At 33.3% G+C, this 254569-nt stretch overlaps 1 protein-coding gene across 6 annotated transcripts; it reads left to right on the forward strand.

Moving 5' to 3' along the window:
* The first annotated feature begins 20416 nt into the window (after positions 1 to 20416).
* Positions 20417 to 212718, forward strand: LOC143239572 (protein FAN-like). 6 transcript variants are annotated; one of them, XR_013021244.1, is made up of 34 exons: positions 20417 to 20545; positions 32220 to 32318; positions 44130 to 44208; positions 52169 to 52224; positions 54678 to 54771; positions 58841 to 58909; positions 59387 to 59431; positions 77416 to 77468; positions 83239 to 83371; positions 83673 to 83744; positions 84957 to 85065; positions 86980 to 87073; positions 92377 to 92459; positions 93896 to 93975; positions 98057 to 98147; positions 99188 to 99251; positions 100867 to 100975; positions 102913 to 102982; positions 107642 to 107773; positions 114982 to 115024; positions 128091 to 128287; positions 145528 to 145630; positions 153640 to 153698; positions 160218 to 160285; positions 161092 to 161159; positions 168094 to 168155; positions 172010 to 172071; positions 182283 to 182339; positions 183154 to 183289; positions 184330 to 184368; positions 189740 to 189840; positions 196982 to 197084; positions 210220 to 210329; positions 212022 to 212718. XR_013021244.1 is itself a non-coding variant. In XM_076480767.1 (34 exons), exons 1-34 carry the CDS (start codon positions 20514 to 20516, stop codon positions 212111 to 212113), a joined length of 2859 nt encoding a protein of 952 aa, XP_076336882.1. In that variant the 5' UTR covers positions 20417 to 20513; the 3' UTR covers positions 212114 to 212718. The 6 variants fall into 6 exon arrangements, 4 of the variants coding, with proteins under 4 accessions (XP_076336882.1, XP_076336883.1, XP_076336884.1 ...); XM_076480767.1 differs by having other exon boundaries at positions 189745 to 189840; XM_076480768.1 differs by lacking the exon at positions 189740 to 189840 and having other exon boundaries at positions 20418 to 20545.
* Positions 212719 to 254569: the final 41851 nt, after the last annotated feature.

Here is a 254569-nt window from a genome sequence, read left to right on the forward strand (position 1 = left end):
GCCTCAAGGCGGAGTAACAGCCTATATCTGGCTCTTCCCAGTATCGAAAAGTACGACACCAGAATCTGCTCGAAGACTAAGTTATTCCAAGCAAGCCAGATGATGTACTTAAAGATGGTAAGTGTGTACTGAAAGGAAAAGACCAGGTGGCTAGGAACAGGTATAGGATGGTCTCTGTCAAGAGCGACATGACCCGGAAAAGGCGAACAACTCTCTCCCAGATCTCGACGCCGGACAGAGGACTAACCTGTGCAGGACAGACTGAGTGTGACACACTAGACACAATTCAGTCGTGCTACAGCTCCAGAGGAATGAACGTTCCCTCACTGGAAGGATGTTATGTGTAATACACCATTTGAAAGCCTGGAGATAGCTATCAACGTGGTGCAGTGCAACGCGACCCCAAACAACGTCCCACGGCAGAGCAGGATGGAATCGCTCGATCCTGTGGGCACATGCAGGAACCAGCAGCCGGTAGAAAGAGCAGGAGTCTGTCGGTACATCGGCAGACACGATACGACACCCCCGTAAGGCAGCAGCAGCGTCGACGTACCAGGGAGGATGGTCAAAACACATAAGCGTCTGCAAGCTCAAAAGGAATAACAAAGAGTCTGCGCCCCATGACAACCATGAATCTCATGAGGTGGCAACAGGGGCGACCCTCCAAAGACAGACAACAAAAGGAAGCAGACAAAAAAGGGAAAGACACTGGGTCTGGACACATGGGTTGCCCAAACCACCCCTACGAGGCAGCAGCGTCAAGGAGTGCCGAGACACCACCTCGCGCTTGCCGCCTCACAGGAAGGCAGACATGGTGCTCGATGGCCCAAGCAGTGCAGTGGTCCAAAGGAAGGACGGCCCCCCCCAGGTACCAGACCAAGGGGAAGATCCTCCTCTGCACCACGTCTGCCCTGTCAAACAGGTTGGCAGGGCAGTAGCGGTAATCATGCACGGCCGAACCAACACGCTGAACCACCCCATCCCAAGGATCCCAGAGCCCGCGAGAAAATGAACCCCGAAACAGGTGATCGAGGAGAGGTCCAATCCAGACCAAACGGGCAGTCGGCAGACGAGGACCATTTGCCAAAGCCTCGCGCACGAAACTTCGGGACATTCAGCTGGCCTGCGCTGGCCCGAGAGTAACGATGAACAATGGCCAGCACTAAACCTAAGGATGTTATGTTTAAGGAACAGGTTCACATCATCTGCATGAGCAACATACGTCACGCACGAACCCCTCGGCAGCTGGAGACCACGCACTGAAACCGAGTGGAACAGATGAGAGAGCAGGCACTCGATAATGGGCAGACCTGATGAACCCCCTGCAAGATGGGAAAGGGGACGTCAGGTAACCGTTAACCAAGAGCCTGCTCGAAGAGGACGTGTACAAGGCCTTCACGCAGCAGACAAAAACTGGAGGGAGGCCACACCTCTCCAGAACGAACCACAGAAAGTCATGGTAAACTCGATCGGAAGCTTTGCTCTGATCGAGGGACACAAAGATCACAGGGATATCCCGTTCCGAGATGTAATGAAACAGGTCCCTGAGGAACATTAGATCTTGTTGGATACTCCTGCACTGCACGTCACATGTCAGAGTGCAGCGGACCAAGGAAGGCATGATCGCACCCAAACGAGCACACAGGATATTAGAGATAATCTTAGCGTCCACGTTCAAGAGAGAAATGGGGCGCTATGGGGAAAGATCTTCAGACTGGCTGGGATCCTTACAGATAAGTGTAGTTAGCCCATCCAGCATTCCTAGTGGCAGAAACCCTGCAGCCAGACAGTAGTTAAAAAGTCGAACGAAGGAGGGTCTGACAGCATGCTACATGTGGCTGTAAAATTCCACCGGCAGCCCATCTGGCCCAGGAATTTACCAAGTGGCATGGACCGAATGGCCGACCACCACTCACCCAAGGATACTGGTTTCACCAGCTGTTCGTGAAAGGAAGGGTCGAGGAGGGTAAAAACCGAGTAATGTCATCACACAACCCCTCGATCACGGGCGAGGCCGAAAACAAACGGCGATAGTAGCCGAGGCATGCGTCCAGAATGTCGGAGATGTCACATGACGATTGACCATTCTCCAACACCAGACTGGAAATGTGTCAGGTCTTAGCCATCTCCCGTGCCTTGCATAGTTGAACCCTGGTGGCAGTTCTGGTATCGAGCGACTCGATCAGACTAGAGACGCTTGCTGCACAGAACAGCTTGGAATAATCCAAATCTATATCCCTATGTAATGTCTAAATATTCGAGAGAACCCGCGATTCGTCGGTCTGCCACAAAGTATGGCACCCCAGATGTCCTGCTTGCCCCTCAAGGCTAGGCAGCGGGCTCGAGAAAGCCGCATGCCTGCATGCCTTAGCAAGGAGGCACAGGCCTCCTTGAGACCCGCCCACCAAGATCCAGTGACAGATTCGACAGAACAGAGCTCCCTAACAAGGGCAAGCAAAGTATTCCAAACCCCATCCTCGGCGAGGAGCAAGACGTTGAGCCTCCACACACCGGGGCCCTGACAAACGGGGACAAAATTCCGAACGTGGTGAGAAACGCCCAATGGTCAAACACCAAAAACGAGACATCCCCAACCCGATGAACAGCAGCCCCGCCGAGGCTCTGCTGTAGGCGAGGTGTCCCAAAGAACCGGTCAAGGCGACAAGAAACGCCCTGACTGGTCCAGGTAGCCATAAAAGCAGATCCATGCAGTGCACGCCAGACATCAGAAAAGGCGAAATCCGACAGCACTGCACGCAAAGACCGCGTACACTGATCACCAGGAAAGGATCACCCCAATCTTGTCGATGGGAGGATCCAAAATGCAGTTGAAGTTGCTCCCAAGGACGATATTGGCCTTTGTGACCTTGAACCTGTCCAAGCACGAGAAGAAGGCATCCCGCTCCTAAGTCCGGACAGACACATAGACAAGCCGAATCATACGACCCCAGTGACAACGTCAACGTACACCACCCGACCCTCAGCATCGCTATGCGACGCGAGAATGATCCCAAGAAAATGCGGGTGAAAAAGGATCCCCATCCCACACGAACGTGTAGTGCCAAACGACCAGAAGGCACAGACAGGGTAACGGGAAGAAAACGAAAAATGGTCCCTCCAGGGGCAAAATGGGTCTCCTGCAAAATAAGCATTCCCCAGATGTTGAGCGTAAGGCAGGAAAACCCATCAACCAGTCCTGAGGGGGGACTCAGTGACGCTGCTGCTTCGACAAAATTGGCGGAGGCAGGGGAGCGTGCGGCCTCTTGAGACCACACGACCCCACCCCCTTTTTGCAGCAGTGGCCGCCGACATCCGACCACCGCCGCTGCTCGTGAGGGTCATCCGGATCAAAGTCCGGCAACATAACGGGGCTGCAAGGCTCCCGCACCTCCCAAGAGACAGGGAAAGCCGGGAAGTCCAACAAACTCATGAACGGGCTTGGTGACGGCAGCTCGTCCAATGTCGAGGTCTGCACCTCGGGGAAAAGGGGCCTGGAACAACCACCAACCCAAGAGCCAGTGCCGAGGGTCCCTCAGAAACCCCAGCTATGGCATCGCCAGCAGGAGAAGCCAGAGGCTCCACGGAGTCCCCGACCACCCCTACAGACCCATCCCGAACGGGAGGGGCAGAATTTTCCTCAGAGGGATCCGCCCCCACACAAACAGGGGGACAGAGGGACCCTCCCCAATACCTAGAGGGGTGGTTGGATCGTGAGTGCCAACACAGCTCCCACACCACCCGACAGGGAGGCAAGAGCCTCTACGGAGATGGGGGTGCCTCAGGGCCAGCCGGACCATCCTGGACCTCCACAGGGGCACCGTCCAAACCCGGGACCGAAGGATGAGCCTGAAGCTTCCTCAGTGGCACCCTCCACCCGAACCACACCTGAAGCACCACTCTTCACCCCCCAAAGGACACCACATCCACGAGTTGGGCAGGTGAGACGCGGTCCTCCTCAGGGGACCGCGACACGCCCTCGCCGGACGCTGCAGCCATCGGGACAGGGGACCGGTAATCGTCTACGGTCTACCGTCGAACCTCACGCCGCTTCAAGTCGCCACGTTGATCGCCCAAGCCAAGCCAGGGGCAACCATTGAACCGTCCAGGACTCGAATCTTACGCCGGGGTGGAATTCTCATCAAACCCACCACTACCGCAGACTAAATTTATCTGTGCCAGCCATGGAACACCGAATTTAATGCAAGTTGTTCCCCTACCAAACGTCCAGTCAGTTTTTATTCAGTATTCATCAGGGAGTCAACCCATCAATACAACCAGAAGAAATAAAACAAGCCATAGAACCTCAAATCCAAGCCAATGTATATGCTGTTCATCGAAGTTTTTTCCAAGAACACTAACCTTCCTACGTACTTCATGAAGATAGTGACAACGTCGAAGTACAGTGCTGATTTATTTTACGTGACGGATGTTATTATCACATATTTCACTTTAGAGCCGAACGCCCACATCGACGACCCTTCAACACTTGGTGAAACAAATCACCCAGACATCATAAACAACCAACGGACAACTTCCAACGAGAAATTACAAAAATACAGCCGGGTCCAGATCTAACTAGAAGAAACACGAAGACAGATACAGATAACTCGACCCAAAAAACGTCAACTCCCTCTGTTAGCAACACGCCAAGTTTCAGCAGTCCAAGAAAGAAAGAGGACAGATCATGCCAGACTTCAGTCCCAGTTTCACAGAATTCAACAAGCAGCCAGACTCAAACCATTACCAAGACAACTATCGACGCGACAGTTCAAACAGAAAAATAAACTACCTCCACGCAGAAAACTCAAACCAAAATCACAAGAAGAAACAAAGAATCACAGACCAGCGAAAAACAACTCACCGAAGAACAGCCAGTTGTTCCACCACCTAGACCACGTTTTTCACTTGCACCAATGGGCTTCAAGTGTGAAAACAAGTTCATGACGAGGTTACTACCTGATCTACAAGACCGCAGCTAACCGTTTCCATGTATACCACCGTCACAGTTCAATTTTTTTTCCCTATGTTTCTTCCCAACTTCTTCCAGACACTGTCTGGGTAGATCTGGGCCCAGGCCGAGAAAGGGGGTTTTCTCGTAGTACTCCCGTTTCCCCCCCCCCATAGCAAAATCTCTGGCATCGGATCCGTAGGTCCCAGCCACATTCTTACCCGATCCTGAAAAAGGCAGTTTATTCAGTCATAGGTTATCCAGCTATATTAAACTTTAAATCAGGTCGCCAGCCGCCAGTGTACTCCGTCCACGGGTCAAAGTCTGACTCACTTCACTTATGCTGCTCTCGTCCAGTTCTCCCGTCTTTCCTCTAACTCACAAATACCCCACTCCACCTTAAAAATTTCAAAATAAAAGTAAAGGAATAAACCCCATGGAAATTTTAACAATTTCTTACGTGAGGGGACGAAGAGGAACTACAACGTTCCTGAACACCCAGTTGGAGAGAGAATTCTTCAGATATCTCTCCCTCTAAACTAAACCCCTGCCACGTTAGTTTGAGTTTGCCACAGCCACTGCAGACGATGCAGGAGGAGGAGCTGCCACCCTCCCCTCTTCGCCCTCGCTTTCTTGAGCCGCATAACTGTCGGCGGCCCTGCAGCCATAGAGGCATACGTCGCCACACGCTGCAGGCAACGCGACAACGCGCCACAATGCACGTAATATTGCAGACACTGTCCACATGTCCAAATGCCAGACAAGTCCCACACCGCGGGGTCTGGCATGCAGTCATTAGGTGACCCTCGAGGCCACAGCGTCAACACAATCGTCGCATGCCCGGATAACTGCACATTACCGAGAACCACTGCCCCACAATGAAGTTTGGGACTAGCATCCGCATGTCCATGCACACAGTTGGGCGAGACTGCTGCACCTCATGTTCTATTTTTCTCACTCTCCGATACGCCGACAACACGTCCTTGACGATGTCATGGGACATTTTAAAGGGGTCCGACCGGAGGGTGATCCATTTAATGTTTTGCCCGGCCGGCTCCACGGGCACACGCTGGTCCCCCAAGGGAAAGTCCCCCTGTGACAGGAGGCGACGGGCATGAGCTGCTGACGCTGGTGTCGCCACGTAACGACCAACGCCAAATTGCAGGCATTACCACAAAGCGGATGGACCATGGCCGAACAGAATATGGCCACACACACACATACACACGAAACGGTGCTGACACGACATAACACACGGCTAAGAGTCAAAGAGGGAAACGAACATGATACAGCACACGGGAACAAACAACACAATCACCCGTCATGGGCACGGTAAAGAACGGCACCACAACGCACGTCAAAATCACAGCAAGTCGAAGTGGTGCGCACTCGCACAGCAACAGGCAGGAGCATACCAAACTAAATGTCTGAGGTTTAAATAGGGCAAGCCTCATTCACAATGCTGAGTAATGATCTTCTAATGACGTGCATCTGGTATGATACACCTATGTGTGAGTTGGGCCATTTTAAGTGGGTATAAATGTGGGGTGTCCAAACTTTTTCCTCAGTTAAAATATGCATTTTTGTAGAATTACATTTGCAGAGGATCTTGAAAAGTCTTTTCTTCAGGTTTAATTGCTTAGTTATATTCCTATAATCTCTCAATATTGTTAAAATTGAGATTAAAAATCTATATATCCACAAATATTACAAAAATACACAGGCTTTCATAGGGTGTCCTAACTTTTTCATATGACTGTAGCCATACTAAATGATACCATCCCTACACACACAGCGTATGCCACTAACACCAGAGGCATACTTAACTTGTGTCTTTGTACATATAACATGAGCCAAAAACTAATCAAATTTCAGGTGGAAAAAGATGTTGATAGTGACCACTTACCAATATACTGCGTTTTCGATCTCGCCCCCATAAAAACAGAACCTACAGAAAAGAACAATTTTATTTTAGTAAAACAAACTGGCAAAACTATAAACAGGAATTAGACAATCTATTACCTAATAACGTTATAAAAGAAGTAAATACCCGTACCGAATTGGATAATTGCTGTCAAACAATAACGCAGTGCCTTCGAAAAGCGGCCAAGAAAACAATACCAAAACAACACCATAAAACAACAAATAACACATAAAAACCAAATACTCAAATAACTAACCTAGTCAAAAAGCAAAGACAATTAAGAAGACAGTTCATGATAACAAGAGACAGAAAAACTAAAACGCGAATAAACAGTGTAAGAAATCACATCAGAGCACAAATAAAACAACAAAAACAAGATAAATAGGATAATTTCTGCTCAAAACTAAACGATAAAACTGACCCGAAAAAATTCTGGACACATCTTAAACGACTCACCAATGACAATTCAGTCGCAAAGAAATATCCTACACTTGAACACAATAATACAATAGCACACACAAACAAAGAAAAAACCGAAGCTTTCAAAGCCCAACCACAAGATACATTTAAAACTCATTCTGATCTAGATATGAATATATATTTCTATAATAAAGTCACCAACTATACACTAAACAACGAAAAACAATTTGAACCTAATTTCCCAACGAGTATATCTGAGACAAATAAAGACACATCAGAAAACTACAAAGACACGATACTAGTAGAAAAAATATCCATACATGAACTTCTTGAAGCAATAAAAAACACAAAAACAAATCTCCAGGTGAAGATGAAGTACAAGCCATCCTTCTAAAAACGGGCACTCCGAAATTGTTTGACCACCTAAGAGCACTTTTTAACTTATCATTATCCTTAAGATACATACCAGTTTCTTGGAAGCTTGCTAATATATTAATGTTCCATAAGGAAGGAAAGCCAACAAATAAACCTAATAGCTACCGACCAATCAGCTTGACCAGCTGTGTAGGCAAAATTCTTGAAAGAATAATCAGTAACAGACTTTCCACATTCTTGTAGATAACATCAAAATTACCAGAAGAACAAAATGGATTCAGGAAATTTAGACAAACAACTAACCACTTAGTCAGACTAACCAAAAAAATAATAGATAGCTTTAACAAAAATCAATGACCTGTCGCCTGCTTTCTTGACGTTGAGAAAGTATTTGCAACTGTATGGCACAATGGTCTAAGGTTCCGAATGAATGAAATGGGACTGTCGCGTGAAATTATTCGCTGGCTATCTTCCTTTTTGGAAAATAAAAAATGTAGAGTAAATGTAGAGAGTACCTTTTCTGAGTACTTTACTCCAGAAACTGGTGTATCTCAGGGAGGGGTGGTTAGCCCTATACTCTTCATCGTGTATGCAAACAATATGCCACTGAAGAACCCTAATCATGGATTCTCTTTACAGTTCGCTGATAATGTGACAGTCTGAAAAAGTGCCACATCACGAACTATAGCAGCCACAAACACACAACCGCAACTAAATTGAATAAGCGAATACTGTCAAAAATACAGAATAAAAATAATTACAACAAAAACACAACTTGTCGTCTTTACAAAATTGACAAAATACAAAAAAATACAGCCTGAAATATATATGAATGGAATACTGCTTCAGACTGCCACATCGGCAAAACCTTTAGGTCTAACCTATGATTCAAAATTAGCATGGATTAGCCATGTAAACGAAATTACAAATAAAGTCTGGCGAAAAACCAACTATGCTAGGAGTCTAACTGGCAAGAATAATGGAGCATCTACAGACAATATAATAAAAATTTACAGAACATACATTAGACCAGTAATCGACTATGCAGCTCCAGCATAGATAACTGTAAGTGACAAAATAATTAAAATCAAACTACAAACAATCCAAAACACATTCCTCACAACTGCATATTGAGTTCCTAGAGCAATATCATCTCAATTTATACACAAATATTCCAACATACCAGCCATAGCAGATAGACTCCTGCATAACGCAATAACTTACTTTCATAAAAATTGGATGAAAAACGAGTTACTATGCGAACTAGACATGTACCTCATACATGATGAAGTTAGTCCTAAACATCTCTCCCCGATTAATACATATTTTAAACATAAAAAATAAATAATAATAAATAAATAAATAAAACAAATATATATGTATATAAAGTAATAAAAAAGTGGCACCAACAAACTAGACGTCTTACTGATAGGGCAAAACAATATCTATACATGTATATCAATACATGGACATTGCCCTGAAAAGGATCGAAGTAAACTCAGCTCACTCTGACCCAAAAAATGCAGTAACTACCACCATCAAACACTTCACGACCACACAAGTACAGCAAGGAGGAAGAGGTCAAAGAAAACCTGACCCTCCATGGTATGTACATGTCATACCCAAACCCCTAGAGAGAGACTAGCACCACAGTTAAGGTCAAACTTCTTGTTAAAGAAATGTTTAAATGATTAAAACATTTGTAACTCCCAATTCATTATTTACATATAGTTGTAAAAATGGTCTTAGAAAATCAACAATCCATTAATTAAAGGTACTTACCTATATTTGGAGTTGTTGCTCTAACAGAACACTTATTTTTATGGATATCTGGTAAACAATATAATATACAACAGAACTGGAAGCAGTCTATCTAACCTCATGATCAACTCTTTCACTTACAGCTTTTACAGTAAGTATGATTAGTTTTAAAAGAAGTTCGACGTTTCTGTCACTAAAGTACACCTCTGGTGGGATCATAATCTAATTTTCGAAACTTTTTCTTATCTGCTATGCTAACTCTTCTCATGATTAAATCTTATAATATTTTATGTTTAAAGTTACAGTACTGTTTATATTTATAGTTACTATAACTAATACTTTTAACTGTTTAATTGATTTAATTCCACTAATTTTTATTTTATTTTATCTTTATGTCAATAATAAGTTTCTAAAGCCAAATCTTCCAGCTTTCTACTTACAAATAGGTGTTTCTTTCAACCTTCCTAGAAATTTCGCAAAGCATAACTAAACATAGAAATATATTTTCTTAGATAGTAAAGAAAAATGTTATTCCTAAACTAATACGCCTTTTTCTCTATTTCGGGAAAGTTACAGCCAGACAAATCACCTGTTGCTTTATAAGGCTCTTCAATAAAATTTTCTAACTGGCTATTGACATTGATAAGACGATGGCAATTAAAACCAAGATGACACTAAAACCGACAACAGTAAATTAAATAATTCAAATTAAAGGCCGGGAAGTTCCAACCCAAGAACTATGCAACAATTATATCATACGTGAACCCCAAATAGATCAGCGTTTTGCAAATACAGTAAATACAACAAATGCACTCTTATCAGTTAGTATACTGACAACCTAAGTGTACACAATGCATGTATTACAATTTATCTCGGACGAGTCTTCGATTTATTATGTTGCGTACGTTATATATTACGATTTCATATAGCTGGAAATTTTAATTTAGAAGGTAATTAAATATTAATATGTATCAAATTTATATTTGCCAACAAGATTGATACACACAATTTTCTTTCGGAAGATAGATACATTTTCTCCTCAGTGGCTCAGTAGTATGTCTGTGGACTTATAATATTATAATCTGGGTTTCGATACCCGTGATGGGCAGAGCACAGATAGCCCATTGTTTAGCTTTATGCTTAATTCAAACAACAAAACGTACATTTTAATATACAAAAGCAATACAATTCACAATAACGGTTATTACAAATAGTTAATAAAAATAATTATTTATAGATAAAAATTTTACAAACTTACGAACAATATTCAATCTTCTATCTGGTTTGGAACTTCATACTTTATCGACGATCCAGGTCCACGAGGCGCAAAGTACTTTTATGTTAATGTACATATATGCTTCACTTGACGGGAATGCTAATTAGCTCTATTCTGGTTTGGCCTAATGCAAGTTAGGAGCTTTCTTTTAGATAACTAATGTCCTCGTAAAAATATTAACGTCAGAAGTTAATTTTCTGAAGTTGAACAGCGCATAATGTTCAAAATCTATAAACGTTCCTTCTCTAAAGAAAAATGGTTCATAATGTTCAAAGTCTATAAGCGTTCCTTGTCAAATTCTGTAGTATTCCGATCAATGAGTGTTAATCACAATTATAGCTTCCGAGGCTTATAGTGTGCTGACTATAGCTGATCAATAATAATAACTCTCTCTTGGCTCGTCGGTTTTATATACCAATCAGGCGAGATTCTCGAACTTTCAACAATGTTCGAAAACACTCTAGTGTTTTTGTAAAAGAAACGTTGTTTCTTATTCTCGAGAATATTCGAGATACAATACAAATAAAAATACAAATTTAGAGACCAGGCGGGACTTGCACCATACACATTCAACAATACATGTCACATGCATATAAAAACTATATTGAAGCACATCCCACACAATGAAGGATTATAAACTTTAAAGTCCTCATTAAACCTCTCTAGCCATTCAGAATCTCAAACAGTGACTGATCTCGCCAGGCTAGTTCTAACTCTGAACAACTTCGAATTTAATAACGAGCATTACATTCAGGTTAGCGGTACCGCAATGGGTACCAAAATGGCTCCCATTTATGTTAACATTTTTATGAGTGATGCTGAAAACCAGCTTTTACAACTCGGCCCTGTAAAACCCCATATATGGAAACGTTACATAGACGACATTTTTTTTTATTTGGACAGCTGATCTTGAATCATTTAAAGAATTTATCACACTTGCAAACTCCTTTTACAAAACAATCAAGTTTACTTGCGATTACTCGTCTACGCAGATTGACTTCCTTGACCTCACAGTTTTTCTAAAAAACGGAACTTCACAAACTGGTTTGTACAAAAACTCTACAGACAGACCGCAGTATCTTCAATATAAAAGCTGTCACCCCTTTCACATTAAACAAAACATTACCTACAATCAAGCTCTTAGAATAAACAATATATGCTCTGATGAAACAGACTACAGAAAACACACTAAGGATCTAAAACAAACCATGTTACAGAGAAGGTATAAAGATACCCAAATTGATAAACAAATTGAGAAGGCTAACAAAACTCAGCTGAAAAACATCCTAAATAAGAATAATACTAAGCTTTCAGATAGAATTCCTCTTGTTATTACCTATCAGTTTAAACTCAGAAATATTTTACAAATTCTGAAAAAAAACATTTTCATCTAATACAGCTTGACAGTCGTCTTAAGCAGATATTTCCTGAAGTTTTCATTTTCTCCTTCCCAAAAAGCAGAACTTTAAAAGATATCTTTGTTCACACAAAAATAATTTACATCCCATCCCAAAATGGTTGTTGTCCATGCAACAAAGCCCGTCGTCAAACCTGCAAATTCATAAAAACCACTGACTCATTTTCCGACAAGCACATTCAAAGAAATTTTAAAATATCTAAAGAAATCACTTGTAAAACAAAAAAACACGATTTATCTTATACAGTGTAAAAAATGCAATCATTAATATGAAGGACATACACTGAAAAGTTTAAGATAACGGTTTAACAATAATAAATCTTCTATTAACACCGAAAAATTAGCACTCTGTCGCTCAACACTTCAACCAACATGGTCACTCCATTACCGATGTTACTCTCACTGGCTTTGAAACAGGATTCAAAACTAAAGCAGACAGAGAAATAAAAGAAGCATATTGGATTGTTAATGTAACTATTGTTCAACCTTTATGAATTAATCTAGATCCCAGGAATCAGTGATCTCTGGTCATTAGTTTCATCTCTGTCAGAAATATAACTTTATTCTTCACTTACGTTTTCATGAAATATCAAAGCTGATTTTATTAATTGATTAGTATAACATATATTTTTCAGTTTCTCTCTAGCTGTTATCTTTATTCTATTTTACTTAATTTTTTTATCGTATAGCAAAGCCACTTTGGACCATCTGCTGAGTCTAACGAGGGGAAAAGAACCCCTTATTTTAGCGTTGTAAATTCGTAGACTTACCGCTATTTTACTTAAACACCTAAGCATTTTTTTATTTTTTAAATACGCATACACTTAGCCATTTCAAAATTAAAGTATCACTAACATCTTTTCACACACACTATCGCAATAGGCTACATTGCACCGGAAATGAGACGCTCACAACAGTACACAGAGAAATAATTCCCGGAAAACTGGATAACCCCCATGATGTCACTAAACACCCTCTATATATATCACTCGTTCAATCACACTACCACTATATGGAAAAGCTTGGAAAACGTCACTATTCTGTCTGTAGCGTCGGGCCGCGTTTTGAATGTCATTAATAATGTTGTTAGTTTCTAATAAAAACAGAACTTTGCTCGCGATTATTTTTTTCATCAGCTTACCTGTGAAATTCAGAAGACTTATTGGTCGGTAACTTTTGTTTGTTTGTTTTGGAATTTCGCACAAAGCTACTCGAGGGCTATCTGTGCTAGCCGTCCCTAATTTAGTAGTGTAAGACTAGAGGGAAGGCAGCTAATCATCACCACCCACCGCCAACTCTTGGGCTACTCTTTTACCAACGAATAGTGGGATTGACCATCACATTATACACCCCACGGCTGGGAGGGCGAGCATGTTTAGCGCGACGCGGGCGCGAACCCGCGACCCTCGGATTACGAGTCACACGCCTTACGCGCTTGGCCATGCCAGGCCCTGGTCGGTAACTAGCAGGATTCTGTAGGTCAACACTAAGTTTTGGGATGACTACTATGATAGCCGATTTCCAGTGGTTAGGGAATACCCCGTTAATAGAGATAGATTGTACAGAATAGTTAGATAAAATACATAAATGTCCGAGAGGTTTTCCAGAATAATATTCTTGATTGAGTCTTCACCCTAAATAGTGTTGCTGAGTTTTGTTATGTGTGATTTGACTTCAGCTGCAACGCTATCGAAAAAAAAGTACAAATGTAGATTGAAATAGTTCGTTATTGTTGGATATGAAACTATTAACTGCTCGATAGCGGTTAGAGTCAAAGATGGAAGGTTTGGTGCCTGAAAAGCCGTCTCGAGATATTGTGCGAATAAAATGGCCTTGCTTGAGTCGGTTGTGGCTGTTGTGTTTCGGTATTTAATGTTAGAGTTAACTTGCAGCTTAGAAGTGTTGCATAATGATTTAAACTTCTTCCAGAACGTAGTTGGGTCTATTTTACTTTCGTTTATAAAGATGCAGAAATTCTCGCAGTTTATTTCTTGTTGTTTTTTTAATAAGGGATTTGATTACGTTGTTTTCAAGTACACATATACACATGCATCACAATATGCAGATGACGTAGCTGTTTGAAGCACTTCAAGCAACCCCGTAGCTGCAGCCAAAAAAGTTCAAGCTTCACTCAATTAAATATCAGCACGGTGTAATAGGTGGCATATTGCTTTAAATCCCGGTAAAACTCAGGCAATTATATTCTACCGTCGACGTAAGAGAAAGTAAAAAACACTAGACAGACTTACATGAAAATTACTTGATACTAACATTAAATTCACTAAATCTATTAAATTTTTGGGCGTGACATCCAATAGGTCGCTAATCTGGACTGATCACTTCAGTCAAATTCGTAAATCTGTCGAGCAGCGAATCTTGTACTTACGATAGATCGGAAGCACCCATAGTGGGTGCTCTGCCGAATCCATTTTCACCATCTACAAGGTGTACATTCAGCCACTCATTGAATATGGATGTATGGTCACATGCAACATGTCCGATGATCTTATGAATAAATTAGAATTATTACAATATCATGTGATTAGGAAAGCTTATCGCTTACCAAAATATACCCACCAGAGCTACTTGGACTCCCCACAGGTATTACCCAAAATTAACACTAGGATCCGGAAACAAGTGGTAAAATACTATCAATCGGCGAAGGAAAGAAATTTACGCATGAAACAATCAGCCGCTCTTGCAAATACACCTAGCACATGACGCACCCACCAGTATCCTTTTCAGCTTTGTAACACTGAACTAGTACTTATACGCACTAACTCTCTTATTCATTTCACATTCTCCAGCTTTCTTAATTCATCTACTAGCTCCGGCACTTCCCAAGTGAATTAGTCTGGGAAGTGAAAGTGGGTTTTCTCGGGATTCTTCCGTTTCCCTCACAAAAAAATTTGGCAAGTCATTTATGGATCCCCACTGTCCTGATGGATCCTAAGTCATATATCGGCCATTGATTTTGTGATACTCACACCCACTCCTGGGTGCCTGTCGTCGGCTTTTGCGCTTACTTTTGCTTCCTTGTTAATTTTTTTTCGGAGTAGCATGAACAAAAAGCAAATCTCGTATGGGGTGAATAGAAAGAAACTTTCTGAGCACCCCGGTTATTTCTGTTTCTAAGTAATGGGGACAGAGATATTTAAACCGAAATATCCGTCAGGTTTTCCTTCCTTCTATCCACTAACTCTCCTATTTTGTCCCTGAAGAAGAACGGTCCACCTTTCAAAAGCGCTCGGGTTATAGGGTTTCTATTTCATTTTTATGAAGACTTCATGGATCTACGTATTTTAGAACATCGTGAATACTGAAACGCATGTAGGTATTAAAATAAACGTATAACGGTATATCCGTCATAGCACGTATATTAAACGTGACGAATTGGTTGACTCCTCCAAGTACTTTTTACTCGTCTTTTTTGCAATTATACTTTTTAATAGCCTTTCCTGACACGGATGACAGTAAATTAAACTACAGGAAGAGAAATCCTTATGCTTACAATTCTCATCTTAAGATCCTCTCTTTTTAAGAAGTCTGGGATGACCAGGTGGTTAGGGCATTGTTCGACTTGCAAATTGAAGGTCGCAGGTTCGAATCTTCGGCACACCGAACATGCTTGCCTTTTCAGCAGTAAGGGTGTTATAAAGTCATGGTTAATCCCGCTATTAGTTGGTAAAAGAGTAACCCAAGAGTTGACGGTGGGTGGAGATAACTATCTGCCTTCCCTCTAGTCTTACACTGCTAAATTAGGAACGGCTAGCGCAGATAGCCCTCCTGTAGCTTTGCGTTAAATTCAAATACACACAAACAACCTCTTTTCAAGTTGATTTAGACTAGTTTTAAATTTCTATAAAAAATAAAATGGTGTCGCATTCGTATATGTTAGTATTCTTCCTTGATACCAGTAATAGTACCAATCGGCTTCTGATATCTATTGTCATCATTCTGTGACAAATTATGTGAAGTATTTGAGTTAGTCTGATAAGCTATATCAAACTGTTGATATCGATGTCAATAGCTTTCTGTAAGGTCCCGGCTGGTTAAAGCGTTGGACTCATAATCTGAGGGTCACGGGTTCGAATCCCGCTCGCACCCAATACGCTCGCCCTTTCAGCCATGGGGGCGTTATAACATACGGTCACTCCCACTCTTAGTTGGTAAAAGAGTAGCCCAAGAGTTGGCGGTGGGTGGTGATGACTAGCTGCCTTCCCTCTAGTCTTACACTACTAAATTAGGGACGGCTACCGCAGATAGCTCTCGAATGCAAAAAAATAAACAAGCAAAACAAGCTTTCTGTAGCAATGACTGCCGATGGTCGATTGAAATAGAAAATCACTGGTGATAACTACGGCGTAAAAATTTTGTCATTCTTTTCATCCTTCTTAAAAAGTAAAATTTGTTTAAATGCGTCAACTTATTTTTTTTATAATACTTATTATTAAACATTTATATATTTTTTGATAATACTTACTGTTTCAAATTTGTAGAAACCTTATAGTGCAAAAGTTAGTGGTTAATTTCAATTTTTTATATCAATTTCAAAACTCCAGGTGTAATCTATGTTTCACATTGCAGGAGCACAGCAGTATGTCTGTGGACTCACGCTACTAGAAACAGCGTTTCAATACCCGTGGTGGGCAGAACACAGATAGCCCATCGTGTAGCTTTGTGCTTAATTATGAAATAACTCTACATTTTGTACTTTAAGCCCCTGTATAACCTGAAGCTCCACTGTTCCATAGAAGGAGAAAGCACCCCACATTATGATAGAACCTCCTCCACTGTGTCGTGTAGAAAATGTCTCCAGTGGGATATCCTCATCGTGCCAGTAACGTTGAAAGCCATCTGGACCATCCAGGTTAAATTTTTTCTCATCAGAGAACAAAACCTTCTTCCACTTTCTACGTCCCATGTTTGGTGCTTCTCAGCAAAGTTTAACCGAGCTGTTTCGTGATATGGAAGGAGGTGTGGCCTTTGAAGACGTTTACGGTTTTTAAAGCCTTTCTCTCGTAGATGCTGTCTGATTGTTCTTGAGCTGCATTCTGTGTCCGTAAGGGCCTTAATCTGGTTCCACGATCGGTTGGTGTCTTGCCAGACAATCCGTCGAATCCTCCTGCTCAACGCTGATGAAATTTTCTTGGGCCGATGGTTTGAAATTCCGTATCCCTCAGGGTCTTTTAAGAAATTTGAAACAGCAGTTTTACTACGCCCAATCTCACCAGCGATGGCACGTTGAAAAAGACCATGTTTTTGCCCAATGTAACACAGAAAATGTTAGTGGGAGATGTTGAAAACGCTAATGCTTGAACACAAATGACTAACTTTCGTTACGTGTTTACCGATTAACGCTTCGTTTCAGTATGGTCTCAAACTTTTGACCAGCTAGTATTTAGGCTAATTTCTTAGTTTTCACATTTTCCCTGTTAAATGGCAAAAACGTTTTATATTTTTATTTTCCCTTTTTTATTTTCATCTTTCGAAGCTCTACACAAATAAGTGGTTGAATCTGACAACGCAAAATGCATATTTTGTCTTTATGTTCATTGACCTTAAGATTTTGGACAGTAGTGTATGTATCATAACTGTATTCTTCCTTACTTTCGAAGTTGAGATCATATGAAATATAGCACTGATCATTATAGCAAACTTACTCATTTCCATTAAATTCTTAGAGTAACCATTTCTCAATATGTTTGTGACTGATGAAGAATTAAGGCTTATCGACTAAAATGAGCTTTCGACAGACAATGTAAAAGCCGTTGACGCCAAATAGTTCTTTAATCGCTGAAGGCATGTGCCTTGATCATACACTGTCATTATGTTTAAACTTGTATTCCAAAATGGCATTGTTTACATTTTTCTTGATGAACGGTCACTGTGATACAGCTGTTATTACGCAATTTATTGCAGAACATTTGACATTCCAACTAGCATATGTACAATAGCAATGCATGGTGATGGGTTTATGAAAATTTTACTTTACGAAATACGCCAGAGGCAAAATAAAGGCAAAAATTGAAGGTATATAAGAATGATGTTATTCATATACATTTAGCTTGATTATTCAAAAACACTTTTTGTTTTAACGGTCAAAAAGCAATAAGCAGAATGTGCCTTCAAAACATCTCAATATAAGTATTTCTATACTGAAAATATGTATACACAATGTGGAAAAAAAGAAATCCGTCAAATTGATGAGTTTTAAAAATGGAATATATCTGCAATATTGACGTTTTACCCGTTATGAATATGGACAGTGTTTCTGTCCTAAATACGTCAGTAATTATTGAAAGTACAAAGACTATGTGAACCTCATGCAATGAAATAGGTTTGGTTTGTTTTGAATTTCGCGCTAAGCTACATGAGGGCTATCTGCGTTAGCCGTCCCTAATTTAGCAGTGTAAGATTAGAGGGAAAATGCTCGTCATCATCACCCACCGCCAACTCTTGGGCTATTCTTTTACCAATGAATAATGGGATTGACCGTCACATTATAACGCCCCCACGGGTGAAAAGGCGATCATGTTTGGTGCGACAGAGATTCGAACCCGCGACCCTCGAATTACGAGTCGAGTGCCTTAACCATATGGCCATGACGGGCCCTATGAAATAGACTACTGGAGAAATCCCATCATACCCTAGTGGTCACCAAACTAGTTTGGTTTAGTTTGTTTTTGAATTTCGCGCACAGCTACACGAGGGCTATCTGCGCTAGCCGTTCCTAATTTAGCAGTGTAAGCTTGAGTTTTTGGTTTATTCAACACAATGTCATCGCATATTAACTGGCTACAAAATGTACAGATGACTTTTAACAAAATTACACAATGTCAGTAATAAAATTAAAAAGACGAACAAAAGTAGATGATTAGATATACTAGACTAACTGCTGTGCAATTCGAAATAAAATTATTAGTTGTCTAAATGATTATTCTCTTGTCTTAAAGAAACAATAAAAATATTTATAGAATCAAAGAAAATTGAGCAAAAATGTAAGCTTTTAACAGAAACACACGAAAGAAAGGTGAGGTAAAAATGGTCACTTCGTCATGTGTTTGACTATGGCTTTTACAGAATAAAATGAATGTTATTAAAAAGCAGCACAGCGGAAAGTCTACAGACTTATAATGCTAAAATCAGGGTTTAGATACTTGTATTGGTCACAGAACAGAGAGCCTATTGTGTAGCTTTGTGCCTAACTAATGTGGAACGAAGAGGTACATTGCCATTGAAGATTTGGTTTTGAACTTCACGCAAAACTATACGATGGCTATCTGCGCCAGGTGTTCCTAATTTCGCAGTATAAAACTAGAGGGAAGGCAACTAGTCATCACCACCCACCACCAACTCTTGGGCCACTGAAAGAGCGAGCATGTTTGGTGTGACGGAGATTCGAACCCGGGATCCTCTGATTATGAGTCAAGTGCCTTTACCACCTGAACATGATAGGCCCAACCGAAAATTACAGCAGAAATACGAGACAATGGTGTTGGCCACTAGGTGGGGCGTCTTACCCTAAGCAAATCGTTTTAAAAAAATCGCATTGTATAAAATATCAGTGGAGTTGAACCGTATGTTTCTCATTTATGGCATATTCAGTTCTTTATAATTCCTGTTTCAAATCAGCAGGGATGAGCATCACTTAAACATATAATTTGTAAAATTAGAAATTAAAGGTCCTCACCGTAGATAAAAGTGATTACAAAAGAAAAACTGCAGTTGGATTTTGATTATTCAACGATCCACCAGTGTATTTATGAATAGTATTACGTGAACAATATACATCAGTCATTCTATATTACAAAATGTCACAGCTGTTCGTACATGTGGATGGGTGACTGTGTTACTTCTACATGTTACCTTTTACAGAAATTAAGAACTCAAAGAAAACAATGTTGGATAGTTTTAATTTCATAAATGTATTCTCAAGACTGCTGGTATGGATATTAAATATTTAATTAAAATGGAGTACAGAGCAACATTTCGATCTTCTTAGATCATCTTCAGATTAACCTTCTTTCTTACCTGAAGATGTCCTAAGAAGATCGAAACGTTGTTCTGTACTCTACTTTAATTAAAGTTTTAATACCGTACCAGCCGTCTTTATAATACATTTTTATTTCAAGTGGGTTTCTCGTCATCACAAATTAATTCCATAAATGTCTTTGTACGTGTGTATGTCTAGATGTAGACTTTAATGTACTGGAAAGTTATTCTATTACTTGTTTATATAACTGATATCGTAATTTAAATGTTCTATTCTAGTGGCTCAGCGTTTTATCTTTTGAGGCTGTGATTCTTGTGTAATTTGGTTTCACTTCATATATAATTGTTTATGTAACACACCAGACGGCGGATCGAGTAATTGAGGTTGACGAAAATAATGGCCTATGTCGAAACGGCTGAAAAAGACAGGTTTGTATAATAATATATTCAACAATTATTTAACTTTTGTTACATAAATTGTTGATTTTTTAAGTTCCTAAATTTTTTAATGTGATTGATAAATGTTTCAAAGTTGAGTAACATAGGAAAAACTTCAGATTTGAAGAGAGTTGAGTGCACCATCACTTGATGATGTATCCGTATCAGGCAGACAGAAGTACAAGTTTTCATTGTTTTGGGATAGCTTGGATTGCTTATCGAAATATTTTGAATATCAGAATTTTACAGTAATACACAGTGTAAATATTATTGTAAAAAAATTGAAGTTCCTGTTATTTCTTCTGGCTCTAATTTTTTATCACAAGGTAATCTGGGAAAAAAAACCTGCTATTCAAGTTCACTGAGGATGACAGTTTTAAACGGAGTAACCACTTGTTTAAATATTTGTATAAACTAATAATAATTTAAAAACAAACTATAATTTTAGTGTAAACGATGTTATCATTAGCTCCTGAAGTTTGCTTTCTTACAGAAATTTGTGTTCTTTTAAAAAAACTTATGTATAGGCTGAAACGAATTACTAACCAATAATAAGTAAATAATAAATATTACAGTTGAAACCTCAATGCATTTAGAATTTGGTTATAAATATAACCTTCTTGTGTATATTGAAACACTGTATTACAAAATAGTGGAGAAAAAATGAAAAGAAACATAGGGATGGATAATATCAATCTTTTGAGCTCCCTGCTAGTACAGCAGTATGTCTCTGGATTTACAATGCTAAAATCAGGGGTTCGATTCCCCTAGTGGGCTCAGCAGATAGCCCAATGTGGTTTTGCTATAAGAAAACACACCCACACATCAGTCCTTTGAAAACAATGCAAACAAGACAATAGGGATGGCATTTTCATATACCTACATAATAGCTATTATGTAGGTATAATGCAAATGTCATCCTTATTGTCTTATTTGTATCATTCTAAATGATTGATATAAACCACCCCTACATTTATTTCCTTTCATGGAAAGTTTTTTTTTAACTTGTTTTAAACTAGTAATGGCTATAGTGTAGTACATATGCAAACCACAGTAAAAGTACACTGTGGTGTAAAAATAGTAGTTTATCATTATTTAAATTAACATTATATAACTATAATAAGAGTACTTCTACAGTACTAGTAGTAATAACATTAAAAATAAGCTAGAACTTAGAAGTAGAACTCTAATCTCATACATTTCACTTTACTATTTCCTTCATAATGCATCAACGGTCAAACTACATATATTCTACAGAAATACAATTTGTCCAAAATTTAAACAAGTTTGAGTATAGTCTTGAAGATTCCTACATTTAAAGTTATACTGGTAATATTAACTACTTTAAGCTGGATTTATAGTTTCTTCAAGTTTCACCATTCAGAGTACCAATGTGCAGTTTATTTAAGTTTTAACAATACAAGATGTATAGATATAATTACTTCTGAGTTTTCTTCATCCAAAGAAAAGAAAATTTAAATTTTTAATCTGTTCTTTGTAATTCAAACTTGATATTAAGCTAGTAGCACTGTTTCCAGCATGTTTATATCCTCCTTATGTTGAGTGTAGTAAAAGTACCAAAACTGCATACAGTATTTGTAATTAATTTAGGCTTTATTTGAATATTATTTAACTTTTAAGGATACAGTAAGATATTTTTACTTTTTAAATTTTAAAAAAATGCTCTACAAAGTATTCAAAAACTATTTTATTTACTTTTATTTCTTCACAATCAACTGCTCAATTTAGAATTTTAATTGCCAGTGATATCTAGATCTTTCTGTTCTTGAACATCTCTAATATTTTTCTCATATAATAGTTGTGTTATTTATATCGCATATCCCAAAAGAAATATTTTACCCTATTCAGCATTAAAACAAGTTTTCCATTTAACTCTCTTCAATTTCAGATACTTTATTGTAAATAAATTTAGAAGTGAAAACATTGGTTTAAAACACTATTTAAAATTTTAACAAAAATAATGAATAACAAAACTTCCCAAAATAGAACAAAACATCCCTTAGGAATTCCACTAGTCATTTTGTAGTCAGAAACATTTGAACATTTACTAACATATTTTGCTGTCTACTATCAAACTGATTTACTAGTCACTTTTTTTAACTTTGACTTAATAAGAATCCACTTTGATTCTAAACTTCTTTTATCAAAATGTGCTACATAATAGATTATGAGACATTAAAAATGTCTTAACTCTCAAATTACCTAAACAAATAGAAAAATAATCACTAAATGCAGTCTTGATATTTCAAGACTTTTCTTAAGTTCCTTTAGATGGCAGTTTGTTCCAAAGATTTAATACCCTATTTGAGAACTGAAATTGTTTCATCTGAAAATGCATCTGGCCTTTAAATTTATTTCATATTGCCCTGACAGTTTAACACAGAACCTGATTTGTTGATACTCCATGTAAGTTGGAGTACTTCAGTTAGATCAGCCCTGACCTCTTTTGATCCATCTAGGATGTTTAATTTAAGTTAAACTAAACACTAAAAAACACAAATCCAATACTTGTTATTCAAATATTTATCAAGCTTTCCTTTAAACTCAGTGATGTTTGCTGGATCTATCATATCTAAATGCTAATCATCCTTTTAGAGAAAATAATGCTGTGTTAGTTGAAGATGAATTCTACTATGCCAGAATTTATATTTGTGTCTCCTAGTCTTACTGTTCCCAACATTAAATACTACAAAAGATATACATCAATGCTATAAATTCTCTTAATACTCTTAAACACCTCAATGATAATTCAAGAGAAAACAAGCTTAGAGATCTTAGCCTATCCTCTTATGACAACCTTTCCATTTCAAGTATCATCTCAGTAGTTTTCCTCTGAACCCCTTCCAAAATTTCATTATCTTTTCTGTAGTTCAAGACTGAATGTAGTATTCAAAATGTGAAGTGTGGCCTAACCAGTGATCTGTACAATGACATTATAACCTGTTTAGGTTAGTATTCAATATTTCTGTAGATACAACTTAAAATTCTATTTAAACTGCCATTAGCAACAATGTGTTGCTTGAATGACTTAAAAGTGATCTATCAGAACACCAAGCAACCATTTCGTTCATAACACAGTTAAAGTTGTTCCAGTCAAAGTTATACTTCAAATTGTGATAATCCACATGTGTTATTTTGTATTTATTATAATTAAACATCATCTGCCAATTTACCAAGTAATCCAAATCCTTTTGTAAACCATTTACAACACTTAAAACTTCAATGTCATTTGCAAATTTAAATAATTTGTTGACCATTCATTCACCTGTGTCATTGATGTAATTCAAAAAGAGCAAAGATCTAACACTGAACTCCATTTATGTTATACAGTGTAGAAAATGCAATCACTGATATATGGGACATGCACAAACAACTCTTAGAGAATATTTCAACAACCATAAATTTATTAACACCAAAGAAAGATCTCCTTGTTGCTAACACAAACAAACTTGGTCATTCCATTAACGATTGTACTTTTATAGGCTTTGAAATGAGTGTTGAAACTAAAGCAGATAGAGAAATAAAAGAAGCTTATTGGATTGTTCATCTAAACCTTTCAGAATTAATTTCAATCCTGGAATCAGTGATCTCTGTTCATTGGTTTCATCTCTGTCAGTAAAATGATTTTTATTCTTTGCTTATTTTTTGTGTAATGTGAAAGCTGAATATCCTAAAACTTACTATTTGTTTAAGATACTTTTTCATACCTTTTTTAATAAATTGGTTAGTATGACATATCTTTTTCAATCAGCCTCTATACTTAAACACTTTAAGTATAGTTTTAATTATGTGTATATTTAGCCATTTCTAAAGTAAAATATCTCTAACACCTTTTAACAAATACTCCTGTCATTGGATAAATTGTACTGGAAATGAGATGCTTACAACAGTACATAGAGAAATAGACATTTCCTGGAAAAACCAGATTAAATTCATGATGTCACTAAACTCCCTTTATATATATCACTCATTTGGTTACACCACCATAACTGATTTGCCACTGAAGAAGAAGGGTCCACCTTTTAAAATCTCTCAGGTTGTAGGGTTTTTATTCATTCTATCAAGACTTCTTGAACCTATGTGATTTTCTCACATCATGAACCTTTCTCTAACAATTATTCAAAGACTGGATCAGAGTTGGTAAATAAAGTTGAAGTTATGTGACCAATATAATCACTTAAAGGAAGAACACACTTCTGATTTGAAGGTGACCAAATATATGTGGCATGCAAATTCATTTGAAATTCCAAGTAATTTGTACTTTTTTTTTTCAAGCATGTTCACTTTTATTCTCAGACCAGTCAGTACCTGCAGTAGCAATATTTTTGTTTTTTTATATCCATTGCATCTACTTGTAGTTGTTTGAGTACTCCAAATTGCATATGAGCCCTGTGAAGATGGTCTTTCATAATGTTAGTTTCCTTGATCATCTGGCTTGTTGAGTTTTTCGGGTTCAACAGTTGCTGTACTACATGAGAAATTTGGACTCTATTTTTTGGAATTAGGATTGGAATCTGTATACCATTCAGCAAAATATATTTTTTGTTTACATCTTTGTAACTTGTTATATTAGGCAATTGTTTAGTCATCTCTGTGAAATTGGACTCATTTACTGCTTCTTCAGTGTTGATGCTATTTATTTTCTTCAAATCAACCAGTTCTTCTGTACCTATTTTTGGATTTAGGCATGTTTCAACAAACGTATTCCCCAATCAGCTGTTGATGGTGATCTAATATGATAAGGTACCAATCTTGTGAAGTGTTAATATGAGCAGTTAGCTTCATTTTCTGCAAGGAACTTTTCATGAGGACTTCAAGTGGTCTAATTGATAATGAACTATGTATTTCTCCATCTTATTTTTGGGATTTATAGCTGTGTATCTGAAATTTCTTGTGATACATCCTTCCTGTAACAGATCTCTTCAGTGCTTTTCTTTAGAGTTGTATAAGTGCAGACCTACCCCTTTCTCACCACTGAAACTACTCCTGTGGGAAAATTTGATGAACATAAAGCAGATTTCATCTTCTTTGTGGAACATGATGTTACATTACTCTGGAGTAAAGATCCTAGTGATTCATGTGATGTATTTAGTGAAGTTGGAGTTTGAGGGAGAGAATTATGGTAATTTGAAAATGTCTTTATGTTAAATGATATGTCATTATTTTCTGACTCTTCTGTGGTTTCTTTTCAGTATTTTTGGTCTGTTTTGTTTTCTTCTCATGTTTCTTTCTTTATTAAACTGACTGAGTTCATTTCCATGGCATTCTCGTTCAGCAACTTTAGCTTTTGTTTTCTCAGAACATTCCTTCTTAAATCTCTTTCAGACTGTGCTGGGAATTGTTCAGGTGTTTGCTCCTCAAGTCTTTATTGTTTTCTTCTCTGTTTGTTCCATTTATTTCCTTCAATATCCTTCTGTCTCTCAGTGATGATGAGAAAACCCACTTGTAGAGAAAAATATATATGTAAAAATGGCTGGTTTGGGTTGAGAAAAATTTTCACTTTGTGAACCTGACGATAACCAAAGAAGGTTGAAACGTTGTTTGCTCCTCTACATAAAAAATTTCTCAACCCAAACCAGCCGTTTTTACATATATATCTTTCTATCTCTGTTGAAAAGTTCTGTGTGTCAATCTTTTCATTTGTTTTTCATGTTTCTTTCATAACTTTTGGCAGCATTGTACTTTCATAGTTTTTAATACAGATTGGCTCTGTACTTCTAAACTATAGTTGTATTTTTGTTAATAATGTCCTCCTCCCTTTCATCTTGTGTTACTTATTACTTGGACACATTTCTGACCTTGCACGAAGAATAAATAAAAGATACTGAATTGGTTAGATTCTGCAATGAAAATTAACATAACATTGATAATGGATAAACAAACAAAAATATAAATTAATTAGTGAAAATCAGTGAAAAAGTAACCCTGCTGACAGTTAAAAGTTGATGCTTTCTAGCACTAGAAGAATAAAAACTTGACCATGTACTAAGAAGAGTCCAAAGTTCAAACACTTACACCAAGTTGCTATAAAAATTAAATTTTAACTTTATACTAAAATATTCATTATGAAAAAGATGCTCAGAGATTGGTGGAAGTGTTCTTTCTGTAAAATAAGCCAGATTTTCATGTAAGTCGTACTTTTTCTGTCAAAACGAGAAATTATTTCTATATGTTATCATTGATGAACTTATTAGACATTAAATTTGAAATTATCACTACAAACTCAAAGAAATGCAACAGAAATCTATTAAGTGTACTCAATCTTGTTTTGGGGAGGGAAAATTGAAAAGGTAATGCAATTATTCTGTTGATTTTGTGTTACAGAAGGAACATTCAGTAATGTGCTAAATAAATCTAGGAATAATTATGATACAGTAATATATCTGAATATTCACTGAAGTTCCCTACATGGGGATACAACGTACCAAGTATTGAATCGGAGCAACAACTAGTGTAAAAGGTATGATTATTCAAAGGTGCATTACAGAAGGGACGTCTTTTTGCGCTATGCTTTTGGCAATAAAACTTGACATAAGAATTTGTCTACTTAGTTATTTGGGAAAAAATTAGCATAATGCTCTCAATCAGATGGAATATATTTATCTTAAAATATTCAAGCCTCATTATCTGTGCCATTTGTTATGAATAGTACAAATATATTAAGATCAAGAAAACATACACTTGCATGAGAAAATTTTAACTTCATCACAGATTTATTGTTCTGTGGAATAGTCTTATCATTTGAACTGCCTTTAATAAAGGCTGTGCAAGTACTATTTATTTTCTATGAATTTCTGGTGTTATGGATCTTAAAGAAAATTGAGAAGATTTAAAATTATTTTACTTTTTAGCAATATATTTTCATGCAAGTTCTAATATAAGGTTGTTATTTGTATCACTTAGAGTAGGCAGTAAATGTTTTAATTAATCAGTGTTAGAAGTATGCTTATAAATAATGCAGCTCTCTCTCTGTAGGCTGTGAAATCTTGTGCATATTATGGATGAGACATGTGGTATAATTTTTTTGAGACTTGGCAATATTGCTTAAACCTTTATTAGCAAACACTGAAGAAAAAATAAGATCTAGTAACCTAGTTATCCACAGATCTTCAGATATTAGGTTTTGTGTATTGTACCACAAAGGCTCTTCTTCCATTCTAATATCGAGCTTACTCTTAATGTATTTGAAGAAATTATTACTATTGATGTGTACATTTTCAGCCAATGTTTTTCATGTACTATTTTTTGATTATCTGTTTCCCTATTTTGATCTTCTGTAATCATCCAAATCTTCCATCATTGCAGCCAATTCATGTTTGTTATACATATAATGTTTTTCTTAATTTTATTTTTCATACCTTTAGAAAGTCAGTCTGATTTTTTTTTTACTTCAGCCACCCTCTTATATCTATAAGGAACATATTTATCTTGTATATTTCAGAATTTATATTTCAAAATTTTCATATTTGATCAATGTCTCTAATTCAGCTGTCCAATCCATAGCAGATAGTTCTTACCTTTTCAAAATTTGCCTTTTTTTGAAATCTAGCTGAGCAATGATCATGTGCACCCCAGTGTCTCCTCTCTCAAGCATTTCCTTCAGAGAGGTTGACAATATAAAATAGTATTTTTTCTAGTAGGTTCCTTAAATAAATATTGAATAAAACCATTCCAAACTCATGAGTTGGCCATACCATTTCACAATCTATATGCCAAAAATTTAAATATTCCAATTCATAACCCATCTTTAACACTTAAATTCTTTATTTCAATGTTGAATTTCTCATTAGTTTTATCAGCTTCTTTTGGTAGTATGTAATAAATTTCTATTAAAAACCTTCTTCCCTTATAACATTAAAAATGGCCATAATGACACATAACCCAGAACCAGGACTAGAAAAACCAACTTCAGGTGACTGACGATGGTTCTTGTACTTACCTGTTAGTCTTCCTGGCAGGTATGATCATTACTATTCTGCTGGAGAAAGCCCTTTACAACTTCTCTCACTGTAGTTTCTCTCTTAACATTGTAGACTGGATGTCAACATTGGTTTTATGCTATTTATGTTTTTAAATGCTGTTTTGTTTTACCTTCATTTCCTTTTATGAATTTTACTACATTTACTTTACTTTTACCTTTTTAGCAGACATTTGGCAAGTTCTTATTACAATTTTGCTACATGTCTTTTAAAACGTTTATTAATTTTTTTAAAATGGCCATAATGACACACAACCCAGAACCAGGACTGGAAAGGCCAACTTCAGGTGACTGATGGTGGTTCTTGTACTTACCTGTTAGTCTTCCTGGCAGGTTATGATAATTGCCATTATGCTACAGAAAGTCTTTTACAGCTTCTCTTAATATGGTTTCTCTCTTAACATTGTAGACTAGATGCCAAACTTGTATATTAAAGAAATTCTTCTTGACAAAATTTTCTACATTTAGCCAGGTTTCAGTATACTAATTATATCAAAATCTTCTGTCCTGACTAGTTCTCTAAAGTCATTCATTTTATTCCTAATACCTCTAGCATTTCAATAGTAACAGCTTAGCTTATCATTAAAACTAATGTAGCATCTTCTTTCCACACTATACCCATTTCTACATTTTTTTTTTTCATTATTCTGGCCCTTTCCGTTATCTGATTCTAGTTTCAGGCTATTCTTACAGTTGAGTTAATAGCCCTTGCAAATGAACAAGTTACTACCCTATTCAAATATAAACCATTCATTCCAAAAAGCTCCATTTTTGCCACTAAACTGCACCCCACAGCTCGAAAGAAGAGTTAGTAGGAAGCTGTCTGTGTTCATGAATGTTATGAGAGTTAACAGTATTGATGCATCATCACTTTTTATATTCACTTGGGAACAAAACAAATGTTTGCATCATAAGAGTTATCTTTAGCTTAGAAAGATTTACATTTTTAGCAGAATTGTTGACTTTTGAAGGGGTTGCCTTTGCATTTTGTGGACCTCAGTTTATAGAATTTAAGAGAAGTCTTATTAAATATTTAAAAGAACAAGGCAGGATTTAAATATTCTTTTGGAAGTAGATGGAACAACTTTGATGATTCAGCAGACCTCTTGTTTCTGAGTGTCAAGGTTTTTGCAAGTTAACAGTGCCTCTTCATGCACTCTTCAGATTGAACTGCCAAGGAATTTAACAAAATTAAATTGGCACTGGCTTCTTAAGAAAATGTACTTCCCATGGAATTTTAAAAGGGAACAGTGTTTACTTTTAGTTAGTTGCAGTAAAATTTCATCCTGACTTTATCAAAAGCTCCAATAACTTGGTTAGACAGGAGAAGAAGAGAATTTTACAATAGTTGGGTAACATTTATGGAATGCCAACCTTTGAAATGCTTTATTTTTTGTACAGTCTCTAACAAGAAATTTTAATGTCTTGTTGGAAAAAGTAGTCAAAGTAACAGATGGATATATTTCCATATCATCATGTGACCTCATCTTTTTAAAAATGTATATCAAAATGGCAGTTCTTCACTAGTAAGGAAAAACATTATGAACAAACAACAAAGGACCATGTGTTGTTTTGAGGTTGTACTTGCACATCCATTCGTGTAAAATTAAAAATTCAAACCCATTATTTATTTTTCAGGAAATCATCAGTTCTCTTAAAATTAATGTAAAATGCTGTTCTCAACTGCTGTTAATGGCATTTTATTCCATAAGTTAGAAACATTAAGCTGTCTTAACTGCAGCTTAGCCTGTCTTTTCTAAGTCTTAAAGTTTTCCTCTAATCATGTTATCTTCAAAATATAGTATAAAAAATCATAGATCTTCCTACTGTTGATCACTCAGATAATTTTGTATATTTTATTAAGATTACCTCTTACACTTTTTTCAAGAGCAAATACATTGAGATTTTAACCTGTATTATAATTTTTCTAACCCTAGACATGTCCTAGTCTCCCCTTTTGAACCTTTTCCAGTAAGTCACTATCCTTTCTTGGGTAAGGATGCTAAATCTGTATACAATATTTCAAATGTTATCTAACAAGATGGTTTCTGAGATGGAAAGGCTTTCATATGAGGATAGGTTAAGGTTTTTATAATTATTTTATCTTGAAAAAGAATAGGTAAATAGTATCTAACTGAAGTGTTTAAATTATAAAGGGAATAGATATTATTAACACATTATTTTTTCTATTAAATGGTAAGTGGAGTAAGAGGACGTACATTTAAGGCTTGGCAGGATAGAACTCTGTCTGCAAGTGGACACCTGCAGTGAGCCAAAGTATCCCTTGTTACTCGCATGTTATTCTATAAAGAGATAATTACCACTTTCAACCAAATAAGTGTATCTAAATACATTAACATTTTATTAGTCTGTTAGAAATAAAGCATTGCTAAGATGGTTTTAGTGACTTACTATTACCATTTCAAGATCCTTTTTTTCATACATGTTATCATGTATGTTCTCAAAATGCATTGTTTTACACATACTATAATTTGAGACATTTTCCAGATATTTGTTTAACTTGTCAATTGATTCAAGTCGTTCTGTAGTACCTAAACATTCTCACTTCAGCTCATTCACTTTTGAAAAATGGCAGCTGAGATTTAAAAGTTCAAAAATGAATCTTCTAGGTTTCAGAACAGGGATGTCTTTATTTTCTTCATTGTTAGAAATGCTTGTAAGGAAGTCAAGAACTTCAGCAATGTTTCTTCCTTTCATAAAAAAAAAAGAAAGATTCATATTCAGCCTTTTAAAAGAACTAGTTTTATCCTAGATTCTCATTTTTACAGTCTAAATAAGCATAAATACTTTTCACATGTAATTTGGTGTTTGAGTAAAAGACTTTCCTAACAGTGGCTTTCTTCACTTTCTATTTATCTCAGTAAGTTGAATTTAGAAGTTAGGATTCTTGTTTTCAACCACAAAGATACTAGTAGAGTTATGAATGTTTTTTACTGTAAACATTTTCTTTGTAATGAAATTTCCGTTCACAGTATTCAAAGCTGTTATATTTTTGTTTTATTTCTTCATGAAACTTTTGGCATTAGATATTGACATCTTGTAATTTTTGTTTCTTTTTTTTCTATATTTTTAATAATACATTAGCTCTTTCTTAGACCACTGTATCATTCTTCATTTCACCAGTATGTTCACTTTCTTCTAGTCTCAACATTTCTAGCTTATCGCACCCTGACTTTTCTATTTATCTACATACATATAAAAGGACAATTTGATTAAGTTTCAGGATCTGATGGAAATTGTTTCATTTCAGCCTGTTTCATGAAATTACAATTTAAAAAGAATTTTACAATTATTATTTTCTCTTAGAGGTGTATATTTCTTTAGTTGCTCATTTGCTGTCACAAAATAATTTGTGTTGGTTCAGAAAATCAACTTCTAACTAGACACAGGAATGTAGAATAATATTGAATATTTCTACTTAAGAACTTGTATTAAATGTTAAGTTAGTTTAATTCAAAAAAGAAAAACAAAAGTAGTAAATTCTAAAATACACGTATTTCTCAATAACAAAATATTTCTGAAGCATAATTATAACTTTTGTATAAACATGAAAAAGTTTTTAATATATGAAATGATTTTAAAAGTATTATATATAATTTTTAGAAATGGTACAAACTGACTTAAATAGATTCACTTTTATTTAAGGTTTTCACTTTTGCTTTTGGAGCCAGGAGAAATTTACTTTGAAGATTTCAGTGTTTATTACTATGATGAAAAACTAGCAGAACCAGAAGCTATAAAAAGGTATATATTTGTTTTTTTAAATACATTTTCTTAAATATTTTTTCATGAATATATGAATTGTTTTGTAACTTACAACTCATTGTTAAATAAAGCTATGAAACAACATGCTGTAGCAGAAAAATTTTATTATTAACATTTTCAAGTTTTATGTGTGATGGGCCAAATTCTCTACAGTAAATTTTTGTGATTTGTTGGTAATAGATTTCAGTAATAAATAAATAGCAACATGGTACACTTGTTGGAAAATAATGTATCAAAACAAGTCAAATGTGTATATATATGTTCATGACTGTTGTTTATTGCAGTTGTATCCAGGTCTTTAAATAATCTTTTTTTCAAATTTCATATAGGCTGGTTTAGTTACTTTCAAATGCAATTTGACAAGACAGATTATTTTTTCTCCACTCTGTTATTGCAATAAAAGCTGTGATAATTTTACTTCAAAATCACTACTGTAAATATTAATAACCATAGTTATATCCAGAGCTTTAACCCTTATCACCTGGCTATGCTTTCAAAGAGATGGTAATTTTGCTATTATTATATTTCATTACAGATTTTAAAGCAGTAGTCAAATTGTTTGAAACTTGACAAGAACATTCTTAAAAATATTTAGTTTGAGAAAAATAAAATATTTAATTTTGATTTTTTATATTATTTCTGATAAAATATTTAACACGGTTATTTGCACTCAGACTCTTAATAGTTTACCTGCAAGGTGAATTTCATTTTCAGTATGAAGATATTGTTTATTTTGTTTGAAGTTAAGCACAAAATTACACAATGGGCTATCTGTGCTCTGCCACCCATGGGGAATGAAACGTAGTTTCTAGGAGTGTAAGTTCACTGTGCCACTGGAAGAGCTATTATTTATTACCTTACAGTTTTCATGTTTCATTTGTATTATCTCCAGAATCTTCAAAATGAATATCAAAAGTTTATTTAAGGTAAATGTTTATTTTTTATTTTCTGTTTCCTGTGTTATATCACTAACCTTATTATCATCATTGTACAGGGCAATGAAATGCTGAAAATTAACAAATGAAAATATGTTCATACCTTTCAACTCTTTGTTAGAATTCACTAGAATAATCCTTTTTTGTTTTGTATGTTTAATTTAATATATTTTATTTTTTTATTATAGTTTATTTAGTTTTAATTTTCCTTTCAGATTTTTTCTTTTATTGTTTGTGCCAATATCTCAACTGCTGTCTGTGAGGCTTTATAAAGTTGTTGTTGACAGACTCTGAGCAGAGACATGTTTTTATAAATAAGATGGTACTTGTAAACATCGTGTATTTAAAAGATTTTGCAATTTAAATGATAAGTTAGATTAGAAATATCTTTAAACCTTTCAAATGTGATTTTTAACACACAAATAAACCTTTTGCAATGTGTCACAGATCAAAAGCCATGTCATCACATTTGTTGACTTGTATTTGAAATTTATTGAACTACTGTTTTATGAATTTATGTCAATAAATTTTATATTAAACTGTAGATTATAATTCAAACATTATTTTTATAAATGATTTAATTTTTTAATTTAAAAGTAAATATCAAACACATCTAAATATAGATTTTAGTGTCATGTAATATGTTGAATGCAGCACTGTTTAAAGTTAGATGTTTATGATGTCAGAATATACATCTGTAGTTTTGTATTAATTATGAGCTCAAATTACCAATATTGACAAGCTAGAATACAAAATAAGAACATCTTTTTATATTACTGAGATATGGCTTATGTACTGAATCAAACACAGTGGCACCATTTACCTCTTTCCCTTTTTAGAAACTGTCCCTCACATATTGAAGTAAGTGTATATATGACATATGAATAACCAACTAACATCTTAGAGTGTTCTCATAGTGGTTTTATCAACCATTTTAATCTGTTAAAAGACAATATTCTTTCAAATCAACATTTCAAGGAGGTAGGTTGTGTCTTTAGTCTGCTATAAGTTTCATGTATTTGTATTTTTAGCATCCTAAATACAGCTTAATTACTAAGCTTGAAAATTATAGTAGAATTCTGTAGTATTAATATAGTAATTTATAATTATTTGGTTATTTAACTGTTTTTTGGTTCATATCATTCATGTGTGAAATTTTAAAAGGTGAAGCAATCTACATCGTGTAGCAAATGAGTCCTAAGGTCATGGCGAGTACAGCTGATTGTTTGCTTTACTTCTGCATTTACTGTTCTGTATTTTAAGAAAAATAAATTTAATATCATATTTCTAAATAGTAATAATCTGTATACATATATAATATATAATAATTGAAATGTGATTGTATGTTATAAAACACTAGTCCACTGAAATACAGCCGAGACAGGTTATTTTGTAAAGACTAAAGGTCAGTTTTATATTGTTGGATACGGTAGCATAAGTGCATATGCATCACATCAATGCAAGCTATGTAATGTTAGCCAGTACAACTGTAATGTTAATATAATTATAAGTAATAAATATATATCACATTATGAGACTTAAGCTACTAAGACTAAACATTTGTATTTTCATGTTATAATTTATAGTCATTCTAGAATGAAAAATAGCACAATTTATATTTATTTCCTAATTTTCTAATGATGGTTATGAGGTTGGTCAAATTGAGAGACCTCAAATAGTTCCCTTCATGGATTTCTGTACATGGTGAGGGGACTTCCCACAAAAGGTTCTGTTCTTTCAGTTTACCTCCTCTGGATCTAAACATCCATACACAAGTTTGCCTGTGTGGTGAAGCATGAAGGGAAGGAGAGGGTCCTAGTGCTTGAGGGGTCTAATCCTAATACACCACTTTGGCCTTGAATTCCTCAAGACGGGCAGCCTTGGGTTGGCTCCCCTTGGATCAGTTGGCTGGTCCATTTGGGTTAGGGGCATCCAAGTACTAGTGTTGGATGTTCTCAACAGGTGTGAACATTGTATCTGATGCTGGTGTTTGGGTATAGTGCTCACAAAACCCTGGCATTGCTGCAGTGTCCTTGTTTGGTATTGTAGTGCGTCCCCTCGTAGGGCTCCCATGTGAGTGGGGTCAGTGGGCACCAAAATATTCTTTTTTTATTATTGATTCTCCAAAGAAAAACTTTGAATAAAATAGTGAAAAACAGTCCATAGATAAATGACCACATCTTGAAGATTCTGAACAGCAACCTTCAACATCTGTAACACCTGTATCTCATATTTTTATATTACATTCTCCTTCAGACAAACTTTTAGGGCAGATGTCTCTCTTTTTCATTCAGAAGGGACAAGAGGGACTTGCTGGCTCTCCAAAGTCAGTGAAGAAGCTTTCATTTGGTGACATATTGGTGGAAACATCCACATCTCAACACAGTAAACTCTTGCATTCAAAGGCAATTGAGGATATACCTATTGAGGTTACACCTCATGCTCCTTTGAATTCATCACAAGGAGTTATTGTTGAGGTGAATTTAAAGAACATCCCCAAGTCAGAGATTATCACTGCTTTCTCCACCCAAGGAGTTTCTGCAATGAGGCGTATCTCCACTCACAAAGATGGAATTACAATGCCAACCCATATCCTCATTCTGACATTTACATCACCACGTCCACCTGCCACCATCCACGCAGGTTATCTTAATTGCAAGGTATGGCCATACATTCTAAACCATCTCAAGTTTCCAGTGTCAGTGGTTAGGTCATTCGAAGACATCATGTCGTGGTTCCTTGACATGTGCTCGTTGTGGTGGCAAGGACTATGATCCCTATGAGTGTGAAATGGACCCTCATTGCATCAATTGCAATAGTTCTCACATGTCCTACTTTTGTTCTTGCCCTAAATGGATAGAAGGAAAAAGAGGTGCAGTGTTTGAAAACGATTCAAAACATTACTTACTCTGAGGCTCGAAAGTTGCTGTCCACCAGTTCATCTTGGATGTATGCTGCTGCACTTCATTCGACTACTACAGTGGGAATGCAGACAGATCTCTCTGTTCCTCCAAAAGAATCATTCTCAAACCAAATGAAAACTCTTTTGACCTCCATGGTTAAAAAACTTGATGAATCAACTTCAACACCCGTCTTTGTCCCTAACATGCATTCCAGCAAACCCCAAGATCCACTTTATTTGGTCTCAAGTACAGACATTTTTTTGGGTACATCTTTTCCTCCCACAACAAAATGCAAAATGATCATTCATTCACATTCTCAGTCACTGGAATCCTCTTCCAACAGCAAAGACCTGCCCAATTGACCCAGAACAGGATCCATGGAAGCCAATAGACCTCCTTGGAATAAAGATAGTAAAGAAAAAAGACATGGTCATAAACAGAAGGGCTCTCCACCCAGTTTGCCTACACTTAAATAAAAATGACCATCTTGATAAAATGGAACTGTTGAGGTTTACATTCTAATCTGGATGACATCAAAGCACTGATTGCTTCTTACCATCCTGTATGCCCTTCCTTACAGGAAACATTTCTGAAACCTGCCGATACAGTCACCTTTTGGCTGTTGTTCTTTTTGTACAGAAATGACAGGCTGTGTGATGGATGAGTGCATGGAGGGGTGCCACTCTTGGTTGATCAGCATGTACCCACCCTGTCTTTACCACTCAACACACCCTTGGAGACCATAGCCATTTGTGTTTCTTTGGGTCATACCATCACTGTTTGTTCTCTCTACCTGTTACTTGGAGAGACCTATGATCAATCAGACCTTGATTCTCTCATTGAACAGTTGCCATCTCCCTTTTTTAATCTTGGGGACTTTAATGTACATCATCCCTTCTGGGGAAGTGCTAATATTGGTGGAAGGGGTTGCTTCATAGAGCGTATGCTTTCTGATCACAGCCTTTCTCTTTTCAGTATTAGTTCTTATACTTGTTTTCCTGCACCTAGTCAGTCCTTTACTGCTATTATTATCTCAATTTGCTCCCCTTCACTGTTCTCCCACTTTCCATGAAGGGTTGATAATAACCCAGGAGGCACTGATCACTTTCGTGTAATTTTAAGATAGACTGGTCATGATGGATGCTACCTGACCCGCATGCTCCAGTGGAAGCAGGATCAAACAAACTGGTCCTCTTTCACTGCTCTCACAGAACTTGATCCTGCTATCATCTGTAAGCCATCAATAGACGACTGTGTGGCAGCAGTAACTGACTCTATTGTATAGGCGGCCGCTTAGTGTACTCCTAAAACCTCGACACATTTTTCTTGATATACTCATCCATGGTAGAATTCTGCCTTCCACATGGCATGGAAGACTCAAAAACAGGCCTGGGAAACTTTTTGTAGGTATCCCACACAATCATATCATATTGCTTTCCAGCAGGCTCATGCACATGCTCAAAAAATAAGACATCAAAGCCAGAAGGACTCTTGGATTAAGTTCACAACCAGCATATCTTTACCACCAGTTCCATAGTCATATGAAACAAGATTTAAAAGGTCAGTGGGCAATATAATTCTGTCCCCCTCTAGATCTTGCTTTCTGATAGCCAGGATGTAGCTGATACCCAGAGCATTGGCAATACACTAGGTGGATGTTTTTGTCAGGTATCTAGCACTTCTGCTTCTTCCTCCATCTTCTTAGCTATCAAGACTTGGGCAGAGGAATCACCTCTTTCCTTTTGAGCTGATTATCTTTATGACTATAATCATCTCTATACACTTGTGAAACTCAAACTGGTCCTTCATTGGTCTGGCATACATCAGTCAGACCAGATGGTGTACACTATAAAATGCTAAACCATCTATATCTTGCTTTTCTTGCTATTCTTTTGATTGTTTTTAACTGGATCTGGCAGTAGAATGTTTTTTCTTATGCCTGGTGGCAAGCTATTGTTTTACCTTTCTCTAAGCCTGGGAAGGATCCCAAGATTCCTTCAAACTACCATCCAATTGCTTTGACGAGCTGCCTCTATAAGACCTTGGAGAGACCTTCTCCTGTTGCAAGTGGGCTCTATATCAATGACTTTCACATCTCATGTCAGTCGTCAAACATGAGGTATATTGAGCAGCAGTTATAGGCTTCTCTCAATCGTTTAATGTAGTGGACCACAGTAAATGGCTTTGACCTCTGTCTCTCTAAAACCATTTGCTTGCACTTTTGCCACCAATGTAGTATTCACCCTGATCCTGAACTACGTGTTGGTGAAGTTATGCTGCCTGTGGTCCGTAAAACAAAGTTCTTGGGTCTTATTTTTGATCGTAAGCCCACTTTTATACCACACATCAAACAGTTACAGGTCAAATGTACAAGAACACTGAACATACTCCATGTTCTCTCTTCCACCACTTGGGAAGCAGATGCTTCTATGCTAAAGATATATTGTGTTCTTATTCGATTAAAACTCGACTATGGATCACTGGTCTATGGCTCTGCCAGGAACTTGGCCTTAAAGATTCTGGGCCTCTTTAATCATCAGGGACTTTGGCTCTGCACCAGAAATTTCTACACTTCCCCAGTTTAGAGCTTATACACAGAGTCTCATTAACCTTCTTTGCATCTCCTCCATTTGTAACTGTCTTTACTATATGCTTCAAAACTTTGTTATTTACCAAAGCATCCCACCTGGGGTTGTATTTTCCTTCCTCTGTGAGCCATACTTTTTCAGAACAGACAATCTTCCATTACTCCTTTTGACCTTCGTATCCAGGTGCAGTTGGATGAATTGGGTCTATCTTTGGATAACATTACTGAATCCATTGGTTATCCCATCCCACCATGCCTTCTTACAGTCCACAAATGTGACCTTTCTTTAAGTCATCTAAGAAAATCAGACACTTCTAGTTCGAAATACTGTCTGTTATTTGTTGTACATCTTTTGAACCATCCTTCCATTCCTATTTATACAGATGGTTCAAAATCAGGTGACTGTGTGGGCTGTGTCATGGTTTGTTGTGTTTGCACACAAAATCCCCTCTACAGCTTCTGTCTTCACTGCTGAACTGTATGCCATTTCTCTTGCTCTGGATCACATAGCAGCTAAGCAGTACTCAAATTGCACTATTTATATTGATTTATATTCTTCCTCATTATCATTGTTGGCTTCTTGACTTTCTTTGACTCCTACTGGAAGTCATTTCATTACTGCTTATTATATGTTTTTACCTCTGGTTTTGGCTCCTAAATCTGTTGGTATCCAGAATAGATTATGTCCTTCTCCAAGAGTCTTCTCCATTCAAGCAGACCATTGAAAGTGGCATTGGTGACTATTCTATCCATGTGGAGTCTGTGGGAGTGTAGTTACAATGTTTTCTGGACATCTGGAATTCCTTCATTACAGAACTGTGGGTATTCTAGGTTCTGGTGTTGGTGCTCGTCCTTCAGTTCACATTACTTCCATTTTACATTGAACCTGTGTTATTTTCACCAAGATAGGTCAGCAGAATGTGTACCTTTCTTACAGGACTATCAGAGATTTGTTGGTCAAGGAGGCAGTAGAGAGTGTCAATCCTTTTCTTTTGGGATCTTATTCCCATTGATTTGTTGTGTCCAAAAAGATAGGAGATTGCTATCCAATCATCAATCTTTCTCATCTCAACCAATTTTTAGATCCTTCCAGGTTCACAGTAGAGCCCTTTTTCAGCCTGCTTGAGCATTTTTCACCAGGTCTGTGGGTATCAAAGTTTGATATTGCTGATGCCTATTTCCACATTCTCATAGCAGAGGTATTTTGCTATTATTTGCATTTCATGCATGAGTGTTAGGTTCTGCAGCTCAGGACTCTACCCTTTGAACTAGTATTTGCACCACTTGTTTTCTGCAGAATTTTATGAGCTTTTTCTCATCATCTATATTCTTTGGGCCTATGCACACACCATTTTAATAATGACTGGTTACTTCTAGCACCATCTCATCATTTGGTTTTCTGGGACACTCAGATTCTCCTTTCAGAAGCCACCAAGGCTGGCTTTCTTATCAGTGTTGAGAAATCCATTCTTTTCAAACTCCATACATTGTCCATTTAGGTTTCTTTTTCAACATGTATTTAAACTAGGCTTAGCTGAATCTCCTCTCACTCCATGACATGGAATTGGCAGTCATGCTCTTACTCATGTCTTCTCTTCCTGTATGGATGGTTCTCTTTCTTTTGATGATATGAGCATCCTTTGAATCTCTAATTCCTTTGGGACAGAATATATGTGATCCCTTTACTGGTTGCTGCATGACCAATGAATCATGAACTGCAATCCACTGGATCATCCAGTCTCCTTATTCAGGAGCATCATCTAAAATCTTGAGTGTTGGTTGGATCAGAACAGCACTACTATAAGTGTTCTAATACCACTTCTCATTTTGAGATTTATTTCTTCACAGATACCTCACTTCAAAGATGGGGTTCATATGTCAACAATTGGGAATTACAGGGTCTATGGACAGACAACAAATCTTCCTTCCTCATCAGTACTTTAGACATTGTGGTTTAATGGGCAATAGCTCAAGACTTCTTTTGGAAAATATTCTCTGCAGAACACTTCCAGGAGGGCTTCTGATACTCTCTCTGTCTCTTTCTTCAGTAGTGCTATAGTTTCTGAGTGACATAAGGACTTTTATCAATATGTACCAGTTGTCCATGTTAAATACAAGATGCTAGTGGTCCAGCAAGTCCACAACTGTTCTGATGAATGGCTTTAAGAGACATCTCACCTAGTGACACATTGTATACCTTCTATCTAGATACTGTTTTTTGACAAATAGTACATGATTTGCAGAATCTGGCCATATTTCTGATGACCCCAATCATTAGAAGTTGCTGGTGATTCTTTCTGCTGTCTTCTTAAGGCATTTGACTATCCCTTTAGCTACCTGAACCAATTACACTACATTATATGGAAGAGTGAGTACTTTTATTGTTGCTCTTGTCTCTTCTTTACCTTTCAGAATCTCTTACCTCAGTTTCTCAGGATCTCACTCTGTAATAAGTATTACTCAAGCAGGTGTGTTTTTATATAACCAATTTGGAACTAGCAAACACTAATTCAATACATTTTTTATCTTTTGTAGAAGTGAGGTGTTCCATAAGACCACCTTATAGGCTGATCGGGTGGTATTACTGTATTGCACTGGACCACCACTTATGGACTATTGTGAGTAAAGTATAAAGGTATGAGCCTGTCCCTTATAGAACTTGATTCACCTATATCATTGTTTCCAGAGCATTGTTCCTCAGGGCTTCCAAGCATGCATTACTTCTCCAGATTCTAGTAGTGGAGTGAGGTAGTCCTCACCATACCTGATTTCCAGTCACCAGGGTTGACAGAGGCTTTTCCTCTATTGTGTTGGAGTGAATTCCTCTATTCTTGGAAAAGAGAGTGAAGTTGGAGACTCTGCAATAGTCCCTAGATGTAATACCAATTCAAATTTGATGCTTTACTATTGGGTTGAGCAAAGCCCTTCTTTTTGATCAATATTTGTTCAATACATCATTCATGAAAGAGGGTTCATTGACTCCTTGTAATTCTGAAAGCAGAGTGGTCCCATCCTGGAGTCCATAGTTTAACACAGTTTTTTTACATGTCCTCCCTAAGATTCTGAGGACAAGTGTCTGTGATATTTATCTTCCCCACATGGTTGGGGAGTGAGGATGGGTATTCATAATTTTAGACCAGATGAGTTCTGTTTCTTCAAGTTGAATAAGGAATTGGGCTTTTTCAGATGGAGGAGAAGGTTTCTGCACTTCTGTGTTACTCACCTTCTCATTGTGATTCTGGTGATTTGGAATGCATGTGGCTACAAGTTAGGATCCACTCATGAATATATACATTATATAAAGCAGTTGAACTGCCCTTGCTACCAGTGTGGGATATGGGAACCATAGCCTTAAAATTGCAACCTCGAGCAGTGAAACCTTGGATATCTGGTCAGTGCTTGACCAATAGTGATGATCACTCGTGCATGATTATGATTCCTCCCATGATACAGGAACTAAGTTCAGGGTGAAGAGCATACTTGTTATAGATGCTGTGCAGTTCTTTCACTAGGGTAGAAATCTTTTGTTGACATACCTATCCATGGCTGATTCTGACTGTAAATACGAGAGAGGTATGTTTTGAAAGGTAACATTTTCTTCAATCAAAAATGTATTTTCCAATAATACTTGTCTCTTCTCACATTCTTCTGCCCTTTCTCCCTTCTAAGAGCTGGTGTTTGAGGCTGTACGTTGAGTCAGTCTTTAAAAAAACAAAAATAAACACCATTATCTGAATGAGGTGCTTATATACAGTATCAAGATAGAAGGCACATTCATGTAGGTTGGGAGAGTTATCAAACAAATATTGCTATAGGCAGCTAAGTGGGATATAAAAGACTGGAACAAGTGAGAAAAAAAAATCAGACTAATGCTTAGATGAGCAAAGAGGGGAAACCCTGGCAATTGAGTAATATCTGTAGTGTAAGAAGAGATAATTATTATTGGAAATATGTTTGTGAGTTTATAAAATATTAAATGTGATTAGTTGATTATTTTTAGAAATTATGAAACTGATCAATGAAGCTGAACAACTTTGAATTAATTGTAAATATTAATGAGAAATAATAATATTTTAAGTACTTATATGGTTGGAATAATTGAAAACACTAAATGTGGGAAGTACTAATTTCACATCGTTAATTATTTTTATGATATTAATGATTTAATCATAATTTTGATTATTTATGTTACATGATATTGCTGAATAAAACCAATGATCATAAGTAAGTAGATGAGGTTTCACAATGTTAACTTTCTTCAGGTGTTAATGTTGATATATTGAGTGATATAGAGACAGAATTCAGTATTAAAAACTGTCCATTAAAGTTGTTTTTTTTAATTATTTACTTAGGACTTTAAGCACTGAAATCTCTCTCCACTTTTGAAGCTGCAAGTAAAATTAAAAGAGCTATACAATAACTTAAAACTAAAGTAAAACAGCAGCATTGCAAGCCAATTATTTTGCTCATATTTATTTTTTAGTTAAAACACTAATGATTATGCTTATTGTTCATGTTGGAATATATTTTCCTTATATCTGTTTATAATGTAATAGTACTGTGTATGTCAGGTTTGTACTTTAAGACTATTTGAAATTGTTTACATTGACTGAGTAAGCATAAAAACATTCCCATTTCTTAAACATGCATATTTGGAAGATCATTTATGATAAAACAGTAAGAACATACAAGATAAAGAGCAAAGTAATATAAGTACTTTAATGAAGAAAGCACACATGTATTCATTAAATTTCTGTAACAGATAGTTTGAATATTATTACATACAACTGTTGATTTACTGAAGAGAGTTCAGATGAGGGCTACTAGAATAGTTCTGGGGATGGAAGGGTTATCTTTTGGGGATAGGGTAAGATCTTTTACCCCATTTTCTCTTGAGAAAAGAATGGGTTAAAGGTGAGCTTATTAAAGCATGCAACATGCAATATTATCCAAGATACAGATATGATAAAAAGCCTCTGTTTTCTCTGTCCTATATACTGAAAATAATGGGATAATAATACATAAGTTTAAGACTGAAAAAGACAGAAGACTCAATTCAAGGAAGGCATATTTTAAACAAAGACTACTGTCATATAGAATGAGTTGCCATCTGCAGTAGTGGAAGCCAGCATCTTACAAGTGTTTTAGAGGATAATAAATTATCTCCTTAAAATAAAAGATGGATTTAAATTTTAAATTTTTATTTTTTTCTTATGAGTGGGTATATATTCCTTTGTTTAAATCTGTTGTTGTATGTTATATCACCTCTGATACCCTTTAATCCAAATTTAGTTTTGAATTTTTGTATTTGCTTCTATTGTTCATACAGTGAAATTGTTTATCATGAATTTTAAATCTGTTACAGGAAGCAAAAAGGAAGGCTTAAAGTTTGCTCCAAGTCTATTTTGTTCGATCCACAAGACATAACTCTTCCAATTTTAAAAGTAAGTAGCATCTTGAGTCTTTTAAAATGTAATGAAAGTGAATATAAATATAATTTAAAATGGCATTCATGAAATATATACAGTTAAACAGAGTACAATGCTAAAATGATTCATAATAAACAAGTGAACCCTTGTGTTAAGATCACTGTCCATGTTTTGGTGTTGTAGTTTGGTCAATACTTATTTACTACATAATCATTTGCATTCCTTTAAAGCCATCTTGGTTAAAAACACCCAAAGTTTACAAGACATATATCCAATACTTTATTTTCTCTGAACCTTGACAGATATTTTGTTCAGTACAACATTGTTATTTTTTCAGTGTCTGTTGTTTCTATTTAGTTCTAATTTCAACTCATCTTGATTTATCAATTTGATGTTGCTCTAGTCTACAAAGTGAGTGCTTAAATCATCATGTTTAATAGGGACATAACTTATGGTATTTTAAGCCTTTGACAGTAGTTGACTTAACTCTGTAAGTGGGTTACATAATTATCATCAACTTTTTCTCCAAAAATGAAAATAGTGGATGAAAATGTTCAAAATTTGACAAAAAACCTTCCTAAAAGTATGTAGCTTCATGTAAATAAAACATTTAATTTTGAATTTTTCTGTTATTTCTGCTAAAAATTCATTGTTTAATGTATCTTTTGCACTTGGACTCTAAAACCTCATGCAAAGTGATTTTTTGTTAATTATGAAAATACTACTTTTTATTTTACAGAGTTCACATTTCAGTTGTCTCTAGAACCTTCTAACTAAATATCAGAAGTTTCTTTAAAAGTAAATGTATATATTTGATATTCCATTTTCTCTACCACATTGCTAATCTAGCTATTATCATGAATGTACAGAACAATGAAATACTTAAAATTAAGAAAGAGAAATATATATACACATTCTTTTATCTTTTTATTGAATAACTTTAAAGTATATTTTTGATATCATATGCTCAATTTTACATTTTTAACTTTTCACTTATAGTTTATTTTTTATGTTTTGTTCCCTCTCCTGTTCTTTATATATCTTTGATTATTTATGTTAACACATCATCAACTGTCACCAGGGTATAACATATAATGTTATTGGCAGAGACCAGTTTACAATCTGACAAAATGTTTTTGCACTTCTTTGTTGGATAATCCTAGTTAAGTGGGGGAAGGCATACAATAAATCTAAAAATCATTAAACTTCTCAAAAATGAATTTTAAAACACAAATTATACATAATTGACTAATATATGAAAGAAAAATCTGCATGAAATTTAACTTTTCCAAACCAACACATGTAAGGGGAGAAAACAAAGTGTAAGAGATACTACTGTCAACAATAGACTAAGCTTCTATCCAACTTACTTTGTAAAATGCATACATACTTTAACTTTTTTGTACTCTTTACAATGTACAGCATGAAACCTAGTCTTTTTATTGGTTATAAACATGCTATTCATGTTAAAACTGTCAGTTAGTAATACATCTTCTGTTTTGAAAGTGTGCATGGCTGATCTTGGACTAAGAAATATTTGCAATGATTTCCACCAAGACAAGTTTATGGAATGTACTCATATTACTGGTTAACAACCTATGTATGTGTACTTTGAATATCTGCATGAAAATATTTACATTACACTCTTGTTTCTACTATATCAGCTCCAAAGTTTAGATTGTTAACTGTGAGCACTTCCCATGACATTTTTATTTTGAAATAAAGGAATAAATACTTAGATTATGTAAATCTTTGAATTACAATGTACTTGATGATAATAATAATTTTATTAAAATAAATTGATAGCCATATGGTTTAATTCAATTTTAAATGCAACTCAGTAACATGTTCACAAAGGAGTTGGAACATAGCATAGGCATCATAGGGTTAAAAGTGGATACTGATTTGCTTACACAAAAAGACTCACTTCATGATAAAATTAAACTGATGTATTCATTTGAAAAGATTTAATTGATCTTACATTTTTGTACTTGTGGTTTGCTGTTGTTCGAGATGTCAGTTTAGTGTGAATCGACATATTTTGTTAAATGACGTTGATCACAACAACTGGATCAAGTATTGTAAACAGTAATACATCAGTGAAAAAAAGTCTCTTCACAATAAATTTAATTCTGGTCCATTTTTTAGATTATGTGATTTTTCCTTTTTTAATGTTTCTGTGTTTGAAATTATTAGGATGTGCAATAATTTTAGCACTATTTCAATTAATAATGTGACTTTTATATATATGTTTTGGTAAGCAACAGCTGTTTTAATATTATTTTACATTTTTTTTTCCCCTTTATTCTTACATCCACTTTTCTCTGTCCAACATACAGTTTATCACATTTCTAAGATGTTTTGTAGATATCCTGTTTTTTTCTTATAATTTTGTATTTTGTGGTTTCTTCTGTAGAATTTATTATGTATCTTTATACAGATGCAATTGTAAAAAATACAATATTTCTTTGATTTGGTCAGAAAAATGTTCAGAAAATCAACAAATGGGTTGTTTTGTATATAAACAAAACTATCAGTAGTTGTGTACAATTGAAAATATGACAAAATATCAATTCTAAAAGTATTTTTGTGTTAGAATTATTGAAACATATTAATAATTAACATATAAAAATTGACAATAGTCTTTGTCTCAAAATTTTAACAAGTGGCAAAACTATCCAAAGTCATGGGGAAATTCTTTCTTCAGACTTCAGGCATAATTTAGAATTAAGTTACTTCTTTAATTCAAAACTATATATGAAAATATATCATACACCTTTTCAGACTAAGTATATTTTCAACAATTCAGTATTGTTTTATGTTTATAAGCATGTTCAGGAATACACATACATGACATAATACAGTGCAGAAAAAAAACATTTGTAGTTTATATAAAATTATAGAAACTGAGAAATGTAAGTTATACTTTACAAAATAGAGACATAAACGCTATACTACATAAATGCCCAGTTAACAAAATAACTACTTCAGTTTTTAAAAGTTTTAATGACTAGATGTCAGCAGTTATTAATGTTAAATATTGCAGCTAAGAAAGGTTAACATATTAACATTCTTTGGATCCAATGAGGCTTGCCTAGCATTCAAAACATAATCTGTACTACTAAACAAATTTTCTGCAGGGATGCCAGTTTGGAAATTTTAAATATTTAATTGCAAGTCTAATAAGTTCTAGGTACAAATGGGCATTATCTGCCCAGAATCTCAATAATTTGCCTTGTGGATTTAGAGAGTGAATGACCATATACACTTTTCACTTGCTCTTCAGTGATTATTTGGGAAGAATTCTGTACCATGGACAAATTTGTTGTAAATAGATTTCAGCAACATCAAACCAGCAGGAGTCTTTTTCTTCATTGATAGTTCTTAAACATGGTGTTCTTCAATAAACTGACTTTGTTTATTTCTCCTGAACAGCTGAGTATTTGGCATCAATAGTTGAATAACTTCATCCTTTATTATAGTCCACACTTTCCTTTTCTTGTATTTGTTTAAAAATGGCATATCTTTAATTCTGCTATTCAGAAAGTATGATTTCATCAGAAGATCAACAGTAGCAGCTGATGAATATTTTTCAACACATTGACTCTCAAGCTTATTGTGCCAATACTTTCCAGAGTCACACTAGTCATTTACAATTACTTTTTTTTTAGAAGAGTGTATATGTAGCCATTGTGTCCCAGTCAGTAAGTGGCCCTTTAAAAAGAAAATAGAGCACAACTCACTGGTGGGTTGTGTGGGTCTTACTGGAAGACTATCACAACCCACCAGTAGGTTGTGTGGGAGCCAACAAGTGAAAGATCCTCAAGCTTTGCTTGTTTAATATGTGCTATCACTCCTGAATCACCTTTGACTGATTCTAAAAGGATTTGTAACTGATTCAATGTAGGTAACAAACTTGATACAGTAACATTGGATTCATAGTTGAATTATCGAGTAAGTTCTGAAAAAGGCTTCAAATTTCCAATCTGCTTTTCCATATTCTTCATTTCAAATTCTGGCAATAACTCTGGTTTATCCAATTGTATTAAAACCACATATATGTGTTTTGGTGATAGCACTTCAGAACAGTGTTCAATTATTGGGTCCATTCCTGGGTTTAGGCTTTTATTGATAAATAACTTTAAGATATTGTAAAAGCATGATATTAACATTTGATCCATGTTATTTACTAATTTTCCACAGTTGAAAGCATTGTCTGACACAGTTATTTCAACCTTATTCAAGGTATTCCAACTTTCTAGACACTGAGTAGTAGCCTGAACTTGAATTTCAGTAGTGTGAGGTGGTGAAAGCTCATGGTTTAGAAGAATGTAGCTTTTCAAAACTCAGTGTTAGTTTATTAAATGAACAGTCAAACCAAGGTGATGATCATTTGCTCTAGAGATCCACATGTCAAAAGTAATGATCACATCACTTCACTTGGGATTTTGGTCCCTAAAAACTTCTTGAATGTTGGGGAAAGGTTTTGGAGCTAACTGGTGCTTTCAGCTAGTTGCCTTTCCTTTGATTAGTTGCATTTTCCTGACATTAAACAATGAATTGTACTTTAAATTAATTGATTATTGCAATACTTTAAAACAGTACTAATCAGGAACACTAACTTCAATTAATCAAGTAAAAATTAAAAGAAATTTAATTTTTTAAATGCTTTAATATTGTGGTAAATCGTATGTTGTCTATAGAGTGTTCATTGAAAGTATGAATAAAACAACTGAGAAGAGGAAGTAAATAAATTGGCTGTTGCTTACTGCCTGGTATACAAAAGTCATGTATTAATTTTAAACAAAGAAAAAACATGAATCTATAGACATATTGAAAAGGAACTATCAAACTACAACTTCAGATGGGGGATTAGTATTAACTCCATTACAGAAGATTGTTTCTTTACCAGTTGTTTAAAATGTATGATCTGTATGTCATGACAGTTTTTTAGATGTCAGCCACCCTAAATTAATTGTTATTTTACATTAAATTGATAATGCATGTCACTAAAACATTATGTAAAATGTTTTTAATTCATGCAGTAGGAAATTTGTCCATTTTATTGTTTTATTTGTGTAGTAGTTTATTTCTAAAACCTTAATATGATACTGAAAAGAAATGCTCTAAGTCAGTGGTTCTCAAACTGTGCACTGCTGTGGCTCATGGTGCCATTGGATATTTCAAATTTTTTAGGGTAGCACATCTGTGGAAGACAATATGCAAACTACTAGCTTGAAGTAGTTCACAGTTTTAACATTAGATCAAGCTATGTTCCTTTTGATGACGTTCTCGAAAGTTTGAGATATGTTTTTGTTCACTTGTACTTTTGGCTACACCAGTAACTTCTCGAACTTCTTGTTTCTTAAATTTTGTATATAAATACCTGTTGACTCTCTGGGTCCATCAGTAATCAAAATAACTGAAGGGTGTTGTGATCAAGTGTCTGTGAGGTCTAGCAAAGTTTAGTGAATTATTTTGTTGATTTTTATTCCTTGTGCATAAAAATGGAAATATTTTTGAATGTTAATAAGAAGTGTGGGAGTGAAGAAAAGGATGGGAAACTACAGACCAGTGGTAAAGTTGTGAAGAAAAGGAAATATTGGAATTACGACAATTGTAATATAGATTTTGGTTCTACTTAGGTAGATGTCAGTCATGAAGAGTGTCTACAGTTTGTATTATATCTTAAAGTTTTGATTCCTGAATTCATGCTTCCAAGGAAACTAAAATGATACATAGAGACCAATCATTCTAACATGGCTAGTAAATCCCGTGATTATTTTACTAGAAAGTTAAAAAACATTGAAAGAACAAAAAGGTACATTTTTGAAAAAAGCATCAGTACCAACTAATGCTTTGCTAGCATCCTACAAGGTGGCACATAGAGTCATGGAATGTATAAGAACCTCACAACATTACAGAAGAACTGATTTCACTGGCTGCAATGGATATGGTGAACATCATGGTTGAGTCTGCGGGAAGACTGCTATCAGTCATAGAATCCAACACATGGCCAAAGACCTCAACAATCAACTAACTGAAAAAATGAAAGGGAAGGAATTTGAGTTACAGCTAGATGAGGTGATGGATAGTGACAAGGATGCTCATTTGATTTGCTTCATACGGTTCATGGATGGTGACAAAATTGTGGAAGACCTTCTCTTTTGTAAAAGTATCACTGCAGATACAAAGGATCAAGACTTGTTTGAGATCCTTGACACTTTTATGTATGAAAACAACTTAGACTGGACTAAGTGCATTGGCGTCTGTGCCGATGGTGGTCACTCTTTGTCCAGCTGTTATGGAGGATTGCAGGCACTCATATGAAGCAAAACTCTTGATGCACTGTGGACTCACTTCATAATCCACAGGGAAGCCCTTGAGTTAAAGCACTTGAGTCCTCTACTGAACTTAGTCCTGGAAAGTGTGTTAAAAGTGGTGAACTTTATAAGAACTTGGCCACAGAATATGAGATTTTTTAAAAACTATGTCAGGATATGGGATCTGAGCACAAATCTTTGTTGTACTACTGCAGTTTGCAGTGGCTCTCCTGTGGGAAAGCCATCACCCCATGTGTTTAACTTACAACAGGAACTCTTATCTAGAAGTAAAAAAACACAAATGTGCTAAAATCTTCTTAATACTGATTTTTTTGTCAAAATTGACATATCAGTGTGATCTCTTCGAAAAACTGAATGCAATGAATCTCTCTCTGTGGGGAAGCAACACTCACATTCTGAAAAAAGTTACTACTGTAGAGTAGAAAAATGAATGAAGATGGTGGCAAAGACTGTTTCCTTCTGTTGCAGCAGTTTGTTACATCCAATGAAGTTTGTTTGACCCATGAACTAAAATCTGTTTTTGAGGAGCACCTAACACAGCTCAGTGATTGGTTTGAAAATTACCTTCCAGAAGATATAGAGAAGTTTGCATGGATCTAAGACCCATTGAAGGCTAAGGCCCATCTGAATTTACCTCTGCAGAAGGAAGAAAATCTTATTGTCTTGTGACAAGACTTTAAAAACAAAATTTGACAGCATGGAAGTAACTGAGTTTTGGATATTAAAAGATGAATATCTACTGTTAAGTGCTAAAACTCAGCAAATTCTAATTTCATTTGTGACATCATATTTCTGTGAAGCTGGGTTTTTTGGCAGTTGCTGTAATAAAATGCAAGCACTGTAAGAAAATCAATGTGGAACAGGAAAAGAGGATGGCAGTGTGTCCAATCTGACTCCAAGGTTTGAGAAGCTGTGCAGTGCCCAACAGTTGCACACATCCCATTAGTATTTGTGGTTGTTTAAAAATGAAATAAAAATATTGTTTTTATTTTCCATATATGTGTATTATTCTTCCAGATGGCTACTAAGTTGTTTGGACCTAACTGCTTAATAAACAGAACTATTAGGTTTTTCTTTTTACCTAGGGGCACCAAGAAAAAATTACTGAGACATTAAGGGCACCGTGAACTGAGAAAGCTTTGGATACACTGCTCTATGTATTGTTTGATGAAATTTACCTTAGCCAATATTCATAACTATTAAAACAGGGGATGATTATTTCTTTTTGCTTTTCTTTCTTTAGCAAGGAGACTTGTTGATTTATGAAGTAAACCTCATTTTTTGTTGATGTTATTCTTTTCATTGGTAATCACTGCATTTAGCTTCTAAAGTTTTATTCACAAGCTTGTATGATTGATTTATAATGTGGATACAACAAATCTCTTTTTGTATAAGTAATAATATAATTCATTGCATATAACAAATATTTTTTATTTACTTGTACCAAGAAAAATAAATCTGAAATGTTTTAAACTCAGTATCTTTGTTTGAAAGCTTAAAAATACTTTCTTTTCTCAGAATAATAAAACTACAGAATTGTGCTTTGAAATTCACTCAGTAATACATCAGAGTGAGAAATGTTTACAAAATGTATTAAAATGCTGTCTGGAAATTTAACCTTTGTTTTGCAGTTTCCACTAAAAGAATGTGTTGTTATAGAAAATTGGGTGAGGCCACTACTTTCAAAGTAAGAGCTTATTTTGAGATGGTTTTTTTTAGAATATATTATTTGTTTTAAAGTACACATAGACAACTGAATAATAAAATGATAGAAGTAAAGGAATATGGTTGCACAGTTTTATGCATAAATAAAGAATGAGTATGCTTTAATAGTGACTAGATCAGTATTTTGTAATAAAATGTAAAAAATTATTTCACACAGGTAGATGAATGGATTGGTCTTTATACAGTATTAGGGATTGTAAATTTAATATGAAAATAAAAAATTTACTTGCAGGTAATTAAATCTTTGATATAGACTCAGTCTGTCAAAGAAAATCATTTTTATTATCTGAAGAGAATTCCAACAGAAAAGCTGATTGGTTCAAAGATGTTTTAGAACATTGTATTATAAACACAATGTAGCTAATACATAGATTTTCCAATAGCTGTACAGTCTGACAAAAAATAAGTTGCTCAAAACTTTGAAACCTTTTTTTTTAGTTATAATTCAAGTGAAAACTTGTTTCTAAATGTATAATGGTGTATATAAACATTTTCACTTCACTTAAAACTTTAGAATCTTTCCACTTGAAAATACAGTAGATAAACCACATCATAGTAAAAGTACTAAAACATTAAAAAAATGCTTAAATTTTTTTTGACCATTCTGGTCAATATCTCACTTTTTAGTCACATAAAATATATTAAAAAAGACCTTTTATAATGGTAATCCTCTAACAGTTTTATTTTTTTAAGTATGAAATGCTTGAATGTGTATTTATTTGCTCAGATAGTAGTCATTTTGAAGGTGCTACTAGATTCTTGTAATATTGTATTTATTGTGACTCAAACTGTGTGGTTTACCATATATAATGTTTATTTAATTTTCAGCTATGGTATTAATGTATTAATTTTTAAATCTGTAAAATAAATATTGTTGTAAATATTTACAGACTAAGGTGAGTAATGTTGTTTCAAGGAACTAATGATTGGAGGATTATTCTGTTCTCAATAGTTTATTTTTTCATAACCATATATGGTATCATTGTTAGTTAGGCCCAGCATGGCCAAGCGTGTTAAGGCGTGCAAATCTGAGGGTCGTGGGTTCTCATCCCTTTACACTAAACATGCTTGCCCTTTCAGCCGTGGGGGCATTATAATGTGATGGTCAATCCCACTATTTGTTGATAAAAGAGTAGCTCAAGAGTTGGTGGTGGGTGGTGATGACTAGCTGCCTTCCCTCTAGTCTTACACTGTTAAATTAGGGGCGACTAGCACAGATAGCCCTCGAGTAGCTTTGTCCAATTTCAAAAAAACAAACAAACAAACATTGTTAGTTTGATAAATCACTGGCCTTAAGAATTATAATGTATTTTTAAGAATTGTAAAAGAAATGATATGTAGCCCTTAATTAATTTACTGAAGATAAGTGAATTTGTGAATACCCATGTAATAAGCAAAATACATTTGAACTCCAATTTTTTACATTGTTGCTGAGGTGGAATAGATGTAAGTAACCTAATACTTGACAAGACAATATCTCCACTTTTACAGGGATTGAAAATGTTAATGAAGATACACTCTGTGTGACTAGTGGTAACTTTGTATTAGAAATTTATTAGGTTCCCATGAATGAATGCTATTAACAAACAACTTGACAATTGACTAATATTATATCTTTCTAAATTACTTGATAAAAACACTGAATATTTTCTTACCTTTGTCTAAAAGCAATAAATCACTTGATGTTACAGTTCCCAAAACACAACCAATAGTTGAATATTTTTTCAAAATATGGTTCTTGTTTCATCAGAAATAAAGAAAGGGGGCCATCTTTTTAATTGTAATAAATACAAGATAATGCAAGTGGGATATCACAATTTGAGTTACAACTAAAATTTTGTTATGGAAGAAAAAAAAAACTCTTGGAAATGGTTCAGAGGAGGGTTACTAGGGTGATAGCTGGGATTTCCACGTGAGGATAGGTTAAGATTTCAGAACTTGTCTTCTCTTGAACAAAATTATTAGAAAGTATCTCACTAAAATTGTTAAGGGAATTGATAGCATTGATACATTGTCTTTTTAATATTTAATGGTGAGAATGGTAAGACTAAAGGACAGAGCTATAAGTTTCAGCACTCTAGAAGTCACCTTCAGCTAGCTCACATTTATTTTTCTAACAGGTTGGTTGGCCTTTGGAATATGCCTTTAAATTTGGTAGAGACAATTAATTTAACAGAACTTAAGGAAAGGCTTGATGAATACATGAATGATAAAAGCTGGTTTCAGATTTTGTTTTAGTGTTTAATTTTGTGAATAGAGAAGTCTAGATGGGCCAAAAGATCGTTATAGTTCTTATAACGCTATGTTAATGTGCAGATTAGAAGTATTTATATTATTACAGTTAAATAACATTTATCTTTGTCTTGTTTAATATAGCACCTTGAGAGACTGCTGTTTTTAATCTTTCTGTTCTAGACTTGGAAACAAGGGTGGTGTTATACACATTCGATGTAATCAGGTAGTGGAAATGTTAGAAGGAGGATTTATTGCTCCATACAAATTCAAAAGGGTAAGAATTTACAAGTAATATCAGTGTTAGTTAAATCAGATTTTAATGTCATATGTGTCAAGTTCATAATATTTCAATATCCCATAGTATGAGAGTTGTAACATTTACTCTGTAGGTCAGGTGTTTCCAACCTTTTGGCACTCGCGAACCCTTACCTAAAAGTTTGAAACCCATGTGACCCCCTACTTAGGGCTTACTATCAGCAGCTTAATTTTTATTTTATTTTCTGTGAAGGAGAGGGAAAGAAACATCTAAAAAATATATTTAAAAATTCTGTAATTATTTATTAGCAAGTTAAATCACATTGGTCCAACCTGAATTCACAAAAAGAACATATATTTCTTAAAATAATATTAACATAGGTTTGAACAGCTATCCAACCCAGCTAGTGAGATGCCTGATGTTGCATTTCAGCAGCAAGCTCCGAGCATTTGTTAGAGCCAGTCTCATGTCATCTCCAACATCCAATCTGTTCCTATTCTTTGTTTTTATATTGACAAGAGTGGAAAATCCTGCCTCACACAAGTAGGTAGAAGCAAATGGAACAAGGACACGTAAAGCTATCATGCTGACTATGGAGTATGACTGATACATAGCGCACCAGAACTGAGTCACGGATTTCACCTTATAGAGATCACAAGCTGAAGAGTCATTCCTTAGATCCAGAAATTCATCTTGGATATCATCTGGGATGCTGGATACATCAAGTTCAGTACAAAATGGGTTCCTTACCAGGGCCTCTTGTTCCTGTGATAGCTCAGGGAAGTAACGCTCGACTTCCTTTTCTAGAGACTGAAGATGTTCGGTAATCTCATTCTTGAGGAACTGATTCAGTTGGATCTGAGACTCATCCATCACTCCACAAAGTTTTTCAAACATAGCGATGCTTCCAAGATTGGTTTTCCGATGCCAGTTCTGCAGTTTGGAAACAAAGGCCCGAAGACCTTTTGAAAAAGGAGAACATGTGTTTCTCTTCCTTGAAGCTTCAAATTGAGCTTGTTCAGCTGGTCAAAAATGTCAGCTAGGTACGCAACCTTATTATTCCATGCTTCATCTTCAAAGTGAGCTACAAGATCTTTCCTTTCTTGAGTCTCCAGGAATAGCTTTATTTCATCTTTCATTTCAAAGACACGATTAATAACGTTTCCTTTCGACAACCAACGTACTGCTGTGTAGAAGAGAAGGACTTGGTGGTCAGCATTCATGTCTTTGCACAGTTCTTTGAATAGGCGAGTGTTGAGTGCTGAGTCTTCACATAATTTACAATTTTCATTACAGATTCAAGCACTTCCTGTAAAGAGGCAGGGAGAGTCTTACTGGCGAGAGCATATCAGTGAATCATGCAGTGGATGCCCTTTGCTTGAGGTGATAGCTTCTTCACTCTCGACTGGAATCCTGATTTCAATCCCAGCATAGCCGGTGCCCCATCCGTACAAACCCCAAACACGTTTTCCCATTGAAGATCTTTGTCTTGAAAAAAAGTTGAAACGTTTTCCACGACATCATCGGCTGTTGTTGTGGTTTCAAGTGCACTGCAGAATAAGAATTCGTCTTTGATGTCACCTGAATTAATGTATCTCACAAAGACAAGCAACTGAGAACACGAACTTACATCTGTTAACTCGTCGAGCTGAAAGGAGAACAAAGGGGAACCCTTGATTTCAGTCAAAACCTGTTCCTTCATATTCATAGACATTTTAGAAATGAGCCTCTGTATAGTATTATTTGACAGGGATACTTGCTGCATCTTCTTTGCACTGGCTTCTCCAAGAATAAGATTTACTGCTTTCATCATGCAGGGTTTAAGATGTGTTTCTCCAGTCGTGTGAGGATTTTTTTGTTTAGCAATTTTGATTGCAATCTCATATGAAGCTTCCACTACGGCTGCACTCTGCTGCTGAAACGACCCACTTCTATCGATTCTTTGGCTTTTAAGACACCGTTCATGCCGTTTGAAGAAATCCAAACCCTTCTTTGCGTGTTCTGGATGTTTTGTCTCGAGATGACGCTTGGGTTTTGATGGTTTCATTGACTCTGCACTCAGGACAGCATGGCACAAAACACACTGTAGTTTCTCGATGCCCGTCGTTGGTGAGCACAGTGGTGAAGCCAATGTTGAAGTAGCATTCTGAGTATCTGCGCCATTTAGCCATGGACACAACTCACCTCTACTGCTTACTTATCTCCTTGTTAAAATAAAATAAAAATGTTGAATAATGAACGCTTTGGCAACTGCAGATCTTACACTGACTACTTGTGGGGGGTGCAGGTAGAGTAATGATGGGGTAAGTATTGGGAGGGAAGGGAGCGTGGCCAGTCGCGCGATTCGTCATCCACCAATCAGCAACGGACATGCGACTCACGTGTCGACAGCGAGCACACACATACTTAATCACAGCTAAACAGACACACAAGCATACGTACATGCAAGTGCACTCACATTCTCGCTACTCACTAGTACACACATACATACAGTTGCAGACACATACACATTCACACAGGCACATTCACTCACAGGCACGCATACATACACCCATAATATCACCTAATGACATTGAACTAACATAGCATACGTTTTGCTTTGCACCCGAAACAAAAAAAATGTAAGAGCATGAAAATGTAATTGATGAAATAAAATTAATGTTATCCCAAGCTACTTCTAACAAGGCTACATGACTCCCATGCCAAGGCTTTGCCTGTCTGTGTCCATTTATAGTGACAGATACATGAAAATATCTTCTTATGACTTGAGAGTGACTGGTTTTGGAGGGTCATAGTATATTTGTTAACATGGGTAACAAATTTTTACAATATTTCTGCTGTATAACTCAATCAAAAATGATTAGATTTTGATGGAATTTGAGAGACTTGTATAGAATATTATTCCTCATTATCCAGCTTAAAATTGTCTGTGTCCATTTATAGTGACATTCATATTAGTTGAGAGCCGAAGGTGATTGATGCTGCATGGTGGAGGTATATGCTCTATTGAGTATCGTTCTATTTTTATTTATGCTGTCTTTTTTTAATCTGACCAAAGACAATTCTTATTTTAAATTTTTGTTATTTCTGTTATAAAGTATATAACAATAAATAAAATTACATTTAGTAATCACACAAAATTGAAGCGGTCTTTGAGTGTATCAAATTTGTATGTCCTAAACATAATTCATTTAACTTTTAGATATGTGTTTTAGAACACAAAGAATGTATCAGCCACTTTCAGCCACTTGAAGAGAATGTCCTAAATCTGTAATATATCTAAGTTTCAAATCATTCTGTTAGCTGCTTACTGTTGAGTTAAAGTGATCACAGATAAAGAACCTGAGGACAACTGTGTATGCTCACCAAGAAAAAAAATGTTGTAATAAGATTCTCTTTTTTTTTTTTTTTTTTTACTGGTTATAAATATGTAAATAAGGTATGTAGAGATTGTATGTGTGTGTGTGTTTTTATATATATATGTTGGTTTGTTATAAACAAAAGTTCAAAGGATCCTAGTGTTTTGGGTTATAACAAACCATAATTAGTCAGAGGTTTGGATTTGCTGTTTTTAATGCAGCTCTTCCTTTAAATTTTCTTTTAATTTACTTAATTCTTCAGTATTAATATACTCTTTAAATACACACACACACACACACACACACACACATATATATAACTGCCTTGAAAGACAGGACTGATGGAGGGACTTCCATGGTGATTTTTAACAGAATTATTGATATCTCAGCAAGTTAAGAAAGCATCTTGTAATTATATATTGTTTGTTTCTAATGAATTGGAGACTGAAAGCTGTATTATTGAAAATATAAAATCTGAAGTAGAGATTTCAGAGTGCTGATTCATCATATGATAGAGAGTGGTGAAGAAGATTGGGAAGTTTTCTTTTGAAATCAAGAAATTAAAACTAAGATAATATATAATATTTAAATTATAAGCTACATTTTAGTGCTATGGCTATTAATGTACATTGCCTGTTTGTTCAGCAATGTAGTTCTGTTGTGTTCACATCTAAGTATAATATTTCTTGTTATCTTTATCTATGTGCTGGTTCATGGTGCTGCTTCAGGAAGCTCGTTCCTGTCTTTTTGCCCTTAACTATGTCAATGCTGATGATTGTGTATCTCAGATGAGTCAGGTTTGTTATTGATGTGTATGATTTATGCACGAGGAGTTAGTTTTTATTTTCTAGTACTCATTTTGTGAATTGTACTCATGTACTAAAGGTAAATTACAACAGTTATATATATTTTAAAACTTGTTTATAGTGTTTATTACTTTATAGAATACACTTACTAAAAATTTAGTTCCAGTTATGTACAACCTAGATGTATTTTTATGTGAGTTCTGTAGTGCCTTCTGCATTGCAGCTATGTTTGTAGTTTGAATTGAGAATGTTAAAATAAATTACTGTTGCTCTGAAATGTCATATTTCAACTTTTGTGTATATCACAGTTTTGTAAATGACTATAATATTACATGTTATTTGCATAACAGTGTTAGGATATATCTTAGGGAAAATACTTTTTTTTTGGTTCAAGGTGTGGTGTAATATTAATTTAAAAGACCTTATATCAGGATACTCAGAAGTAATAAAATTATTTTTATTTTACAGCTAAGAAGAGCAGCAACACTTCCTGCTGCTGAACAAGCTTCCATGGTAAAATATATTGGAAAATTTTTTATTCTGGTTTCTTGTTTAAAATATAAGTATTGATCATGATGAATTGACTTCATATTAAGAATGTCTACTTTTTTGTAACTAGTTTAAAGTATATAGAAGCTGTGTATATTGTATTAAAACAGGGTGCATGTGCATTTTGGAATTTCACCCAAACTCTGGAAAATTCCTGATTTTTTTCATTCATCCCTGGAATAATGAAAGCTCTACTATTCTAGACACTTTACAGTTAACTGAAATGTTTGATCTTTTTTTTGTTGTTTTTGCTTAACCATAAACATATTTACAAGCCAGGTGCAATTTATGTGAGTTGTCTGGGTCTTAGATAGTGTGTGTTACTTTTATACCATTATCATCATTTGTCATAGTGAATGAATTAAATGCTACAAATCTTTTAGATTGCCCAAATGAGTCTCTCCATTGACTGATATACACACATGGTATGTTCAATGCATCCAATACAAATTGAAGCATTGTCCAGCAGAATAGTAGGCCTAAATATTGCTTGACATTAGCTAACAGTGGTGAGAGGCAAATGTGTATTTAACTAGGGGTGGCTCAAGAAGCCTAAATACTATATGTGATTAAGCTGAGATGTGGATAAATGGTATGCAAGATCCAGTTTGTACATGGTGTTTTGAATATATGTATTATAGAAATATTCAAACACGCAAAAATAAAGTTCCAACAAAGCTTAATTAGCTTATTTGGGGAATATTTCTTTATAACTGTGACCATTTACTTCTGTAAATGTTAATAAATATGATTAAAACAAAAAGACAAAATGGCAAACAAATTGGTATTAGAAGTCTGTGTTAAACAAAATTTCATATTAGCATAGATCTGAAGTTAACAGTAATAATGCAAAAACAATATTATCACAAACAATCACATATATGTATATATATGTATATGTGATTGTTTATGATATATGATAAAGAAATCAAATTAATAATAATACGAGAGGGGCAGTTAGTAGAGTGCATACCTCCTCCATGAAATGCTTAAAGAAATTCCTAATTTTTCCTAGTTTGAGAATTGTGGAATTTTCACTCTACACATCCCCTTTTTCTAATTTATTTACCACCTCTTTTGTGATTTCTGTTTCATTTCCAGTTTTGTTCCTTTGAGAACCATATAAACTAGCTTTGCAGGATTTCTAATAACTGCTGGCATGTAGTCAGAAAATCATAAAAATTGTGATAATTAAGCCTTATATTTTATTGTTTTTGCACATTACTGTTCTAACTTCTGTTGAACATTATTGTAAAAAATAAATTTTCAAAAGTAACTATATTGTAGAAATAGGAATGTTTTTGAATTAGTTAAGGTTAAAATATGTAAAATTAATAATTTTAATATAATAGAAATTTTTGCATATTTTATAATGTGACAGTGTAACATGGTCTGCATACTTGCCAAGTGTGGCAAAAACTGTTCACAGTGTTTTTTGGCTCCAGACGCTAATCACTTTTAAGTTGGGTCGTGGTCCATATGTGCATCAAATTTCATCCAAATCTATCTTGCCATTTTTAAAAACCTTCCTAACACATATATACACACATGGATGAAAATATAACTTCCCTTCTGTTCATCTATGGTGGCAGAAATAATTAATCCAGTAAGAATAAATAACCATTCAATGAATATTACTCAGTTTGTCTGTGAACCCTATGGGTTACAGGTCAAAGGCCATGTTATCGTATTTATTGTCTTACTTTCAGAATTTCATTAAACTACTATTTTATGAATGTATGTCAGTAAGTTTGGTGTCAAATTGAGGAATTGAAGTTTTAGTATTATAGATTAGTTAATTTTTTTAGTTTAAAAAGTACATATTGAAAAAGAAATCCTAAATATCAATTTTTGTGGGTATTGTGGTTTGTTGAATGTAGCATTATTTCAAATTAGATGCTTGTGCTGTCCAAATACAAAGTTTGTAACTTCTTATGAATTAGGAACTCAAATTATCAGTATTGATAACCTAGAATCTAAAATAAGAACTTTGTGTTTTTTCTATTTGCTGAGGTATTGTTACATTTACTGAATCAAACACAGTGTCTTCCACCCACTTCTTTTGATTTGTGGAAACACTTGCTAACATACACCTACTTCTGTTTGTGATTTTGTGTATAACCAGTAAAAAAAACTCAGAATGTTCCCTTCATGGTTCTCTCAGCCAATTTGAAGTATTAATGTGGCAAATTATTTCTTTCTATGTTAGTATCCAAGCAGCAATGTAACACTTTAGTGAGCTTGAAATTTCATATTTTTGTAAACTCAAATACAGTTTTGTTACTAAGCTTGATAAATCATAGTGTAATTTTTTGGCATTGATGTAGTAATTTATGATTTTTGGTTATTTCAAAATATGCATATAAAATCTAAAAACAATTATTTCATTTCAAATACTTCATGTGCAAAATTTGATAAGGCTGAGCAACCTACAGCAAACAAGTAAAAAGTTCATAACTAAAAGAGATATCGGTTGCTATACTTCTTTATTTATTTTTGTGTGTTTAAAAACAAACATACATGTTTGTAAATAGTAATAATGTATTATAACTGAAATTGGTCTTAATTTATTGCAAAACATATTTATATGCTTAGACTAAGTAAAAATGTAATCTATAATTAGCCATATGTATGTATTAGTATTAACATTTTTGATGTACTTGCATATTTACATTCAGAATACTGCTTGTTTTCTGCATATAAATGTTTAGTTAATATTACATCTTTGATCATTACTTTGTAAAAACTTTTTATTCCTATATTTGTATATTATGAGTGAATTATCATAGTTTTTGTTTCATTAGTATTTATATAGATTTTATATATATTAAGTCGATACTTTAGTTTATTGAAATCATCTTATAAAAGTACTGTTCTAATTTCTGCAACAGCATGGTTTATGGTTAAAGCTGTTTCATCTGCATATTGATATATTTACAATATCATTAACACATACCTACCTTAACATGATGAACATCCATTACTGCATGCCACAAAATTTAATAACTTACATTCAAAATCTTCATAATCTACTTTTTTTATGCTCGTGAAATCTTAGCTTATAATCTATATTTGAATAGTATATAAGTTTTCAGTTCTTAATTTTATAAGATAATATATAAAACATCCTGAATCATCCCTGCTGTTACACTTTTTTTTCTAGGCATTTCTTCTTTTATATTTTATCTGCCACTTTTTCAATAAGAAGGAAATTGAAAATATGTTGCTCACTATAAAAAACAAACCATAGCCTTCAATTTTGTTTGGTTACAGAGTTAACAAGGAGAAAATGTAACCCTACCTGTCACATTCACAACTTCCTTTTCAGGATATGTTAATAGTTCTCTCTTGTGTTTAAGTATACATTATCTATAACCAATAGAAAACCAACACTCTCATCTAATAAATGACATATGTTGTGTTCAAGACAGAAAATGATGATTTTCTGTTCGAGCACAACCTTCATTTTGTGTGAAAGTTAACGACTAGTTTGAATGAATTTGTAACAGCTCTTGTTGCATAATTAGAAATCCAGAAAAAGTTTGAGAGTTAGGATAATGTATCTACATCCTTTTTTGTGTTATTAGTCTTTGATCTTTAGTGCATTATTCAATTAAATAAAAAATATTTAGAGCAATATTACCATAAAAAAGTATAGTTTAAATGTCATTAACAACAATATAAAAAAAAAGAATATTGTTTAAATATTTTATTTCTTGTTTATCTTATTATATAAGTAACTAAAATGTAAAAATAAGGATATTTTAGGTTAAATTAGGTAAAATAAATAACATAATAATAAAAATGTTTCATGAAGTACCCATGTGAGCAGCTCATGGGAAACATAATTCATGTGATTTAAAACATGATAGTGGAAGTGGTAGTTAGACATTGTTCAATTGACAGTAAGACAATAAATGCAATTATAAATAGACATATACTGTTTAAGTTTAAAGTTACGTAGGATGAATGAATGTAGTTCCATGTTATAATTTGAAGTAATTCTCCAAAAGGAGAAAAAAAAGTGTCATTTAAGTTTATTTAATAATTTTTTTTGGTGATTATGAGATTATTCAAACTAACCCATGTTATATTAGTTAGGGTAGAGAAATTAACAGATTAAATATAAAGTTTTACTCACAAACAAACATTTGAAATGTATTTAGGAGGTTTTAGGGATTACAAAAAATAAATTTGAATGTTTCTAGATTAAGAAAAGTATTTTTCATCTTAACATGAAAATCACATTGCACATGGACCATTCAAAATTAATACTAAATATATTCATTGACAAATCTTTTTTGAAGTTATATAAAATATTTCACAAAAAAATAGGATTTTGTGTAAGTGAAAGACTTATAATTGTTACTGAAGGGCTGCAAATTTTTGTGAACATGTATGTACTGTATTAAAATTAATAATAATAAATCTATAAAGACTTTATACAAGTACAGCTAGGTCACTTGGTCAGTCAAACTGACTGAATCCATTTTGAGAGAACCTAGGGGAACACCTTATTTTATTGTTATCGGATCACTTATTATTTTTCAATTCTTGTTATTGCATTCCTATTACCCAAGTATTTCACAAACCAGTTATATAACTTCTCTCTGTTACTACTATTAATAATAACAGTGGTGTTAGTTATAATGATTTTGAAGAAACTAATATATATTATTGGTGTACTGATTCATGTAAATAACTAAATTTATCATGGGTTCTAAGTATCAAGAGTTTTATGGGTTTTGTACAAGTAAAAACCTTATATTCTGGGTCATAGTGCATTCAACTTCTAACAATATGATGCATTACCTCGAGAGTCAGCAATTGAAGAACCAAACAAAGAATTTAATGCAATTCTCAAGAGTTGTACCCAATGTAAATCTATTATTGAAGTGACTCATTGATGAACTATCAACACAGCATGACAGGTCTATTTTGGATCTTCACAGTTGTGGTGTACACATACTTGAGGGTACTTTCAAGGATGCTGCTGCTACTTTAACATTGTTTGTTTAGAAACTTCATTTGGACAGTATTAATATTATAAAGATCCATAGACTTGATTTACAAAATGAAGAGAAGTATAGTTCTTATGAAAAAATTGAGCTTAGATTTGCAGCAGAAAAAGAGCTCATTGAAGTTGTCAGCTTCAAAGGTCATCAGTGATATTAAAGTCTTTAAACTTAGAATCAAATTCCATGATTTTATAGTGACACTTGCTAATAATGTACTGGAAAAATTCCTACTCAATTATGCACTGACCAGATATATAACATGCCTCAGCAGGACAGTATGACAAGGATAAAAATAAACTGCTTGCTTTGCTGGTAAAAGCTAGGAGAGTGATGGCATATTAGGATAGTTTAAAGAATTCATTCATGTGGATGTTATGTACAATCAGTTAGCTTTTCAGTAATTTTTGCCACACAAGGTAAAATGCATATAGGATGAATTTATGCCCAAAAGTTTTTACTTCAACATAGTCCGGAGTGTTGTGAAAGATTTTCTCCTCATGGACAAATAACTATAGAAAAGGTATTTTCTAATAACAAGGAAATTGAATTGGACAATTTACATGAACAAACCTGCATTTCACAGAGATTAAACTTTGACCCTTTTAATTTTGTTGGTGGAGTCCTTAATGTTAACATCAACTGCTTGCTTCTAGCTTCAAAAAGCACAACAGAAACAAAACGAACAGGAAAAAATGGGTAAAAAAAGGAATATTACTATGGATGAAATAGATAACCTAAAAAAATAAGGAAAAGACAAAATTTTCAAGATGATATTGTTGGTTTGCATGAGTCAACGGACAAGTTTGCTGAAAAAATAGAAACACCAAGAAAATTTACTATCATTTCTAAATCCAACAGACTTAGGACACTGTTAGAGAAACAGAAAAAAAACTCATTGAGTTAAAAGACTAGTTAAATAAAAAAAATTCATGTATTTTAACCCTGAATAAGCCATAAAGGCAAAACATTAGTTTAAGTAAAAACATGTTCATTTATATTTATCTGAAGTGTAAAGTTTTTTTTTCTTAATATTTATCAAAAGGGGTAAATCCCTCCAGTATGCACAATAAATTTTTGAAAGACTACAAATAAACATGTATACCTGTAATGCACTATGAACATGTGTAATATTTCATTCAAATAAAAAAAGAATTATCCATGCATTTGTGCATGTGTAATTTTTTGACAAAGTTTTAAAAAATAATAATTACTTATATATTTGTCATTTTCTAGTAGGTGCTGTGGAGATAATGCATCAGAATCTGTACTCTGTGTCTGTCTTATTTTGTTCTTTCTGTTTAATTATGTATTTCATTGATATAAATAAATATAGTAAATCTTGTTCTCAAGTTATAATGCTATCTAGTCAACTAATTACTCTATGAAAACCATGCAAATTGTCCTGAAAAAAATATTTTAGAGTGAAACACCTTGGGAAAAAATACATTCTGAAATAGTGTGAACCCTGATTAAAATTATTTTGGAGTTTTACCATGTTGTTATAATTTGTGTTGCCACATTGGTCATGCTCTGGTTGATGTTTATGAATCCTTACAGTGGCTCCTGTAGTGTGGTTTTCATTGCAAAAGGTTTGATCATAAGGCTTTCATATCCAAACCATGCTGTTCTTGATTTCAGACTTTCCATTGTATGTGTAGTGTGCAATGACAATGAATTTTCAGGACCTGTTTCAACATTTTGACCACACAGAAATTCATAGGCATTACAACTTGTCTGTTATACAGTTATAGTATATTTTCATATAGAATATCTGAATACCTGTTTCATTCTCCAGCAGTTTTAGTATGTGACAGTTGAACAAATGTAGTAGAAGCAACTTGTGCCACATTTCTAGATGGAGATCCTTCTTGAATATGTTGCATACTGTTGCCACTGATATTATGTTCATGAATACTCGAATGCTTTAAAATGCCACACTTTATTTCCTGTGGCTGCAGTATCACCTGTTGCAGATTACTTTCTGAAATATCCATGTATTTCAAATCGATCAGTATCGTTGTTTGACAATTTTTTAGCACACAACAACTGGGCTATCTGTGGCAAACAATTGGTAAAAATGCCAAAAGTAAAAAAATGATGTTAAAAATTGAACAAAACCCAAAAACCAGTTAAAAACTAAAGGAATTAAAAAGGTCTATGACCCACAAAAAATCTAAAAAACACAGTCAGACTGTATAGTGTTACCATCACCTATGACATTGTCCAGTGTGAAAGATAAACCCTGACAAAAACATGCTAAAAATTTATAATGATAGCATTAAAAAAAGATAGGGGCAATTGTGACTCAAGTTGCACATTGGCTGATCAGTCCAACATAAAAGAAAATGATGAGTAAAAAAAACCTTTGACTAAACTAGATGGTCAAACAACAACAAGGTTTGATATGGAAAAGTTTCTTATGCATTTGGTCATCCCAGATTGACTGCCAACTGACATAAAGCCAGACCCTGATCATAAGATTATAGACCATATATAGTACAGGCATAGCTGTGACAACAACAGAGCAGATGAACTTAGCTACAGTTTCTCTAGGATACAGTTGCTCATTCTCTGGGATACTGACATAGCCAGTAACAGAAAAACTAGATAGAAACAGATGACAGAGAAAACTGAGCCAGATGCTGTTTTTAATTCTCCAAGAGTACAGGGTGAGAATTTACATCAAGCAATTCTAGGACCAAGAGAGAGCTAAGCAAGTCAGAATAAATAATACAGTTAGAGTGCTGCTTAGCTGCTCTTTAATTCTTAGCAAGTAAAAGGGTATACAACTTCAGTGAACACTGAAGTTCTAGAGAGGAGCATGTGACAACAAACTGTGGCAGAGCCCACAGAAACATTTGATTTTGAACTATCTGTAAAAATAGGAACAGAAGAATGATTCTAAAGATATTTGGCAAAGAGAAGACATTACTTTCAATCAGGATTATCAGCTTTCCTCATATGATTTAAAGAAAGGTCACAAGTGAAGATGGTAATGAGCCATCGTGGGATAGGCTGATCATTGTACTCTGCAACATTATTCTGGTATTTCCCCTGCTTACAAGATTGGCTATTCCCTTTTGTTGCTGCTCTCAGAATGCAAACTTTTTATTGCTCCTCTCTATTGGAATCATGTCTCTAATGCAAATAATCATGTGTCACTTCACCATTGATAGGAGAATAGTACACTCACTTGATACATTTGAATTCTACTATGTGCCTCTACCAATTCTCATTTGGTAACTCTTGCACTCAAATGTCTTTCTTTTTTTTGTATTTATTAGTGTTTTAGATTGAATTTTTTCTTGAAGTGGTTCAATTTAACACATGCATTGTTTTTAAAGCATTCAAGCTCCATTATACTTATTCTAGTCATATATACTTATTTCAAACACTTTTGTTTACTGGTACAACATACATTCCAAAGCTAATGTCACCACTTTAGGTGTCTCACATTTGACAGGTGCTTCATCACAGACTTCAGATGCTGGCAACTTTTGGGAGATTTACATACATTTATTTGGAAGAAAATTGAACATTATATGGGGTAACCTTTACCTACAGTGGAAGCTGGGCAGGCTGATGAGGACTTTGATCACTTGTTTCCACCTGAATTTGTTGTTCCTTCCCACATTCTTCATGCTTGGCCTTTTATGGTTTTCAGACTTTTATTTCTCAAGTATGTGATATTTTACCCCTTGCCTCTATATACTATGATCTGTGATATGCTTGAAATTGAGTTAAATGATAATTTAAATATAGAAGTTAAATAAGTGTTGGTGTGTATCTAATTTATGAATCTTCCCAACAAGATTGATACACAGTTTTTTTTAATACAAATATATTTTAATGTACAAACAATAACATAATTTATGATAATGGGGATTACAAATAATAATTATGTACGAGAGTTTTACAAATTTACAAACAATATTGAATCCTCTATCTGGTGAGGAACTTCCATGGCATCTTACTTAGGGAACACAATGAGCATATAATTCTTAAGCTGATGTAGATGCCCTTCACTTAATAGGAAGTTAGCTAACTCTATGTTCCTTACTGATCACACATTGAGTTTTCATGGATGAATTTATGTCTTCATAGAAATAGTAATGTTCAATGTGAATCCACACAAGTTAAATGGTTTGTAATGTTTGAAAAGTATAAATGTTCCAGGTTAAATATCTTAAGTTCCCAATTAATAAGCATCAATCACAGTTATAGCTTCCAAGGTTTATACAATACCAACTGTAGCAAACCGGTAATATACATATGTATGTATGTATGTGTGTGTGTGTGACACATTGGTTATAGTTATAAACATAAAGTTTTTCAAAACTAGTTTATGCTCAATATAAACAACACACCAGATTCTTGATGCATGAGAACCTTATACAATTTTAGTGAATAGGCAGGGATTTTGCAATACAAATTTAACATTATAGATTATGTATATTTCTAAGTGTAAGTTTAGCTTAAACATCAATATTAAAATAGATATATTAGGTTAAGGAATAATTTGTGAGCATTTTTAAATAATGTCATTCAAGCATTACATGCAAGACTATACAATACTTCAATGCATGAACACATTAACCCAAAACATTTATTATGATGCTTTATTTCATGTAATACCTAGGTATATAGTATGCATTGTTTTAAACGAAATTGCAAGAAATTAAATGCGAAAAGCAGATGGTGTCGAAAATGCTCGATTTTGTCCACTTGACATTCCATTTACTGAGCTGAAATGAAAGCAAAAATTAAAGACATATGAAAATTAAACACACCATCTATTAGAGCAAAAAATTATCTACCAAATGACATGAAATATTTTGTGAAAGCATTTCATTTATGAATATATTTGTTTAACTTGAAAAAACGCTCACGAATTATTCCTCAACCCAATATAATAGTAAATTTTCACATCTGAGTCCTCGTTGTTGCATGAATATACTTTCCAACCCTAATTGGTTTTTTTTTTCCCATTCTCTAACACTAAGATTCATGCTGAACAATTCATCTTTCAGTTGGGCAATGATATTATGCCTTGCCTCCTACAGGTTTTAATCAGTCTGTCCTTGCATATCACAGAACTGACTGTCCATATCTTGATAAACAGCTGTTGGATTTCATTTTACCTGTTTGAGAAATAGTTTCTGAATCTCCCATCAATCTCACCTGTGCCCAATTTTCCCATATTCATCTTATCCTCATGATTCGTTTGAGGTGTCTTTCCATAATTCAGTTCATGCCTGAAGATCTTCACAGAAATTGTTCTATGGAAATTGCTTATCCTTTATGTTTACATTACTATTTCTTCTTCTCTTGTAGGTAAACTCCTATTGTTGTTGGAAAAGACTTGCACATCAGCACATTTACTGCTTCCTCTTTGTCTGAATTTACATCACCTTACAGACACATCCTTTCAAGACTGGGGTGTGTGGGTAGTTGGTCTATCAATGAATGGTCTTCACATATTAGTGTGACAGAACTTCTTGAAGTTTATTGGCCTTTGGATCAGTTTCTCCCAGATGTTGCCTGGTAATGATCCATTCCAACATATAGATAGAGGTGGCTTATATTGATCAACAGTGAGGCACCTGGTTGAGATACCTATGATTTCATACTGTCGCTCTTGTATATTGGTCCCACATTCAACACATTTGTTTCATTGCATTTCACATTCCATGTACTCTCAGCCTCATGGCAGATCATCTTTCTCACCCTGACATGATTTCTTTGATAGAGTATTTCCTTCATCCTCTCATTTTCAAGTGGCTTTGCAATCTGTGAGGTTTTCCTTGTATTGATGATTTTGCTGCTGCCATCAGTTACCTGTTTTTTTGATACTTAGTACTTAATACTAAGATTTTGGCCATAGATAACTTCAGCCAGGATTGATCACTCAAATTCCTCTTTGTTTATCCTTCTATTTGATTGCTTCATTGGGGAGCTTCCTTCATCCTGCTAATACATCTAGGGTCATTTTGATTACTCCCTAATATTTTCTTTGTTCACTCCAACTACAGTTATTCCCTTCTCTATCACTTCCTTTGTTACTTGACCTCTTTTTTTCAAACTCAGTTACCATTTCTGTATCCTGCACTTCATGTTGTCTGTCTTCATGCTTGGCTTTTGTCTAGTTCTTGGCAAGATCTTCTGATTTCTCCCATCATGTAGCTTTTCATTTGGCAAAATCCACCACCTGTCTTTATTCTGTGAAGTGTATCAGCAAAAATGGGAGGTTTTTTGCACATGAACCCAGGCTCTGAATATCTTTCTGCTCATCTTATTGTTACTGGTGTCTCCAAGATTCTCATGTGGCTTTTTGACTGGGAGGTCTTCAGTCTTCTTGATTTTAGGTTATTGGGCAGCTTTATCCCATACCTTTTTGTCTTTCTTATTACCACAAAATTTTTCTCATATGTACTTACTATATTAATGCATTCCTTTCAGATTTGTTGATTTTCCTTTTGGTCTGTGAGTATTGGGGTCTGACATGGTCGTCACTGATGTCACATGCACACTTTTCCACCCCACCTATCTTCTCCGTTATCAGGATCATTCCTTTCTTCCCAAAACTTCAACAGCTCATGAGGATAAATCCTCTTTTTTAACTATTTCCCTTCCCTCTAGGTTTCTTCTCTACATCTGTCCTGATCTAGATAAACTTCTACACCCTTGTGCAAGTTAATTGAAACAAGACGGAAAATTATGATTTTTTCAATTTTTTGCATTTTATTTTGAGAATCCAAAAATTACTCACAAATTAATACATGATATGACTGCCTTTATTTTTCAGAAGATCATCAACCTGCTTTGGCATTGAGTCCACGAGTTGACTGCAATCTTTACTAATTTTTGGATCGCGGGTACCACACCTCAGTTATGATCTCAATTAGCTTATTTTTCATAGTACAGTCTTTTCCCCAAAGTCTTTCTTTTCAAATCGTCCAAAGATTTCCGATAGGATTTAAGTCCGGAGAGTTTCCAGACCAGTCCAGTACCTTTATTTGCCTAGTCATAAAATTCTTCACAAGTTTTGATGTGTGGCACAGAGCCAGATCTTACTGAAAAAGGCCAGATCCATTTGGAAATCTCTTTTTCAATTCTGGAATGACTCTTCTCTGCAAAACTTTGATGTACTGTGGTCCTCGCATCATACCTTCTACGATATGTAAGCCTTCGACGCCATAGTAGCTGAAAAAGCCCCAAAACATCTTCTTCAAGGGATGTTTTACAAACTGATTGATGTGAGATTCTCGAAGTTTCTCACCTGGAGATCTACAAACATACAGACTTCTTTGACCCTGCACAAAGAAATGAGTCTCATCACTGAATAACACCTTCCTCCATTGTTCTTGCATCCATTTCTTGTATTTCAGATTCCATTGATACCGTATTTTCTGCATTGAGTTGGTAAGAAGTTGTTTTTTGACTGGTCTCCTTGCCTTTCTAATGCAATTTTGAATCATGTAATATTCCTCAAACTTTTGTCATGTATCTCAAAAATAGATTGATTGTACTGCAAAACACAGCTAATGACGCCGTCTGATTTCCTATTAAAGGAAATCAGTGGATCCAGCGGGCCTACACAGGCCGCCATGCTGAAAATATTGTAAAATGACCATTTGTTTCAATTAATTTACTCAAGGGTGTATGTCTTGTGCATGCCCTTTGTTGTTATACTGCCCACATTACTTCTTTCTCTGGTTCTCATTTTTGATCTCTTTATCCTATACAAACCATCTTTGTCTAGAGATCTTTCCTCTTTTCACCTTTACCAGTTTAGTTTGTCTTTTGATTAACTTGACTTATTCCCTTCTGTTTCCTTCCCACCATACTTTATTTTTTGCCTCTCATCTAATCTGACACCTCATCTTTTCCCTTGCTTCTTGTCTTCATTGGCTTTTATATGAAATCCTAAAATTGGGTATATGGACCAACCCTAACATGTTCATCACCTGTTATTTACATTATATCATGGTTTTAGCTTTCTTGGGTTTTTGCCTTCGACCTCTGGCTGTCCTTTAGACTTTGGTGTGACTCTGACAGTGAGTGAATCTTTATTAATCCTTTCTGTCTTTCAGGAGCCCTTTCTTCATACCTTCAATACATGGATCCTAGTTTGTAGTGAATGGTACTAGACCAGCAATCTTTAACACTAAATCTGTGCTATATGTCATATTGACTAGTGCTATCCTTTCCATGACATTGCAAGCTCACATATAAGATGAGGTGTTTCACAAGATCACTTATAGCTGAATAACCTAATGATATTTGTTTCATAAATTGGCCCATCCTGAACCACACCACTCATAGACTTCATGGGTAAAGCAGAAAAAAATAGCTACCCAACTCTGCCATGCCTTGATTGCTCAAATTGGTATAGTTTGCTTTTCAAAATAAGGTTTTGTGATCACCCATTGCACTGTCTGTGTTGACATTCCTCTGGGCATTCCAGTGTGCATTCTCAGCTACTCTTTCATCTAGAAGATTACTTATGAGTTCCAAGCTACTGGGGTGGTCACCCTTGGAGGCTTTTGTTGGATGGGTTCTATGTAGGATGGCAATAACCATTCAGTTCTGAGTAAGGCAGTAGTGTTCAAAAGTGACATAATATCCTCCAACCTTTGATTAACCTTACAAAGGAATGAGATGTCAAAATGCATTGGGAATCCATATCCTACCCTTATGTGGATGTTAGTACCCTGCTGGCTGGATATGGACTTCTAGTGACCCAAACAACACAGGTTTGGAGTTTTCCAACTTCTCCTGATTTCTCCTTCTGTGTTGTTGGTCACAGCAGGTATGCATTGGAGTATTCTTGTTCTATCTTTGGTTCTACCTCATTCTCTTATTATGTGGATGTTATTGCCCTTTTGATGGTTCTGATCTGTTTCATGGTTGTGACAGTTGATTGCATGAGATTAGACTTCCTTTGGATAATGTGTGTCACATTCCTAGATTAATAGCTCCTGTGCCCTACCTAGAAATTGGAATGGTCCTCAGTTTCTTGGTTTTTGGGTTTGAGGTTAAGATGGAATGATTCTCATCTTACCCTGAAGCAGATATTGGCACCTCTCAGCGAGATTTTGGATGTAGTTGACTTACTGAGTATGGTCTTTCATGCCCTTGTGACTCTACACCATTGTATGCATCTTCATTTATCCACTTTTCTTATTGTGGGATTGAGTTACTATATTTTTCTCCAGTTAGGATCATTTTCCTACCACATTCTTTCACACTTGGGTGTGCTTATCTCATTTTTTGGCCTGTTTCCTTACATATTACACAAATGGGTGAAGAGTATACCTGGATCAGAAGTTCTGCAGCTCTCCTCTTTAGGTCTTTGGGTCTGACTCTCTTATTTATGGAGGTATCCTTCTGATGCTTTTGTGGGTTACATTTGTTCTTTTTTTCACATCTGTACCTCCTCATAATTAATGTGGGATTCTAGTTAATCTTGTGAGTGAAGAAAAGTACTTTATCAAAAGTTAAAATCTTCTTATACTGAAAATGCATTTCCATTAGTCACTTACCTCCTCTTACACTTCCCATCCTTCCTCCTAACTGAATTTCAGTGCTTCCATGATCTGGTAAACTTTGAAGTGATAGCTCAGTAGAGGTGCATAGAAGGAGTCACATGAATGCACTATGTTCCTGTTGGTGGAGAAGTGGCACATAATGATTTGCATGAAAGACATAATGGAATAAGTAGAATACAAAAGGAATGTGTGGCATGCATAATAAAAGAATTTGTTTATGTAGGGCAGAAACAAACAGAAATAGCTAATCTTGTGAGAGGCAAGAAATACTTATCAAAAATATGGCAAATAATGATTTGCATGAAAGACATAATGGAATAAGTAGAATACAAAAGGAATGTGTGGCATGCATAATAAAAGAATTTGTTTATGTAGGGCAAAAACAAACAGAAATAGCTAATCTTGTGAGAGGCAAGAAATACTTATCAAAAATATATTCTCAGTACAGGAAAATTACAACTCCAATGATAGACCTACTTCATCCAGCTGTGCCTGGATATGAAGGGATAATAGAGAGATGGCAGACCATTTATTTCAAAAGAACACAGCCCATCGAGTAAGAAAGATACGGCCTTAGTGAAATGTTGTAGTAAGGATTAAATCTTGGTAGTATATTGCAAGGAAAGCTGCAAACTTTTGAGGAGAAAAGGAGGTTCATGGGACTCGTTGTACAGACTCTAGATTAGGAAAGTGCAGAAGGCCCCAGATGGTGTAGAATGTCCAACATTTTTAAAGTAGAGGGCTTTGCAGAGCCATAGACCAGAGATAAATGGGAGGATATGAATGGATCAAGGCCTCAAAGACATCCAAATTATAACTGGAACCTTCACAGTTCAACTGTATCAGTGGAGCCACTTTTACTTAGGAGGAGGAGAACTGGGCAGAGAAACCTTTTGTTTGTGACCATGACATTTGTATTTAGTAGTAAAAGATCTGTCAACCTTCATGGAACCTTCACTAGGGTAGTTGGGCAGATCTCTGTAAGAAGAAGGAGACTCCAGTGACTGAAGACATGATCAAATTATAGTTCTGCTTTTCATGGCTGAAAGAGATTGACCCAAAAAGTCACTTAAAGTGATAATAGGGACAAAGACAAAAGTAGGTGTAGACTTGTCAATATGTGTGTCCACAGAGGGCAAGATTTGACTTGATGAAAGACTCTGATTGTGGTACGGAAAGATCTGTCTGCACTTCCACCATAGCAATAGAATGGAGTGCAGCAGCATATGTTTGAGATGAAACTTGGAACAACAATTTCTAGGTTTCAAGATAAAAGATGTTATTTACAGTATGTAAGCTATGTACCTCTTTTTTTCTCCACCCATTTCTGGCAAAAACAAAAGTTATAGGGGCATAAATAACAACAGTTAATGCAGTGATGGTCTGGCTAACACTTGTAGATGTTATAGTCTTTGCTACCATAAGAAGTGCATGTCAAAGAACCACAATAAGATGCCTTTGAATGTCCAGATTGCTGACACTGAAAACAACTTCAGGAATAGAAATATAAGACTGTTCCTTACAGTTCAGAAAACATGCCTTAATAGTGACAGGTGGACATGGCAATGTAAATATCAGTACAAGAACATTGGTAGGTAACATAACTCCATCTTTACATGTGGAGATACGTTGTACAGCAGAGACTACTTGGTTGAAGAAACCAGTGAGGATTTCTGATTCAGGTATGTTTTTAATTCTCTCTTGAGGAATTCAAAATTGCATGGAGAGTAGTCTCAACAGGTATATCCTTAATACCCCTTGATTTCAGGAGGAATTACATGTGTTTTAATGTAGATGTTTCAACAAGATGTTCTCGGATATAGCTTCTTAATTGACTTTGGTGAGTCAGCAAGCCTCTGCAATCCATTCTGCATTAAAAAGGGAGACCTTTGCCCTAAAAGTTTGTCAGACAATACAGAATAGAAAAACAAGGTACAGGAACAAAATGGAGTGGTGACCACTGTTCCAAAAGTGGGTGATTTCCTATTAGTGAATTTGGTTTTTGAGGAAGTTACTGGATGCAGGATTCATAAAAATGGAGAAAATTCAGTATCCACTTACTACACCCACCATGAAATCTTATGAGGACGTGCACTACAATGCAAAACATTGATAATCAAGCTACACTGTGGTTTTGGGGGCATTGTATCTGAACACTAGCATTAGACACAATGTCCACAACAGTTGTTGAGAACATATGACACTGACACTTAGTTAACCCTAGTCACACATATCCTGCCAATTGACCCAGGGGAAACCACCCTAAGGCCACCTGTTTACAGAAATTCAAGAACAAAGTGATGCGTTATAGTGCTACTGAAATAAACGGATCCATCAATGATATCCCTCAAGCGCCAGGATCTTCTCCTCTCCTCCATGGGATGTCACACACGGCAAACATGGGTGGATGTTTAGATCACACAGAAGGTAAACTGTAGATGCAGAAAACCTTCCCTGGGAGTTCCCCTCATCACATACAGGAGTCCACTTGAAGGTGGTTGATTATTATTCCTTTGTTTTTCAGTGTCATTCAGTACAGGAATAGCCACATCTTATGAATTTTAAATCTATTAAATGAATACATCGTTTGAGATCTGAGTCTATGAATATTTTGTGCTGGAAATGGTTGTTATGTGTTATCTATCCTTCCAAAAAGTTGAATATTTTGTGTTGGAAAAGGATGTTACATATTGACTGTCCTTTACAAAAGTCATCAGTTTTCATTGACACTAAACTACTGACAAAACTCCTAACAATGTCAAAATATAGCTCAGATACATACTATCCAAATGCAACTTTATTTTGGCTTTGATTGTTGTGTGGCTAACTGATATGTTTATTCATGAGTGTTTTGATACAGTATGCTCAATTCTGTATTTTGTATAGAAAATTGTAGATTGAAATATGTTTTCAAATGTATTTTACCCATTGTCTCCACCAATTTCCAGTTCTCCACTTAATATATCTGAAAATTTGATACCATACGAAAAACATAAATAGAATTTGCATTACTTCTTTTCTCACACCTTGTAGATGTGTTTTAGAAATTATTGTAATTTTAAGCTTAGATCTCCCTCTAGAATGATTTTTTTTTTATTATAGATTAATGTTTTGTTTATCATGAAGAAATGAAAAGATTGAGGAGTTGGCAAAATGGAATTAGAAAATGTGATGTCTGTTTTATATGTTTGTCTATTTATGAAGAATAAAAGTACAGTAACTTCCTTACTTTCATTTGAAGCCATTTTGTCACTGCAAAATTGTATTTAACTAAAAGCACTTTTGTCATTTTGATGGAACTTTTGAAAATAAAAGACTAGAATTATTTGTGCTTACTGTTTAAGCTACATTATGATTTCCTAATTGTTATCAACTGTAGATTGCAGCAATTGTCTTGTCAAGACAATCTCGAGTTAGCTTTGATACCAGCTGGTAAGTTTTCTTACATTAATCATTGTTAAGTTTCATCTTTTAAGTATTTTATGTAGTTTAATAAATGTTATAGAAGTTAAATTTTCTGTGTTTATATTGTAGCCCTTTTGTTTTACCTTTCATTTAGTAAGTATTGCATAGTTAGAACATTATGAAGTGTTGTTTTTCTCTTACTTATAATGTACTGCAAGATAGGAGAGTGTCATCAAACACATTGATCAGTTTTTTATTATGTCATGAAAAATAGTAACTTATAGAGTGTAGATTAGCATTTCATTTATTTGTTGTTCTCAACCATTCAAATTTTGGCAGTTTTACAAAATATTTGAACATAATTATGTCATAATGTAAATCAGTGTTACATGTGAACAAAAATGGTGACTGTTGAAACATGATGTTGTTTGTGTTTTATACAAGGATATTTATATAAGATATAGTATGCTTTCTTAAGTATCAATTATTTAAATGAGTAAGCTTATGACATACAGGTTAGTTTATATGAAATTATCATCTCTGGATTCATGGAAATAAATAACCATATTTTTCGGGTGAATTTTATAATATGAATTTCCTTGCAGTAAATTAGATTGTAGTTTTCCAGAATTTCAGTAATTAAAATGAAGTAATTTAGTTGCAGAAGATTTTGAATATTGTGCAATTTGAAGTTATTGATTTTCACAGAAAAATATGTAATGCGTATTATGGCTCTGTTAGTGTTTGAATTACTTTAAAAAAGGTATTTCATGTTGTTTGGTGTTCTTCTGGAATTGACATACTAAATAAATTTGTTAATAAGTTCTTAACAAACTAAAGCATTACAAAAAGGTATATATAAGTGGTGTACAAGTTAAGATAAAATAATAATGCTTATAAGATGACCCCTCATTGTGGATTCCTGTACATGGTAAGGGGACCTCCCAGGGAAGGTTATGTTCTTTCAGTTTACCTTCTGTGGGATCTAAACATCCATCCACATGTTTGCTGTGTGTGGTGATCCTTGAAGAGGAGGAGAGGATCCTAGTGGTTGAGAGGTTCAACTCTAACATACCACTTTGGCCTTTAATTCCCTTGGGTAAGTCAGCTTGTCCACTTGGGTTAGGATCAACCAAATACCAGTGTTGAATGTTCTCAACAGGTGTTGTGGACATTGTATTTGATGCTGGTGTTTGAGTATAGTGCTCATGAAACCCTGGCATTGCTGCAGTGTCCTTGTTTGGTTAAAAAAGTTGATGAATGAACTTCAACACCCATCTCTGTCCCTGACATGCATTCCAGCAAACCCCAAGATCCACTTTATTTGGTTCCAAGTATGGACATTTCCTTGGGTACATCTTTTCTTCCCACCCCAAGATGCAAAATGATCATTTGTTCATGTCCTCAGTCACTGGAATCCTCTTCCAACATCAAAGACCTGCTCAATTGACCCAAGGCAGGATCCATGGAGGTTGATACACCTACCTCGAATAAAGAGAGTAAAGAAAAAAGACATCATAAACAGAAGGGTTCTCCACCCAATTTGCCTACACATAAGTCAAAATGGCCTTCTTGATACAATGGAACTGTCAAGGTTTATGCTCTAATCTGGATGGCATCAAAACACTGATTGCTTCCTTTCATCCTGTACATCTTTCCTTACAGGAAACATTTCTGAAACCTGCTGGTAAAATCACCCTTTGGCAGTTTTCTTTATACAGAAATGACAGGCTGTGTGATGGATGAGTGCTTGGAGGGGTGACACTGTTGGTTGATCAGCATGTGCCCACACTGTTTTTGCCATTCAACACACCTTTGGAGGCCATAGCTATCTGTGTTTCCTTGGGTTGTACCATCACTGTTTGTTCTCTCTATCTTTCACCTGAAAAGGCCTGTGATCAATCAGTCCTTGATGCTCTCATTGAATAGTTGTCATCTCCCTTTTTAATCCTGATGGTCTTTAATGAACATGACCCCCTCTGGGGAAGTGCTGATATTGATGGGAGGGGTTGTGTCATAGAGTGTATGCTCTCTGATCACAACCTTCTCTTTTCAATAGTAGTTCTTGTTTTTATTTTTATGCACCTAGCCTGTCCTTAACTACTACTGATCTCTCAGTTTGCTCCCCTTCACTATCATCCCACTTTTTGTGGGGGGTTGAGAATAACCCATGAGGCAGTGATAATTTTCCTATAATTTTAAGAGAGATTGACTGTAGTGGATGCTACATGTGCCATGGTGGAAGCTGGATTAAGCAAATTGGCCCTCTCACTGCTCTCACGGAACTTGGTCCTGCCATCATCTGTAAGCCATCAGTAGACGACTGTGTGGCAGCAGTAACTGACTCTGTTATACAAGCAGCTGCTCAATCTGTTTCTAAAACTGTGACACATTTTCCATGATATCCTTGTCTGTGGTAGAATCCTGCCTGCCACGTCAAAGCCAGAAGGAATGTTGGATTAAGTTTACAACTAGCATATCTTGTACCACTAGTTCAAAGTCATTTGGGACAAGATTTGAAAGGGCAGTGAGCAATATAATTCTGTTCCCCCCCCCTCGATCTTGCTCTCTGATGGCCAGGAAGTAGCTGTTACCTGGAGCATTGCCGATACTCTAGGAAAGCTTTTGCCGAGTATCTAGCACTTCTGCTTCTTCCTCCACCTTGGTAGCCATCAAGACTCAAGCAGAGTGATCACCTCTTTCCTTTCAAGCTGATTGTCTTCATGACTATAATCGTCCCTTTACACTGGTGGAATTCAAACTGGCTCTTCATTGGTCTGACCTGATGATGTACACTATAAAATGCTGCACCACTTATCTCTTGCTTATTTTGCTATTCTTCTGATTGTTTTTAACTAGATCTTAGAGAGGATGGTTAATGCTTCTCTTGTTTGGTTCCTTCAATCAAACAACCTCCTCTCACCCATCCAGTGTGGGTTCCAAAGACAGTACTCCAACATGAACTACCTGATTCAAATTGAAATGTCAATCAGAGAAGCGTTTCTCAAATGACAACATCTTGTATCAATATTCTTTGACATTGAGAAGGCTTCTGATACAACATGGAGGTTTGGCATTTTGTGAGACCTTAATATATATGGGTTACGTGGCCATTTGCCCATTTTTATTTAAAATATTTTTTATGGACATGTGATTCAAAGTTTGTGTGGGTTCAACACTTTCCACTTCTTTTCTACAGGAATTTGGAGTCCCTCAGGGCTATGTTTTGTGTGTCACACCTTTCAGTATAAAGATTAATGCCATCACTGAACAACTCCCTCTTACTGTTGAAAATGGGCTCTATGTCAACAACATTCACATCTCATATCAGTCATCGAACATGAGTGCCAGCTACAGACTGCCCTCAATCATTTACTGAAGTGGACCACAGCAAACGGCTTTTACTTCTCTCTTTTAAAACCATTTGCATGCACTTTTGCTGCCAACGTGGTATTCACATTGATCCTGAATTCCATATTGGTGAAGTTGTGCTGGCTGTGGTCCCTGAGACAAAGTTCTTGGGGCTTATTTTTACCATAAGCTATTACACACATCAAGCAGCTTCGGGTAAAATATACAAGTACATTGAACATCCTCTATGCTCTCTCTTCCCCACTTGGCAAGCAGATCAATGTTTTATGCTAAAGATATATTGTGCTTTTATTTGATCGAAATTAAACTATGGATCACTGGTCTATGGCTCTGCCAGGACCTCGGCCTTAAAGACGCTGGACCCCATTCATCATTAAGGACTTTGGCTCTGCACCGGGGCTTTCCACACTTCCCCAGTTCAAAGCTTATACACAGAGTCTCATGAACCTTCCTTGCACCTCTGCTGTTTGCAACTGTCTTTACTATATGCTTCAAAACTTTATTTACCAAAGTATCCCACATGGAGTTGTATTTTCCTTTCTCAGTGAGCCATACTTTTTCAGAACAAACAATTTGCCATTACTCCTTTTGGCCTTTGCATCCAGGTGCAGTTGGATGAATTGGGTCTGTCCTTAGGTAACACTGCTGTATCCACTGGTCAGCCCATCCCACCATGGCTTCTTAGAGTCTATAAATGAGACCTTTCTTTAAGTCTTCTGAGAAAAGCAGACACTCCTTATTGGAAATACTGTCTGGTATTTGCTGAACATCTTTCGAACCATCCTTCCATTCCTATTTATACAGTTATCAGGTAACTGTGTGGGCTCTGCCATGGTTTGTTGTGGTTCAGTGGTTGCGTACAGAATCCCTGCTACAGCTCTGTGTTTGCTGCTGAACTGTATGCCATTTCTCTTGCCCTGGATCACATAGAAGCTAAGCAGTACTCAAATTGCACTATTTATACTGACTCCCTTAGTTCTCTACTGTCCCTAGAATTACTTCACATTGGCTCACACCCTGTTCTTGCCAGTATTCAAAAGTGACTGGCCCATTTCTCTTTAACATCTGCTTTTATCCAGTTTTTCTGAATACTGGGCCACATTAGTATATGCAGGAATGAGCTCACTGACACCACAGCTAAATCTATCTGCTCTGGCACTATCAGTGGTGTTCCTGTTTCATACACAGACTGTGGTCCTATATTCAAGGCTCAGCTCCATGCCAGTTGGCAGTCGATTTGGAGTGAGCATGAAGAAAACAAGCTCTTCCAAATAAAGCACTGTATTGGACTTTTGCCATCTTGCTTCCATAAGGATTGGAAAGAGGAAGTTGTTCTAACTAGACTACCCATTGGTCACAGTTTTTTAACTCATCATTTTCTTTTATCTTGGACTGATGCACCAGTGTGTTGTCTGTGTAACACTGAAGTCACAATAAGCCACATTTTACTCTCTTGCTGTCATTATGACTCTCAACGACAGCACCATTTTAAACATGTTCTGTCCCAAGGTTTATCCGTAATGTTAGACAGTGTTATTGGAAATGTTTTTAGTTTTTTAAAGGCCTATAATCTCTTTAATGCTATTTAAGTTTTTGATTTATACATTAAACCTTTTTTAATGTGATTCCATTTTAAGAATCAGAGTCCATCTAGTTCTATTTGAAATTAGAAAATGACTCTAATGTTATATAACTTGAAACCAGGACTGGAAAGGCCAATTTCAGGTGACCAATGTTGCTGTTTGAACTACCCATTAGTCATCCTGGCGAGTTATAATTAAAAGTTTGCTACAAGTCTTTTAAAACTTTTATTACTTTACTTTCTGAAAATGGTCATAACATCAAATAACTCTGAACCAGGACTGGAGAGACCAATTTCAGGTGACTAACGATGGTTTTTGAACTTACTTGTTAGTCTTCCTAGCAAGTTATGATTATTACAATTATGCTACAGAAAGTCCTTTACAACTTGTATTACTGTAGTTTTTCTCTTACTGCTGTAGACTAGGTGTAAAAATTGGTTTTAATGCTATTTATGTTTTTTTTAAACATTGTTTTGTTTTACCTTAATTTCCTTTTATGAAGTTTGCTAATTTTACTTTAATTTAAACTTTTTACTGGATGTTTAGTGCAGATAGCCTAGTTGCCTTGTGCCATAAAACACCAAACCATCCAACCAACCAATTACAAGATGAATATACATCTTAAGAACATTAAATTTACTGTAATTAAAAGTTTAATGACCTACAGTGGAGTGTAGTGATTGAAAAATGAGACACAAGAGTTCACTTCTAAAAATTTAAATTATTGGAATATTCAATATTTATAAAATATGAATATTAAAAAATGTGATAAGACACAAATTAATAAATATAAATATAAAAAATAAAAAATGGCTTTCATTTCTGGAAACATTTTCTTTAAGGCTTGAAGACTTGTACGAAAAAATTGTGATGGAAACTACAGGGAATAAAATAACTCCTTTAGTAGTGAACCCAGGAAGGATTCTTCTCACATGTTCAAGGCTTTATTTTCAACCATATAATAATGCAGAACCGGTAAGCTGTGGGAAGGATAAATGTTTAAAACTAAATGTGTGTGTAAACTTAATATCTGTTGTACTTATTTGAGTAATAGGGGTTTTTCATATGCAGCTCTATTTTTTAATGTAATGCTAGTATTTGTTAATTAAGAGCTTGATTCAGATGATTAAGAAAAAGAAAACTAGGTTTCATGACTTTTATAAAAAATGTGCAATTTACGTATAGGGAGATAACTAGTTATTTTATACTTATATTTCATCTGTTTTTTAAGCTAATTTATTCAGTGATATATTACATCATCAATATATGTTTACAGTGGCCTGTGTTGAAAATTAAACTTTCTTCCATCACAAGAGTAGTCAAAAGAAGATTTCTTTTGAGACATGTTGTAAGTAAATCATGATTTCAAACTGTTTTTTATTCTGTTTTTTTGCCAAAATATTTATTTCAATGTTCATAGAAATGCTTTTATAGGCAATATATTTAAGCATGTGGAAATGTGTGAAGTTTGACTCTGAAAAGTGAGAGAAAACAGGAATGAAGTTGCATTGTGTAGTTGATGCTGCTGGAAGTGTGTGATTAAATTTTGAAAACTGGGAAACACTAGTAACAAAGATATATTGTAGGGTAGAAGTTCATGGAAATTCATGAAGTTTGCTTTGAAAATTGAGACATACTATGAAAGTTTGGTATTTAAATGATATTTTAGCTTTAGCAATCACAAGGTATTCTTTCTGCTTCAAAAATAAATTTTCTACATTAATTTCAAAATGTTTATTTTATTTGTATATAATGACTGGTCTAATGTCAGGTTCACATTTTAAAATAATTTTGCTTTATGTAAACTGTCATATTAGGTGGAAAAATGAGTTAAAATGCTTTTGGTATTACGTTTTACAACACATAACTAAAGGTTTTTCTTTTTTTTTAATTCTGTACCTGCCAACATAATGTACTTGAAATCTTTGCCACTTATAATTTTCCCATTGGAGCAGTTTTGGAGATGTTATAGTGATTCTATCTAATGCTCATTGTTTAAGAAACAGCCTTATTATTATGTTTTTAATTATGCAGAAAAAGGTCTGTGGATAAGTTAATTGAAATGTACTATTTGGAAATAGGCATCGAAAACTGGGTGCATATATTTGTGTTCACTTTAGTGAAGGTTTGTGATGGGGAAAAAACTATTGTTAACTCTTCTTTGTGTTTAATTCTTTAACAATTTGATGATATTCTAAATATTAACAATGTTATTTTGGAACTGTTGATGATAAAAGTACTGAAACATTTCTCACTGCAACATCAAACAAGAATATTTTCCTTAAAACATATACTTTGGTAATATTCACCCCTTTATTTGATTGGTTAAAACAGTTTAAAACTTCCTGATGATAAGTTTTGTTGTTTAGCTTAGATTTTTGTTATTTAAAACTTCTGAATTATAAAGTCTTGTTTAGCTTAGTTTTCTTGTAACTCTGCAGAATAAACTTAGGTAAATGTTACTGATTCATAAATTTAGCTTGTTTTGTATATGTTTGACATATTGCTAACTGTAATATAATTAATGTGTGTGATAAACTACTGTTTTTCATACTTCCAGGGTCTAGAGCTGTATTGTCCTGATGAATATTCATTAAAGCATCTTTTTCTTACCTTTAAAAACAAGGAAGATCGTGACACACTGTATACAGAAATTCTGAAGCAACCAGGTATTTGTACAATTTGTTTATAACTTAAATTATATTTATGTTATTCTAGATTATTGGATGCTTATGTTTTTTTTTTGTGCTTAACTATTTTGTTTTAAATGCCAACTATTAACACTAAATTTTTCACTTTCTAAACTTGTGGTATTTTTAATTGGTGCTTTTCAGAACTCCCTATAAACTCTCTGTGCAAATTAAAAAATATGTATACTTGTTTTATACTATTAGATATTAACAAATTCATTACTTCTGATATTATATATTACCTCCTTTAACACAATAGCTTTTCATGATTTGTGCTACCCTCCATTTGTGCAATTTTCATTCACTACTACTCTTGATACTGCTATCTACTGTAATGTATATTCATGTGATATATCTGTACTGTCAAGTGCAAACATTACTTTTTGATTTGGCATTTTAGTGTTTAGCTGTCCTTTTATTCTTGCTCAGTTTTCTTTCATTAGTATGCATTATTGATTCTTTATGTGAATTTTCAACAACCTGGTATGTTATCATAATGTTTTTGATAATTTCACTTTTGTGGAATTTTTTCTTCCCAATTTTATGAATTCTCAATTAAATGTAACCATAACAACATTAATTATGATTCTTGTCACTGTTGAACAACCTACTATTTGAGTGTGCCTGAGGAGGTCACGGCCTTGTTTTGCCATGGTTTGAAATCTTTTATGTGGCCTGTTCTGTCTCTAAACCACAGCCTGATATTTCATTTCCATGTGAATCAAGTCATGATGAGGATGAGTTGGACAGCCTTTTCCTACCTCTTTCCTTTGCAGTGCAATCTTGTGCTAGTCTTTTAGATGTTACTTTATCTTTCTAAAGAAGCTTTTCCAGGTATATTGTCTTTTGTCTCTTTCTTTCCATGTATCATATGATTTTTCCCTTTCTCTCCTACATTCTGTACCTTTCACGGATTATTTTGTTTTCCCTCCTTCTTCTGATATTTGAATATAATCAGAAACACCCTAGGTGTGAAAAAAATTTGCAGCCAAAAAAGATTTGATGTGCAACTTAAAGGAATGAAAACATAATTGGCAGCCAAACTGGTAGTTGTAGCTGCACTTATAATATTGATAAGAATATTATAACAAGTATTCACTTATCAGTTAGCTAAGCCACATTTTGTTCTTAAACTATGGGCATGATGGTGGGTCAAACAAAGTACATAGCTGTTGGTATCAGTAATTATCATGTTGGTTTTAACATTGTAGGGTTATGATTGGTGAGGTTTGTTCTAAGTGGCACAAATTCAACACACATCCCAGATTCACTTGCATTATGGAGATTAAAGAGATTTTTAACCATTGTTTTGATTTTAGTAGTTTTCGTATGAATGGATTTTAAGGAAAGCTTTGATTATAAAATTAATTTATCTCAAATTACTTTTTTCTTTTTATAATTGTACATGTGTTCCAAATTTCATATATATAGTAATATATCTATTCTCAAGCTATATGTATGAATGAATCCTATTGTACTATTTTAGTGTATATTTTTTGTTTATTTCATTTTTTAGAGTTAGTGTCATAACATCTACTTTCACATAATGTCTACCTAAATTAGCTATATTACTGCTATTAAGCTGTCTCATTACATAATCTTATAATTTTAATGTAATTGTGATTTGTAGTGGATTTATCTGTGAGACTAACAGTGTGCATACTTTATTGTAACAGTATTAGCAGATATCAAGTTTTAGAAAATAAAACTTGAAAAATGTCTTGCACATATATGGTGTAAAATTTGAGACTAGCTATATGATAATTTTTATAGCTTTTACTTGTTTAACAGTGCACATTAGATGGCAGTTCGGATCAGGACATTAATTCATTTCTTGTTATTGGACACAAGAGTAACAAATGATTAATAGGAGTAACTCTGTTTACTTTCCAGCATTAAGGCTAGAAGATACTGGACAAGAAAACATGACACTGCTTTGGCAGAATGGGGTCATATCTAATTATGATTATCTTTTGTATCTCAATAGGTAATATTCCTTGTTTTTTATTATAGTAAAACTACTTGAAGATTGTGATGTTGAAACAAGTATTTAGGAGCAGCTTATTATTTTAAGAAAATATAAAACAGTCACTGAGCTATTTTGGGAAAAAAATGAAGAGAAATAGACAAATGTTTAAAAATTGTGATTGTTAGCATTTGAAGTTGTGAATAAAGTTCATTTTTGTTTTTGTTTTTCCAGAGTACAACAAATATATTTAGATTTTGTGTAGTATTGAATCAAATATGTATTATTAGAATTACCATTGGAGTGTCTTTAATACTACTGACTCTTTAAATACTCTACACAATTTGTGTACCAAATTGTTTGTGGGTCCATGAATTTATTGTTCACAGGAAACTTAGTAACATGTGTCATGTTAAAAGTAAAGAACAAAAATACTATCTTTGTAATTAATTCCACTATTTAATGCTGGGGTTTCCTATGCATTTCACACTGAATCTGAAACGTTTCTCCTAATTTGTTTGGTCATTTCTTTGCACTGGTTTATGTAGCTGGCAACAAGACAAAATTAATAAGTATTATACAATATGTGTGTTCCAACTGCAGTGAATGCTCTATATATAGTTCAGGAAACCATATTGTTTGTAGAATTAGTTAATATTAAAATTAGTTTTTTAACAAATATGGTATATTAAATTTAGGAAATTAAATTTTTTCAGCATATTAAGAAAGTCATAATTTATAAGTAATGCTTGAAGTTTTTTTTTTACCTTAAAATTTGTACCACATGATAGTATTTAATTCAGTTAAGTTATACTTAAATGATGAAAAACAACAGGAGTTATGCCATTCTAGATATAATAGATACTTAATGGAATTATTTATTACTTTTAAGGAAAATGCAGTGATAAAATAAGTAGTTGTATAATTAAAAATTATTCAATTAATGTAATATTTTTATTCTTATTGCCTAAAACTTTCAATGAATAATGAATAAAAAATAGTTTTAAATGCATTTTAAATTATTTGAATTGGTTTAACCTTTTTACTACAGCTAGATGGGTTCCACCCAGTCTTTATTCTCCAATGTAATCGCAAAGCAATTATATTGTAACTTTTTAAAATGTATTTGTATTTTCATAAAATGTTGCAGATTGTCAGTAAACATTACAAAGCTTTTGTACATAAAATATGTTTTTTTTTAAGATTAAGTTTTAAGATTTTTAATAATAATCTGCACATGCATATTTTTTAATGTTGAGAATCCAGCATGTTATATAATTTTGATTTTATGATTAGAAATACTTTTATGCATAAGAAAAGTGGTCAGATTCCACTGTGAAATCTATAACATCCATGTAATTATCAAACATTTTATAGAAGTAATTTTATATTTTATGTTATTTTTACAATTTTATCTCTATATGGGTTTGATCAGTTTGATTGACCTCATAAAAAGTTAGAAAATAGATATAACTTATGGGTTTTGTGGTTCTTGAATGACTATAAGTTATAACATGAAACCACAATAGCTTAAATCTCATAACATTATATATCTATCAGTTTTACTTTATTGATCTTTCAGATGTATCTAGCTACACCACAGAAGTTTCAATTACATTGTGCATGTGCACTCGTGTTGCTATAACCAGTAGTACAAAACTAGCCTTTACAAAGTGCAGCCTTCTTATCTTTGTCCTAATGGACCAGTATCATTTTAAATACAATCACATTTTGGTTATAATATATTACATTGATGTGTGTTTATATATATATATATATATATAGATACACATACACCTATTAGTTTGTTATAGCCTAAAAACAAGCTGAAATAAAAAAATAATGCTGAACTAATTAAAAAGATCCCAGGGTACAAGATATAATGTGTAATATGAAATGTACCATAAGTTTTCGAGGTGACTGCAGAAGTAGGTCCCACACTGCAGTGGGTATACACTGTCTATTAGTTTTAACCTCCATTTTCCAGTCTCGCATAAATATATAATATAAAGTAACAATAAAGGGCAACCTATTAGTGCCTTTCTACCATAATGGGGTCTGGAATGCTAACTTCAAGAGGAAAGCTATCTTACCCTGAAAGAATAATACCTTATTTGTTTTATTATTATTTTTCTTTATTTTCCTTCTTATTATTTTTATTCTTCAGTTAATTTTTCTTCTCTACTTTGGAGAGCAGTCACCTTCCCACAACTGTCTGCAGACAGTGAAGGGTTATATAGATGAGGGACATTGTGGGCTTGAGCACCCACATCTCACTCTTTTAATTTCTATTTCTGTTCCTTTACTCCATTTTTCTTTATGTGAGACTGATGAATGGAGGTTAAGACTGATAGATGATGTATCTCCATTGCAATGTGAGTTCTACTTTCAGCATCTCCAAAACCCTGGGTACATTTTATATCCCACATTATAGCCTGGGATCTTTTTAATTAGTGAAGCATTTTTTGTTTATTATTTTTTTACTTTAATTTTGTTTTAGCTTGTTTTTAAGTTATAACAAACTAATATAGTTAGTCAGAGATTTGTATTTGCTGTTTTTAATACAGTCTTTCCTTTTGATTTTGTTTACTTAATATTAATTTTTTCTAAAACATATATATATATTTATTATTACTATTTACAAATATTATCCTCAATTTTTGTTTTTCTTAAAACTTAGGACAGTGAATAAAGAAATATAAAAAAACAGTGATCTCTTCTGCTTTGAAATTCATACTCACTTGCCATAATTTGTTGAGCCTTGTCAAGTTTTACATGTGGAGGATGTAAAATAAAATATTTTTTGCAATAACAAAAAAATATTAAATTACTATATAATACTGCAGAATTCTACTGTACTTTATCAGGTTCAGTAAGTAAACTGTATTTGTGTCTAAAAAAATACATTTAGAGCAATTTTCTCTTACCTATTCATTTTTATTCTCCCGTGAAAACTGCTTGGAGGAAAGTTTGAGCTTTCAATTGCTTAGAAACACATCATAGAGCAAAGTAGAGGTACTTAAATAAGTGTTTCCAAAAATGGAAAAGATGTGCAGGAGCCACCTTAATTGATTCACTAAATATAATAATATTTCAGAAAATAGAAATGATAGGAAGTTCTTATTTTATATTTTAGCTTTTAAATACTGATAATTTGAGTTTCTAATTCATAAGAAACTATAGAATTTGTAGTTGAACATCACAAACATATAATTTGAACCAAAGTTACATTTAACATACTACATGATATACAAAAATCAATATTTAAACGTTTTATTTTAATATTTTAAGTTAAGAAATTAACTAATGTATAATACTGAAATTTAAATCATAATCTGCAATTTGTATAACAGACTTATTGACATCCAATTGTAACATAATAGTTTAAAGAAAGTTTTGACATGAAATCTGAGTCATATCATTGCATAAGGGTTTAGGGAGGTGAAATGTATGTAGCAAAGGAATTTAAAGTTTAATCAAAAATATTCTTTAATTTAAAAAAAAAAAAAGATGATGCTTGCCATATAGACATCCCTATTTGTACATGTCACAAGGTTTTTACTGAGTTCTATTTAATATTTAATTAATACTTTATTATTATGTTATACAAATAAACTGGGCATCATAACATAGGTAATAATGCAAGCTTAAATGCTATATGAGTTTTATCACCTTAATATTTTAAGGCAGGATTAAAAAATTCTCAATTTCTCCTGGTATAAAAATTGTGACATTTGCTCTCTAGGTCTTTCCTTTTCTCTAATTTATTTACCACCTATCTAAGAAGTATGGACTTTACGCTTAGTTACTCATTACAATATTTTTATTATTCAGGCAAAGCATAATTTTTATAACCTTCAAACATAAATTGTAAAATTAGACCCTCTTGTGAAACCCCATGTCACATCTTTTTTTTTACAATTTGCCAATAGTTTGTTTTTTTAGATATTTAATACTACAGTATTTATAACCAGTAGAAAACCAGTTTCAGTCTGTGAAGTGACAAATAAAATGCATTGTTTTCTGTACAGAAAATTGTCTATTGCACTAACATCTCAAACTTTATTTTCACAGGAAATGTATTAATTTAGTGAATTTTGAATAGCATTTGCTGCATAGTCAGAAAGCCAGAAAACCTATAGTAGTTTTAAGACAGTGTTAGTAGTACAGTTGGAATGAAAAAGTAGGTGTAAGTTTCACTGACAGTTGGCAGGAAAAAAAAAAAACAAAACAACTGGCTAAGTACTATACTTCTTGTTTTTCTTTATTTATAATTATAAAAATATGTACAGTATAAAAATTAGAAACTTTCCAAATTAGGTAAGATTAAGTTAGGTAAAATAAATTTTTTCATGAGGTACTCTTACAAGTAGCTTGTGCCTTTTGTCATTTATAGGATAAATGTAAGCTACACTTTTTCCAAGTGGCATGATAATTAGTTAGACATGGTTCAAAAGGCAAAAAAGTTAAGTAGAAACATAAGGTATGGGTCTTAAGCTTTTTAGGAAAAATATTGATGTTTCATGTTATAATTTGAAATCACTCTAGAAAAGAAAACAGTGGTTCAGAGTTATTTTGAATTTTTTATGGTGGTTAACAAGATCAGTCAAAGTGACCAAATGTATATAAAGTTATGGTAAAGAAAATAACAAATAAAATATAAAAGTTTACCGTAAAAAACATATTCTAATTTAGTTATGAGGTTTTATAGATTATGCAAATGAAATTTGACAGATTTTAAGAGAAAGGAAAGTGTTTTTTTTTATCTTAACATAAAATTCACTTTGCACTTAGAGCAGTCAAAATTTTGATTCCATATATTCTTGAATACATTTTTTAGTGAAACACTTTATTAAAAATTCTGATTTTTTTGTATTCAAAAGACTCTTAATGCTTGTTGATAGTCTGAAATATTTTGTTTAAGATACACAAAACATATTAGAAGTTATGGTATGGAAACCATAATGGTCAATTTTGGTTCGTAAAATTGGTTAATTCAACTGAGCCCCTTACAAGAGTGTTAAGTTTTTACTATGCACTTTTCTTGTCAATATCATCTCATAAAAGTAGAAAAATAAAGAAAATAACCTACTCATTGAATTAAAAAAAATTTCAAACATATGTTTAAAGAAGATGGCTCTTTTAACTGATGCAATGAAATGTATTTTTTGTTTTTGTAACTGACAAAATCTGTTTAATCTGTGCTACATGTATGATTTTTAAACTTGCCTGGAATAGTATGATGGGAAAAGAGGGACATTAGAAAAAATTGCATTGGTTTTTTGTTTGATATATTTTCTGTATCTTGTGTATTTGGTTTACAGTTTAGCAGACCGAAGTTTTAATGACTTGACTCAGTATCCAGTCTTCCCATGGGTGATAGCTGACTACACCAGCACACACCTAGGTAATACATAAATAAGGTAGAATACTTTGTTATAAACTGATAAAAACTTAAAGTAGAGTAAGAAGACGATGATTTCTCAACATAAATTAGAGATATTTTTTAACACAACATTTTAAAAGAGTGAAGTTTACCACAAATAATGTTGTTTTTCTTGCTTGTTAGTGTTATTTAACAATGCAGTTCTGTGCTGATATAAATGTAGTATTTCTGCATGATTTTTATACTTTACTGAATATTTAATTACATTTTTCAACTTATTTTTAATGCATTTAGTTTTGTTGATGTTCTTATTTTGATAGCATTTAATTTCACTACATTTTTTTACTTTCTCTTGTAGGACATTTTTATATAATTATTTGTAGTTGAACTTCAAGAAACTTCAGTGTCACTTTTCCTTACTTTTCTATTGAAGTGTTGCTATGATCATCATTGTCATTTATTTAAAGAAACTAAAACTTATTGAGCAGTGGATTCTTTGTTATGCTGAGTGACAAGTGCAGGTTAAATTAAGTCAGTGTTTAGTCAATAGATTCCTGAAACTTAAGGAAATGTTTTAGAAAAGGAAGTTTTAGATAAGACAGTGAGAGGCATTGCCCCACTAACCCATGGTATAAGACTTTCAGTACCATTACCTCCTTTCTGATAGGAATCTATTTTAGATGGTCTTCCTCAAATGAACCAAACTACAGTGGTGCTCACTCAGTGTTTTATTTAACCTTAAGTTTCAAAGCACATTCAGAAGTAACTATTTTATTATTTTGGTATTACATTACAAGATACTGTTGTTATAACTTTCAATCATGTGTTGTAATAAATTACAGTTTCTGAAATTATCATGTGGTGAAGGATCCAATATAAGATTTATTGAATCTTAAGGTAATGTTAAGTGGCCTGAAGTAATCAAATTCAGAACTTATTCGCTTACTGCACTAACACAATGATTATTCATCAACTTTCTGTTAAAGAGCTAAAACAAGTTATGAAGTACATGTATAGCAACACTAAAAATATATACATACTTGTAATATTTACATATAAAAGCATGAAGTAATATACTTTTTGTTATTGTCTAATGTGAATTTTGAAGAATTTCAACTTTGGTGGTAGGTTTCCATGTATGTCTTTATAGGTTAATTTTTTCCTGTAGTTATATATATATATGTGTGTGTGTGTGTGTGTTTCAGTTGCCTCTGTATTATGGAAAAATGCCTTCATGTAATATAGCTTAAGAACTTTTGTGTGGATAATAACTATTAACCAAAATTTATTTCCTTTATGGATCACATAAACATTTGTTTTATACCTATAATATTAGTAATGTTCTTTTATTTATGAATGTTATTTGATTTCAAGGAACAGATATGTTAACAGTTAGATATTTGAGTTAAAAACAAACATTTTTATGTCTATTGTTATTTTCCATTTTTTTTCATAAGATCTGACAAATCCAAGTGTGTACAGAGACCTCTCCAAGTCTGTTGGTGCCTTGAATAAAGAACGACTTAAAAAATTAAAGGTGAGGAAATTCACACAATTTATATTAGGGATACCAGTGATGTTTTAAATTCTGAACTTGTAACAGTTTTTAAATTAATAACAATTAGTGGAATATTATGCTGATGTATTGTACACCATAAGTTATGGATATTAATACTTTTGTTTCAACTAAGACTATATGTTATAACCCATTCAGCCTGTTGAGCTCTGTTATTGAGTGCATGGATTCAGTGACTAGTGTCCAACAGAGAAATGGAATTAAAGTTCTTTTTTTTTTTTTTTTTTGCTTTTTAGATGGAGGATGTACATTCATTCTATATTACTGTGTTCATACTTCTTGCTGTTTATCAGACATGTTCCCATTCCTGTTCTTACTGGTGGATCATTTGGCCATTATTCACTTTGACAATTCCACAGTTGATTCTTACATCAACCATCTAGGAAGCACACATTCCAGGATCTTTGCTTTCAGGCTTTAAACCTTCTGTTCTGGATCCATTCACATAAGGTTTCTTATGTTGCTTGCCAATTGCAAAGAGCTAAGAACTTGGTGGCATATCACCTTTCTCAGCCAGTCTGCATTCTACCAATGGAATGATCTCTGCATACCAAGGTCTCTTATTGGGTTTGTTCTGAGGCATGCCTTTCATAGATGCTTTTACCACCCTTCTCAACTCCAGGCTTCCTCTGTTCTTGTTTCTTTTTCTTCATCCTTCAATTCTGGCTGTTGGTGCAATCAGCCAGGCTTTATCTTACCTCTTTCTATATACCTGTTCTCCTCTTTATCTTCTCCCTCAGATCCTCACCTTGTCATGTTACCCACCTTATCAGATCCTATTGTTAGCATCTCTTTGGCCAGCTCAGTTTTGGTTACCTTTGTTTCTTTGCTTAGCATCCAAATCCCCCTTTCCTCTGTCCAATATCTTCTCTCACTTTCTTCAGCTTTCCACTTCCATTTTTTTATTGAGGAAAATAATCCTTTCATCTTCACCTTGTCTATTTTGTTGCCCATCAGGCTGGATGCTACAATCATATAGCATTTGTCTTATCACTTTCTTGCATCCTCCACTGTGTTTGTCTTTCATTAGTAATCCACCTTTCCTCTTGGCCATCCCACTAGGAACCATATTTTTTTATCTGGCTATTTGTCCATGGTTTGTTGGTTATTCAATGACCATATAAATTGTATTTCTTGTTTCCCAGTACCACAAGGTATTTTTTTTCTGTTTTGTACTTCATAAGACTTCTACCTCTCAGAAAGGTGATTTTACTGTTTTTTTTTTTTTTTTATCTCCCTCCTTCAAGTTTTATCATCTATATGATCATTCAGTCCCAAATTTACTCCTTTGTCCTGTTTGGAGCAACTTTTCATGAATGTCTCACTTTTGGGGTCCATACTATTTTCTCTCTCGCCCTTGGATATCTCTTCATCTACCCTTATTCGATGGGGCCATGATCATCTCAAGTAACTATCTTCTCTAGATATAGGTGATAGCAAGTTATTTCACATTTCTTCACATTAACTTTGCCATCTGGCTCATTCTCTTGCTTTCCATTACTGCTGGTCCTCGAATGAAATTCTTGAGAAAGGTATGTGGATAACTCTACACACATTCATCACTTTTCTTCACTGTCTGGATGGCTTATCATCTATAGGATTTTAACTTCCATTAGTTGCCATTCTTCATTTGATCAACCATCTTTGAAAGGTGTAAGTGCATTTGTTTTACAGCTTCAATTTATATTTCTAAAGATTTTTTCAGGTTATCAGGCTGGTGTTATCTCACAGGATATACTTATTTCCCAAAATCTGCATTGTACCAAGATAACAGTAAGTGCTCAGACCATCCACTTTGGCTCTGTCAGTGCCCATTGTAAGAATGGATGTTCTAAAAGACTGTTTGAGGTGTATTTGTGGTATTCATATTTACTAAATTGTCCATACCATGTCTATCCAATTAACTAACATGGAAAAAGCCAGCACCAAGAAATTTTTGCCCATTGCTTTGACTCGTACTTTCTAGCTTTTAGAAATAGAGATTCCCAGTCATCCATTACACTGTCTATCACTTACCAATTCCTAGCTGCTAAAGTGGTGTACCAGGGAGAATCTTCACCATTTAGAGTCAGCACAATATTGAGAGAAGAAGGGCAATGGTAATGACACTGTTGATGCAGTGGGGTCACCTCTAAAAAAATACCATGTAATATGCCCTTTTCCTGCAGTTAGAGGTATCTTGCACCCAGACTGTTTATTAAAGTTTAAGTAAGAACACAGTGTATGGACACATAGTATGTAACTAATATGTCTTCCTCCTGCAGTCAAAGTCTCTTCAGGAGAGTTAAAATTAACATACAAGGTATGATCTAATTGTACTATGCATACTGGCTTGCCAACCTCAAGTACAAAGTTGCTCTGAATGTCGTTGTCATTCCATCCATCCACATGACATATGTGGCTCACTTTCCTCTCCACCCCTTGCTCTCAAGGAGAAGAATATATCCTGGTTGAGATGAGATGCACATGTAGCTTCTGTGGATCTCCAGTAAAGTATCTATAATAAATATATTTTTGAATTAGGAAAATATTGACCTTACATAAGGGGACTTACCATGAGCAGGAACAGGTTGTTTATGTAATAGAGAATGTCATGAACATGTTATTTTAGTAAGGGAGCTCACTACCAACAAGAACATATTGTTTATATAAGGTGACTTGCTACTAACTAGAACATGTTTACATAAGGGGACTTGTCACCAACATGCTGTTTATATAAGGGGATTTGTTACCAACAAGAGCATGTTTATGTAAGGTGATATGCCAATAACAATAATATGTTTATGAAGAGGGATATGCCATCAACAATAACATATTTATTTAAGGGGACATGCTATCTTACATAAACATGAGATATTAGACCAACAAGAACATGTTAAGTGAGTTTTCAACTTCAAAATCAAACTGGACAAATTAAAATGAAAGATCCTACTGAAGTTGCTAATAACTTTATAAAATCTTTCCTCAACTATCTTAGTACAAGTTTTTACGTGCTAATATGTAGATACTTTCATAAGCATTTTTAATAGAATTATGGTTTTAAGATGCATAATAATGAATATGGAGCCTTGGTGATAGTGGCTTATAACAAACAAAGTGAATTTGAAGTGTTTTAAAAGCATAATTCTAATTGCAAATCAAACATATTAATAATTGTTAGCAATTCTTGTTGTATGGTTTGTGAGTCCTTGTGTCCTTATTAGTACAACATGAAAACATAATTTAGTGCTAAGTCTAAAGTTAGGTTTTTATGAACATTTTGAATCTGTCATTTTTAAAGATATTTGTATCATTAAAAAATTTGTTTTGTAAAATATGGATAGAATATGTTTTATTTTACTGCAAGCTTTCATACCCTTTTAAGAGCTCATCTTCAGCTCTACCATAGTAGACTAATGTCCCACCTGGTGGTGAACTTGTAACAGAGCTTTATTTTATAAAATACCAAAATATATTATTATTATATTTTTTATTTCACCATAAACTTTCAAACTCTTTCAAGAGCTTGCATGTGATCGGGTGGGAAATTAGTTTAACTTCCCACATAGTGGTGGGCTCTTGACTGAGTTTTATGGCTAATGGTTAAATAAAATAAATTAGTATGTGTTCAAAAATGTTGTTCATCTTATGTATTTTTTATTCCAGTAAATTTATGTATTTTATTTAAAATTATTCATCTAAAACAATGAATCTGAAAGAAAATTTGTTTTTACTAATAAATTAAATTAGGAACAAATGGTAATAGTTGTGAAAGATGGTATTTTTTCCACCAATCTGAAACATTTAATATTGAAATATCTGGCTATAATTGTATATGTAATCCAAATGTGTTACTTACAAGTTATATTTTGTAAATTTATTTTTCTTACCCATACTGAATGATTGGCTTTTTTCAGTAGATGTCAGTCAGGTATTATTGTATCACAATTTTTATCATTTTGTATCAGATACCACCATAAAGGTCTATGTTGTTGTGTCTTGTTTATATTAAAGTTGTATATTTACAAATCTCAGGACCATAATATCCTTTTATGATTTTTAGCAAAGGTATGATGAAATGTCTGAACCCAAGTTTTTGTATGGATCTCACTATTCTACTCCTGGCTTTGTATTGTATTACCTTGTTAGAAAAAGTAAGTTTAAAATGCTTTCAGTTTGATATAATTTGAATTTGGGAAAATTTAGCCTTGGTTTAATAGTATTTGTTTTTAAGTTATATTTTTCAAAATAATATTAAACAGATAAAAAATCAAATTACAAAGCTATTAATTTTAGTGGCTTAAATATTGCACATTTCATACTTAATAATAAAATATTTTCAACTTTTTATTATTAACATATTGAACAGGAATATTTTAGTTATAAGATTATAAAAGTATGTAATGTTTTGAATTTTATTGCTTCTTTTAAATGTTTGCTTTTCAATCCTTCTTAAGCAAAAATATTAAAAGCTGCAAATATGAAATAAAAACATCTTTATGAACTTAAATGACATATGTGTGCATGTAAATAGAATAACTTAAAAAACATAAAAGTGTTTACGTTAGTATTAACAAATAAATGATAAAATATTTGCATAAGATTATGTACATTTTTTTAATATTTTGACAAGAAATAGCATTGTCAGCGAGAACAGAATTTAATCACATGTATAGAAACTCAGTGTGTGAGCAGTGAAATTTGAAAATCAGAGTTTTTTTAAATGAATATACTAAACCCTTAGTAGAGGGCTTGAAAATGAAGTTTTTAGTATCTTAGTAAACATTGATTTTATTAAATGTGAAAAACACAAACATAGAAAACAAGTGAAATCAAAGAAAACTACATGGTTGTATAGAACAGAATAAAAAATAAGCACATGAATAATGAAACTTAAGTCTTTTTTGGGAAAGACAGTATTCAGTCAATAATATAATTAATAAACATTATAATTACAGGATTTTTAATTTCTTAATTTGCAGTAATGAGTACCTAGAATGATTTACAGAAAAACAAAATTAATTTAAAATCAGTGTGTTTTTAAAATGTGACTTTAATAGTAAATGTGTTTTAATACTTATTATCATCAGGAATTCATTTTTAAAAGCACACATTATGAAGTTAAAATGATTTTGCTTAAATTATAGTAGTTTTTACTCGATACTGTAATTTGAACCATATGTTTTTATACTAGTGCCTCAGTATATGCTTTGTCTTCAAAATGGGAGATTTGATAACCCTGACAGGATGTTCAACAGGTAAGGATACAGATGTAAACCTATCCTCCTTGAAGTTGCAAATGTGGGTTTTTTTATAGTGTTATTAGAATAGTTTTGTTGTTGTTTTTAAGATGAAGTCAAAGAGGTTATTTTTTCATCATGAGAAGATTAAAGGAAATGGTAGATTTGTGCTCCGTTTTTAAAAGGTAATTTTATTTTGTTAGTTTTATTTCCATTTCTGGCTCCTTAAATGATCTATTCTTCAGCTAAACAGTCATTTTAATACTGCTTCTGAAATGTGTATTATTTTAGTTTTTACCAATCTTCAAAACAATCACAGCTTAAAGTAAAGTTATACCTTAATTTTTAATAATATTCTCATAAAATAAAAACAAAAATGTGAATTATACTAAGCTTTTCAAACTTTAAACAGGAACATACCAAATCTCAGTATTTTCTCTCAATCAATTATACTGTAATTGTGTTTTTCTTATAGATCGAGAACATACCAAATCTCAGTATATTTTTCAGTCAGTTATATTGTGTTTGTGTTTTTCTTATAGCAAAGCCACATTGGGCTATCTGCTGAGCCCACCGAGAGGAATTGAACCCCTGATTTTAGTGTTGTAAATCCATAGACTTACCACTGTACTGGCAGGGGCCAATAATACTGCTAGGTTATACAAAAGATTATTACATAACAAACAAGATAACATTTACTGTATTTGAAAAACAATTTTTTTTTTTTTTTTTGTATTTTGTGAAATACATTTATGATGTTATGAACTCCATGATGCTTTTTATATGAATTTACAACTTTAAAACAAAGTTTAAGATATTTTTATGTTGAATTACTGTGGAATTAATAAATTGTATCAAGCAGATGTAATATGTAAGTCCTTAACAACACTTTTGCTGCATATGTTTCTGTTGTACAAGTTTTAATTTTTTTATTTTATAAGGAAGTAATTAAAAATTTCTGAATTTCCTGTAACATGTGAATTGTGACATTTCATACCTAGTTATTTACTTTTTGTTCATTTATTTATATTCTTTCTCAAAAGTGTGAATTTAACTTATATTACTTATTGTGACATCTATATTATAAGATTAAAAATGTTTTTCTTCATCTCAACCTAACAGTTGCTTTGCTCTTGAACCAATCAACACTTTGACTCCCTATATTCATGTTAAAAAATTTTTCTGAAAGTAATTCCTCAAAAATTGAGATTTTGTCTACAAATTTTAAGTCTACAAATGACTTAAAGATTACTGAAAGCTCTTAAAATTTTGTGAAGATACACCAAACATTTTAAAAGTTATAGTATGGAAACTGTCAAGGTTAGTTTGGGATTGTAACTTGACTGAGCTAGTAGTGAGAGAGAGATTGTGTTTCTTGTTTAGTAATACCTCCCAACACCTTGTTTCATTTATGCTTCATACATCTTTGTTATTTTATCTTGTTCAAATTGTAAAATTAAAACATTAAATATTTTTTTTGAATATTATTCACTGCAGTTGTCAGAAAGTTATAAAAGTGTTTTTGTGGTGTGGTGTGGATAATGAGGTTTTTAAATTACCTGGAGGAGGAATAATTGATTTATTCTAATGTTTTTAATTATATAATGGGCTTCTCTTGTTTTTGAAACTACAGTATAGCAGACACGTGGAGAAATATTACCACCAACTCTTCTGATTTCAAAGAACTTGTACCACAATTTTATGATACTGAAACTAAAGGGGATTTTCTCTGTAACATACAGGTTAGTCTTCACTTCTAACTTTTGTTTCATAAATAACTTGATGTAAAAGTACAATTATCTTATTTTTTTAATAAAAATGTAATATATATTCGTTAATGAAGTATTTATTAATAATTAACAAATGTGTTGGTGAGAAGCTTAGTATTTAAATTTTTTTGAAAGAATAAGAATACATCGTAGTAAAAAATATTCAGAAAATATATAATTTAGAACTTATAACATGTTTAAGAATATTTTTGGTAAATTACAATAATTATAAAAACATCAATAATGACTTATAGATATATTGATTATTAATACATGATGCTTTACATACAAAGTATTTTATAAATGATAAAAGATAGAATTGTACTAATTTTTAATTTACATGTAATAAAAACATGATGTTAAATACTTTAATTTCATAATTTCTTACAGTATCAAACTCATTCATTCATAAAGGGCTTTAGAGCATTTAAAAATAAATGTTATATATTACTAAGCTGAATTCTTGGATGAAACCAGTTTTGGAAAAAGTATTTTCCATTCTTCAAAAGAGAAAAGTCAAAGCCCAAGATTACTGTGTGCTTTTTTGTAAATATTTTGTTAATTTTCTTTATTAGCACACAGTGTGTGAGTCAGTGAGACCAGGGTATTGGATGGATTACAAAAGGGTGTCTCTGTTTCTGGTATTGAAGTTAGAACCAAAAGAAATATTCTGTGACAAAGATCTTGGTTTATTAAACTTAAAAAATATGCTTTATTTACTAAAGAGCTGATCTTTCTATCACAAGATGTAGATTTTAGGGGTTGACAAGACCATATCCTCTTGATGATGAGAAACCCACTTGAAATAAAAATGTATCTAAGAACAACTGCTATAGATATTAACAATTGATAAGCAGAGAACAATGTTTTGACTTTCTTAAGTCATCTTCAGGTTAACAAAGAGAGAGTTTGCAACTGACCATTGCTGGGCACGTCTTAGGGACGAGAGTATAAATAGGTACGGGATTGTAGGGGGCATTGAGTTGGATGTTAGGTTATTAAGATGTGCCCAGCAACGGTCAGTTGCAAACTCTCTCTTTGTTAACCTGAAGATGACTTAGGAAGGTTGAAACGTTTTATGCTTATCAGTTAAAGTGTTAATACCCATATCCTCTTTCACAAAATATAAATATTCATCTTCATCTCCAGACACATACACTCAGCCACCTTACAGCAGCAAGTAGGCTTTGTTGAGCTCACTTGGCACTTTCTGTTAACAGAATTTGTAAAAGTACTGAAAAAAATGGCTTTATATAGCTAAGGAACCAGATTTTGTATAACATGCAGCAACCAACATAAATTTTGTAGGATTTTGAATAGGGATGGGGATTTTACTTACTTCATAGCATTGAAACAAATATGGTGAACATTTCAACTTTTAGATGTGACATCTCTATTCAGAATATGGAAAAGGAAGTGCAGGAAAGCTTCTTTTGGTATCAACCCACCAGTCATTGTTCTTGACTTGTTATTATGTAAAGTGTTTGTAATTGCATGGAATGAGGCTTAACTGAATTAATATCAGTTAGTAACATGTAACTTCTTTTTATAGATAGTTTAGTTTCACTAAATTATGCATAACGGTTTTAGAATAAAATTGTTTGTTGGGTAATCATGAATCAGTGAATAAGACTAATGAAGTTTTGATGCGATAAAGAACAAACTGACAACAAAATAAGTAGTTTGTAGTGAATATAAAAAAAATTAAAGAATAAAATGCTGATACTCTTTCAAAATTTGTAAGGAAACAATGCATTTATTTATACATTAGGTATTTCATATAAAGTTCTAAACATAATTAACTTTTGAATTTCATGTGGCAAAGGTTAATTTGGGGCTTAGGTATTTCATAAACACAATTTGCATTCTTGTAATTTTATATTCTGTTCAATAAAATTGATGTTTTTCAGCATCTTGACTTTGGTGTTCGGCAAGATGGAACAAAAGTTGGTGATGTTGAGTTACCACCATGGGCAGAAGGTATTTGTATTTTTAAGACAATCAGGTATAAGAAAATTAGAAATAAAATGATAAGACTTTTGTTTTGTGTAATAAGACTTGAATAATATGTGACTGTTGTTATGTATTATAATTTATCTTGGATAAGTTTCCAGTTTATTATGTTACATACATTACATAATGTATTACAATTTCAAACAGCCAGAAATTTTAACTTAGAAATTATTTAAATAATAATATGTATTAAATTTATGATATTTGCCAGCAAGACTGGTACATGCAATTTTCTTTCTTAAAACAAATATACACTGCTGGCCAAAATCTTAAGGCCAATGAACATAAAGAAAAAATATGCATTTTGTGTTGTTAGACTCAACCACTTATTTGAGTAGAGCTTCAAAAGATAAAAATAAGAAAAGGGAAAATAAAAATAAAAAACCTAATTTTTAAGATTTCATAGAATACACAAACAAAAGCTGTTTCTGCTCATCAGCATTTGCTGTAGTCTCACTAATGTAAGAAGTCTTTTAAATATTTAAAAGACTCATCTTATCTGCCATGTGTTGATATTTTTTGGTAACCATTTTGTCACATTTACCAGAATAGTTTCAAGTTTGTTTCAGCTATTAACATCAGCTCTATTGATGACGTACAATCTATACATAGTTCATTTGAATATCCATAAGAAATAGTAAGGTATTATAGTACATAATAAGAGTTGTTTACTTATTTGTAGTCTATTACCCCATTAAAGCACTACAGTTGATATTATTTAAAGAAATCAGATGTACAAACACTTCATAGGGATTAAATATAGATTAATAGCATTGTTTAAAGCTACATCATAGTATTACTGTTAATATTATTTTGTAATATACCATATCTATTTAGTTTTACCTTAATAAGGATTGTATTTTTACTTATAAATAAGCTAATTAGCAGTTAATATTGACTTAAAATGTTTTTATAAACCTGGGGTTAGTGAATGAATCAGACTAGGTAGTTCTGACATTGTTTGTATTTTAAGAAAATGTTTTTAATATAGAACAAAGACAAACATGAATAAGATGCCAACACTTAAATTATTGCTATTACAAAATCTGCAAGAAATATAACTTACGGAAGGTTGAGTACGTTATATTAAAACTGATTTTGAATATTCAAATTATCAAATCACACAACAATCATAATGGATATGATGTTGTGGTGGAGTTCATGTAGGAGAATTACATTTTACATTGTTTGATAATGTGATGCCACTGAAAATGAGTTACTTTTGTGAAGGATATATATCAACATTTCCAACATGAAATTTTCATAGGCTCATGTAGTCAAGATATGTTCTTGGGAACTTAGAACTTCCAAGACAGAAATAGGCCTGTTACTTAATGGTATTGGAAAGCAAAGGAACATGGATCAACAAGGACTATTTAGAAAGAGACCTGCAACAAGTCATATCTCAGTTGTGGTAAACAAAGTGCAGAGTTTTGTAATATAGACTTAATTATCAGTGTCAAAAGCCATCCATGTACTTTAATCAACAGTGCACAAGAAATCAAAAAATGTATCTGATTGGAAAATGACACAAAATATTACCATATCTTATCCATTCATCCACGATAGAACTGAAGCATATGGAGAATGAAATGGGTTTTCATTCTACTTCATACAAGACATGCTAATCAAGTTACTGGATGCAGTGCTATGGATTTCTTTCTAATTGAACTGTTGAAATTGTTGCTTTCATCCTCTAGACGGATTATGGAAAGTTGGCAGAAAAGACTTAATAGTTTGGACATGACAGCATTATGATGATAGCCTTTAACAGTGGCAGCTACCTGCAGGGCTATTGTAAAGTTACACAGTTTTCAGAAAGAGAATTATCAAACATAGAATCATTACTGTAATGATGTGATAAGGTTCCAAAAATGGTTTTAAGATAACATAATCATCCTCTGTATTACTGACAAAGACTGTTGATTACTACATGGATTTATAAGAACTAATGGGTGAAAGTAAAAAATAATGTAACAGTTTGTTAACCATGCTCAATTTTTTGTATATAATGCCAACAAGGCTTTTCTCTTGATACTAATCTCATTAGGCTGGTTGAGATATAACAAACATAATAATGGTGGAGACATTAATTAAAATTAATTTTAATAAAAAAAATTATCCATCTGTTTATGTACATATATATTTATTTCTATTATCTGCACAGTTTTCACATTTCTTCTATTCATCTGTTCTTCTAATATACTCTGTAATATTCCTATAGTTATTTATGTATATATATTAAACTTAAGCTGGAAAGTTTACAGTTTTTTTTAATAATAAAACAATAAATCTCCCACATTCATTTCTTTGAAACATTGAAAACTATTCTTTTGAAGAAAATAGCTTATAGTAATTTTTTTATTTATTCATAAATACAGTAAAATCTCTGAGGCAGAAACACACGAGACCGAGTAAAATTTCTGGCTTAGACATAGTGAACGCATATTTCCTTAATTATTTATAATTTTTGAGCGGAACATTATACTTGCTTCATACAAGGGAAATAAGACATTTGTGAATAAAGTTATTATACTGTTTATGCTATATTTATTGGAATAAGAACAAAAATAGACATTCAAAATATACAGAAGTACACAAAATTTTAATCAAATTTATTTGAAGAAAGTGTCCAGTTTCAACTGCTTCATTTTTTTAATGGGCTTTATCATGTGGTTAAAAGAGAACGCCAATTCTACGGCCTTTTCATGAAGTTCATTTTCCACCTTCATTTTTTGCATACAGCGTTAATATTGATAGCGTTAATATAACTTAATGCATGCGATGAAGTAGGAATTTGTTTTCTCACCATCTGTTTCATTTTATTCATCTTTTGAATCTCACACTGTTATCATCTTGCAATTCTATTACAGATTTTAAATCAATTTCATCAGTTTCTGTTAAAACATTCTTGTCAACGTTCACAGAGTCATCTGCATCAATTTTCTCAGAGTTTGAATTTCACTAGTATCTTCATAAAAACTTCTCCACAATCTCTGCCATTATAAAGAATAAATCCATGGTTTTGAAAGCACTTTATTGTGCATTTATCTTTTATGCATTTGATTGAATGACTTAAAAATGCAATTGCATCTAACAAGTAAAATTTTGTGGTCATTTCAGATGCTCTCTTACAGTTTTCCATATTTGCAATATGCTGAAGCATCCATTTTATGTATTTCAATTTTATACACTGTATGATTGTGTTAATTAGTGGCTGTAGAACTGATGTTATACATGTGTAGAAAGACTAAATGAACATTTGAAAGTTGAACTTTTGGGTGATAAGTTGCATTATGTAAGAAAAGTAGAATATTCCTATTTTCTTGTTCCATTCTTTTGTTTAATTTGTTCAAACATTTTTTGGATATAGCAATTGTCATCCACACTTTATTATTTGCTTTCCATTCCACAGGAAGTTGATTCTTCCTTAAATTTTTGAAAGCATGCAGATTTTCACTTTTATATATTACTCATGCTAAATGTTTCCTAAATTTTAAAATTAGGGAAGATAGGAATTTATTTTTTGTTTGTGAGAATTATTTAAAGAGTAGAATTTTGCACTTAAAAGACAAATATATTTCTACAAATCATGAATCTAATTTAACTGCAAAAACAATGATGGCAGAAAAAAGAACAGAATATATTTAACCAATACTTACTGTAACAGAATGTCTGAGAATTTATTAATATTTAAATAAATTATTAAGTAAATAAGAAATTAATATATAATCAAAAACATTTTTTCTGCCTTACTCAGATTCTAATCTTACTTGTTGATAGATGAGGTAGGTGAAAGATAGTTTTCTGTCCACGTTACATAGGTTCCACCATATAGAGAGCCTTTTATAAGAGAAATTTTAAGATAATGCTGCAAAATTTGGATATTTCTCACTTGTATAGGTTTCTGCCCTATGCAGTTTCTGGCTCAGATAGGTTTTACTGTATTATTGATTTTTACTCTAGAAAATTTGTGATATTGAATAGAACAACATTATTGTTAGGAAAATATGCATAAAATTGAAGCAAAAAAGAAAATAAATACCATTTGAAAGAAAAAACTTACAAATTTTTCTGAAGGTTTTTTATTCTACCATATATTGACTATAAAAGTAAAAGTGGAGTTTGCTTAGAGGCCAGTTTATATTGAGAGGTCTTCAAATATTTGTCTTGTACTTTAGTGTTAAATAAGATTGCAGAATAGTAAGATTGAAATAAAATTTATCAGCATTTTTTAAGTACATTTATCAGAAAACTTTTTTTAATCTCTTGTTATTGCAAAACCATTCATATGGGTGTGTGATAAGAGTGATAGTCATATCTCACTATTTGATTAAGAGTAGCCTAAAAATTATCGACAAATGCTGTTGATTAGCTTCTTTCTCTTTATTTTATCAATTTCAAATTAGTTATGGCTACTATAGGTAACTTTTTTCAGTTGTTTGAAGTATTTTATTATTGCTTTTTTGATTCATTGTGATAAATTTATAAGCTATAAAAATCAGACATTAATCTTCATGTTCTAAAGAAATACTGCCTTCTTTGTGGAATAATTCAACATTTCTGACACTTTTAAGCTTAAGTATTACAGTTTGAAACTCTGACTTGTGAATTTGTATTTACTAGATCATTATGGATTTGTTCAAACACTGCGAGAAGCACTTGAATCTGATTTTGTGTCTCAACACATTCACGAATGGATTGACTTGGTGTTTGGATACAAGCAGCAGGGAGAAGAGGCAGTTAAGGCCAACAATGGTTGTATCGTGTGATATTGTTTGTGTTACATAGAAGAAAATAATAGTAGTCAATGAATAGCATCAGTTAGTTAGGTCTTAAATAATATTTTTTTAGTATTCAGTGTATATAATGTCTCTAGTCAGATCTGATACCATATTTTTAGTGAATTGCTATACTGTGAAGGGAGTGTGCTAAGATTCAGTGAATACAGTAAGTATTTGTAAGGTCTTATGTTCCTGTGGTGGATGTTATTGTATTGTATAGAGTTGGCATTATTGGTCAAGTATACAGGAAACTATATACTGTAGTATATATTCAATGTTGAATTGAATGTATTGCTATTCTGTGGAAAGAAAGTAATGGTCATGTCCATATTTAAAAATATTTCTGTATCAATATGCTGTACATTATATATGTTGGATGAAACTGGGTATAAAAGGACGTTATGTATGTTGAATGAAACTGACAGTGCAAAAGCATCATGTATTTTAGAAGAAACTACTAACTGCGTAATGATATCATGCGAGAAAACATTAAAGAAAAATGAAATTTATGTGTAAGAAGCTAACTAAAGAAAGTACAAAAACCTAAGAAAAAATTATCTAAACAAGCAAAAACAGAGTGTTTTTAAGACAATAACTACCTGAGTGTACTAATATAATAATAAATTAGCAAACAATGATTTATTAGCATAGTAAAGTGATCTATTTAGAAAGATGTGTTCTAAACACACAGTTTTAATCTTTAACAAGAAATGGTCAGTAAAAAAAAAGATGTGAAAATATGGTTTTTTCAGAAGTTTGGCATACAAGGGATATATATTTTATGTATAAAGGAAAAATAAGCAGATGATGTCCATAAAAAGAAGCTAAATCATCAAGATTTTTCAAACGAATGTGTTATTTTATGTAAAGAGAAGCTAACCAAATAAGAAAATGGAAATATACATAAAAAGTAGCTAGCTAAATAAGAAAGTGGATATATCTTGTACATAAGTGTAAGCTTACTGAACAAGAAAATGCAGATATATATGAAATGAAAATTGCAATAAACATAGAAATGTGAACCTTTTGTGTTTAATCAAATAAGCATGTTAATGGAGACTGTTTTTAAGAGAGAAGTTATTGATACAGGTTAATGGAGAGACTGCAGGGAGAAGTTATTGATGCTGGTTAATGGAAACGTGTTTGTAGAGAGAAGGTTTTTATGTTGGTTAATGGAAACATGTTTGTAGAAAGAAGTTATTGTTGCTGGTTCATGGAAACATTGTGTTTGTAGAGGGAAGTTATTGATGGAGTTACAATGGAGAGACTCTAGGGAGAAGTTATTGGTGCAGGTTAATGGAGACACTGTTTTTAAGAAGTTGTTGATGCAGGTTAATGGAGATACTGTTTGTAAGAAGTTATTGATGCATTTTAATGGAGAGAACTTAGCAAAAGTTGTTAAGGTCTTTAGTTTAGCTATAAACCACTGTTAAAGTAAAAAACTGGCAAATAACATTACCAAAATCTTCTTGTTGTTGAAGGCTAACAATGTAGGTAAATTAATATGTAGAATTTTTGATGACTAGAAACCTACTTGAGATAAAAATGTATCCCAGAACAGCTGGTGTGAGTATTATCACTTTTATTAATAAAGCAGAGAACAATGTTTCAACCTTCCAAGGTCATCTTCAGGTTAACAAAGAGAGAGTTAACTTGAAGAGTATTTAGGAAGGTTGAAATGTTGTTTTCTGCTCTATTATTTAAAGTGTTAATACCCATACCAGTTGTTATGAGATATAGTATGTAGAATTATACATAGACTTTTTCTGTGTTAAAATACTTTCATCAGGCCACTGCCAAATGTTCTGCCAATTGTTTGGATTCTGGCATTAGAGTGACTAGTTCACCAATCTTTAAAGTTGTTGTGATGATTTACACAACAAAATGTTGCATTTTAACTTGGAGAGTGCAGAAGCAGTATTAGCTTTTCAATAACTTTATCACATTAAGTCGATCAAGACAACTCATTACTACAGCCTTCTCAGCTACTGTCATTCATTAGAAAATACTTATTAGTTTAAAGAAAAGAGGGGAAAGAAGTAGTAAAAATAAGGATGGTGCAAGGACAACAATGCCAATAAGTACAGAAAGAAGGTAGGGATGAACACAGAAACATACAAGAATATGTACATAAGAAACCACTGAGTCAAAGTCACAAGCTAATGGGAATTAACCATTGTATGACTATAGCATGATTTAGTTTAAATTCTTTTGTTCACACCTGAATTCATGCAAAAGGAATTCAACATTTAGTTGTAGGTAAAGAGGGGAAAGAAGTAGTAAAAATAAGGATGGTGCAAGGACAACAGTGCCAATAAGTACAGAAAGAAGGTAGGGATGAACACACAAACATACAAGAATCTGTACATAAGAAACCACTAAGTCAAAGTCACAAGCTAATGGGAATTAACCGTTGTATGACTATAGCATGATTTAGTTTAAATTCCTTTGTTCACACCTAAATTCATGCAAAAGGAATTCAACATTTAGTTGTAGGTAAAGGTTTTTCATAGAAAAAATTGCTTACCTATGTAGAAATGTTTATATGTTTCTTTTGTACTCATCCATATCCCTATTTCTGTATTTTTTAGCATTGCCATTATTATATATACCTTACTTAAAAACAAATATTTATTACTTGTAGGAAAAAATGAACTCTTCAGGTCATTGACAATACTGTTTTTTGAAGGTAGAAACTAAATTGCTCAAAAAAATTAAAGGAACAAGTATGTTTTCTCATATACTTTATCTCAATGTTCTAAATGTGATGATATTTTTAATTTTTTAGATAATTTGCCTCATTTCAGTTCCATCTGAATCTTTTTAATGTGTGATGAATAGTAAAATATGGAGAAATAAAATTTTTAAAAATGATCAATATCACCAAAACTGATATCCCATATGAAACAATATTTTAAACAGTTTGAATGAATTTATTCAAGAAATGTTTGAAACATTCAATATCTAGTGTGACCTCCACAGGCTGTGACACATTTCTGACACCATTTTTGGCACACTTCAAATCAGTCTATTGATATTATCTTGGGGCATGGCAGCCCACTCATCTATCAGGGCTTGTTGGAGTTTCTGTACATTCTGAGGAGGGTGTTGGCATTCACTAAACATGCCTCAACAACATATCTCAGCAATGTTCAATCAAATTTAAATCTGGAGATCTGGTGGGCCACTCAAAAGTCTTTATTCCTTCCTCATCAAGAAAGTCCATACAAAGTTGGTGACATGGGCTCACTCGTTAACCTGCTTGAGAATGAACCCATTGCCAACAGCAAAAGGTCTCACAATGGGTTCCAGAATTTTGTCTGTATATTGTTGTGCATTCAGATCATCCCTATTGAGTATGAGTAAGTCCATGCAGCAACCCAAGCATATGCCTGCCCAGACCATTACAGAACCTCCTCCATAAGCATCGATTTGCACAACATTACAGGCAGAAAATCACTTTTCTTGGCTTATCCACACTCTCACATGTCCATCATCATGAGACATAGTGAACGTACTCTTGTCTGTCCACAGCACGGTGGTCCATTGATGAAGTTCCCAGTCTTGGTGCTGAAGAGCAATCTCCAACCTGGCTGCATGGTGTCATGTTGTCAGAATAATGCCTCTTGCAGGCTGTCTGGCTCTAAGGTGTCCTTCGTGCAGACGATTGCAAACTGTTTGGGTTGACATATGGGTTCCAGTGGAATGATGAAGGTCATTTCGCATTGACCGAACCGTAGCTAACCTGTCCTGCAGAGCATAGTCATGATGTAGTGGTCCTCTCTGGCTGTTGTGCAGCGATGACGGCCTTGACCTGGTCTCCTGCCATAAGAGTTCGTCTCCTGGTAGCATTGCCAAAGTTGATTGATAATGCTTCGTGACACACCAATGTGCTATGCCATCGTCCTTTGGATCTGGCCATCCTCCAGCATCTGGACCACCCTGACCACCTCGTTCTCTGTCAAATGGCGCCCGACTGCCTAGGCATACAAAATGAAAGTACATACTGACAAAACGAGTCGCAAATGACCCATGTTGATGCTTGTTTTGAGAATTAATGAGGAATGCATAGTGTTACATAACATCCTTATATAGGGTACCTTGAGTTGTATTCTTCTTTAGTGAAGTGAGTTTCATTTGAGTTGCTCCAAACTTCACTCGCTAGCTTAAAAACAGATATGTTTTTCACACATAAATTTAATTATCACAAAAATATAATGAAATATTTACTCGTTCCTTTAATTTTTTGAAGCAGTATATATATATGCATGAATCAGATTAACGGAGACATCATATTTATAGGGAAAAACTGTATACAACATCCTAATTGGATATCAGACTAATGTAAATATTGCATTTTTAGGAAGAAACGATACATAAATGATGATGGAGACAATGTTTGTAGAGAAGAGGTATTTATACATGATAACTTTTGACCAGTATTTTAGGAGTTCACTGCTTCTTGTTCCAAACAAAGATTTCTTAGTATAAAATGAAAGCTCAGAGTTTCCTGAAGAGAAAGAATCTTGTTTTCATGTTCAAATTTTTAGTATAAACATGGAATTTGGATACAAAGTTTACCTGTCATACCAGTAGTAAATCAGAGTGATAGTTTTGTGTAATAATAATATAATTAAAAAAAGAGTTATTAAAATTTTATTCTTTTTCTTTTTTCATGTGCTAATTCATTGTTTTAGATACTTGTTTTTATTTCATTTATATTTTACTTTAATTAATATAGAATCCAGGATAAAGGTTGTAAGGTGCAAGCATAATTTACAATGTTGTAAGCTGGTTTCCTGATTAGAATGATAACAGAAAGTTTGTTTAATTAGCATGTTTTTCATAACTAAATTATATTTAACAGTAGCAATATTGGTTACTTGTACACAGAACTAAATGCCAAAAGTGATTCTTATACAGCTGTTTGATGAATCTGAAGAGTAAGTACCAAATTATGGCACCATCTGAACTTTACACTGATCTCAGTATGAGAAGATTATTTTCCCCAGACACTGTTGCTTGACTATCTAAGTGTCAATCATGTCTGTTATGTACATAATTGTGGTTTCTCAGCAACTTTTCACTGACCACAAACAATTGTGGGAGCTTGTTTGCAAACTATAACAGTCTAGATTAGTAGAAATGTACTATATATGTACAGTTCACATGTGTTGGACTTTTAATAGTTCACTACTCTAAATTTAACAACTAATTTAAATATGATCACTTTAACACTGGATTAGTATTGGGCATGTCAGTATTGAAAGGCTGGACATTTGCATTTAAATTAGAGACATTCCTACATTTCTACTACTCACTGGATAATTTATAATATGTTATAATACTACTGATCTTCATTCAAGGTACATTACATAAATTCAGTTTTTGGTGTAATTGTAATTGTTTTGTGTGACATTCTATGCAAAATTTGTGCATTATAAATTGCCATCACTATATCGGATTGAGAAAGAAAATCCAGTGCCTTAATTACTAAGTGCACATGTGGCTCAGAGCATGAAAAACTCATTCTCCACTTTAAAGTCAGTAGTATATGGCTGGAATCTAAATGATAAAGAACTAACAGTAGACTGGAAAGACCAAGTTCATAGTTCTGAGTTAGTTCTGCTTCTCATTTCATGTTCATGATCTGGTAACCTCCAAAGTTGCTGTTGTTCATGTGTGTGCAATAACGTTCTTTGCAGTGATGCTTGCCACTGATTTATCAGCAAGGAGACTCTCTTAGAATGTATTGGAAAGGATGGAAACTATCTGTTGAATGTTGGCCACAAAATTGCTACTCATTTCAGTCAAAGTTTGTTGTGGAAGTTTCTAAAATAGTGTTAAAACTTTGTATTGTTGTTCCTTATATTGTTTATAGAGAGTTCATGTGTCTGTGCTATGAATTAACTCATCATTAGAAAATTAAAATAACATGATGTGTTAATATACTTTTGACACAGTGTGCTCTGTTGAGAGTTCTAATTCAAGACTTTTCCTTTCTTATACTAATAATTTGATCATGGAAACAAATAGATTCTGCTTCAACAAACTCTTATCTTTTACTTGACACTTTATAATCCTTTGTATACTCTGAATATATAATCAGAATTTTGAGTGGTGTCTGCTCCTAGAAAAAAATAGAAATTATCTCTGCTGAATAGCCAAGATAATGGGTATAAGGATTGGTTGATTTTGATAGGTGAGCCTGTTCATGTAGGAATCTCCTCCTGTTTATGTACAGCTGCTCCTCTCTTATTTGTAAAGAGAGCTAAGTTCTAATAAGCATTAGTTGCTTAGAATTTTGTTTTAGTTTTCTACTATTTAACGTGTGAAGAACCACTTAATTTAGATAGGCTAGTCTGTTCATGTAGGAATCTTCCCCTGCTTATTAACAATAAAGTAGATATTGATGAAAAGTACACAGTATAATTACTTGGAATTTGTAGAAACACTTTGTATGACTCAAGAAATCTTTGGGATGTTAAGATTTCTTTTGAAATGTTATGTGTAGTAAATTTTTATTTTGTATCAGTCATTCTATCAAAAATGTTCTAATATATATACACACACATATAGCTTTTTTCTCTAAAATTGAAATATATAAAATTGTATGAAATTTGTAATGAACTTTTTGAAGTGATCAAAAAACATAAATTTGTAAATGTTGCCACATTAGTGCACGGAAAACTGAACAAAAACTGCTGAGAACAAGAAGTACACATTTAGATTATTTTATATAACTTACAATAAGATTCTCACCATGTGACTTTCTTATTTAGAAATGAGTAATAAAGGAAGCCTTTCAAGGAGATTTTCATTATGATGCTACATTTGAACTAATTATGCAGTGTTTGCATTGAAATTTAGAAATAATGAGTAAAAAAAATGATGCAACATTATATTTACTTTTAGACAGATTTTGATATCTTCTTTTGTTTAGCTTATTAATTACTAATTGATTTAATGTTTTATATGTAAGAATAGTCAGAATTAATTGTTGAAACATCTTAATGTTATATGATTCATAATTCCAGCATTTTCAATTTCAAATCTTATGCAAGAAGTTTAAGTAAAAGGAAATTGTGGCATTTGCTATGTTAATGCATACAAAATAGTTATTATGATTAAATAGTTGTGCATATTCAATATCTGAAGTTTTTTCTTTTGTGTTTTTTTTAGTTTTCTACTATTTAACATATGAAGGATCAGTTGATTTAGATAGGTAAGTCTGTTCATGTAGAAACTTCCTTCTGTTTATGTACAACTGTTCCTGTCTTAATCATGAAGAGAGCTTAGTGCTACCAGGCATTAAATGTTTCAAATTTTTATACTCTTAGGGACTTGATTAATCTTCACAAACTGAGAAGTGTTATTTCAGATACACTAAACCACATAATTGAATTAATTGATTTATTAACATTCTTTGGAAGAAACATTTGAACTTTTCTAAGGTTTAGTTTTGGCAACATTTGATTAGGCTTTCCCTTATTGTTTAATTATATGTTTTCTCAGTTGATTATTGTTGACCCTATTTCCTGTGAATTTGAGAAATTCAGTTAAACATTAATGAGTGATGGATCATAGTGAGCTATCATATTTAAACAAAATAGCAGAAATCATAAAAAAAAGTTTCATTTAGTGTTGAACGAAGTATAAAATTAGGATTGGTATCATATCATCACAAGCATAGTATGAGTTGGTTAATTGTAAGTTTGTTAACTAGTAGAAATTATTACTGTCTCAGTAATGTCAAATTTTTGAAGAAGCCACATGAATGACAGTCATGAGTGTCGATATTGGCTATTATCTTAGTCATATAAACAGAACTTTCTCTACCAGAATCACAGAACATTAGGATTATAATATGTATGTATACAGATCTCTTACATATAATAAAAATGTACTTGAAAATCTTTGTATGTCTATATATATATGTACATATGTATGTATTTGAATATGGGATTTGAGCAATATTTTTCGGCATACAGTGTTGAAAAAACGAGGTTGAGGTAGTGCTTTAATTTATAGCAGCATTTCTTAAACTGTGTTCCCTGGTACTGTGGGAATTCATAGGATATATCCGGGGGATCGATGAAATAATTTTGTGTCGTACAGTTGGAGTAAAGGAGCAGGCTAGATATAGGTACGACTTAAAAACTTGTCAACCCATAAATTGTCCCACCCTATATTTTCTTTTTCATTAACTATTTCATTTTTGAAGAGAGCCTATTTGATCACTTGCTGTAAATTAATTGCTAGTGTCATGTGTATTTTTCAAGAAAACAACAGGTTATTCTTCAGTTTGTGAATATTTGAAAAGATACAAAAGTAAAGTGATTTCAGATATTGATACTATTTATCCACAGATCAGTGGCTAAAAGAAGGAAACATAAAGTGTAAAACAATTTCTTCTGATAATAATTGTTTGTGATTTATCTTTCCAACATAAGAATGTTTCTTAAGGATTCTGTCACTAGTTTTAGAGCTCAACGTGTTATGTGGCTGAAAAAGTTTGGGAATGCTGATTTAGTGTTAGTGCAGATTATTTTCAGACAACTTTGTAAATAGTCAGTTGAGGTAACTATTTTCAAAATAGTTTAAGATATTAAACTATATTAAAATAAAGAATATTTAAATATTCAGTTTAAGATACTATTTAGGGTTATGTGGTACCTCTTAGACACTTTATTTAATGTAGTTCTATTGTTCTAAAATATATGGGCCAGGCACGGCCTAGTAGTTAGTATGTCAGCTTTTAAATCCAAAATTCATGGTTTGCATCCTGTTACCACTGATTCTTGCCCATGCACTTATGGGTCATGAGTGTGCTATGAAAGTGATGGTCAAATTGAGATACAGTTAGTTATGGGTGCTGTTCACTAGCTATATTCCTTGCAGTCTATTAATTTAAAATTAGAGATGATCATTATAAATAGCCCTTTTGTAGTTTTGCACAAATCTCTGAAACTAGCAAAGTATAGTCTGTTTTATATATATGTATAATACCTATTTCAATTTACAATACTGTGTACAATTTTAGATCCCACCATTGCTAAAATGCAAAAAACAGTAAATAAACTATAAGATATAATCAGATTCATTATTTCTAAAATGTCATCCCTTTTATTAGACTTGGCTTTTTTTTTTTTAAGTAATTTGCTAATTGGGTACAGTCCCTTATGAATATGAGGAATTATAAGCAAATTACAGAGATGGGTAAGTCATGATATGCCCATCATTTTGCTGTGGTTAGAAAGTTTGAAGGCTGTATGGGTAAAGAGTTACATATACCAGAGTTAAGTGGTTTTGAGTTACAGTCATCAGTCCAGTCAAGTGAGCAGGTTGCCAATACTGTATATTGCCTCTTCTTCACCTCATATTACTCCTTATGTGATAAGGGACTTCTTCTGAAAGACCATTGAAAATCCTCATTGGCATGCAAATGTTCTTTTCTTTGAGCATTTGTAGGAAATATTACGAAATACAAGATTTACCTGGTTGAGAGTGGTTTAGAAATCACTTGTTAAATAAACCTTAATGAACCCTATAGCTACTGAGGTGTTCATTCCTGTTGGTAATTACAACACATTTTTCTAAATTGTTTATACATTAAATTTCCTGTGTGCCAATGACTTTGCTTTTTAGAGGATCTCTAATAACATGAGTCACACAAAAGCATAGTTATCACCAATATTGCAGTTAATTCCACTAATTACTTCAGGGGTTCTCTTTTGTACCTTATGTAAAAAAAATGGGTGACTTCACCAGTGTTTCTTGGTTATATCTTTTATAGTGAGTGTTGTAACAGAGAAATATGAAATTATTTGGCACATTGCAATATATGGACCCCAGTGGTATTAAATGATGTTTCAAAAAATTGTCTTGCTGTATAATGCCTTACTGATTCACTGTCCTTTGCTCTTTCCTAGCTTGCAGTACTTTGTTTTCCAGCAGTCTCATTCCCTCTGTATGTTAATGAATACCTTCCACTGTTAATATTTTACCTTAATAATGCACAGAAAGTCAGTACCCTGCCACTGGAGTTTTGTTTAATATAAAGGCATCTCTTGCAAACTTGTTATTTTTCTCATTTAACTTTACCACTACATGGCCTGGGAAATACACCTAGGTAACTGTTATACCATATATCATACAGCTGATTTGCTTTTTGACATTCACTCAAGGACTTGATTTTATGCATTACTGCCTGCAAGTCAGTAGGAAATATAGTGTTGTGGTACTGTCTAATTGGGGTTAATTACTTTCAGAAATCTAGGGAAGAGCTTGCTTTATGGCTTCCAGTTCAATCTTTATAATACTTGTGAGAAATTAAAACTCTCCTCTAGTCTTGTGCAGAATGTTGTTGCTCTGTGAAAAGATGAATGCCCAATCACTTTTCTTGCTGACTGTGATGTAAGACCTTTGGTGGATATGAGGACAGTTTGCTGTCAGTCATGGTCTTTAATTACTTGATGATAGGTTTTTGTTTTGTTTTTTTTACCCTCTACACAATACTTTCTGTTCTGTCTAGGCTGATTTCCTCATATCCCAGTGGTGTAAGATGCATATTTCACCTAAGGGCATCTTTCCACCAATTACCGTCAACTGAGGTCCTTTTTGTGAATCTTCTGTCGTGTTGGTGTCTGTGTGGTTGTGGTGGATATGAAATTCTGAAGTGAAAATGGCAGTGGTTTAATGATGGAAGGCATTACCTTTACATTAAGACCCAAGTGAAGAATGTTGTTTGTAAAACCAGTTGTTACTCAGCAAGATATTGCTAAAGCTTGTGAGGTGTAAAAATGCATTGATGGGGATGGCTCAAGCCCATGACTATTCTTGAACAAGTGTTTTGTGTTTGTTTGTTTTTTCTATCTTGTCCATCTGTTTATCACTCATCATCAGTAGTGTATAATCCAAGATGAGCTGATAAAACATTACTAGGTATTAGAAAATGACATTATTCAGCTATGTTATATGTTGCAACTTTTAGTTCATTGATGTCTTTGGTAGTGCTGGTTGTCTTGGTTTAAATATGGATGTTGAGGTTATTGCTAGATACTTCAGTATTTCTTCCAGAAGGAAGGCATTGCTTGCAAAGAATGGTTATGATCTGTTTTGATCAGCATGACTTTTATTGTATGTAAAGAAATATGCCAATGGTTTTGGCAGGATTGTTGACCACTTCTTTCTATTAAATCATTTACTCAATCTTGTGAGAGGAAACTGCATCTTGCTTTGTTGGAGTTTCTTCTGTGCATTTAAATGTCATTAGCAAATGTTAACACTCAGCATTTGGTTGAATTGTCAAAGTGAGCTAAATACAAGCTGTAAATGTTGAAAAGGATTGATGAGAGTTGTTAACCTGGAGACTGATCAGTATTGCTGATGATCCAGTCTGATTTCCAGCTTTCTTGCTTCATGATGCATCTTCTGGTTGTTAAATCTTTCCATATGGGCATCTTTTTCTCTGCATGTCTTAAGGTTTTACAAAGTTACATTCAAAACTTTACTAAAGTACTTTATAATTATGCTATACAAATAAATTTGGGATCAAAATGTAGCTAATAATCCAAAGTTTAGTATTATACAAGTTTTTAAGTTCTTGAAAAAGATACTGAATTGTCCTTTGTATCAGAAATGTGACATTTTTTCTCTAGACATTTCTATTTTTCTGATTTATTTATCACCACTCCAAGAAGTGTGAAATATAATGTAAATTACTCATTATAATAGCTTGCACAATTTTTATAGCCTTCAATATTATTTGGTTATAGAATATGAACTAGAAAATCAGACTCCTCTAGCCATGCTTACCTGTCACATCCTATCTTTCACTAATTGCCAGTAGTTTTCTCTGATGTTTAATACTACAATAATTATAACCAATAGAAAGCCAGAGTTTTAATGTGTTAAATTACATATTGTATTACATTGTTTAATGTACTCAGAATTATGTTTTTTTTCAATTCAAATTTTATTTACATGGGAAATGTGTTGATGAGCTTAGCTGATTTTTTAATGCCACTTGTCACATAAAAAGCCAGAAAATGTGGTAGGTTTAGGGCATTTTAGATATTGTCTGCATTTTGTGTGTTCTTATTCTACATCCTGAGGTGCAATGTGTAATTGTTTGTTTGTTTTTGAATTTTACACAAAGCTATACAATTGCTATCTATTCTCAATGTGTAATTACAGAAAAAAATTATTGCAGTAGTACCATTAGTATAAAAAAGTAGGTTTAAGTTTCATCAATGATTGTTAACAAAACAAAAATGCAGATAAGGTACTGTATTTCTTGTTTTTCTTTCATATTGTTTATTTATTATTATAAAAGTAGCTAAAATAAAAATTTTGAAGATTTTTAGGTTAGACAAAGTTAAATTAAGTAAAATGAATAGTAATAACAATAATAAAATCTTTATGAGGGACACCTGGAAGCAATTTGCAAGTAGCCCTTGCAATTAGAGTTGGATTAAGGGCAACTGATGCCCAAAGCACAGCCCAACAATGATGCCCCCTTCAGCCCCTCCATTGCTTAACTGGCAGGATGTTAAAACTCAATAAGTGCTGAAAGTGAAAAAAACGTTTAAATATTTATAACCCTTCAGTTTTCTCCCAGGTCAGACCCCACAACTATATTAAATAAAAACTTTCTTATTTTATTTATTTAACAGATTGAGCATGGATCAAAATCAAGCAATGACTGAGGACTTTTATTTAGAGATAATGAGGGAAATCACTTCTTTAATTAATGATAATTAAAACGAATTATTTTTACTGCATATTTGTTTTCAGTCTGAGTTAACAATTCTTACTTTGATGTTTACAAAAATGAAAAATTTACACAAAACCCTTTTATTAAAAAAATTCTCTCTCACTTTGATGTTAACAATTTCTTACTTTGAACTTGAAACCCTGTAAGCAAATAATTTGCTTATACCTTAGTATTTATATTTTAAAACGTTTTATTCTAGATTTCTTAATTGCAAAGCCTTTGATCAAGTCCTCAAAACTAATTTGTCATAAAAAATCTGCTTCTATACTTAGCAGAGATGTGGCATCCAGCCTGTCTTGTCACATAGTTGTTCTGTTGGGATTTTTAATATGCTTGGGTTCAGAAAGTGAACGATCAGCTGTGCAATTTGTGACCATTAGTGTTAAAAATATATTCAATGTCTACACTTGGAAACACACACTCAATTTTGTCTTCTGAAATTATTTTATAAAGTTCAGCATGACTGAATCTGGTTTTTGCAATATTTGTTCCACTAAACTTATGGTGCACATGAGTGAAACTGCTGGAGCTTGGCAAGAGATTAGTGTTCAAGTCCTCTGGGTAAGCATCAATTAGCTTTTGGGAACACTTAAAGTACCTTTCAGTTTCAGCAGATGAAGTGACATCATTTGGCACATCACTTAAGAAAGAAACTCTGTTTGCTATTTCTTTGTACACCTCTCCTCTTCTTGTCATCTAGGTTTCTAGCTTGTCAACAGTTGTGTAGAAGGTGATGATACGAAATTTATCTCTTGCATTCAGATCTACTTCTTGTGCATCTCCATCACTGACATGTTTGCGAGTTTGAGCTGCATTGTAATCAACATCTGGTAGTATTTCCTTTGCAACTGCTTCAAATCTTTAAAAGTCATCCCTTAAAGTGCATAGTTGGTCAGCTAATGACCCGTACATATCTGTACGTTTTTAAGTTCACATCCTCATTTTACAGAACTTGACTTGCTTCGTAAAACTTTTGCAAAATCTCATCCCACATGATCGACATAAAAAGAAATTATAGCTGTTGCATTTTATTTGTAATATTGTCTGCTTCTCTTCAAGTGTTTCCCTTTTGTGACAGGTCTTCAACTAGATATTCTAAATCTTCTGAAATCTTAAAGAAAAACTTCAAAATTGCTGTTGTTGCTATAGCATGTGCCTCTCATCTAGAATCAGAGAGGGATTTTAACACACATTCATTTCCAAGACAGCTGGTTGATGCTGGAAAAAATGTATAGCGCAAATGCATTGTAGAAAAAGAATTAACTGCCACTTGACAGCAGTCAACAGCACTTTGGCCTACTAGAATTAGTGAATGGGCTGCACAGGGCAAATCTGTGGCAAACTTATTTTCTTCTAAGATCTTTTGCTGCATCCCCTTATAATGCCCACACATGTTAACAGCATTTTTGTAAGACTGACCCCTACAGTTTGAAAAATTAAGTTTGTAAACTTCACGTAAGTACTGCAATACCTGGTTTGCCATTTCTTCACTTGTATGGCATTTCAGTTCCAGAAAGGTTAAAAAGATTTTGATAGGCTGCCCATTTTTTAAGTATCGAAGTACAACACTTAACTGATCTATATGTGATAGATCTGGCGTTGAGTCAACTCACAAGCTAAAGTAACCAGAACAATTCACTTCATCAACAATGAACGCGTGGACTTTCTGAGTCATTGGTTGAATGGGCTCTTCACAGGTGGTTTTGGACAAGTAAAAAGGATTTCCTTTTTCAGAATTTCCACATTTTGATATGTGCCCTACTAAAAATGGATCAAACTAACTTATGAGCTCAAGCAGCCCTAAAACAATTCCTACTCTGCAATAAGCCAAATTTTTCATTTGTTTCTTGAAAAGCCAGACCACATTCAGTTAATGTACGAATAACAGCTATTGCATGCTCCAAACATGTTCCCAGTAGTGGCACTCTTCTTTAATTTGTTTTTCCAAGTATTGTCACAAGCCTAAACTTTGTCTGTGAGTTAAGTATGTTAGCACAGAGTCTCGGTGAGTAGTGCTTCTTTCATGTTGATCAATTACAATAGTATTTCACCTATCACTGAATCCTTCTCTTTCAACAAAACCTGAAGAAATTTTAGGAGCAAAAACGTTTACAAAAAAAGCAATAAACTAAGCATGTTGATGATGAATACAATAACCACTCTCTCTTGTATTGCTCACCATTGACTTTTACCACAAAGAAATGTTTTTGTGAACAGTCTCTCATTGGTTTGCCATTATTAAAAGTCCAGTAAGGTTTGTCAAATGGCCTGTTGTGGTGTTGACAGTCAGTGGGTCCACAAATAATCCATAAAGTCGCATCATCAGCAGAGAAATTGAGTCACAACTCTGGTACTGTTCCTTAATTTCTTCATCTTTTGTAGACTGAAGCATTTTACCATATTCCAGTAATTTTCATTTTCAGCAATTATTTCAACTTCAACCTGTCTTGTAGAGCAACTTGCATCAACATGAACACTAGAGATATCAGAAGAATTTACAGGTAAAGTGAGATCATTTGTGGGATTTGTGCCAGTTGACACTGTAACACCTCAACATCATCATGATGTTTTGACCTTGAAGTGGACTAATTGGTACTTGTAGGTGTGGGGCTTGGTTCAACTTCAATCTTGTTAGAGTCAGATACAATACAAGTGTCTTCTGATGGCAGAGATGGGTTTTGATTTGGAAGATCATGTTGTGCAAGCTGAGTGAAAGAATTAGTCAACTTCCCAGTCTTGGTTTTTTTTGCCAGTTTTCTCTTTTGTGCACCACTTACTTGAACACATTTCATCTTGCAATTTGAAAAATACAGAAACAAAAAATAAAAAAACACAAAAGAATATGAACTATATTTAGTTATGCTGATTTAAAAAATGCTGAAATTCATAAAAAAAGTTGGTAAGACAGTTAAACATACTACATTGTCTACATTTAGACAATGATAGTCAGAAAATTATCCTAGAACCTAGCTTCATCAGCACATAAACATAAATTCATAAGTACCTGTATTGATTTGCTGCATTCTGATTGGTTGAAAACCATTAGAGACCAGTCTTGACTTGATTCAAGACTGACTTCAATCCATTTTAGGATAATTAATTTTCAGTCATTGCAAAAGTTTTATTAAGGTTGTTGCTGTGCAGGAAGCAATGCCAATGGTAATATACAAATCCACTGTGAGCCAAAAAGTATTTCAAAACAATTTGTGATCAACAACACATACTGTAGTATCCTATATACACAGTGATCAATCTGTACTGGTACACATACATAACATATAATCAATTATAAACTGTACTGCACATTGAACTACTAAATACTGGGTTAGGCCTAGGCTAGAGAACCTTAATTCCAATTATATATCCGAAAAATGAGTTGTAATCTCAACTTTGAGCTCAGTTTTGACCTGGGGACTTTAGATGAGCTAGCAAACCATACTAAAACAAAATAGGCATATGTCTGAACCTATCTGCAGGCCTGGATGCAAAGGCAAATTCAAAATGATGGCCTTAAGCTGGGAATAGTCCACTTCATTATACCAGGCTACAGTAGTGTTTCCAGTGTACTTGCACTAAACTGGTTACAGTATTTAGGCCTAATGTTATTGTCATTCGATTCTCAGATAACAACACTAATGTTAGGCCTAATGCTAATACATTGCAACTGAAGACACTAATGTCAGGCCCAGTACTCAGTAATAACCTTGCTCACATGAACTAGTTCAATTCATGCACTTTTTCAGACAATCCTAAATTGATTTTGTTGATTTGGCAGTTCCTTACATAACGGTACTACTACTACTACTAGTAGTATAGTGTATACATAACAACATTAAGAATCGTGTTGTTGTACATGTCGAAGTCTTATGCAATTTGACCTAAAAGATCGAATTATCACCTTTAGATTGCTTCCATCAGTCAATTGTTTTCCCAGCTTTTCAGAAATATAATAGAATACATACTGATCTGAATTTATAGTTGCAAAATAGTTGAATTACCCTAAAAGTTTGTTGTTGTTGTATTTTGTTTCTGTCTCAGATTGTTTGTTTGTCTCACAAAAAATGTCACCAGAGGGCTAGGCTGGGTTGCGGCATTATGACGTCAGGATAAGATCAAGGAAGAAGTAAGGAGAATATAATTGTGATCTCCATTTTTGGGTCTTAAAATTGCATATTTGACAAAATTTTGTGGGCAATTTATAAATGGGGATAAAAACAAGAATGCCCAATCTCAAATCACATTTAAGACTGGGCACCCTTGTATTTATCACCTAAGTAAATCTCAGCTTCAGATTTGTTTATACTATTACATAATCACACGGGAATACAAACATGCCCAAATAGTCTTATAGGTTACATGTAATCTATGAACGGTGGTATTGCTACAATGGAATTCCTTTCTAAATTTTTTCTTTGTATGATGATAAATTTCCACTGCCTATTATGAAAAATGTCTCGTCTTCAAGGTCAGATATCATAACATACAATAATCTTTTATCTAAAGTTTTATTACATTTTGTTCTGCTCTTTACAGTAATCTTTCACAAATCAATGACTTCTTACTTCAGATACATAGTTTAGTAGTTTCTCGAAACTTTATTCTCTCACCAAGGCAAAGAAAACGATTTTTTAACAATGCAGAGTAAAGTTGAATGTGGCAGATAAGGACAATTACAAAAAAAAATCGACTAAAGCTGAGTGTAGCAATGAAAGAGTTAAGGGCAGGATAGCTAGGGGAAAATTCTGTGGTGCTCCCTTCCTTGGTGCCCTAAGCACGTGCTTATTTTGCTTAATGGTTAATCTAGGGCAACTTACAATACATAATTCAATAAGATAACATGAGATACATGTTTGCCAAATGATTTTTCATGTTGTGTTTCAAGAACATTGGCTATACATGGTTCAAAGGACAATAAAATTTAAATAAAAACAGATGTAAACTGTTATGAGTTTAAAACTACTTAGGATAAACAAATTTAGTTTCATGTTGCAATTTAAAGTTATTCTTTAAAGAAAAAAAGGTAATTTAGAATTAGTTGAAACTATTTCATGGTGGTTATGAGGTCAGTCAAATTGACCAACCTCATGTGGAGTTAGAACAGAGAAAATAACAGATAAAATATAGTCATGAAATTAAAAGAACACACAGGTTCAAAAAGTCTTAATTGAAATGAATAAAGCCTTATAAAATGAATGCTTTTGAAAGGTCGACCTTTGTTTTTCAAATGAGTGATATATAAATAAAAAGGGAGAAGAGTAACCTTCTAAAGGTCATCCAGTTTTTCAGGAAATGTCTATTTCTCTGTACTGTTTTATATTAAAAGGTACATTAAAATGGGTCATTTTGTCTGTTTTATCTTTTTCAAATATTCATGCACATCTAACTGTTTTCAACCTAGTAATGATGTTTATTCATCCAAATTATGTAATTATTGTCAAAACTCTTTCATTCAGTCAAGAAATTAAGTGGTTTTGATAATCTGCTATTACGAGAAAACCCACTTGTAGAAAAAGTTATATATGTAAAAAATTGCTGGTATGGATAGAGAAAGCACTATGTAGAGGAGCGAACAACATTTCGACTTTCTTCGGTCATTGTCAGGTTCACAAAGAAAGAAAGCAGTAATTGACCGATAGCTGACCACATGTTTGAAGGCAGTTGTGTGATTGAGTGTAGGAATGCAGAGGGTGCACTTAGATGCTGGATTATATTTATTAATATAGGTATAAAGGTGTTCCTTTGTATTGGTTTATTTTGGGCTTGAGTTGTTGTATAAGTAAGGCTTCTTTAATTTTGCATTTGTTTATGTTTGTTTCTTTATTTAGTATTTGAGTATATTCTATGGTTATGTTGTGTTTATTTGACTTGCAGTGTTCGAAAATGTGTAAAGGTGACTTTTTGTGTTCTTTGAATATGGTTTCCATTTTTCTACTTGTTTCTTCAATATAGAAGTTGTGGCAGTTATCACATTGTATTTTATAAGTAATGTTGGTGTGGTGTTTGTCAGTGTAGTTTTTACATAGTATAGACCTCAGTTTTGTGCCTGGTTTTTGAATAAATTTGGTATTAACTGGAATGTCATATTTTGTCACTAGTTTTTGGCGAATGTTGGTTATTTTTCTGCTGATGTTGGGAATATATGGTATGCAGCAGTATAATGGTTTCATGATTTTTTAATTTGTGGGATATATTTACTTTTGTTAGTTGATTTTGCTTTTTGTCTAGGTGTGTGTGTATAATGTTTTCTATGGTTTGTGGAGGAAACTTATTGATGTTGATGAAGTATTGTTTTATTTTGTCTAATTCATTGTTAATTTTTTCTGGTGAGCATAGCTTTATGGCTGTGTTTATTTGGTTTTTTTAGTATGTTGAGTTTTTGTTTCATGTGCTGAGTCCCAAGGAATGTATAGTCCAGTATGGATGATTTTTTGGTGGATTTCTGTTTTAAATTGTGTATCGGTTCTTGTAATTTGAGGTTAAGAAATGATAATTGATTGCTCCTCTGCATAGTGCTTTCTCTTCCCATACCAGCTGTTTTTTACAAATATAAATGGTTTTGATACAACAGTGTTCGGAAAGTCACTGTGCACTTATATATTTATTAACAGACATGTTTCAATAAAGCATACAGGAGGTAAATATGAATGACAATTATAAACAATGTTGAAAGTAACCCCCATTGGCATCAATACAGGCCTGGATCCTTCTTATTTTGTTTCTAAACATCTCTATCAGTTGCTGGCTTGAAATAGACTGAATAAAATATTATTACAAAACTGCATAATGACTTTCCAAACATCCTGTATTATACTAGCATGTTTATTTATTTATATGAAGTTGTGAATTGTCATTTGCCAGCTCTAACTTCCTAGTATAATAAATGTAAATTGACAGTGCTACCAAAAGATAAATGTGATAGTTTTATCTCACATTCTGTACTGCTTTTCAGAAAATAGTTGTTTTTTTCAGTTTAAAAAACTTTAGTGATAAATTAAGAAACTAATGCTACAGAAGTTCAAGTAAAATCATTAGTTGATAAACTTCTCATTACATTAAGATGACAGTGTAAATAATATCTGTGATATTATGAGTAAGGGATTATTATAACAAGGAATTTTGGGAAGTGTTAACATTTTCTGTTTATACATATAAATATATCATTGGTGATAGCCTAGAACTACATCACAGTATTAGTCAAGTAGACCTGTGCAATTACTCAGCCAGTGGACCAGCAGCTTAAAAGTTTATTTCATACACTATCATTGTTAGTGTTCCAATAAAATTTACATTTGACACTATGCTTCAATGTCTAACACATACCATCTTCAATTTTGTTCATAATCACTTTTATTATTGTATTGGTGTAAACTTTTCCTTCTATTTTGCATAGGATATCAAAAGGACAGATATTTTGTTGGTCAGATTTCTCAGTTTTTTTAATATGTACTCAGATTTTTTATTTCTTCCTTTAGAGTAAGAAATAAACAACATTGTTCACTTGTCATGTTTCTAGCATCAAAGACCTCAATGAAAAATATTGTCTGGAAGTTCAAATAATGGAGTTTGGCCAAATTCCCAAACAGATCTTTGTCCAACCTCACCCAAGACGGCACAGTCTATCCATTTCTGTGCCTTTGATAGAAAAAAGCTGTTTGAATTCTGGTAAAGCTTTTTCTGAAGAACTTGTATCAGACAAAAGGGATTCTAATGGTGAGGCTGAAGCTGTTGACTTTATTAACTATTTAAACTTGTACATTTTGCACATTCTGTTGAAATTATTTTCATCATTTTCTAATAATTATGACCATACCTTATAAAAAACTTCAGTTTTCTTAATTTTGTGGATTATAACATGGGTTTGATTAGTTTTCAGCCAAATAGACATAAATGTTATTTGATGCTGACAGATTTGATCAGATGCTGGAATTATTCTCTCAAGTTTGAGGAGCTAAAGACAGATAATAAGTTAACTAAAGCACAATGTTACTTTACAAGTTACTTTATTTACACATCTCACAAGATTTTATCTTGTTACCTTTAAAATGTAATTAAACTACGTTATATTTATTACATACAAATTAATTTGGCATGAAAATCTATTTAATAAAACACATGTTTATTATTACATCACTTTTAAATTCTTCATTTCATAAGGAATTATTTTTAAAAAATCCTCAATATTTTCTGGTATGAGAATTGTGATATTTACTTTTTTTCTTTTCTGTTATGTGTTTCCCATCCCCCTGAGGAGTATGAAATTTAATGTAGATTACTTATACTATAGATATTACTTCAGCAAAACATAATTTTTATAGATTTATATCTTTTTTACAGAGACATGACCCTGGATATCAGACCCACTTATTTCATCTGTCACATCCTGTTTTTTACAAATTGTCTGTATTTTTATACTGTTTTGTTCTATATTGTTTAAAACCAATAGAAAGCCAAAGTTTTAATCTATCAAATGGTATATTAGGTTACCATTTTTCTGAAAGAGACTGCTTATTTTGTTTTTCAGTTTGAAAGTTTCTTACACTGGAATCACATCAACAAGTTTAGCTGAACTTTTAAAGGCTCATAGACAGTAGTTATAGGACATTATTTGGTTTTGTGTGTGTTATTATTCTGGTTTGTTTGCTGCATTATTTTATAAGGTAAAAATAGGTTTAAGTTTGATTGACAGTGGAAAGCAAAAAAACAAGGACCCAGGTAAATACTGTGTTTGTTATTTTTCATGGGTATTTTTTAGTTATTATTATAAAAGTAGCTAATGTGTAAAAATTAGAAACCTATCAGGATAAATGAGATTAGATTAAAAAAGATAACAAAAACATTTCACAGGGTATAGTTGTGAGCAGCTTGCAATCACTTCATGTTACATAATTCAATCCAGGAGTATGAGCTACTCATATGCTGAGTGATTTACATCTCGTGTGCCAGGAGTATTAGTTGGATAAAGTTCAAAGGGCAATAAAACAATAAAATGCAAGTATACAGATGTATACTGTTGTGAGCTTTCAGCTAATTAGATCAAGTAATTGTTGTTTAATGTTACAATGTACTGTCATTCTATGAAGAAAAAAAGGTAATTTCTATTTATTTCTTGCACCTTTATGGTAATGGCATCTATCGAATGGACCAAATTGGTATAAAGTTAGGGCAGAGAAAATATAAAGTATTTCTCAGAAAAAAATGCAGATTTATTTAGAAGGTGATAGAGATCATGCAAATGAAATTTCACAATTTTCAGGTGTAGGAAAGTATTTTTTATCTTAATATGAAAATCATTTTGCACTTGGAGCAGTCTATACTCTTAGTCCACATACTCATAGACAAATGTTTTTAAAAATACTTAATTACAAATTTGATTTTTATGTACAAAAGACTTGTAACATTTACTGAAAGCTTGCCAGATTTTGTTAAGACATACATACTATATTAAAAGTTATAGTATGGAAATTTTGATGGTTATTTTGGGGTTAGGAACTCAGTCATTTCAACTGATCCTGTAGTGTTTCCAAATACAAAACAAGCATATTTTTTTTTAATAATCATAAACTATCTTGTGACGAAATTACATATCATGTTATTTAAGTATAAAGCTATGAAGTTATTGTGATACTATTATCTGGGTTTAACACTTCTTTTGTTTAATGTGTGTGTGTTTGTTTATTACAAAAGAGTATGTTAATTATCTTCAATTACCTGCAGTGTGCTTGATTTAGAATATTTTTTATCACTGGCTGCCTTATTTAATATATAGTATTATAATGAGGTGTTGCTCATTATGATTATAAATTTAATAACCAGTTGCCTGAAGCACCAACTGTATAATATTATTTATCCTGATTGCCATGACTTACGTTTATTTTTCACTTATTCTTTCTTTTAATTTTCATTCGTAATTCTTTCCCCTCAGTGTGGATTCCTCTACAGTGGTAAGGGGGCCTCCCAAGGAAGGTTCTGTTCTTTCAGTTTACCTCCTCTGGGATCTAAACATCCACTCACATGTTTGCCATGTGTGGTGAACTGTGAAGGGGAGGAGAGGATCCTGGTTGTTGAGGGGTCCAACCTTAACACAACACCACTTTGGCCTTGAAGTCCTGTAACCAGGCAGCCTTGGGGTGGCCCAACTTGGATCAATTAGCTGGTCCACTTGGGCTAGGGTCAACCAAGTATCAGTGTTAGATGTTCTCAACAGGTGTTGTGGACATTGTATCTAATGCTGCTGTTTGGGTTTAGTGCTCACAAAACCCTGGCATTACTGCAGTGTCCTTGTTTGGCAATTTAGTGCATCCCCTCATAGGGTTCCATGGTGGGTGGGGTCAGTGGGCACTGAAATATTCCTTTTTTTTTAATATGGATCCTCCAAATAAAAACCTTAATAAAATAGTGAAAAACAGTCCATAGGGAAATGACCACATCTTGAAGATTCTGAGCAGCAATCTTCAACATCTGTAACACCTGTTGTATCTCATTTTCTTATACTACATTCTCTTTCAGACAAATTTTTAGGATAGATGTCTTAATTTTTCATTCAGAAGGGACGAGAGGGACTTCCTGGCGCTCCAACGTCAGTCAAGAAGCTTTGATCTAGTGACACATTTGTGGAAGCATCCACATCTCAACACAGTGAACTCATCTTGCATTCAAAGGCAATTGGGGATATACCTATTGAGGTTACACCTCATACTACCTTGAATTCATCAAGAGGAATATTTGTTGAGAGGGATTTGAAGAACATCCCAAAGTTGAAGATTCTCGCTGGTTTCTCCATCCAAGGAGTTACTGTAGTGACACATATCCCCATTTGCAAAGATGGAATTATGATACCGACCAATGTCCTTATTCTGACATTTACATCACCATGTCCACCTACCACCATCAAGGCAGGTTATCTTAATTGCAGGGTACAGCCATACATTCCAAACCCTCTCAGATGTTTCCAGTGTCAGCAGTTTGGTCACTCAAAGACATCATGTTGTGGTTCCTTGACGTGTGCTAGTTGCTGTGGCAAGGACCACGATGCCTGTGAGTGTGAAACAAACCCTCATTGTGTCAGTTGCAATGGCTCTCACCTGTCCTAGTTTTGCTTTTGCCCTAAATAGTTGGAAGAAACAGAGGTACAACATTTGAAAACGATTCAAAACATTACTTACCCTGTGGCTCAAAAGTTGCTGTCCACCACTTCATCTCGGATGTATGCTGTTGCACTATGTTCCACTACTACAGTGGGAATGCAGACAGATCTCTCTTTGCCTCCAAAAGAATCCTTCTCAAACCAAATGAAAAGTCTTTTGACCTCCATGGTTAAAAAAGTTGATGAATCAACTTCAACACCCATCTCTGTCCCTAACATACATTGAAGCAAATCTTAAGATCCACTTCCTTTGGTTTTGGGTACAGGCATTTCCTAGTGTACATCTTTTTCTCCCACCCCAAGATACAAAATGATCATTTGTTCACACGTCCTCAGTAACTGGAACCCTCTTCGAACAGCAAAAACCTTCGAAATTGACCCAGGGCAGGATTCATGAAGGTCAATAGACCTCCTTAGAATAAAGACAGTAAAGAAAAAAGATGTGGTCATAAACAGAAGGGTCCTCCACCCAATTCATCTACATATAAATCAAAATGGCCACCTTGATACAATGGAACTGTTGAGGTTTACTTTCTAATCCAGATAACATTAAAACACTGATTGCTTCCTACTATCCTGTATGTATTTTTTACAGGACACATTTCTGAAACCTGTTGGTTGATCAGCATGTGTCCACTCTGTCTTTGCCACTTGACACACCCTTGGAGCCATCCGTGTTTCCTTGGGTCATACCATCACTGTTTGTTCTCTCTACCTGTTGCCTGGAGAGACCTATGATCAATCAGACCTTTTTAATCCTGGGGGACTTTAATGGAGATTATTCCCTCTGGGGAAGTGCTGATTGTGATGAAAGGGGTTGCTCTGTAGAGCGTATGCTCTCTGATCACAACCTTTCTCTTCTCAATAATGGTTCTTATACTTATTTTCATGCACCTAGTCTGTTCTTTACTGCTATTGATCTCTCAGTTTGCTCCCCTTCACTATTCTTCCACTTTTCATGGAGGGTCAACAATAATCCACAAGGCAGTGATCATTTTCCTATAATTTTGAGAGAGACTGGTCATGGTCGATGCCACCCAACCTGCATGCCCCAGTGGAAACTGGATCAAGCAAATTGATCCTCTTACTGCTCTTGCTCAAAAACAGGCCTGGAATACGTTTTGTAGGTATCCCACACTCTTGCAGGCCCGTACACATGCTTGGTGGGTAAGACTACAAAGCCAGAAGGACTCTTGGATTAAGTTCACAACCAGCATATTTTCTACCACTAGTTCCAAAGTTATATGGGATAAGATTCAAAAGGTCAATGGGCAATATAATTCTGTTCCCCTCTCGATCTTGCTCTCTGAAGACCAGGAAGTAGCTGATACTTGGATCGTCTCTGATACTTTAGGTGAAAGGTTTTGCCTGGTATCTAGTACTTCTGCTTCTTCCTCCACCTTCTTAGCCATCAAAACTTGGGCAGAGCGATCACCACTTTCCTTTTCAGCTGATTGTCTCTATGACTATAATCATCCCTTTACACTGGTGGAACTCAAACTGGTCCTTTATCGGAATGGCAGTACATTAGTTGGATCTGATGATATACACTATGAAATGCTGCACCATCTATCTCCTGCTTCTCTTGAAATTCTTCTGAAATTTTTAACCAAATCTGGCACAACAATGTTTTTCCTGATGCTCGGTGCCAAGCTACTGTCCTTTCTTTCTCTAAGACTGGGAAGGATCCCAAGATTCCTTCAAACTACCACCTACTTGCTTTGGTGAGCTGTTTCTCTAAGATCATAGAGGATGGTTAATGCTTCTCTTGTTTGGTTTCTTGAATCAAACAACCTCCTCATGCCCACCCAGTATGGGTTCCGACAACAGCCCTTCACCATGGACCAATTGATTTGACTTGAAATGGCAATCAGAGAAGCCTTTCTGAAATGACAACATGGAGGTATGGCATTTTGCGAGACCACCATATATATGGGTTACATAGTCATTTGTCTATTTTTATTAAAAATATTTTAATGGACAAGCAATTCAAGTTTGTGTAGGTTCAACACTTTCAGGGCTGTGTTTTGAGTGTAACACTTTTCAGTATAAAAATGTATGCCATCACTGAACAACTCCCTCTTACTGTTGCAAGCAGGCTCTATTTTGACAGATTTCACATCTCCTGTCAGTCATCAAACATGAGGTATATTCAGTGGCAGCTACAGACTGCCCTCATTCATTCACTGAAATGAACCACAGCAAATGGCTTTAACTTCTCTTTTTCTAAAACCGTTTGCATGCTCTTTTGCCACCAATGGGGTATTCGTCCTGATCCTGAACTCCGTACTGATGAAGTTGTGGTATCTGAGACAAAGTTCTTGGGGCTTATCTTTGACCATAAGCTGATTTTTATACCACAAACCAAGCAGCTACAGGTCAAATGTACAAGAGCAATGAGCATCCTCCATGACTTGTCTTTCATCACTTGTGGAGTGTATCGATGTTCTATGCTAAAGATATGTCGTGCTCGTATTTGATCAAAACTCGACTATGGATAACTGGTCTATGATTCTCCCAGGACCTTGGTCTTAAAGATGCTGGACCCCATTCACCATCAAGGATGTTGGCTCTGCACCCTGGCTTTCTGCACTTCCACAGTTCAGTGTTTACACACTGAGTCTCATGAGCCTTCTTTGTACCTCTGCTGTTTGCAACTGTCTTTACTATATGCTTTGAAACTTTGTTCCTTACCAAAGCATCCCACCTGAACTTGTGTTTTCCTTCATTGGTGGGCCATACTTTTCAGAACAGGCAATCTGCCATTGCTCCTTTTGGCCTTCATATCCAGGTGCGGTTGGATGAATTGGGTCTGTCATTGGATAAAAATGCTGTATCCACTGGTGAGCCCATCCCACCATGGCTTATTACAGTTCCCAAATGTGACCTGTCTTTAAGTCATTTGAGAAAATCAGCTACTCCCGATTGGAAGCAGACACTTCTGATTGGAAATACTGTCTGTTATTTACTGAACATCTTTTGAACCATCCTTCCATTCCTATTTATACAGATGTTTGAAATCAGGTGACTGTGCAGTTTCTGCCATGGTTTATTGTGGTTTGGTGGTTGTGCACAGAATCCCCTCTACATATTCTGTGTTCAGTGCTTAACTATACAACATTTCTCTTGCCCTGGATCACATAGAAGCTAAGCAGTGCTGAAATTGCACTATTTATACTGACTGTCTTAGATCTCTATTGGACTCGGAATTGCTTCATGTTAGTTCACACGCTCTTCTCACTGATATTCAAAACCAACTTGCCCATTTCTCTAACATATACTTCTATCCAGTTTTTTTGGATACTGGGCCACATTGGTATTCGTGGGAATGAGCATGCCAACACCGCAGTTAAATCTATCTGCTCTGGCACTGTCACTGCTGTTCCTGTTCCATACATGAACTATGGTTCTGTATTCAAGGTTCAGCTCTGTGCCAATTGGTAGTTGACTTGGAGTGAGAAATGTGAAAACAAGCTTTTCCAAATAAAACCCTAAATTGGACTTTGACTGTCTTGCTTCTGTAAGGATTGAAAAGAGGAAGTTGTTCTAACTAGACCACCCATTGGTCACAGTTTTTTAACTCGTCCTTTTCTTTTATCTTGGACTGATGCACCAATGTGTTGTCTGTGTAACACTCAGGTCACGATAAGCCACATTTTACTGTCTTGCCGTCATTATGACTCTCGACAACAGCACCATTTTAAACATGTTCTGTCCTAAGGTTTATCTGTAATGTTAAACAGTGTTATTGGCGATGGTGATGTTGTCCACCTCAGAAATGGCTTTTTAGTTTTTAAAGGCCATTAATCTTTTTAATACTATTTAAGTTTTTTAATTTATACATTAGATATTTTTTTAATGTGATTTCCCTTTAAGAATCAAAGTACATCTAGTTTGATTTGAAATTCAAAAATGGCCGTAACATCAAATAACTCGAAACCATGACTGGAAAGGCCAACTTCCAGTTTCTAACACTGCTGTTTGAACTACCTATTAGTCATCCTGGCAAGTTATAATTAAACGTTTGCTACAAGTCTTTTAAAACTTTTATTACTTTACTTTCTGAAAATGGTCATAACATCAAATAACTCGGAACCAGGACTGGAGAGGCTAATTTCAGGTGACTAACGGTGGTTTTTTAACTTACCTCTTAGTCTTTCTGGAGAGTTATGATAATTAACATTATGCTACAGAAAGTCCTTTACAACTTGTATCACTGTAGTTTTTTCTCACTGCTGTAGACTAGATGTAACAATTGGTTTTAATTCTACTTATGCTTTTTTAATTCAAAAATTAAACTTTGTACTGAATGTTTGGCACAGATAGGCAAGTTGCTTTGTACCATGAAACATCAACTCAGTCAACCTAATTCTTTATCTTTTATTCTTGATTCAAGAATGCCAACATGATCCCACAGTTGTTACAGGCAAAGGTCATCCATAAATTCTTTCACTAATACTTGCACACACGATTGACAACACCTTGCATAGAAATTTCCACAAGTCAAACTGCATTAAATTAAATGTGTGAAATCATAAAGGTTTCAAATATGCACTTTTAAACACAAACAATACACATCTAGTTAAAATATAAACATAAAACCTAAATGCAATCCAACTGTTTGGGAAACTAATACATGTATGGTGAAAAACACTGGCCAAGCAGTAGGTACACCTCAAGATAACAGTGGACTAAGCTTCTTTTCTATTACATGCTATAATGATAGAGGTTTCTTCAAGCTATAACTGAATTGTGCAAGGTCTTCTCTTTTATTGGTTCTGACATTGTCATTCAACTCCAAACTCTCACCTAGCAACACAGCTTTGACTTTGCAATTGGGTGTGGCTCACCTTAAGCTTAGAAATATTAGAATGTAATACCTGCATCATGAAATTCTTGGAAATTTTTCAGACACCAATGAAAGACGGTTGGAACTTAATTTGAACTTGTATTCTGACTGTCTTTATTCTGTTATCACAGTATCATTTGTAATAGCTCATGAAGTTTTGACTTGTAACAGTGAGCAGATCATGTGACAACAAAAACCCACAGTTTTAATTGCTGTTTTAAATGTTTCTATTTAAAATAAAGGAATAAAACATAGATAATATAAAACTTTAAGTTATAACATACTTGATAATAATAATTTCATTAGTATATATTTATATCAAACTAGTTTAATTAAATTTTAAATGTAACTAACTAACATGTACAGAAGAGGTTTAAAAATGGCTTCAGTTATGCTTGTGGTTATAGGCTTAACTAGTTGCTTTTATTTTTTTGGGTATATTTGTATTATCATGTTATCTCATTGCAAATATATTTTTAAAACTGTTTATACTTGTGGCTTTTGTCTTTTTTTAAATCTGTTTTCTGCAGTGTAATTCATATATATGTCTAGTATATTTACTAACCTTTTCTTTGGTATTTAATTGGGAACAAATTTTTTATGCTGGGATTATGTTTAAAAATAAGCTACTGTTTCATTGACAATATTTTCAGTAACTACCACTATGTATGCATAGCTAATAACTGTCCCTTTAAATAATTGAGTTTTGCAACTAACTTTACATTTTACTCTGTGCATTTAGAACTTAGCTGTCCCTACCTTTGAGTATGCTCACTAATTAACTGTACTTTCTACTCTATTTTTAGAAACTAGTTATCCCTTCCATTGAGTATTTTTAACAACTAACTGTAACTTTTGTTCACTATGTTTAGCATCTAATTATACCATCTACTCAGTATGTTTAACTATTTTGTCTTATACTATGTCTGTTTAGAATCAAGGTTTCTCTTCCATCAAGTACTTTTAGCAACTAACTGTACCTTCTTCCCAATATGCTTATTACTAAGCTGTTCTTTCCATTAAGTACATTTGGAAACTGATTGACTTTTCATAGACTATGTTTCAAAACTGTTTGTTCATCCCCATTGAGCATGTTCAGTAATTATTCATTGAACATGTTTAGAGACTATCAGCCTCTTTTGTTGAGTTTGTTCAGAAACTAACTGCTCCTAATGTGTAGTATATTTAATAACTTGTGTTTAGAAATTGTCTTTCATTGAACATTTTCAGAAACTATATGTCATTTCCTTTTAGTATGCTTTGAAACCACTAATAAATTTCATTGAGTTTGTTAAGAAATTAGTTATCTTTTCCATTGAGTTTGTTTAGAAACTGTTTGTTACTTTCATTGAGAATATTTGGAAACCAGCTGTCTCTTCTATTGATCATGCTTAGAAACTATATTTCATTTCCTTTGCACATACTTACAGATTAGCTGCCCCCTTTATACAGTATTTTTAGAAACTATTAATCTACTTACATTGAACACATTTAGTAATTAGCTATACCTTCTGTTGAATATATTACTATTTATTCTTTTTACTGGTGATACACAGTTTGAGCCACTTTATACTTAGAAAACAACCAATGTATGTCATGGTAGGGAGTCCAGAATTTGTTGGAAGGTGTCCCTAGGGGTTTTTCCCCCCTTCAGTTACTAATATTATATGCAATTTATGTAATGGATAAATCCTGCATTTGTGGGAATGAGATCAAGGGATTTTTGTGGCCACCATAAATGCCTGAAGTCTCCATCTCCTTCATATTCCTAAAACTGTAAATGCTTAATTTGAGTATGCTGGATGGAAGCTGTCTTATTAGGGTAAATATGAGTATTGCCAGATGCATTTAATCAGATATTACACTGAAGTAAGCTGGTAGCATTCATTCTGCTTTTATAAATAGGTTCAAAAAATGCCAGAAAAACAAATGGTGACTCCACCACTTGAGGCTTGAACAGTTGGAACCACACAAGAGGGATGAGTTATTCTTATAGCTTTTTTCTAAATCTGTCTTCTTCCATTTTTACAAAAGAAGAATGAGCAAAGCATGACTACCACCATTTTGGAAGCTCTACCACCTGCTGTCATCATGGTTGCACAGGCTTCAAGTTGGAGGATCTCGACTTAGGAATTTTTGGCCTTAATTCATTATCTAAGTCCACCTACATTTCCTGAAAGTGTTCAACTTTCTTCTGAACCCAACAAACCTAATTCTGATGACAGTGACTTTTGACAGCCTTTTTCCTTCTCCCAAATATGCTAGGCAATTCCATGCCTCTCCTGCAAAATCTGCTAGGCTTAATTCAGCAGTTTTTAGACATGATTTCTCCAATTTGTTCTGCTTCATTCATTTCTCCAATTTTGTATGATCATATTCTTTCCAAATCACATGACACCCCTTCCTCCTAGTTTTTTGCTCTCCCTCCTTCCCTTGATATCAGAATTTATGCTGAATGTTTAATTGGGATAAGACTCCTGCAGTGTCATGTTCTGAGTGCTTTCAGTCTTGTAGCAGATTGTCCTTCCTGACTGGTCAAAATTTAACCCATGGAGTGGTCCCTCAGTTCTCAGGTTTTCCTGTGGATGTGTTCCCAGTGGGGTTCTCCTCAGTGCAATGCATTTGCCACGTTCCTAAATTCCAAGTTACATCTCTGGTTCCTCTTCCATAAGCTCTAGCTGTTGATATGTTCAACCAGGACTGGAATTACTGATACCTTTATGTTTATCTTCTCATTTGCCTTTTTTCCTGGGTGATTTCAAGCATCCATGCCACTTAGTGTCAGGTTCTTTCAATTAATGTTTTCTCATTGATATAATCATGGCTTTCTCAACTACTTAAACTTCATTCTGTCTCCCAATTGGCTTTTTCTGTCACTCCATCCTTTCTACATAAACCTCAGTCACCATTATTTCATCTTGACCTTCATGCCCTCTGTCCTCACACCTGATATTTATCTGGTCCTTGGTGAATAGATCCAGGTTGTTTCTGTAGGGTACTTAATGTTTAACTCATTCTATTCACCCTTTCTCAATGATAGTTGTCAACATAAATCAAACCTCTTCTGCCATTGGTTTTTGAATCAGGGTTTTCCTTTCTTAACCCACTGTTCCTTTTATTACATATTTCCTCACTTGGCTATTCAGTCTTATCCATCATTTGATATTGAGTAGTCTTATTTCATACCTTCAATTTTTCCCAGTACCATTTTTGTATTTAACTCCTCTACTCTCTCACCTTTTGTTGTATTTCTTCCAGATCCATAGACCCTCTTCATCAAGCATTCCTTCAGGATCAGAATGTCATTGTGGTTCTTCAATGCATAACTCTACTTCTGTTTGAACCTTTTTCCTTCTGTTTTTTTTTTTTTTTTCAGTTGGTCCTTAAGACCTACTTCCTACTCCTATTGGCTTGTGGACATCATTGGCCCAGTATATTTGGCATCAACATCTCATGTACCATGTACTATTCCACATGTGTTCTCTTTGATCCAGACTGAACTTTTCTTCCCAAGACTTCAGCAGCTTGAGAAAGTAATTCTTCTTTCCATTTTCCCTTCCTTGCATCTCCCGCCTTTATTCTTGATTTGATCTGGATAGGCTTCTTTGTCCAGTAAATGCCCTTCGTTCTTTCACTGATTGCACCACTTCCTTCCATGGTGTTTGTTCTTGTCTTTTCATACATGGCAGTATTCCCCTGTTTGTGTGTTTGTGACCTTTCTCCTTCAACAATTACCAGTTGGATTCAGCTTATGACTCAGTTGGCTTATTCCTCATTGCCTTCTTCTTCCTGAAATCTGTTTCAGGTGTCTTGACATCAGGCATCTTACTTTTTCTGTAATGTCTCATCTCTATTGTTTATTGGAGGAAATTCTTCAAGCAGGCATGAAAACTATTATTCGTATATTCATCTACTACTATCTACATTAGTTGAATGTTTCTACCTTGATGATGTACTGGCTTTCAATGGTCACCATCCTGCAAACTTTGGGAGGTTATCTTTTTATATACATTATAATTTATTTGGGGGCATATCCTATTTTTAATCATCAGGATACCAGTCTGTGATGAGTGTTGTCTGTTCAAGTATACTTATTATCACACAAATCTGCTCTGTATGGCTATGATGCCATTGTAAAATACAATATTCCCATGGCCAATAACACACACACAGTTGAAATGGGGTATTTCACAAGATTGTTTGTTGGTTTTCTTTCATGATATAAATTTGCTTCATTAATATGCCTATTCTGGACTTTATTAACCTATAGACTTACATGAGCAAAGCAGAATAGAATAACTCCCTATCTCTTTCTTTGAATAAATGAGGGCTGGTGTGCTGTTCAGAACAGGGCTTTTGTGGTCATGCATTGTCTCCGATGTTGGCATTCCTCAGAATCTCTACTGCATTTTGTTCACCATTGTTTTTCTAATGGAATATGGGAGTCCTTGTCTCTGAGCTGCTGGGGCTGTAGACCATAAAAATATTTTCATGAATCATCCATACAGTTGAGAGTATGACAGAGGTGTCCATCTGGTGTAGATGATATTGGTCCTCCATTCATGTGGTATATCCCTGTATGCTGGGCTCGGAAGTTGTTGCATCTGGCTTCTCTAACTGTCTAGAGGGTGTAGTTGCATATCATTTATAGAGGCAGTCCACTTCTTTGCAGTGCTAACAGAAGTTCACAATAAACTCAATGCTGTGTGGTCTTGTACAATATTAAATTCGCTCCATTTCTGTATGGTTGGCTCTGAGGGTTAATATTGCATGCAGCTTCTGTGAGTGTATGGAGGGTGAGATTGCATATCATTTATAAGGGCAATCCACTTGTGCACAGTATTACCCAGAAGGTTGCAAAATGCTTGAATGTTGTATTGTCCTGTTTAAGGGCAGGATGTTGTACAAGTCTTATAATAAATATGCTCCATCTTTGTATAGTGGGCTCTGAGGGTTGATTTTATGCTCAGCTTTTGTTACTATCTTGAGGGTGCAGTTGTATATGACTTATAGGGGCAATCAACTTATGTGTGCTGGTATCTAGAGATATGCATTGTGCTCCAATCTTGTACAGTCCTATCTGAGGAGATGTTATTGCTTGGGAGCTGATCAGTCACATTTCAGTTCATCCCCTTCAATTGGGATCCCTCTTCCTACCAATGCATAGATATTGGTTTATAGCGACTATGTTTGGATTTTGAGCAGGATTAATTAACAGAAGTCCTCACACATGTGTAGCCTGTGTTTTTTCCTTTTCCTCACTCAGTTAACATCATGATCACAAAATGATGGATCATATTGCAGGAGGTGATGATTCTCCTTCTGGTACTCCAACTTAAAAGATTATTTACAACTTGAAATTTTTGTTACATAGTGGGGTGCCTATTGGATTGAGTTTGAGTATGACGTGACCTCTAACAGAGGCATATATCTTACTTAGTTGTGGATTATGCACATGTACCCATTTCTTAGTTTTATTTGCATAGTACATACTTCTGTTCTACTTCTGTGGACCTTCCTCCTTCTGTGGATTGGAAGTTATGTTTCTGATTCTGCTTGGTTTTGGAGTGGAGTTGACCTGTTGCCTACATGACAAAAAATTAGACCTACAGCATATACCTGTCATCTTTTCTTTTGCTGTAAACTGTTCATGAAACTTAAACTTACTTTTTTATACTAATGGTACTACTCCACTAGATAATATTATATTTAGTTAAATGATCCACCTATGAACACAGAATAATAACCTATAAAAAGTGCACAGTTTCCTGTAGCTACTAACATTTTTCTCACTTACTGACTATGCCGTACGAGCCATTAAAAATTCAGCTGAGCTCTTTGATGTGTTTCCTATATAAATAAAGTTTGAACTGGAAGGGGAATAGACTGTACAGAGAACAATGTAATATAATGTGCTATTTGATGATTAAAATTTTGGCTCTCTATTGATTATAAATGATATTGTATTAAACGTCAAATAAGAATATTGAAATTTGTGAAAAAAAGGATGTGAAGGGTGGACATGGCAAATTGGTTTGTTTTTCTAGGGAGACCTAGAGTGCAATTGTCACTATTTTCATACTAGAAAAGATTGAGAAATATTTTTAATACATCCCTATAAAGTTAAGAAAGTTAAACATTTTAAAACTATGTTTTGATGTTACATTTTTCATATATATATTGATAATAAAATAAATTTTGAATTAACTCTAGACACTTTTTGTTCCTTATTTTGAAGTGTCAGGTAAATAATCAGTGAACAAATTTAAGACATTTTAAGTGTTTGTATGGAAGACAACAATTAACCAGACTATGGTTGTCCTTCATAAAACAAAAGTTGTCTTTCCATGAGTAAAAGTTTTTCTTCATAATCCTATTCTGTATTTAACATTGTTTGCTAAGACAGTCACATAGTGGTGATATCAGATTATAACGTAAACAGAGAAATTTGTGGCTTTATATTTGCAATGCCTTCTAGTGATTTCACTGTGACATCATTGATACAGCATTGTGTTCACTCATGTCTCTTCAAAGAAATTGGATCCACACTTTGGAAATACTTTAAAGTGCCCATCCACATTCCATGGGAAAAAAAAGTGTTTTGTTTTGATGATTTGAATAATTACCATAAGCATTCTAGCTCTGGTAAAAGTTGTGGGATGTAGTAGCAGGATCATTACTACAGTGAAAATATTGCAGTAATTTGCAAAGTGTTGACCAAGTGTTTGGAGAAATTTACTTCCCTACTATCATAACCAATACACTAATATGGGTAAATTATTTCTGCTGTAGCCCGGCATGGCCAAGCGTGTTAAGGCATGCGACTCGTAATCTGAGGATCATGGGCTCGCATCTCCGTTGAGCCAAACATGCTCGCCCTTTCAGCCGTGAGGGCGTTATAATGTGATGGTCAGTCCCACTATTCGTAGGTAAAAGAGTACCCCAAGAGTTGGCGGTGGGTGGTGAAGACTAGCTGCCTTTGCTCCAGTCTCACACTGCCAAATTAGGGACGGCTAGCATAGATAGCTCTCGAGTAGCTTTGTGCGAAATTGAAAAACAAACAAAATTTCTGCTGTACACATTGAACCTCTGAAAAAGACTGCAAAAACTGCAGTTTTACTCATTTACATTTTCTTGCTTGTTGTATCCATTTCTATCTTACAATTTTTGTAGAACAGGGATTTAAACAAGGCTTTCATTATATGGTACTGTAACATGAACAAATATGCCACAGTAGCAACTATTTCATTCTGAAATAAATTTAACATCCTTTTTAGTCAGAAAAGTCAACCTGTTTGATTTATCTCAATACCTGAAATATTTATTCTTAGCAACTGTGTTGGTGTATTTCAGCTGAAAGATGATTTTTTCCTCATCGAATGGAACTGTTACCTTCCAATAAAACATATCAAACAGTAAACAGAGTAATGCTCAATTGTTATTGGTTGAATTCATGATAATGAATAGGACACTGTGTTTTGAATAGAGATCTTGTATTCTCAAGATGGCTGGTATGGGTATTAAAACTTTTATTACAATAAAGTACAGAACAGTGTTTTGGCCTTCTTAGATCATCTTCAGGTTAACAAAGAGAGTTTGCAACTGACCATTGCTGGACACGTTTTATAGAAGAGAGTGTAAATGGGTATGGGATTGTAGGGGGTATTGTAGTTAGATGTTAGGTTCTTAATTAGTATAGGTATAAAGCTGTTCCTTTATACAACAACTCAATCCAAAATTAAACCAATAAAAAGTGGGTTTCTCGTCATAATGAATTACTTCACCACAGAGATGTTACTTGTGTGAAGATTTCTTCCCTGGTGTGCACTTGTTCTGGGGAGTTTTAACACACTATTATAGGTACTTTTAAAGTTAGACTGTGAATTTAATCTTTTTAGTGCAGTGTGTACATCTGGAGGTAGAGTGTTCTGTACCAGTCTGGACTCATGGTATGAAGCCAGAGATGCCAACCATTACGATTTGAGCATAATCATTATGATTTTGGTGTATACATTACGACTATACGCTCAAACAGACAAATATTACGACTTGTTGCAACTCCCAAATTATTATATATTATATAAGCCTATACAATAAAGTGATAAATTGTTCCCCCAGGGCTTGAAAGGGGGGAAAAGAAAATTTCTAGTGAGATACAAATAAATTTTGATAATAAATAAAAGACATAGTCCAAATGACTACTTGCAATAATCATGTTTGTGCTTGAAATAATAAAAAATATTTGTATCTCTGACATCTACCAATAGTTTGAGTGTGGTGCTTCTCCATACTAGGTACATGGGGGAATCCATAGTTATGTCATCAGTGCTTGTCAGCCAATCAGCGCTCGCGTAGATGGGTATTCTTGTTTTCTAAGCACCATAGAAATACCAATGCGATTGTTCATAAGATGGAAAAAAGAGGCCTTGTACACTAGATTGTTTTGTTTCTGGCAAATGTAAAAGGATTAAAACTGTGAAAGGGCTCTGTCTACAATCATTACACTCAGTCATTTGAAATAGTTGGCATCTCTGTGAAGCATTCATCGTATTGTATAGCTTATCCTACACAAATGCTTTCTATTTTTTTTCTACATTTTGACTTTTGTTTTCTTTTTGGAATCTTTTTTTTTTTTTTCAGAAAATTTTTATTACACAGGATAAAAGTATGGTATAGCTCCAAGGTTTCATGCATCTGGGGTCCACAATGCTTGGGGTTTTTTTAAAATAAATTTGTTGTTTTCTCTCATGTAGACTTGCTGAACCTTCTTCTGTCTTTCATTCCTGTTTTCATAGAACATTTCCTATTTTAGTTGTTATTAAACATCCATTATTTTATATGTTGTGTTTGTTTAAGAACAGAGTATTGATTTTTTTAACTGCTTTTTGTGAAGTAGTTTAATATTTTTATACTTATTTTTCTTTGTTTAATAATGTTTTCTCTATTCTGTTGAGTAAGATGAAGATAGTCAGAGAAAACTTAGAACAAATACCATTGGACAACAATGGAGTAGTTCCATGTCTTCTTTAGAACTGATTGCTGAACACAAGCTACATAAAGAGTAAGTTATACAGCTTTCTTTGTTAAACTACTAAAATATGGACTAAGATTTGAGTTTATTTGGTGTGATTTATGACCAGTTAACTGATGTAATTTTGAATAAAAATGAAATGTGTAATATACAGAAAGCAGATTTTTTGGCAATAAAATTATATTTATTAAAAGAAATGTGTATAACTGTTAATGTCACTAACTCAAGAATAAGATCCTGTGTAGGAGTATTAAAATATAAATCTATATTAGTGTGATAAAGTTAGTTCATTATTGAAAGGCAGAAAAACTAGTTGAAAGTGTACAAATTATTTATTGGTAGAAAATCTTTATTTAAAAACTAATTCTAACCTTGTTGCTGCCATCACAAGAATAAATCGTTTGTGCTAAAGTATTAAAGATAAATGTTAGCTAGTGAAATCAATTCTTAAGTCACTTAGTGGCTGCAAGATAGGAGAGTAACGAAATAAAGATCTGTTTATGTAGACTGAAAAACAAACCACCTATTTGTAACTAAACTATATTTATTCAAAAGGTTACTAAATCTAAATCATTTATTGGTGACTATATTTATTCAAAAGGGAACTCTTAATATTATTTTTGCTGTCATAAGAAATTTAAAAAAGAAAAAAAGTTGTTTTTTTACCTAAAAATATTTTGTTAATATTTTTATCAGTCTAGTTCTTTTTAATAAAAGCAGCAAAGTTACAAAGAAAAATGAGTCATAGAATAAAATTTCATATCAGATAGACTAAACACTGAATAACTAAAAGCCTTATTTCCTTTATCATGCTATTAAAAAGTGTAACTTTAGGTTATGAATGTTCTTGAGACATTGCAGAGCATGTATTAATCTACCCAGAGTTTTTCTACTCACCCACATTCCAAATTACATTTTGCCTGTGTTAAGATAACAAACATAAGTGCTATTGTTGGCTTTAACCACTCATCCTTCTCCCTCAATATTTTAGCTGACCTTGAAAGAGCTTCTTTTTTGCATCATTTTGTGGCCTGGCATGGCCAGGTGGGTTCGACTCGCAGTCTGAGGGTCACAGGTTCGAATCCCTGTCGCATTAAACATGCTCGCTCTTTCAGCTGTGAGAGTGTTATAATGTGATGGTCAATCCCACTATTCGTTGGTAAAAGAGTAGACCAAGAGTTGACGGTGGGTGGCAATGACTAGCTGTCTTCCCTCTAGTCTTACACTGCTAAATTAGAGATGGCTAGCGCAGATAGCCCTTGAGTAGCTTTGTGCAAGATTAAAAAACAAACAAACAAAATCATCATTTTGTCTTTGTAGGGATTTCATCCAAACTAGTTTCTCTTTAGGAGAAGCATGCCTGCAGGAGCTAATTATGGTTTCACCATCTTGACTTTTTAGTCAACCTTTACCACTTTTGCACTTCCTTTTTGACTCTCCTGTGTGGACAAATATAAAAGTAATCAAAGTGGATGTTTTATTCTAACTCAATGATTCTTTTTCCTCCAGATGAATCGTTTGCCTAGATTTGTGGGGACCCATGTAGATCATTTGTAGACCTGTGTGAATGTTGTGTTTGACAGATCCTTTAGTTCAGTCTTTGTTTTCATTGTTCTCCTCCTCTTATATTTACTCAGTGTCTTTTTATCTTCCCTCTATTCTATTTGCTCACAAGTTTTGGATCAGGAAGCTCAGATCTCCTTGAGAAAAGATAAATCAAAATCTTTTATTATGCTCCTCCATATTTGTATTCCCTCTCTTTGTTGTTCTGAAGAAATCTGGAGATTGAAAAACTATCAGTCTTGTCTTAACCTGATATTTACCTGGAGACACCTCTTTTTAAAAACAAGGTATTGAAATGGAAATTTTTCATACTGAATATTGGATGATAAAAATGAATATACACAATACTCATACTTCTATTAATCCATTATTCCCACATTTTCTTCATTTTTGTCATTCTCTGTGGATTAGTTATACACATTATCTCAACATCAGTGGTTACTTTTAAATGGGTAACTGGTTTTTTATTCCACTTACTCTCTTAAACACACACTCAGCTGACCACCCATATCTCTTGGGTGAATCATCCATAAATCCAAATTACATTTAGTATGAAAACTGCATTTGATACATTTGGACATCATGATTTGAAAAATGCTTTAGCCATCTCTTGTTCATACTGTTCTTTTTACACCCACCGCAAAAGACATCCTTTTTGTTGTAGAGATTATGCCTTCATGTGACAGTGTCAAGCCCATTTGAAACATTTGCAGTAGGACCCACAGTCTCTCACCATAACTGTTTCATTCATCACTGTCGAGTTTCTCCAGTTTTAGTTGAATTGAAAGTTCGTAAAACTTGGTATCATTTTTTCCTCATTCTGTAGCCCGATATCTTTTCACAGATGCCTCTCTCGTGGACTGGGTCATATTGTTGAGGAGTCATCGTCATTCTGATTGTTGGACTATTCAGGAAGTAACAGTTACCATAAACATACTATAACTTTGTATGTTCAACTTGCTTATCTAGTTTCTGCCCTTTGTATATCACCATTCTGTATTGGCTCAAATATAAAATTCTGAAGTGGTGACTTATGTCAACAATCTTGATAGTACTCATTCTCATAGCCTTTGCTGCATTTTCTGTACTTCTGTGTATCCATCTTTAACATGTTCATCGTTAAGTTTGTCACATTCCTAGTGTTATTAACACTTTCAAATTACTTGCTTTCCCTCACCGAGTGGATCTCCATGTGTCAGGCAGTCAGTGCTTTTCAGTCCACTGGTTTTAAATTCCAGATTTGAATTTTCTGGCAGTGGATATTTTGAATCACTCTTAGAACTTCTTTCCTTATGCATACCCTCTTCTTCAAAGTACTAGGTTCTCTTCATCACTGTTATTCCTAGTTGGCTAGTTTCCTTCTATTATTTTGAAATTTTTAAAGGAAACCAATTCCATAGTCACTATGGATACATCTTCAACAACCTCAAATGTTCTTTTTTCACAACCATTTTTTATATTTATGGATGATTATTGTTAGGGAGTTTGTCAGAGAAGGCAGGACCTCTTCCTAGGTGGTTCAAACATTAGCTTGTTCTTGCCAATGTTCTTTCCTTACTGTATGTAAATTTCTTTGGCTACTTTCCAAAGTTAGTATGTTTGACATAGTGAATCTCATTTTATCTGAAACTTCACAACAAATTGTGTTTTCCCTCTTTGTGTATTTGTTTTATGATTGTGATTTATCAGCTTCTTTCATAATTGGTTTTGGAGTTGTCTCATTTGTCACTTACAGATGAGAAAGAAACCATCAGTCTTTTTTCTACATTGTTTGAAGACCTTCTCTGAGCTGTTAGACTTCAATGACCCAGGTACCTTGGAGTTGTCCTGAATGGAAGTTGAAGTTAGTCTTATGTTTCTTGGCTTTTTCCCTTTAACCCTTAGCAATGTCTTTCCTCAGTAATGATGACCTCAGTGTTACACTTTTATTTTCTTTGAAGGTCCTTTCCTCTACCAAGCCTTCCTATCTAAAACTTGGGATGTGAGAGAAGGTAGCTGCTGTTTTTCACCTAATGTTTGTTTGTTTGTTTGTTTTTTAATTTTGTGCAAAGCTACTAGAGGGCTCTCTGAGCTAGCCATCCCTAATTTAGCAGTGTGAGACCAGAGGGAAGGCAGCTAGTTATCTGCACCCACCGCCAACTCTTGGGCTACTCTTCTACCAACAAATAGTGGGATTGACCGTCACATTATAACACCTCCATGGCTGAAAGAGCGAGCATGTATGGTGCAACCGGGATTCGAACCCACGACCCTCGGATTACGAGTCGAGTGCCTTAACACGCTTGGCCATGCCAGGCTCTTCACCTAATGTTTTACTTGCTCTGAGTGATCCTAAATCAACTTTGGAATAATGCTTTTTGAATACTGTCAGGGCTATTATTTTATATCCTACACATATTGACTCTTTCCTTAAAGGTTAAACAAATCTTATGATAAATCTTGTATTCCTTGGATCTTTCTTTGGCTGCATTAACAAATTGGTTTACATATTTGATCTGACTTGTTTACTGTAATATTCCTGAACACCTTTATTAGCTGAGATAGATTTTTAAACCCACCATAGAAGTCCCCTCCTTTTTTCTGAACTTTTGAGTTGTTGTGCTAATCAACTTTGCATGGCTCATTACATCTACTTGTTTTTGGCAGTCATAGAATAATTGTCTGCCATACTGTCTTCATGAAATTTGTAATCCTAGTCTAACATTTAACAAAGTTTGTTTTAACATTATTTGTACCTTACTTAGAAATTCAGGTAAATTGTAATAGTTTGGGATATTTAGTTGTAATGACTGATATGTGTTTTTAATTCTGAAATGCATATTCTAAAGTTAAATGAAATATTGTTTTTAAGACCTAAATGTGCAATATTTACTAAAGCTTGTAAATAGTTTCAGTGCAAGTTTAAGGATCACATGGTATTTACAGAAAATCTATAGGAAACAGCCAATAGTCTCTTGCAATGCGTTATTGCTTTTGATGGAGGTGTATGGGCCAAATTAAGATAGACAATAAGACCATAAAGGTAAAGGAAAACAAATGTCAAAAGATTAATAGTTGAAACTGTGAGGATAAGTAATTTGGAAATCACATTATGAATGATGCATTCAAGGAAGGATAGGAAAAAAAAAATTCATATTTTAAATATTTCATTTCACTTTATATTGATGGTTGTGCTACAGTTAGTGCTAAAGTAAAGAAAATTAATCTATCTATAAAAAGAGTTTTTATGTGTCATTTAGGAGGTTCTAGAAATTATGCAAATGACATAAGATGAAAAAAGTATTTTTATTCTTAGCATGAAAATCATCTTTCCCACAGATTATCTCTGTTAACTCTTGTATAAAACAAATTTGTAATGTTTACAAATTTTGTGAAGATACACTTAGTATGTTCACAGTTATGTTTAGTTTCATGATTTCAAGGTAGTTCCAAAGTGGGTTGACAGCATTAAAAGATAAGTTAATGAATATTATATATATATATCAGTATATGAAAAAATCCAGATACATTCTTTAGAATTTTGGTTACATCATATTACAATGTCTTCAGTTTTAGGATTCTGTTTTCCTCGAATAATGATTTTTTAAAATAGTTGGAATTCTTATCATGTGAGATATTCTCTTTTACATGTTTAACATTATCTGCTCTTTAATTTGCTATACGTGCCAAGAGGTTTTAGTGGCTTACTTTTTGTTTGTTATGCCAGTAAGTGTGGCTTTAAATCTTAGATAATAATCCTTATTTTAATAGTGTATAATTTTAAGATATTAATTTTATAAGGTAATATTTTTAAAAAATTCTGAATTTCCCCTAGCACAAGAAAGGTGACAAATTTTCTAAAGGTATTCCCATCTTCTCTAATTTATTTTCCACCCTTCCAGTTAGTATGAAATTCAATGTAAATTACTCAATATGAAATTGTCATTGCTCAGACAAACCATAATTTTTATAGGTTTCAATTTTGTGTGTTACAGAACCATCAGGTAGAAAAATCAGAACCCTCTTATCACATCTACCTGTTACATCCTTTCTTTTAGGATTTCTTATTAGAGAGCTTCATTCATTTAGGAAAGATAACAACTAGCTTAGATGTATTTTTAATGGCTGTTGTCACATAGTTAGACAGAAAAATTGTGAGATTTAGTGGATTGACTACTTTTAGGATGTTATTAGCATATGTTCTTTGATGCATTATTTAATTCAATAAATATTTAGTGTATTACTACCATACTAAAAAATATGGTTAAGTGCCATGGACAATCAACAGCAAGTTAAAAGAAGATTCAGGTAAGTACTTTATTTCATATGTTTCATGTTTATTTTGTATTTATTATTATAAAAGTTACTAAAATGTAAAAATAGGAATCTCTTTAGTGTAGTTAAGAGTAGATTATGGAAGGTAGATAATAATAATAATGTAATAAAAATGTTTCACAAGACACATAACCCACAAGTTGTTCACATGATTCAGTAGTATAATGTGAATTCCACGTTCCCTGAGTAATTTTCAGCTGAAAATGGTATGAACAGAAGTTAGTCACGGTTCAAAAATCAATAAAGCAAAATAATTTAATTATAAACAGATTTATATTGATACTAGTTTAAAGCTACTTTGGATAAACTAATGTAGTTTCGGGTTTCAAGTTGAAGTCATTCTATAAAGAAACTAAAAATTAGATATGTATCAATTTTTCTTTTTGGTGGTTACAAAGTTGGTCAAACTAACTGATCTCATATAGAGATATGGTAGAGAAAGTAACAAATAAAATATAAAGATTTACTGAAAACAAACACTTGAATTGTATTTAGGAGGTTTTAGAGATTATACAAATGAAATTTGAGATTTTGAGATGAAGTATTTTTAATCTTAACATGAAAATCACTTTACACACGGGCTATTTTAAACAAATAATCAATATATTCAAACACAAATATTTTATTAAAATACTTCACCCAAAAATGTTTTTGTAATATTTAATAAAAGACTACCAAATTTTGTGAAGATGTACACAATATATCAAAAGTTAATGGTATCAAATCTTGTTATAAAGACCAAATTGATAAAAAAAAAAAAAGATAATTACCATCTAAGTCCGCATCTATGTTAAGCATGGTAATACACGTATACTATACTATTGATTGTGTATTTCAACAGTTGGAAGGACATCTGAAGTTAAGAAGTGATTTGAATAAAAAACAAATAAATGACCACAATATCTTGGTTATAATACAATACTCCATGTTTGAATGGATTCTTTAAATAAGAACTTTTACATAATAAGCATATCTCAGGGATTGTCATAGACAAAACTCCACTCTCTGCACTGCTATGTAATGAAAGAGATATGCCATTTGGTAGCAGTGATACCTTGACATGTACCTTTCCCATTTGTGCATGTACGTTCTTGCATAGCTTTTGAAGTGTCAGAGATAAGTCAGCATTTTTTTCTCATGATATTTTGTAGTTCTACCCAACTTTAGTTTTATTGTTTTTAACCTCATTTGGTGTTCCCATTGTACTGTGAAGTTCATTCATAGGCATGCTTGAGACATTTTGGTTTTTCCCTGGTACCCACTAACTGAATCAGTTTTGTGACTTTGCCATTCTTGTCCAATGTAATGAAAGAGGGTCTTAGCCTCAGGAGTGTGTCTAATCATTACTAATTGCTGACCTGTTTCTATGATGCTTTTGAACTATAGGTGTAGGACAAAATATTGTGCTCTGGCCCTAAATACCTGTTACACCACCACCTGTGACCACTAATGATCTGCTAAGAATAATGCTGTTTTTCTGTGTGTCCTAATTTTGGTCCAGTCTCTTATGACATTCTACTCAGTTTTCCCATGAATCCAAATCCATTGACTTATACTCTAATTTTGGATTCTACTCAAATTCTGCTTTATTTTTCATGATGTATATTGTTCCACTCTGCCTAGGAACAACATTTTTAGTGAAGCAGTAGTCTTCATCATTTACTCTGGTTCTCTACTCTGTCTCACTGTGGGAATTTTATTTTTAATGTGACAGAGGTACATCTTCCTTATTTGAATTTAACATTTTAGAATTGTAATCATTTTCAATGAAATACTTACCTCAAAAATAAATTCCTGCCCATCTTTTCACAGCTGGAAGATATGTGGTTTTTCCTTAAGGCTGCATCAAATAAAACTGGATTTGGTGGGGTCATGTGGGAGAGTGAAGAACTTTGTGTAAAATGGGCATGTGCTCTGCATTGTGTCTAGGATATATGGAACCTAAAGTCACATGGTTGTTGACAGCATTGAGAACAAATTCAATAAGGAAATAGCTCTAGAATTTCAGTTAAAAATCTATTTTAAATAAATTGTAATTCTAAAAATTTTAAATTTACAAAACAAGTATGAACCCATCATTCCAGCATAATATTAAAAGAACTTTCAATTATTATTTCAATATTTTCAGAGTGACTAAATTGTAACTTACTTGTTTTTTTTAGTGCTGTAACTGCAGTATGCATATCAAAGGATTCCAAAAGTGTTTTTTCAGTTTCATTAGGTAAGAAAGTTTTTATATTTTTATGTTAGTGCTATAATTTGTACATATCTTGTGTTTTATGAATGTAATGAGTTATGCAACAGTTGCCTACTCCTGTAAACAAAGCGTGCTTTATTTTTGCTAGGTGTAAGATCCATTTTGCATTAAGTGGCCTAAAACTTCCAAGACAAAACATATGTAACTAAAAAGTGCATTTACTTATCAGTATATATATATATATGTAGCTGTATTAATTTTTTTTTTTCAAATATATTATTGACAGACAAACAATCCATTCATGTAATTTACTTTTTTTACACTGGGATTAAGTGGGTACTGGCAAAGTAATTAATCAGTAAAGTAATAAAACCTCAGTTTCTCTCTCAGTTTTTAACTTCAAAAAGATGTAACAATGTCTTGTGAAAACAATAAATCATAAGTGGCATCAGACAGTGGTAGAGTATTGTCTTCAGAAAATAACATTTCACCCAGAAATTTTAATTAAAACGATTTTGAAAAGAGGCTTGTACTTTTTTTCTGGGCAATATATTTTATTTCAACTGCTAAAACATTTAGTCATCATCTAATCATTGTGAAGTGATACATGATAAGTTCAAACAGCAAGTATTTAAGATCTTATGACTGTTTCTATATATATAGACACACATTACCTCAGATGCTCTTAGTGCAATCATGACAATATTAAATAGGTTATGTAAAACATTCAAAATTGGTGGATTGAGCTTTTGGCATGTAGTGATAAATTCTGAGATAATAACTGACCTCCCAGGATATACTTACCCAAAATCTGCACTGAGTCAGCAAAAGGGAAAATGCTCATACTATCTGGTCTGGCTTTATATTTACCCACTGAGAGATGAGTTGATCATCTAAATAACTAGGTATCCTCATAGTATATGTATTATAATGATACTCAGTTTTGTTTGTTCTGAAAATGCTTGCATACTTCACTATCTAATTATGTATGTGCAAAACCTTAAACGTTTTTGCTGAGGATCCCATCTAACGATTTAATGAAAATTTATTATAATAATACCTAGTTTTTCTGTCCTAAAAATATGCAAGCATCTTATTGTCTAAATGCAAATGTGTTTACAGTTCATTTCAATGGATGTAAACAAAAAACAAATATAAATATACTATCAGATATCTTGTACAACAACACATTGCAACCTTTTCAAGTTTTTTTAAAAATCTTACATTATGTTGAAGAATAACATTATAAGCTTATTTATTAATAGTGTTAAGTATGTTCAATTTTAGCCAGAATTGAAATAAAGAAAAAACTTACAAAAGTTACTATATTAATTTGCAGGCCATACTTAATGAAGGCATAACTAATGTTTGGCCTAATATAAGTAGACTTGTAAATTTTGGTGTTTATGATTAGAATTCTTTTGTATTATTTTAGAAATCCTGTCTTAGAGAAATACTGTTGCAATGAAGATACTAATTTGACTGCATATCTTTTGCTGGTCTCTTCCAGTGTGTACATGTTCTCTCAGTTGTCTAATTCAGTCCGTACCAGTACCAGGGGCATGTTCTGGTCATTTCTCTGGCTTGTGTTTATTGGCTTTTAAAGATAGGGTTTCATGGTACTCCATTTAACTGTATCTTGTAAAAGGCTTTACTGGCTGAAGATCCAGTGATGATTTTGGTACTTTTAATGAGTCTCCCTGTGTGAATTCTCTCCCTTCATCAAATGGAGAATGGGAGATCCTTGCCAGTTCATAGCTGCTGGGGAGGTGGATCAGTAAATATCCTCACCAATTGGACTCAACAGCTGGGGCTATATAAGAGAGTACCAATAGGATAAGAAGTGGTGACTGTCAGTGTAGCAGGTCACCCCTCTTTATATAACTGATACCACAGGTGTCTTCCTACAGCCTAAAGCTTTTCTAGTGTGCCCTTTTCTTGTAGCCACTAGCTGTGAAGTAGAGTCAAAGTGTGTGCAAACTATACAAAACTATAATACATAATTGATGTATCCTCCTTTTGCAGCCAGACTGTTAGTAGAGTTGAGGTGAATACATAATACACCAAACAGCATCACTAATGTGTCATCCTCTTGTAGCTTGAGTCTGTTCTGTAGAGTCTGATGGTAAGAGTTCAGAGGAGCACCCAAGGAATGGTCTGAATGCACCTTGATGCACTACACTCATTAGCTATCTGACCACTAGTGTGAAAGTACTCAGATGGTTGTGTTCTCATTCCAGCCATCTGGGTGACACATGGAGACATGTTTGATTCTTTCTCCCTTATCTTCCAGGTAAAGAGTATATCCTGGAAGAGAAACAGTGTGCCTTTATGGAGTACCTGCTACTTGTTTCTCACACGATGATTTTCTTTAACACTCCTACGAAAAGACGTTTCTAGTCCTGATTTCTCCAAGCCCGTTCCCCTGGCTGTGGTTTCGCTAGATAGTAGATAGGGATTAATGGATTTAAATGGCAATTTCATTTAAATACAAAATTATTACCCTAATATTAATAACCTTTCAAGTTGCTCTGGGGCCTATTAGGCCCCACTTTTTGTATGAGTGTTAAGCACTTTCTGAAAGGAGATTAATAAGGTAAAATTTACACTGGCTCTTTTACCATTTTAACATGGGGTTCTAGCTAAACTATACATGGAGATCAGTTAGCATCTCAGAAGTTAACATTTTTCTTACCTGAAAATGTATTTCCAATAGATATATCTATACACACTCCCACCCATACTCCCAACTTATAGTACACCTTTTTCTCCTTGCTTCTTCAAAGGATGAAGGTACCACAAGTGCAAATAGGGGGAGTTATGATGCATGGAGTTATGTTGTCCTCATATTGGTAGAGGGCTTTTGTTGCCTGTTGAATAAATTATGCAACAATGCAATTCATGTTCAATCATGTGAAATTAGATGGGAGTTGCTTCAAGGAAGATAGCTAAACTGCAGGTAGAGGTATTTACTGCAAATACATTTCCAAGTAATGGAAATGTTATCATTTATTTTATGGCTTTTTACTTCTATTTTAACCCACTTGCCATTGGCAGGTCAAAGTGTAAATGTCATGACTTTTTAGAGAATTACATTTATAATTTAATTAAGCTATTTTGTTATCATGGTTTGTCAACAAACTTGAAATCAAAACATAGATAATGAATCAAATTTTAATATTCTATATAAGTTTTAAATTCTTAATTTTATAAGGAACATACTGACCAAATTCTCAGTCTCCTCTAATATGATTGTTGTAACATTTGCTCTCTAAGTCTTCATCCTTTCCCAATTTATTTAGTACCCCTCTGAGAAGTACAGAATTCAATGTAAATTACTCATTATAATATACTTATTACTCAGGAAAAGCAAATTATTTATAGCTTTGAATCTTGTTTTTTAGGGAATAGATACACTGTCGTATCCTTTCTTCCCCAAATTGTCAGTAGCTTTCTCTGACATTTAATACTATATTATTTATAACAATAGAAAGCCATAGTTGTAATCTATCAAATGATGTATTATGTCACATTGTTTTCTGTACAGAGAAGTGTCTATTTTGTTTGCAGTTTACACTTTATTTTATTGAGAAATATATAAACAGCTGAATTTTTAACAGTTCTTACTGCATAGTTAGGAATCAAGAAAAAATTATGATAGTAATAGGACATTGTCTGCTGTTTATATGTTATTACTCTGTGTTCTTAGGTGCATTATTTAACTAAACAAAAAATATATTTAATGTAATAGTACTATTGGTATCAAAAAGTAGGCTTAAGTTTCATTGAGAGTCAACAGCCAAAAAATAGACCTGCAAAGCACTATATTTCTTGTTTTTCATGTGTGATCTTTACTTAATATTATAAAATTAACCAAAAGTAAAAATTAGAAACCTCGTTAGATTAGGTAAGATAGATAAAAATAATAATGATATTTTTTTTAAGAAGGTATGTTAGTAAACAGTTTATTGCATAGTTTGATAAGGTAGTGTGAGCAACACAGTTGCTAAGTGATTTACAATTTCTTTGGTGGAATTATCTATTAGACAGTTCAAAGGGCAATAAAATGAAGTATAAATAGATGTGTACTGCTTGGAGCTTTAAGTTGCTTAGTGTAAACAGTTGTTGTTTGTAGTCATTCTAGAAAGAAAGAAAAGGGTTAATTTAGGTATAATTCATATTTTTTCATGTTGGTTATGAGATTGGTCAAATTTACCAAATGGGTATAAAATTAAGGTACATAAAATAATAGATAAAATATAATAGATAGTTAGGAGGTATAAGTAATTATGTGAGTGAAATTTGAGATTTTTCAAATGAAGAAAAGTATTTTTAATCTTACCATAAAAATCATTTTGCACTTGGAGCTTCATGTATTCACATAGACATTTTTAGTAAAAAATACTTCATAATAAATTCTGATATTTTTGTGTACAAAACTCATTTAGTGAAAGCTTTCAAACGTTTGTAACGATATACAAAATATTTTGCAAATTATAGTATGGAAACCCTAAAGGTCAACTTGGGTTTATTGAATTGTGTTGAATATACAGGCTCTGTAGTGAGAGAGTTATGAAATCTGTCAAAATGGCCATTCTCAAGCCTGATTACAAAGCAAGATTTATTAATTGTAATTCACATTTGGCATTTTATTTCTGACATTGTTCTAATTTTCATTAGTATAACTGTCTAACCAATTCTTATTAGCCATGCATAACAATTTGTAGAGAGCTCTGAGTTTTTTTAACATCTCGACTCATATGAGATCTAATTATAGAACTTAATAGGTCAAACCCTTTTGCTTAATGTATTTTACCTTGCCTAAGGTCTCGTAGAATAAAAGAATTTCAAGTGTCACGGCTATTGATGATTTCTTCTTGTTTTCAAAAGGAAAGGGTCATAGCTGGTTAATTCATCAATATGTTTTAATATGCAACTTAGGTTTTAAGAAATTAATTAGGTGTATATTTAATAGGTTTGAATATTGACATTAAAATTATGTAACTGAGGTCTTGTCATTATGAGATTGTTGTATATGGGAACATAAGTTGAAAGTGATTTCTGAATATTTTTTTTTCTTCTACAAAGTAAACTTTGCTTCTGGAAATTGTACACAATGGTTTAGAAGGCATCTTAGATCATGTGCAATCCTACAGCTTTTGGAGATCGCTTAGTCCCAAAAACCCACGACCAAGAGATTTCTCAGTGAAATTACCATTAGGCACTTTCACCTATAGAGAGCATTCATATGAAAATGAAATGCTGCAATACTCTGGTTTTAACATATTTATCTGTACTTAAGGAGCGAAAATATTGTGTAGTTAACAACATACTTGGCTGGACATGCTGCTTAAACGTTCTCACTCAGAGAAGTTTATGTGTTGCTTGAATTTAGTTTACTCTAAGTGTAAAAGCAGTAGATTTTGTTAAAGTTGTTCTATGTTTGAAAAGCATTGAAGGCTATTAGTAATTGACAGTTAAAATGTAAACAGATTTGCCATTTTTATAAATTGTATCCTAAAACTTGAGCATGTGAAGAATGATCTAGCTGAATAAAGTTAGGCTCTATATTCCATGATTATTATAATATAATTTTATACATTGTTACTTGGGTAAAATAAATTGCTGAAATGAAAATTTGTACCATTTGGAGTCCTAAGTGAAAAATCACTTAAAAATTTTTCTTATTAAGAGTTTTTTTATTTTCCAGTAAATCATTATTTTTATTACTTTCTCTATATAGCTTTTTCAAAAATGCTAATTTGAAGATAATTGTTTCACAAAAATTAGTTGTCATGTGATCCTAAGCTGTCTTTTTAGTTTGTGATGTATCTTTATTTTGAAAAATACTGTTAAGACCAAACTTTGGCCCCATAAACTCATTTTAGCAACTGAAGTGTATAAAAGGTGGGTCACCAGTAGGTTTCTAAACTTACAGTGCTAAAATTCAGGACTTGATTCCCCTTACTGAACAGAGTACAGATAGCCCATTATATAATATTACAAAAACAGTTCATAAAGGCATTTCTTTAATAATTTGCTCTGGAAGAAGTTAGTTGAAATAATGCATTCATATCTATTACTAATAACACTGAATAGAGTTGATTTAGCATTACACATAGTTATGGTTATTAAATTTTAATTTATGTATAATTTGGTATTTCATCAAGCTTTACCAGAGAAGTCTAGTGATACAGTTTTTTCAATATGTTTAATAAATCTATTGCTTTAATACAATGCCACTGTAATTCTTCCTAAAACTTTGTATTTTTTTATGTGCCATGAATGCGTTATAGTTTTTAGTAAAATGTCACCATGTTGTATTTCAGGTTTTTGTGGAATACAACTGCCTGGAGTATAGAAATGGATGATGTTTCATACTGTTTTCTGAGATTTCAGTATGAGACTTGTATACACTCCACTTGTATGCTTCAGGCAGGTGTCATCAATAAAATCTTGATATCTAGTATATTATATCAGGCTTAGAACTAATATGAAAGATCTTCATTCTGCATCCAGTAAATACTAGATTAATTTGTTTAGACAGCTTACTAAAGATGTACTCGTTAGAGGAGAAAAGGCAACTCCGTAGCATCAACATTTCTCATATGGTGAGTTTACTTCATTATATTTAGAGTTTCAAGAAAAAACTATGATACCTTCTTATTTATGATGGAAATGGATTGAAGTTAGATGATTAATTTCAAATTCAGTCTATCTTGAGTAATAATGAATACTTAACTCTCATGAGAATTATAATTCTGATCTCAGCTTGCATTTTATTTTTTGCATGACATAATGCTGGAACCACTTTTGGCCTCCTAATAATGAAGTGTAGAAAGTACAGGGTGTTTGGAAAGTCACTGTGCAGTTTTGTAATCATATTTTATTCAGTCTATTTCAAGCCAGCAACAGATAGCGATGTTTAGAAATAAAATAAGAAGGATCCAGGCCTGTATTGATGCCAACGGGAGTCACTTTCAACATTGTTTATAATTGTCATTTATATTTACCTCCTGTATTCTATATTGAAACATGTCTGTTAATAAATATATATGTGCACAGTGACTTTCCGAATACCCTGTATTTTGTAGTGATTGTACAAATCATATAGTTTGTGAATGTTTTTAATAGTATTCTCATTAATGTTTGGGTTTTATAAGTATAACCAGTAGGATAATTCTTGAAATTAACTTACATGAAAAAGTTAGTTTGAATTTTTTAAATTTACTTTTCTTGCTGAAAGCACGTAATAAGAATGGAATGTTGAAATTATTAGAAGTTTAATTGTGGTTTCTGTGTATAATGTTTTTTGTTGTTTTTTTGGTTTTGTTTGCATATGACATGAAATGATTCACTTTCATTTTAGCTGGATCACTTCATTTTTTGAAAATGAAATATTATTTTTATCATTCAGGCTCTTTCTTCATGTTATTTAATGGAGGATGGAAAAACAATTGTCGTTGGTTCATGGGATAATTATGTGTGAGTAGTCATGTTGTTATTTAGACAAAATAAATTTTCTTTCTGTATCAATAATATTAAGAGGTTTTTATTTTACAGTTTTTGTTTGTTACTACATATTTTTAAAATTTCATTAAACATGTTCCTTGAGTTTTCACAGTGCTTGGTTCATTGTTGTTCTTTTTTAGAAACTGGAAGCTATTTGAGAAAGTTGGTTTATTTTCATTTTGTGTCAATAATGCAAAAAGTTACACAAATTTAGATCTCTGACTCATTTGCATATAATGGATTACACTTTAGATAATTTGTTAAACAGAAATGTTTATGTATGAAATACAAGCATAGTATAATAACTTAATAATAAATGGATTATTTAATTAATAATGCTTGGATTTAAAAGTTGAATTAATACCCAAAGTGATTTCCATGTTGTAATTAGTCTTAACTAACTGATAAAATTCAGCAGTATTCTTTAAAATGTATTTTAAGCATTGTAGACATGGCCTTGTTTTGGCTTCAGGTCAACCCGAAGAAAGTCTTATTATAAAAGTCTAAACATTGTCCAATTTAGAAACTAACAAAAACAGTTCATTAAAGCCAAAACTATATGCAGATTGATCATTTAATGCATTCATTGTAATTGATCAAGTTCTATAAAAATAAAATTGTACCAAAATGTAAGGTTCTTTTTGAGATTTTTGTTACATTTCCTGATATGTTGGAATACATTTCAAATTTTGTTAAATTCTTTCTTAAAGGAAATTGATAATCTGAATTTCTAAAAGTACACAGTATTGATCCATAAAAATAAATATTATTATGTACTTTATCTTACAAAAATTAGGCTTAAGTTTTAAAAAAAGTGACTAAAAACATTCTATAAGTAAATGAACTATGAACTTTCACTGAGATTTTAAATGGTACATTTTGTGTATGAGATGATTTGGAAATGCAGCTTCTGGGCCATTCAATCTCTTTAAAGCTAATAATCAAAGTTTTAAAATTATAAATAATTTTTTATTCTAGACCAGTGGTAGACACTAAAGAGTATAAGAGCTGTATTTTTGCCCCCAGCAATTTTGGTTTACTGTAAGCACATTTTTTATTTAACTAAAAATTCTAATCAAGACTAATTTTAAACACAATATTATGCTTACAACATTAACGTTACAACATACAATATTGTATTAAACTGCCCACTGGATTCCCAATCATATTTCCTTGTTGTCTCAACATTCAAACTTTGGCATTCATATTTGGACCTTCAGTGATCTCTGATGTGTCCACCACTGTCCTAGGCCTAAAACTTTACCTCAAATTATTAATGTTTTATGACCTGGTATTTGTCCAAACAGTGTTCAGAACTACTGTATAGTGGCATAGCTTTTTTTACTAACTTTCCTTACAACTTTAATTTAGATTTTAGCAATTTATCATGTAATATAATGTTAGATTAGATTTAGTATGCATAATGGTTCTTTAGGCTTATTTATAATATAACTTGCAGTGATATTGTAAGACAAACTAAGTTCAATGTTTTTATTTAATAAATACAGTCTTAAAAACTACTTAATTGTCAAGCTTACGTTTAACAGTGTTAACAACAGGCTACTGGTATTTAATCATATTTTCAAGTGTTTATTTTAATTCCACAACAAATACAATGGTTAAGACTTGTTCAGAAGTTAAGCATACCCAGTTTGTTAGGTACAGTAGGTGGGTTTTATTTGGCAACTCTGGATTATTATGCATTTTTAAGGAAGCTAGTAGTAAGGATATTGAATTAATTAGTAGAGTTTGCAGTTTGGAGGAAAACTTGGAGGCTGTCTTAACTAAAGTTGAGGAAATAGATAAATGAAGTATAAACTGTTGGAAATTATGATTGGATTTCAAGAGGACCTTAAGTTTTTACATGCAGGTGAGGCATCAACTAAGATTATCAATGGCATTGAGGAAGTTAGAAAGAGTAGTATATTGGGTTAAAAGTAGTGAACATAGTAGTAAAAATCCTATTCTGTTGAGCAACAGATTTCAGCTGTTGACTTACATAGATAAGGAAATATTGGAAAGAAGGAAAGCAAAAGGAATAGAGAAGGATATGGATTACAGATTTAGAGGTTGTATTTATAGTTGATTCCTTAACATGACATGTGGATAGAATGGTCTGTGGGGTAAGTAGGAAGAAAAGTGTAAGATTATACTATTCTGGGGGACAGGTGAAAGACACAACTGACAGAGCAAGAGATCTAATGCAGGCGACTGGTAACAATACAGTCTTTATATATGTAAAAACGGCTGGTTTGGATTTAGAAAATTTTTTATGTCGAGGAGAGAACATCATTTCGACCTTCTTTGGTCATCATCAGGTCACCTCAACCCAAACCAGCCGTTTTTACATATATATTTCTCTACTAGCTGGTTTTCTCGTCATCACTCAGAATGCAGTCTTTGTTGTGCATGTAGGGGATAATGACATAAGGAAGAGTAAATTAGAGGAGCTGATTAATAAGCACAAGGTGTTGATTAAAGGATTTTAAAGATAAGAGTCATAACTTAATTATATCAAGAATACTCCCAAAAATAAATTATGGAGATGAAATTTTGAGTATGTCACTGGGACTAAATGTTAAACTGAAATTATTGTGTAAATTTGAGCAGGTTAGCTGGTTGGATCAGTTCAGTAGGAGAAGGGACCTTTTTGGAATGGATGGTTTACATTTAAGTAGAAAAGAATTTGACATGTTTGCAAATTAACTATAGGACTATTAACACAGATGTAAGAGAGGTTTTAAACTAGAAGAGATATTGGTGAGGGCAAAAATAAACTAAATTAAACAAAATTGAAATGTAGAAGAAAGTTTAACATAGGAAACCAGTATAAACGTAGTTATAGAAGTAGCCTTAATTGCTAGTATTGTAATGCTAGAAATATAAGAAATAAAATAGATGAATTTGAGGCACTGGTAGGAGTAGAAGATTTTGATATAATAATTGTAACATGGTTAAATATAGATGATTTTGATGACTGACATTTCTTTGAAATACATGGTTATAGATTATTAAATCGGGACAAAGTAGTAAAGAGAGGAGAAGGAGTGGCTCTGTATGTAAAGTGTGAGTTACATCCCGTTAAAGTTAAGGGTATTAAAGATAAAAGCAAGAAGATTGAATCCAGTAGGGTTTCTGTTTGTGAATATTAAGGGAATAAGCTTTAAATAAGTATTTGTTACAGACCACCAGATGAAACTAATGAAATTAGTGAGAAACTTTACAATAAGATTAAGATACAATCTGTTAATGAAGTCATAATTATGGGTAATTTTAATTTCAGACATTTATTGCAAAATACTAGAGTCAAACCATGAGGGAGAAAGGTGTTTGGAAAGTGTTAGTGATGGATTCCTTCACCTATTGGTTGAGGGGCTTACTAGAAATAATGCTATTTTAGATTCATTGCTAACTTCTGATGTAGAAATAGTTGAGAGAGTGGAAATTGGGGAATACCTAGGTACAAGTGATTATTGCTGTATTAAGTTTGATGTTTTGCTGCATATGGAAATCGGGAATAGTGATATTTTGATTCCAAATTTTAAAAAAACAAACAGATTTTGAAGGGCTTATAAAAGAGTTATCGGTTATGAATTGGGCAACTGAGTTATTTGGAGACATGGAGCAAGTGTGGAAAATTTTTCAATATTTTAAACAAATACACTCCGTACAGAAAGAAAAGGGTAGCTGCAAGTAAAAAACTGGGTTGGCTCACACAGAGTATGAGAGAGGAAATTAAAGAAAAGCATTGCAGCTTGAAAAAATTTAAATTGACTGGTATTACAGAAGATTATAAAAGATCAAGAAAATGGGTCAAACAGGAAATTAGAACATCCAATAGGATGCATGAAAAAATTTGGCTGATAACATAAAAATTAATGGTAAGGATTGTTTTAAGTACATTAAAAGTGAACAAAATATTAGGTTGGGGATTGGACTCTTGAGGGATAATAAAGGATGTTTATTCAATTCTGATTTTTCTTCAGTTTTTACTAATGAAGATTTAAACAGTATTCCTCATCTAGAGCAACTGATATATGAAAACAAACTTGAACAAAACAACTGCATAAATTCTGAGCTTGTTAAAATAAAATTGGTAAGTTTAAAGAATAATAAGGCTCCTAGGCCAGATAATATTTCTCCAAGGGTTTTAAAGGAGGTCAAGGATTGTATATACCAGGCATTTGCCACAATGTTTTGTAAGTCCTTGAATATTGAACAAGTACCAACATGACGGAATTAGTTAATGTTTCTCATGTCTTCAAGAGAGGTAATAGAAGTTGTCCCTGTAATTTCAGGTCTATTAGTCTTACATCAGTTGTGGGAAAAGGTTTGGAAAGTCTAATAAAAGATACTTTACCACGTCATTTAATGGATTTTAGAATTTTATTGGATAGTCAGCATGGTTTCACTGAGGGAAAGTCTTTCCTTACACATTTTTTGACATGCTTTGAAAATATTACTGCTTGTGTAGATGAGGGTATGATGTGGCTTTGGTATATTTGGAATTTCAAAAGTTTTTGACCAGATGCTATGTAAAAGGCTTTTAAAGAAACTTATCCCTATAGATGTGGATAACTTATTTGGTGAATAAGTTACCTAATTGGATAGAAAATTGGCTTGATGGAAGAAAACAGGGTTTTTGTAAACAGAGTTTGCTCAAACTTGAATAATGTTGCAAGTGGAACATCTCACTGCTCAGGCTTAGGTCATTCTTTTTGATTTACATTAATGACACAGATGAAGAAATGGCCAATAAATTACTTAAATTTGCTGATGATATCAAGTTCTTGGGTGTTACTAGCTGTGAAGAAGATGCTGCTGCTTCACAAAAGGATTTAGATCTTTAAGTAAGTTGGAAAAATAAATGGCAGATAGGTTTTGATTATAATAAATGCAAGATATGCATGTGAGTTATTACAGTTTGAATTATAAGTATAATTTGGATGGGAATAACTTTAACATTATTATAAAGGAAAGGATTCTCAGTATAATAGCCAATCAGTCTACAAAGCCATTCAAGCATTGTGCTGTTGTTAATAGTAGGGCAAATAGGATTTTAGGTTTAATTTACAGAAATATTGAATACACGTCTGAAGAGGTTATAATTTCATTACATGTATATAACTGATTACATTTGAAATATTGTATTCAGTTTTGGGCTCCATACCTTAGGAAAGACATTGAATTGTTGGAAAGAGTTCAGAGGATGGTTACTAAAATGGTAGCTGGGATGGAGGGTTTGTCATATGAGGAGAGATTATTATCTTTAAAATTGTTTTCTGTTTAAAAAAGAAGAGTTAGAGGGGATTTGATTGAAGTGTTTAAGATTCTAATGGCAAGATTTATAGAACTAGGGGACACTGATATAAGATTTAGGTGAGGTTTAAGCTGTCTTCAGCTGAAACAATTGTATTTTTAAAATAGGTTGGTTGGCTTATGGAATGACTTGCTTTCAGATGTTGTGGAGGAAGTACACTTGAGTGAGCTTAAAGGAAAGCCTGTTAGGGTAGATATATAAAGGATAAGGGCTGGCTTTAAAAAGTTTTTAATAGTTTGAGTTTGGCTTATAGGATGGGACAACCATGATGGGTGAACAGGTCCTTTGTTGTCCCTAAACATTATGTTAACTTATTCGTGTGATTTAATATATACATGTGTATATATTTAAGGATATGTTATTGATTCTGTCTTTCAAAGAATTTTGTTGTAGACATTCAGATGTAATCCGAACTACAGTTAAAATGACCTTAAATGTCAGACATTAATCTCAGTTTAAACTGACTTCTTGAGTTTATTATTTTTATATCAAGAAACTTTATTTGGATTTGTTCATTTGCCTGGAAGTTCCATCATTCAGTACTGATACCCTTAAATTGGATTGTCTTGCAGGTTTGTGAATCTCACACATATTCAGAGAGCTGAAGACCTATTATATTTTTCAGCACACCATGGTAAAAAATATAAAATTAATTTAAGACCTAATAGGTGTGTGTTATATTGAACATATTATGCATATTATGATGGCATAATGTTTTGGTGCAAAGTTGTGTCTCTTCTAAGTGAGGATCCTAAAGATTAGTTGATTATTGAAAACATTCTGCCCATATATCTAATGTGCTGACATGTTAAAATTTTTTCTAGGATTTACTGTTTGAACCTACTTCTGTTAGAGACAAAACATTTACTTTAAAATAAACATTTTGTCTCTATTTCTGATGTGTTGGTATGTTTGTCCAAGATGTATTGTGGCTTTTAGATGTGTCTCTTACTGTTCTATTTTAGGTCTCATTGTGATATAGAAATTAAAGATATCATTATGATCTGTTAATTTTGAATTCAGAAACAATTCTGTAAAGACATACTTGAAAATTGTTTTTTGTTGGTGTTATTTTCTTCAGATTTTGAGAAAGTTTACAAGTGCAATACCTAATTTTCCTTGACAGACTATTTTTGTATGTACATTGAACTTTGGTATATGTCTGCATCCTTTCATGCTAATTGCATAGAAAGATTTTCAAATAAGTGTGTAATTTTTTTATTCTTTACTTGAAATGTGGGAGTGAAGTCATGGTGTTTTGCTTGTAACTTAACAGAGCTCACAAAAGTATATAATTTAAGATCCCCTTGTAGATCAATAACATGCATACAGGTTTAATTTGATATGTGCAGACTTGTAATATGTAGTTCACATAATATTCTTGATTTCTTAAGTTTATGTTATGGTCCTTTTTAACAGTTTTAAGAAGAGTATAGTTTTGTGTTTATATATTTATCACAAAACACAAAATAATTATATCCACAGTGCTTCCACTTTTGGTCTTATAATTTATCTTCCTATGTCATACAATTATTAAAATTATATTATTTTTATAAATTATTATTATTATTATTTTTGCACAAACAGGTACAAATACAACATAGAGTATGGGAAAGTTCTGGAAAACACCATGGCACATGACGATGCAGGTAAGCTTATTTATAAAAACATTTGTGTTGTGGCATTTTGAAGTGCTGTATGTGAGATTTTTAATTTATTTGCATAAACAGTTAGATTCAACTCTCATGAAAGTGTAGTTTTGTACCTTACTTTGCACCAACTTCTCTTTGTTGCACTTCAGTATATTAACATGGGCCAGAGTAAATGGTTGGAAATACTGTTAATGAATTTTTAACAGGTATTTTACACATAGCATTAGTAAAGTACATATTAAATGTCACAATTTAATGTTTCATTGTATTTAGTGTACATTGGAGCATATGCTTATATTTTCAAACACTTTTTTTCTTGTGTACCACATCTTAATTATTTCAATACTGGCTTGGTCCCAGACTGATCTTGTAACCATTTTGTGCTTATTATAATTTTCATGTTATAACTTTTAAGGTAGTAAGTGTATGTTCATAAAATTTGGGAGCTTATCAGTAAACATTATGATGCTCCCATATGCAAAATATCAGATTTTTTTAAACATTCAATTTTAAGGTTTCTTAAGCAGTGTTTTTCTCTTGCCTTTTTTCTGTCATGCAAAGTATTTTTTATTTTAATATTAAAAATACTTTTATGCATCATAAAATTTTCAAGTTTTCACATTCAAAAATTGTATATTATTGGTTATTTGTACTAATGAATCTCTGTATGGGTACAGTAGATATGATCAATATCAAAATAACCACAAAAAAAGAGAGAGAAAATATATGTGTATAAATTATCCCTTTCTTGTTCTAGAGTGACAAAATATTATAACACAAAAACACAAATGTTTAGTCTAAATAACATAAATCTGTTATTTTATTGTAATGACCTTTCAGCTGTGCCTGGCTAACAATATAGTGGTTCCAATGATGCAGTACACCTTCCGTTATGTTACCATATTTAAGAATATAAAACTGACCTTTAGTCTTTACAAAATGATCTGTCTTAACTGTGTTTAAGTGGACTAGTACTTTGCAAAATCAGGTCCGGCATGGCCAGGTGGTTAAGGCACTTGACTTGTAATCTGAGTGTTGCAGGTACGAATCCCTGTCATACCTTTCAATCGTGGGGGCATTATGATGTGAGGGAAAATCCCACTATTTGTTTGTAAAAGAGTAGCCCAAGAGTTGGTGGTGGGTGGTGATGACTAGCTGCCTTCCCTCTAGTCTTGCACTGCAAAATTAGGGAAGGCTAGCACAGATAGCCCTCGTGTAGGTTTGCTTGAAATTCAAACAAACAAACTTGGAAAAATACAGTCACATTTCAATTGTTATATATTATTTATGTGTATACATTATTACTCTTTGCAAATAAGTTCTTAAATTTTTTGTTAAAGCATAGAACAGGGAGTAGAGAAGTAAAGCAAATAATTATCGCTTCTAGTTACAACCTTTATGCTCATTTACTACTTGTTGTAGGTTGCTAAGCCTTGTAAATTTTTGCATATGGAGGCTGTGAAATTAAATAAATTTTTTTTAGTTTTTTATGTACATTTGAAATAACCAAAAAAATCCTAAATTACTGTATTGATACCACAGAATTCTACTGTAATTTATCAGACTTAACAATTAGGTTGTATTTTGGTATAAAAAAAAGATGAAATTTTGAGCAGATGTAAGACTTAAACTGCTTAAAGAATTGTGTTGAAAGAATGAAGTGATGTCATAATGCATGAAAATGGCTGAGAAAGCCAGTTGAGGGACATTCTGAGTTTTTAATTTGTTATTCACATGTCATGGGCAGAAGTAAGTGTATATAAGGAAGCATTTCCAAAATTAGAAAGAGGTGAATGGAGCCACTGTGTTTGATTTAGTATATAATCAATATCTCAGAAAATAGAAGAGATAGGGGTTCTTATTTTATATTCTAACCTGTTAATATTGGTAATTTGAGTTCCTAATTGGTACAAAACTACAGAATTTGTATTTTGACATCACAATCATAATTTGAACTAGTGCTGCATTCAACATGCCATGTGACAAGCAAAAATCAATGTTTGTGTTTTTTAATATTTACTTTTAAATTAAGAAATTAACTGATATCTAACACTAAAATTAGAATTATAACTTAGTCTTATACCAAACTTATTGAATAAATTCATAAAATAGTAGTTCAATAAAATTTTGAAAGCAACTCAACAAATGCAATGAACTGACCTTTGGACCCATGTGTGGTAAAGAGTAATAGTTTGATCCCAGATGGTAAATTTTCACAAAAAAGTGCTGGTACAAACAACAAATTATTTTGCTTTTGTACATAATTTCCAAAGAAAAAAAAACGTTTAGAAGATTTTAAAGAAACAAATATATGTCAAACAGTCAAGTAAATTTGAAAATTCTTTTTTGTAAATTCTGAGATATCTCCCCCTTCCTTTTTCTGTCAAATGACAAAAATATATGTGCTAATATCAGTAGTGGGTTCTCAACACAAAATGCCACATTTGGGTATATTTATAATTATTTATCAATCATAAAAATCATAGTGCCAGATAAAACTACTTGATTGGTCACTTATTACCAACAAACAGCTAATGTTTTTAGGTCATTTAATGTTTCATTTAAAGAATATGTAATTATTCTTTGAATTCTATGAGTTGTGATATGTCTGCTTTCTGGTAGTATGATAGTAGGGATCTGGGTTGGATGATAGCATATCAGATTTATTTCTATAATATAATTAAATTATCATTGTATGATTGAATTATATTTTGTACCTTGCTCAATATTTTTGTTGTTGTTGTTTTTAATTAGCTAAGATTTACTATTCAGCATACTAAATGGTAAATTTAGTTTAACTCTCTTGCTGTGGGCCTTCAATAGACTTTGTGTGGAAGTTCTCCAATTTAAATTACATAATCTTTTAAACATCCTTAATAAATGTTACACTTTTTTATTTCGACAAATTCTACATTTTATATTATTTTCTCTATCCTAGTTCTGTACAAGGTTGGTTGATTTGATGGCCTTGTGACCACCATAAAAGTAAAACTTAAATTATCCTTTTTTCTTTCCAAAATGACTGTAAATCGTAATATGAAACCCTGATTGTTTACCCTAAATAGTTTAAAACTTGTAACTGTATATATTTGTTCATATTTAGTTTTATTGTTTTACTGCCTTTGGAACTACCTCTAACTAAGAATTCCACCACACAAATTGTAAATCATTTGGCAAATGTATAGTTTATGCTACCATTATGAATTATGTAATAGGTGGATTTTTCTTTTTATCATCTTATTTAGTCTAATGTATTTAATCAAATAATACAATAATAATAAAACACGAGAAAAACAAGAAATATTTTTTGTTGTTGGTGCAATTTAAGGCTACTTTTTATATTAATGGTAGTATTATCCTAAATAAATTTATTTGAGTAAATAATATGCACAAAACAAACAATGTCCTATAAGTAGTATAATTTTTATGGCTTTCTAACTATACAACGAGAGCATTTAGAAATTTAAGTTTGTGTATATGACTTCTACAATAAAAATATTTAACTGGAGGTCAAATTGACAGTTTTGTTTACAAAAAACAATCTTATATAATATGTTAAAACTTGGGTATCTGTTGATTATAATTAACAAAAAGTGATGACATGACTGTAGCAAGAGGGTTAATTTGTAATTCTGCTGTTTAAATATAAAATAAATACATCATCTTGATAGAATAATGCATGCCACTCTATGCTGCAATAATGGCAATATGTATACATTTTAAAAACTATTTTGAAGGGAAGAAATATAGTTAGTTGTCAGTAAACAAACCGTTCTTAAGACAACTAGTAAAATAAATGTTAAGTATAGATTTTATTTAACACAGGTATTTAATTTCTTATGTATTTTCAGTTACAGATATTTGTTGGAATAATGATATTTTGGTGACAGCATCGTCAGACTCCTCAGCTAAAGTAAGTTGTTTTTCTCAAATTTTTTAAGATAAAGCTTTACCTTACTTTCCGTTTACCTTCATGCCATGGGTATGGCCAATTCAACTGAATTCATAACTTCAAAGTGACCATCAAAGTTTTCAGACTATAACTTTTAATATATTTTGTCCGTATCTTCACAAAATCTTACAAGTTTTCAGTAAATATTAAGCCTTTTGTACACAAAATATCAGGTTTGTTAATTAAGTATTTTTACTAAAAAATTGTCTTTGAATTTATGGAGTCAAAATGTTGACTGTTTTTAGTGCAAAGTTTGTTTTCATGTTAAGATTAAACATAGTTTCTTCACCTTAAAATTGTCAAATTTAATTTGTGTAATCTTTAAAACCTCTAACTGAATATCAAACATCTTCTTTACAATAAACTTTGTAATTTATCTATTATTTTCTCATTTGGTCAATTTGATCAATCTTGCAAACACCATAAAGAAATATGAAGTACATCTAAATTATCCTTTTTTCTTTCTAGAATAACCGCAGTTGCAATACAAAGCTACATTTGATTATCCTAAATTATTTGAAACCCATAACAAACCCATGTACTTTATTGTTTTATTTTCCTCAAGTTACTGTATTGAATTACATAATGCACGAGTGTTTGTGTGCATACCTTTTAGAGAACGTTTTTTTCATTATACTACCTAATCTAACCTTGTATAAAACAATAAGTTTCTAATTTTTACATTTTAGTTAGTTTTAGAATAGCAATTAAAGAATATATATGACAAACAAAAAATATGATACTTGCCAATTTACTGTTATTTTTTGCTGTCAATGAAAATTAAACACATTTTATATAATGGCACTATTACACTAAACAATTTTTATTTCATTAAGTGATGCATCTAATTACATAGAATTATAACGTGCTGAAAGCAGACAAAGTCCTTTAACTATTTTAATTTATCTGGCTTTCTAACTATGTAATAATAACATTTAAAAAGTCAGCTAACTTGGTGTGATACTGCTGGAGAAATTGTTAAACTTTGGGTAATATAGAAACTATTTGTTGAGAAAACAACTTAATACAACATGTCATTTGGTAGATTAAAACTCAGGCTTTCTGTTGGTTGTAAGTAATACAGTATAAAATGTCACAGAGAACAATTGGAAATTGTGTGAGAGGATGTGACAGGTTGTAGGTGGCAAATTGGCCTGATTTTTCTAGCTTATGACATTGTAAATAAATAAGACTGAAAGCTATAAAAATTATACTTTGCCTTTGTAATATATATTATTTTATAAATTAGTTTGCCTTAAATACCATAGTTCTTAGAGGGTTGATAAATAAATTAGAGAAGAGAGAATACCTAAAGAATATATGTATATCACAATTCTCATAATAGGAGAGATTGAGGAGTTTTTAAATATTTCCTTATACGATTATAAACCCAGAACTTATATTAAAATTAGATCTGTTGATTATACTTTCATGCCTTGTTTGTTCATATACAATTTTGAATGTCACTCTCCAAAAGAGAGTGTACTTTGACCTACCTGTGGCAAGAGGGTTGGAAAAAGTTTATTAGAAACTTCTATACTTGCAATAATCCTGAAAGGAAAAAGACAATGTTTAACTGGAAATCAATATATGTTTTAACCTCATAGTATTTACAGTCTGTACTTACAGGATCATATATTACCCAACTGACAATGTAATCTACAGTGCAATATACTTCATATTTTCAGATTAATATAGTACCAAAATCATGTATAACAATGGATGGCAAACCAAGCTGTTAGCAAAAATGCCTATTTCTTAAAAACTCAGAAACATTTTATGCAATTCGATACACCCAGAATTACTTTCTCTCTCTCTTTTTGTGTGTGTGTGTGTGTAGTATTTACACATTAGTTGTTTATCCAGTGAGTAAAATAAAATATATTTTAGCTAAAGGTTAAAATAAGTTAGAGCAATTAACTTTGATATTTGTCATGAAAAATAGTTTTTTACATTTTAAATCTGACTATTAAATAATATTTCCACACTTATTCTCCCTTTACTGTTTCTGTTTTAAAACATTACTTGGTTATTATTAGGTATGTACTGATACAACATTTTTGTCAGTAACAGATACTAGTATTATAAAAAAACTATCAGTTGCTATGTGTAACTTGGAACTCGCTTCCAGATAAAGAGAAGCCAGGACAGATGTATGAATTCTCGTATCATCCTCCAAATAACAACAGTCAATGCTAATTTCAACCATAGTGTTCAAATAATAAAACTAGGTTTTAGATTAGGCCAAACTTTAAGCATAAAATATTTATTGTTGTGTAAGCTTAACTTAAATGTACTTAATATTGTCTTACAGATCAAGCAGCAAATTTCTAAAAAAATCATGCATGCTGTAATTTTGTAAAGCTTTAATTAACAAAAACATAAGCTACAGCAAAACAACATGAACAAGTCAATTATACAATAGCTTTACACTGTTAGCATAGTCAAAAGAATCTTGTTGGGCAAGATCTATATTATATTTTCATTTGGAGAGAAAAAATCATAATTTAGGAAACCATGCCTTCTATGCTAGAAAAGAAGCTATTGTACATCTTGAAGAAAATAGATACATATCACATTTTCAAGAAATATTTTCTATTTGTCTTTGTACACAAAAGTAAATGTTGTTTCAGCAGATGTTTTCCATACATCCCCTGAACTTGCAAATCATGAGGACAGGATGAAGAGTTATCAGCTCAGTATTGGACAGTATTTTCTGAATACTGGCTGTCATTAGTTTACTGACTTAATGGTCAATACCAGCATATTACTATATCCCTTTTTATTACTTATCTGCTTTGTATGACTGAAGACTGTGTGTTAAAGCAGAATAATGTATGCTTACATTAGAATGTTCATTACATCTGAAGTTTACATCATTCATAAAGATAAACAAGGGGCATATAACTTTCAAAACCTCATCCTGTTCCTGTGAGGCATGTAGCATAACTTTAACATGCCTCAAACCAACTTTTAAAGTATGTGGTGATTCTAATGACTTTTGAGCTGCTTGCCCTATCATTACAAGAAAAATGTGTTTTTGTAAGCTTTGGCTTATAGTATTTCAGAAATATTATTTTATGGTGTCATTTCTTACTGTAAGAAAAGGTTTTGTAGCTGAAATGTAGACTTAACTTTTCATGTTAGTACAGTTTGTAATTAATGTGCAAATTAATGCTGTTTTCCTGTCTTAAATCTGTATTTAGTTACCATAAAGTAACAAACATATTGATGAAAGAGTCCTTATGTCTATGTTAAACAACAGGTACACTGCCACAGTTTCAAAAGTTATACCTTAAGCTTGTGAATTATAGGAAAATTAGAAACAGTTAAAGATTCAAACATTTAACAGTCACCTGCTGCAGTAATACTGTGTACACTTTTTAGACTGTTATTTTTCATGTTCATAAGAGTGTTTACAGCAGTTTTGAAGCCATAGGTGTTAGATTGTTAACTACCCAGCTATTAAAACACATTGTAACTAATAAAGTGAAAGATTAACCAAGGCCAAGTAATTTTGTTTATGAGACAAGAGCTAACTTAGCAAAAATAGAAATGTGTATTTTGAATATTATCCAAGTATCCTGCATTTGAAGTCATGTCACATAATGCAGAAATTAAAATAACATTAATTAATTTTGTAAAATGAAAGTTTTGAAAATTGAAGTTTTATCTTGTCAAGTTTGCAACCCTTTGTGGTATGGGTTAGAATAAGGCTAGAAGGTCTATTCTGATAATGTAATATGATTTCATTAATTACACTTTAATTCCTCCACACTAGATGCTGTAATATTTTGTTCTTGCAATGATGATATGTGTTAACTTTTTAAAAGTTACTCTGTAACCAAATGTTTTCACGATTTATGTTGTGTTTTTTGTGTTAATGAAGTTGGTTTATATTTTCATTGAGTTTTAAATCTTTATTTAGTTTGTTTGTTCATCTAGTTTTAATGTAACCAAAGTCAAACACAGTAACATCAATTAATTTGTAATATAAAATGTTTAATCATTACAGCTTTACCTTATGATGTTTGAAACTCAATATGGAAGAGATAAGACGAAAATCCTGGTTGTAATGAGATAATATTGGCTTTGTTGTATAGATTATCTCAAATGAGAGGTGTGGCCTAACGAATTGCTTGTTACTACACTAGTGTGACTTTTGGATATATGCTTCTGATACCACTCATTTCACAGAAGGCTTTATGAGAAACAGAGTGCACATGAAAACAGTAGTGAAATAGAGAAATTGCTGGAATTTCTGTGAGTGCAAATATGATATTCCATTATTCTCATCTGATGCTACCCTCTATATGTGAACGTTTTTTGGGACATGCCTTCTGCTCCCCTTCCCTACTGGAGTCGAATGATTCAAACTTGTTTCTCATGGAAATCATCATGCATCACTTCTCCACCAATAGGAGCATGACATGTGACTCCCTCTATATACCTGTACTAAAATATCACTTTTCATCTGGCATTGCTTGTGTTCAGACGTAATCCTTTGTTGGTTACACATTCATCTTTAGTATATTTGCAAAATGGTTTTCATTTAAATTACTTTCAAGTTTATTAAGACTGTTTCTTCACTTTATTTGAATCCCAGTTTATTACAGTTTCCTTGTTATTAATAATTTTAATATTTGGTTGTTTAATTATCAATTTGGAAGTTGTGTTGCCATTTCAGGGATCATGCCAGTGACTAAAGCTATGTCACAGGCCTCAGGAGCAGACAACCTGGGGGGAGATTTATTAGCATTAATTTGCAAGGAGACTGAACATTACATGGGTCAATCTCTATCTCAAGACCTTACTTCACTTCCTCCTGAACTTGCTGAAGTTGTTAAGGCTGGTAAAGTCTTGGATTGCCTGTTTTCACCTCATGATTATGCCATTCCTTTTCAAGCCCCTCTTGAAAAGTTAGTTATACCTACTACAGTCTTTTTGGATTTTATTTCTCATATATATGATGTTTTTTCTCTTTACCCTATTTTCTCTGAACTGCATCCTCCCATACTACATGACCAATCTTCACATATCTGATTTACCCCCTCTCCAGATATATGGGTACATACTGCCCAGTTTCTCTTACAGTTAAGTGACAGGATTAGCATTCCCCCCCCTCATGAGCTCTTAATCAGTTGGCTCTCACATATCATCATGCAGACTGTCCTTTTCTATACCAACAACTGTTAGGTTCTCTTTTACCTGTTTGATAGCCATCCACATTTCTCTTGTAAGTCTTACCCAAAACCAGTTTTCCTGCCATGTCTTACCCTCATAACTCTTCTGTGGTATCTCTGTACCACCCATCTCCTCTATGAGGTTCTCCAACGAAATCCTGAAGGATTTTCTTCTTTTCTTCATGTTAGTTCATTTGTTGTCTTCAGCTCTGGCTTTGCTTATGTGGTTTCTCTGTTACCTCCTCATTCATGATGCAACCTTAACTTGTGTCCATTTACTAGTATCTTATTTTTTGGATTTACATCTGACCTCATTTTCTGCAGCATTACTCCCTGAGTCCTTGGAATCACAAATTGCATCAGTACAACATTAGTCTACCTTTTCCAATCTTGTTGCCTATTTTTCTCACTCATAGCCCACTATGGTACCTGTTATAGTTTCTCATTCTTCCCCTTCCCTCATTTTGCCTTTTCTTCAACAACATACATCACATTGCCAACAGTATCAATAGCTACTTGGTGGGTTCTGGTCCAGTGGGAGCTGAACTTGCTGTTTTTCTTCAACAGTAGCATTCTTTCATCAAGGATCATTGGGTTCTTTAAGTTTTATTGGACAGATTTGTAATCCTGTTTCTTTTCCCACCTCTTATGTTACCTATACCTATTTCCTTTTGTATGCCTTGGGATCAAACAATCAGCCAGTGTCTCTTGGAGGTGGAGCAGGACCTACTATCTCAAGAAGCAATCAAACCAGTTCTACATACTTCCTCAGATTTTTATTCCAATCTTTTTGTTGTTCACAAGAAAATCAGAGATTGGAGGCAGGTCATCGATTTATTCAACTGACCTACATTTCTCACCCAGCAGTTGGTGTTTTTCTGGGCTTATGGATGACGAAACTGGACTTCACCAGTGCTTATCTACGTATTCCTATCTTGACACATTCTTGTTTGTGTTCTCTGTTTTCCATCACAGGGTGGCTTACCAGTTTCACACCCTACCTTTTATGCTTGCTGATGCCTCTTATGTTTTCTTTCAGGTGTTCAGAGCTTTGCTCACCATCTTCATGCTCTGGAGTTGCAATTCCACCATTATGTGAATAACTGGCTTCTTTTATCTCAGTCTGAGCTGGAGTCATATTACCAGATTTGTCAGTTTTTTCACATGGTTGTTCAGGTGAGCTGTTTAATCAAATTGGAGAAGTCCTTTCTCTATCTTACCAAATATCTTGTTTATTTAGGTATCCTTTTTGACACACATCTCAGTCAGGCCCAACTTTCTTCTCTACAACTTTGTTCCATGAAATTGTTAGTTTTCCATGCCCTTTCATCTCCCTTACTTTCTGCTTGTGAGGTTCTATCACTTTGGAGATTTTGCTTTCATTGGCATTACTGGTCCTCCTCATTTGTGCATATATTTATATATATGCAATCCTTTCAGTGGGCTCTTCACAAATAATGGAACCTTGCTCAGGATCCCTTGGCAGCTCCTATTATTCATCCCCATACACTGTTGGATGATCTGCTTTGGTGGTTGAACAAGGCCCATACATTGACAGACATATTCTGTTTCCTTCACCTTGACTAAATTTACATCAGTTTATGGATGCATCCCTTCATGGCTGGGTTGCATGGGTTGTTGGTTTTTTGATGAACAGTCTTTGCAGTCAATGTCCTTGTGTTTCTCTATTGGACTTTGAATTACTTGCTTCGTCTATGATGGTAGCGCATATCAATCACAAAGGGGCACCCAGTTAAGATCTCTGTTTTCATATATTGGAACTCCTGTATTGGGGCCACATTAATCTTATTTTTGTCACATTAACTGTGGTTTTCACACTTAAACCAACTACAACTTTTTCTTTGGTACCCCTTCTTTGTCATCCTCACCCACCAGTTCTATATCTACCTCTCATGTCCTTCATTGTCTCGGCTGGCTTTTATGTGGTCCTTGGCAAGGAGATCAGGTGTCTTCCATCAAGTAACTTTCCTTTTGACTTGTTCTATATATTCTTCTTTGACAGATGTGTATCAGTACAAATGGAAGGTATTTTACAGTCGGTTTGAACAATTTGAACCTATTTGCTCATGCTCCATGTTTAACCCTCCCATTAAAACATATTTCCTTCTCCTCTTTACCTGTGGACATTGAATGTCTGATTTGTTGGCCATTGAATTTTCATGTACACTTTACCACCACATCTATCTTCTACTTTATCCACATTGTTTCTTCTTCCCAAAGTCCTTGGCAGTTAGGAAGGGAGACTCCTCTTTTTGCCTTTTTCCCTTCTATTTCTCATATCTATTCTCTTCTTGATCTGGACAGACTTCTATGTCTAGTCTTTACCTACTGTTGCTATATTGCCTGCACAGGTCCTTCCATTTTACCCATTCCCAACTCTTTATCACTTGGCAGTCTTCTCCCATTTGTGATCTATCCCCTTCTACCCTTACCAGATGAGTTCAATGTTTGATTCATTTGGTTTCAGTTCAGGATGTTTTCTCATCAGATTCGACACCTCGCCTGTTACCTCACATCTCGTGTTCGTCAGCCATTGGAGCAAATCCTACAGTTAGGCATGTGGATTACACCTAATACATTCATTTCCCATTATTTACACCATATCATGATTTCTTCTTTGTCAGGTTTTTCTTTTCACCTGTGGCTGTTCAAGCATCAGTGCAACTTTGACTGGGTAAATCTATATTTATACATTCTTTTTATTTCACACAATTTTGCTTCATTTGTTCTTTTTAGAGATACTGCTCTGTGGCAAGTGGTGCCTCACCAGGTGTTCTTCAATCAGAAATTTGCATTGTAAAGCCATGATGACTCATGCTTTAACTTCCATTGCTTCATAAACTTTCCTATCCTAGATCATACCATCCATGGACAGAATCGGTAAAGTGGAAGGGGATAGTTGTTCATCCCTGTAATGCCTTACACTAAATAAATCAAGATGGTCTGCTTTTAAAATAAGGTCTTGAGGTTACTCATTGCACTACTTCAGGTTATCATTGGTTAAAGATAATCTAAGCATTAACTGTGAGTATGAGGGTTTTCATTTTGAGCCCTGTTACCCCCTCTCCTTTCAAAAAAAAAAGTTCCCTGCTTTAATGGTATGAATGCATTATGCAAATGATGATCAACTCCCACTATTTTATTAGAGTGTCCTGAAAGTTTGCAGTTAGCAATTGTTTAGCCATGTTTTCTCTATTCTATCAAAATTAGAAACAAGTAATGTAGACAGCTCCTGTACAAGTTTGAGAGAAAACACCTGAAATAAAAGAGAGAAAGAAAAACAGTTATCTTGATTGTCCCCAGTGTTTTTCTGTAGAATACATGCTTTATGTGTATATTGTAGTTTTTTTATAGTTTAGAAAGATTCATACTTTTATCAGTAAATTTTTAACCTATTCTACTCATGAGGAAAATAATTCAAAAGGTATTCAATAATCATCTAAAAACAAGAATAATAATATTCAATTCATAAATAATAGCTTATTAGGCAAATTTTGTTTTTTAGGAAGCACAGGTTGACAACATAAACAATAGTCTTGGAAATAGCTAACAAAGTAAAGAACAACAAATGGGGAAACTTATCACAAAAAGAAAGTACTCATGAAAAAATGACAAATAATAAAATAGGTTAGATTAATTTGTAACAGAAGGAATACACAGATTAATGTAACACTGTCAGAAAAGAAATGCAATATAAAACTGGTAAATAATTTGGAAAGATGAGCAATAGAAAGAAACAACTAATGAACTTACAGGTAATAATTGGAAAGTACTGTATGAAAATGAAAGTTGAAGTTGAAATGGATACAAGAAGTTAATGATCCATGAAAATCAAAAAGACACTTAACCTTGACAGAATTCTGTTGTGTTTTTTTAAATATGATGAGGAAGCTGTTAAAGGAATATTTTGCAACAATATTTAAAAGCTGCATTTAGACTGGAACCCCCTTGGTGGTCTCAGCAGATAGCCCGATGTGGCTTTGCTATAAGAAAAATACAAAAACCTGCACAGTCTCAAACAATACCATAAACATGGAAGGTGGAAAACACCTGTTATTTTCACAAAAGGACACAGAAAGTACATGCAGAAGTTTTTATCAATTTGTTTTATTGTTTCACATATGTGAACGTTAATCCTCAAAACAGGCTGGAATCAGAAAATTACACCTGTTACAAGCTACTAATTAAAAAACAGAAAAGATGAATGAAATCACATACATTTATGTGTGATGTTTGGAGATTATAATAAAAACTTTTAATTCTCTTAAGAAAAGGGTGAAACTGAATACAGTATTATATCAAGTTATACAATGCTCATCTGTACAAATTATGATGAAATATATAGTATTTATATATCAGAATGTCCTCCAGTGGCATAGTGGTATGTCTTTAGACTTACACCACTAGAAACCTTTTTTTAATACCAATTGTGAGCAAAGCACATACAGCCCATTCTGCACTTAATTCCAAACAAACAAATATATGCCAAAGAAGAATCGGGCAGAAGTATACATTACAAATATTAATAGACTATAAAAATTATAGGTTTTCTGAGTAATGATGATTTTATGGGGTAGGTTGAGAAGCTACCTGGAGAAGATGAGTGAATCATTCTAAAGCAAATTCAGGATTTTTTTTCAAACTGTTTCATAAAAATTAATAGCTTAAAATATATATATTATAAAATATAGATAGTTAGCTAAATTTTATGCTATATTAATTGATATAACTTAAACATAAAGTTGTTTAATACCATTTTGAAGGTAAAGCACTAAAACATTGTATGTTATGTGCAGTAAAGGGTACCTGCAGTGAGAGGGTTGATGATTATTGCAAGAAAAAAATAACTGTAGGTGGAAGATTAAGTTTATTAGTATATATGTCTTGGTAAGGAAGTTATTTTAAATAGATATCAGGGAAGATATATTGAAAATCGTAAGTACTTTATACTGGTAAATTTGTTTACAGGTATGGCACTATGGTCCCCACCAGAGTCTCCGCACACATTCCACAGCTGACTTATTGGTAAGTCATATAAACATACCTATGGCATTAGAATATGCTTATCTTTAAATGAGCACTTTAAGTGTCACAGACTTGATTTGTAATTCTCAGATTACCAACTTGCATTTATATCTCTACAGATGGGATCCACATTTTATGTCATATATATGAGTTTATATTTTATTATTTTCTATTCCTGTTATCACACTCAGTATAAGGAAGTGAACAAAATAATTTGGAGAAGTAACTCATTTTCTATGTAAAATATCTTAAAATTCCAGCAATAATTAGTGAGAGTTATTGTAGTATTAGAAGTCTTTTTAACATATTTTTATGGGATTTTATAACCAACAAAGTTTTTGGATCCACAAGCAATTTGATATGTAAGTAGCTAAGGAAAATGTATTTTAAAAACTCTATGAAACGCATTGCAAGTTATAGGATTAATGCAGTTTAAGACAGTTACTGAATGCTTGAGATCTTATAATTTATATTTTTACATGATGTCAGAAAGGCATGCAAGTTCAGTAAGTTATAGATATAAACTCTATAACCTGAGTGCTTTAGAAAGGTCTACCTTTTAAAAGTGCTTGGGTTGTAGGATTTTTATCAATTTATATTTCTTCTATGTTTGTGTGTGCTAGTCAAATTACCCTTAGCTTGTAAAATACAGTAAACTAGTTCTAACTGCTGAAATAGTGTAGGTATTGTATTTTATATCTGAATCAGAACTTGAGCTCCAAACAAATATAGTGTCTATAAACAAACAGAAATCAGTGTGTAAGATAAATAAACCTACTCACCTACGTTGAGTATAAATGTTCAATTTTTGTAGGCAGAACTTGATCATGAGGCTGGGGTCAGCTGTGTTGCTCTGGACAGAAATAACACTCTTTTAGTCAGTGGTACAACTGATGGGCATATTAACATATGGAACTTGTCTTCTTTCAGTCTCATGGATAACTTTACAAGTAAGATTTATAAACAAAAGTTAAATGTTTTCAAGAAATTTTGTTCAGTAATTTGAGAATCAATTAATTATCAGAAATACATCAAAGTAATTTTGTTTCAGCTCTAACCTTGTAGTTGTCAACAAATGAAAAATGTAACAAATTCATTTCACTCTTTTTATGCCAGAAAAATTGCTGATGAGATTACTATCCTTTTTATTAACTTGAGCATTGATGTAAAAACTGTATTCAAACCCTCACATAAAAATTAGTATCTTACTATCTAGCCCAAGAGAATTTGTGTTAAAAGAACAAATACAAAGCACATGACAAATGGGACAAAGATCACATTTCTTAAAATTAAGATGCAAAAACACAAAGGTCAGATGCGTATAGGCGATTTCCACTTATATCCTTAACACATCATCAGTATAAAACAGGTCACAAAATACGTTTTCTACATCAACCCTCAGCTAAAAAAAAAACAACAGAAAGATTGGTTAGAAACTATAGAAATCATCAAAGTAACTTATCTGTTACTAAATTGTAATTAATGGCTTTAGCAACATTAGCCTTATTTGGCAGACTATATTCACTGTTCATACACTTGATCTATACCTATAGTCTATCATCTGTTGTCACCATTTCCATCACATTTTATTTCTGTGTTTATTTGTCTTTGTATTGCTTGGTAGTGTACGTACCTGAAGAAGACAGACCAATGTTCTGTTGAAATATGTAGTGTATTCCACCATCAATTAGACTTTTTCTCATGTTATAAATTATTGTCTTCCTGCCTGTTATTGTAACCAGCTAAAGTATTGTACTGTCAGTTACTGTTTGTGTTTCAATGAAGCATTCCTAAAGAAGCTGTAATGTGATATGGCAAAGGTCCAGTTAAATAAAAAACAAACTAACTAAATTTTGTGATATAAGGCTATTTATTTCTAGAATTAATACTTCATACTACAAAATCTAAATAATGAAAAATATTTTGTTTGACACATGTTCACACTGAGCAAGAGTGAGAATGATTTATGATTGTTGCTTTACATTTGTAGTACATACAGCTCTGGTAACAGATGTGGCTTTTAGTCCAGGTAAGATGATTTATTTATTTACTAAAAGTTCTGTAAAGTTAGGTCATACAACACTTAAAACAAAAACCCATTTACAAGTTCTCTTTGTGTATGATTTTGTTTCTGGCTGACTAAGTTTGTCATTTTACTAAACATTTTTTTGAAGTTAAAAAGAAACAGTATATTGTTTATTGAAGATAATTCAGTATGTTATTGGATAATGTTGTGGAGGAGTTATAAATAGGATGGATGTAGATACTGTGAAGTAAAGTATTGCAGTTGAATTTATGCAGTAGGGTTGCATATTATGGTGAATGTGTATGGATACATATTAAGATGGGTATTATATGACATGGATTAGTACTGTGCTAGATGATATGAAATAGGAATAAATAATATGGTGGATATCAAGAAGTAAGAATAAATATGGTGGAAGTTGCAAAGTAGGGATTAAAGATTCTGGTGGATTTAATGAAGTATAGAGAAATTTACTGGTGTATTTTTCAAAGAAGGTGTAAATATTATGATATTGTTAAAGATTATGAATAAATACTTGGAAGTGTAGCATGGTGAAAAAGTTTTTACTGGTTTTTATAGATTAATTAATATTGTGATGAATGTTTATAGTGATACTAAAATATTGTTCTGGATCTTTACAGAGTAGAGAGGATATTGGTTTTATTGCATAAGGAAATTAATTATAAATGATATGACTGTGAATTAGTATACTCTATATTACACAGGATAACTTTTCTTGATAATTAAAAAGATAAATATTTAGTAAAATTGTGCATGTAGTGATTAATTTTATAATATTTATAATGATGAATATTGGATTATTCTTTTATGTTTTATTTTACACACATAGAGATGTTCTGATTTATACCTTTTGTATAAAAATGGGTTACAGGCTATTTATAAAGGCAAAAATTAGTAGTTGAGCATACCACTTAACCTAAATTACTGATAAATAATTTCAACTAATTAGAGAAAGATTGACACAAAATATATCACATGACATGGCACATATTGAAGTAATAGGTGAGGTTTGAGACTGGATTAATTTGTTAATGAAGCTAAGACCATTGTATTTCAGAAAGCATACAGCTCTCACAAAGTCCTAAGAGAAATAAAGTACCTAGAGGTACCCCAGATTTCTAAATACAAGAGGGGGGCTTACTGGGTAGCAGAGAATGAGTCAGGAGACAGTCATGTTGGTGGTAATTTTCTTTCTACAGGCTTGATTGAATTCATCACCCCAAATTGATATTTATGGTGCCCATGTTATAACTTATAAAATGGGAGTAGGGATAAATAATGTGGTGAATGGCTGTTGACTGCTTCTAGTGCAACATTAAGATTAAAAGTACTTTTTTTCATCTGAAAAACTTAAGTTTCATTTGCACATTCTCTAAAACTTCCAAAATAATTTACAACTTTATATACAAAAACGGCTCAAAAAAAGGTGAACCTGACGATCACCAAAGAAGGTCAAAACGTTGTTTGCTCTTCTATGTAAAATATTTTCTCAACCCAAACGAGCCGTTTTTGCATATAAATTTCTCAACAAGTGGGTTTCTCGACATCACTGATAATTTACAACTGTTTTCATGAAGTAAAACTCTTTATTTTATGTTATTTTCTCTACCCTAACTCTATATGAAGTTGACAAGTTTGACCAACCTCATTACCACTCAAAAACAAGTCCAAATAAATCTAATTTACTGTTTCTATTTCCTATCTAGAATAACTTCAGCTTGTAGTGTAAAACTACATTCATTTATTATAAGCAGCCATAAACTTCTAACAACAAACATTTATCTATACTTATATTTTATTGCCCTTTGAACCATGTTTGACTAATATTCATAGCATAAAATTTGTAAATCACTTGATGAGCATGTAATTCACTTTAACCTGTCAAATTACTTAACGAATGGGCTACTTGCAAGCTGTTTGTGAGTGTATTTTGTATAATTTTATATTATTATTTATTTTACCTAATCCAACTATTTAATCTAGAGTTTTTTATATTAACATTTTAGTTATATTTATAATATTAAATAAAGAATACACATGAAAAACAAGAAAAACTTACATATTAGTTAGTTAAAAACCATGATAGTTGTGAGACATTTTCTGCTCTTTGTATGTTATTATTATGTGTTATTTGATGCATTATTTAATGCATTAGTATAAAAAAGTAGGGATAATTTCATTGAAAGTTGACAGCAAAATAGAAGATCCAGGTATGTATTATATTTCTCATTTCATATCATATGTATTCTGTATTTACTGTTATAAAAGTAATTAAAATGTAAAAATAAGAAACTTTTTATGTTAGATTAGGTAATATAAAGAGATGTAATATTAAGAAAAAAGTTCCAAGGTATACTCGGGAAAAAATAATTAGCCTATGCTTTACGTAATTTAAAGGGTAATGTGAGCTACACATTTCCCAAGTAATTTAAGATTTGTGTAATGGGATTATTAGTTTTATATACTTCAGAGGCAGTAAAACAATAAAATTTAAGTTAAAACAGATGTATAATGTGATGAATTTTAAGCTGTTTAGGATAAACAAGTTTTGTTTCACATTACAATTTGAAATCATTCTAGGAAAAAAAACATGGTTAATTAAGACTTATTTCAGTTTTCTTTTTGATTGTTACTAGGTTGATCTATTTGGCTGACCTTGTGTAAAGTTAGGGTAGAGAAAATAACTGATAAGATATAAATTTCTGCTGAAATTTATTAAGGAAGTTTTAGAGATTATGAAAGTGAAATCTGGCAATTTTCAGATGAAGAAAAATATTTATAATCTTAGTATGAAAATCACTTTGCACTTGGAACACTCAATACTTTGACTCCATGTATTCACATAGTGAAAATGCTTGATTAAAAATTCAAATTTTTTGTTTATAAAATATTCTTAAGTGCTTACTGAAAAAGACTGTGAAATTTCTTGAATATACATAAAACATATCAGAAGTTACAGTATGGAAACTAAAATAGTCAATTTGGGGTCACAAACATGGCCACTTTAACCAAGCCTGTAGAAAAAGTGTTAAGACAGTGCAACATAGATGTTCAGTGCATGATATGGAAGTTAAGGGTTCACTGCACATTGGTGATGGAAAAGTTATACTTGGTTTGGAGTTGAAGGGAAGGATTGGCACTCTCTCAGGAGAGGTGTTTCAAGGTAGAAAGATTCCTGCTGAGGGTCAAGTTTATTTTTCAGTGTATTGCTGAAGGATGATTTAATGAAGACAAGCTTGACCTATATATATTTAAAATGGCTGGTATGGGTTGAGAAAATTTTATGTACAGAATTGAACAAAGACACACGAAACACAACTAAACAGAATACTACTAAAAATGAAAAAAACCAACACAATTTTAAAAGCACTTTATTCCTACCTATGCAAGACCAACTCATGCATTCCAAAAATATATGGCATCCCTGAACCTCATAAAACAGATTGTCCATTACAACCAACAATCTCCACATATGAATTGTTTAATTACAATCTTGGTAAATACATAGCATGGGCATTCTCCAAATATGTAACATAAGCCAGTTCATTCATCAAAGACTCTTAATTTCAAGTCTAATTTTAATCAGCTTAATCATGAAGCCTTGATGGCCAGTTTCGATGTTATATCCCTCTTTACAGAAGTCCCAACCACTGAAGCCTGCAAGAAAGCCTTAGAACTCTATATCTGAGACCCTGACCCATCAATAGACATTCCCAGAAACCAAATAGCAACCCTCATAGAATTCACCACGATGAAGACAAACTTCATGTTCAACAACCACAACTATATACAAACAAACTGCCTAAGCATGGGCAACCCAGTATCACCAGTTCTAGCCAGTATTTTTATGACACAAGTTGAAACACAGCATTATATTTGCCACTATACTGGTACAGATATGTAGATGACACGACTGTGGGATTCACATCAACAAAACACACACTTAATTTTTTCAATCACATTAACTCTATACATCCCAACATTAACTTCACATGTGAACAAGAAGAAAGCAATCAAATATCATTTCTTAACCCCAAAATTACAAGAACTGATACATAATTTAAAATAGAAATCCACCGAAAAATCACTCATACTGGACTATACATTCCTTGGGACTCAGCACGTGAAACAAAACAAAAACTCAACATACTAAGAAACCAAATAAACACAGCCATAAAACTATGCTCACCAGATAAAATTATTGAAGAATTAGACAAAATAAAACAATACTTCATCAAAATCAATAAGTTTCCTCCAGAAACCATAGAAAACATTATATGCACACATCTACACACCCTCTACATTCCTACACTCAATTACACCACCACCTTCAAACATGTGGTCAGCTATTGGTCAGTTCCTCTTTCTTTCTTTGTGAACCTGACGATAACCAAAGAAGGTCAAAACGTTGTTTGCTCCTCTACATAAAATTTTCTCAATTCACATCAGCTGTTTTTACATACATATTTTTCTCTACAAGTGTGTTTTCTCATCATCACGGGCAAGCTTGACATCATCACTCGTGAGATAGAGTAAGGATCGGAGCCACACATCATAGGTATAGGTATCACCAGCAGAATAAGGCCCAGTGCTGGCACAGGTACTGATTGTTTACATCAGAATACCTAAATTTACAGTCTAGTCATGTTAGAATCTGTGTCCAGTCAAAAATTCCAGTGCAGTATAGTTTAGCTACATCACCTAATGAATGATAGAGGATTTTTATAATGCAGTGAGTGAACAAGGTTTTTCTGAAACGTGGTGCCATAAAAGAGTAGTATGGAAAGAAAATATCCATCCCTGTGAAGCAGTGGTGGATAATGTGGTTAAATTGCTAACTATCTTAAAGTGAGCTATTCAGTTCCCAAATGGCACCATAAAGGCAGCCAGTATTGAGCAAGCTGGTAAAGACTAACAGTTTTTAAAATTAAGAAGTTGAAAACTTAGATAATATGCAAATATGATCTATAGTTGTTTTTGTGCCAAGTTACTAAGGTGAGCAATGAAGTTGTTTAATTAAATTTGAATGTAACACTGTAAAAGGTTGTTATATGCAAAACAAAGAACCAGACCTGAGTATTAAGGGAAGAACCAACTTGTCTCCATATACACACACACACACACACATTGACTAACCAGAAATACTGAAAGGTGAAACAACTTTTTCCACTGATGGGGAACTCACAGAATTGGGAATGCATTGATAAATACAAGTGGATATTAAATATGTTAGGTAATTTCATTTCACAGGCTGTAATGCATGAAAAGGTCTGCACAAAATAAGCAGAGATATTAAAGATATTCCAATTATTTATAGAAGCATATCATTCATGCCAGTTTGTCTTGTGCATAGGACAGGTCCAGCTCCCACCAGTTGGCTGAAAGCTGTGCCATACCTTGCTAAGAAAAAAGGTAGACTTTTACAAAAGGATCAGATGGACTGCAGAAGTAAATGTGAGCTATTTATATACCCTTATAGTAAGCTTCTTCCCTGAGGCATGTTAGTTACATTTTTCATGGATTTAGAGCAATGATTAGATGGTATGAAAGGTCTTACCACAGTGTCTCACATGGTTGCTTCTTGATACTTATAGCACTGGAAGACCTGGTAATGGTGAGTTACAAGGCTACCTAGAACTGAGTACAGGAAAAGTTCTTAAAAGTTTCACACTGGGAAGTCTGTATGCTTTATCATCTAATTAACAACCACAAATATTGTAAGCACCACTGATGTTTATTTGTCCTTAAAGTCATAATAAGTGTGACCATTGAAGCTGCTAAGAAAGCTATAAAACTGAAATGCTTACACCTAGGATATTTCATACTAACTCACACATCATTGGGAGATACCACTGGATAATTACAGCACATCTGGATCACTGAACACTATCTGACTTAAAGTAACCTTGTGTGTCTTACTGTGAGTAATGTGGATTATCTTTCATGGCTTAAATGTAATCTTCTATGGATGAAGGATCTTTATGGTAGAATTATTAAGTGATAAAGACCTTCACACTTCAATCAACAAGAACATAGTAAGCTAATGTTGAAATTATGGCCAAAATAGGCCAAGACTACATCCTTAAAGAGGAATATGTATTCTTTGCAAAGTTAAGGTCCTCTGGTAGTATTGCATCAAGGATTTCAAGCTATGGATGTTTAATTGTCTGGACATAAAAAGCTGATACAAGCAGAGGAATGTGTGCCTGGTATGTAATGAAGAGCATTGGCTATGAGTCACACACCTCTTGCACTCTCAGAAGAGATGACCCACAGCTTCTGCACAAACCGTTTTGGGGTAGTATATAACAAACCAATCATACCTATTAACATAGTAGTGAAGGAGGAGTACTGTGACTGATCATACAGGGTTGGTATGGTTGTATGGTATCAGCTTTCTTCCAACTGACTAAAGATTTAGAGATAGCACAATGGCTATGGCTGTTCCATCCCAACTTTCTCATGAGTTCATAAGGATGACTCTTGTTTCAACATATGTACTATGTGATGATATTTATATGATGCTGCCACAAACATTTGCATAAATATAGGTCATTAGCTTTCAAAATCTCCTGGACATACTGATGGCCAAATAGGGATTTAGACTGTTTGACAGCTTCTTCCATACACTGAATAGTTTCCTTTATCACAATGCTGAAACCTGTTTTTGAGTTTTGTAACCAGTTGATAAATAATTTCATAAACTCCTCACACATACATTATAGGATGAAGGGCCTCATGTCAGTATGTTTGGTTCAGTGCCTCAACTACCTAAGAGGACATCTTGTCTATTACTGGCTAATATTTTGTAGTAACATACATAGCTAAAGGCATACTTTTAATTCCATCCTTAAGCCTTGTTTTTCTATGAGAAGATTAAGTCTGGCTTAATGAACTATATTTGCCCTGTTCTTGACAAACGTTTGACATGGTACATGTTACAGTGCTGGCTGGTTACTATATTCGCTAGGTAATTTTAGCCATAAAACTAGGACTTGGCTAAAGCTAAGTAGGGCCCCTACAGACTTGGACAAGAAACCATATAGATTGTAGTATTCAAAGAGGTAATAATTTCAGTGGAGGGAAAAGAAAGATGCATAGGGTTTTTGACCTGTTGTGTCAATTTTAAAGGTAATGGTTTTCCATCTCACAAAGGCTACATCAGAGCCCAAACAGTTTTTACATCAAACATGTATGGTTATGTCATATAATAGATCCCAAACTTTTGCTTCCACACTCTTATTGCAGTGTACTTTGTGAACATAAATTGCATCCACTGAAATCATTAGTAGCCAAATCCAAAACATTTTGTTGTGTCAATCAAGCTACAAGCCACCTGGTTCTCAAAATTTCTTTAACTCTATCCAGACTGGTCACAGGTCAAAGGCTATGTCATCAAATTTGTTGACTTGCATTCAAAATTTTATTGAACTACTTACTATATTATAAATTTAACTCCATAAATTCAGTATCAAACAGTGGATTATAATTCAATTTTTATACTATACATTGTTTAATTTAAAAGTAAATATTAAGTAAACACACCCAAACATTGATTTTTGTGTGTAACATGGTATGTTAAATGCAGCATTGGTTCAAATTAGATGTTTGTGATGTCAAAGTACGAAGTCTGTAGTTTTGTATGAATGAAGAATTCAAATTACCAATATTGACAAGGTAGAATATAAAATAAAAACCTTTAATTTTTTATATTTGTTGTTATATGTAGTGAATCAAACATGGTGGCCCTCAATTACCTCTTTCCATTTTTGGAAACAAGTCCTTATACATATTTACTTTTGTATGTGACACATGAATGACCAGTCGGTAGCTAGAATGCTCCTTTTGTGATTTTCTCAGTCATTTACTAATATAACAATATCCTCTCTTTCTTTTGGGACAAACCTTCAAGCTTATAAGTTGATTGAGTCTTTAGTGTGTTCATGATTTCATATTTCTGTAGATAAAAATACAGCTTAGTTATTGAACTTAATCAATTATAATGGAATTTTATGGTATCAGTGAAGTAATTTATTTTTTTAGTTATTCAAGTGTATGTATGAAACACTTCAAATATAAAATATTATTTTGTTTCACATCCTCCACACGCAATATTTCTTAAGGCTTAGCAAGCTAAGACGAGCAGCAATGAGCACAAAGGTCATAATTAGAAGAAATAATTGTGTGCTTTTTTTCTTCATTTACTGTTCTTTGTTTTAAGAAAAACAAGTCTAAGAACTTGTTTGTAAATAGTAATAATCTGCACACATATACAACTTATAATAATTGAAATACGACTGTGTTTTACCAAATATTAGTCCACAAAAATATAGCAAAGATAGGTCACTTTGTAAAAACTAAAGGTCAGTTTTGTGTTATAGAATATATAATGAGTGCACATGCACTATATCATTATAACATCTGTATTATCAGCCAGGCACTGCTGAAAGGTCAGTATAATAAAAATAATAAATCTGTATAAACGCATAACTTCAGGAGATTTAATCTATTTGGTCTAAACATTTGTGTTTATGTTTTATTATCTGTTGTTATTCTACAATGAAAAAAAGCACAATTTATATTCATTTCCTAATTTTATATGATGGTTATAAAATCATTCAGATCAACTAAACCCATACAGAAATTTATTAGTGAAAATGACTTGAAATATAAAAGTTTTTCTTAAGAAACATTTGATAAAACTCTCTGGACAAATAATACGTACTTAGCATGTGAAATTTGAAAAGTTTCTGAAAGGAATAAAAGTATTTTCAATCTTAAAATTAATATCACTTTGCATGTCAGATAGTCGACATGCATAAGTAAAATAAGCATGAGAAAAACAGTAACAAACTTTAAGACTTAATAAAAAATATAATATTTGCATATGAAAGTCTTGTTATGTTTACTGTTAATCTGCCAAGTTTCATGAATGTACATTTATTAATTTAAAAGTAAGAGGATGAACACCATAAAAAGCACAAAATGGTTACAATTTCTGTCCCAGGAACCAAGTCCATGCTGAAAGAGTTAAGGCATACTTATTGATGAGCCCCAAGTGCTTTTGTGTTCTGAAGAATCCATCACAGCAGAAATGACCAGCCTTACAAGGAGGTTGGGGTGATATACAAAGTATCATTTTTATTTATGGAAACAGTGCAGCTCTGGAAAAGCCATCATAAATTATGTTCTATCTAATCAAAATCCAAGGATTGTGTGATTGTGGCTATAGTTCATAAGAAAATTGCCTATTGATGGGCTTTAGGGGCAGACTATCTGAATATCCAAAATGGACCAACTGTCATTTTCTACATTTCAAGCAGCATCTTTCACACATAACTCTTGCCTGAGTTTGTGGTGGAAATAATTCTCTCTTACATATGGTTTGAATATTTTGGACTAAATTCAGGTCTTTACTTGTAAATATGTTTCCCATGAGAAAAATGTTTGAAATGTGATATAATATGTCATATGACAGGTTAAAACCTTGGCTTTTTATTTATTATAATAATATAGCATTAAATGTTATAGAAAACTACTGGCAATTTGTGAAAACGATGTGGCAAATGGTTCCAATTTTCTAGTTCATGACTGCATAAACAAATAAGATTGAAGACTATAAAAATTATGCTTTGCCTTAATAAATAAATATATATATATATATATATATATATATATATATATATATTTACATTAAATTCCATACTTCTCAGAGAGAGGTGGTAAATAAATTAGAGAAGAGGGAAAGCCTAGAGAAAAAATATCATGATTATCTTAGTGGGGAAGATTTGAAGATTTTTTAAAATATTTCATTATAAACCTAAGAACTTAAAGCTTATATCAAAATTTGATTCATTCAAAATGTTTTGGTGCCAAGTTTAGTTATATATGATGATAGTAAAGTAGTTTCATTAAATTTTGAATTTTAACTTGTGACAGGTACATTTTGACTTATCTGTAGCAAGAGATTTAACAACAATAACTAGTATGTTCTTCCTTATGAGGCTTGTCTTTGCAACTTCTCAAAGCAGACAATACCCAAAATACTCAGCCAATAATATGACAGCATTAAATAATAACAAGAATGCTTTGATAATGCATGCCAACAAGCAAGAGACCAAAGTCTCATACAAGAATGCAGATATCACTGTGACTGTCTTGGGTTTTGCTTTTTGCTTGGGTGACCATATGAAGAAACAAGCAAATTCCTTGTAGCTAAGTGATATCTAAATGGTCACTGATAAAGATTCCTCTACCATAATCACATGCATAGTACAACCAGCACTCAAACAACCCATGAGTTGTTGGAGTCACTGGTAACTACATCCAGGGCTATCAAATTTGCTACAGGCTCTGGTTTATAAATTGAAATACAACTTATTTCACTACCATTATCCTGTTGTTGCATACTTGGATTCTGTTAAGATGTGCAAGATATCATGTATGGTGTAAAACATGCTCTACCTCCAGCAGTTAGAAGACCAGATATTGCCTTTTGGTTAATGTGCTCTGATTGTGAATCCAAAACTTTATGGCTTGTGTCCTATTGCTACAAAACATTCCACACTTTGAAGCCTTGAATTCACTATAAAAACAATTGTCAAATCTCATTCTTTGATTGGACAACAGTTGCCCAAGAGGTGTCTTATGTCAATTGTTAGTATCTCAGTTAATATTAGAAATGATTATGCCCAGGTAGTTCTTATGTAGCTTTTCATTAAAATTTAAAAAAATAAATAAATCCAGCAGTAAGGTATCAGTTTTAAGCTTGCCTGTCAAATTGCTGGTGCACTTGTTTGTCAGATTACTTTCTTCAAGTTCAAGCCTCAAGTGGTAGGTCTAGATGTGATGATAATATTATTTTCAGATGATACAGGTTGATAAAGTTGCAAACCAGAATAATATCACCTACATCATATTGAAGCTGGTGGCCACTTCAATCATAAAGTACCCATTGAACATCTTTATGTAATTCAATCCATAGACAATGTAAACAGTAATGAGTAAAGTCCATTGATCTTTGATCACTTCAAGCTTATGGACATACATTTTCCTGAATAAGGATACTACAGCTGTCTTTCTGGTCTAAATTAAAGTTAGCACTTGCATGAATTTGCAAGAAGATTTCCTTGGGTGAGATGAAGACAGTTACAGGGGTCCAAATCAACTACCTGAATTTGTGAGTAGTCAAAGTACAACATTACAGACATTTGTCAAAATTTGTCTGAGCACTTACCCAGTAGCTATCAAACCTGCATAGTCTGATGTCCAACAGGATTCTCTAAATTCAGTTATGTATCAAAGGTGATCATGATTTTTTTTTCAGGAGGTTAATTGAAAACAAACACCAAGAGGATGATGTTGACACTATGAATATTAATGAGAACATTAATAGATAAACTAAAATTTGTTATCCATATATTATCCAATTCAGTTATATCCCACTGGGGACATTCTTTTAACCATTGCCAGCAAATAATAATATGAATCCATATGGCAATGAATAACTGTAATATTGAAGATATTGTGTATTTGTTAAAAACTATTTACTGATAAGAAATGTTTATACGAGTTGAAATCTCATGCATAGATAGATATACAGTTGTGGTCTACTTGTTCTATAATTTGTAGGAAAAAAGTGGTACCCAAAGGACTTGCTGTGATGATTATTTGAACAAACTCATCTACTGAAGTAGATGGTACCTAATAATGAAGGCCTATTCCCACCAGAAGCATTAATTCAGATACTATCAAATATCCATTAATGTAGCTACTGCTACATTTGTTTAAATGCCAGAATACACTACCTGACAGTCGGATTGTTATTTTAGGTGATGGATATTGAGTTATTCCAAATTATACACCTTTTTCATCTGTTAGTAATGACTCAAGAGCAATGGAATAACAGTGAAAAGCAAGATGCCTACAAGCATGTTTGAAAGTATAAAGTCTTTTTATTTATAGTACACAACAGAAACTTAACTAGATAAAAATGTATTTTGTTTTGTTAATATTACAGTCTTAAATCTAATGAAACTCAAGAACATCAGATGAGAGCTATAAGATAATAGGGTGGACACTGAATTAATGGAATCATTGATAAGGAGCTTCAGAAGGAACAAAATGGACTTCAGTTAAAAATTACTGACCATCCATAGCATTAACTCCAGCAATAGGTTAAATGTGAGTTTTGATGATGCAGGACAGTGGGTTTCAGGATTGAGAGGACTACAAAGGCTAAAAAAAAAACATTCTTATATATTTGTATATATAAGAATATTAATTATGTAATATTTTAAGTATAGAGATGAGCATCTTTTGCACTTGAAAATAAATTACGTGCTATATTTGTCATGTACAGAAGAACCTTTTTACACACATAAATATTGCCTTATATTTCACCTATAAACATGGGTTTTGTGATGTGTTGAATGATAAATTTTTAGTGATATTTTACTGAGAATTTTGCTTGGTTTAGGGGTAAGAGTGTTTTTATTTACATTGTACAATAGGAACTGTATTGAATTAGAATGTTTTGCAGTAAAGTTATTTCTTGTGTGATATGATGATAATCATAATAGTTGATGTTGTACAGATAGTTCAACAATAGCATCCTGCAGTACAGACCAGACACTCAAAGTTTTGGATGTCAAAACAGGAACTCAGGTTTTTAGTAAGGATGCAGGAGAAGAACTGAGGTTTGTAAACATATATCCAACATGGTATAATTAACAGAAATATAAAAATAGCTGAATTTTTGCAACAGTGTTAAAAATAAAGTTCTTTAACAGTAATATTGGAATTACCTATTCCTTGAAATGCTCCTACATTTTTCTTCTTTGTGTCACTGATATCAAATATTTCTGTCTTTTTTTATATTATTGAAACCCAGAATGTATTTTCATACTATTTAACAGCTAAGAAATAACAATTCCATATATTTCTTGCATTAGCTGGTGATGTAATTTGGTTCAAGTGAATTTCCAGCTTACTTAAAGAATGTTGTTTGAGCTGTAGTATTTCCTAGATTGTACTAATACTAGTACCAGTATTAGTAACCTACATTAGTAATTTGACTTTATGTGTTGACTTGTATTACTTTTCAGTAACTAAAGAATACTAAAGTAACTTGTAAATCATGATATAAAATATTATTTGTTTGCTCTTCTCTGACTGATCCAGAAAAATGGCTGTGACTGAAGGATTTTTGAAAGTTGATTCTGGATTTGTAATTTATATGTACATTGGGTTTTTAAGTTGTATCTACATTTAAGCACACCCCAGTTTCACTGTTGTAAGAGAGTTTAAATCATTCAGCAATGTTGATGTCATTGTTGATCTCTTTTCTAAGTCTGTTTAACTGTGTGCCAAATTCATGACTCCTCCTGAAAGATTATAAAACCTTATTATGGAATCAACATTGATATGTTTTATTTACATGGTTGAGTAGAAAGAATAGAAGCTGGACATGATGTGTAGGTATTCTGATGTGCTGAAACATAAATTATCTTAGTTGTTTGCATGTGTTCATCATTAGTAAAGATGTGAAACTTCATTTTTGCACAATACACTTTTACTCAGATTTGAAATTTAATACAAAGAGTGTGCCAATACTTATTAAGTAATGAATAAAACTATATATTTATCAATTTGGAAGGCCAGCAGTTAGATTGAGCAAATTATAAAATATGCAAACACTCTAACTAATATTCTGATATGGTACATTACCTCTGCTTACCTAAACAGCTATTCTCATTCAGTGCTGCCCTCTATATACAGAAACAATTTTTGCCCACACCACAAGCCTTAAAACTTTCACCTATTTGGAATTGACATCTCGCATGCAAATTATCGTTTGACAAACCTCCACCAATAAGAGCATGACACAAACACTCTTGACACTTACGACTCCCTCTCTTCAATTCTACCAAACCATCACTTTCTGTTTGACTTTAAATATATCGAGATGTTTTGTTTTTGATGGTCTTCACATGACTTGCATTCATGAATTTCTTTAGTTTAATTTCCAAAGTGGATTTTCAACATTTTTTTTCTTGATGACTAGAAACCACGTGAAATAAAAATGCATCTCAGAATAACTGGTATGAGTATCAACACTTTTATCAATTGAGATACATTTTTTTTTTATATATATTATTTTAAAATTTTTAGTTAACTTAATTTCCCAGTCTTTTGTTTTTCTTCTTATTCTTGATTTTTTCTGTCAACACATTTGTTTGATTTATATTTCAAATGATAATTCTGATGTTAATATTACCACTTCACATATCATACCACCTACTAGCACTATTTCACAGGCTATATATATATAATTCCATTGTTTGAGGTATCTGAGATTATCAGCCAAGAAATTGATTGTTGTATGGGTTAACTTTCTTTTCCTGAACATGCCAAACATGTTTAGACAGATGAGGATGTTAATAGGCTTTCACTACCTGTAGAATCAACTATGTCTAATACAGAATTTTTAGACATGATTTCTCAGGCATAATATGGTATTTTGTTGGTTTCTTGTGATCTCTGTCCTTCTTTATTGCATGATACCTCTTCATCTCAATATTTAGTTTTCCCACTCTCCCCAGATATTTGGGTTCATGCTGAGCAACTTTATTCACAGTTGGTTGAAAGTATCAACATGCCTTGCTCTCCATGGGCTATGGATCAGTTTGTTTTAGCTTACCACCATTTCTTGAACTCTGAGCAGTTGGGGTTAATTTTACTTGTGTGGGGAGTAGTACCTGATTTTCCTGATCATTTCTCCAATGCCTAGTTTTCCTGTCTTATCTACACTTACTTCTCTTTTATGATATTTATCTACTACCTATCTCCTTTTTCAGGTGATCCATAGATATCCTGAAGGTTTCTCAGGGGACAGCCTCTCCCTAATTACCTCCATGTTGGCTTGTTAGATGCCTTAACGTCTCACATTTCATAACATATGTGATTTCTCTGTTGTTGGGATCTCTTAGGTCAAGATGCAGCCTTGTTCCAGGTTTGTCTACTGCTCCCTTAACTCACGGATTTATGAATTTCTCACTTTCTTCGGTGGTGTCTTTTCGTTGATGTACCTCAGAATTTGGAATTGCATGGAAGCTGTGCATCAACACTCAACCTTGTTCCCTTGGGTTACATGTTTGTTGCAGTCAGAGCCAAGACAAGCCTCTACTACTGCTTCCTATCCTAGTTCTTCTCAGCCTTTACCTATTTCTCCTTCTCTGGGTTCCTCACTTTTGTCATTTTATTTGACAATAATGGGCATATTAACAACAGTATGTATAAGTACTTGGTGAGCTCCAGTTTAGTTGGAATTCATCTGTCTGAATATGTTCCCTTTTGGGAGCTTTTTGCCATAGATTCATGGGTTACACAGGTTTTATCCAAGGGAATTGTCTTATAATGTCTGAAACCATTCTTTTGTCCCAGCTATCCATTTTATTCCCTTTACTTGGGATCCTACTACCATTCAGCGTTTGTCCAAGGCAGTACAAGACCTGTCCCAAAAGGCTGTAGACCCATTCATCATTATTGTCAAGGTTTTTATTATAGGTTCTTTGTTGTACCCAATAAAACCAGAAACTGTCTGCCTGTTATCATCTTGTATCACCTCAATCAGTTTCTGATTCTGCTCTATTTTAACATCAAATCCTTTCTCACCCTTAGGTGGGCTCTTTTTCTGAGTTTGTGGATACTCAAGATTTGTGAAGCCCTATGTACATATCCTGGTACCTCGTCAGTCGCAACTTATCTTTGGTTTGTCCACCACATGATGGCTAATCAGTTTTGCACTCTGACATACAGGCTTGCATCTGCCCTATATGTTTTGTGTAAGGTAGTCACAGCATTTGCTCATCTCTTACATGTTATCAGGTTGCTCTTCTATGAGTACATTGGTAACTGGCTGTTGTTAACTTCTATCAAACAGGAATCTGTCCAGCACACTGTTGGCTGCTACTGCAGGCAACTCAGGTAAGCTAATTAATTAATAAGTGGTCTATTTGAATGTTTTTTTCAACATCTGTTTCAGTTGGACAAAACATTCTCTTTGACTTCATTCGATGGGACTTTCAGATCTCCTTGTGCTTACTGCTTCTTCTATTACAGCTTGCAAGGTTCTGTTGCTTTTAGGGATGTGGTTTTTCATGGCAGCTCTAATTTCTTATGTCTTGCATGTATGTGGGTTCTTCATGATCAGTGTAATCTTCTGTAGGGGTCCTTTGATGGTTCCTATTTCTATTTTTATGCATACCTTTTGGATTCATTGTCTACCTTGGCGAGCTGTCCTTCCAGATTGGGATGTTAATGTGGTCTTTCACTGTCTCACTTTTCATCTGTTGAAACCTCTTTCTATATGCTCCATATTTCACCTTTTCCTTATGACTTATTTCCTTCTTTTCTTAGCCTATGGACATTGGGAGTCAGATTTATTTTTCATCAGTGTTTTACATACTCTTCATCAATCTACTTATTTATTATAGAGAGTCACATTGTCAAAGGAATGCATCATTCTTTTATTGGTGAAGTGTTTTGTCACATGAAAATTTCCATGTGAGACATATTGGAATTAGTCGGTTACAAACAGGTGGGAATTGCAAGGCTTATGGCATACACAAAATATTTGTTTGCATATTGAGGGCAGCACTGAACAAGAATAGCTATTTATGTAAGAAAAATACCTTTTGTAAATACACTTTCAGTGTAGGAAAATTATAACTTTGTATGAAAGCCTAGAGGAACCAGGAATTGTAGTTGCTTTTAATGCAACTCATCAATAAAAGCCTTGAAGGCAGAACAGAAGGATGAGCTCTTAAAAGGAAACAGTTTAGGTACTGCCAGTTATGAAAATATCAAGGCATTAGAGAAAACAATTCTACACACAATGTATTTTTCTGTTGAGATTGGTCAGTGTCATTAGAATCATCCGAAACAGGTGTGTCGATTATTTTATTGATACATAGTTTTATTTATTTGTATTCATATTGAATACAGCATGCTGTATAAATTTCTATTTCTAAGTGATATATTTTATAAATATGTCAAACCTGACAATTTGCATAATTACCACTAACAGTATGTAATGTGCTTATACCCACTTTGTATTTTTACATTCAACGTTATTTTTCTGTGCAAAGTTGTTTTACATTTAACCATTTTACAACACATCCTTTTAACCATTTCCATACAGATCACAGGCCAAAAGCTGCATTATCATGTTTGTTGACTTGTATTCAAAATTTTATTAAACTAGTGTTTTATGAATTTATGTCATTAAGTGTAGTATCAAACTGTAGATTATAACTCAGATTTGATGTTAGATATTATTTAATTTTTTAATTTAAAAGTGATTATTAAAAACACTTAACTATTGATATTTATATGTTGCGTGGTTTGCAGTACTGGTTTAAGTTAGATGTTTGTTGTGTCACAATACAAAGCCTATAGTTTCACACAAGTAAAAACTCAAATCATTAATATTGATGAGCTAGAATACAAAATAAGAACATCCTATCTTTTATATTTGCTGAGATATTGGTTATGTACAGAATCAAATACAGTAAACCCACTGACTTCTTTCCATTTTTGGAAATGGTCCCTTATAGATACTTACTTCTATATATGACATGAATAATTAATCAAAAGCTCAGAATGTTCCCTGGTAGCTTTCTCAGCCATGTTCAAGTATTATGATATCATATCATTCTTTGAATACAAATTTTCAAAGTGGTAAGTTGAGTCTTAATCTGCTCAAAATTTCATATTTTTTAGACCCAAATAAAACTTGGTTACTGAGCATGATAAATTATAATAGAAATTTGTGGTAACAGTGAATTAATTTATGATTTTTTTGGTTATTCAAATGTGTATGTAAAACTTTTGTTTCACATCCTCCATATGCAAATTTTCTTAAGGATTAACAACCTGAGACAAACAAAACAGCAGTGAGTACAAGGGCTGTGACTAAATGAAATAACTGTTTGCTTCACTGCTTTATTTCTTGTTCTGTATTTTAAGTAAAATAAGTTTAAAAACTCATTTGTAAATAGTAAAAATCTATATACATATATAATATATAACAACTGAAATGTTACTGTATTTTACACAATACTAACCCACTAAAATACAGTCACGACAGATCACTTTGTAAAGGTCAGTTTTATATTCTTGGATATGAAAACAAGTGTGTGTGTGTGTGTGCCACATCATTGTATCTTCTGTGATGTTAACAGCAATGGCTGAAAGATCAGTATAATAAAAATAATAAATGTATAGTGTTATGACACTTAAGGTATTTGGATTAAACATTTGTATTTTCAAGTTATAATATGTAATCATTCTAGAAAGAAAAGAGCATAATTTATATTTATTTTCTAATTTTTTTTGGTAGTTGTGAGATCTGTCAAATCTATTGAACACAGAAATTTTGATTGATAGTGAAAATAACAAATAAAATAGAAAGTTTTTCTTAAAAAACGTTTGATAATTCACTGGAAGTTATAAACATTTACATGTTAAATTTCTTGAGGTTGAGAAATGCTATTTGGTTAGCTTTTTCATATTCACAGATAAACTTATTGGGGTGTGTTGGGGTGGGTGTGTTCTATAAATGTGAATTTAGCAATTGTATTGTCAACATGTCTGTACCAGTGTAGTGGTGTGTGTAAGGTTGAATTGATTGCTTGAGATCCAGTCTGTGTCATGAAAACATTTGGTAGAACTGGTGATATAGGATTGCCCATACTTAAGCCATTTATTTGTAGGTATATTTGGTCATTTCTCAACCTCAAGATCACAAAAACTGATGCACAATTCAAAACAGAAATCCACAGAAAAATCACCCATACCAGACTATACATTTCCTGGGTCTCCACACATGAAACAAAACAAAAACTTAACATATTAAGAAACCAAATACATACAGCCATAAAACTATGTTCACCTGATAAAATTAATGATGAAATCAACAAAATAAAACAATACTTCATCAACATCAACAAATTTTATCCAAAAACCATTGGAAACATTATACACACACATCTAGATCAACAACAAGCAAACAATAATAAATCGTGAGAAACAACAAACTACAAAACTTAACACTGCTACATGCCATGTGTTCCTGATGTCAGTGAAAAAATAACCAACATTTGGAGAAAATAAATTTATTAAAAACCACGTACAAAACTAAAATTCATACTATGTAAAACTACACTGACAAATACGACTCAAACAATATTTATAAAATACAATTCAACAACTGCCACAACTTCTATATTGGAGAAATAAGCAGGAAAATATAAACCAGATTTAAAGAACACAAAAAAACACTTTCACATGTTTTTGAACACTGCAAATCAAATAAACACAACATAACCATAGAAAACACCCAGATACTAAGTAGGGAAACAAGCATAAACAAATGCAAGCAACAGTTAGTTGCAAACTCTCTTTTTCAGCCTGAAGATGACCTTAGTAGGTCAAAACATTGTTCTCTAGTTTAGTTTAATAAAAGTTTTAATACCCATACCAGTCATCTTGAGATACAGATTTAGTTCCTCTCTCTTCTTTTTACCAGTCATTTCGTCACTTATATTTATTACATCCTTGGATGTGTCATCTCCACTCAGTGCTCTTAGGCCTAGTAGTTCTTTATCCTCTATAACAAAGTCAGTCTTCATATTCTGCTTTTATGACAGCCACACCTACTATATCTATCTGTAGATCAATAGCTGTACCCATAAGGTCTTCATCTCTCTTGTAGTACCTTTTCAATAAATTAACATGACAGACCATGGTTATTCTATCAACTTTCACTTTACACTGCATTGTGTGAACCACTTCCTGCACTGTGATAGGTCCTCTCCACTGTCAAGTGAGTTTGTTGTTGGTTGTGGGTAGCAGAACTAAAACCTTCTGTCCAACCTTAAAATGTCAGCCCTTGGCCTTTTTGCTATAGAAGTGTTTGTGGCTGTCTTTGGGTTTGGCTTTCCCAGTAAAACTGTTTTGATAAGTCTGGTTCAGTACTTCTTTCCACTCATCTGTTTTTTAAATCTTTTTTTTTATTCTTTGTTTTTTGTTTGACTTTCTCTTAGGCACTGTTATGAAGCTTCTCTAGTGAAAGGTTTTTCTACTGTACTTCCTTCAATTTTTTATCACCTGGTATGTATCTTATCACCAAGTCGTATATATTGGTATCTTCATACACATGGCCTCAAATTCTCCTACATAATATAGAGTATCCACCTTTATCTTTGTGTGGGATACTTTTTCACTCCTATCAATTAGCACACACAGGTGTACCTTACCTGACATTTGACCACCATATGCTAGACTGGTTCTCATTGCTGCACTACAGCACCCAGTGTCTCATAGAACCTTCACTTATTTATCCCCAACATAGCCTTTTCTTACTAGAATGTTGTGATGTGGTATCACCTCTTAATGTTTGTCACACACTCCAAGTGCTACTGGCACTGTTGATCTGTTTGCTAACTTGAGCCAATCATTAGTCATGCACTGATTAATCATGGAATTGGCACTTCCTTCTCATGTGGAATTTGATGTGTTTTCTTGATTCTGTTTTTTTTTTTTTTTTTCAATGGTAGCATCCATGGTGCCAGTCATTCTTTTCTTTATACTTAATAGCATCTTTACTTCCTTCCATCTGTTAACTTCCTGTTATCTTTGTTAAACTCTTTCTTCTGGACAACCATCACTGGTTTTCAAATTAACTGGATATTTTTGCTCTTGCCAGTTATACTTCCTCCAGCTTAATCATCTCCTCCCCATCTTTAGATGCTTTCTCCTTTAAAAACAGAGACATGTCAGTTGAACATGTGATCATGAACTGTTCATTTGTTTTTGATCTGCTAGTCCAAAACTATTTTCACACTTGGCCATGTCAGTCTGTGGTGAAGTATTGCCATAAACATGCCACAACTGAAATACAGTTTCTCCAGTGTCATGTTTGACCTTTCTGATGAAAACTTTTCAGTAAGTTCATACCATTTCAGCAAAGCCACTTTTAATTTGCTTTATCCATGACATCTTCTGACACCATGCCTGCATATATTTGTTGGCCTTTTCCTGTGAGAAGTGGGCTGATACAGACTGTTCAGTTGCCTTTGTCCCAGTTCTGACTTTGGGCAAATTTTTCATACCTCTCCAGGAAAACATCTATGTTGTTTTCTGCTCATGAGATTTGGATAGTTTGGATCAGCTGGCACTGATCCCATTGTCATTCTTGGATTCTCTTCTTTCTGTTAAGTGAAACTTATCATCTCAAGTTGTACTCTTATTATCTCTATTTGTAGTCTGTCCTCTCTCTCTCTTTTTATTCTTTCTCAAATTGTGTTATTATTCTCTCTCTCTCTCTCTTTTTCCAGTCTTTCTTTCTCTACTTTTTTCTTTTCAGTCTTTCCTCCTCTTTTCTATATTGCCACTCTTCTCTGTCTCTAGTTCCTGTTGTTGTTTACCAAACTCTCATAATTCACTGTCTTTTAACCCAGGATACTCTCTTCTTTCTATCCATTCATCAAAATTTCATATGCTTCTATTGAGTGATTGTAATCTCCACACTATTTGTGCTGCTACTACTTTTGTGTATATATAGGCTTTATTTCTGCTATAGTTCTCATTTTCTTCTAATGCTTTGGGGTGTTTTGAACTAAGGATTCTTCTTTAGTAAGTATCTTTGGCTTATTTTGGATAAATTCAACAATAAACAAACAACACACACTCTATTCATTTTTAAAATAGTATGTATGTGTGTGTGTGTGTGTGTGTATATATATATATATATTCAAAACAAGTTAAACATACATACAAAACTTCTTTGCACTGTGGAGATCATAACTGTATCTTAAACATTATACAGTTCTCCTCCTCTTACCAAAGGAGTTCACTTTGACCAATTCATTGCTTTAGAAGTCAGTTGACAAGTCAAACTATTTTGTTCTATTTTTATAGAAATAGTATCCATGTATAATTCACTTAGTGCTGTGTGAGTTACCACAGTTGTGTCATGAACTTCCAATAATCATGTGGGTTCAATGAGTTCAGAACACCCTTTGACAAAACAAATTATTCTCCTTATCTCTTTCAAACTGTTAACTTTACTCTAACATGTCAATCATTAGACTATTCACTCCAACAACAGTTAACAGTACATTACCTAACTTTACTCTGACTGAACTTCTGTTTCACTTAACTGTACTTTTCCTCTGTTTCCCCTTGTCTGAACACAGCTATTTATATGTCTATTACTTATCTTTCTAGAAACCTCCACAACCTTGAAATTAACAGATTGCAAACACAATGTACAATATCCTTAACATCAATAAATTGTTTTAAAAAAATCATTTATTAATAGTACAACCTGCAGTAAAAGACTCGCATCTGACAATGTTGAAAATTTAAGTAAACATCTTTATTTTCCATGCATGTGAATGACATTAACATTATAATGTATGTTATAATTCAAAACAATCATTAGGCAATTCACTCCAACAACAGTTAACTGTTAGAAAAATATTTAAAACTTCAGATGTATTTTAATGTGACCAATGAACTATGAAAATTCTTTACTTTGTACCTTCAGTAATACAAATGTAGTTGTGTAGATGTACATTTTAAAGTTCTCTGAATAAATACTGTTGAAACAAGTAATAAATGTTTTCAACCTTTGACAAATGTCATGTCCACTTTTAACAGATTTGTTTGAGCTTTATAGTCTACTTGTGTATGTTACATACATGTGTGTGGTCATTAGAAAAACTTATTTTGTGCTATAATGTAACAAAGATTATTTTAAAATTGGCACATAGTTGTTGTCATGGGGTACGTGTAACTGCTTCTAATATTGTTGACTGTTTGATCAACTACTTGATTTACAGTTCCTTCTTACCTAAATATGTTACAGTTACAGACACAGTTTAAACTGTATTTAGGTCTTACTTTAATTGGTTAGTTAATTATTTGTTAGTTATGTTTTAAAATGTATAAGTGAAGGGCTTATACATTTTTAAATATAAATCACACTTTGCAAAATTTGTCAGAACATATAATTTTGTATGGTGCACAAACATTTTTCCAAAGGGTTGTGCATGTCTGCCAGAGGCACTGTAACAAGCCTTGAGGGTACTGTTAATTTGTGTCAAGATAAATGGTAAGTGGTAAAGGAAATATAAAACATTGATAATTAACTATACATGAAAAGGAAAAGACCTGAAACTATGAATTTAACAAAAGGAAAATCTGTAAAAATATTCTACCAAAAATTAAAAGGTACACATTTTTTTTTATTTCTTAATTTTAATTATTTCATTACATTGAATGTTGATGATAATAACTAGAGTTATGGATATGGTAGAGAAAATGAAAATAAAATACAAACATTTACCTTAAAAAATCTTTTGATATTCATTTAGAAGGTTCTAAAGGATGCACATATGAAATATGAAAACTACAATATGAAGGAAAGTATTTTTATACTTAAAATGAATATCACCTTGCACTTGACCTATTTTAACTGTTTGAGTGCAAGTGGATACTATAGATAAATAAAATTTTTAGTAGAAAGATGCCATTCTTTGTGTACAAAATACTTATAAACTGTAACAAGATTTTACGGTATTTGTGAGAATGCTCAGAATTACTCTATGTGTTTTGCATCAATGCTCTTCCCCAGTTTAAGTGTTACAAACTGCAATAGGCCATGCCAAAAGGGTTAATAACTTAGTAAAATATCCTTTTTATGTTAAATAGTATGGCAGTATTACAGGTACATGTGATTGCTCATTTTGTATGGACTGCAGGTATTTCTTAGTTGACCACTGCAGGAAGAGCAGATTTTCTAAATGAGGAAATGTCCAAACTTGAACTGCTCTGTTCCACATAGATTTGAAGAGAACTTTCAATGGGCACCAAATCCAGTTTTGCAAGCTGGAGATTATCAGCATTGTGAGTGTCTTGAGAGGGTAGTTGATCATCACACTAATGAGAATTATCCTGCACAGATTTTGTTGAAAGTTTCAGCTGTTGTTGAACAGATACCAGCATGCAGTTTTCATATTGGAAATATAATTACTTGAAATATAGTGCTAATAACTGCAATGTATTAGTAACGTAGAGAAAAAGATGGAAAGAATAATTCCTTTATTTGGAGGTATTAAAAAACAAAAAGCACTTTGAGTGTCTCATTTAAAGTGACAGCACTAAATTGTTTCAACATTTAGCTGCTACAACTCTTGTGAAGTTCTAGCTGTTTATTTCAGGATATCAAAAGTGCTGCATTAGTAGAACGAGATACCTGAAAAAGTGTGAAGTGTCAAAAGCCAAGATACATTTAACTGAAAGAGGGCTCTTCCAACAAAGAATTATGTAGCCCTTGCCAAGTTTTATAAGCTTCTAACTATACCTGTTGGTTGTGAGAAAAATATGAATGTGTCCTTGGGTAGTTGACTGTAATCATGAGTCATGAGAAAAGCATGACTGTATCCATGGCTCATTAGAAGAGTATTGCTATACCTGTAGGTCATTAAAAATGTATGAATATACCCATGGATCATTTAAAATGTGTGACTGTATCTAAGGGTCATTGATTATAAGTTTTATAAAATATTAATTTTTCCTTCACTCTAGATCTTGTTTTTTCATTTAGTATAGCTGCATATTCAATACTGCTTTTGAAAGAAACTTTCTCTTTCCCTCAAACCTACTGTTAGTAATTTCACCTATAAGAAATTAACATAGTTTTTAGTGTCTGCTGAGAACAAGAATAAACTAACCACCTGTTCCATACTAAATTTGTATTTGGTTAAATTTTTCAATTATAGTTATAATTTTCCTCAGCTTATATCTTTTTTTGTTTGGTTTTAATTTCTAGGAGGTACTTTACAAGGAACCATCCACATAAGGTTGCAGATTTACTTAGGACCATTTGCCTATTATTGAACAATTTTTACAGTATATACACAGAAACATATCTGAGATGAGAAAGATTGGGAGCTATAAGAATTATCCAAACTTATTTTTGTAGTACATGATGTTTGCAAAAGCAGGAAAAAATTATTCCAAAGCAGATCCCAAGAAAATGGAATGCATTCATATGAATACATATGATGGCATCTACTGTTCTTCAAAAAATCATAAAATCTTTATTCTACAAGAGAATACAGAAATTTCTGAAATAGAAAATTTAACAGATGTTCAAGTTTTTACTTTATTTTATTTTTGTAAAAGTTTTTGTTCTGTTTTTGAAAATTAAAAATATTAAAATAAATATTTGTGTTTAATTGTGTCTAAATCATTTCAGGATTTAAAGTACCAGATTTGGCTTTAAGTTAGTAACATTATCTAGAATTGTTCACATTTCTTGAAGGGGCTGGAAAGCGATTCATGCATATGTTCACTATACTGTACACATTGCTCCTAGGTTAGACATCTAGCTAACATGCTACATAGTGTTACTGAAAACCAAGAAATATATATACTTTGAACAAAGAAAGAAACTGTAATGTATGTTATAAAGCATATCTTAAACAATGTAAAAAATGGATCAAACATAACATTAATGTGACAGAAAGGGCACAAACCATATGCTATGTTAAATTATAAGTGTTATTAAAAGCTGAGTCAGAGGATGGGAAACAAACATTTTTTTAATTTGGATGATATTTGAATATTTAAGCATACAGAGCACGTGTATTGTAATATTGTACTATTATTGTTCCTTGTGTCTGTTTGTCATTATAAGCAACATATTCCTTCCTTTAATGGCACATGTTCATGTAGAACTTTTTATTTTGCTTTTTATAGATGTCTTTGCTGGGATGGCTCTACTGTTTTTACAGGAGGAGAGAGAGGTAATATTATGATTTGGGACTTAACAAAAGCACAGCTTCTTAACACTATTGCAGGACACATCGGTGAGTAAACTAAAGTTAACAATTTTTTAGTTATTGTTAGATTATGATGATGCATATTTGTTTTAGCCCTCAAATTAACAATTTATGTTTTATACCATTCACTACAATTTGTTCTTCATCATAGTAAGTAATTTCCTTGTTGCAATATTTGTTGTAAAGAACTCATAAAAAAATAATTTTCTATCTAATATACGTAATGTGCTCTATTGGTAGTTTGTGATGTTAATTAAGATATATAGATGATAATGTTTCTGTGTTTTTTATGTAAGTGATGTTATAAAGAACGTAACAAATAAGTTATGCTCCTACAAGCAATTTGCTGCATAGTTAGTACAAAAGAATATTTTATAAAATTTTCAATTATTTTAAGAACTAAATACATTACTTTTAAAGTTTTTGTAAAGAATTAAAACATTATGTAAAGAACAAGTTTTGTGCAATGTTGTTTATCTCATAAATTGTTATTCAAAGTAACTTTTAATTGATAACTTTAAAACATTTTTTTCTTGTTTTTAGTAAATAATAATCTCAATGAAATTGTGTAAGTTAAAGTTTAGTAAATTGTTTTTCTGAGGTTCACAGATATGATCAACTCCTCAGTTAATTTTTTATTTGGATATTTCACACTTGATATAAATTAAAACTTTTGAATTTTTTAATGAATAGTTCTTGTTACCCAATTTTAGTGTTATGTGTAGAACCTACTAGTTACATATAAATTTAAAATGTTTCTTATGTAAGTCAGTTAAAAGATTATGGTTGTGCTGCTTTATGATCTAAATATTCATGACAGTGTTTTTAGAGATAAATATAATAAGTGTAGCTGGTAAACTTTATCTTGAGGTGTAATCATTATTGGTCTATATTTTTAAGTCACACTAGAATGTTATAATGCAATGTGTCTAGAAATATTTGGAGTAGAAAGCATTAATCAAATTTTCAGCTAGTGTAGATTAGGAAGATATATCAATGTTCTCGTTTCCTGTTACTTGTAAGTTAGAGTGTCACACTACTTGTGAGTTATGTAAGATTGGGTTGGTTCATGTATATTGTGCTAAGGAGTAAATACTGAACTGTGCATTACACTGGGTTAGTTCAGCTCACGTACACTATAATAAGGCATAAATATTGAACTGAGAACAGCACGTGATATTAAGTTAGTGCAATTCATGTACACTATATTAAGACTTAAAGACAGCACTGAGAACTGGAAACAAGAGTTAGGTGAGATTTGGTTAGCTTAGTCATGCCTTATTTTGTAAAGCTTATAGACTGAACTTAGAAAAGAATCATATTACATTAGAATAGCTCAGTTCATGCTTAAAGACTGAACTAGTGTTAGTGACTTATGTTATTAATTGTGTTCTTATGGACTATTCTGTAACACAGCATAAAACTTTCATAATTTTTTTAAATAAATCAGCAGGTTTTATTTTCCAATAAAGTTGTGAACTTTCTATCAGACCACAAAAACCCAGTGAAAACTATTTTATTCAACTGTTTTTATGTTAAGTCAGTGAACTTTTATTTTATTTAACAATTTTTTCCACGATAATGTTGTAAAAGTATGCTATTCAACAATTTTTCATGCTAGCATTTGTTTATTTCAGAATGAGTGTAATGATTTTACTACATGAATGTTTCTAATGCAGGAACCTTATTATTGGATTATTTTGTTTTTACCTAATCCAGGACCTGTGATCTGTATCGATGGGTCTGAAGATGGAAGTTTAGTAGTGACTGGTGGCAAAGATAAGAAAATTTCTGTATGGAAGACCTTATAAATAGGAATGTTGTTTGTACATAAAATATATTTGCAGTGTACAGAAAATATTTTGCAGCACATATTCAGTTCCCATTTGTAGTACACAAGTTATTTATGCCTTGGGTGAAATTTTAACCAGTGTATTGGGTAAAATAATTGTACTAGTAAATTGTAAAATATTTATATTTATTGCTTTTAAGTTTTATGATATTTTCTAACAGTAATCAGGTATAATAGTAAATATATATGAAAACAATCCATGGATTTTCCTAAAACACAAAATGGTGTTTAATTTGTTTCTAAATATTCTTGCAGATTTTATTTTTCTCTTCATCACAGTAATAAAACTTATTTCTAAGATTAATGTTTGGGAATAACTTGAGTCTCTAAAGCTCAATATTGGAAGTATGCATACCTGTAAGATATGTAGTAAAGGGGTGGGTGGTATTGTAAGTCTCTGCAAATCTCTACTATAGAACAGAGAAGGTGGCCTTGTGTGAAAATGTAGGTGGGTCATAAGTGGGTGGTGCTGTTATGCACTGTTAGGAGGAAAATTAGATATAGCTATATTTTCATGTATCAAATGTTTCTCGCTCAATTAAAAAAATATGTAAACTACATAAAGTTAGAAATGTATTCAGAAGATACAACACAAACTCAGTATGTACATAAAGACAAAAGTAGATCAGCTTTCAAACACAATACAAATACACAGTCCTTCTTTAGGTCAACCTGAAGACAACAGCAGATCAGCAGTGAAATCATAGGATATAAATTAATTAGTTATTAGTATATAGTACCAAAACATTTAGCAGCTAGTTAATAATTAGAGTTGGTAATCATATAGGCAACAAACCATGGTAACCACTGATAACAGTACCCTGTGATCATAACCTTACTGTAAATATCATAGTACTTTTTCATATAAATTAATGAATACCAACCATAACAAGAAATAAGTTATATATATATATATATATATATGTTTATATGAAAATAAATACATTTTAAGAAGTTAAATAATAAAATAAGTAAAATCACAAGGAAGGACTGCATTAAAAACAGCAAATCTGACTAATTTTGAGTTATAACAAATATATATATACACACACACATATATATATATGTATATTCACGTATACTAATTATCAAATAAGCTTAAACAAGTGAAACAGAAGACCACGAAAAAGAAAACGGTTTCACAAATTAAAAAGGCCACCAGAGCACGTTTCACATCTTACAATATAATTTGTGTCTTTGTGGCCTTTTTATTTTATGGATCATTTTTGTTGTCATTCTTAGCGCCTGTTTTAATAATTATAATGTTTTGTGCTACATATTTTGGCATACCGTTTTTAACGTAGCCCTTCCTTTTGATTTCATTTTGCTTGACTGTTTAAGTATAAATTTATTCACATATATGTGTGTGTGTGTGTATATACATCTATATATCTAAAAGTATAAAAATGCTGAAGTGCTAAAAACAAGAGGCTATGCGCATATTTTTCATACTACTTAATAGAGTGGAGAACGGCAAAGTTTTATTAAAACAACTTTATAAATTTGATTTATTTCGACGAAAAGTTCAGTGATTTTACTCAGTAAAGTTAAAAACGTTTTAAAATGTGGGTTGATTCTATTTATTACTTTCGCCATGTTCTGTTCCTCAAGTAATTTTATGGCGTTTACGTGTATAAATAAGGTCGTATATCGTTTGTAAGTATTTGTGTGTAATGAAGAAAATTATCAAGGTGGGGTCGGCCCGAAAAACGCAAGATTTATAATGACACTTTACCAAATATTCTCAGAAATGGGGGATTTGTTTTTCATGGTTAACAGTATTTTAACCCGAAAATATGCAGTAATGAAACGTGAAAATATAATAAAATTTATAAGAAAAGTTTATAGTGTTCGAAATGGAAAATTAGTTTTAAGTTTTACTGTATACGTGACCAAATATTTCTGAAAAAAAAAAACAGACGTATGAACGTTATTATCGCAGATATAAAATTTAATTATATACTTAAGTGAACAAGTGAAGTTCATAACTTGAATAGTTTTGACTAACTCGCTCCTTTAAGTATGTGCATTTTATTATTTGTTACATATTACAATTTCAAATAACTTGAAACTTAGTTAAATCATAAAAATGAAATAAATGTTATGTATCCAATTTATGATACTTGCTGACAGTATTGATACACAGTTTTTTTAGTAGAAATATTTTAATATACAGAAATAACAATTTACAACAATCGTTATTAAAAATAATGATTTAAAATGTACAAAAGTTTTAAAACAATAGTCCTCTCTCTGTTCTGGAACTTCCTTGGTATTTTATCGAGAGTTAACGATTAATAAGTTAATATTAAGCTGATATAGATGCAGTTAAGAGGGAGATAGCAAGCTCTGCGTTCTTCGGTGATCGCACTTCGAGTTCTTCACCGCTTAAGTTATGTAATGTCTAAAAGTGGTTATGTTCAATGAATCGGTGAAGTTAATCGTTTTATAATGATCAAAATCTGTAAACGTTCCTGGTCAAAAATCTGAAGTTCACGATTAATAAGCATTAATCACAGTTATAGCTTCCGAGGTTTATCGTACACCAACGATAGCAAACCAGTAATATGTATACAGTGTTCTTATGCTTCACGTTGGTTATATTTATAAGCATGAGGAGAGTTTCTTGAAATTTCAGTTTAGCGACAATACTGGCGATTCACCAGTGGTTATCTAAATACACCTTGTTGATGCTTGCATTCGAGAATCTTCCACATATAAATATATAGTGAATAGGTGGTGGTTTTGGAATACACATTTAACCATTTAACAGTCTAAGTTATGTATATTTTCTAAATATAAATTTAACTTAAACATCAGTATTAAAACAGATAGTAAAACCATCAAAAGCTATAAAAGTTTATTTTAAACACTTTGCTCATTAAATCTTTTAAGGCACATGTTAAAACTGACCGAAATAGAACCTGAAGATTGAAACATGCTTGAAAACAACAACTGAGATCGGTTGACTGCGATGGCCACTCCAGAACGCTTATATGGTTCCTCTGCAACCAGGATTGCACATATTTCGATATGTGCTTAGGGTCATTGTCGTGCTGGAAGATCCAACGACGCCAAAACCGCAAGTTTCGAGCATCATTCTTGATATAAGTGCCTAATATATCAACGTACTCTTCTTTTTTCATGATTCCATTGAGACGGTGAAGGCTGCCTACACCAGAAGAGCTGAAGGAACCCCATAGCATGATCGAGCCACTTCCGTGTTTAACTGTAGGGACGGTGTTCTTTGGAAATTTCGTTCCCCCCTTCTTACGGAAAACATAGCGAACATCATTGTGACCAAAAAGCTCTATTTTAGTCTCGTCTGACCAAAGAATACTCTTCCAATAGGTAAAGGGTTTATCTACATGCTTTCTTGCATACCTCAATCGTGCTTCTAAATGAACAGGCTTTAAATATGAAGTTCTACGAGGACGGCATGCTTTGAACCCAGAAGAGCGTAACATGTTCGTAACTGTAGAGGTGCTCACTTTAACCCCAGTTTACCTTACCTGTTTCTGTATGTCATTACGTGTTAAATGAGGGTTCCTACTAACTTCTCTGAGAACCTTCCTCTTGGTTCTCTCTGGAATTTTGGTGGGGCGTCCAGAAAGAGGGAGGTTAGCAGTTGATCCTGTAAGCTTAAACTTGGCAATTACACTTTGAACAGTAGATTTCGGCACATTAAGTTGTGTAGCAATACTGGAAAGAGACACATAAGACTTGTATTTTACAATAATTCGGTTTTTAAATCACTGACAGTTGTTTCCTGTTCACCATGAAGACCAAGCAGATAATGACAGAGACGGTGATAAATTGCTGGAAGTACATTTTTTGCTGGCTAAATACCAATAATTATGAACCTAGTGTCTAGTTCTGGAATGGTATAATGTAGTTTATTCGCCAAACTAAACAAAGTTTTTACGGTAATGTCAGTTTTTTCACACGTTCTGAACTGTACAAACACTTTCTGCTCCTTCTATTTTTGGTTATTTGTTTATAAACAGTTTATTTGTCGTTTAATTTACATAAAAGTTTATGTAAATGTGTGTTAGTATAATATTTATAATGTACAGTACTTCTATTAGCCTAATCGTCATACTTTTTAAGTTATGAGCAAGAAACCACTCACGACGCAGGGGTACGAACACTTTCTGTCGTAACTGTAATTCTTTGTCGATACATCTGTACACTTCTTTTGACTACTGGCTGAGCTCGAAGCACCGGCGATATCTAATATTCTCGTTGAAATACTGACGTCCGAAGTTAATTCACTGAAGTTAAATGGTTTCTAATGCTCGAAATCTGTAAACGTTCCATGTGAAATTCTGTAGTTTTTCCGTTTAATAGGCGTTAATCATAACTGTGGTTTCTGAGACCTATAGCACGCTGACTGTAGCCTACCAACAATATTTTTCTCTCTCTCGCTTAGCTGTTTTTAAACGAATCACGCGAGTTTCTCAAAGTTTGAATAATATTCTAACGTGTTTTTGTAAAACAAATATCGTGACACTGATTCAGAAACAAAATCTGCGATTTACGCTTATATTTACAGAATTTTGAAATGTGTACTACATAAGAAGATTTAAAAAAATTAGTTCTTATTAATGAAATTTGAACCAGCTGAAAGAGGATTTAATCCGAACTTGTGGATAGGGTTGTTAAAAATTCACAAATATGGTAACGTCTGATCATAGTATTACAATAAAGAGAACTTTAGTAATGTACCATCTTAATCTAGGGAGAGACACCCTTAGTAACTATAACAACATAGTATTACTTTAAAACAATAAAGAGAACTTTAGTAATGCACCATCTTAATCTAGGGAGGGACACCCTTAATAACTATAACAACATAGTATTACTTTAAAACAATAAAGAGAACTTCAGTAATGTACCATCTTAATCTAGGGAGGGACACCCTTAATGACTATAACAACATAGTATTACTTTAAAACAATAAAGAGAACTTTAGTAATGCACCATCTTAATCTAGGGAGGGACACCCTTAATAACTATAACAACATAGTATTACTTTAAAACAATAAAGAGAACTTTAGTAATGTACCATCTTAATCTAGGGAGGGACACCCTTAATAACTATAACAACATAGTATTACTTTAAAACAATAAAGAGAACTTTAGTAATGCACCATCTTAATCTAGGGAGGGACACCCTTAATAACTATAACAACATAGTATTACTTTAAAACAATAAAGAGAACTTTAGTAATGTACCATCTTAATCTAGGGAGAGACACCCTTAGTAACTATAACAACATAGTATTACTTTAAAACAATAAAGAGAACTTTAGTAATGCACCATCTTAATCTAGGGAGAGACACCCTTAATAACTATAACAACATAGTATTACTTTAAAACAATAAAGAGAACTTTAGTAATGCACCATCTTAATCTAGGGAGGGACACCCTTAATAACTATAACAACATAGTATTACTTTAAAACAATAAAGAGAACTTTAGTAATGTACCATCTTAATCTAGGGAGAGACACCCTTAATAACTATAACAACATAGTATTACTTTAAAACAATAAAGAGAACTTCAGTAATGTACCATCTTAATCTAGGGAGGGACACCCTTAATAACTATAACAACATAGTATTACTTTAAAACAATAAAGAGAACTTCAGTAATGTACCATCTTAATCTAGGGAGAGACACCCTTAGTAACTATAACAACATAGTATTACTTTAAAACAATAAAGAGAACTTCAGTAATGTACCATCTTAATCTAGGGAGAGACACCCTTAGTAACTATAACAACATAGTATTACTTTAAAACAATAAAGAGAACTTTAGTAATGTACCATCTTAATCTAGGAGAGACACCCTTAATAACTATAACAACATAGTATTACTTTAAAACAATAAAGAGAACTTTAGTAATGTACCATCTTAATCTAGGGAGAGACACCCTTAGTAACTATAACAACATAGTATTACTTTAAAACAATAAAGAGAACTTTAGTAATGTACCATCTTAATCTAGGGAGAGACACCCTTAATAACTATAACAACATAGTATTACTTTAAAACAATAAAGAGAACTTTAGTAATGTACCATCTTAATCTAGGGAGAGACACCCTTAGTAACTATAACAACATAGTATTACTTTAAAACAATAAAGAGAACTTCAGTAATGTACCATCTTAATCTAGGGAGAGACACCCTTAGTAACTATAACAACCTAGTATTACTTTAAAACAATAAAGAGAACTTTAGTAATGCACCATCTTAATCTAGGGAGAGACACCCTTAATAACTATAACAACATAGTATTACTTTAAAACAATAAAGAGAACTTTAGTAATGTACCATCTTAATCTAGGAGAGACACCCTTAGTAACTATAACAACATAGTATTACTTTAAAACAATAAAGAGAACTTCAGTAATGTACCATCTTAATCTAGGGAGAGACACCCTTAGTAACTATAACAACCTAGTATTACTTTAAAACAATAAAGAGAACTTTAGTAATGCACCATCTTAATCTAGGGAGAGACACCCTTAATAACTATAACAACATAGTATTACTTTAAAACAATAAAGAGAACTTTAGTAATGTACTATCTTAATCTAGGGAGAGACACCATTAGTAACTATAACAACAACACCACGTTAATACATCATTAAATAAGGTGTTACTAATACACCATTTCAGAGGGGTTAGAGCCTTTGCTACTAACTATTACAATAGTACTAATTTTAATACAACAATAAAAGTGGTGAGAGACATTTCTTATTAACTATGACAAAAGTGCTACATTAATACAATAACAAATAGAGCTTTTTAATCTGGCTGCCATCTCAAATTGGTGACTACCTCTTCTGGTAAGTATAACAATAGTATTACTTTAAAGAACAATATAGTTAATAAACCACCTCAGATTGGTGATAAACGCATCTACTGAGTACAATAACAGTACTACTAAAAGATAATTTTTCTGATCTACCATTTCATAAGTAATTCATAGGAAATATAAAAACAGTAACCACGTAATACAAAAATAAAGAAATTTTTATTAATCTACCATCTGAAAGTGGTGAGAGCCATCCCTTGAATAATACTACTTTAATACAACACTAAAGACAGATATGTTCTACGAATGTCTGGTCAACAGATGGAATACTATAAAGAGAAGCATAGCAGGTGTAAAGCACGTGGAGACATTGCATCATGAGTGGAGGAACCTTAGGTGAGTAATGAGTGTCTCTCCCCCTCCCAGGTCTACAATTGGTTTGGTCATATAAATAATTTTTTAGGAATGCTATATAATTTATGAATTGCTACACTTCGAGTCTATGAATGCCACATTTATTTGAGAGTAATCCCTCTTATATAAAAACCAATTCTAGATCTGGCATGTACTTCAGTCCCTGTGGTAATTTTTGCTTTGTCTGTTAACACAGTGAGCTGTTTATGTAATAGACAAGTAGGTATAACAGACAGTAAACAAAGGGAAGGTGATACTTTCAAGTCACTAATATCCCTCAAGAGTAATCAAGTAGAAGCCACATAAGCAAAAAATGTTTCATGGAACAAACTCTAACACATTTGAACCTTTAATGAGTTTCAAACAAACAAAGAGACTGGACACAAGCACAGTAAAAGCAATGTTTAGTTCAACACATAAATAATCAAAGTTTAAGCAAGTGCATTTCATGGTGCCTTTACTGCATGGGTATTAGCATGTTTCAAGTAAATCCACACCTGTGATAGTCACAAACTATCTCTATGTTTAGGGCTGAGAAGACATGGTATGATATTATAATTAAATATTTGTCTTTCGTCTTAAACCAAAGGCGCGACCCATAGGCTGACAATAACTCTTATTTCAAACAAAGGAGGTCGTATTCTTGAGTTTTTGCATAACTTGTCAGCCAAAAGAAGTCTGTCTGTTTTCATAAAGTGTGTTTAATGTAACAAGAATCTTTACTGCGAGAATCTTCTTCTGACATCCTAGTTTAATGATTTAATTCAATGAATAACTAGGGGCAGATAACTTAGTGACTCTCCTGTTCGACGTAATAAAAGCATTTTGGTGATTTAAATCGGTATGAAAAAATCAGTTGGTATCATTGGATCAAGACAATTTAATTGAATTTCATATAAGGTGTCCTCGGAGCTGATATGCAGTTATGTTGTGGTAAAGGTGTTGGAGAGAATGTTATTCTTTATCACAGTTACAAACAATACCCAGATTAAAAAGTGGCACAATAAAAAAGCTAATGTTTTGAGGATTGTAAATTATTATTTTTTCTTGTTGGACAGACATGAATGTTACTGCAATTACAAAAAGTTTTTAAACTTGCTAAAAAAGCCGTTAAAGTTTTTGAAAATTATTTGGTATCAAACCATTTTCTCCTGTAAAGGATTTCTCTGATGTTAACAATCTTAATAAATGTCGAGAAATGACAAAAAATGCTTATCTTTGTATCATAATAAAACCAAGTGCCATAGTTTGTAATAGTATTCGCAGTATCGAGTACCTTATCTTCCATGTGTATTTACTCATTTCAGGATTTTGAAATTTAAATTAGAGCTGGTGGAGCAAGTGACTAGTTATCCTCAACTGATTTTCTGTTACATCCGCACTTTTTTATTGTACCATGTGCTAGTGTATTACCAATGTTTTATTGGATTTTAGGTGAAACATGTTCGACTATTCTGTGTTTTACAGTGTACGCAGATAAGGAAAACACCAAACAATGTTGATAGTTATTGGTTAATTTCTACAGAACTTACCTAAAGAACACAGGTCAAAAAACCTCTTTAGTGCGGATAGAGTTAATTAATTAAATAACCTTGTAATTGAAAACTATGTAACTAAACTAGAACTTGGGCACCGAGAGAAACCAGCAACAACACCAATTATAACTGTGTTCGAGTGGAAGGAGCTGCAGCTTTCGTCTGATAGCTGCTTAAATGTTCGAATTTCTGCCTGGCTGTGTGTAAACAGCCATCGTTGGTAAGACTGTCAAATGTTAAAAAAGCAACTTGGTATGTATTCTTAAAGTTTAGAGAAAAAATTAATTTTGTCGATAAAATTTTTCTGAGTTATTTATTTAAATAAATATATATTTTATAATTAACAGAATGAGAAAGATATTAAGTATTAGTAACGTACTAATGCAGTTTTTATGCACTAAACTGGGCCAGCTGTTCAATGATCGATAACGTTAGTTGGTTATGATATTTCCTGGCTACATTAAGTACGTTTACAATAACAGTATTTTATTTTATATATACATATATGAGCGAGATTGGCTTTTCAATTTCATTAATGGAAAAAAAAAAAAAACTGTGACGTAGAGACCTTATCTACTCATTTATTGGCTATACCCTCTGTTTTGGACTGCAATTTTGCTTATTCAATTCTCATCAACATATATGTTACTGTACAGTAAAGCAAAACCGACACAAAATACCACAAACAGAAATGGTTGATAATAAAAAGTGTTGGGCTTAAAATTCTTTTGTTGTTTTATTTAAAGCTGTTCAATTTATTTAAAATTACAAACATTGTTAATAAATACAGAGAATGGCAATATGTTTGTAGTTTTAAATATGTATGTTACTTTTGCCAAAAGTTAAATAACACAAGTTTTAAGATAAACTTTCACAAACATTTCAGTTTGTGTGCCTAATCTTGAGAGATCTTCTGGTAAGTAACATGAATACATGTGTTTTCAGTACAATTATTTTTAATGGCGTTCAGCATGACATATCATTAGGGGATTGCACTCTGAAAGATTTTAGTACTTTTGTGACAGGCATATCCGCTAATCTGAGGCACAAGCGACTTTTCATGTAAGTACATTATCTTTTTATATTGTAATATGTATCTATTTATTTTGAATAAAAAGTTGTGAATATGCTGAAAGTATTGTGTGTGATTTGGCACAAATTGTTATGATTGTATTACATAGAGAAGTGATCTTGATCTAATTTAAGTGGGAGAGTGGGTAAAAATTGCCTCCAATGTTTTTTGTGTATTTGTTTTCTAGCTTAAATCTAAAAATTGGCTATATGAGCCCTAGCCACCGCCAAGTATCTAGTGTTGGTAGACCGTAAACTTATCAATGACCCACCGAAGGACATGTTTTAGTGTACGCCAGGCGTGTGCGTGTGTGGTTGCGTAGGTTATTTGTTTATTGCAAGTATTCTACAAGAAACAACACTTTAATGTGTTTAAGTTTCTTGTGTAGCAAAATAGGCATATAGTGAGACACTGAAACATTGTTTACTAATAATGATATAGATGAATTTCGGCCTAGTATGGCCAGATGGTTAAGGTATTCGACTCGTAATCTGAGGAGCGCGGGTTCGAATCCCCGTCACATCAAACATGCTCGCCCTGAAGCGTTATAATGTTACAATCAATCTCACTATTTGTTGGTAAAAGAGGAACCCAAGAGTTGGCGATGACTAGCTGCTTTTCCTCTAGTCTTACATTGCTAAATTAGGGACGGTTAGCGTAGATAGCCCTCGAGTAGCTTTGCGCAAAATTCAAATCAATAAATAAATCTTATTATTTTGTAATAGAGTCTTAAAATGAGAATAAAATCTTTAATGAAATGTTGAAATTTAAGATTTCCTTGTAAACTCGTAGATGTAGGATGAATATACTAATATAACAGTGCTAAGTAATCACATTTTAGTACAACTGAAAACAGAAGGAGACGTTGAATGAAAGAATTATTGACTGGTGTTTTCGGGCAACAGATCATTTGTCGCTCTCATAACCAATCAATAATTGTTTATTGTTGCAATACGCTTAACAAATTATTATCATGATGGGACTTAGAAATTTAATCATATTATATCTTAAAAATAAAACAATACTCATAAACTGAAAATATTTATAGTAATGATATAAATTATATCATTTAATCAAGATTACAGCAGTTCACATTCAGTGACGGCGCGATGGGGAGCTTAAGCCCCCCAATGAGCCAAGCCCCCTGAGTCCCCCAATACTGTTACCTACATATATTCATAAAAAATGAAAACTGCATTGAAAACGCAGTTCAAAATAGCACACTTTTGTGAAATGTACCTTGGTATTTATATTATTATAATTTACCATCTATACTTCATATTGATGGCATTTTGGGAAGCCCCTCCACAGTTTACCACAGCCCCCCCCCCAACAAAAATATCCTGGCGCCGCCACTGTGCACATTCTGTGATCATGCAGTACGTTTCAAACGAAAGTCACATGACAGTGACTAAGAAGTCTGTGACCGAGGAATAACTTTAAACGATATGAACAGCGAAGCAGAAGCAAATAATTCAAAAGAAGTGTTGAAAGTATATCATAACCGACAGAGAAACAAATTTATAAAATAAGTTGTTGTTTTTTGTTTGCTTCTGAATATTCATTTCATTTGGCATCAAATTAAACAATTAATCATTAAATATTTTATTCACGTTTCTTTACGTTTAAAACCAAGTGGAAACAAAGATTTTAAATATGACAGTATTCTCATCTGTTTGAAACAGTTTGAATATATTATACATACTTTCGTTGTTGTTCTTGTTGGTAACTTCTGTAGGTTGACACTGGTTGAGAAGTACATTGAACAAAAGGCCAGACATGATAATATAATTGTTTTATTTTGGCAGAATATGTGCCCGATGTTTAATTTTTTTACTTTATTTAATTTTTTAAATACTTATAAAAAAATTATTATTCTATAAACGATAGCTCGGCTTAAAAGAGTTTTCAGTTTGTTCAATATTCATTTCCTCAAACTCCTTTAATATCTGGTAAAATTCTAAAAAAAAATTGACACTGAAATATGTTACAAATCACATACCTGATGTATGTAATATCATTAAATACGAAATGGATCCCTTGGTGACAAATTCGAGCAATTTCTGGGCGACATACTTAGGCAACTTTGCCATATTATTTGGATTATGGTATAAGAGATTCGCTGTTTGTTACAATGTTCCTTTCAAATGAATAATAGTAGAATTGCAATAGACTCAAGATTAGTGATGTCACTCACCAATCGTTCCGTTGCTACTATGAAAAAGTGGTTGAATAATTCAACACTGTGTACAATGTTATTATCTTTCCGAAAATAATGCACACCTTTTAAATGTTATGGATAAATACAAATATAAAATTGTTAATGTTTAAAATGCCAAAGCGAAGAATGGTTGAATGTGCCTTTCCTGTTTTGATAAATCTTTCTATTAGTATCAATTTGCGATTGTTTTACAAATAAAATAGTTTTTTATAGCGAGAATTCACGATAATATAAGTTACTATTTGAAATTATTTAATTATTATTCAAGATAGTGTTAATTTTAACATAAAAGCATTAGACGTCATACAATATACAGGGTGTTCGAAAAGTCACTGTGCACATATATTTATTAACAGACATGTTTCAATATAGAATACAGGAGGTAAATATGAATGACAATTACAAACATTGTTGAAAGTGACCCCCGTTGGCATCAATACAGGCTTGGATCCTTCTTATTTTGTTTCTAAACACTGCTATCAGTTGCTGGCTTGAAATAGACTGAATGAATGCTGTTATCGCTGCTTTCAAAACTGCACAGTGACTTTCCGAACACTATGTATATATATATGTTGGAAATAAGTAATAATTGTTTTGGTTCACATTTATTTTTAGATTTTTATTATCTAAACCATTAACATTCTGTTTCAAATCTTATCACAACTGTTACTTACTAAAACATTTAATTTTGAACGCATAATACACTAATAATTGTGTTACACGCTTTGTTATTGATTCAGTGAGAAAACGTACTGTTGATTCCCGAGTTTTGACATGTTCTGTACGCCATAAAATATGATCTTCATTCTTTGTTGTCATAAAATTGATATACATCTCGCATATTATTTACACCTTTTACAGTATAAACAGTATATTCACAAACAGACATTAGCTCAAAACATTTATACACATCTCTTTAGGCCTGACATGAGCATACACACTTGTTTAAAATATGGTAACACACCTGAATCGACCTTTATGAAACAGTTATACTTACCTGAATATTCAAAAAAATCGTAATACGAGCGCTTCTTTTTTTTCTCTCTTCCATAACAATCTTATGAAAGGAAAATGAAATAAAATAATATTTATTGTTTAATGGAAATTTATAAAAATTTTACCCATATAGGAAACGACGATAAGTTGGAAATTACATAGAAATTTGTCAACAAAATTCATATTCACTTAACAACACACTTTCGATACAAAAATAGTGTTAAACAACGACATCTTAAAACTTAAGCCTGAAAATTAAAATAGTCAACCTTAAATCTACGGTTCCCCGACATTATGTGTCAGTGAAACAAAGATAAGTTTCAATTCATTGTTGCATCACTTGAAAAGTAGTAATTTTTTTACATGTATAAATTAGAACGTGAACTCATACTTGAAGTGTGGTTTAGCAGTTATTAAGCACAAAGCTTCACAATGGACTATCTGTGCTGTGCCTACCGCGGGCATCGAAACTCTAATTTTTATATTGAGAGCCCTCATACTTAACCGTCAAGAGTAGCTTCAAAATTATACCGAATGTTAAGTTTCTATTATTTCTGTCAAAATAGAGTTTGAACTTGATTTGAATAATAATACAGTTGTCTCGCCATAAGCACTGCAATATTCTCAGTATATATCTTTATGCATTCTGTGTATTCTATAAACAATTTGATATCGTATTTTTTATATTTTCTGCTGAATTACAAAATAAATTATTTGCATAATAAGGTTACAATAACTTTAAGGTTATTTGTTTCATTATACTGAAAATATCTCAAAATGCAAAAAAAGTATAGTGGGATGGTAATTTTCGCTTCTCTTTTTTTATCATTTGTTGGCTTGTTTTGTTTTTTTACAAGGGAACATAGTCTTTATCCTGGTTAGCTAAGAAAATCACATTAACAGAGGAATTGGGAAAGACTAAAGTGATTGGATGAGAGAAATCAAAATGGATTATTAATGGAATCAGTCAAACTGTATACTTGTGAGAAGTGGAGTGTCTAAGGAATTAATAACTGGACTTTTTTATTTTCAATAATGATATTGAAAAGAGAATAATTAGTAAAATGATGGAAGCCAATGGAAACCAAAAATATTCTGCATGAAACTGGCGATACATATACACACAAAATAATATTATATTTGTAAGATGTTTTATGCATTAATTATAATAAAAGAAATCAATAGTACACAAACATTTAAACTTATTACTCAATCTAAAAATACAGTAATTAATAATTTTATTGAAGCTTATAATAAACTTTATCCTAAACAGAATTATGATGTAGATTTACCTTTTCTTTATACTATTCCCAAACTTCATAAATCTCCGATTAAATTTAGGTTTATTTTTAGTTCAACAGAACAATTATTAAACAACCGGTCATTTTATTAAATAAATTACTTTTTTTGTCTGACAAAATTAGAAATATAAGTGTTAATGAGAAAAAATATACTTTTTGGATAATAAAAAGTAATTAACCTATTTTAGAATATTTAAGAAATTATGAACAAACAAATAATATTGAAACATTTGATCTCTCCTCATTGTACACCACAATTCCATTAAAAGATTTAATGTTTGTAATAAATTCATTAATAGAATAGTTCTGTTATCCTTTCATAGAATTGGAAGAAAGAAATTTTAGCTCTGAAAACGTAAAATATATATTAAGTTTTTGCATTCATAATAATTATATAATTTTTATTTTTTCAATAACGAGGTTTTTAAACAAGTAATAGGAGTTCCAATGGGAACTAAGCATTCAACTTCTATCGCAAATTTATATTTTTACTTTTATGAGAATAGGTTTATTGAGAAATACATAAACCCAGATATTTTTGCTTTAACTTACAGATATATAAATGATTTAATTAGTGCAAGTAATTCTGAAATAAATAATATTATTAACACTATTTATCCAGTAGAATTAGAAATTAAAAATACTTCAATATCTTATAAAGAAGCACAATACTTAGATTTAAAAATTAAAATAATTGCTAAGGATATCAATATAAATATTTTTGATAAAAGAAAATATTTTGCCTTTCCAATTTTACTCGGCTACCAATTTAGTGCCTTTCTACCATAATGGGGATTGGAATGCTAACTTCAAGAGGTAAGTTTATTTAACTTACTTACCTCCAAATGGTAGTACCTTATTCTTAATTTTAGTTTTTTCATTACTTTTGCTTCTCTTCTTTACTTTGGACAGCAGTCACTTTCTTACAACTGTCTGTAGCCAGTGAAGAGTGATATAGATGTGGGACGTTGTGGGCTTGATCACTCACATCTCGCTCTCCGATTTCTGATTTATATTTCTATTATTTCAATTTATTTATTTTATTTCTTTATCTTAGACTGGCGAATAGAGGTTAAAACTGTTAGACGATGTATCCCCACCGCAATATGGGTCCTATTCCGTAGTCACCTCAAAAAGTTAGGATACATCCAATATCCCACGTAAAAACCAGTGCCCTGGGTGCAGCGGTTTTGTTTTTTGTTTCGGCTTGTTTTTGGTTATAGCAAACTAATTAGAGAATTGGATTTGCCGATATTCATGTAGTTCTTCCTTCTGATTCTGTTTTATTTTCTTTTAATTACTTCTTAGTGTTAATATTCTCTTTATATATACTCTTCAAAAAAAGAAACGCAAAAGGCAAAATATGAGACAAAATGTTAACAAGTTTATTCCGGGTAGTTCTGTATGACATGTGTGATACTTTGCACATTCACTGCTGAACATCCAAAGTCTGCAAAGGCGAAGTCCACGCTCACTAGGTGAAGTTTAACGTCACTCAACGTCAATAACGAGTATGCCCCCCGTGAGCATCAATAACTGCTTGGCATCTCCTGCCCATGGAAGCGATGAGATGACGAATCACATCCTGTAGAATGGCTGTCCACTCAGCCTGCAAAGCTGCTGCAAGCTGAGGTAGAGTCTGCGGTTGAGGTTGTAGCCGTCGCAGACGTCGGTCCAACTCGTCCCAAAGATGTTCGATGGGGTTTAAATCTGGTAATCTGGAGGGCCAGGGAAGAACGTTGATGTTGTGGTGTCTCAAGAAGACAGTGGTGAGTCGGGCTGTGTGAGGACGGGCATTGTCATGTTGAAAAACGTCGTTGACGTTCACCATGATGGGTTACACATGGGGCCTAAGAATCTCGTAGACGGTTGCGTACGGTCTGATCGGAAATCCTACGCAGCCCTGGTATGGTTGAGGCAGTAGACGTCGCAGTGGTGGTCCTATCCAGAAGGTGACGTAACCAGATGTAGCGATCTTGTGCGGGCGTGGTCACACGAGGTCTGCCAGATCGTGGACGGTCACGAGTTGATCCATGTTGTTGGTGACGATTTCATAGCCTTGTGATGGTGCTTGGGTGGACATTCACATCTCTGGCAACATCTGATCGAGATTTGCTTGCTTCCAAGCGACCAATGGAGTTGTTGCGTTGTGCTTCAGTCAGTCTTGGCGTAACTGTATTGCGTGTCGGTGGCTTAACACTGAGCTATGGAAACCGAGAACCCGTCACTTTTATAGGGATTTTGCACATGTTGCACTTGCAGAACATGCAGATCTCTCAAACAAATTTATTGGACACGCATGCGTTTTGGCGAAAAATTCGATGTTTACCTCCGTTTTCAAAGTGCACAACTTTTATTGTCATTTTGGTCTGACAATCAGTGCCTTAACACGTGTAACATCACATATTCTGAGCTTGTAACGTTATTACATATATTTATCTTTAAAATAACAAAAATATCCCTTTTGCGCTTCTTGTTTTGAAGAGTATATATATAATTTCTTTTTCATTGAACATGCTATATATTGCTTTTGAATCCATTACATATAACTGAACAAACATGCTACATGTTCATGCCTTGGGATAAAAGATTAAAACATACGATGACCACGTGTTTGCATAAGCACCTGTTTTTCTTCTAAAGAAAATTTAATCTTCCTTACAAATAATTGATATCTTCAGTCTCTTTCTAATAAAGGCTTTTTCGCAAAAATACCTAAGCATAGACTTGCGCTAATTTTTTACTTATTTTTCACACGCGTTGATAGGATGTGAATGCATTTCCATACCTTCAATCACGGCTGTGTTCCCGGTATTCCTTAGCTTAACATCATAATGATGTGGATAATGTTGTGTCACACATAACGGCATACCTGATCTTGTCCTAGGAACTCCTCTTTGACAGGCTTTTATGTAGCAGAATTGTAAAAGCTACATACGCCAATGCAGCAATTAAATTCAACTGAAATGGAATAAATCAGTCAAAAAAAGAAATATTACGCAAGTGAAAGTGGAATTAGGTTCGTGTAAGTTACAAAATTCGGAGATGTTGAGCGTGACCGATCGACTGAGACTTGACTTTCATACATTGATTGATTATAAATAAAAAAGGCATTCGTATTTATACAAAAAATACAATTTGGCCTTCGAATACTGTGTAAATCTTTTTTCTCTTAATTTCAGAAAGGATATTGATTTAATGGAAAAGATTGATTTAGGGATGGATTGATTTCCTTAAAAAGAAAGACTAGGAACTTTTAACTTATTGTCTTTTGAGAAAAGAATGTTTAAAAAAGGCTGTTTTTGAAATTTACAAATTTATAAGGAGGATTCATAGGATAAAGTGACTCAGCTGTAAATATAGGAGCTTACAATGTTAAAAATTGGATTTCGATACCCGCGGTGGGTACTGTACAGATAGTTCACTGTATAGCTTTAGTTTTAGCAACAAACAAAGAAATAAAGTTTTGCTTTATAACGAACTAGTATTTAGTTTCTGGTATCCTTTAGGTTTGTTTACACAATTAAACTGTGGAATGTTCTTAATCTGATAACTAGATTATAATTCCCTTTAACTGTTTAAGGAAAAACCATAAAATATGTTACACCGAGTCAATTTAGTGAATACAAAGTGGCTTTAAGTCGCATTATGTTTACTTTTAGTAACGTGGAGTAGACTTTTCATGGTTCGCCTTCTATACATAATGTGAGGAACTTTCTCAGATAATTCAAGTGTGTGAAACTCGTGCTGTGTTATTAGAAAATATTCTGAATGAATTTTGGTTTATATGTTATTTAAATATTTCCACATACTCTAATTTCAGCCGTATTATAACACTTACCTTGATATTTATTGGACAGAGTTCCAACTATTCCTGACATAACAAGGCAGACAATCTAAAGATGATGAAAAAGTGATATTTTTCTATTCATTAATGTTTTTATTTCATATTTTATCTTATGTTTTACACCGTTTATTTTACAATTTCTTAAGAACTGCATTACATAATTTTTACGATTCAAAGTTTTCAATTACAACTTACTATTTTTATTAGTAATAATTTTTTACGCATTTCGGGTAATTCAGTTCCGTCGGTGTTGCACCGTTTAGTGTTGTCTATTTATTTATTTTTCTAAATTGCTTGCAAAATATAATTAGGTGAAAAATGATTAAGAAAATAATTATGAAAGAGATTATTCATATATATACTTTTATATGTAGAGCATCTACAACATAGATTATTTGTTAATAAAGGCGAATTTAACTTATTAAGCTACAGCCTTCCTTCCCTGTATTGTAATACTTTTTTTATGTCATTTCTTTGTCTTTTTGGCAAAATCTTATCCTTCCTTTGCAATCGCATCAGTTTTACAAGCTTTCAAACAACATTTAATTTTGTGAAAAAAATGAATATAAAAGTTACTATTGCTTGTTTTAAATTTCGAGCAAAGCTACACTAGGGCTATCTGCGCTATCCGTCCTTAATTTAGCAGTGTAAGACTAGATAGAAGGCAGCTAGTTACCACCACCCACCGCCAACTCTTGGGCTACTCTTTTACCAACAAATAGTGGGATTAACTATCACATTATAATGCTCCCCACAGCTAACAGGGCGAGAATGTTTGGTGTGACGGGGATTCGAACCCGTGACCCTCAGGTTAGGAGTCAAACGCCTTAATCCACCTAGCCATGCTAATAATAATCTACTACAGAAGAAAAAACGCCGGAATTTTCCAATCATTTACCATAAAGCTAAATCCATAGTTTTAAGTATTGAAACTAGTATTTAAGAAATTCTTATACAGAATTTCACGATATAGCAAAATATATAAACCATGCAGGTTAATTATGAGCTTAAATACAGGGAAAAATGCCAAAATCTATTATGGTTATTCTGAGCCAAAACAATGCAATATTATGAGTGTGATATTAGGTTAAATTTTTGCTACTTAAGAAGTGTTTATGGATAAGGCTTTTGTTTTATTATTTTAACATATCTTTAACTCACAAAAGAAATTTCATTTCAGTTGGAGATACCTTTGGTGTACCAAATGTCACTGTTAAAAAACTATTAGTGCGCTTGTCACGTTCCTTTTAACATTATTATTATATTATTTGATGTTTTTCATTATTATAAATAATATAAACCATATTTCACTATTAAATTTGCTTATGTCAAAATTAAAATATTATTGATATCCTTAAATTTCAGAATGAAATAACTGATTAATATGAGTAAATATAAATACATAAATAAATATAAAGAGAAAAAAAACAAGACATATATAATAGTAAAGTTATATTTCAGAGTGACTTTATGACAGAAATGAATACTCAGATTAAATTACACTGATTTCCTGTGTTACAGAACATTAACACGCGTGAATCAAAACCATATAAATGAAAACACTTCTTAAAATTACGCATTCACTATTTCTCTTATTTACAGTACTAAATAATTTGGGTCATTACCCTTATATAAGTTTCTCGACTTTTAACCAACATACTTTTCAGCTCTTCTTCAACTTGTCTGTTTAGGTAGTTTATGAGATCGTAAAATGCTATTAGGGTGTTGCGTATGAAATATCAGATTTTTAAAGGAAACAAATACATCTTTTTGTTGTTTTATTTATTTAATCCAAATAAGCTCCTTTAGATTCAATATACTTCTGTCAATAAGATAAGTTTATAAATATCATATTTAAAGAATTGGACGTCCTTTAATGCAATGAAGTTTTTCAAGGCACATTCAATTGACTTTCGATTTGCAAACGTCTTTTCCTTAGAAAAATGCCAAATTTAAAAAAGTGATTACCTGCAGGGGAAAGATCTGGTGAATATGGTGGATGAGGTAAAGTATCATATTGAGGTAGGTTTAGTTTTTAGACAGTAACACGTGAGACATGAAGTCGAGCATTGTCATGAACCAGTATTGGTGCACTGTGATTGACTCTCACTGTATGCATTCTTGACAACGTTTTATGCATTATTCTCAAGTTCACAACAATATTTCTCCGCTGTGATTGTGTATTTGGGTTTAAGAAAGAATAATGGATTATACCTGTTGACAACCACCAAACGCTGACCATTAGCTTCTTTGAGCGAAAAGCTGATTTTGGCAAATGTGATGGTTCTTCCAGATAGTCAAGATCTTCGTCGATTGTCGTAAAAAATCCATATTTCATCACAGGTGACGATTTTATAGAGAAAAGGGTCGTTTTTGTTGCGAGTAAGGAATAAATTTCAACTTCTCTTGTTTGATGGTTTTCAGTCAATTCGTGAGGTACCCATTTATCTACCTTTTCACCTAACCAATTGCTTTAAGATGTCGGAAAGCTGTTGAATAATGAACATTAAGTTGCCGGCAAGTTCTCTTACAGTTTGGCGGATGTCTGATTCAACTAAGGCTTTCAATTCTTCTTCATTAACGGCTGACTGAGGGCAGCCAAGAAGCTCATTTTAAAGACTTCTGTCACCAGAGCGAAATCTCCTAAACCAAAGTTGTGTTCTGCGCTCATTAACTGTGCCATCATCAAATACATAATTGATATTACGAACTGCTGTCGCGGCATTGTGATCAAGCTTGAACTTGTACAAGAAAATTACAAGAATATCAATTTTATCCTTGGTGACAAAAATCAATATGATTTAGTTCTAAAATATGAAAAATAAAGTAAGCTTGAAATTCAATATTCTCACAAATGTACGACAATGCTCTTTTTCAACCTCTAAAAATCGAGCTTCAAATATGTACGTGACATTTCATATACGACAAACAGCCTGTTATTTAAAGAGACCTTGCTTTTAATAAAAACAAGAAGAAATGCTCAATAGTTGCGGCACTTGAATATATTTTAGGCAAGATGAAAGTTAATTAATCTATGATATCTTTTTTCCCCCTTCTTATTCTTCATATTTTTATGTGCCAGCAATACCAAACAGGAAGCGCGTGTTGGTATCTCTACTAGCCTTCCCTCAAATTAAAATTAATTCAGGCAAGATTAGAGCAGATTAATCTACGAGACACTGGACAAAGAGAAATACATCCAGAAGAAGGGTTTGACCTCCTGAGTTCAAAAGTGTAATTAGAGCCCAAGTCGGTCAATAGATGATGGCGTTATGAGCGAAACGTTTGTACCTGTAAAACGAAAGCAAATGCACTATCGTTCTATGAGCCGCTATGCCGCGGCTAAACAAAAACTATTTTGTACACTCAAACCTGTAAATTTGGCGCTATGGTAAATTACGAAGAAAATTCGAAACGTATTAACTTTTTTCAGTATTATATTTGACTTTTTCTTGAGAAATGATACAATAATATGTTAACATATCCAAACAGATGTATCTACATGAAATTTGTTTTATAATTAGAAAGGTCAAACATGTTAAAATGACATTTTATAATTAACATATTTGTATATGTAAAAATAGCTTTTGTGCTCAAAACACTCTTCGAACAAATCTAAACGTTCCACTATTTTAAGGCTCGGCATGGCCAAGCGTGTTAAGGCGTGCGACTCGTAATCTGAGGGTCGCGGGTTCGCATCCCCGTCGCGCCAAACATGCTCGCCCTTTCAGCCGTGGGGGCGTTATAATGTGACGGTCAATCCCACTATTCGTTGGTAAAAGAGTAGCCCAAGAGTTGGCGGTGGGTGGTGATGACTAGTTGCCTTCCCTCTAGTCTTACACTGCTAAATTAGGGACGGCTAGCACAGATAGCCCTCGAGTAGCTTTGTGCGAAATTCCAAAACAAACAAACCCCTTACTAGTATGTGTGTGTGTGTGTTTTCTTGTAGCGAAGTCACATCGGGCTATCTGCTGAGCCCACCGAAGAGAATCGAACCCCCTTATTATTAAAGATCGACCGTAGAATGTCATATCATATCAAGAATATTTTTATGTATTTGCTAATATTTCATTGTGATTTAAATATATATATATATATATATATTTACTTCTCCTAGAAAAGAACAGAAACATTTCTGAATACAATGGTCAAATAAAAATAGATTTGTGTCAATCAACATTTAAAACATATTCACCCAGAGATTTGTGTCAATCAACATTTAAAACATACTCACCCAGATCGATGTTTTGTGTAAGGTCCAACACAGACGTTTTGAATGCATTATTTATTCTGTTCTTTCCGCTTTGTCCAAACTCTCCTATACCAACAAAAGTATTACACTAAGCTACCCTATATTTTTATACACAGACTATCAGTACTTAAAGTAAGCCACTAGAAGAAAATTTCTCAACAAACATGTTGATATTTAAGTCTAGTCAGATGTCTGATTAAGCAAGTTTAGCAATGAGAAAGCAGAACTGAAATTTCTTTACCAATAGTGGTTACGAAACCTTTTGATTATTTGTGTGTGGAGTTAATATAGCTTTGTATTTCGTGATAGTTAAATAACTGTCTTGGTTTATATAATGTATTGCTTTCATTTTCTTCTTTCACGCAACGCTGAACTTGAACAAACCTTCAGTTAATGGCTTTATCGACCAGGAAGTTTGACCAATCAAAATTAAATGTACATTTTGATTTTTCGTTGATGTGGACAAGCTCTGTTGGCGACATTATTCCTATAAAACTGTTTTACCACGGAGTAATAATGAGAATATGATCGATGTGCTATCAACTACATGTAATTAGTTTTCCTAAAGTCATATAATAAATCATTGCAACAGTCTTTCACGACTGCAATAAATTATTATTATTATGTTTTTCTTTATACTGTTTATTGAATATTGTATCTGAAAATTTTGCAATACATGCATGTAAGTATTCATGTTTTGTATCGAGTAAAATTCTACACATTGATTTTCTGTATTTCTATACCCATTACTTTATTTTACTTTTATTATAACAAAACTTGCAAAGAATGTTTTTACTTTATGATACTAAGAAGTTCTTTATTTTAAATGTTGAACAAGACATTTGGGGTTGGATAAATTAATTTCGTTCCAGTTATGCCTCTGATCTATATAAAGTACGCGAATTTGAATTCATGTGATATTACAAACTATTTTCGCACTTTAAGCTGTGGGTGCATTATAAAAGTGAAAATCGAATTATCAGCGTGAATTGTGGGTGGTTATTATGCTACTGACTAGTTGTCTTCCCTCTGATCATAAGAGGTGATAGGCAGCCTTAGCAATTGTTTTATTTGTTTTAACACAAAACTGCACAAGACTATTTGCCTTCTGTCTACCACAGTTTTTAGAACCATTAGGTTAAGCAGTGTAAGTCAGTGAACGTCCGCCGACATATTGGTATACTAGTCACATTGCCATAAATAAAGTGACATACTGATTCTTTTCGAAGTTTATCATAACATTACATGTGGGAATATCTAGACTTCAGAGAAAGATAAATCAAATTTTTAGTTAGGAGAATATGGTTTGATGCTAATTAAAACGTTTATTAAAATGTAGAGAAATACGTTTCGATCTTCTTAAGTCATTTTAATAAAAGTATTTAATACCCATACCAGCCTTCTTGAGGTTCATTTTAGGCTAGTTTGTTTTATATGTTTCTTATATTCTTTATTTTCACTCTTACCTTTTGGAATGTACATAAAATATTGTAAAGTGAAAATTGAAACTATTCGGGAAACTTCCACGTTTACAATGTTTTTAATTCGGTGTGCATTCGGCAACGTCGCAATAACCGTTATATGGCTTATCACCGAGTTTAGAAAACGTGGCTCGGCATGGCCAGGTGGGTTAAAGCGTGCGATTCGTAATCTGAGGGTTGCGGGTTCGCATCTCCGTCACGCCAAACATGCTCGACACTTTTAGTCGTGGTGGCGTTATAATGTGTCGGTCAATCCCACTATTCGTTGGTAAAAGAGTAGCCCAAGAGGTGGCGGTGGGTGGTGATGACTAGCTGCTTTCACTCTAGTCTCACACTGCTAAATTAGGGACGGCTAGCGCAAATAGCCCTCGAGAAATTCAAAAACAAACTTTATGAAATATTTCTGGATTAACTTAAGCAAAAAAAAAAAAAAGGGGTTACTTTTGAGGTTGCCTGGGCAACAACATTGATAACATATCAACTAAAGGAAAGGCAAAAATAATTTTCTCAAATAATGTAGGTGATCATAAATGAAGGTAGTGAAATATATCATTATTGAAAGTAATGATGTAAACTGGGTAAAAATGGAAACCGAGAAAAAAACAACAACATCGGAAGCGAGAAAACAGGCAATTATACGGTGACAGAAAAAAAAGTGGAACAAATAAATAACTAGCAGAAAAAATAATAAAACAAAAAATTGTAGCTGAAGAGCAAACTTACTGATCGAGAAACAGTTGAAATGATTGAAATGGTTCGCGTTTTTTGAATTTCGTTCCAAGCTACTCGAGGACTATCTGCGCTAGCCGTCCCTAATTTAGGAGTGTAAGATGAGAGAGAAGGCAACTAGTTATCATCACCCACCACCAACTCTTGGACAACTTTTTTACCAACGAATAGTGGGATTGACCGTAACATTATAATGCCCCCACGGCTAAAAGTGGCGAGCATGTTTGGCGCGACCGGGATTCGAACCCACGCCCCTCAGATTACGAGTCGAACGTCTTTACCACCTGACTATGCCGGGCCGATTGAAATATACTCTGAGCAGGAAAACGACTGAATAAATGAGGGCAATATACAGAAAGTAAATAACAGAATGTGATGAAATAAATAATCTTCATACACTTAGATATGACTTGAGTATGTTGGACAAGTAAACTGAGAAATAACTTGAGAACACTGAAAAGAAATAAACTAATGACTTTATATTAAGAAACAGAATCAAACAAACACATTTTTCATTCAGTAAGGGTTTGTTTTGTTTTTTGAATTAAGCAATCTACACAATGGGCTATCTGTGCTCTGCCCACCGCAGGCATACCTCTGAGCCACTGATTCAGTAAGGAAAACATTAAAGATCACAATGAACAACAGTTTGGTGATTTGATTCTCCAATCTTTTCCAAAAATTTCCCTTTTTTATCCTTTCATAACTAGAGTAGAATAAACCTCTAGTCAAATATATCTAAGTAATTTTTCTAACTTTTCATCCAGGTGTTCTGCAAGTAGTTAATAATATATTTGTAAATCGGCTGTACAAAATCATAAATTTACAATAATATTCTGTCTTTTCATTGGTGCACTTTTTTGTTTCTATTTCCTTTGCTGCCAGAATTTATTTTATTCTTAGATTAACACTTACAGAACCTCTGTTATGTTGATACTTATCTGTCTGATATCAGTGCACCTGAATACTACGCTAGGAGTGATTTACTTAGCAGCGAATGAGTTATAAAATTCAATTATTTCAAGCAGTAAAAAGTTTATTTTGTGATATCAAGGTTTCTATAGGAAGGATATTTCATGCTTCGACTTCTGTATAAAAGGTCACGTTTATGTATATACAAGAAAACATTAATGAAAGTTTTGCCTACCAAAACTGCTGTAAAGACATTTGCTTGCCAGTTGGAGTTGGGCCGTGATGGCAGATACCTTTAAAATATTGCTTATATTAACATATTACTTAAGAATTAACATAAAACGCACACACCTGATTTTAGCACGAGTACCTCCAAAGTATTAGATGCAAAACTAAAGTCTCAAGAAGGACTTAGTGTGGAATTCAGAACAACAACTCAAAAACGAAGGAAATAAAAGGATTCCAAAATGACAACTTCCAAAATATTAACATAAATTCACATAACTATTCATATTTCAGCACCAATGTACCGAGAAAGCTCTTCACTTATCTCACAATGTTTCTGCAGTTACCCCAACGGTGTCAGTGTCTAGCATACAAGCTACGCATTTCTTACCTGAGCACATGTGCTATATCTGGTTTCACCAAGTTGTGAGTGGGGTACGAACACAGTTTCAAACTTGACGCCCCTGGAATCTCGAGGGCCAGATTTGACTTCATGATCCGAAAACCTATTATTAAAATCTTATCATGCTTGGGTAACCTTGATATATTTTTTGCTCGAGTCTGTCTGCCAATGTTTATGTCCCAGGCCCTGTTAGTTCCAGAACTACGAGAGGAATTAGCTAGACATACATACAATATTATAAATTTAATAACTACGCAGTTTTGAGCGACTGTTGTTCTGCAAGACGTGAGGAGTAACAATTTGTATGAAAGATTATAAAGAATAAGTTAATGTTACTTGAAGCTTACCACAGAATAAAACAAAATATAGTTTTTTAGGGCAAAACTTACACAATATATTGAGTACGATGTATCTACTGCAAATTAAGCTCCAAAATTTAGGGTCCTGTGTAATATACCGATTTTTTTGATATAAGAGAAATTTTTCAATTACTGAGGATTTTATGTTTCAATTAAGGAATAACCGGAAATATTTTTAGGTTTCTTTGACACATAACTAATATAATTAACAAATGAAAGAAGAAGAATTTTCAGCCCCCATACACCAAAATATTTCGGAAAATATACAGGAATCATGATGGTAACTAATAAACGTCTGTACTATCAGTTACATATGGAACTACTGTTTCAATACTCCGTTACCTTTCGACGGACAAGCTTCAGTAAGAAATTTAAAGTTAAAAATTCCTTTTGTCGCTACTATACGTATTTGAAGACTTTACCCGTTCCTTTTAGATTAGATATAGTGCCATCTAAAATTGGTTCACTTTTATCTCATTTGTTTTATAACTTGCAACAGTAAAACTAACTTGTCAGTAAACTAATCCATAGAACTGGTTTGATCCCGAATGCAATCAATGCAATCCCAGTTTGAGTAAAATAGTATTGATTTGACCTTTCGGTGTTTTATTAAAGGCTACCATTGCAACTATACCAGGAAATGCTTACAAATCACTCAGATATATTAGAATTATTCATTAAAATAACGGAAATGAAGTACCGTTTACTTGACATATAGTGAGTATGCGATTCAGACAACAACCTTTTATACTTTGAAACATATTACCATTACTATTAAACTGTACAAACCTTTTCATTATAACCCCATTATAACTCTGCATTGAAGCATAAATTTACGCTTTTTATACTCTTTGTTTTGAGTATTTCGTCCGAATAGAGGCGGTGATATATAAACTTTATTCGAAATAATTTGTCAAAGTTTCAAACTAATGATGTTAGACATCAAATTCTACAGCAGCACCATAGTAACTGTCAGACGTAAACACTAAATTCCATAGTAAGTCATTCGTACAGTTGCTTTGTTATATTATTAATCAAAATCTGTTTCGATCATTTGCTGAATACTACTATTTAACTAGTTTATAGATGTATTTGTGATCCCCGCTAGTGTAGCGCTAAGTCTACACATTTACAATGATTAAATCAACAATTCGATTCCCCTTGTTGGGCTCAGCAGAGAGCCTGATGTGGCGTTGCTATAAAAACAAATAAACAAACAAAAAACACGTGTATTTATGTACATCAGAAATATGTAAAACAATGTTCCTTACACAGAAGCATTGGTATTCTTCTCTGCATAAACCATTTATTTTTAAGGTAGTGATTTCTCTGTAACAGTTGGTACTTGTATTTAAGAAGTTAAAGTGATGATTTGCAGATGAAAATAAAACGTTTTAATAAGACAACCTTCACTATTAAAGAATTTATTAAGTAGTGCACATCGGGAACTTCTAACGTCTAATTTTTTTTCGGGGCTACTTGGGGAAGTCTTTAATTCAAACTTCTATCCGTCATAAAGTTGAACTCTCATATATATTAGAAACGTGTTTTCATAACTCTTTGAAATAGAATTTATTCTTCATTGGTGAAAATAAATGTTTGCCTCGCCTGAGCTAACCAATTGAAATTCACTGTTAATAATTTCTTGTTACTATATGTAAAGATTTGATGTCGACAGATACTTCCTGAAAAGAATGACAAGCATCTCAACCTTGTCATGACTTGGACAATTGCTGGACGCTGACCACATGTGGAATATCCTCGACCCAGTAAACCAAGTTTTCTAACAAACATTCAGTTACATAAAACGGAGTGCAATCCCGCAGTTAGGCGTCTTTTACTTAAGCCAATCATTTATACAAATAATAAATAATAAGAGCAGTAGAACGTATATTATTTATGTATCAGAATCAAATAGACTTTATCATCGTCAGTGAACATATTGACGGCATATTACATCACATAAAACTTCATAATTTTATAGAGACCTAAGCTAGATACATCCTACCCTAATAAAAGCATATGATATTCTCTGTACATTTCATTATGTAAACCTTCTGCGTTATATTTATTTCTTAACGAAATATATCATATGTTCATCAAATTTTGTCATCCTAACGGCATATTTCATCATGCCTCAAACATACCACACTATGCCTCATCAAAGCATGTTATATTATCTGTATCTTAATGAGATCTGTCATAACCTAATATAACATAAACATGTTATATTAATATTAAACTTTCAGAATTACCTATGTATCTTAATATGTCATATATTAATCAAAGAACATAATATTTACGGCCTATTTCATTATGAAAACATTACCAATCTTACTTGTACCAAATATATCCTACCCTTATCAGAGCACATTTTTTGATGGTATACTTAGCTTATTTAAAGTTTCAGAATTATATATATATATATAGTTAGTTAGTTAGTTATCACCATTAGATTCCATCTAGGAACATAGGGCCGCAATCGCTTGCGGATTCTTCAACAAGTATTTTAAGTGAGTAGGGTGTTAGCTCACTGCACCGAGCCGTCCCTAATTTAGCAGTGTAAGACTAGAGGGACGGCAGCTAGTCATCACCACCCACCGCCAACTCTTGGGCTACTCTTTTACCAACGAATAGTGGGATTGACCGTCACATTATAACGCCCTCACGGCTGAGAGGGCGAGCATGTTTGGCGCGACACCTTACGCGCTTGGCCATGCCAGGCCCTAATATATAGATATATGTTAATCATATATGTCATATACCCATCGAAGGATGTTATACTGGCTACACATGTCATTATGTAAACCTTCTAAACAATGTATGTATCATTAGCGTAGATATATATACATAACTTCACCTAAGAACGTTATATAAACGACGTATTCCATCACGTAGCTTTAAGAATTATATATGTATCTTTAGCAAATATATCACAGTCCCATTAAAATAGGTTATACACAAGATATGCCCGGCATGAACAGCTGGACAGGGCGCTCGACTCGTAATATGAATATATGAATATTGCGGGTTCGAATCCTCGTCACCAAACATGTTCGCCCTTTCAGTCGGTCAATTCCAATATTTGTTGGTAAAATAGTAGCCCAAGAGTTGGCGGTGGGTGGTGATTACTAGCTGCCTTCCATACATTGCCAAATTAGGGACGGCTAGTGCAGATAGCTCTAGTGTAGGTTTGCGAGAAATTAAAAAAATAAACAAACTTATTGCATATTTCAATATTTAATCGTTCAGAACTAAAGATTAATTCTGATAATTCATATCATACTTTCATCCAAGCATGTAATATTGACAGCATATTTAATCATGTAAACGTTAAGAATGATATGCCCCAAGCGGCAAAGCGGTATGTCTGTAGAATTATCATTCTAGAAACCGGCTTTCGAAACTCGTGGTGAGCAGAACACCTTTGTGTAGATTCGTGCTTAATAACTAACAACAACAGAACTATATTTGTATCTTTACCAGATGTGTCATGATGCCTTTATCAAAGCTCACTATCGTAATAGTATATTTGATAGTTTATTTCATAATGTAAACTTTAAAAATTGCATATGTATCTTTAAAAGATCTATCATATCATGTTAAAGTAATGGCATCTTTTAGTATTTCAGCTTTCAGGATTTTGCACGTATATTAACAGATATATTTTATGCCCATTAATACCTTAGTCATACCAAACACAGCACATGATTCAAGTTATATTTTCAATTTTTTAATTTAGACTTCAGCTACAGAACGCATTATGTTATGAACAAAAGGCTTATAAAAGTGGACTAGAATAACTAAAATACTCTAAATATAGCAAAACAAAGTATTTTCGACAGTTATCTAGAAGTGAAACATCGGATTTAGACATTAATGGGCTAGTTAATCAGGAGATAACGACAAACAGTTAGTTATTTAAGTTGAAAGATTCCTGATCAGTCAGTTTAGTACAGTAAAGTGTTTAGTGTTAATAAAGTATTTATATCCGTATGAGTTACATCGCGTAGATTCAATTAGCGATCGCATAGTTATGAAAGTACACAAGTAAATGTATTTCTACGTTAGCTGCAATATCATTAGCGAGGTATTCCCGTTTGAATGGCATTTGTAAATTAAGGCCAACAAGTTACTATAATGTATAAGTAAAGTCCTGAAACATTAAGGAAGAAATAAATATATTTTTTATAGTTTTGCCGAATGTATTTTGAAGTATTTTCAACAAAAAAGAATGAATTCAACAAAAATAAATGGTGTTACAAAGAAAAATGTCAATTCACTGCCAAGGACTGACTTTGCTTTTGATGCTCTGTCTGGAGTAAAATGATCTTCAACATTGGATGCTAAGAGTGAATATTAACAAGTACACGTCGACAAAGTAATTAGAGTAAAGACATCCTTTGTTGCAGGGAATGGCTTGTGGTAATTTGTTGTGTTACCATTTAGATCATTTAAGGCAAGTGCTACATTACAATTTTTAATGAAGTGTACTCTTTCTATCCTACCTTGGAACATTACTTAGATGATACAAATTCAGACAGAAGGATCTTCAGATAATTCAGATAGAGGGATCTTTGGATAATGTTTATTACTGAAAGTTCTGGGTCAGTTGAGTAAATAAACTTTAAGCTGAATACCAAAAAGTGAATTATTCCGTCAACAGGTGATTTTTCTAGAACACAGTCAACAGAGAAAGAATGTCTACAGATTAATCAAAGACTGCTTCTGTCCTGTCCAGAATTGGTCAACACCACAAAAATCTTCCTGAGATAAGACTATATCTTGGAGTGTGCTTTTACCCTGGACAGAACCATGAAAATGTTGAAACATTTTTCTAAAAACTATGTGTTGCTGAAGAAAATAAATATGAAAAGAAAGAAATACAACATAACAAAAACAACTGACAACAAAGTCTAATCCAAGATGTGATATCCACAAGTGATAATGAATAAATAATGTAGTACAACACTAAAACAAAAGTTTCTCTGGCAAAAAGTATGAGTTTGAAACCAATTATCAGTGGATCAAGAATAATGAAAAAAAATCCTCCTGATACACAAATGATCCATAGAATCATAACTCAAAGATGTGGTAAGCACAGTGAGACTAATTTGTCTTAGAAGACGGTTTATTATGTCGGAAATAGGAAGATATCGATTGACAGGAACAAAGACTGCAGTTGGTACATCCACAGTCTCGACATTCTCAAATACTGCATTATCTCCACAAGCTTCCTATGGTGTTAAGAATATATTATAGCAAGTAAGAAAATGCTTCTATTGGGTTGGTTGTGAAATCGTGTGTGCAATAAAAGTCCACAAAAAAAAACACACAGTATAAACAGCTACAGTATTTTTGCATTAGAGAACCACTTGAGAGAGTTGTTATCTATGTGCTTGGCCTTTTGGCACAGAGTAACTGTGAAAAAGTCAATGCACTTTCTAACCAGAAAGCGGGAACTCGTGAAAGATTTTATATCGAGATTTGGTCTGTCTATGGAACTTAATTCAAATCAAAGACAGAACTTTAAATCAGCATCACTTGTGAAAATATGTTAAGACCCATGAGAATAAAGATACCAGAACAATAGTTTTCCATCCACCTTCTTGTGGCATGGTGGAGAAATGCAACCATAGATTTTAAAACCAATTAGATATTTATGGGATTAGCATAAAAAATTGGATCAAGATATTTCACTGTTACTGATAATTTATCTTAGGGCACTACAAAAAGTTACAAGTAATATACATCTTCACCGACGTTTGAGGGAGAAATTAGTGTCATTTGACCATCTATACTCTCATCCAGGAAAAACGTTAAATGAAAGAGTCTTACATAGAATATTTAGAGAAATTAAAGAAAGCTACAAAAGTCATGCTCGACTTTATTCAAGAAGAACTTAAATCATCCAGTGATAAAATGAATAGTCGCTCTAGTTTTAATTCTTGTAAGATTGGATTTCATTGAGGTGATATGGTATGATAATTTAATCCTCGCCACAGGAAAAAATTAATTCTAAGTTAAGTAGATGTTGACAGGAGCCTTACACTGTACTGAAAAGAGTCAATGATGTAGTTCACAGAATAAAGCATTATAGACGACCCAAGTCAAGAGTCATCCACCATGGTTGTTTTGAGAAGAACAAAGTGAGGAAACAGTCAACTAGGTAACTCTATAGAAGAAATGTAAGCAGAAATTAAACCTACTGAGGAGTTTGAAGTTTCTTTCGAGACTAATTCCAAAGGAATAAAGATGCCACTGGATTCATTCGACTATCTACCCAGGAAGAACTACCCAGCACTAAAATGGCCAATGATAATAAGGGACAAAATGTACCATGAGCTTGAGAAGAGGAAATCACCAAAAATACTTGATGAATGGACAGTTTAGTGTTTTATTCCTCTATAATACAGTTGTTCAAGAGACTCCATAATCCAGAAAAGATGTAAGGTTGTAATCTATATTTTCAATATTTTAACTAATAAGTTATCTCGAAGGTGCGTAACGTTAAGCTCAAGTACGTTTGCAAAGTGGGTCAAGAAAACTATAAATCTGAATCACGAAAGTCTAGTACATTCAGGAAATGTTAAGAGACAAGAGTGGGTTATAAATAAGGGAATAAGTGAAGCATTGTGTTGAGTTGTTTGTTGTTTTTAAGTCAACTGAATGTGTCATTCGCAGAGTGAATTTGCCAGTGTTTCTTGTTTTATCCGCAGTAAAATTATACAAGCAAATTTATATTTTATGTTAATGTACTTGTTAAAGTAACGTGCAAGTTACTTCAGTGTTTTAACTTGTAGAAACGAAAAAAAAGAAACAAACTAATTTTTTATCATTGTGTGGGCTGGATTTTGAATTATTTTCACTATGTACATTAAGAGAACCCACCATAAAACGAGAAACCTTACAATAATATTTTGATTTATGATATCCCTACTTCCAAAGATCACCAAAGTTATTAATAGAAGATACAAATGAAAAGAGAATAATTTGAGTTATGTTCTTCAAGTGTAAACTTGATACTATAAAGCTTTTGTTTAGCTCTTCTAAAAACAAATGTGTGTGCGCATTCTTCTACAAAATAGTAAAAAGGTCATCAACATAACCGTGGCATCTAGTAGGTTTAAAATTTTCTTTACAGCTATTTAACCATTAATGTTTTAATTATAACTCAAAATGTGTTAGACTTGATTCCTTGTCACATCATATGAATAGAATAGTCTGTGGGGTAAATAGGGAGAAAAGAGTTAGATTATGGGGATCAGGTGGAAGATATAACTGACGGAGAAAGATATATAATGAGGGGGATTGGAAATTATGTAGTTTGTGTTGTGTACTTAGTAGCTAATGATATAGGGAAGAGTAAGTCAGAGAAGCTAATTAATAAGTACAAGGGGTTTATGAAAGCATTTAAAAATGATGTCATAAATTAATTGTGACAGGGATGCTCGTAAAAAATAACTGAGGAGATAAAATTTTGAGTATGTCACCAGGGCTAAATGCTGGGCTGAAATTAATGTGTAAGGATAAGTGGATTAGCTGGTTGAACTTGTGGGATCAGTTCGATAGGAGAAGGGAACGTTTTGGAATGGATGGTTTACATTTAAGTAGGAAAGAATTTGACATGTTTGCGAGGACTATTAACTCAGCTGTAAGGGAGGTTTTAAACTAGGAGAGATAGTGGTAGGGCAAAAATAAACTAAATTAAACGATATTGAAATGTAGAAGAAGGTTTAGCGCAGAAAATCAGTATAAAAGTTATAAGAATAGGCTTAATTGCTACTATTGTAATGCTAGAAGTATAAACAATAAAATAGATGAATTTAAGGCACTGATAGGAACAGAAGAATTTGATATAATGGGAATAACTGTAACATGGTTAAATATAAATTATCTTGATGATAGAAATTCCTTTGAAAAATGGTTATAGGTTATTTAATATTGACAGAGTAGTAAAGAGAGGAGAAGGAGTGGCTTTGTATGTAAAATGTGAGTTACATCCTGTTGAAGTGAAGAATATTAAAGATAATAGCAAGTAGATTGAATCCAGTATGGTTTTTGTTTGCAGATATCAAGGGGAAAAGCTCTTAGTAAGAATGTGTTACAGAATACTAGATGAAACAAATGAAAAACTTCAGAGCGAGATTAATATTTCAGCTGTTACTGAAGTCACGATAATGGGTGGTTGTAATTTCAGACATACTGATTGGGAAATGCTAGAGTAAAACCATGATGAAGATTTAAGATGGATTTCTTCACCAATTGGTCACGGAATCCATTAGAAATAATGTTATTTTAGGTTTATTGTTAACTTCTAATATAAAAATAGTTGATAGGGTGGAATTTGGGGAAAACCTAGGTACAAGTGATCATTGCTGTATTAGGTTTGTTTGCTTGTTTTACAATATCGCACAAAGCTGTACGAAAGCTATCTGCACTAGCCCTTCCTAATTTAACAGTGTCAGACTGGATGGAAGGCAGCTAGTCATCACCACCCACAGCCAATTCTTGGGCTACTCTTTTACCAACAAATATTGGGATTGACCATCACATTATAACGACCCTACGGCTGAAAGGGCAAGCATGTTTGATGTAACGGGGGATTCGAACCCGCGACCCTCAAATTACGAGTTGAGCGCTCTAACCACCTGACCTTGCTGTATTGAGATTGATATTTTGCTACATATATAAATCATGATTGGATTCTAAATGTTTAAAAAATAGCAAATTTGTATCTGTTGGGAATTGGGCATCTAAGTTATTTGGAGACACTAAGGAATGTAAAAAAAAAATTAATATTTGAAACAAATATATTCCTTACAGAAAGAAAAGGGTAACTGCAAGCAAAAACAACAACAAGAAGAAAAAAACAGGTTGGATCACAAAGATACAAAATTAAATGAAAGCATTACAAATTTAAGAAATTTAAATTGTCTGGTATTATAGATGTTTGTTTGTTTGTTTTGGAATTTCGCACAAAGCTACTCGAGGGCTATCTGTGCTAGCCGTCCCTAATTTAGCAGTGTAAGACTAGAGGGAAGGCAGCTAGTCATCACCACCCACCGCCAACTCTTGGGCTACTCTTTTACCAACGAAAAGTGGGATTGACCGTCACATTATAACGCCCCCACGGCTGGGAGGGCGAGCATGTTTAGCGCGACGCGGGCGCGAACCCGCGACCCTCAGATTACGAGTCGCGCGCCTTACACGCTTGGCCATGCCGGGCCAGGTATTATAGAAGATTTAAAAAATTGGTATTAAGAAATTAGGACATACAAAAGGATTTATGAAAGAAATTTGACTGAAAATATGCAAATTAACAGTAAGGATTTTTAAATTGTACATTAAGGTAAATAAAATGTTATAATGGGGGTAGGACCCTTGAGGAATGGCAAAAGCTTGTATCTGATTATCATGACATCGCTAGGTTATCAAATTCTGATTTTTATTTATCAAGTCATCCCTTAAATAATGTCCAATTTTAGGTTAAGAAAAAGAGAAAGGATTTCAAACGCTTTTAATGTTATTTAATCACTAATGTACGTTCCATTATTATTAATTACTTCCTGCCAACAATTCACAAGCTTCTTAATGCCACTTCTATAAAATCCTTGGGGTTTGAAAGAAAATAATGTAGAGAGGGTAGTTTTGACTTCTTCATGTGTTCCAAGCTCTTTTCCATTAAGATAATTATGCAAACTTCGGAATAGATGATAACCAGATAGTGCAAGTTTTCCTCAGTCTCGCTCTTCAATCGTTGCAAATGTGATCCTTGCTGTATGGAGCCATGCATTATCTTGGTGTAACGCAACACCTTTACGGTTGATCAAAGCAGGCCTCTTTTCTTTCAGTGCAACATTCAAGGGCTCTAAGTGTTGACACTAGAAGTCCGATGTAATCGTTACACTGAGTGGCAGCAATTCAAAGTGAATCACACCAACAGTATCCCACCAAACGCTAAATAAGACTTTCTCAGGGTGGATGTCCATTTTGGGCTGCGCTTTAGGCAGTTTACCTGTACTGAGCCATTGTCTGCAGCGCTTAACATTTTTATAAAATATATCCATTTTTCATCTCCAGTCACTAACCTCTCCAAAAAGGTGAGTTACATTTACGAGAGTGTAGAGAAATGTAAATGTCCATCCTTGCTTTAAGATTGGCTTCTGTCAAATCATGGGGGACCCATTCTCCAAGTTCTAACACCTTTCCAAGCTGTTGCAGATGAAGGTGAACTGTTGAATGGGTTGAATTAATTTCCTGTGCTAGTTCTTTAACTATTACATACAATTTTCATCAAGTGCAACCAGCAGCGAGTCATCATTAAATTCAACAGGATGACCTAAACGTGACGCATCACTTAAGCTGTAGTCATCTGATCTGAAATTGTGAAACCACCTTCGACGTTTTCTTTCATTGAGAGACTCCGCACCATAAACACCTTGAATGTTTTATGTAGTTTATGCTGCACTATTGCCTTTTATAAACTTATAAAACATTACATGACTAATGTTCTCCTCAGACACATCCATCTTCATAAGCATTTACTTGATTACTGATCTGAAAAAGTGGAGTTGTGTCAGGTTCTTTTATTTGTCTGAACATTTTTATATACGTCCTACTACATATTTTAGTCATTAAAGCCTTCTACAAAGACAGAAATGATGATGAACTTTCTGTATTAAATTTTCGGACATTACTTATGGGATGACCTGATAGTTTTCTAAAATAAGACTTAAGCAGCATTCCTCATCTTGAGCAACTGATATATAAAAACAAAGTTGAACAAGACAACTGCATTATTTCTGCACTTGTTAAAATACAATTGGAAAGTTTAATGACTGATAAAGCTCCTGGGCCAGATAATATTTCCCAAATGGTTTTAAAGGAAGTTAATGACACCTGAGCCATTTGTCGCAATTTTTTGTAAATCATTAAATACTATCAACAAATTGAAAATTAGCTAATGTCACTCCTAGGTAATAATTGTCACAGTAACTGTAGGCCTATTAGTCTTACACCAGTTGCAGGAAAAGTTTTAGAATGCCTGATAAAAAAACTTTATAAAGTCATTTAACAGAGTTTAGAATTTTATTAGATAGTCAACATGGTTTAATTAAGGGCATGTCTTGGCTTAGAAAACGTTTGGCCCCAGTGGTACAGTGCTATGTCTGCGGACTCACACTGCTAGAATCCGGGTTTCGATACCCGTGATGGGCAAACCACAGGTAGTCCATTGTGTAGCTCTGTGCTAAATTACAAACAAACAAATCTTTTGACATGCTTTGAAGATATTACTGTATATGTGGATAGGATAAGGGTGTAGATTTGGTGTATTCGGATTTTCAGAAGCATTTATCAAAGTACGACATAAAAGGCTGGTAAAAACTTAGCTGTATAGGTGTAGTCTATATGTTTGTTTGTTCTTGAATTTCGCGCAAAGCTATACGAGGGCTATCTGCGCTAGCCGTCCCTAATTTAGCAGCGTAAGACTAGAGGAAAGGCAGCTAGTCATCACCACCCACCGCCAACTCTTGGGCTACTTTTTTACCAACTAATAGTGGGACTGACCGTAACATTATAACGCCCCCACGGCTGAAAGGGCGACCATGTTTGGTATGACAGGGATTTGAACCCGCGCACTTCAGATTACGAGTCGAGTGCCTTAACCAACTGGCCATGCCGGGCCTTGCCTAAACTGAAGTTTCGAAAAACTCTCCTTATGTCTATAACTATAACCATCGCGACGCGCTAAGAGACAGTATATATTACTCGGAAGCTATCGCTTATTGTTCGGAAACTTCAGATATTTCACCAAGAGCGTTTATAGATTTCGAATATTACAAACCATTTAACTTCAGCGGATTCACACCGGACGTTCGTATTTTTGCGAAAACATTGCATAATTTCAACGTTTGAATAATTCGGCGGATACCGACAAAGAAAGAATATTACAGAGCCAGCTAGCTCCCTGGTGGTCCGTCATGGCCAGGTGGGTTAAGGCGTTTGATTCGTAATCTGGGGGGTCGCACCAAACACGCCTGCCCTTTTCGCCTTGGTGCGTTATAATGGTACGGTCAATCCCACTATTCGTTGGTAAAAGAGTAGCCCAAGTTGACGGTGGGTGGTGATGACTAGCTGCCTTCCCTCTAGTCTTACACTGCTAAATTAGGGACGGCTAGCGCAGATACTTCTCGTGTAGCTTTGCGCAAAATTCAAAACAAAAACCAAATAGTTAATAATACTGGGGGACTTGTGAAATAACACACTATGTTTCAATGAGTAGGCAAAGGCTGAAATTGGATGACATTTTTGACGAAATCTACATGATTGGGCGTGTTTTTTTATGTCATTCTAGCAACACTGGCTTTGAATAAATGGAGTCTCCAGAATTTATTTGTAAATTTCTCTTTTCTTCTCATGTAACTGCAATGGAAGAAAAGTTTTATTGGATTCATTGCTCATAAGTTTTGCATGTTGCTTGGGAAAGCGAAGCAAACAAACATATTAATCATTTTACAGACGGTCCCCGACTTACGTAAACTCGCACATACACAAAGAACTCTTTAAGCGAAATTTTTACTTTACGTCATCTTATCAATGCGCTACTGAATTTTTCGCTTTATCTAAAGCATCTTCTTTTCCATCATCCTCATCTAACAACTAAGTTCGTTCTCACAACAACTAAAACACTAAGTTTGGATGACATTAAGTCGTGTAAAGTAATATCAATTATCGTGCATAATTGTTTAAATAATTTTCAATATCTTATAAACAATAAACGAAATTATTAAAATTCGTTCATTTTTAGCTGTGTTTATAACAAATCGCACTGTTATCTGGTGGTGATTATTGTACTACTTTCACACACGTGTGATTTCAGTTGTGTGTGAACAAAATAGCAAATTGACATATGGTGGTGGTTCGTGGTGCTAAGTAATAAACAAATTTGCCCCAGATGAATTATTCTTCACTTTCTGGAAACTTCTTTTTCTCTTTCCAATAGCTAGACATTTTTTTAAAATGTAGATGGCCTAATTAAGCATTATGTGATGTAAAACAATGATGGCATATATAACCATTATCTCTAGAAGGCCTTCCGACTTACTAAAGGTTTCCGGAACGTAATCTTTACTGAGATGGAATGTAAACAGTATTTTAGAATCTAACAAATACGAATATTTACTGATAAAAAAAGTATTAAATGATCCATAACGTATTACAATTTCAGATAACCTGAACGTGAGTTAAATTGTAATTTAGACTTATAATACATTCCTGTCTAACGGCCTGGCATGGCCAAGCGCGTAAGGCGTGCGACTCGTAATCCGAGGGTCGCGGGTTCGTGCCCGCGTGGCGCTAAACATGCTCGCACTCCTAGCCGTGGGGACGTATAATGTGACGGTCAATCCCACTATTCGTTGGTAAAAGAGTAGCCCAAGAGTTGGCGGTGGGTGGTGATGACTAGCTGCCTTCCCTCTAGTCTTACACTGCTAAATTAGGGACGGCTAGCACAGATAGCCCTCGAATAGCTTTGTGCGAAATTCAAAAACAAAACAAACAAAATCCTACAAAATTAATACACATAATTTGTTTTAATCCAAATATATTTTGGTATCCATATAATAACATAATTTACAATAACGGTTGTTACAAATAATGATCTATGTGTAAAAGTTTCACAAACTTACAAACAAAATTGGGAAGTATATCTGGTCTGGAACTTTTTTAATGGCCGGGTATTGCCAGGTGGTTAAAGCATTCGACTCGTAATCTGAAGGTCGCGGGTTCGAATCCCTGTCATACCAAACATGCTCACCCATGAAGACGTTATAATGTTACTATGAATCCAACTACTCATTGGTGAAATGGTAGCCCAAGAGCTGGTGGCGGATGATGATGACCAGCTCCCTTCTCTCTAGTCTTACACTGCTTAATTAAGGACAGGTAGCGTAGATAACCGTCGTGTAGCTTTGTGCGAAATTCCAAATAACCAAAGTTTTGAGGAAAATATAGACGATACGCTACTATTTACATTCACACAAATATTGTTGATTCCTACATTCCAAAATCTTTTATAATTTTAGCGAATAGGCGAAAATTGTGGGATTCAAATTTAACCATATAAGTTATGCACATTTCCAAACGTAAAATTAACTTAAACAAATATCAGTATTAAAATAGATATATGATAGTAAATCCTTGACAGATCTTTTTATAAAAGCAAAAGAATTTATGACTTTACATCAGACCATTGCTAATACTTTAATTAGATAAAAGAGAAACAATTTTAATTTGTAAGTTCTCATATACCTATATACACTGCTGGCCAAAATCTTAAACCCAATAAACATAAAGAAAAATATGCGTTTTGCGTTGTTAGACGCAACCACTATTTGAGTAGAGCTTCAAAAGATGAAAATAAGAAAATGGAAAATAAAAATAAAAACTTTTTTAGCATTTAACAGGGAAAATGCGAACACTATGATATTAGCCTACATACTAGCTGGTCAAAAGTTCAAGACCATACTAAAACGAAGCGTTAATCGGTAAACATGTAACGAAAGTTAGTCATTTGTGTTCAAGCATTAGCATTGTCAACATCTCCCACTGATATCTTCTGTGTTACATTGGATAAAAACATGGCAAAGGCTAAAAGGTTGACAGAGTTTGAACGTGGCAGAATTGTCGAGCTGCAAAAGCGAGGTCTCTCTCAACGTGCCATCGCTGGTGAAATTGTGCGCGGTAAAACTGCTGTTGCAAATTTCTTAAAAGACCCTGAGGGATACGGAACGAGAATTTTGAGTGGTCGGCCCAAGAAAATTTCGCCGGCGTTGAGCAAGAGGATTCGACGGGTTGCCCAGCAAGACACCAGCCGATCGTCGAACCAGATTAAGGCTCTAACGGACGCAGAATGTAGCTCAAGAACGATAAGACGGCATCTACAAGAGAAAGACTTTAAAAACCGTAAACGTCTTCAAAGGCCACGCCTCCTTCCACACCACGAAATAGCTCAGTTAAACTTTGCTGAGAAGCACCAAACATGGGACGTAGAAAAGTGGAAGAAGATTTTGTTCTCTGATGAGAAAAAATTTAACCTGGATGGTCCAGATGGCTTCCAACGATACTAGCACGATAAGGATATCCCACTGAAGACATTTTCTACACGACACAGCGGAGGATGTTCCATCATAATCTGGGATGCTTTCTCCTTCCATGGAACTATGAAACTTCAGGTTATACAGGGGCGTCGAACAGCAGCTGGCTACATTGGCATGTTGGAGAAAGCATCCTTATTGACTGAAGGCTCTCGCTTATGTGAAAATGACTGGATCTTCTAGCAGGACAACGCTGAAATTCACAATGCCCGTAGGACAAAGGACTTTTTCATAGCGAATAGCGTGATTCTTTTGGACCATCCAGCGTGTTCGCCCGAACTGAACCCCATTGAAAATGCTTGGGGGTGGATGGCAAGGGAAGTCTATAGAAATGGACGTCAATTTCAAACAGTGCATGATCTCCGTGAAGCCATCTTCACCACCTGGAATAACATTCCAGCCAGCCTTCTGCAAACGCTTATATCGACCATGCCAAAGCGAATGTTTGAAGTTATTCGCAATGACGGCCGTGCAACTCATTACTGAGACCTCTTGTTGGGCATTTCCTACCCTATTCAGGACTTCTTTTTGGTATGGTCTTAAATTTTTGACCAGCTAGTATTTAGGCTAATTCCATAGTGCTCACATTTTCCCTATTAAATGCTAAAATAAATTTTTATTTTTATTTTCTCTTTTCTTATTTTCATCTTTCGAAGCTCTACTCAAGTAAGTGGTTGAGTC

This window comes from Tachypleus tridentatus, chromosome 13 (assembly GCF_004210375.1).
Source record: "Tachypleus tridentatus isolate NWPU-2018 chromosome 13, ASM421037v1, whole genome shotgun sequence".
In the NCBI taxonomy this organism is placed as follows: domain Eukaryota; kingdom Metazoa; phylum Arthropoda; class Merostomata; order Xiphosura; family Limulidae; genus Tachypleus; species Tachypleus tridentatus.

Excerpts from the sequence above, each read along its gene's own strand:
- LOC143239572 (XM_076480767.1), top strand. The coding sequence starts at position 20,514 with ATGGCCTATGTCGAAACGGCTGAAAAAGACAG. Across the intron at positions 92,460-93,895 it reads CTACACCAGCACACACCTAG|ATCTGACAAATCCAAGTGTG; the intron begins GTAATACATAAA and ends TTTTTTCATAAG. Across the intron at positions 189,841-196,981 it reads GATGGACTGCAGAAGTAAAT|ATAGTTCAACAATAGCATCC; the intron begins GTGAGCTATTTA and ends GATGTTGTACAG.